The 274,461-nt window shown below is 28.9% G+C and overlaps 6 protein-coding genes and 4 long non-coding RNA genes across 20 annotated transcripts; 6 read left to right on the top strand and 4 right to left on the bottom strand.

Annotated features, from left to right (window-relative positions):
• The first annotated feature begins 10,136 nt into the window (after positions 1-10,136).
• Positions 10,137-44,734, top strand: LOC114125298 (serine/arginine repetitive matrix protein 1-like). Of its 5 annotated transcripts, XM_027988892.2 has the most exons (12): positions 10,137-10,271; positions 11,635-11,802; positions 16,905-17,086; positions 19,970-20,065; positions 20,134-20,304; positions 23,867-24,054; positions 37,918-37,992; positions 38,070-38,301; positions 38,366-38,781; positions 39,889-39,995; positions 40,054-40,270; positions 44,552-44,734. In XM_027988892.2, exons 3-12 carry the CDS (start codon positions 16,962-16,964, stop codon positions 44,578-44,580), a joined length of 1,656 nt encoding a protein of 551 aa, XP_027844693.1. In that variant the 5' UTR covers positions 10,137-10,271; positions 11,635-11,802; positions 16,905-16,961; the 3' UTR covers positions 44,581-44,734. The 5 variants fall into 5 exon arrangements, with proteins under 5 accessions (XP_027844693.1, XP_050060557.1, XP_027844694.1 ...); XM_027988893.2 differs by lacking the exons at positions 10,137-10,271; positions 11,635-11,802 and adding an exon at positions 16,289-16,464 and having other exon boundaries at positions 40,063-40,270; XM_027988891.2 differs by lacking the exons at positions 10,137-10,271; positions 11,635-11,802 and adding an exon at positions 16,289-16,464.
• On the bottom strand, positions 28,015-32,822 carry LOC126551414 (uncharacterized). The gene is made up of 3 exons (XR_007605315.1): positions 32,685-32,822; positions 32,030-32,273; positions 28,015-28,096 (listed from the first exon to the last, which is right to left on the bottom strand). It is a non-coding gene; the product is annotated as an uncharacterized LOC126551414 (long non-coding RNA).
• A 16,412-nt stretch (positions 44,735-61,146) lies between the features above and the next one.
• Positions 61,147-74,091, top strand: LOC114125302 (histone acetyltransferase KAT6A). 4 transcript variants are annotated; one of them, XM_027988900.2, is made up of 14 exons: positions 61,147-61,931; positions 64,356-65,058; positions 65,120-65,347; positions 65,410-65,600; positions 66,707-67,956; positions 68,574-68,674; positions 68,745-69,011; positions 69,078-69,209; positions 69,376-69,499; positions 69,564-69,731; positions 69,814-70,025; positions 70,089-70,510; positions 70,596-70,812; positions 70,903-74,091. In XM_027988900.2, the coding sequence occupies exons 2-14, from the start codon at positions 64,363-64,365 to the stop codon at positions 73,531-73,533; spliced, it is 6,639 nt and encodes a 2,212-aa protein (XP_027844701.2). In that variant the 5' UTR covers positions 61,147-61,931; positions 64,356-64,362; the 3' UTR covers positions 73,534-74,091. The 4 variants fall into 4 exon arrangements, with proteins under 4 accessions (XP_027844701.2, XP_050060214.1, XP_050060212.1 ...); XM_050204257.1 differs by having other exon boundaries at positions 61,151-61,931; positions 66,707-66,804; XM_050204255.1 differs by lacking the exon at positions 61,147-61,931 and adding an exon at positions 62,565-62,730.
• Positions 74,092-77,312: 3,221 nt separating this feature from the next.
• Positions 77,313-185,634, bottom strand: LOC114125303 (isatin hydrolase-like). 3 transcript variants are annotated; one of them, XM_050204259.1, is made up of 5 exons: positions 185,624-185,634; positions 81,717-81,833; positions 79,776-80,095; positions 78,653-78,842; positions 77,313-77,946 (listed from the first exon to the last, which is right to left on the bottom strand). In XM_050204259.1, the coding sequence occupies exons 3-5, from the start codon at positions 80,089-80,091 to the stop codon at positions 77,664-77,666; spliced, it is 789 nt and encodes a 262-aa protein (XP_050060216.1). In that variant the 5' UTR covers positions 80,092-80,095; positions 81,717-81,833; positions 185,624-185,634; the 3' UTR covers positions 77,313-77,663. The 3 variants fall into 3 exon arrangements, with proteins under 3 accessions (XP_050060216.1, XP_050060217.1, XP_027844702.1); XM_050204260.1 differs by lacking the exon at positions 185,624-185,634 and adding an exon at positions 81,020-81,190 and having other exon boundaries at positions 81,717-81,895; XM_027988901.2 differs by lacking the exon at positions 185,624-185,634 and having other exon boundaries at positions 81,717-81,893.
• LOC126551295 (uncharacterized) lies at positions 88,860-91,015 on the top strand. Its single transcript, XM_050204258.1, has 2 exons — positions 88,860-89,145; positions 90,200-91,015. The coding sequence occupies exons 1-2, from the start codon at positions 88,998-89,000 to the stop codon at positions 90,967-90,969; spliced, it is 918 nt and encodes a 305-aa protein (XP_050060215.1). The 5' UTR covers positions 88,860-88,997; the 3' UTR covers positions 90,970-91,015.
• Positions 91,716-95,352, top strand: LOC114125297 (fork head domain-containing protein FD4-like). Its single transcript, XM_027988890.2, has 2 exons — positions 91,716-92,875; positions 93,227-95,352. Exons 1-2 carry the CDS (start codon positions 92,523-92,525, stop codon positions 93,975-93,977), a joined length of 1,104 nt encoding a protein of 367 aa, XP_027844691.2. The 5' UTR covers positions 91,716-92,522; the 3' UTR covers positions 93,978-95,352.
• On the top strand, positions 95,773-98,914 carry LOC126551296 (uncharacterized). 2 transcript variants are annotated; one of them, XR_007605164.1, is made up of 4 exons: positions 95,773-96,733; positions 96,802-96,872; positions 97,926-98,057; positions 98,563-98,914. It is a non-coding gene; the product is annotated as an uncharacterized LOC126551296 (long non-coding RNA). The 2 variants fall into 2 exon arrangements; XR_007605165.1 differs by lacking the exons at positions 95,773-96,733; positions 96,802-96,872 and adding an exon at positions 97,514-97,854.
• LOC126551297 (uncharacterized) lies at positions 112,949-147,315 on the top strand. Its single transcript, XR_007605166.1, has 3 exons — positions 112,949-114,592; positions 146,203-146,332; positions 146,733-147,315. It is a non-coding gene; the product is annotated as an uncharacterized LOC126551297 (long non-coding RNA).
• A 31,013-nt stretch (positions 185,635-216,647) lies between the features above and the next one.
• On the bottom strand, positions 216,648-257,223 carry LOC114119041 (protein lin-31-like). Its single transcript, XM_050203392.1, has 3 exons — positions 256,263-257,223; positions 247,958-248,994; positions 216,648-217,149 (listed from the first exon to the last, which is right to left on the bottom strand). The coding sequence occupies exons 1-3, from the start codon at positions 256,427-256,429 to the stop codon at positions 217,091-217,093; spliced, it is 1,263 nt and encodes a 420-aa protein (XP_050059349.1). The 5' UTR covers positions 256,430-257,223; the 3' UTR covers positions 216,648-217,090.
• Positions 257,224-259,506: 2,283 nt separating this feature from the next.
• Positions 259,507-268,571, bottom strand: LOC114128834 (uncharacterized). Its single transcript, XR_007604995.1, has 10 exons — positions 267,785-268,571; positions 267,280-267,504; positions 267,097-267,195; positions 266,503-266,594; positions 265,179-265,279; positions 263,317-263,527; positions 262,977-263,216; positions 262,755-262,852; positions 261,875-261,962; positions 259,507-259,751 (listed from the first exon to the last, which is right to left on the bottom strand). It is a non-coding gene; the product is annotated as an uncharacterized LOC114128834 (long non-coding RNA).
• Positions 268,572-274,461: the final 5,890 nt, after the last annotated feature.

Raw genomic sequence — 274,461 nt, 5'->3', positions numbered from 1 at the left:
CATATTGATGAGTGAACGAGTGGTGACTAATAGACAAGGAAAAAAATAGAAAATCGTTCAACAATAATAATTATTGTATTTACTATTTATCATACATTAAAACAACCTATAGGTATATAATATAATATACTATATATTTATATAGGTACACTAGCTGTATGCCTGTATGTGTTGCGTAACTCATATTTTTTCTATAATTTTAAACGTTCCTGTTACTTTAGGTGTGTAAGTAAGTACCTATTTATCTACCAAGTACAACTGTATCGCGATACCCGGATGTGCTGTAATAAAGAAATAATATATTTGCAAGTTGTGATACTTATCTAATATAATAAAAGCTGATTCTGAGCCAAGCTAGCTTTGCTCTCATTTTAAATTCTGAGCAAAACGATGTATGCCTTAGTTTAACAAATTTACATGTATATAATGGGTTATTAAATTGTTTTCTGTTTTCTTGTATATATTTTAAAAAAGTTCTTAGATCAATAGGGTACGTATTTCGTTAACGGTGAGATAGGATTACTTTAAACAACCGAATTATACATATAGGTACCTATATCATTAACAAGGCCGTAACTGAAAAAAAATTTTGAAGGGAGAGGTATTCATTAATGATTGACGATAGTTGTGTATATTCGTGCACATTAATAATAATAATAATTACTATTTTTTAAATAATTGTTAAGGCTTCCACATCAATAACATTAATGGTCATTTGCCTACTTTTAGATTAATATATTAATATATAAGTTTGTTAACGAAACAAAAGGAAAAAGATTAACATAATTTACAATTATTTACAATTTTTTGCTTAAACTAATAATACTATTGAAAAATAAATAAATTGCTTGAAGTGTTTTCCATTCAGTGCATAAATAATATAACACTCGGTAGTTGCGTCAATATAAATATTTTGGGCACTTATCAGGTTTTCCTTGAACATGTAACATATTGGGGCTGGCTCTTTAATGGTAAGGAAGAAGTGGGGATTAGATGGGTGTGTCCTATTTTGGTTTGGGTGATAGTAACCTCGTCACTTCTTCTAAGGTTGAGGGGAGAAATAAGAGTTTCCATTTTTGTATGGAAGGTCTTATACCTATTCTTTAATTTATTTGAAAGAGGTAGTTTTGTCATGCTTCATTGATTTTGTGGTAGATAATGTTATGAGCTTCTGGGGTTGTGGTAAGGTTAATTTTCATGGATTGATCGGATGTGACGATGTGACAACTTCGTTCGCAATTAACTACACCGAATTCTCGTTTCCTGGTATTCCGATGTGTGAAAGGCCCATCATGAAAGCGATTTGCTTAATGGTAGTTGATAACAGTCCTTATTATAGATATTATTATAGATGTATAGTACAAGTTTGTTGAAAATTGGTTTATAATCGATTTCAAGGCGTTGGTTAGGCAGTCTCTTATGATAATGAAAATAATATTTGAATTTGAGAAAGAAGCTATTTTTAGAGACTCGTAGATGGCTTATGTTTCAATCATATAAATACTATAGTACTAGAATGAAGTGAATATTTATTGTTTTCCAGGCTTATGATTACAGCAAAACCTTTTCCATTTTAATTTTTAGACGCGTCAGTATAAATTTGTATCTTGTGTGCTATCAGCCATCAGGATACTGTTGGAACAATATTTCCGAAAAGTGATTTCGGATAACTCTGCTGTCGTCTGTCTGTGTTGTATTTACAGTAATTACCTAGTAATTTGTGTGTTAATGTTTGGAATCAGAGCCAAGGAGAATAAACTTATATTTTTCCAACATTTTTATACTATTATTATTATTCCATTTTCTGTATTAATATTTACGTCTTTAGTCTTACCAGGCTTCAAATTTTTTATGTCAGTTTTCATTTTTTCAATCAGTTTTCCTTGTGCAGTGTATTCTTAATTCTTATAAATGGTTTCTCCTCAACAGTTCTAACTACTAACTAATGAACCTATTTTCGCTGCCTATTACAAAAAATATTTTTAAAAAAACTCCTCTGTAATCTGCTGCAGTCTTTGAAAATATTTAAACGATTTTATGAGTCGTTAATTTTGTAAAAATTTACATGAATTTTTATATACTCGAAAATACGAAAAAAAAACAATATTTCTTTGTAAATACAATTTATAGTTTATAAATTTTTTACAAAAATCAACAACAAAAAAAGGTATGAATAAAAAAAATTACCTTAAGGGACATAAAAATTATATGCTTAGAAATGCAAGAATGTAAAATGAAGATGCTAAAAATGCTGATAAAAAAAGAAAAAACGTGCCAAAAAATAACACATAGTATAGTTGTAAACTTGGGAACCCGTAAGTGAAAAAAATGTAAACAATGAACATCGGAGAAAATTAAAAAACAATAAGAAAATAAAAAAAGTACATTGGCAGGACGATATTTATTAAGTCAGTTGTCAACATTAACGAAGCAAAAACCTACCTGATATTACTTAACATAATATTGAATCATGAATTATTAGTATGTACAGTGTACACGAACTACGAGTATAACGAAAACGCGTCACAAATCACAATACGCTCATACCTACTATATATTTAGCGGCAACTTATTTGATGTAAAAAATTAATAAATGTAGATTAAAAATTTATAAGAAATATTCATATTAGAACCTTCAAAATGTCACTTAAAATTATTTTGGATCTTCTTTGTGCTATTTTTACCCGAGTAGCATTTTCGATGTTCATCGATTTTTCACATAACTGTACATTTTAAAATAATCATAACTTATTTAAAAATAAAAGGTTACGTGAGATCTAGATAATAATCTCACCTTTAAATTTTATAATAGACCAATTTACTGTAATATCAAGATTAATTATAATAATTAAAACTGGTGAACAAAAATTTGGAATGTCGTGAGTGTGAAAGACCGCGACAACACAGTGGTTACGACGTCCTCCTAATAAATCAATCATACCTATATACTGTTTCTTTCTCCCTATCTTATAATAAAATTGTTACTATATACGTCATACGACCTACTATCTCTTAATAGATTATTATTTTTTGTTCTATCGTTATTGATGTTTTCCCTTTATATAATTACAAATATATTTTTAGTATGTTACGTACCTACCTTCATTATAGAGTTTAGTGTATAAGTGTTTTACTCAAGTATTCACGTTAATATCCATCCTAGACTTTGACTACCTTCTGTATTTTAGTTTAATATCTAATATTTTAAGCGATTCATACTCATACACGATAAACGGTTTATAATACGTGAAGTATGCGTCTGTGCCATAGAATAAGTAATATAGAGACAGTGTTCTCCATAGTTACTCTATTCTAAATAAGTTTATCGACTTTCACAAGCTGCCTCCCCTTCCAGCGACTTATTAAAGGGTTTTTTTCTATCAATGGTTTATATTAAAATATCAAACAATAATGTGAAGATTGGATATAAAGTAGTTGGATGATTCTGGAAGAGATGTTCATATTATACTTGAATATATATTTAAAGTTGTAAAAGAATTAGTAACTATATCTACTCTGCAGCAGTTACAAGTTGTTCGTGTGAGAGACATTTTTCTAAGTTGAGTTTTATTAAAACAAAACTTAGAAAAACTTAGAAGCTCAATTCTTCAAGATTGTTTGGAAGCATTGTTAGCTATAAGTATTGAACAGGAATCTGTCTACAAAATTAATAATGATGACGTAATTGGAACTTATTATAAAGTTTTAAAATATTAAAACCAATAGGTGTAGGTATATTGATAATTATAAAAAAAACTTTTTAATTTACTGTATTTTATTATTTGTTATTTTTACACTTATTCATTAATTATCCATTTGTAATAACATAAACATTTTTTCAAATTTAATAATTTTTTAATAATAATAATTTTATTGTATTTTTTTTTATACCTCTTTAATAAGATAAGTACCTACCTTATTTCAGTTTCAAATAGCATTGATGATTTGCTCTAATGCTCTGTGTAGTCCTTTAGCATTAATTTAACTTGACAGTTGACATACTTCATCATAAGTAACAGAGATTTTCTAAATTTTAGATGTTTACATATTTACATAACAAAAAGTTACAGGTGTTTATATTATAATACTATATATGACTGTATGTCTATATGAGAAAAGAGTCATAAATATTATAATTTGCCTCCCCAGCCATTGAGGTCTGGACACGCCTATGACCACTTTCGCGTATGCATACTAAACCGCCGTGGATACTAGGTTCGTTGTGATTGGTCACTGGTAGTCAAAAACTGGAGGGATGCCGACCTGTTTTCGTCAGTCGAGTGGGTCAACTTATTTTTTAAATCGTGTTTGGAATAGAGTATAATGAGTATATTAAAACTATATAAAGAATTGAAGCCAAATTCTCTATGGTCTATGCTAACAAATCATCAAGGTGCAACTTTCAAATTCAAATTATATATTATAATTCAATGTTCATGGTTTCAGACAATAATGGACTATATCTACTGAGTACTGAGAATGTTCAAAATTTGTGCATCAACGGTTTGTATTTTGTTAACACATTGGAGAGTGGAGACCGACCATTTTTATTTTGTTTTTGGTCTGAGATGAACCCAGTGTTTAACGTGGCTATTATTAAGTTATGCATTATAGATATGGTACGATTTTTGGTATATTATTACGTTGAGTACAAGCGTCATTTAGAATATATTTTTTTCCAGTTATTTTCGGGAAAAGTACTTGAAGATTACGAGCACCGCGTACTTAGAACGATTTAATTACAATTTAAATTATATTCAATACCAAAAATTGTTTCGATATTTTTATTATTTTATTTTTTAATTCTATAATAAACACCTACTTTGTTTTTATTATTTCCCCATTTACCACTGCTTATATTGACAATTAACAATATAATATCTGCACGTTAAATTGCTTAATGATTAAAAATTTAAAAATGCTTAATACAAATAATAATAATAATTAACTTAGACTAAACGACTCAAAACACTTTTCAGTTTTAATCCATTTATTATCAAGTTCAATTGTGTAGTAGGTATACTAGTATAAGATCGTCATTCGTCATACATACCTACATACTACATATTATATAGGTAATAAAATACAACAAGGCCAATTTGTTCCAAAAATAACTATTCATTCACATAATATTATACATATTATCATTATGTAATGATAATTTATTAATTATTACACAAAAACTTTTTAAAATAAATACTAATTCAAATAATAATAATACAAATAAACCACTTATTGCTAGGTACTTCAAATAAGGATATTGATTGTGGCAGAGGTATAAGTTCGTGTTTTATAATATGAAACATTAACATTATTGTTATATTCCATTTTTAAATTAACATTCTAGATATATTTTATGTGAAAGTATATAGGCTTAGGGCTCAGAAGTTGTAGGAGTAGCATATTTTTTTGTTTGCTCTCAATTTATAGCAGACCAAGCTAGAAATCCGTTCTATACATTGATGAGTTCAAATACAAAAATAAAAAATGCATTTTTTTGCATTTTTTTGCATATTATTTGTCAATTTTAGAAAAAAGGCATATTTCTCAATTTTCGTAAGATTTCTACAGGTACTTGTTTAATATTTTTTTAAAAAAATAGATGTTTTCTTCTAATAAAATTACTTGCGGCAAACACACTGTAGTCGGGAACTAGGGGAAGCGTGGGTCAAACGGGTTGACAATCAGTGCATTGCCGGAATACTCCGACTATTGCCTATTACCCCATAGATTATAAACAGTGCGACGTGCCGAGGTTCGATACAATGCCGGAATATTCCAACTATTGCATCACTCACTCGTTTGTTCTGTCACAGACTTGATCAAGTTGGTTAATTTCGTTTGCATATTTAACATTTTTTCATGCATATTTTACAATTTTTTTGTGCATATTTTGCTTTTTTTAGCTCCCACAACTTCCGAGCCCTATAATATAGCTATTAAAATTATCATGATTGATTTAAAGTTGAAAGTTGTTTTAAAAATGAAGTTTGAATAAAATAAAATAAATAAGTACTCTTGATATACTCTATTCCAAACAAGATTTAATAGATATATCTTTAATGGTGATTCCAAATAAATTGACCCGCTCGACTGACGAAAACTGATCGGCGACGCGCATCATCCATTCTAGCTGTTTCCGGCTATCGGCGACCAATCACTGCAAAGCATCTATAGCACCCAGCGGCTTAATATGCATGCACGAAGGTGGGTCAACTTATTTAGAATAGAGTACTTATGGAGAACACCGTATCTATATTATTTACTCTATAGCACAGACGCATATACTTCACGTATATTATACCGTTTATCGACTTATCGTGTAAGAACCGTTTAAAATAATATATAGATATTAAACTAAAATGTACAGAAAATGGTCTAGGATATTAACGAGACTACGAGAGTAATACGCTATAATTATACACTATTAGATTCCAATGAAGTTAGTCGTTAGGTACGCAATAGACTGAAAATATATTTATAATTTATATCAAGAGAAAACACCAATTCCGATAGCACAAAAAATAATATATATTATATTGTATTATATTTATCTATATTTAAGCAAACAATGTAACAATGTATAATATATTAGGTAAAAATATACTAATACAAAATAGTAAAAATATTTTGTACCTACAAAGATTTTGAAAATCCTACATCAGGACATTTTTTTATTATACGAATAAAAAAGCTATAATAAACGTTTTTAGATATATTTCTTAATTTTTCGAAAAAATATCGAGAACCGTTTCATGCCATTCATACTTTTGAAATATTATTTTCAACTTAAAATAATTTGATCGGAGATATTTTGGACTTGGAAAATAATATACTAGTGAAATCGTATATAATATTATAATAAGTGAAAATATTTAACCTTACACAATACAAGTACACACTTTACAGTTTACACACTGTTAACACAATTTGGCATTTGCAGTCATTGGTTATATTGTTAATTATTAATTAAAATAAACAAATTAATAAGTTATATTATATTTATAAGAAAATTTTAGAAAACGGGAAAAATTAAATTGTATGCATAAGTTCTATGTGAATAACCTATATGCTCACGATATGATTTTTATGCATTTTTTTTTCGAATATTTTCCATTTGGTGGGAATGAGAATAGGTCGTAAAATATTTATTTATAAATGGGTTGCTATTACTTTTTATTGATTTTAACAATAATAATAAAAGTCTGAAAAAAATAATTTATAAAAATATTATTTATTTGGTATCTATATTATTATAAAATTACTTGTATAATAACCATTTGTGCTGTATCGTATTATTGGTACTCGTTAGTTTTACACAGAATACTCCTTATATAAAGATATCATTAAGTAGAAAGCTGTTTCTAGTGAGTAAATTTAAGTATATAGAGCGATTAGAACGAATTTAAAAATATTATAATTTTTGTAAATAAATTTTTATCAACTAATTTTGGTTATTTTGGATTTTAAAAATATTTATTATTATTAGGTAGGTATGTTTTTTAATTACTTTTTTTTTGTCATCACATTTTGAAGCAGTAAGTCCTTCAATATTCAAATGAAGGGAAGCATTATTGTAGAAAATCGCATCTAGTTGGTACTTTTGTGGGTCAAAAGTAAATCCAAGTATTATACTCTCTGTCATCACGAAATCCACTTGACACCTACCATACAGCAGTTACCGGTTTAAAAAAAAAAAATCCTGGTTTATTTTTCCGTAGGGTTATTTATTAGGGGAAATCATTTTACATGGGTAATTAATAATTATATTAATATTTGTTCAAAAATTAATCATTACTACTATACTACTCAACAGTTCAATTCTCACGTTTTTGTCGGTATATCTGCAGTATTTACGTGTTACAATATTATTACAAGTATACGGTAGTAAAATTATTGTATAATATTAAAGATAAAAAACTAAGTCCCCACGCATGCGCTTTAATAATAAATGTTTGTGATAACGTCTTGAAAAATCTCACGGAATATAATAATATGAGACGGCTAATAACCGGCAAAACCTATTTGTAAATGGAAATCATAAACTAATAAATTGTCGAAGAGCCACTCGACAAACAATCACCCAACATAAAGCCACACAATAACGACAAAATAGGTACTATCACTTATCATAATTCGACAAGACGCCATTAGTTAAAAAAAAACATTGAACCACACTTACCAACCGTACTCTCGGTAATATGGTACACAGCTGATGTATCTTCCCCATCAAAAAAACCAGTCTACGGATTTTTCATCCCCAGCATTCTTAATTAATAATTAAACGTTTAGATGACAATACTACAAAATATACAAATACATAATCGATAATCATACATAATATATTAAGTCAACGCATGTCAACATAAAATGTAGTAAAAATGAATAAATTAAAATTTAATATTTTAAAAAATATATGACTATTTTCAAATTTGAGGCCATTTCTGCACTATATGCAGAAAATTAATCTTATTATTATGTTTTTTGTATTTAAATGGTTCCTATATAAGTGATAAGGTATCTACTATTCTACCTTAAAATTTTGAAAAATTTCGTCTATACTTTCACCTTTTTTGTGGATATTTATAGTTTATTTAGCTACTTTAGTAAAAGGCCGAGAAATATCTATGACTCTGAAAATTAAGAAAATGGAAATGAAAATTTTTTTTGAATGAACCAAACAAATTGGCTTAAAATATTTAATTGTAGAAGATTCGAAATGTAGGAAAAACTCATACCGTACAAAATATATGTTAAATATTTAAGAATATGTTTAAAATGGGAAAAATTAAAGGAATCACTCAGTCACTAAGATGTATATTTAATATCGAGAGTATCTACGTTTTATTTTTAAAATTTTTTCAAATAAGATTTCTGAATAAAAAACGATCGAAGAATCTTTTGTTAAATTTTCAAGGCAATTTTCATGTATGAACATTTTGTAATATATTTTTAACTACAAAATATTTACACATTTTTGTGATTTTTATGAATAAAAATAAATTCAAAAGCTCATAAAAAATAATATTTAAGTTACCTTGTTTTGAATCCCAATAATGATGACTTGTGAAAACCCTTGTATAAAGTTCAAGGTTTTAGACAGATCAAAAACATTTTTTGGCCAAAAAGCAATTGACTAAAAATGTCTAAATAACTCAAAGAGAATCAGTCAATATACCTACTCATATAGGTAGTTTGAAAATTATATCAAAGGTACATAAAAATTCGAATAAAAACATTGTGTAAAAATTTTAATGATAAACGATTAATTACAACAAAATAATAAGAAATAAATATTGTCAAATACTATGGTAAAATTATTTCCTTATTTTTTCAAAGTACTGAACATTTTTAATTTTGACTTCTCAAAGTACCAACTAGATTTAATTTTCTATCAGAAAAGATATAGAAGTTGAGAATCAAAACTAATAGTTATTTACTACATTTTATTATTATTGTAGGAAAATCTTTATTAAACGAAACTATGTAAGGAAATAGTGGGATATTATGTATTATAATACATGAGATCATAAATATTAATTTAAATACATTTCTATTAACGAATTGATTTTGTTTTATTTTTTCGTTAAATTTGAAAACTATTTTATTGTTTTATGTTACTCGTTGATAAAAATTATTAAAATTATTTAAAGAAGTTTGAATATTTTTAAATCAGAATGGTACGAACGTTGTACAATAAATATAAGGTTGGTAGTGTGGTATAGGCATAGAGTAATATAACACTGTGGGTATTGGGATTTTTTTCAGGTAACATTTTGTCGTTATTCTGTGACTTTATGTCGTTTGGTTATTTGTCGGATTGCTTTTTGAGATGTCACCATTTTTAATTAATAATAATTAATTGATAATAATAACAGATATAAACATATTTAAACAACTGTGATTCTTGAATTTCAGCTATATTTAAGATAGTTTCTGTAGACAATATAATAAACATTATGAACTAAACTAAACTTAACGTCTTATAAAATAAATGTGGTCGAAACCTCGAAGGATTTACCGGTTATCACAAAATATTATATACTGTTACAGCCTTATAAAATATTGTTTAAGTGTTAACCTGTATAATATCTTTAACTGTGGTTATAGTCATCATGTAAAGAGAATAAGGTGATAACACTGCTTGTCGAGGGGCAATATAAGCAAAAAATGGCATCCATTTCGGATTTTCGACACAGTTTCATGGTAATAAAATCCATCGGGACTCGGTAGCTCGACATGCTTCGAAAGCCAACTTTTATATTAATATCGTAAGTTCGTAATAAATAAATAAGAAATATTATATTTAAAATGGAAAATAACTATGCCTATGGATATTTAATATTTATTGGTTATTTTACTTTGTTATTCAAATTGGATCGTCAGATCTTTTTAATGGTCTATGAAATATATAATTTAATATATAATAAGTTGAAAGTTAAAAATTATAACAATATTAAAAAATAAAAATCGTTATTAAGGTAAAAATGTCTTATTATTGTCTGTGTATTGTATATAAAACTTAAAACTATATGTACTTGGATAGGTACTTTTTTAGGTATATTTGAAATTAACATCGACACCACTGATCGTATGTTATTTCTTAATGCTATGTTTCTGCACTTCGTTGCCTATCATTGGCGTAAACAGGAATTTTCATTGTAAGGAGATATAATAAACCCCAAAAAACTACCTAAATTTAGTAAAAAAAATTACCTATTTGATTTTTTTATATTATCATTGGTTTACCTAATGTATTAAGTATACGTAAAAAAAGTCATGGGGGGTCCATCCACCATATCCGCCTCCGTGTCTACGCCCATTTTGTCCATAATATAAAATGGATCCATATTAAATTTGGCTGGGTGACAAAGATTCCCATTTTCACATTTATTTATATAGATTTTAAGATAGATATTTAGGTAGTGCCACGGACTTATGTACAGAACTATAAACTATACTAAAGAAAAATAATGAAATAAATTTATTATTAATTAATATTATCATGTAAACGACATAAACAACTATTGTTAAATTAAAATTATATCCCAATCATTATTATAAGAACACGAAAATTAAGCAAAACATTAAAGGAATATTATAATAAATAAAAATTAGTTAGGTTACATAACATTTTACGTTTTTATAAAAATACAGAACTTGTTATTTTACTTGTGTAAATTGTAAATTATTTATAAATTATACGATTGAGTATTGTTTTCAATTATACCCTTAAATAAGTTAAGAATATAAAGTTATTACCTACATTATATTAATAAATAATAATATATACATATTTTTTACATAATTTACCTTAAAATGTTTTTTTTTATGTATACAATTAAACAAAGTTTTAAACGTACCTATAACCATTTTTCAATATGTATTTATTTTTAAATCATTTTAAACTACAAATATTATTTTATTTGTAGTATACTTGAATCTACTCTATAAGATATATTTTTCATAGGTATTAAATAAAATATGTACAAATTAAATGTTTAGGTACACTAAAATCAAATCATTCGTAATATAATGTATATTTTTTTTTTTTTTGGATGTGCACTCCATTAAAAACCCACGAGCCACTTGTAGATGGAACTTGTATTAATAATTTGAAAAACAAAATTATAGGCTTACAAATCATTAAATGTCATGAGAGGTGCGCGCGAGGCCCTTAAAATTGTGGAGCTTTGGGCAGTTGTCTCTTTCACCGTCGTTGAGCATATTGCATATTATGAATTATGAAATTTAAAGAAGTCACATTTGAAAAATTTAAAAGTGTAAGAGGACGCTACACCAGTAAGTATTGTCTATTCCGTCTATAACAAAATAAATGTAAAACATAGAAAAAACTATTTTGCGTGGGAAAACACTGAGAAGGCTACAGTTATAACTATAAGAAACGACATTTTCACTACATAAAAAAGAGAAACGTTGGCTAAGAAATATCATTTTTATTTTTTTGACATCTCATGTACCTACAAAAAAAGATCTTATTATTTGAAAATCACGTATTTTCAAACTTGAATAACTTTTTTTGTTGTTTCCTTTTTTTTATGTGGTGAAAATTTCATTCTTGGTTATTTTCTTTGACTGTAACCTAAGACGACGAAAAAAAAACATCAAAAAACCGACCACCAACTAGATTCAAATATTCAACAACTAGGGGCGACAAAAAAAAAAATAACCAGATTTAAGACTAACTTGGCAACACTGAGTATTGCCTTCTTGTTCTTTAACAGATTTGCTATGTTTTACATTTGTAAGACGAAGACAACACATGTGGTCCATGGGTTTTGAGTATTGTTAATTGTACCATTGTGGAATATAGGTAGTCTAATCTAATCGTACATCAACTACAGTAAGGGTTACGAAAACGTGCGGATGATCACCGTGCGCCCAGTGGCCTTTTCTCATTGGTGGCTCATTGGTGGTTGGTAAACTGTTTCGCGCCAAATGCACAATTTTATAATTGTACAGTGCCTGTCGTGTCTGCTCTGGGCGCGTCACCAGTGATAGATCAAATGTTGAAGCCCACTGGTTTTTAAAAAATCGACACACGGCGCGCTGCGGTTAGGTTACGTTTTCTTAACCCGTACTGTAAGCGGCGCTACCTGGCGGGACCCATGTGTTATCACAAGTGGATCCAAAGCAAAATTCATGAACCAATTAGATCGCTCATAAATCGAACATATTTTATCACATGCGCGCGGTTCCGATATTCTCTTAAATAAGTAGTTTGATTCTTTGGTACAATTTAATCAAAATAAATTGTGGCGCAATGATCAAAGCCTTAATTTTCGTAGGTATTCAATGGGTGTATGACGAAATAATTTTTATACTGGTGACTATAAGTTGTAAACACTAATTTTTTTTATTGCGGAAAAAGTATAAAGATACAATGTTTAACCATTTTTTTTAGTTTATCATTAATAAAATCAATACGGTAAATACAGTCATACAGATCCAAGAAGTGTTCACTCCCATCTCTACTCTAAAATATCGGCAAAGCACTAAAAAGCTAATAAGTAATAACAATCATATAATATGATATACGTAATACATGATTGTATATATATGCTATTAAAATTAATTAATTTAATAACTGTGATCAGGGGCGGACTCACGGGAAGGTCATGGGGTTTGACCCCCCCATTGACCATATTTTTTTAGATTCTGAACGAAGTGACTTGGAAATGGTTTCCGATGGCAAAGAGAATATCCTTGGTTCATTAAAGAGGTCAAAAGTAAACATTTTCCAAAAGTTTTCAAAAAAATCGAGAAAAACAAAAAAAAAGTGACGGGAAAACTGGAATTTTTACACAAAACTAGTTTTCAAAAAAATCGATTTTCATATGGTTGTAACCATAAGCGTGCGCAGGTCTTCTTGGCAGGGGAGGCAATACCTTAGCTAAGGAGGTCCAGATTCCAAACCCCCCCCCCGGTTTGTAGGTATAAATGTATAATATAAGATATCGGTGAAACGGAAAATCTCGCGGGGGAGGCAGCCGCCTCCACTGCTCCCCTGCCTCACCCGTGCGCACGCTTATGGTTGTAACTCAAAAACTTATCATAGTAAATACTTGAAATTTTCACCAAATCTTTATATTAGTGTCATCTAAATACAGTAAAATTTTCAAAATATTTTGAACTTTTTTGAACTATTTAAAAACAATTGAAATTTTCGATTTTTCTGAGACTTTTTTAAGTGTTGATAAAAAAATTTTGGGCGTTCAAAAAAACTTAAAAATTTAATACAAGGTTCCTTATGAGTTTTTCTTATTGTAGTTAAAAAAACAAATCAAAAATTGTTGGTCATAATTTTTTTTTTATAAGCGTTTATAGTTAAAAATTTTATGAAATATGTCAAATTCGCGAACATTTGCAAAATTAAAAACCGAGATGAGCCTTTTTCGAAATTTTTCTAAAAATAGGATGTTTATTTCATCACAATAGAAAACGTATATGGTCCCTTTTCACTCATAAAATATCGGTCTATACTCTATATGTGTAAATGAAAAAAATGCGGAAAAATTTATTTTGGTAAACATTCGAGATGGGCCTTTTTCGAAATTCCCGATTCAACTAATATTTAATTATACGCTAAGCATTAAGATTACGAGGGGGACAGAGCTCCCCACTTTAGTATTTTAGTAAATTTTAAAATCCCCCATTGAAAAGTCCTGACAACGCCACTGACTGCGATATACCTATTCGAAAAATTTTTTTTTCAATCTAAGTACCTAATACAGTATTACTTATATTAAAATAAATTACTATAACTGTAACATAAATATAGGCCTGACAAATCGTTAATGCGTATTTGGTGAGTGATGACCTACCAATGACGAGGTACATTTGACACCTATTATTATATATAGGTATATAGTAGAGCGAATTTCCCGATATTTTTTACTTTAAAACGAATTTATTAAAACTTTTTTTTTTTTGGAACTTTTAAATAAAGTCAAGGTCCATAGGTATTTGAAAATTTGGTTTTTTATAATATTTAAGGAATTGTGTCTTGTAATGATATCAAATTCTTTAAAGATTCTATCAGCGGAGCAATTTTACGATGTTTTTGTTAATTATTTTTATATCTTGAGGATGGTTCCTAATATTAAATTAACCTATTGCAACTTACTCAATTACTCAACCTCTTTTTTAAAATATTTTCAGTAGACTCTTAAGGTCTCTTATAAAACCCACTATTTACAAAAAGGTTACAATTTTGTTCCGTATTTTAGTGTAACAGTATAGTTCAATATTTACTTGAACCATTTATCACAGAATAGATTAAATTTAATCCATTCTGTGATTTTATTTTTTATATTATTGGTATAATGTATAATATATATAATATACATAAAAAAAGGTCATGGGGGGGATCAATCTTCTATATCCGCCCTCGAGTCTACGCCCATGTATTGTCCATATAAAATGAATCCGTATTGTATTAAATTTGGTAGCGTGACAAAAATTTCCATTTTCACATTTATGTACTTATAGAGTTTAAGATAGATATGTAGTGCCGTTGACTTATGTAGGTACAAAACTATAAACTATATGGTAAACAAAAATATTTTTGAATATTCTCTTATTGGAACATTATATTCACCTACAGTCAACACACGTGGCACGTCGATAAATTAACACATTAGCTAAGAATTTTCAAAATCGATTGAGTATATCCAGAGATTACTTATCCTATACAAACTCAAAAAAATTTTACTTCATTATAATAGGTATAAGTATAATTATTGCAGCTTGCAGGGATGAAATCGGTAATGGCGTTCTGTATATAGTTAAGGCGCGACTACGGGAAATATATACAGACTAATTTTCATATTAGTCATATTAGGTTTCATACTTTTATATTAGGTTTTCATAGCTCTTTTATATTATAAGTTATACCAATTACTATTTATAGGTAGTTGAACTAGTCAGTAGACAGGTACAGATGTAAGGGTTGCGGCAAATAAATCGATGTTGCTGTTACTTTATTGGACAGGGTGTTGGGAGTACTCGGGACCAACAGTATATTCACTATATACTATTTCGATCAATATAGCAAAATTTGAAGAAGAAAGACGACGACCCAAGTTAGCCGATCGTATGATTCCGAGGCTGTGGGTGGTGGGGTGAATGGGTGACTACCGAAAAAAGGGGGCGTTGTATTTCTACCAGATTAGAGCAAATGGATTATTATTATTATTTTTATTGCATTTTTAAGAATAAAATTGTAAAACAATGATTTCTTTTTATTGCCAAATAATGAATAGTATATGTAAGAACTTATTTACATATTATAGGTATATAGTATATACATATACTACAGATTAATTATTTTATCATAATTCATTCATTATTTTAAAGGCTATAGAATTTTTTTATTTCCTTTAAACAGTTAAATGGTTAAATGGTTTTATTCACAGTCGCAATAAAACCATATTTTGAAGTATTTTTTCAACTACTTATGGTAATATTATACTTAAGGTAAAATTTAATGGATTACATTAAATTGTAATTTATAATATCTAATTTGCTATGTTTGGTTATATTGGTCGTTGTCTACTTCGTTATTATATCGTTGATTAATGATTAATGTATTATAATCGAAATTTTGACAAAAGACAATATTATTCGCGTAATGTCGCGCGGGGAAAGTGTAGTTTCATACGACATATTATCCACTGTCTACCATTGCTTAAAGCAAGTAGGCAACATCAATAATGCGCACAGAATGACCCGGGTTGGTGGAACAGGGCACACACTGCGCAGCGTGTTCTTGGTCATACATACTTAAAATCCTATTTGTTCGATTTCCAAATGTATTTTGGTTAATCAACATGGCGTCCCTACTCATTTGTTGTCCGGTGCTCATGGCTGCAACAAGTCGTGTCCCGTTTTAACTTAATATAGATCGATGTTGTTCAGCGTTTTGTTTGAAAAAAAAAATACGTGAGTTCAGATTAATGTTACATTTTTATCGGTTTATTATTTCGTTGCTGTATTATTTGTACTCTTGTGATCTATTTGGGAGGGTAACCGATCAGTGTTTTTAAATAACTAATTCAAAAATGAATTTCTCACGCCGGCATAATTGGACTGCGATTTACATACCTACTTGGATTATTATTTATTATTACGTATTGTAATAGTTATTTTTAAATACAATGTTAAATAATTCTTCGTATTATTCAATAAATTATTTATATCCCAAAACGTGTTTTAAATTTTACGAATGCTTAATGGTAATGACTTGCCGCACAAACTAAATTATGTAATATTATGGTCGACAAATTTAATTAAGAAATCGTTTAGTTCTACAGCTACTTTGGATAACATTGACTTGATGGTCGCCATGTGTCTCATCACTCTCATCACGTTTTTTATTTTAGATTATTGTGTGCTAAATATACCGAATTTGATTTGTGAGTAATACAAAACATCGGAGAATGCCTAAACGAGGAAAAGAACCAAGACCATCTAGTCGTCATTCTAGTGGTCGTTTTTCACCATCATCACAACCACTACGGCAATCTAGAAATGATTATCAAATAGCAGGATCTTCACGTTCAACGTAAATATATTGAAAATACTCATACCTTTTTTATTTAAATTTTTATTATTTTTGCTTCAAGTATAGCTAATTTTACATATTTACTCCTCATATTTAATAACAATATTTCATTAAAATTATAGAATTTATTTTGTACTTATATTTGAATATAGTTATTAGCTTACATTTTTTATCTTCTATTAATTAATATTATAGAATTGATAAAATATTCTAGTTGGAAAATCTTTTGGTTTTAGAGAAAAAATTAATTACCCATAAGAAATATGCTATAACAAAGTTTGTGATTTATTTATTTATTATTTAAAACAAAATCATCAAGTCACACAAATGTTGGCATTATTTTTGCATTTAAAGTAAGAATTTCATTTGAAATTCATAATTGTTTAAGTGTTAACGTAATTAATCAAATATAGACTTGCAACATTGCGTGTTTATATACACAATGTAAATTAATTTAATACTAAACAAAAAAAAATAGTTTTTCATCTAAAAATTTTTTTATTAAAATATCAAAAACCACTTTTTGATTTATTTATAATATTGATATTTTTTTATACATGTGAGTTATTTCTGTATTTATAAATTTATTAATTTGTTTAAAGTTTAAAATAGTTAAAATCAATGGCTAACAATTATTAATATATGGTATGCAGTCATGTAAAGATTTTTTTAAATGTATTCAGAATATGTATTACCTATGTTTACTTAGTATTATTTGTGTTTGAAATATATATGGTCAATTTTATGATTTCAAGAGTATTTGAATATAAATACAAATACTTTTTAAAAGTATTCAATGTACTATAAGTACTTTTTTAATTCAATAATTTGAATACCTATTATAATAATTTTGATATTGAAATATTTGTATGTTGATCATAAAATTATAGATACCTACTTCTTAATAAATATTTAAATTAAATACTTACATAATTACATACATTCTAATACAAAAAATCAAGAATTTCAGATGTCATATGTAAATATGTTATATAGTTATTACTAAATCTGATCAAGTTAAACTTCTATTAGTTAAATTAAATTTTAACTATTTTACTATCTGATAATTTGATAAAATCTTATAAATTTTTAGTAGCAAAATGTATTATACTAAAATACAAAAATATTGGTCATTGTAATACAATAATAAAACAAAAAAATTATTAAATATTCTGGAATTAAATTATGAAGAAAAAGTATTTAAACACTTAAATATGACTGACAGCATGAAGTAGGTTGGGGGCTTAAATTACTTATTCATAATGCTAACATTACATTTTTTTATTTCTGTGATATTTTTGAGACCAAAATTACTTAAATTTTCTTGAGGTAACTGGGTATAAGTTTAGATTACCATCAATACTAACACTTAAACTATTGGACTTGAGGGGGGTGTAACAAGTTAGAAATGCAAACATCAGGAGTACACTACTACTACTACGTTGAAGACCAGAAGAATATTAAAATCTTTGTATGTATAACAATTGATTTATAACCAATGATTCACCCATGAGTACTCTACTTAACCCTGATTGCTTGCACAGCATACTGTTTTATACCTAATAAAATATATTTAAAAAATATGTAAACAATGTTATAATTTTTTATACGCTTTTAATGCTTCTGCTAGTAATGTATCCATCATATCCCGCTGGCAGTTAGGAACAGAGAAAATGGAAGTGCAGTATTACTAGTATACTTGAATATACATATAAAATAGGAAAAATTTCTTGAAGTTATTTTAGTTATTTGTTATATTCAAAAAATATTAATCATAATATAGGTTTGAAACATTTCAATGTAAGTTAAATTATCATTTACAATATTCATTAAAATTATAAAAATATATAGACTAATTTTAAGTTATTTAATACTATTCTCTGGTATGTTGGAATTCGTTCAAGTTATAAGTTAATAATAATTATGTTAATTATTACATAAATTAATTTTTTAGATTTTGAACGAAGTGATGAATGTATTTTTCTTTTGAAAATAAGTTTAACTTGCTACATTTGACATTTCTAATAGTAAATTAATTATAAAATATCCTTAGAAATGGAGGTTGCTTCACTATTGAGAATTATTTTTTATAAGCAATTACGAGTAATTCAATGATGTGATATGATTGAATGTCAAAACCTACTATTTAGCAAAATAACTCCCTGTTTTTTTTTAAAAATTATTGATGTTTAATTCTCAACTAAAAAATATGGTTATCAATTTATTATGAAAATATAACAAAATAATCTATACTTTTTTTAATGAAGAATTTTTCAAACATATTATAATACTTAAAAATATTACTTAATTCTTTATCATAAATGTATTAACATTGATTATTAGGAAATAATGTTATTTACTACTTAATAACCGAGTTAATAACTTAACCATTTACATACATATTATTTGTATCTACTAAATGAATTATGTATCAAAATAACCTAAGTCTGTTTTTGATTGTAAGAATTAAAACTAAAGATAAAATACTATTTCTAAATTAATGTATTTTTTTTTATTTAATACTCACATCCACTTTTTTAATGTTATAATTCTTTAAAATTATTTTCAAAAGTATTAGATTGCTTGAAATTAAAAATATTAATTTTTATAGTATGTATGCTTCAAAACAGAAATTTTATTTTTTATTTTGTATAATATTGTCAGTTTGATATTATCATTGTACTCTAGCACTAAATTATCAAAAGTGTACCGATTTATTGTATGATTATGTTTTTAAAATCTGAGTTGAGTTAAACTAGTTTTTTATTTTTTGAAATTTGTAATTATTATTCTGAAATTTATATTACCTATCATTAAAAAATTAAAATAAAAAAATATTTATTGATAAATATCATATTTTAAATATCTTTGATATAAATATAGGTGTGATTCTACTTCTGGAAGAAGATCACCTCATACCAAAGATAATATCAAAAAATCTAATGGAAACGTACATCCTGGAAATTCTTCTAACAGAATGTTAGTAAATTATTATAACATTAAGGGGTTTTTGTTTACACTAAATTTAATATTGTGTGTCACTTTAGGAGTATAGTGAATAGTCCAATCATATTAACTGATGACGATGATGATGATGACAATGTGTATAAGAATTTAGATACTAATGTGAATTTATTTCGAGAAAATGGAAATAAATTGAAACCTGACACAGGCGAAGGTGCAAGCCTTGTGAAACATTTCGTACCTTCTGCTGATAGGTATGGCTTATATATGATAATATTGTGTGTAAATGAGTGTGTAATATCTTAAATTGTATGTTAAAATCACAAATAAAATATTAGTAAAATAATATTTTATAAAAGCAATACAAATGAATCATGAAATAAGAACCTAAATATGATGTTTAAAAATTTAAATCAAGTATCTAAAAATTATGCAAGCATCATATTTAATATCACCATGGTAATTATTTTAAATTCTAAAAGAAGTGATGAATGTATTGATTTTACAATGATGTGTTTTTTTTTTGTGTCTGTGTACAGCATAACTTGTCAAAATAATGATTGAATTTAAGGAGTGATTTCCAATGGCAAAGGGAATATCCTTGGTGTGTTATAGAGGTCAAAAGTAAAAATTGTCTAGTAATATTCAAGAAAATCGGTTTATGTGCTTGTAATTCATATAAGAATCACTGTAAATAATTGAATTATTCACTAAATGTTTAATTACATTTACAGTTAATTTTTCAAAATATTTTTAGCTTTTTTTGAGACAATTGGAATTTTTGATTTTTCTAAGTATCTTTTTTTGAAGTGTCGATAATTAATTTTGGGCGCCAAAAAAAACTTGATAATTTAATACAAGGTATTTTATAAGTGGTTATATATTTTTGTAGTTAAAAAAATCAGAAATCGTGGGTCACAATTTTTTTTATAATCGTTTAAAGTTCAAATGTTTACGAAATACGTCAAAATTGCAAAAATTTACATGTAATTTTGTAGTTGAAAATTCATAAAAAAATTTTGTATTTATATCTAAGGTTAAAAAATTCAACATTAAGTTTTCCATAAGTTTTCTTTCAAATAGCTGTGGAGGGAACTCGAAGTGTCATAGAAAAATATGTTATGAGCGTTGGAATTTTTAAGTTTTACAAAATCACATAACGATTATGATTTATCCTCAAACAATATTCAATATTTGTTATTATTCAAAAAGTATTAGTTGTGGATACTTGAAAATTTTACTAGTTATTAAGATTAGTATTTTTTTTACATAATTTAATTTTCAAAATATTTCGCTTATTTTTATGGCTATTTATAGGCAATTGAAATATTCATTTTTGTTTGGTTTTTTTTTTTTTAAATATCGATAAAATTGTTTTGGCTAAAACAAATAATTCAAAATTTAATGCAAAGTTGCTCACAACTCACAAGTCATAATAAGTTATTCTTGTATATAGCGATTAAAAAATTGTAAGAATACTTCGGCACAATTTTTTTTATTAGCGTTTGAAGTTCAAATATTGACAAAAGTTCGTGAAAATCACAAATATTTACAAATTATGTTGTAGTTAAGATTTATAAAAATTTTTGTAGAAGTAGCTAAGACTTGAAAATTTAATACAAGATTTTCCATAAATTAAGATGAATAACTATAAAAGAATTTGAATGTTGGCCAATTAAAAAATTTTATCCTTAGTTTTTTAAATTTTATGAATTCCAAAATTCATTTGAAAAATAACAATTTATTATCAAATAATTTAGTAAAAAAATTACTAGTCATAGAAACTTAAAATATACACCAGTTGTTTAAATTGGCATTACCTGTATTTAAATTTAATTTTTGGGTAATTTGTTCTTAACATAAAGTACCTTTTTTTCCACTCACTGAAAAATAGTTCCTAGACTGCTAAATCATCTCCATTTAGAACCGTTTTTCGTATACAATGATACCTATCATTCAAGGCCGTATCTAGGGTGGAAGTATGAACCACATCCCTAAATTTTTTTGTGTAATATTATGTGGTTAAATATGCTATACTGAATTACCTACCTATACAATATTATAATAAAATTAGAATACTATTTTTTAAAACCCCTCCCAAAATTAATTTCCAGTTACAGCCTTGCTATCATTGGATTCAAATTTAATACATTCATTATAGTGACCTACAATTCAGCGAGTTTTACTCACTTGACCACTCTCCTTTTTTATAAATGATTGTTATTTATAAAGATATGTTTTACTTTAATATATTAATCCCATTATTTGAATTTTGAACCATTTTAACATTTAAGTTACTTAAAGGGTTACTGTTATAATCTAAATTTATTCAAATTTGAGTATGTTGATTATGTATATTAATATTTAATTTCCCAACTACCTAATTTTGGTAATTTACATATTGATATGTATTATAATTTATAATAAAATAAATTATAAATATATTAAAATTCGGAAATAATGGAAAATATTAATTCTGTTATATATAAGTATTCATAAGTTATTCAACATTTTGTATAATTCTATAAACAATTTGGAGATACTTACCAGTTACCTATGTAATATCTCAGTTTGTAATAAAAATTAGAGGTTGCATAATAGGGAATTTTTATGATGTCTATTTAATAAGCTTCTTGTTATAACTTCAGATAATTACTTTAGTAGATGCTAAATAATTTAGAACCTTTAACCCATTTATATGTTACTTGCACTTATTATTATTCTTGTGTATGTACTATATTTTAATATCAATATGTCATTAACAATTCTCTCTTAGGTTATCCTGTATTATATTCAAACTATTTTTCATGGATAAGTTTTCACTGGGCCTACTAACTTATAATATAAGCTTTTAATTCATTAACAATTTACCTATTAGTTATATTAATTTTTTTTTTATTATTGAGGATTTTATGAAGTTAAATACTAGTGTTAAAGTTAGTGAAGATGGAGTAGATTTGACGAAATTACATTTTATTTTTTGATAATATTATATTCGATAATTTTAACTTTTAATTTAGATATTAGAAGTATTCTATTACTCATTAAAATATGCAATAACTTTAAAAGTTATTAAAACTATAGAACTTGTGTTATTAAAATGTACCCCATTTGTATTACACATTTTCTAAATTCATTATTTGTAAAAATAATGAAAAAGAAATAATAAATTGTTTACCTATATGTAAGTAATTATAATGAGAACATGTGAAAATTAATATTTAGAATGCAAAACAATTATTTATATTTCATAATTATTGAAAATATTTGTATTACTGGTAGTTTTAGGATTTTATAATGTTAAAAATATCACTTAACTCTTTTTTAATAAAATTTATTTTAATAATTTATGAAAATAATCAATGTTGATTTATTTGTTTGTGTATTCTAATGCTTTTTTAAATCTATCTGTCATTGTATTACATTAAAGTTAGAAGAACAAAATATATTGTGGTGTCTATGATGTGTTAGCACATCATAACACTTAAAGCTCATCTGTTATTACTAACTTATATTAATGTAATTTTTACTAATTACTGCTGTCTTAATATAGGATGATAATTAATTTATTGAATCTTATTTTAATTGGGAATTTAAATTTCTATTAATTATTTTTAATTGTGTGATATTTACACATTCAATTTAAGCATAACCTAATTGATAGAGTTTGTCGTAATTGTTATAAACGGGGATGATGGTTTTTATTTCTTTTTAATTTTTGATAATTTATACTTTTGAAGTGAAAAATAATATTTTAGTGTATAATAATACATTTATATATTATTTATAAGTATCTGTTTGTATATTTATTAATAGGTACCATACGTCACAAAGTGTTGAAAAACCCACATTTAGAGGACCAGAAACTGATGTATTGCATGATCTTGGAAATGACAAATTAAAAACTATTCGAGTTCAAATGATACGAGCTGACATTCAGCAAAATGAATCTTTTCGCAAAACTTATCTAGTTGAAGATCCAATAGCTGGAAATAGATCAAAAGGTAGGTGATATTTATGATAAAAACAGGTATATTTAAATTCCGACAAGTTAATAAACAAATTTAATATCTTAAAGTTTGTACTCTCAAAAAATTACAATAAACCCTTCAAAATCCATCACGAATGAAAAAAATTGATTCTTTAAAAATAATGTTATTATTTTATAATTTAATATATACTACCAATAAAATAATAACTGTATACAGCAAAAAAGAAAAATTTATTTCATTTAAAAAAATTAATTTTCTTGTTTTTATATACAAATTGTATCGTATTGTTTATGCTAAAAATTTGTTTTATATTACTAAATGTTAACATTGATTTTCTTTTGTGATTTTCTTGTTTAAGTATTCTAAAAACAATTTATAATATATTGTAAAGATATATTATGATTAATCATGGCCCTTTAGCCAAATCTAGTTCACCATAATATTATAATAACTGTCCGGCAGAAGTACTTTATATACTATACTAACTATCCTTGTGCACTTCTTTACCCTTTAAAATTATGTCTCTTATGTAAATGAATCAAATTTTGTTCAATTCATTATTTAATATTTGTCATTCACAGATGACACAGTGTCCCTTTTATACTTTTATAGCTATCTCTATACACTTAGTTGTCCGTAACAAAACATTATACTTTGGCCAATGAGAGACCACTTCTGGGCGGTCGACCAAAAATCACCTGTTCTCGTGCATTCCCACCACCAAACTCACCAAAACACTGGCCGCCATCAACACGTGCTGCCGACACTGTTGCCGCTCTGCCTCTGCCCGCCTATTTGTATGCGTGAAGAAGTAATGCTCTCTCATAGGCCGGAGTGTACTTCTTAAATTATAGTTTTTAAAATTTGTTTCATTATTAATTGATATTGTGCACATTGATTAGCAATCACATTGCGTTGCTTGACCTTGCTATTACATTGATTTTGCTTAGCATTTTTTTTAACTTTTTATTTTTGCTATGCTCTCAAGGGTTGTAGTGTGATATTCAATAACTTAAACTCTTAAACTAGAATTTTGCTATCAAATGCAAAAATAATTTTTCAAATCCAACTAGTAGTTATAGAGATTAGCACATTCAAACAAACTTTCACTTGTATTATATAGGTAGCTAGTGACAGATTTTCAAAAATTTTCTGGGGGGGGTCCTGTGTTTATGTTTATATATTAGAGGTCAGACTCTGAGTATGCATTATTTTATATATATATATATAAATCAGTGTCTGGGGGGGGGGCAAGACCCCATGTCACCTCCCTAAATCCGCCACTATAGGTAGCTTAAAGGGCCGCCACATCAATATTTTTTTCTCTGTCTATCTCCCACATAATATAGGAACAAAGATATTTCCATGACAAGAGTTTACAACTTTGGTTCAGTTTAGGGCAAAGGCACTTATTATGTATTTTATAAAGAAGAATATTTCCTGTGCATTGTTTGGATAGATTTTTAATATATTTTACATTTTTTATAAATTTAAGCATGTTTCAATTTAAAATTATTCTGATGATTTTTAACTATTAATAACTTATTCAAAAATGTAAATGTTAAAAATCTATCAACTTAATTCATAGAAAATATTCTTCTTTATAAAATACATATTAAGTGCCTTTGTCCTACACTGAACCAGACTGTCGTAATCGTGGATGTACGGAAAAACTTAGTTCCTATATTATGTGGGAGATAGACAGAGAAAACAAATGTTAGTGTGGCTGCCCTTTAAGGAAACAAAAAAATTATTGTTAAATATATTGCGATACACTCCTTTATCTAAATTTCCTTTATCTAATATCCTACTAACTTTAAGAAATATATTTTTAATTCCTAGGCTCCAAAAATGTATTATTTGTTTTTATTTGTCTGTATTTTTTTTTAGCTATCATTATCATAAAAGATTGGTTAATTTGAAAATTTGATTAATTGTATTTATCAATTCATATAATTCATATAATTAATATTCTTTTTTCCTTTAAGAAAATACTTACTTATTTTAGGACCTAAATTTAATGTTTTTGGTAAGAAATTATATTTGCTTATTTTATAATTAACGAAATGAAAAGTGGATTATTCTTTTCGAAGACTGAAGTCACCCATAATATTTGATAATTTTATATGGTATCAGATATATTCTCTGCAAACAAAATTCTGTTTAAAACTTGGATTTTAATTCAAATGCTGAGCAATTTTTGCTTTTAATTAATAATAATAATAATAATATAATGATTTATTAGATGACATTAAGTTCTCTAGTAGGTACACGTCATGTTTAGAATATATTAATCTTTGTGTTTTTTAATTATGATTGTGTTTTGAAGTATGTTTTCTTTAGTTAAAAACAAGTTAAAAGTTACTATAAAGTACAGATCAAATTAATTTTTTTAATATCAGATTTATTTAAATACAAATAATTATCCTTTTAGTTGTTTATAATAAAAAATAATCTAAGATCTAAAAAGTTGTATGTTATATCAAAGTGCATCTATATCTAAAGAAGAAATGCAAAATTCCAGTGTATTGATCAAACAATTATTTTCATTTATTTTTATATTTTTTTGAATTTTATAAAGAAATAACATAATTTAAAATTAATTATTTGAAATAATTTTTATTAATATAATATAATTATAATTTATCATTTTATTTATTTACAATGTACTTTTAATTTTAAATTATTTTTTTATTAAGTAGTGTGAAATTACTTAAATTTGTACTATAAACAATTATTTAATTGAAATTTAAGAATTTAATAACTGTTTTTATAAATCAACTTGCCACTCATTAATCATTATATACTTACTATATTTTTTATTAAAACATTTTGTTTAAAATTTTAAAGTTATAAATTATTTTTATAAGTACATTAATTTTTACTACACATATTTATAATAATTATTTTAAATAACTATTACAATTTATTAAACCTAAATAGAAAATTATTAATTCTAAACAAACTTTTCAAGAAGACATTAACAACCTGTTTGTATCAACATACAGTTTTATTTGAATATAGGCCTTATTGAAATTTTACTCCACTGTAAGTAGATATGTATGGATGCATATAATTTTGTTTCCTTGAAAATCTTACTATCATTACTATTATTGAAATATTGACAATAAAATAGATATGACAAAAATATACAAATATACATAGTAAAGAATAATAATGTTTTCTAATGACACCTAAGTTTAATAATTACAATTCAATACTGCAAAATAAAATCCATCAGAATTATGATTATTTATGATCATACCTGTAAAAATGTGTTAGAAAAAGTTATAAGGTAACTTTATAAGTGCTTACTTAAAACTTTGCTAAACTATTTACTTATTTAGGCTAACTTAACTTTATAACATTTTAGTTATACTTTATTTGCTATGATCATAATTCATGAAAAATGTAATTTAAGAAATAAACTATTTGTATTTAGATAAAACAATAATAGTTGTTCATCTGATCAAGGTAATATAATAATAAATGTGTTTTAGAAATAATAATGTGTTAAATCATAGAATTATTACTGTAAATAATCCTTATTTTAAATTTATTTTAATTCTAGTATTTTTATTTTATACTATATACAGTAGCACCAATACTAGTTAAAAATTGTATTCCAAATAAAATCTGTCATTGCTTACATAGCACCACCCACCTAAATTAGATATTGTATCCGCAATACTTTTACATAGTGATCAGTACTACTGATTGTATAAAAATGTATTGAAATCTTAAAATTTTAATATAGAAGTAGAGCAATGAATTCTATAAATATGTTTTCTTCATAATGATTTAAAATCAGAATTCTCTCTATAATTATTAGTTAAAAAATAATAAGCCATTTAGTAAACATTTAGTAGTGCATATTGTGTTTTTTTTTATTAAATAATTGTTTTATAAACAATAGTTATATGGCTGCTCAGTGATTTAATGTCCATTTTGTATTCATTTCAAACTTCAACAACATGATATTTTGTATGAAGATGATAAAAGTAAAAGTGATGGAGATTATTTGAGAAAATATTTTCTGTTTTAGTGCCTTTTCCTGTATGAAAAAATATTAAATTGTATAATATGATATTGAGCATTGTTACAAATTGTTAATACTCAATAATAATAATAAGATTCAAATTAATTAATAATCATTTTTTTTTTACATTTGTGGTAGTTATTTTTGTAAGTTAATGTTTTTTAATAGTCCAATGGTTCTCTTAAAAGTTAACAAATGTACACATATCATAATTATTTATGTATATAATTTTAATCATAATATATTTGAAATTAGTCATATTAAATTGTATATTATTATGTATTAATAATTTATAATTAAGCTAATAAAAATAAAAGATTGTTTAAAAGATAAAAATAATTACAGTTGGATTGAAAAAAAGTTCCTAAAGAGAATTAAAAAACTACATAAAATATTTATCCATTAATTATAAAATAATTATTAGTGAACAAAATATTATATTTACCTTTTAAATTTCTAAAATGTAATATATTTTTAAAAACTATTAAGTAAAGTTGAAGTTGAGTGGAAACCAAGTGAACACATTATAAAATATGTTGAGTTGTATCAAAAGTAAATTTAAAAAATATATTAAAAAGTTTAATTTAATTATTCATTTTTATTTTATAATGTATACCATTTGTTAAGTTATGTTTTGACATGTATTATGTGAAACTATATTTAAATTAATATAATCGATGCTTATTTATAGTTATATATTTCAAAGGTTAATAACTAACTGTGTTTTAATAAAATTATAAATATAAACATTTTAAATAATAATTATTAAAAACCGTAGTTTACTTTTAATAATATATTTAAAAAAAATTTAAATTAAATAAGTATACTAAATTATATTATAATAATTAATAGTTATAAACTAGTGTCATTGGTCATACCTATTTTCTATCATATTAATTATCTTATAAAACAATTAATTTTATATCTATTTTTAAACCAATTAGAATAATTAAATAATTGTAGTCTATATCAATATTTCAACAGAATACACTATTAGTTATTAAATTAAATAAATAGATATTTTGTCAGTTTCTATCATATACAAATTTCTAAATGTTAATAATAATTATAAAAAAAACAACTTCTCAATACTTTAATGTCTTAGTTGAAAAAAATGTTATTATTAAAATAATATAATTATAAAACAAAACTAGTATTATAAATATTTTATTAGGTTTTATTTTAAAATCAAACGTACACTTTATATTAATACATTTTCATTTTATTAACTAAACAACACTTCTTAAAGTAATTGCCTCATAACAATAAACAAAATAACCGACTGTTACCAGTATTTGAATACAGGGGCAGTTCCAGACCATAATAATGGGGAGGTGGAGTGTTATAAAGGCACACATGATATAGAGAAAATTTAAAAAAAAGCGGGTTAGTGGGTACTGCTGTGCTGTACATTAGGTGCCGTGTGGATTACTAATATATATTATAGGAGTGTTAAATTTGAATCCAATGATAGGTCATTGTATACGAAAAACGATTCTGAACGAAGATGATTTGTTAGCCTAGGGTATAATTTCCAGGGTTTGTAAAAAAGGTGGTTTATGTTTTAATGGCTTGAATACACCAAAATTTAAGTTCTTTTATAATTATTGTGATCTAAATTTATGAAAAATTTCGTATTAAATTTACAACTCTTAACTTAGACAAAAAAATTTATGAATTATACTTATAAAATAATTTGCAAATATTCATGATTTTGACGAATTTTTGTCAATATTAATTGATCTACAAATGTTGATAAAAAGAAATTGTGACTATGTATTCATATAATTTTGTAATCACTATAAGATTAACTTATAAGGAACTTTGTATTAAATTTTCAAGTATTTTGATTGGGCTAAAAAAATTTTATCGACACTTCAAAAAAAAAATTTTCAGAAAAATTGAAAATTTCAGTCGTCTATAAATACCTCAAAAAAAGTCAAAATATTTTGAAAATTAAATCATGTAAAGAAAATGCTAATCTCAATAATTGGTAAAATTTTTAAATATCTACGACTTATACTTTTTGAATAATAATAAATATTTAAAATCGTTTGAGGGTAAATCATTATAGTTACGGTATTTCGTCAAAATTTAAAATTCAAACGCACTTCAAAATTTTCTTTTAATGATGCTTCGAGTTTTCTCTATAGCTACTTGATGGAAAACTTAGTGTTTTATTTTTAATCATTATTTATAAACACAAACAATTTTATGCAGAGGCGTGTCCAGCGGGTTTTAACCTTTAAGTATACCCAAAATATGCAGCATTTTAAAATTATATTTATATATTATAACAAGGCCTGTCCTAAATTTTGGTCCTAGACACGCCTCTGATTTTATGATTTTTCAACTTCAAAATTACTTGCGAATTTTCGCATTTTCGATCGATTTCGTAAAAAATTGAACCTTAAATGCTTATAAAAAAAAATTGAGACTAACGATTTTTAATTTTTTTTAGACTACAATAAGAATAACTCATAATGAACCTTGTATTAAATTTTTCCAAATTTTTTGGTCATCCAAAATTTTTTTATCGACACTTCAAAAAAAAATTCTCAAAAAATCGAAAATTTCAGTGGTCTATAAAATATTCAAAAAAAATTGAAAATTTAACTGTATATAGATAACACTAACATAAATATTTGGTGAAAATTTCAAGTATTTACAGTGATTAGTTTTTGAATTACAATCATATAAATAAATTGATTTTTTTGAAAACTGTTGGAAAATGTTTACTTTTGACCTCTATAATGCACCAGGGATATTCACTTAACCATCGGAAACGACCCCTAAAGTTTTAAATTGAAGCATTATTTCGACTAGCTATGCTATATACAGACAAGAAAAAAAAACATTTCATTATAAAATCAATACATTCATCACTTCGTTCAGAATCTAAAATAAATTTTGATATAGTCCTTTTTAAAGAATTTATTTAGGTACATTCATAATATTATGTTAGTATCCAGTCTCGTACATACCAAAAAAAAAAATAAAAAATATATTTTATATAGTAAAATAATAATAATAATTTTGTTTAGTTATACTAGTATGTGTTATAACAATTTAGTTTATAAATGAAATGTGATGATTTAATAATTTATAATATAAAATTTAGTCACTTCTACGATTTTGAAAATAGATACATTTATTATTTTATCAATAATTATTTCTATATCCTTATGTGCGTGAATAAGAGCCAGTTCACAACTAGAGTTCAAATTTTGAGGGTGCTATAATTATGAATCACTCAAATAACCATGGGGGAATCCTATATTACATATTATCAGTATATAAATTATGCCATTATTTGAAAAAAAAATTTAAAACATTTTATTTTATATTATATTACATTTTAATGTATCAAAAATAATTTTCTATTAATATTTGTAAAATTTTTGATGTTTCTTCAGGAACAATATCATTAGCTAGGTCTCTCAATATTTATGATTAGGGCTGAAATTTTTATGTCCTAAAAAATGCAAAAGTGACTTAAAAAACTCAAAATATGTGCTATAAAAATGCGTTTAAATGATATTTATTATTGCTTCAAAATTGAAAAAAAATGTATGTTATTTTTTATTTTTATATTGATGTTACTATAGTATTTGTTACTTGTTTAATTCTGGACGTACTAATTGATTACTAATTCAGTAATAATATACTTTTCAAGGCCTAGCTATGATAAAATTAACTTGTCATGCTATACAATTTATTATTCATACCATCGGCAGTTTGCTAAAAGTCTCTCATTAATCACAACTAATTTTATCAATTGTATGAACAAAATTGTGAAAAATGCTCTAAAAACTAAGAAAATGCACTGAAATCTTCAAAAATAGCCTTTACAATGCATTTAAACATTACAATTTTGTCAAAAAACACAAAAAAAAGATTACTTTAAAATAATCAGTATTATAAAAAAAACACACATTTTATACTTACAAAGCAATGTTTCAAAACACCAGAAAAAAAGATTCCTTTGCATCAAAATCCCAGCCCTATATTATGATACTTAAATTTGTGAAGCGCTGCTGTAACGCTGCTCTCGGTTCTCCAATCAATTTTTCAATCTCTTCATGGGAGAAAAACTTTGTTAAGTATTTTTTTTATGTCATCTGTACTGTTTTTAAACAGGTTTTTGCTACAACCATTTCTGCTTTTAAGCACTGTTTAAATTTATTATGTCCTGAAATCATAAAATATTATATATTTTTTTATAAATGTAATAATTTTATTACATTTGGTACTTAAAAACTGATTTTATATGCATATTATAATGATGAATAATGTGGTCTATTTTAGTAATTCATATTCATAAAATGATTAATGGCTTTAGCCCTCTGAAGACTTTCATTAGAAAACCTAAACTTTAAATTATTAATAGTTGGAAAAGAAATAGTACACCTCAAATTTGCTTCAACTGATTCTGATACTTCTTGTTCTTCATAATTAAGTTATGTAGTCATTTCTAAATGGAAATTTCTCAAATTATTCAATTTGAGTACATTTTTGTTTTGATATTAAAAAAAAGTTGAAATACTTTTTTAAATGATTTACTTAAAATGTTAAAATAATTATAACTAAGAATATAACTTACCGGAATGAAAGACTTTCAATGATATATTATTTATATCACACATTTTTATCAATTCCCATATTTTTAAATGATTCAATTGCACTATTTATAATGATTTATGCCTTCTCTAACATAAAGATTTTAGATTGTAGTGTTGTACTTGGTATGTTTATATCTCTTAAAACAATTATTAATGTTCTGAATTGGCATTATTACATAGTATATATATACAAAGTTGTTTGTTTATTGTGTATTACTCTGTAATAAGAGGTATGCCCTGTTTTTCCTTTTCATCAAGCATGTTTTGCGTTCAAATTTTCAAACGTCTAAGTACAATAAATTAAGTGATTGATTAATAACAAATTATATTATAAAATATAATTAATAAATTAATAATTAAATTATAAATTATAATCTGTCTGCAAGATAAGAAAAAAATTACTGATAATAAAATCTTAAAAAATGAAATTACATTGTTAAAAATATAGATAACTTGGGGATACTTAGACACTCCCTATCATCTCTGTAGTGGTATCACTGGTGAAAGCTAGTCCATTAAGTCTTGTTTTGGTTATTTTTGTTCATAGCTGAGTTTAAGACGACAAGGGAAAGAAAAATTACGTTTTGCAGACACAGTGCTTGTTGGTAAAGTAAATATTTTTAAAAATGTAATACATAGGTATAATATAGCTTCACAATATTTTAATGTTTCAACTGCTGTGTCCGTAAATTCACTGACTTCATTTCATCATTGTTTCTCCAAAACTAATACTAAAATTATTGCCATAATTCAATTTCTCCTTTTAATTTAGTTTCAATTACATTTTTAGAAATAATAAATCGTTAGACAGAATATTCCTGATTTTATTCATTACAATTTATATTTTATTGGCAAAAACACATTTAACCAAAAATGTTGGAATCTAGACATTTAGTAACAAATCTAAATTGAAAATTCTAATTATCTCATCTCTCAAACAATTAGTTAAATCACAATAAACAATCAGATCATTAATATTTGGATCAATTTGATATTTTAGTATATAGCCGAGGTAGATATAGAGAAATATATTTAACTTTTTAGAAATGTTTCTGTATTATATCAAAGAACAGATATTTAATATTACAATAGTGATTTATTGTTGCAATAATAAATAAAAGTGATAACACATTACTGGCTTATGTTTGGCAATTTAAACTTTGAGGACTTCTAATAGCTTTTTTTTAAAGTAAGAACAGAGGTGGGTGATCGCCTCAATCGCCTCTCTATCAGTCCCTGTTTGAACATACTATACAGTAGTTTTTTTTTTAACTAACACAAATTAGTTGCGTAATAATGAGGGGGATATGGGGAAGGAAAATTGACTTGATACTATAATTTTTGAAAAATATTTTTGTTTACTTTATTGTCTTTAAAAACCATTATTATACCACCTACCTCATTTAATTTATAATAATAAATTAATGTAATATTTTGATCTATAAGATTTAATGATCAAGTGTAGCCCCACTAGAACGATAATACAAACTGATATCCCAATCCTACCCCAGAATCAATTCCAAATTACGCCTCTGACACAAATCAAAATTAAACTATGTATTAGCTTATTAATTTTATATTGCTTTATTAAACTAGTTAACAATTATTGAGAATAAGTTGCAATTCTATGTTACCCACTTCAATTTTATTTTAGTTAGTTAATTTCTTACTTATACATTTTACCTAATTCATTGTAAAAAGTGATTTGACTGCAAATCTTCAAGTTAATCAAAGCTATATTTACTTCATTTATGTATTGTATATTATGTACAGATTATAAATTCTCTATGAACGCCAATAAAAGAAAAGAAATTTATTTTTTAAGGTTCCTTCTTCCTAGATTTAAAACTCATTTACATTTTTAAAGAATTTGTTATTTTCATAAAATCATATAATTAAGTTCCACAAAAAAATTCAAGATAACTTTAATTATTTTTTTAAATTAAACATATATGAATGAAAGAAGTAGTTTTTTGATTTTATTAAAAAAATATTAAAACCCACAATTATCCTACCAGAAATTAATATGGTGATTTTATTCTTTGACTATATAAATCGTAATTTTTCATTTAAATATCCAAGTGTGTATAAATCAGTAAAACTGATAAATATTTTATTTCTATTTTCAAATTTAATTAATTTATGAGTATTAATCTTTCAACATATTAATACTATAATCAGTTGTTGCTAACTTTTCATAACATAACTCATACATGAAATATTACCTATATAAGATAAAATCGTCAAGATAATATATCTAATATTTTATTATAATTGATAATATGTCTTACTCATAAACTAATTTATTTTCAAACTCCATTTACACAATATGGTGTATTCAAATTATATACTTGGGTACCTATTTTTAAATTTATACTATTCTTTATAAAATATTTGCTTAATTCAATGATTATTATATATATTTGTTTTATAATTATAATATAATACTATATTATATCAGTAGCCAGTAGGTATAATAATTTAGAAACATTTCTATTATTTGGCATTCACCAAAAAATTCTTCATGTGTTAACTGTTATAAATTAATTACTATTTAAATGAGATAATTATAGCCATGATTGATTGTTCTTACTTAATATATTTCTTAGATGGAATTTTAAAAATCAAGGTAAGACAATTTGCATCTTTGGTTTACTGAATATTATTGGGCTAATAAATGTTAATTAAATTAGTTGGATATTATGAAAATGTATGAAGGTTTAACCATATAACTATAATGTTACACATAAGTTTTATATCATATTTGTCATTATGATTTATGGGTTATGACTTAAAGAAAATTTATTTTGAGTTTATACTTTAGACAGGTCAAATTTAAAAATTCTCAGTATTTTTCAAACAAATAAGAAATTAACCATTTATAAGGCATAGAAACAAATTAAACAAACAAAAAAATAATAATAATAATATTTTGAACTGTGTAGTAAATAGCTAAATAGAGAAATAATAATAATAGATAATGAAAAATGCTATAGTTAGTTTTCAATATTCTGAATTGAGTGATTTCAAATTAAAAAATATTAAAAATACAATATAGTCATGATATTTTTTAAAAGCGTTTAAATTTAGAATTTATACAAAATGTATGACAATTTACGAACTACGAGTATTTTGTTGTAAACGATTTATAAAATCTTCAATTTTTATAGCGTGTATTTTGTAAACTTAATACAATGTTCCTTATTAACACTCATAGTTGATACTAGAATCAAAAAATCAAAAAATATATTATATTTATTAATACATTTACTTTTTATAGACATTTAGACATTTAAAGTTCAAATTTACAAAAATAACATATTTAAACAATAAGTAACGATGTTTATAATTTTTTATTATTTAAAAATATTAATTGTAAGAACTTAAAACTTCCATATAAAGCGTGTCCTTTGAAGAATTATCCATTGCGATATTTCCTGAAATAATGAAGATACCATAATTCTGTTTATTTTATAAGACTCACCGAGGCAAGGACTACAAGTATTTCATATTTTAATTTAATTTTAATGTTTTGATAAAAATGTTTAAAAATAATTTTTTATTTAATTATTTTCAAAGTATCGAAAATAGCTATTTTGTAGTTCATTTTTTCAACATTTTATTTTCATTAATTTCATGGTTTTCTATTTTCGAGTACAATTGTAAATTATATAATATCATAGTGTTAGTAAATAGTGATATCAAATATGTCGCCCGCGATTTTTAATGATATTGCTATTAGATGGTAATTAATAATTCTTCAAAATATTAAAAATTACAAATGTTAATGAAAATAAAATGTTGAAACTTCAAAATCTTCAAAAAATTAAACAACAAAATAATTGCTATCTCTATTTTAATTATTTGAAAATAATTAAATGAAATGTTACTTTTTTAACTTTTTTCCCGAAACATTAAATTAAATTAAAATATGAAATACTAGTAGTCCTTGTCTATGTGAGTCTAATGAAAAAAATAAAAGCAGAATTATGATATCTTCATCATTTCTAGAGATATCGTAATGGATAAATTTTCACGGGACACCCTGGATATGAATTTTGCTATGCACAATGACTTTTTCAAAATATGTAGGTAGCTTTTGTATGGTAAAGTGGTATTCACTCAAAAATTAATATCAATAAAATAATTTGATATAAATAAATATATTAGTGTAATAATTAGGGCTAGGATTTATATGCATTTGCATGTTTTTTTCCTTAAGTCCAAATTTAATGGTTGTCAGATTTGTCCACGATTTGGCTAATTATCGTTTAAATAGAACCAATTTATTTTTGCATATTTTTGCATATTTGAACACAATGCATATAATTGCATATTTATAGATTTTGGAATTTTGACTTTTTTTAACTTAAATTTTCAAATTTTATAATTTATTGTTAATTTTAAATGGTGTTTTTTTCATAAAATCGATAATTTTTGGTTTATCCGTCGAATTATTGTAAATATAAAGTATAAATTTATCTATCTAAGAAATCGATATTGATTAACTCCAGGATAAATCGCATTATTTAAAATATGCACCAATAACATCGTGTGATGTGGAAAGGAGTTTTAGTCAGTATAAATCTATTTTACGTTCAAATTGCTGGATGTTTGTATTTGAAAATTATTGAAACAACACATTATAGTAGCATGTACCTAATAATGATATAATATAAACTAATATTCAATATTTTAATGTAATAATAATACAATTTTGAATTATGATAAATAATAATACTCTAGAAATAATAAAAATTTGTTTTTGCATATTTTTGCATATTTTGGTAAATAAAATGCATATTTTACAACTTTTTATTGCATATAAATCCTAGCCCTAGTAATAATTAATTATTATTTATTGATATTTAATAATATAATAAATTTAATGTTTTCAACTGTCAAAATCGTTTTTTGTACATAACATTAAATTATATTATATATATATTATATCATTAAATTCAAATTTAACTCTCCCATAATAATAATAACCCATTCGATACCCACAGTATAATGGTACCCGCAAACCTACATTTTTATATAATATATTATAATCAATAAATTTTAGATTTGCTCTAATAGTTTTAATTAGCATCCGTGTTGCCACAAATGTTATAAACAATTTCTTTACAAAATTGAATGGCACAAATTTTTCACTATTACTTTTGTTATAAGTAAATAATTTATACATTTTTATTTTATTTGAAATCATAGATAAAAATCATCAAAATTTTGAAGAACGACAAGCTCATTTTAATCAAAATAATCAACAGATGCTTTATGATAACGGTATGTTCGTATAGTTTGGCATTACATGTATAGTTTATTTTAAACATAAATTTTTATGGTGAATATTTGTATTTTAGATAAAAATTATGGAATGACTCATCCTATGAGTCCAACCCGGTTAATGTCTCGTGATCAAAGTTTATCCCCACGTATAACTATGGCTCGTCCACCATCTCCTCCTTTACCTTATTCTCCCGAACGCGATCATTTCAATTCTGACAATAATATGTTACGTAGAGATAGATCAAAGCGCTCTCCAGAAAGAAATGCTCATGACCGTCCACCAAGGCCAGAACATTTTTTGGAACAGTAAATAATTGCACCTTGATTAATGTTGCACGGTAGTGGAATTTACTCTTATGGTATTTTTTAGAATGAAGATGGACAACTTTTCTTCTGGTCCTCCTCCAGAACCTAGATCACCAGAAATACAACGTTTTAGACCGGGTGATCACAATAGACATCGTTCGAAGGATGACCCGATTCATTATGAAGACCGTCCTAGACACAGTAGATCTCCTGTTTATTTTGAGAATCATTACCAGTACAACAGAAATATGTCTCCAAATAACCGGTCATTTTCTCCTAATCACGAACAATTACCAATTACTCCACCGTCATTACGTGAGCTTTCTTCACCTTTGAGAGATCGTCCACCACATCCTAATGACCGTCCTCGCAGAAGACGCACACCACCGCCTAGACGGGATCGTTCAAGAGAAAGACGACGTCGCCTTTCACCTAGAAGAAGAACACCACCACCAGTTCGTTCACCTATAAAGCGAAGAGGTTAGTATATCAGTGGCATGCGGTGATATTTTATATTGGGTATAAGCGCTAAAATAATATTTCAAGTTAAAACTTTAAAAAATGTATTTTGTTGATAAAATTCAATTAAAATTTGTAATTTAATAAAAGTGTATTGATAATGAAAATAATCCGATATTCGACGACAAAATATTGGAATTACGTTTTTAAAAAAATCTACAAGCGCTCGGCATACTGCTTTTAACCACCACATAAAAATACGGATAAACTCTTTTACCATAACCGGTCATTTCTTTAATAATATGAGTAATCTAAAGTACTAGGGCAGCTGTAAAGAAATTAACGATAGGAATAAAAATGTATTTAATTTCTTTTGAAGAAACTTAATAAATTGAATTTTCAAATAAGATTTAATAAACAGTTGTCATTTTAATATATAAGACGGATTGACATTTGTCATAATAGATGTTTAACTTTTTATTTTTTCCTTTTGACCGAATAGCTCCGCTTATCTTTATAGCTTGCCCTATAACCGCACGCCACTGTACCTATTACTCAGTAAAAATGATAATAATTCATTCAGTTTTTAATAATATAAACAATTTTTTTTTCATTGTTATTCTGTATTAACTATTTATAATATACATACTTCAGGTGAGGTTATCCTGGCATTAGTTATAAACATTGATGTAAGGTAAATGTAAATCCGTTTTAGTAATGTATAGCAGGTACGTATTCAGGGGGGGGTTCACCCCCCCCCCCCCCCCCCCCCAAAAAAAAAAAATTAATAGTTGTGTAGTTAATTTATATCATACTTCATCGATAAATATTGATTATAAATATAAATTTTTTATGAACCCCTCCCAAATATTTTTTTGTGTACGTGCCTGATGTATAGTAAAATTTACTAGTTAATTATAAATATCTTCATGAATTGGATAAAACTAAAATTATTTTATCTATTTAATCCTAATCTACAATTGTATAAGTGGTACCCACAATAAAACCGAAGCAATTTATCTTTTTATGAACTTAAATATATTATTTAAATCAATCATTTTATAAATAAGTTCAAATATTTATAATTTTACTAACCCTTTTATATTGTTTACTGTGTTGTGTTATTAGAGAATGGTAAAAAACGAGGACCTAATAAAAATCAGGAAGCACGAAAACGAGATGCCAAAGAAAGAAAAAGACGATCTCAATCCAAACCAAAATCTTCAACACAACAAGTAATTATTATACTTTAAAATTTTAAGTATCTAAAAGAATTTATACTATTTTTTTTAGGAACATCAGCAACAACAAAATTCATTCCAGCAACCTCAACCACAGCCCATGTATCCACCACCACCTCCACCTGGAGTTGTTCGAATGCCCCCGAGACCTTTCCCTCCAGGACCCATGATGATTCCATTGCGACCACCTCCATTCCCACCACCAATGGGAGCATGGAGACCACCACGTCCACCAATGCAAGCGCCTCCTTCTGGTTGGCCATATCCACGTAAGTTTCATATCCCAATAACTATTTATGTGTAAAAAACTCTTATATCACATATTGTGGATGGAGCCATAGCCTATCTCGCCAATGTAAACCATTTGGAGAACATATTATTAACGACGATTCCCTCGTTTAGATTTGTTATCTGTGCATGTGCAAGTACATTCATCACATATTTATTTTATAAATAATAACGTGGTAATATTCAAATGTACCGTATTATACAATGACCAATAATATAGTTATTTATTTTATTTACTTATTTGTAATTCAAACGGACGATGTCAAATTTTAAATATAGTTACATAAATATATAATTATAAACACAGTATACACGAATTACAACTCATTTTACTTAATAACACAGAAAAATGTTCTTAAAAGCAAAACTCAAATAGGTTTGTGTTAAATATGATACAAATTTGAATAAATGTTATAACTTAGGTCATGGATATATCATATCCGTACGTACAAAATCTAGATATTCAAATTAGTTGAGTATCAATTATTAGTTTGATTGTTATAAAACAAATTATATAGCTGTTGAAAGCTGACCGTTTTCAAGGGGTTGGTTATAGTCAATATTCTATAATTTAAAAATCAAAAATCGATTTTCTACAAACATAGGCAAGGAGACAACAATTTTAAATATTTTTTCAAAATTTAAATTGGAAAACTGGAAGTATATTTTTTACTTTCGCTTATTGGTCTAAATGCACACAAAAATGACCCGCTTTCAACAGCTTTCATACCACGTTTTTATTTATAAAATAAATATGCGATGAGTATGCACACTATATCACATGCTCAGTACCTAATGAATCTAAACAGAGATTCGTCGCTTGTATGTGCTTTAAATATCGGAACATTGTTCCATCAATTATACCTATATGATCTAAGAACATACCATATCCTTTTTTGTGTCTTCACAAAAGAATAGATCTAGGTTAAATTATATAATAAATGAGACTATCTAGTTGATATATATAAGCTAGATTGCAGACGCATTTATAGTAAACCTACAATTTTTGAATTATAATTTTTAAAATTTATTTTTATTAACCTAGCAATTCTATAACGTTAACTATAATAAACAATAGAGATTTATCCAATTTTTAATTATTATCACTAAATTTCTGAACAGTTAATGGTATTGTGTCAGCATTTTAAATGAATTGGTGTCTTATGTAATGTACTATTGTAGTTTGTTGATTTTAATTAAGTGAGACAAATTTTGGGTAAATAATTTATAAGATATATCATCTCACTTACATCACTAAAGTAGAAAAAATCTAGCGCTGTGCCTAGGAATTTCATTATCATCATCAAAATATAGCTGCACAACTCTTGAAAGTTTTGACTGCTAATTGCTATTTTCAAAGCCCTCTTTTAATCATAGTCCTGTATGCTTTCCACCTAATCAGTTACTTCCAATAGCTCCAGATTTCATTGTATTACAACCATCCATTATTTCTTTGGCCTACTTCTTGGTCTTCTTCTTGTTGGTCATCATTCAATTTATAATCTAACTTAATTGGTTTTTTCTCTTTTCATTTGGTTTTGGACTTATCCCAAACCATTGAATTCTCTCATTTTTCTCACTGCTTGATCAAAGTACTCGGTACTTAATTTCCCCTATTTCCACATTTTTTTTTCTATACCAGATATTTAGAATGTTCTCTTTTATCAATTCAGTGGTTCTAGTTTTTATACCATAAAATATGTTCAGTAATAATAGTCCTTTATAATTATTGCAGTTCATCTTGTCTATTTTCTATTATAAAGGAATTATTAATGATGTATTTCTTTATCTCCTAATTTTTTTTTTTGCCAATTCATAAACTGTTTTGTATATTTCAATTCTGTTTCATTATACTTTTTATGTTTAGCTGGTAGTCTACCTGATCCAAGACTCTAGTCCTAAAGCAGACTTATGTTTCTTGATTTGTCCTATGTTATAATATCATTTACTTCTTGTTTCACTTTTTATCCTTCCTAAACAGGTATCAGTGTCTGGTAAACCACAATTAAAAAACTATAGGGATTAAGTATTTAAATTAATAATCCATTTATTTTTTTAATAATTAATAATTTTTTGTAATTCTTTGGCTTATTAGTAAATTGAACATAACTTCAGTAACTATTTTGTTATTTATATTTAATATTACTTCTTTGTTATCGCTTTGCCACCAGCCCATATAAAATTTATCACCCTACCATCTGGTACCTAATTGTTTGTTATATTATGATATTTTTATAAAGCGTTGAAAAACATTCAAATAATGGTATATAATTATAATAATGAGTTATTTACAGTTGGTAATATCATAGTTAACAACTAATATTTTCTAGTAACATGTAATAAAATAAGACAGTTTGATTAAGATTCTTAAATATCACACATTTTATTCATTCCAAAAATAATTTTTGTTTTAAATATTGCGATAAATAACTCATTAAAATTCAAATTCATTTTTAACAATATTTTAAAATAAACTAATACTTTTTGGAAGATATGTGTGAACTTAAAATTACAATTATATACAATAATACAGTAACAACTGATAAGCTGAAAACATTCTTACACGATTAATATAACAAAATACAATTTTAAACATTATATGAAATATGATGTTTTGGACTTTAAATTCAAGATTGCTGACGTAAGATCATCTTGTTGTAAGGTGATCAATTTTATACAAATTGGTGGCAGAGCTATAACAAAAAAGTATCTATTTGACTAAATACTGACTACTGAGTGTAGTTAAGATGTACGGTTTTTAATCTGGTTAATTTTAAACATCAAATATAATTAATTATAATTACTTTAATTTGTTGAAGCGATGTTAATAAAACACCAAAACTAATATTAATGACAATTCACATTTTGTTATAAGTTATAGCACTTAATATTTGCATGTAAAATCTTAGGCTTTTTTTTATAGCATAATTAATTTGCAATTTTAATAGTTTTTTTTTTTTAATGCTTAAATTCCAGTAAAAATTTTATATTAATACCTAACTATTTATACTTGCATGTTAATTTTACCATCATTACTCTTCTAATTTATAAATATCTATTATTTAATTAATTTTACAATTTATCTATTATTTTGGTAGAGATAACCATAAAAATATATAAATATGTATACTAAATACTTATAATATAGTTAAATGAATAAAATGTGTATTAAGTATGCTAATAATATTTTTTTCTTCATACTTTTTTTAAAAGTAAATTAAAATTCACCATTTTGATTATTGTGTTTATAGTTGAAACTACATGTATAGTTTATTCAATAAATTTCAAAATATCCTAAATATTAGTACAGGAAATAAATAATTTCAACAGTTTTATTAACAATACTCTTCTTTAAATTTATTATTATCTATAATATAATTTTGAAAAAAAAATCTATCTGTAAATAAATAATGAAACCACTTTTTAAACTTTATAAAATGAATCAAAATAATTTATTATAGGACTTTTCCATATACTGTTACGTTTCTAAGTAAAAAAGTTATATTTTTAAATTCTGTTTATCAACAAAATATAACTATTCTGCACATAGATTTACTTTGTGGGACTTGGTAATGGTTGTGGTAGGTCAGACTAATCTTGATTTCTACAGACTTGTATTCTTTCTAAAATAGAGTTAATCATTATATGTTAAATTACGAAGTAAAGTAAAAAAACTTATTTAAAATTAATATTATTTGAAAATTATTTCTTAATTGTTGGGTTATTTTGATATTTTTTTCATTTTTATCTTAGTGTTTTCTTTTATTAAAGTTATGGATTATTTATTTTTTTAATTTATGTTTGGTCTATTTCTATTTTGTCAAATTAATAAAATTTAATTAATGCTAAACTTAAGATAAAAATTAATAGTTAATTAAATTAACTTAATATAACTAGTAACTCTTAGGCTAAAAATTGCATTGCCGTAATTGGCATAAATTTACAGGCTGTGTTTACAAACATATAGCTTTGATCAATACAAAAAATTAAATAAAAAAAATTTTAACTTACTAAATCAAATTACGCTTAAGTTATTAATTTCTACTTTGTATTTTTATTATGTTAAAAATAGTATTGTGAACGCAGTCTTACTTTTAGTTATCTATTATGTTTAAGTTAATAATATATCCAACAGCCAGCCAAGTTATTCACTAATGTAAAAATATGCTAGTGATAAAACAAAGTGTGTAAACATATTTTGGCTGTACATTTCATTTCTTTTAGTTTTAAATGTTATTTTAATATTTTGAATATTTTTACAGGCCCAAGGCCATTCTACTTCCCCTACTAAAAGGAGTGGCTACGAATATTTAGATTTTAATATTTTTTAAGTGTGTATTTCAAACAATTTTGAGTTCAATGATAAATACAATTCCCAGATAATTAATGTTTTATCAATACTTAAAATCATACTTCTATTGATATTAAATTATATATAATCATTATATCTATGTGTTTATCTTACTTACTCAATACTTTTTAAAAGTTTTATTATTATACTTATTATTGTGATCTTAAAAACAAAAAATAATAATCAAGTTAAATATTTCAGTTAAAAGAGCTGAAAATTAGATTTACAGTTATTTTTCAATTGTATTTCCATTGATATTACTTAATTTTAGCGTACATGTATGTGTTATTTAATAATTTCTCAAGAATAGTGTGATGTGATTAAATTATACGAATGTATAATTTAAGTATTCATCGCTAATTTTGTGATTAAAATTAAATTAACAGTATATGTGTTATATGTGTGTGACATTATTATATAGAACATTTAGAAAAAAAATTACCAAGTTTAGTTATTTTAAAATTTACAGAATCTAATATGTATAAATCTTTTTAATAATATATTTATTATGTTTTCAAAAATGTTAGCATGACATCCAATTATTATATTTGTAAGTTAGATAAATAAGTTGATAAACAATCTTAAACTATTATTTATACTTAATTCACACATGTAAATAAATTTCTTTTTCAATAGAATCATTACAAAAATGAAAACATTTCCCTAGAAATGAATTTCAATGATTTTAGTTCAAAGATACCTACCTAAATATTTTTAAATTTAATAAAAATTATTCAAAAAAATAAAATAATTTATTACATTAAATTTGAATATTGTCATACCTAACCATTAAATTTGTTTTTTAATACTTAATGTAGTATTACTTAGTTAATTAGTAAATATAATTGTTTTGTATTATTATAATAGTATATAAATAGGATTATTCAATTTAATGTTACAATAATTGGCATTATATTATATTATCATAGTAAATTAAGATTTTTTCCATGGAGTTTTCTTCATTTGTTTAGTATTTAATTTGAGTAATCCTATTTATATTAAAAAAAAAAAAAAAAAAAAAACTATACTATTTTAATTGTTAAAACAATTTATTCTGCACGACTTAAATTTATTTTACTTATAAGTAAAATAGATAATTTCATTATTAATAAATGTTAACTTGTGTGAAATTAGGTACCTTATTCTTATTTGATTTCTGCAGTATCTTAAATATTCACCAAAACGTCTTATAGATCTAAATACTAGCACAACAAATATGTTTCTATTCACGTGCTCAATAAAATTTCAAAATCACATCACCAGTCAAACTCAGAAGTTAAATATTCGTTATTATTGTAGATATAGATATATCACCTAATGCAATAATGTTGACATCGACACCGAGAAAAATTATTGTCATGACTTAGTCTCGGTGTCATGAGGCATTTATCGCCAAAAATGAATGCCAAAATGGCTTTTGAGCGATTATGAACATTGGTGTGATAGTTTGTAAACAGCATTAGATGTTTGTTGCACACAAATATAAATAAATAAACACACGTGACTCCGTTTTGCAGAATATCAATAATATATATTTATATATAATTATCAAAGTGAAAACCGCCACTGTTTATTAGTCGATCTGGAATATCGATTATTTTTTATCGCATAAAAAGGCGTTCGTTTCATATAAGGCGGCCAATAGCCGTAAATATACACGGTGTATGTATGTATGCGCCCAGGCTGCAGCAGTGCAGTATAAGAATATCAAGTATAATACGTACGAGTATGCACAGGTGTGCACCTGTAGAACGGTATATTCGTCCCGTTCGCGATTTTTGTAGGACAACACGTACTTAGTGTCAAATTCCTGATATAAATTAATACTTTTCTTTTTAAATCATCGTAAAGTCTTATAATTCATTGTATCATTTGTTAATCGTACTATGTCAAATTCAAAAATCATCGATAATATTATTAAGTGCATAGATTCTGAAACACCGAACATGTCGTGGATGAATTATTAGTGAGTGAACGACTTCTACAGTACTACAAGACTTAGATGCGACTATGACGAGGAACTTGAAGACGAAGATAAAGGAACGTGAGCGACAATATTTCTATTGTCGTGTAGTATATGTAATATGAATTCATGATCGGATTTAGGTGGAACTTTTTAATGAGCTATTCAATTTGATAATAAAAGTAATTGACCCTCTAAAACTTATAAATGAAAATATAAGTGTGTTCTCGTGCACATTATGTTAATTTATAAACAAGTATTAATATTAAACTAATTATTTTGCAGCTTTTTCCTCCCAATTAAGATTTATAAAAACTAGTAAATATAATATAAATGATGTTTAATTAAATTAATTTTCTACACAAATTGTTTTTTCTTTTTACTTTTTTGAAAGATACTCCTGAAGTGTGCTATTTAAATCCGACGATCTTAATGAATCTTAGAATATAATCATCATTCATGAACTTCTAAATTTTCTAGAGTTTCACCGATTTGAGTTTTATCGAATATTTTAATCAAAGTATAGTACAATAAGTAAAACACAAGCTTTTAAATTATAATACCCTCCTTCCATCATAAGCGCTTCCTGAATTCCACAGCTTTAAATAATACGATTATGATAAACCAGCATTCAGATATTTTGAAGGTTATACAGGTAGTAGTCGAAGTGATGACAATTATCACTATTACGCATACTAAATGTGTTTATATTTTAATTATATTTCACGTATAATTCGTGTGTATATTTTATATTTTATTATTATTATTTCTTTTTACTATAACAAATAACAATGCATTTAAAGAAAATAAAATAAAAATAAATACTGAGCAATATAACATACACACTATTGTTTTATTTTTATTTTTTATTTTTATTATTTGTTCATTAACTTTTATCTAAATGTATTTATATATCTAATAACAATGTTAAATACGTACATGTTACAAGTCATTATTTTTATTTATTTTTAACTCAAGTACTTGATATTAAATTCTCATAAAATATGTACAAACTACTACAATACAACTTCATCGTCATCCAATCGTTGCAGACATGCGTATAATATATTATGTCTCATTCATATAGTGTTATTGAACTTTTCATGAAATTGATATTGTTTCATGGACTTTAATGTTCGATCTGTGTAAAACGTTTTTTTGTGTAATTTTTTTTTACACTATTTGTAACTTTTCCTCCGTGAATAATTATTAGAAAATAACATTTTGTACTTTATTATTTAATTAAGTTAACAAAATATTTAATTCACTAATATTAAGGTGTAAATTGAGTGTTTTATTATTATTTTTTTTTGGACATCAATATGATCATAATAGAGTAGGTATACAATAGAAAAAATAGTATTACAAATAATAGATATACATTTAACAATACAATTATTAAAACGTGTATTTTATTAATAATGTTTAATTATCAATCAGCTTATAAATTTCAACATTTATGACATAATATTAACTATAATGTTTAATATTATTTTGTACATTTAATGTAAATCTTAATATTGGTATATTATTAAGTTATATACCTACTTATACAGTTTACCAATACAATACTATTTTCCTAGGATGACCGTAGAGGACGTGCCAAGGAGAGCCATAGCCCTCCATTGATTTTATAAATATGTCTGTATGTAATTTATAGGTACAATATCACGCTTATTACATACGCAAACCATTTGTGATTTGCTTACAATATAATTTATAAAATACTAGTTTTATTACCCGACTATGCTCGGGTAACAATTAAACTGTATTTCTATCGGTTTCCATGTTACTTAAATGTATAATACAAACACAATAATATTATAACAACGATTATTTTGTGATTTTCAACGAATGTTTAAAAACTAATATAAATCTTGTACTGTTATGATTGAAATTAGTCTTTATTATGTGTTTCTATTAAAAAATATATCCAGAATTTAAAAAAGTAGTAATTGTAATTTGTAATATTTTTGTAAAAATATGTAAATGACATATTTTTATTAATTATAATAGATAACTATAATCTGTGACCAATGATATCCATTTAATTAAACAACAAAACATTCGGTTTTTGTAAGTAATGAGTCATGACTAAATGTACCTATATAGAGACATAACTCCTTAGTAATTAATAGGAGATGAACAAATAAACTATTAACATCTCCGAATTTCGATTAATTGATTGATAAAACTTTATTGAAACTGTATTAAAAATTTTGAATATATTGTGGACGAATAATCAAAAAGTACTTATTAGATTATTGTACATAGATCGTTAAATTTCTAGAACAATATATTTTTATGACTTAAGATAAAAATAATTTTCGATGACTGTTTTACAAAACTTTTTCTAATAAATAATTTGAAATGTAATATAGTAGTTAAAATTTTCTGATAATATGGATAAAATAAGTTTCCCTTTCATGAACTTAAAAACCATTATCTCGTTATAATTAAAGATCATGAAATGGATAGGTATCTATTTTGTGAAAATTTTAATTACACTATATGGATGCGACATTATAAGTGCAATACTGGTAAGTACATATTACATTTATAATACATCGTTTTACAAACTTTTAAATACCTTGAAGAATTCAAAGTGCTTCAGTTGAAGTATTTGTGGTACTTATATCTACTATCTCTATCATTTATAAATTTATAAAACATTTTTAGTACGAAAACAGCTTTAATAAATGTTTGACTTATTTTTTTGAGCTATAAATATCCCTGATTAGTGGCTAGTCCTTTAGTTATAATCTATTTATTATAAATAAGTGTGAAATAAATATATAAATTTAGATAAATTGTCACCTGTAATCTGTATGTAAAAAAATTTAGACCATAACATATAAAAACATTAGCGAGCATATAATTTAGTAATAGTAAAATGTTTGCATATAAAAATCAAATAATTCAATTATTCAAACGAAAACAACTTTGAATCCTATTGGTTATCACTCGTTTTCTATGTTCTAAATGTTATTAATGCCACAAAATGCAGGTATATAGAGGAACTAATATGTATCGTCCGAGTTTTATTAATTTTATAATAAAAATTCGATTAGTGTAAAGTATCCAATTATATATCACACGAAAAACTATCCAGGTAAATAAGTTAATTAACTTATTACTTAACTGCGTTAAGTAAACCAAAAAGTCGGCACTCAATACTATAATTATTTATTTGGCAAGAGCATTTTTACAACGATGTATAATATTGTGAGTATAAACATCTTTATTGGCGGATATTGGGCGACTTAAGCTCCCCCCCCTAAAAATGTAATCCAGCCACACCAGACGGTTGAAGCGTCCAAAAATATGTGTTTACATGGATAAGAGTGATAAGACACATGTTAAGCCTCCCACGGATGTGACCAATTATCCGCTTATGAACATCTTACGACTTACAGTACCTATTAAGTAACTAATTTTCGGTTAATTTATTAATGAAAATGTGTAATACAGTAACAATATACCTACTTACGATCTATCTAACACAATTATATAGTACCGTGATTCTGGCCGAATAAAAATAATGTTTAGAAATCAGTTTCATTCACCAATAGATTACAACCCAAATGTCATTATATTGTAAGTCGTTAATGTAATAAATTGGTTATGTTGTTAAGAATCGAATTCATACAAAATTGCACCTCTGGGAAAAATATAGGCTAATTTAAAAAGGAGAGATCCAGCCTCGGAAGCGGTTCAGCGTAGTGGCGCCATTTAAATTTTATTTTAGGGGTGCCAAAATTTTAGCAGGCAATTTTTTTTTTATCAGGCCACTGCTTCAAAATAGTAAATACAAATATTATTTGTGTGTTTTTCTTATCTTTTATTATTTTTAATAAATATTTATTAGTAAGAACAGGAAATTGTATATGTCAACTATAATGATTTGAAAACAATACAATAATTATAATACCTAGTGAAAACTCCTAAAATAAATAGTTTTTTTTCTACAGCCAAATTTTTTAATTACCTATATTTTAAACTCATCATTAACCATCAAATATGCTCTACAAATGGTAAAATTGAAAAATGTGCTCTTAAAACTATAAATTATTAGTATTGGATTTATAAAATTATAGAGCAGCTCCACATTTTCTCCATTTTTAACCTTATCAACAATGACTAGAAAGGATAAGGATTTTGGATATTTCGTATTTTATAAACGTTTCCTTATATTAGGTAGGCAATGTTATTAATCCGTATCAACACTGATTTATCGGTGATCGATCTGATTATGAAAACTAGGTACTTATAGTACCTATATATGGTAATTGGTAAACCCGGTGAAATGTGAATGGTGCAGATAATAAATGTATCTACTATCGTTTTTATTGCTCATGAAGTTGTAACTTATAAATAAAATTGACAAATTAAAAATTATCTATCAACTATATCACTGTCATCGTTATAGACACACCTCGCAATAGTGACTGTACCACTATACAGTAGGTACCTACTGTTCGTTCACTGCAGAAATAGTGAATAACAGTGTAAAAATCGTGTTTAAAAATGGATTTAAATGAAATGCACATACAACGCAATATTGCTTTTAATTGAAAATAAATGAAACAATGATTTTTTACATTAAGATTATGATTTATCCTAAATAGATAATAAGTACCCATGGGCGCCCATAGCTAACATTTTAGGGGAGGGGGGTCAAAATAAAAAAATCCTTAAATGTAATGTAATAACTAATAAAGATATAATAATAATATTATGGTAATATTTATTGAACTACAAGTTATGAGTATTTTTTGTCCAGGGGGGGGGGCAAATGCCCTATCTTGCCTCCCAATAGGCGCTCATGTAAGTACCTATTGTAATATTAATATACCAATCGAATTTTTCATGTTATCCTCAATGAATAGTTATTGACGTTAATTCCTTAGTTCCTTACTAAAATCATCCATTATCGTTGTTGACTATTCACTGTTATCATAAACTGAATGTCATCTTTTCCAGTAATATATTGTATATTATACTTACAATAGGCAAATAATAATATCAGTATAATCTTCAGTAATACTTATACTGTCAATTATTGATATATACTTGTGTTCCAACTACACAAGGACATGGATAATTAACATTTAAATTTATCATTATCTTTTATTTAGGATTTTTTGCGATACCTACCTACCTTTTCTCAACTGGTATTCTATAGTCAAAGGTTTTTGTGAACAATTTAGAAAAAAAAATAAGTAAACATTTTCTATTTGAACGACGATTCGAACAATGGACGAGAGCTGGTCCTTTTTTCGCCTGAAAAGATGCCGTGACTAATCTATAGTTCTATGTCCCATGCAGTGACAAGTGGAATATAGGGAGATTCGGAATGGTCAGATACATATACATGGGCATTGCACCGTCAGGTGGGGCGTAGACCGTTTGGACGAATCAGATTATTTAATATCTACTCCTTAAATACAATTTTCAATATTTTGCTTCATAACCATCGTAGTTTTCAATATTAACAAAATGTTTACAAAAGTATACTATGTACAACATTTCTGATATTTTGATATATATATAAATAAATAAATTCAGTGATTTGTTAATGAATAGTGAACAATCAACAAAATACTAAATATTTTAAATGCGTAAACTCATGTAAGTGTATATATCTACTTCCAGGTTATATTGTCACAGTGTCGCTTTTTTTTTTACTAAAATCGATATAGCTATAGTCGAATTATATTAAACACGTGGTGAGAAAATTATTAATGTTCATAAATCATAAAATGGAAGTTACAAATTTAAAAATTCATATTTTTAATGTACCTATCTATTCATACCATGAAAACATAAAATAAATATGTGACTGAAAGGTTACATTTCTGAGACTACAATTTTACCATTTTCGCGAAGTAATTTCTTAGTAGCTTTGACTTAGGTAACTAAAGTTAATTTATCCTAGATGACGTTTGAATATTTATTATTTGTGAAGAGTGAACCAATAACAGTTCATTGAAGATGATTTTTAATCATAGTTAATGTCAACAATCAATAATTACTTTATCAAATTGATTAAACACTGATTGTATTTAATTCGACTATAAATATTTAACCAATGACCAACCTACATCTTAAGTTTTTAATTCAAAACCTTATTTGTATTTTATTAAATTGGATAGGTATATGTAAATCAATATTGAAATTTTAAATGACCGCCAATTTAAAAATTTCAAGAATTTAAAAAAATTAAAAATAATTTTCTTACTCTGTAATAATCATTATAATTGTATATAATTTTAAGACAGAGTTAATAGTTAATCTACCTATTGGCAATATTTAATTTGCCACGGAAACCCCGTGCGAGATCAGCTAATAGTATAGGTACCAGTGGCGCAACCAGGATTTAATCAAGGGGGGGGGGGCAGGAAAATTTTTTATTTATTATATATTGTTTTTCTGTTTTCTGGGTAACTATAAAAATAAATATTATGGCATTAGCCAAGGAGGGGTCCGGACCCAGGGTTCGCTACTGATAGGTACTATAAAATATTATAATGGTATAATATAAAAGTACTATGTAATTGACGAAACTTAATTCAACATTTATACATAAAATACATATAGAAAATTAAATTATAATATATAAATAGGTAGAGGTACCTACCATTGATTTTAAAATATACTTGTAAATATTTTAAAATCAATGTACCTATACTAACTATATATACTTACAAATCGAGGTGAAACTTATCATTAAAAATAATTTTTCATAGAGGTACAATAATAGACCATTGAAATATTGAATTGACTACTTCAATATTAAAGCCTACTTATTAACAAAGTACACTCGAAACCTGTTACATAAAGTAAAGCGACTTATCTTATTTTTTTTCATAATCATTTAATGTTTAATTAATTTTTTGTAAATCACCATTACCTTTGCTGCGCTGTGTCGTTCGTATAATAGCGTACAGCTTGGAAGGAGATTTTGATATTATATCAAATATATGATATTATTATCGTTATTTAATTCGTGCAAGTCATTCAGTAGAATTAAACTTCGGATTTTAAGGTGTTGTTGGTAGAGTTGGAGGGTATATTTTCAATTATAAATTTTAATGCATCTATACCTATTACTTATACGACTATATACGTCATGTAAAATATTAATAATTGTTGAATTTGGAAGTATATTACGATCAATCGTACTTATGTACCTATTATAACACAATTATTATTTTTATAGTTATATATATTATTATTTGACCAGAGCACAGCGAATTAAGGACAACGTATTTGAATTTGCCCTGCAGAGTGCAGACTCACGTGTTTTATACATTGTGCGTTTAAAACATAGACATTATAAGATCTATGATTTGGAAATAAAATATGTATCTATACGTCATTCTAGTAGCTCATTGTCCGAGGTAATGATCCAATAAATAGTTATTTCAGGTCTAAAAAGTGAATTTAAGTCCTAAAAGAATATAATAAAATAAATTTCCGTAAATATATGCTTTTCCGGTAGGTAATGCCCGTGACGTACAACTATATAATACATACTATAATAAAGTGCATTAGTAACATAGTAATGCTAGGTACAGCTCTAAACTGAAAATATTACGATTTATAAAAATGGAGCCGAACGGAACTCTTTTTTTTTATTATTCATATTCACTGCATATTGAATTTTTAAAATCGTTAATCGTTTCCGTCCTCAGCACCGATTAACAATTACTGTATAAAATATAGATTATATAGATTATATAATACATCTATACATCAATACGATAAGTATAATCATTAATTCATAATTGTAATAAAACTGGAAAACCGACTGTTGAAGATGGACACTGCACACATTAATTAATAGGTGCTTATATAATATAGCTTAATGATACTAGTAACCGGAGTAACTACCTCACATCCATACATCACTACCAGGGCTCGGATTTTATAGCTCTAAAAATTACTCAAATATGCGTTATTATATATTATGTCCTAAAAATACAATAAATAGGAAAAATGAAAATTTATTTTGTTCACAAATTAAACAACTTTTATACTTATATTATATTTATAAATTAATAAATTAAAATTTTTTGTTTTTAAATTGACTATGTTCAAAAAAAAAATGATACAACATTTATATTACAAACTTTTTTTTTTTAAATACTAGGTAATACTACTTGAATTTGTTGATTCATTAAACTATAAAATATAAACAATTTTTGAGTATGGTGACTATTCAAAATTGTCATTTTGTCGTGATTCATTGTTTCAAACCATATATGTAGTAGAAATTAGTTTTATAAAAATACGACATAAAAGTTATATTAATACAGCAAATTAACAGAAAATGACACCAAAACTTTAAAAAAATAGCACTATAAAAGCTAAAAATCCTTAAAATATGCAAAAAATAGCAAAATAAAATTTCATATTTGGAGTCTCTGGTACCCAAAACAAATTTATAGCTTACTCTGCTATTTTTATCTGTATCCAATAAAAATTAGCAAATGCTATAAAATCCTAGTCCTGATCACTATACCATACATGATACATCAATGTTTCTCAACCTGTGGTACGCGAAGAAAATCTCCCTTAACAAAAAAAATATGTTTCGTGTTTATGCATAAACGTATACATTATTAATAAGCAAAAAAATGGTCAGGTGGTACGTAAAAATGTTTAAACTGTGTAGGTGGTACGCGAATATAAAAAGGATGATAATCGCTGATCCACATCATTTTTACCTCACACACCTTTTGTTTGTGTATTATGTCCTATATTAACGAGGAAAATAATAAAAAGGTAATGTGGGCTACGCAAAAGTTAGTCTGTCGGGTTGGCTAAAGTTTTATAGGTACCATTATTTATATTAGTGTTTACTATCTATATACATCTATATCATTCTCCGACCTGGACGCGACAAAACAACAACGATCGACGATGTATTTCCGGACTTGCGTATTTTATGCATTATATACGATTAATACGCTTTGGAAAATAAAATACGCATCTCCGTCAACCGGCTGGGTAGAAAATTGTTCGTGGCAACAAAAAAGTTTTTATCTAAAAAGTAAGTTAAAGTCCCCCAGAAAATAGGAAAACAATATGAATCTTCCGGTGAAACCTAACTGCTCTATAGCTGTACCACACGGCACGTCGGCACACACATACAAATAAGCAAGTGCGCAGTTGCCGAAGGAACAGTTTTTATCATTCGTCTTCATCGCGCTTTGAACTGAAAATATTGAGATATTTAAATATTTTATAAAATAATTTAAACGTAACGTAACGAAATAAATATGTGAGCATCTCCTTGCGGAATCGCGCGTGTTGATTTTAATAGTCACTGATATGTATACACGACTCCGCAAATTCCATATATATACACGATTCAACATAATTTTAAATGCAACGTTGCCATTCCGAAAAAAAATATATATTATTGTAAGGGCCGAACCACGATGTACATATACTACATCTCTACATCGTGGGCTGAACCGCCGAACCTCAGTACCTCACTATAGAGTGATTTTGGCGCGCGATGATCATACAACGGTGGCACCCTGCAGTAACGTGCGTCAAAATCGCTCTATAGGTCATAATGTATAACGAAATAACGAATAAAACTGTTGTTATTATATTTTTATTTGTTTCATAATAACAAATGTTTTAAATTGTATATAATTAATAGCTGATCATTTTTTTGTAAATGTTGTAACTAATTATTACCTGCTTAATTACGAATTATACAATCAATATAAAACTAAGTAGGTAATTGAAATTAATTTTTAAACTTAAAACTCCCGAGTCTTTCACACTTATTTTAACTGTATGAATAAAAATTTCAAATATTGGATTATAGGAGACAAACTTCAAGTATTGTAAAATTAATTTGAATGATAGTATATAGTCCAGCAGTTATATATAAGTATACTAGGTAAATGGTAAATTGTAAATATTTAATAGGTACTTTAATTTTCAAATAATTTATACGTTAGTTTCAAAGTACCTATCTTCAATAACAAAATATCTACTTCACATTATATTATCATGTACAATATATTTATAATGAATATTTATATATATAAAAACAGCATAAGGTTTTACATTATGATAAAGTATAATTACTTAATGTTTCACGGAAACTATAAGTTATATTTGTTATTTTTAGGATTCATTTAAGTTTAATTTATAGTTTTAATTGAGTAACATAATATTTCCATTCTTGTAAGCAGTTTTAAAAATAAATAATAGGAAAGTTTTAACATGGGAGATTTAAATTTTCGGTTTTTAAAAGTTTTGTAAGAATATTATAACATTTTATGTTTTAAGATAAAGTTAACAAAGTTTACTACTATGAACTAGTAAATAAATTTTTTAAGGTTTTAGTAAATTGAATTGGTATAGCCGTTATTTTAATCAATAAAATACATACACAGTTTTTTTTTATAATATAATAAATTATTGTACAATTTATATTTTATATACCTAATTTGTTTTCTATTTTTATTTTGTAAACATTGTCTTTGTTTCTTTATATTACATTACAATATTCATAAATAATATACCTACCAACCAACCAATTACCAATTAACTTACCAATTTAAATGTTATTACTGTCACACAAACTCGGAAGTCTGAACTCTGGTTTTACATATTTAATCATGATGTTTAAATGAGTTTATCTTAATATACGCAGATCATACGTATGTGTATAATATTACTTTGTACTGCGAAATATTTATTTTAAAAATACCAAAAAAAAAAACACGAATTAAAATATACGGTAAAAGGTAGGTAATACGTATTATTGTAGATAAAATAGTTGTATTCAATGATAATTCTTGCTATTCCTACTGGCTACTTGTTATTTCCAAACCGTTACGAAAGTATAAAAAGTATTAATTATGATTCTGGTTATTGGTTGATAACTTTAATAGGTATAATATGATATGGTGCACTGTAATTGCGCATCCATCGTGGCCATTTTATAATTTATCACCTTAACTCCGCATATACGGTTTTTTTGTAACACTGTAACTCCGCACATGATTTTTAAATTTGTTATTGTTTAAATACAATACATTATAAATATAAATATATGAAATTACATTATATACTATTATTAATATACCTATGTATAAACGTTAGTGATACATCTATTAGATTATGCTATTTCAGGTATTACCTATCTACCTATAATATTATTTTTATTTAACTTTAATAATGTAATACATTGCATTTAAACAGTATAAAATTTAAAAATCACGTGCGGAGTTACAGTGCCGTAAAAACCTTATATGCGGAGTTAAGGTGCAGATACATTATAAAATGGCTACCCGAAGAATTACTGCAGTGCGTCGTATCATAATATTATACCTATTAAAGTTATCAACCAATAACCAGAATAATTGATACTTTCATACTTCCGGATCGGTTTAGAAGATTTAACAAGTAGCCCTTAAAGTATTTACTTATATTCGATGATGCAAACATTTTATATCTAAATATCTAACCTCCCACAATTTCAAATGTTCCATCTTATATCTGTTTATAAAATATACCTACTCATTATTTTTTACATTCCATTTTGAGAATTGAAAAATCATTTATCCAAGATGAAATCAAAAAGTTTTCTAACAAACACAAGATAGCGACTAGAAGTGGACCACTATTGCATCTACCCAACAACTTGATAACTTGCAATTATTGCAAGACATTGGGCGCCTCAAACGCTACACAATTGAGTCTAAGTGTCTTAGAGTTTAGATTTGAAAAAGGGCGTTCTTGTGTATGGTACATATTAGTTTGTATATAGTTAAACATAATTGTTATATCATTCTATTTATTATTTATTGACTATTATGTACACTAAAACTTTTTTTGGTTCCGATCTACTAAAAATATACTTCACCTTTGAGGATCTACTTCCAAAGAAAATTTTTTTTATTATTGATTACCTTATTATAACTATTAAGAAACATATATAGTGCGCGTGGCCCTAAAAATAAATTCTAACATGATCGATTTAGAAATTGTCTGCGATCGACTGTTTGGCCGCCGCCCCTGCTATAATGTATTAATTATTATGACTACTCAGGTACCTATTATGTGTGTATGTATCGTATTTACTATTTATAAAAACTTCTGCTTGTTTAAATAAAAATGCCTTAGGTGCTAGTGCTGTTTACATTTATAAAAAAATTGTTGAAACTTTTATATTTTATCGAGTTAAGAACGGATGATTTATGAATTTGTCGTTCCGATTTTGTTTCGACGTTAAAACCATACGACGTTTATATAACCACGGCAATATCGCCCATCGGCAACAAGTCAACAAGTGTCATTTATAGTATTTTTATTTATGGTTGTATACGATGTAAGGTGTACATGTGGCGTCACATGAAGAGAAAACTGCCGATTATTATTGGCGATAGCCGATAAGACATATAGACAAGTTCATCGTGATTTTATAGTAACATGTATTTATAATTTATATTTTGTACATATTACATACTAATATATAAATTATAGATTACAAACGAGGGCGCCCATATGGTAATATTTTTTGAAATCGGTAAATTGTGTTTTCAATAAAAGGTCACAGTCATATTATATAATACTCGTGTACCATGTAAATTTCGGCCAGCATACTGCTTATTTTTAAAGTATACGGCGTAAATTGCGTTCTGGGTATATTTGAAATGTACGTAAATATTACGACCTGAGATATTCCAATTTCCGGTCGGTTCTATACCTACAATTTAACACGTTCAATGCCGCGGCTTATTCGCCGTGCCGTTATCGCATCGCCCCAACGAATTTCCGCCAGATCGACTTTTGTAATATGACGTGTTATTTGTCATTTATTTCTGTTACACTCTGTATATCATTTTATTAGAACCTATATACACATATATTTTCTTATACTTTATGACTAATAATATTGTTTAATATATTATATAATTTTAATTAATACCTAGTTTAATTTTATATTGTCAATGAATTACTAGAATTGCATAGATACATGTATAATATCATTGTAGAAACTATAAATATATTCGCTTACAACTTATAAATAATATTTTAATTAAAATCTTCGAGATTTAATTAAATTCTATTTATTATAGACGATAATATCCCGTATATTATGTTAGTATTAAATTAATAATAATAAAATCATTTCAGTTCCTTCTTTACATTCCGGGAAAAATTGAAACACAGATGTATTTTTAGACCAAACACGAAACCAAATTTACCATTCAATTCGTAATGTACCTAATCATAAATAGGCAAAAGAAAAAATTAATACAATCATACAATCCTAGAAAAAGTTATGAGACATAAGTAAATAACTAATTTTTCGACGTGTTGAACGTTATGAGTACTTATCAGACTAACCAGCAACCAGTGAGCATTTGATCAAAGGTCTTACGCACGAGTTTTAACTTTGCTCTACAGTTTACTAGTATGTGTGTGTAATAGTTTATTACTAGTGTTATAAGTGTTATAAACAAGACTGACATAATATGGGTACAAAATTATATAAAAAAGATAATATTTGTAAAAAAAATTCGTACAAATATTCAAAAATCAATTATAAAAGATTTTATACATTTTTAGAAATAATAAAAAAAATTTATAATTTATTCAAATCGACACGGCTCTTATTATTCAATAAATTTTGAATTTAGAATCATAGTTGATTCATCAAAATTACTAAAAAAAATAGGTCTATCTAAATTTGGTGTTCAAAATAGGTGTTGCTATAAAAAAAAAAATTACTGCGCATATACTATATTATAATATATTAATATGTACTAAATCTAGTACCTATCTGTTACCAATGCAATAAATCGAAAATATATATAATTAGAATGTTTAAATGTGTAAATATCGAACTATTTCGTAGCCAAATAAATATTATTCATTTTCTCCTAAAGCCCAATACGAAAATAATCGTCTAAGGCAGGCGTTGAGCGGAAGTGAAATGTTGGGAATTTACCATGTATTTAGGGTTTATAGTATTTATTTATAGTATTCGCCGAATGTTGGTGGTCTTCTTACATAATATCGTTATTGTACAAACGGTTTACAATTTTAAATAGTAAAGCGAGTGGTGATAACGGACAATAAAATGATGATAGTCAATAACTGCTACGACTTAGTGGTCGATTGCACAAGAAAGTATTAAGTATTTTACGCGGGAACGGTCGCGTGCGACATTATCAACACGTTATATCACATAACTTGATAAAAATATATCGTCGTCGCGCGGCAAATGAATTGCGACAATACATTAAGACAAGTATTGTGTAGTAGACTATTATAGTGTTGTACGTTTGGATTGTTTGTACATGTACGGAAAAAATGCACGTAGCAACACTCAACCACGACCGTGTTGTGGTTACGTTGAACGTAAGTTGTGGACCGCGACGACGACGGGGACGGCTGGTCGCGATAACGTTGGTCAACCTGACGAGTAACCACTATTAACCATGTCCGGAATCGTCAACGACCACAACGGCCATCTTCGGCGAAACGCGACTGCGCGCCACTAGCGTCGTACACCACCAATACACTGTACTCGTACCCGCCACCGCTGGCGTACCGCGTACGATCGTACGAACTATCAAACCGAAACATTGAAAAACCCCGGACTGTGCGTACTCCGTCGAACCGCAGCTTCAGTAACAGCGAGCGAGCGTGCACGTGTCCTTTACCTATCCCATAAACGAGGAATACCGTCGAAAAACCCATCGGGTCTTGACGATCGAACAATTTTTATGATTATTTTTTTTTTCTCAAACTTCGAATTACAGTGAGTGCGGTGAACGCGGGAACGTCGCTTAAAATCGACCAGAGGATTTCGTTTTGATCACCGCCGTCACGTTCCGTGTCGAGCGCGCGAAAAATCGTCGGGGCTGCGTCGTGTAACGGTTTTCGGGCGCGCGCACAGCTAGAGCCGAAGTACACCTTTGGGTCAAGGTTTACGTCTTTTTTCGTCGGGCGATAGAGCGTCGGACGCCGCCGCCTTCGCCGTGTGTCCGCGGCGGATGTCGACGACGACGACGAAGGAGACCGCGACGACTGTGAACGGACCTTCCGGTTCGTCGCCACCGCCGAGCGTGTGCGTTTCGAACGACCAACGAGTGTGCCGGCGCCTCTTTTCGCGCGTGCGTGCGTGCAAGCGACAATAGTAATAATAGTAATAACATTTAATATTATGTGCAATAAAGCCGCTGCGACTTCAACTACGCGGACGGCCGGTGGTGTTGTTGCGGACCAGACCGATTATCGTTGTTATTGCGCAGTTGCGGTGCCCGTCGTCGAATACTAGGTGAGTGTTGTCGTTCGTACTCGGTATATTGTCAATCGTCGTTGGTGTTTTTTTCCACCGTACTCCGTTCCCCCGCGTAGACGTACGTTTTTTAGCTTGCTTCTGGACACCAATGACTGTAGGCCCTGTGTGCGTGCTTTGACGTTTTTAACTATTTAATAATAAATAACACTCGTCTACGGTGTGCATAATAATATGGGTCAAATATTTGGAGGGAGCGGTCCTCGTCTCTGTCGCTGGGCGGGGTGAAGGGGGTGTTTTGTTTTGTTCTCCCTCCCCGTCCCCACCACACCCTCATTCCTCGCCAAAATGGCCGCAATCGTATCTTCCGACTTGATAGACTGTCGTCCGTGTCACTGGCTTTTCATTGTTTTAGTTTTTCAATTCCGTTTCTATCCTGGTTTTTGATGGCTAGCAATTTAAATACTATCGTTATTTTGATTTTTAAATTGTTTTCGTATGATTGAAAAATATATACATAATCTCCCGCGTCGATATCCCCCGGTCACCCCTTCCTTTCCCCATAACAACCAATGCGATTATCACTTCGCGACCGTGATAGCAGCGGTACGATTATAATAATAATAATACGATTTCTTTGTGATACGCCGTCGTGGTGTCGGTCTCTCTCTTTTCGTCTATCTCATACATTGTACACACGACAATACGCGATATTATATAAAAATATACCTCAAATTCGGTCTTAATGCAACCAACTTTTCCGATTAATTTTAGATCATATTATTATCGATCAATTTCGCCATGGTCATTTGCCCGTCATCGTCGAAACGTTTTGCTTGTGAGTTGTGTTGTATTTTTATTTTCTATATTTATCTAGGTACTTTTTTTACGTAATCCTCGCACTAAAATCGTTACTGCTGTCTAAGCTAACTGATAAAGTAGGTATTATAGCTGGTAAGCCGTTTGGAAAATGATATTGTTTACATAGTTGTGCCTTTTAAATACCACATAGGTACATGTCCTTAAGTTATAACTTGACAATAAAGTTTCTTACCTACCATCGCACAGCATTAATATAACGATGAATGGTAGATAATATTATTACACTAAATTTTTGATGGTTATTAGTTTTTCTAACGTAATTTCATGTTTATTATTTTATTGGTAAGTTTACCAATCGTTCTGCTGTTGTTTTGAACCAGTACTTTTCAATCCTTTCCAGTGGCACTTATTTGTTTTGACACAATTTATTAAATTATTATATAAGGTCCTTATCACATCATTTTATTCTTCTATTATTTATTTTGGCTTGCCAATTTTATTAATCTAGTAGTTTATAAGTGCATGTCTATAATCAGACACGTATTTAGGAATTTTGTGCCCCAGGTTATCTGAGTGCCATTACTTTTTTTTATTACCCAAATGACCTAGGTATCGTATTATATCAAAATGCTCTGCAAAACTTACCATAAATATGTCACTGTCTATTATATTGGTTGACCATTTTTAATTGTAATTTGTACTTTCAATTTAATTCAAATAAAGCTTACGTTCTTACACTTATTAATCTTAAAGGTTATACCTATATATAACCTTAAAAGATTATAGACAAACATAATTTTTTTATTTATAATTTATAGAATTGTTCTTGCAAAAAATTAGATAAATAATCAGTTAAATCATAAATTGCACATTTATTTTTTATCATTTCATTTTTTTTTTATTTAGATACCTAAACTTCAAGTACCTAATTACTAAAATTATTAGATAATTATTTTAATTTTATTTTATTATTATATAAGAATTTTTCTAAATTCGTGAGGTACCTAAACTAAATAACATTGAATGTGAAATAGAATTGGATTCTAATAGGGTTTTATGTTAAAACTCTCTCTCTATGGTTTCAATCCGTAGATTGGTTTGCAGCCATCTTCCAGTCTTCTCTCCTGTCTGCCTTCCTTTTCATTTCCACATACGAGTTACATCCTTGGTCCTTTATTATCTGTTGAATGAATTCCAATCTTGGTCTACCCCTACGGTTATTTCCCTCTATTGTTCCTTCTATTATCGATTTCAACAATCCTTCGTGTCTTATGATATGGCCTATCCATTCATTTCGCCTTCTGACTATGTTATTCCATAGTGACTTTCCATCTGATAGTCTTTCCAGTACTTCTACATTGGTTACTCTATCCACCCAGCTTATCCTTAGCATCCTTCTATAGCACCACATTTCAAACGCCTCAAGTCTTCTTTTTTCCTCCGCTGTTATTGTCCAGGTTTCACACCCGTACAGGGCAATGCTCCATACATACGTCTTTAACATATTCTTCCTTATTTTCAGACTCATGTTAAAACATTGAACTATATTTTAAGTTCCTAATATATATTTAGTTACATAGCAATACAATGTTAATTATTGATTTGATTTTTAAACTTATAATGATTGTTTCCATTTTTTAGGATAAAAATGAAGGAAAAGGAGAATGCTAGTGTAAGTTTCTCCCAATGGCAGACATGGGTTTTGGATGCTGTAAATAAAATTCGTGGCCAAAAGCAACGACCATCCTTGGAACGTATTGTAAATGCAATACGTCAACATCACCGTTTTCCTGTAGGAGATATTGAAACACAAATAGAACGATGTGTGGAAAGTGGCGCAGTGTTAAAAGTTTTCAACAAAGGCCAAAATACTTACATGAACCCGGATGGCACTTCAAATCGTAAATTGATCATTAATGCAGATACTGATTTAACTAAAATTGTAGTGAAAGTAGTCAGCCAATTAGATGAAGAGGGTTCATCATATAAAAACATTGATCGTTACATACAGCATGCCTATTCTATAGAACTTAAAAATGAAGGATGTGACTTGACTTCATTACTCAAGTCAACATTAACCAAAGCAGTTGATAAGGGTTTATTGGTGTTGGATGGAAAATTGTATAGGTTACCTGTTAGTCCAGATTCCACAACATCATTGATTGGAACTCCTGTTTTAAAATATAGTTCTGGAAGAAAAGCACGATTACTTAAAGTAGATACAAATGAAATCGAAACAACTCCTCTTTCAGTTCGTAGAGCTGGGAGAAAAAGAAAAAAAGTATCTGTTTGTGATACTAGTTCACTTACAGATAATGAAGCCAGTGACAAAGAGTTTAATAAAGTATTAAAGGTCTAATATTATTTCTTTCAGTATTTTATTAAAATATTTTAATTTTTAATAGGCTTCCAAGAATATCTGTGCTGATTGTTTAGGTACATCAGCCAAAAACCATTGCGGTGAAGCAGAATCATTAAAACAATGCCGAGGTGGTTGTGGTGTTTCATTGCACCCTTCTTGCTTAGCTAATAAATGTAGTACCCCTTTGACTGCTTTGTTAGCTCGTCGTTCTCGATGGTTTTGTCCTGACTGTAGAACATGCTCAGCAATACCATCATGTACAACGAAAAATGTAAGTACAATTCAAATGAAAATAAAAATCATAGGCTAGTATTAACTTTGTTTTGCATATAGATGTTTTTATTAAATTGTAATACATGCGATCGAGGTTTTCATATGAAATGTCTACAACCTTCACCTGTGGATAAATCAAAATCGACATGGCAATGTACATTTTGCTTAGGTCCTCATGATACTACAGTTTATATGGTGGGAGAAATAAATGAAGAGCGCAGGGGTAGGAAAAAGTCTATCAAACATAAAAGGTATGTTAATAAATAAAATATTGATATTTATACTGTAGTTATTTCATATTTGATTGTTTTTAAAAAGAATAAGAGTTTAATTTTTGTGGTATGCTGTTTCTTAAAATTATTCTAAACTAACTATTCTTAATATTTAAATTATTTTCTATATTTACAATTAAAATAGTGTTATTTAATAAAAATATTGATTGAACCAATCATATTGGTTGACATTACCTTTAATTCAATGCATTCATTTAAAATAAATTAATACTAGGTTGTAGACAAAATATGGATGATCTGTATCTATAATATAAAAACATTGTTGTATATTATACTTCTATTATGAATCATTCTAGTTCAATCTAGTCATTTTATCGTTTATTTTAATTAAAAAATAATAATATATATATATATAAAGTTGCTCTGCTATAAAGTAGACATTGAGTGTACCTCAACATTGTGTGCAATGAAAAAAAAAAATTTGAAATTAAATGCTTGTATACAATTAAAATATGACTATTTTTGATGTTTTCTTATTGCTGTAAGAAATACTTGAGGAATCTTTCATAAAATCTACAATCAATTTTATACACAAACAATAATTGTATCATACATAAATCTAATGAAAACTTAAACATTTGATAATTTAAGATGTTTATGATTAACTAAAAAACCTACATTTTTTATTAATTGATTGTGTTAAGAAAATACTAATATTAATATTTGATGAAAATATGAAGTAACTACTGATATTCGTTTTAAATTACTTCAAAAACAGGTTCTGTTCTAAATATTTCCTTTTTTTAGATATCGAAAAATTTCCTTGTGTATAAAGTAGATAAAATATTAAATTCGTTCAAAGTTAAACATTGGATTTTATTGACTACAAAATTGTCTTTAGACACACAAAAGAAAAAAATCCATTTTTATAAATCAACCAATACATTTATTGTTTCATTCACTGCTCAGAATTTTAAATTGTTCAAAGATTTTATTATAATATAATAATAATGCATAATTTTTTAAATGTAAAAGCTTACAAATAATGAAATAAAATATTAAATAATCCTTTGAAAAATCTAATAGTTTTTGCTCTTTTTAAATGATTGATGTTTGACTTTTAGGCCCAGTCGTCGAAGTCAAAGTATAAAAGGACAAGATCTTAAACTCGGAACACCATCCACTTCCAGTTCAATGAATCAACGTGATGTCACGGAAGACGGTAATGTCTCCTCTCCTGACTCCTCGGCTCCCCCCTCTCCCGTTCCGATTAGTGGCAGTGTGCGGCGGGACACTGCTATCTCCAAAGAGAAAGCAAAATTCTTTAGGCAAAGTGCTGCGTTTAATGCGCGAGGTGTGAACGGGAGAGGATCTGGTGTGCCGAAAGTCAATACCCCCTTAAACAAGCGCCTTAGCTCTAGTAGCAGCGATAGCTCTAGCAGCTCGAGTTCAAGCTCGAGCAATCGCAGTCGCAGCAGCAGTTCAAGTAGCACGAGCAGTAGCTCTAGTGATAGTAGTAACAGCTCTAGCAGCAGTAGTAGCAGCAGTGCGCATGCTTGTTCTCTTTCTGTGCGTCCAAGTCGGCCCATATTTCCTCTCCCAAAATGTCTCGCCGCAAGGAATGCCGATTTTAACAAAAGTCCTTCAAATATGTCCTCTAAAAGTTGTAATTCAACATCTGAATCAGTTCAATCCTCTAAAAAAAATGATCGTTTAAAAAATAGTGATAAGCTAAATGATCCTAATGAAATAAAAAAAATAGATAAATTAAATGATCGATCTAAAGTAACCCCTCCTAAAGTATTACTAAGAGCACCAAAACTAATTGCTAAAGTTAATTGTTCACAGCCTAAAATTTTTCCACTTTCAAATTCTAAATCAGATAATTCAGATTCACCCATTTCTCTATTCAAACAACTATTGACAGATAATTCAGATAAACCATGGGGGTTCGCTGCTTTGGCTGCCAAAGCTTCTATTGTTGAACCTATAAAGCCTGAAGTCTGTAATAATAAAAAAGATAAACCTATTGCTGGGTTTATTCAATTGAAGGGTTTATTTGATGGGTTGAGTCATTTTTATTCAACACCATTACAATCTCGTACTCGACCTAGAAATGAAAAAGATATAAAATCATCTAGCAAGATTGATCCTAAAGTCAGCTGTGCTGATAAAAAGTTAAAAATACCAGACAAACAACAATCTCCTAGTTTTTTGGTTAAGTCAGCTGTATCTTCTAAACTTATGGAAACTAGAGAAGTAGGAGAAATTGGGGGTGATAAAATACAAAATAATGATAAATCCTTAGAAAATTCTCCTTCCGCCTTCCGTGACCATCTGTCCGTGCCGACGATACGTCCAGTCACGCGTTCCGGTAAGCAAGTTCCTTACAAAATCCTCTGCTAGTATTCGCCAGCTGCATAAAATACTACCATATTTCATAAGGGCTTAAATAAATTTTAATCCATTGCATGCTATAGGTTTTTATTTCTGTTCCTTTGAGTCATTCAAGTGAACATAGTATGTAGACGCCAAGTACTTTATTACACCACAATATTTGCATTATATTAAGAGCATATCAGACTGTTTTAAATATATTTACTATGAATTTATTAAATTTTAAATTTAATTTACATAATATTTAGTATAATGGTTAATGAATATAAAAAAATATTCTCAATTTTATATTTGAACAATTTGTGATAATTATTTAAATTAACTATTATAAAATAAGTTTCAGTGTTTTCATCTTATTTTTTTTTACACAATTAAGTAGAACCCATCTAAGACTTAGGACCAGTTGAATAACATATTTTTCTGAAAACTTTTAATTAAGACATTTGAAAATGAGCATATTAACATATACTATATTTTTAAACAGTTAATATGTTCTGCCATGCTCTTTAACAGTTTATATTAGTTTAATGCTGCACTTAACTTTTATTAGCTTACTAACCAGTCCTAATAATAAATATTATATACTATTTTCAGTCCTGGAAAATATGAGCCGTCTTGTTGCATCTGACTTACCATCTGGCGTTTTACATGAAGATGTCGAAATTTATAAGGAGACAAGGAAAAGGGCAATGAATGTGAGTTGAATGAAAGTTTTAGTAATTTTATTGTATGTTTTATATTTTTAATTGATAATTGGCCTTATAGAGTACAATACAAGCTCCAGAGTTCATTACATCTAATCATCCAGTAAGATGTCCTGCCGCAATTCAATTTGGTAAATATGAAGTAGAGACATGGTTTTCATCTCCTTTTCCTCAAGAATACGCTAGACTTCCAAAATTGTTTCTTTGTGAGTTTTGTTTGAAATATACTAAGAGCAAATCTGTCTTGGAAAGACATATGCATAACTGTAACTGGAGACATCCGCCAGCTACTGAAATCTATCGCCGTGGAAATCTGAGTGTTTTTGAAGTAAATTACTTGTATATAAAACAATTCATAAAATGTTAACTATAATCTTTTTTTATATATATACAGGTTGATGGAAATGCTAACAAAATTTATTGCCAAACATTATGTCTATTAGCTAAACTATTTTTGGATCATAAGACTCTATATTATGATGTTGAACCTTTTCTATTTTACGTTCTGACTAAAAATGATGGTTTTGTAAGTATATTTATTCAACTAAATTTTAATTTGTATTAATTTGTTAAAACCATGAAAAAATAAAAATTTGTTGAAACAAATAAAACTTAACAAATTAAAAAAAAAGTGATATATTTTTATAATTGTATACTATTTTAATGTATTAATCATGATTTTAATTTGTTAGGGTTGTCATTTAGTTGGTTACTTTTCAAAAGAAAAACATTGTCAACAAAAATATAATGTATCTTGTATTTTGACAATGCCCCAGTATCAAAGACAAGGGTTTGGACGATTTCTCATTGAATTCAGTAAATTAACTCCATGCATCTAGTTGTTTTAGCAAATATTAAGTCTTCATTTATCTTTTTTTAGGTTATCTCTTATCCAAAATTGAAGGGCAACCAGGAACTCCGGAAAAACCTCTCTCTGACTTAGGTCAAGTATCATATCATGCATATTGGAAAGCTGTTATACTGGAATATTTAGATAAACACAGAGACAGTGATTCTATCTGCATAAATGATATTAGCAGAAAAACTGGTAATTTACAAACATTTAGCTTGAATTTTTTCAATCTTCAATTTGAAAGATAATAATAATAATAATTATAACTTTAATTTAGGTTTAATGAGACATGATATTACATATACATTACAATCCCTCAACATGGTTGTAGAAGTTGGTGATAAACTGACAATTTGTATTGACTGGAACATTGTAGATGCTCATTTAAAGAGGAAAAATTTATCCAAGCAAATTCCTATTGAACCAGAATGTTTAAGATGGACTCCTCTAATGCCTGCATCGAATTTGTTAGTTTCGCCTGATGACAAGGTTAGTTTTTCTTGATAAAATAAAAAAAAATAAAAATATTGATAAAAAAATGTTTTTTTTTAGGATAACCAAGATCTCGAAGAACCTCCTCCAATTAAAATAGAAGTAATCAAAAGTCCAATTAAAAAGAAGCGTGTTGCAAGAAGAATGCCAATGATAAAGAGACGTAGGAAGATAGATAAGAAGAAACGTAGGTGTTTATATGGTATAGAGAAGAAACCCAATTCTATTCAACCTGTTGAAAACATAAGTCAAATAGAAGAAGAACCATCTTCGAAAAAAAATAAAAACGGGCGAATAGTTAATATAAAAATAGAAGAAAACACTTTGGAAGACCATTCAGCTGATGAAAATTTTGAGTCAAAATCGAAATCTTCTGAAAAATCTATTGAGGAAAAAAATATTGATACATTGAAGGAGGAGAGCATTAAAGATGTCAAAGTAGAAGTATCAAATCCTAAATCTCAAACAAAAACTAAACAAAGGTATGAAATATTCATATTATGTATATATATATGCTTTTTGATTTCTAATAATACATTTTAATAATTTATAATAAATTTGTTACAGCTTAATTTCAAATTTCCTTAAACGTGAAAATCCAGAAAAAAAAGTTACTGCTGTTCCTCAAAAGAAAAAAAGAAAATTGCCTCGAGGTAGATCACGTAAAAGACAAAGATCCAAAATCATAATTGACAAGACTGAACCTAAAGTCAAAAAGGCGCGAAAGAATGAATCAGAGTCTCTTGAAATTGAAACTATTGACGAAAATATAGAATTACAGCCAGTGAGTAGATATTATAGTGCAAGTTTTTTTTTCATGTACATGTTTTATAATTGCAAATCAAATTTAACTATTTATTTTTATTATTATCAGGTGAAAAACGAGAACGCTGATAAACTAGATGACGTCAATGGGTTAGACAGTAAAGATATAGAGAAAATTGAGGAAGAAAATGAAGTATCCAAAATATCTATCGATGAAGAAGAAAAAGAAATATCCAATACATCTGATAACGAAGGTGATAAAGAAATACCTCAAATGTCTGATGATGAAGGTGATAAAGAAATATCCAAAACATCTGATAATGAAAGTGATAAAGAAATATCCAAAATATCAGATGATACAGGCAAAAATGAAGACCTAAACAAAAATAACGATAGAAGTCCAGAAAACATAATTGAAGAAAAGGAGGAAAAAAATATAAATTTGGAAGAAGAAAAAGTGATAGAGGATAAGATGGTCCAATCTGATACTGGTACATTAAATAAAAATGCTATAGCTGAATGTTCAGAAAATAATATAGATTTCAAGGCTGACAAGATTTCTGTTGAAAATATAATTTGTTCTAGTACTAATAGTGACAATATTGTGAATTCCAAGGGTGGAGAATTTGAAGAAATTAAAAATCAATTAGATAGTAAAGTTGACGCTTTAGAAGTAATAACTAATGATGATGTCCTTAAACGTCCAAACGATAAAGAGTCTTATAATGTAGTTACTAATGTAGTTGATATGTGTAATGATGTTCCTAAAAGAAAATTATCAGAATCTGAAAAAGAATCTTCTAACAATTCTGTAGAATTCACATGCAACTTGGAGAAGTCTGAAAAATCTATTGTAGATGATGTAATTTTACATAAACCTAAAGTACAGCCTTGTAATAATATTGTACCTCTAGATACAAAGCAAAATGAAAATGTGCCAAATAATTATGACAAGACAAATCTTATCCAAACTGAAACAAAGCAATATAATGATCAAGTAGTTTTATCAAGTAAATTTAAAGGAGATACTGTTGAGACTGATGTACGAATATTTAATAATCCAGTATCATGCAATAATTTTTCCAAAACAGATGTTACTATACAGCCTTCAATATCTTCTGTCACTGATAAACAGTATAGTAATAATTGTACAATGGTTACAAATGATTATTGTAAACCATCGTCAGATACGTCACTGTTATCAAATGTCAAACAATATAGTGGTGAGTCATTGCCAAATGAATACAATAAAACAAGCACTGTAGTACTTCCAAACCCCAAACAATATGGTGAGACTTTAATGAATGAATATAGAAAATTGGACATGCTTCAGCCAGAAATGAACAAGCAAATGTACAATAAAGAAGATTCTGTTGAATTTATGAAAAATTCTCAAGTTCTCTCAGCACCTATCAATAGTTCACAAGAAGTATTCAAGGTTGTAGAGCAATCGAAATCTAAGGTTTCTGAAAAAAATTATTCTCATTCAATTGTGGCTGATCACTCGATAACTGTGCCTAAATATGACAATGTTAAACAAGAGAAACAGTCTAAAAGAACAACTCCTTCGCCAAAAACTGTGCCATATCGTTTGCCCGCTGAAGTGCCACAAGTTGATAAATCACGATTACACGATTACTTGCCTCCCATGGGGTTTCTCAACTATCAAAAGATAAATAATTCTATTGCTATGTCCCATCCAGACATCCCTAAAACAACAAAAGATATGTATGCAGACAAAAAAACTGATGCTGTCAATATAAATTTGCCAAAAGACAAAGAAGTAATGAACTTGCCCAAGACTATGGACAACAGTCTTTTGTATTCATCTGTTATGCAACAATCGCCATACACTGACCAGTCCATGATGCATTTATCGCTCCATCATCATTTGGCTCATTCATCCCAATATCATCACAGTCCACCTGTACCAGCTCAGGTACCACCTCCAGTTCATCAGACTAAATCACGTAGTAAAAAAAGCGAACAAAGAAGATTAGCTCAACAGAATCAAACACCTGTTGCACCATCTACTCAACAACCCACCCCACCACCAATACCTAGCCACACACAATCATATCACCATCACCATCAAACAGCTACATACATGATGCCACAACCAACGCCCTCTAGTCCCTATCATCATTCTGTGATACAACACCGAATGGGTCAACAAGGAGGTTCATGTTCGTCTGCTGACTTTTACTTGTCACATTCTAACCAACATGCAGCTGCTGCAGCTGCACAGATTGCATCATGCAACCTTTCCAAACTTCAACAAATGACAAATGGATTGGACCACCATCGGAGGCATATCTCTTCGCCTGCATCATCACCGGCCTCTTCTCCTGCCAACATGACTCCACCACCACCTGCTGCATCTGCAGCTGCTGCACACTTATTGCAACAGTCTGCTGTTGCCTATCATAAATTGTACCAACAAGCAGGTCAGACCAATCAGTCGAGGCAGTATAGCCATCAAACACGCGGTTCTCCGGCGTCACCTAACGTTGGTCTTATGACAATGCAGTATGGTGCGCCTCCGCCTCCTTTTAACGGTTACAGGGTAGCGTCGCAATCCACTCCTCCACCATCTGCTGCAAGTTATATGAACCAGACAACTGGACAACTACAGTACACGACGCACACACAAGATCCACACCATCAGAATAGTGTGTATCCAACTTCAGCATACAACGGCTCGTATTTACAACCTCTAAACGGGTCTATGCACCGATAATCTCTTGTTATTATTATTATTTATATTATTAATTTTTTTTTTATTTTAATTACTATGATTAAAAGTTTGTTATTTACCATCATAACATAATTAATATACTTTTTTATAAATATACGAAAAAGAAGAAAAAAAATGTTACCAGTTTGTTATATTAAGATGAAAACTTACAAAATCTATGAAAAATCCATTTTATACCAAAAGAAAAGTGCATTTGTAACAGTCCGATTCTTATATTTAAGTTATGTTAGTTCACAAGCAGTATTTTTTTTAGTTGTGTATTCTATGCATTATTTTTATTTTTTTATTTATCACGACAATTTGTATTTATATAATTATTATTTTTTTTTCTGTTGATTGTTGAGATCAATTTTTAATCGTTATCATTCAAAAAGTATGTTAATGGAACGGGTACGTCATGTTTTTATTGTACAAAGTTCAAAGAATTTCCTTAGTCTGTAAGTACATTTTAAAACACTTGAAAGTCTAGTTTCAGCTTGTTATTTATTTTTTTCTACTGTAATTGTATAAAAATATACATAACTAATTTATTAAAAATAATTTGTATTTGTTATTTTATATTGTTAATCTCAATCTGCTCAGTGCTCATCTGTTTTTTAATGTCTGGTCAATGATTTAAAACAACAACATAAGCATATGAACTTTTGAGAAATGCATCCATTAAGTGCTATATGGTGAAATGATATCTTTTTGTTAAATTTGTTTGCTATCAAAGTTAATATGTGTTTAGGAATTTAGGATCTCATGATTTGTGTGTTGCATCACTACAGAAATATCTTATTGATGGTGCCTAATACAATATGAATGAGTTATGCTCAGGTTGACACAGATGGAACCAGTTTTAGTTTATAATTTTTAAAAATATAATTAATAATTTCTTGTGAGATTAAAATAAAATATGTGATATTTATTTTAGTTGTTATACTGGTATTATTAATAAAATGGTTAACAACAGTGCTTCACTTAGAAAAATTCAGAGTTACCTATTCAAAATAATAGGTACATATCTATTTAATTATTTAGCAATTTTAATTTTTGGGACATTGTCCCATACGGCCATACATACACATACATTTGTAAATATTTGTTATAACATCAATTAATGAATTTTTAAAAATCAACAAATATGTCATAATTTATTATATTAAAAAACTTCAATCATAAGCGTGTAGGTCTTCAATGACTTGGGCAGTTAATTTAGATATATTTGTTTAAAGCATGAGCTAAGATTAATCTTAGTCCATGGCTTAAAGAATAGTTTTAAATATTTTAATAAAGCTATTTATAATTATAAATGTCATATGCCTATACCTAATAGATATACACGGCGTGTCGTGGAGATATGACAACTACTTTAAAATTACATTTGAACGTGTCAAATCATTAAGTATGCCATTGTGATACCCTCTTGTTTCTAAAACTTCTAAAATCAGTTAAACATTGTTATTTTATAAGTAAAAAGAATCATTGTAAAAGACTGAGTTGACACCACATTTAATGCTTCAATAGAATTAATAAAATTGACACTGTAAACAACAAACATCTTCGTCTGATAAACTATAAATAAATGAAAATATTTTTAATTTATAACATAGTGTCCACTGTCCTTGTCTTTTAGCTTTTAGGACAAATATTATTTTTAAGAACAAAATATTATAATAATTTTTATTGTACCTAGGTTTAACAAATAGAGGTTGTAGATGTATCTACAACCATGGTTACTTATTAGCTTATACCAATTATACCCAAATGTTAAACATGCAGCTGTACGTTAACTTCGACCTACTGCAGTTGTTATTGACGTTACTGTAGAGTGCTGTAGAGTGTTATAGGTACATTATTATTAACTATTAAGTATATAAATATGTTTCAGAGTATTATAATAATATTAATTATTATATTCATATAGTATTCAATAGATCATCATACATTAACATACACATTTTTTAATTTTACAAAAAAAAGATGACTTGTAAAAAAATTCTTATTAATATATCGTCCAAATTCGATAAAAGGTAAGGCTACACTTATGCTAAAATATCTGAATTACCATTATAGTGAAAAACAACCTCGACCTGTAACTTCGGGAGTGGGTTCTAAAAGAATATTGGATCTAAATGGTACATTTGGGAGGTCAAATACCTATATGTTTAATAATATATTTTATATTCTACCTGTAATTCCGCTGAAAAAATCCAAAAATAAAAGTTCAGTAAAAATTCAATATTTACTTATTAATTATCTACGTGGTATGCAGGTGTCAGGTACTATATTATTTTTAAATTAACACATGTACAGATATTAATATTTAATTTGTATTTTACTTTGTTTAAATAACTATGTAATTATGTAAATAAACATTAAACGATAAACAAATATATTATAATCATTAATCATATGAGAACAAAATCTAGAAAAATAATACAAATTTAAAAATACAAGCGTTGTACCTATACTTATTTATATGTATATGTTACTGGAAAAGATGGCATTTATATAGTCAATGTTGTCAATAACGATAACGCCTGATTTAATAAGAATTTAACGTCAATAACTTGTCACTGATGACAATTCCTAATAAAAGAAGGCATTGATAATAACATTAAAAATTAAGTTAAAAATCGAATAATTGGTATACCTATTATAATACTTATTATCTATTTAGGATTAATCATAACCTTAATCTAAAAAAAATCATCGTTTCGTTTATATTCAATTAATAATAAAATTGAATAATACAATTGTCAAATTTTATGCGCATTTCATTTAAATTCATTTTTTAAACAGATTATCAAACACAATTATTAATACATTTTGCTATGCATTATTTCAGTATTCAGTGTACAAACAGTACTGCGCAGTCACTTGCAGAATGTGCCTATAATGATATAAATTATATAGTACCTATGGTAATTTTTAACTTGTTAATTTTATTTTAAGTTATAACTATTGTAAGCAAAAAATGAATATAACCTAACCTAACCCAGCAACCCATATTTCATAATCAGATCGCGATCACCGATAAAGCGGTGTTGATGTTTGTTTAGATATGGATTTATAACATTGCCTAAATACTACTACGGAAGTGTTGTTAAAACTAAGAAGTATCCAAGATCCAACATTGGCTATAATTTTCAGTCATTGTCAAAAATGACTAGGATATCACGACAATTCTCGAATTATCATCTTTTCCGGTAGGTGGTAATATATTATATACCTACATATTATCAAAAAAATGTCTTTATATTTTCATAATAATAATATTATAGTACGTGAGTCATGGCATAATATTATAGTTATAATACAAAATAAATATAATTTTCTTGAGGGGGGGGATGTTAAAAATTAAAATATCATATATATCATATATAATTATACGAGGTTAATTGACTTGGTGACCAACTCGAATACACGATTTTCCGATCGATAAGTATCTATATTAATGTAGGTGTATAACATATTATATTTATAGGTAACATACATGAATATAATATGGTAAAATTCTCAATAGACCGATGACAGATTTGCGTACATGACAATTGACTATATTTAGGCGTACCTATAGGTAGGCTATACGTTATAAAATCGCAAATAGGTACTTGATATTTTTTCATAATATGCACATTAATTCGTGGACTTTTGTGCTTGCAGGGATTCTTAGAGGCGCGAATATCGATAAGTTGCGCATGTAGGTATTCCTATATATATACGATAATAACAAATGTAAAAACGTAACTAAAAGTAGACATGTCCACGACGTATAAAAACGCATAATCGTTTTATTTATAAAATTAATATTATTGTTTTTACAACATCTATTTGTTTTGCATATTACGCATACATACCGTGGTTATATAATATTATAACGTGGTATAACGGCAACTTATGTATAATAATATTATGTTTAGAGCGTAAATCTAAGCGGTATACTAACGCTAAAGAAAATTCGATAACAGTGTTGTTTTTTATTATTAATTATGACGCCCGTCGTCAGCCGGCGCTCCGAGCAGCGTGCAACACTGTTGTTGTCGTGTGTATAGCTGTCGCAGCGAGTGGAAAAAAGAAAAACGATTATTCGGCGGTGCCATTCGATTCGATGCCGTCCCGCGTCGTCATTCGAACGCGTTCCGCGTAAAGGCCAATATCCTGACCGGGCTGCCGGTGCCGCCGTCGATCTTGACCGGTTGGATGACCAGCTTGAACCCCCTGGCTGGCAGCGTCGTCCCGTTCAACGCTACGTTTTCCAGGTTGTACAGGTTGGCTTTGGACAGTACCCCGTGTACGCCGTACGTCGTCGACTGGCCCGGGTCCACGCTCGGACCGTCCACCCCGACGCCGTACACTTTTCCGGAATCGACGATCCACTGGGCCGCGTCCTCGGACAGTCCGGGAAACCTGAGCAGTCGGATTATAGGGCGTTACGATTTTTTGTTTTTTTCTTTTCGGTCTATCGAGGGTAGGAGGCTATAGGACATATTTTCACGGTGCAAAAGTGAACAACCCTGCAGTTTACTCCGCGGGTTTGTTTCGCATCCCGCAGGATTTAGGTAGTATATTTTTTTTCATATACCATAAACAATGCATTCTAATTTCCAAGTTTTATGGAACTCCGAATATATTGTCGCTGTACAAACAAAAGCAGCCGGAATGTTTCGAAACTTTATTCGTATACGATAAACTCGCTAACCGCAATTGTCGACGATGTCTCGGAAAAGTACCGATATCCCGCCGGCATAGTCTCGAGTCACTGTAGTTCAAATTCTTAAAATACGAGTATTATATTCGATTTTCGATACAATATACGAATCTAACGAAATAGCTTGCAGCTGGTTTCACCGCAACAAGTGTTAGGGAAAAAATAAAAACAGTAGCGATATAATATGTCTAACAAAATCGTGAGTATTTATATATTACAGGCGAACGTTCCAAAAAGAATAAAAGGTTAAATGTATTATTATTATATTGTCTAAATTTAAGTTGCATCAGACGCGCATCGGCATGGTTAAGTATAAATTTGTAGTATTATAATACTTTGAAAACGTGTTATTTCCTCGAAATCATTTATAAATGGGAAATGATAGATTCAAATAATACAATATACCTGTAAGGTTCATGTAATCCACTGTAGTATGACTGACGATCTCCAAATTTGTGAGCCCAGCCGAAGTTCACCAAAATCACTGATCGATTTGGCAGTGGACCGTTGGCTTGTTCCCACGCTTTCAAATGATCAGCGGTCAGTAAAAAGTCACTGTTTCCATTGACTTCACTACTTACGTTCACATGTACGCCTTTATATTATTATATATACGTATATATAATATAATGTTGTATAATATATTATGTAGATTGTAGTTTATGGTATAAAAATACATTACGAAATTCAAGGGCGTGCACTTGATTTTGTTTTGATGGTGGTTTTAATTTATTAACGTTATATTATAACATATTATAGTAGACAATTTACAATTAGATATTTTTTCATTCATTTTTGACTACAAGTCAAAAATCGATGAAAAAATTATATTTCACTGTGTAGACTGTATAGTATAGTATAATGTGTTTTTATTTTATAAAAAAATAAGAAAGTCAATTGGGGGTAGTTTGAACACCCAAAACCATCGCTGTAAGCATGCCTCTGACGATACTGTTATTATTAATTATTAATAAATAAATAAACACCACTAGTATTCATTTCGCTCACTAAGAATTTTCAAAAATGATTAAATTTTACGAAAAAAAAAACAGGAAAAAAGATTTTTGAGAGTATATATGAGAGTAAGAATCAATAATTAGTAATTACCGACATCTTGTCGGATGGATAATGTTAGAAAATTATAATACGTCTATGAAAGATTTGTATGTATCTAGTTAACCATGTATAAACCTATAAATTGTTGGAAATCACTGCCCTATCTTATATTATATTAGCAGTTGCCAAACTTTTTTTTTGCCGTACCCTTTTTGGATTAAATTCAGCTACGGTGCCCTGTCTGTGAAATGTGAATACCATAAAAGACAGAACAAAAAATAAATTCTATAAATTTTTGATTATTTGTTATGAGTCGTAGATCTCGGAGCCCTCGGAGATCTAGGTGCAGCACAGTTTGGAAACCACTGCCCTATACTGTAGGTATACGATTTAACCAAAAAGGTTACGACAATTTATCGTGGTGCTCATACATATTATTATATAAAAATACGATTTAACAGTGCAGTTATACCTTCAACCACCGTTCGGTGCAGCGGGATGTCTTGCAGCTTCCACCCGGCCGGGTTAAAGTGAAACGGGGCGTCCAGATGAGTGCCGCAGTGTTCAGGCGTCGAGAAGCTTTCCGTGATGTACAGTCCGTTCGGTCCAGGTCCCGTGTAGACGTCGTATATGTTGAATCGCTGTGTTGGGTCCCAGCAAGTTGTGGTCCCGAACCGGTAACTGTGACCAAGGTCTATCAAGGCGGCGGCGGTACCATCCGGGAGTAGTGCCGTCATCGCGATCATCACCATCGAGAACGACGGCAATTGTATTCGTGCGTATTCCATTTCACTGATCGGTAGACGGTATAGTTATAAAATATGTAAAATGCTCAGTATACCTATGGTAACTGGTAAGTTTCCATTACATACTAAGAACTACGCGCGGTTGTCGATTTTATTACGTTATATATTATTACGTTATACCTATATACTGCTTTTTATAAAATACGCGTTTACGAAAAAAGCTTATACCTACGTCACTATGTCAGTATATACTTCACGAAATATACTGTCTACTGCGGTGTTTTACAAACACTTTTAAAAAAGAAGTAATAATATAATATTATTAATCATTATAAGGTTATACGAAAAAATATTTAGTGAACTTAATAATTTTTGTTAATTACCATCAGCTGATGTTTATTAGTATTACAATATTTTGAATAATGATGAATACCGAGATTGATTATTACAAAATATTTGTATACTATTGAAAATATTAATCATTTTGCACTTTAAAACGATGCCATTATTTTGTTTTTAGGTATTGTAATAAATTTAATTAGTGGCTAAACTTGATAGGTGGTGTTAGGAAAATTATCTAATTCTCATAAAATATTTCTAAATACATCGGCTCTAAAGCATGTGTTTATTTTTTTAAATATGAGATAGAAATCTAATTCTTATATATCAATTTGTTTGACGTCATTCTGATTTCAGATTCCAAATAAACCAATTTATTTTTACTTTTTTTATAAAGGTATAAATGCTTTTATTGTTTTTTTTCTAGTTATTTCAGCTGTAGAATTTGTATATGTTTATTATGCTACTTTAGAAATAATATAAAAAATTGAATTAATAAGAAACGTAAAAACCCAGAATGCGGACTAAATTTTATATTGGATTATTATTGTTTTCGCTATCGGCTTTATTAAATGTACTAAACGTATAGATTTTCGATCTACATATAGTCTGCAGTACGTACCTGTCGTACCTATATGGTCAGTATGCCTATAACATTGATATCGACTATTTTAAAATTTAAAATTTAGTGTTGTATTTTGAAACCTCTTGTATATATTCACCGGTCACATCAGTGGATGTAAAGAGCTCGTTTTCTATGTTAAATGTTAAATATTCTGCTGGACAATATAGAGTCAGTTCTCTGTATAGGAAAATACATGGTAGTTAATTCTTTTTTTAATTTAAATTCTTTTTTCAAAATTTTTTATTAATTTTTATATAACTAGTTCATGTTAATTTTTTAATTTTTTTAGTTGTTTATTATGATTTAAAATCTGAGCCCTATACTCATAACTATGAATATATTTTAAACAGTTAAATAAATCTATCCATAAAATTTATGTTAAAATATTGAATAGACTATTTTACCTATATTTATTCGTTCCTCAGCTAGCTCTCAGTGTATTGCAGCAATATAGGTAAGGTAAGTGAGAAATTACTTATTTGAATTATTTGATTTTTGATATTGTTATTTACAGAATAAAAAGCCCAAAATAAGTCAGAGTAAGCGCTGGTCATTTTAAATATACCATAACAAAATTGCGAGTACTTAAAAATTTGTTCTTTGAGTAACTACTCAAAATTTTCAAAAATCGGAATTCAAATAGATAAATTATTATTATTTAAACATAAAACTCCGAACTATGATTCTTCGTTTGTGTACATACCTTTGCTATTATATTGATAAATTATGCGTTAACCACTCATTTGAAATCACCGACCATTGATTTATGCGCACTTATAGGTTTAGTAATGTAATTTATACTGAGTACCTATGTCCTATATAGTCGTTCTCGTAGGTAGTGTAGTTTTTTACTCCTAATCATAAGAGTATCATCTGCACACGAATGCAGACAGACTAATCGAATGCAGGAATCAAAGAAAAGGTTATCGCAATATAATTTAACATTTATGAGTATTTAACCACAAAGGTATTACCTTATAATGTTTAGTGTTATGTAACATAGCATGTTTTCAGCTTTACATAATAAACTAATATGTATAGTATTAAATATAGATATATTAATTATAATGTACATCTATACATCGATAATAATTCGTAACGTATATTATATATATATGTAATGTTATGTAAATATAACAGAGATATTTTTTTACTATAGTTTTACGTATTATAATTTATAAGATATATATAGTAGGTCTATATCAACTTTGAATTTATCAATAGTTTATGCACTTGATATTTGGTTTTTTGTATAATTATCAATTATTATCATTCATATAATATATCATTTCGGGTTAATCACCGAATTATGAGTAATATTTCAAGGCTAGCCAAGTATTATTTTGAACTCGTTAAGTTATTAAGTTAGTATAAAATAATGTAAGTTAATAGTTAAAAGTTAGGTTAGGGATCCGTTCTGCGCTGTATTGTAGAATGTAGATGTTGCTCAATCGTGTTGTATACCTATTGGGTTCCTATTGTTTAATGCTAAATCTGGTCGTGAAATAGGTTTAACTGTGCTCAATCGGGTTCCAGCCGAATGGGGCTGAATGAGGCTGAATGGATCACTGTATAAGGAATTATGTGTTAAATTTCAATGATGTATAATAATTGTGGATGAAAAATGATTTTGAACGAAGATATTCTGTTCTGATTAAGTATTGTGCAGTGCAGTGTTTATAAGTATAGTCGATAAAATGCTTTGATTTTAAATTTTGGGGGTGGTTTTGAATAGAAAATTGAATTTAGTATTTTGTTCTTTGGTTCATTTCCAAATTAAGAAATATAAAAAATAGTCATAATATTTTTTTATAAGAATTTAAATTTAGAATAACCGCCAAAATTTGGAAAATTACAAATTATTTTGTAGTTTATATAGAAAATTATAATAATTTTTCTGTTTTTACCTGAGAACTAAGAAGTAATTTTGGAATTTAATACAAGGTTCTTTATACATGATAAAAACCAATATTAAAAATAATTACTAAAGACAAATTAATTTTTTATTACCCTACCTACTAACATTTTTACAACAATGGAATTCATTCATTAATTGTTATTAAAACTATATAGGTATTATTCTTCTCCTTTTCTCATACGATTTTTTACTTTTTTTGTTATTCAAAAACAAAAACAAAAAAATTGAAAATCAGAAAATGTCATTAAATATTTATTTATGGGTCAAAATTCTTGAAAATTTAATATATATGATCTCACATAACAACTAAAATTATAAATTTTAAGTATAAATTTATAAAATTCTTAATTTTTATAGGTTAAGTTTGAACATGTAATATAATATTTCTTAGAAGTATTTCATATTGGAACTAAACAATTAAAAAGTATACAATTACTTTTCATTGACATTTGAAAAAGCTCAAATTTGAAAATATGTTGATTAATATAAAATATGTTAATTATTTCGTTATAAATTAAAATTATTATTGATGGATACTTTTTTTACGTACACCTATATATATTATATTTTTTTTGAATTTTACTATATAAATATAGGCAATTCATTTTTTAATTTATTTTAAGATTTTATCTGCTTATATACTATTATATATTATATAAACCTATATTCTTACTATTTCATGGTATTTAGATAACGTTGTTTTTAAATTTTTAGTTTGGTATAGAAGTTGATATAATAATTTAAAATATAAAATATAGTATGTAGTGTATACAATTATTTTTTTTCAGTATCAAATATTTACGAGGAGCGTTATTGTATTTAATTTTCAAGCTATAGCTATAAAAATTGCAAATTTTATAAATTTTTAATTGTTAAATAATTCACAAATATTCATGATTTCATTTGATTTCATCAAAATTTGATTTTCAAATGCTTATAAAACTAAATCGTGCCTATATGTATTTTAAATAGTTTTCATATCTATTTAAGAATTATACGTAAGAAGGTTTCGTTTAAAATTACAAACTTTTTGACCTACAAATGAAAGTTAGTTTTGTTTTTCAATATTTATAAAAATAAAATTAAAATAATTGAAAACGCTTGTAAGAAAGTTAAAATATTTTGAAATTTGTATCATGTATAGCAAATGATTATATTATACAAAAATTTGGTGAAAATTTTAAGTAGGTACCTATATCTATGATTCCTTTTTTTAATTATAATAAGATATCAAAAATAGTTTAAGAAGAAATATAATTATATTTTACGATTAAATATTATTTTGTAATGTCGTAAAAATTTTAAATTTATAAGGTCATAAAAAATTAATTTGACTATATGGTTGATTTTTTTATATAGATTTCAAAATGTATAAAGAATTTATTGTGTTAGATTTTAAAATCTTAGATATGAAAAAAAAAATTGTTGTCTTATTTGTAGCCATAAAACAATTTTAAAACTATTATCTATGATTTTAAATGGATAAAAAAGCGTGCTCGTAAATTTTGAAAATTAGTTTTCAATTCTCGTTAATCTCATCGGTATGTATTACAACATTTTTGAGCGACATGGTTGGGCTAATATCATGGGTAATTCATTTTTATTTTTTGTAAACTGTAACTCATAAATGGCTAACTTACAAATGTTCGCAATTAATTCACAACATATTATGGTGAAGATTTTAACTCAATGGTAGTCAGTTGTATGGGTATATAAATATGTTAAGGCAGTGGGTAGGCCAACTTTATGAAGTTGTGTATGTAGATTATATTTTTGACGAAAACATAAATTTATGCAAATTTTGCAATAGTTATATACAGTAGAAATCCTTCGACACTATAATTTAATATATAGGTCTTACGCATTGCAGGCGTACTTCAGTAGCGGGAGTGGTTATAGGGTTTAATACCCTATATACAACCCTTTACAGGATTATATTTTTATTGGATGATATCTATTACAGCTATCACCTTTATCTTATCAAAATTATTATTACATATACTTAGGTATACTTAATATACCTCGTCTTTCTGCATATAGTAATGTACTCTGTGGCACCATGCCCATGAAAATACAAGTTAAATTTTTAATAGATTGACAATCCTCGTAAAATAACTTACCGTGAAAAATCTATACGAAAACAGCCAGCAACAGATAGGTAGTTTTTCTAGCCAATTTAATCGATTTTTTAAATGCATTTTTTCGCAATTTTTTTTCCGGTTTTATAAAGTCATTCAAGTGAGCATGCAAGTCCAGTTTTTAAATTTGACTCTTGACCCTTCTTCCACCAAAAAATTTTAAGGTTGATATGTTTAGGAGGTGCCTTATAACGTTTTGACTTATATATCTATAACTAAATAAATGTGAAATGAAAATCTTTGTACAGGTTAAACTATTTTGGAACTACTTATCAGATTTTCTTGATTTTTGTTTAAACGAAAGAGTATATCATGGAGAAGATTCTTATCGCAAAAGCTACCTCCTACCTCCACCCCTGGTTGGTGCTATAACAGGGATTTTGTGATTTATGATGGAAATTTTTGTTTATAAATGCTTACTATTTATGTTTATAATGGTATTGCTAAAATTAATATATATTCTAACTTTTATTGGATAAATACAATGGCACATTTAGAGAGGGGGCAATGTAGGCAATCGCAAATTGATAAGGGCTTTAAATTTTTAATGCATGTTGTTATTAATAACAATGATATAAAGAATGATTGAGTTGGTGGTGATGGTGCGGACTGCGGAGGGAATAGTGAGTGTGCTGCGGGTTGTGAAACTGTTGGGCTACGCGTGGGTTTTGACTTTTGAACCTATATACATTTTCATGCTATATTCGTGTTCACGAAGTTAAACAAATGTTGAGTGTTAATAGTTTAAGTTATGTTTAATTTTGAACTGAAAGCAGAATAGTTAAAAAAAAAAACGTGCTCTACATTACGATCATCAAAATAAACGAGATGCAATAATATGTCATTTAAATTTAAAATATTAATAAATTCGCGTTAAATATCTGATAACTATAATATTATGCGTTCAAATATTATGTAAATCTTAAAAATGTTTATAAAATATAAAATTTTATGACACTTTCAGACATATTCCATGTGTTATACAAAAAAAATGCAAGTTATTCGCCTAATTTTTATTAAATTCAATAAAAAATAACATATAGGTACCTACGTAGATGAGTATGTTTGAAAAACAGCGTATGTTTTGGTGTTAATGTTTTGTCCATGTGAAAAGAAAATTTCAGATGCACCAACTATTATTATTTATACAAAATATACACAGAAAACTGGCGGACTTATCTCCTTAAACCCTCATTATATTAATTTAATAGAAAATTTATTGTAATGCACATTTGTATTATTAGGTATATGCTTCTATAAAAATAATAGGTACACAGTGGTTAGTGAATAGGTATTATTTATTATACATATTTTTTATTATCATAATAGTATAGCATTGTCCACAAATATTGTTGGGCTAGCATAAATGCGATTCCCGTGCGGAATTACTCTTCCATAACTGTCTTACTTGATTCTGTTGCATTCAAAACGTTTTCAAGTTATGGAACATTAGGACTGAGTCCAGTATGTCTTTAATTCTACGATTCATAACGTTAAGATATCTATTTTGTGGTGGCGTGGGTTTACCTTGGTTAGAAATTGCTAAATTTGATTTTGTTCTGTTCATAGGATTGTTAATTTTGTGCACATTAGGGATGAGTTCAGCTGAACTCTCCATCTCTCTCTTGATGTCTGTGATTGATAAGAAAAGATCTTTAATATCTGGTAGCGTGACTAAAGCAGTTCTCGACATGGACAATCCCACGCTACCAGAGATTAAAGATCTTTCATTATTAATTACAGACATTAAAGACAATTGTCCATGTCGAGAACTGCTTTAGTCGATCCTGGTTCTGTTTTGTCGTTCTGTCTATAATAACTTTTAATCAATATTAAAATTGAATTATTTTTAGATATCGTATATTTAGTAGTAGCGCGATCAGGTTTAATTTTTTTTTATGAGGACCGAGGGGGATCCCCTCTGTGGATTTATCTCATAATATTTGTTACATAAAGCGACAAATATCTAATATTATATTATTTTTACACAACTATAATATTATACTAAACAATGATAAATATATATTGTCTTTCTTTATAGTTTATATCTTATAAAGTTATATAAACGTTGAGTGTTTGTATCGTTAAAAATTGTCACCATAAATGTACTGATCAACTATAGACATACACTCGTACATTTTATGTACAAAAAACAAGTACTGAAGTACACACTGGACAATGGACAGACCAGATACTGCAGGGTATACAAATCTAATTTTTTATATGATTATTCTAATTGTAAATATTAATAAATTTAGTTATGCTTATAATTTATATATTTATAACTTATTATTTTTAGTATAATAGCATGGTATATATTCCTAATTATTTGGGTCTTAATAGTTAATTATATCTGTAATGGCTATAATATGTTAACCAAGCTGGTTTGTTGTTCGTCTCCTTTTTTGTGTGCTCTTTTACTTTTTTGGTCGATGATGTCATTTTTCTCGATTTCAATAATTGCTTTTCTTGAGTCTGATTTTTTGAATTTACTTATTCGTTTAGTTTGTAGAAACTTCTTATGGAATTTTTGGTAACAAGTTTTACTTTCCAACCTTTACACATTACACTTATAAACTGATCTAAAAAGATTTACTTTTTACTGTATGTGCATCTTTTACAACGATTAGGGAAAAAAATAGATTTAATGAAATTATGACTTAAATCCATTCTTTAGTTTCTTATGAGCACAAGTTATACGTCGATATAACACTTTATAATACAATATTGATTAATATAGATAAGACAAATAGTTTTATTACATAAATATTAAATATTAATTGAATTCTTGAATAACACGTGCGTTATTGCTAATATAGTTTCATTCACATAATGTAACTATAATATTTTTTATTTCAGCTTGATAATATTTTATTTATTTAAACATCCTTATATTTTATTATAAATAGGTAACAATATGTTGAACAATTTATTTTATTAATTGATTTAGTTATTTTCTAATATGTTAGGTTAGAATTTCCATTATAACTAATTGTGTGTATTTAGTTTTAATCTCCTACTCGTCTATATGGGACGCTTCTATACTTAATATTACATAATATTATAATTTAATACTAATTATATTATTATTTTGAAGACTTATTTTTGAAATATTTCAGCAGGTTTTTGCAATAGGTACTTACTGTAAGCGTCTGGCATGCCTATGATGATTAGTTATACCTACCTATTTACAAATTATAATATGTAGTCCTAACCTAGCCTGGATTTCAATGAAAAAAGCATTTTTTTTAAATAGATCTTATAGAATAAAGACAATGCTTTCCGTGTACATAATTCGTTTCATGTAAAGGTACGGTTTCCCTGCTGCGTCTAGACGCGGCGTCTAGCGTCACTACCGGTCTAGAGGTAGGTCGCGTCTAGACGCAGCGTCCGACGCGGTAGTGCTGTTCCACTGTTCCACGCGTCTGACGCTGCCAGGGAAACCGTACCTTAACGGGTGCTTCAACTTTTATTTTGTATTTTTTTTTAGCATTATCGAGTCATTTTGTTGATTTTAAATGTTCTAATGCATATTTGTTTAATATGCAATATAAATTTAGTCTATTGAAAATATTATGATGTTATAATTATCTAGATAAATCGTTTTCTTAGGCGGCTCTCACACCGGAGCAATAGGCAACAAGCAACTAGCAATCGTCGATAAGCAATAATATTGCTAATTGATTAATCTCGTAGAAAATAATGAATATTCTCACACCGAAGCAACACGATGTTTCCTGTTGCGAACTTGTAGCAACATGCGTTGCCAGTGATACGGCTGTCGTGTTGCCGGTCGATATTTATTGACAGTGTTGAGCAATACGAGCTTCGTATTCGTATGGTTTTTTTTTTATTATATTGTTATACATATGTAAATTTGTGTTACCTCATATTCAATTTTTCTTAAAATTAATTAATTAAATTAAAAATGTGTGATGAATCCGCGTTGAACATAAAATTTGTAGAATACGTCGAACAGTATCCATGTATTTATGATTTCACTCGGGATGATCACAGTAAAAGAAACGCGACTGAAAAGGCGTGGAATGCAATTGGAAAAGAATTTAAATTATCAGGTATACATATTTTATTTATTTTTATTTAAAGTTATAGTAGTATTATAATAGTAGTATTTAATAAATTTATAAAGTGTAATTTTCTTGCCAAGGCAATGCATTTTCTGGTTTCAAAAAATACTTTTTCAAATAATCTCTTAATTCATGGGCAGATTTATTACTACAATGGTTATTGGTTGATTGTGCCATTTCTCGATTTCTACATTGATTTTCCTGATTTTTACTGATTTGGGGAACTGAAAAATGACCCTCGACCATTTTAATAAAATTGTGTAGAACACATGCTGCTTTTATAACTTTTATTGCAGTATCTTCATGGCACATTATTGGTTTCTGAAATATTTCAAATTTTGACGCCAACATTCCAAAGGCGCATTCAACGCTTTTTCGTCCACGTGACATTCTATAGTTGAATATTCGTTTTTCATTATCGAGAACTCGCTTAGGATACGGCCGCATGAGATTTATTTTGAGAGGAAATGCTTCATCTCCTACCATATAGAAAGGAAAATCAAAAGCATCATTAGGCATTGGTGTTGGTTTTGGGATATGAAGTTTATCTGTATCTAATAGTTTCCCAAGATTAGAAGCTTTAAAAACGGCACTATCACTAAACCTGCCTGCTTCTCCTACATCAATGGTTGTAAAAATTCCATCGGCGTCCGCGCATGCCATGAGCACCACGGAAAAAAAACTTTTATAATTGTAATGAAGTGAACCGGTTTTGTCAAATTTTTTTATACGACAATGCTTGCCATCTACGGAACCAATACAATTGGGGAGGTCCCATAATTCGTAGTATCGTTTTGCTATCGATTTCCATGTTTCTTCATTTGGAACAGGCATATATAAAGGTTGAAGAATTCGCCAGATAGCTTCACTGCACTCTTTCACTATTATTCCTATCGTATTGTCCCCTCTCATGAATATATGTGACAAAGCAACAAAACTACATCCTGTAGCCAAATATCTGTAACAAATTTTCAGTATAAGATAATAATAATAATAATAAGATAATATTACAATTATAATATGTTATATTATATTTTAACAGAAGTACAATGCAAGGAGAAATGGAAAAATCTACGAACAGCTTTTGCACGAAGCATGAAAAAACCCCCGTCAGGAAGTGCTGCCAATAACAAAAGATCTAAAGACTATTATTTGAAAGATGTCATGCAGTTTATTCTTCCGTTCATGAAGGTTAAGTCTCAAAGTAGCAATTTAAAAGATACCGAAGATAAGGACGAGCAAAATAGTGACACTGATATTGTAGATACAGATATTAATCAAGACAATAGCGATGTATCTTTACACGATGAAACACAATCTACATCAAAAGAAAGTTATAAAAAAAGGAATCTAGATGTGTCACAAGATAAATTTAATGCTCCGAATACTATAAAAAAACGCGCATTACATAATATGAAAACATCGACGGATGAGGTTGATAAGTGCGTCATTGATTATATTACTTCAAAAAAAGATTCTCAGACAAACAAAAATAATAGCGATCTTGATTTTTTCAAAAGCTTATTACCTGATATATCTAAAATGACAGATTATCAAAAAAGACAGTTTAAGAGAAGAACACTTGATACTATAGATTCAATTTTGGACGATTCGCCAACACAGAACACTATTTCATATGTTCAACGACCTTTATCCAGCTATTCCGGAAGTTCATATTCAGCACTGAGTCCTGAGCCATCCGTGGGGACGGTCGGATTTCAACAGTTGGGAAATTTTCAGTCAGAAGACTACGAACGAATTAATAATAATCCGACAACAGTACAAAATTACCTCCATACATTTACTGAATAGTATGATATATTATTTAAATAAAAATAAATATTAAAATTTAACATTACCTGAGTGTTATTAATATTTTTTCTCCTGCACTTATAGCTTCTCTGAAATTGGTATCACGTTTTGTAATACTATGTTCAATTAAATTCAAAAGTTGTTTAAATGTATCTGGGCTCATTCTATAACAGCTTTTGAACTGCAGTGGATGAAGTTTAAGTTCATCTGCATAGACATTTGCACCATATTTTGCAAGCTGTTTAAACGCTGGGTTAATCCAATATTTACGTTTTTTATTTTTTATTTTTCTTCTTAAATTCCACCAGAATAATAAAATATCGTCTTCATCAGACGATGACATGGTTGCTACTGCGTTGCTTATATTTGAGAGCTAGGGGCAATACGTATTGTCTGTTGATTATTGTTAATTGCTAGTTGCTCGTTGCCTATTGCTCCGGTGTGAGAGCCGCCTTAAGATTTAAGTTGTTTTCATTTGATAGGTTTATTGGGTTTTTCCATACACATTGTCAATCATTCGATTCATTTCGAATTAATTTTTATCTTATCTTTATTATTGACCGTGGAACTTTTTTTTAAAATAAAATACCAATTATTCTTTATTTATAAATCACTAAATTGTATAATAAAAAAATCGTGTCATCGTGAGGCATTTTTTAGACTTTTTAGTGTTTGTTTGGTTTTAAGGACATTTTAATTCGGACACTATTTAATTTAAATAATAATAAAAAATATAATAGGTGTACATAACATTGATATCCTGATTATTTTGTACAGCGAAACGCGTTATTATTGTTTTTTTGTGAGATGCGCGCGAGCAGACTAGCATCCGACTAGCATCCGACGCGATAATCGTCCTATAAACATTTATTATCGCTTTACATTATTACATACATATATAGCGGTCATCGGAGAGTGCAGAAAAACGTATTCGGCGTTTCGACGTGGTGGTCGATAAAGAAAGGAGAAGACGATTTTGATGAGGTATGTATAATATGTTTTATTTCTGTCGGAGGAGGAAAAAAACCGTCCCCACCGTTCGGGTCATCACCTCTATCTCCGACCGATTATTCTCCGACGGGGGGGAAACGGGAGGCGGGGCTCGAGACGGCGGCCGCTCCCCCGAGCCATTGGGCCCGCGCCGACGTGCCATTGGGCGGACCACCTTATCTGACCGTGACGTCCGACGGGCCACGCCGCCGCCGCAACTGCACCGCAACCGTTCAGTCCGCACTCGAACGCCGTCGCAGTCGTTTACAGTAACGCCGCACGCGCGTCATTTATAATAATAATAATAATATCGTTCGTATGTGGTTTTCTGTATAATAAAATATAAATTATTATAATATTGTGTCCGATTTTGCGATTTCGTTTCCGGTGTGTAACAATATTGTTGCAGTTTTTTTTTTTTTTTAATTGTTCTGTGCAGCTCTTTCGTCGATAAACGTGCGCTTACACCTACATAGTTATAATATATTATATAGGAATAACCGATTCGTATATAATATATTCAATATTTTGCGGGAGTATTATATTATAAAAGTCTTGTAAAAATGCCGCGGCCTAGTCGCGACTCGTACGGCGACCAAAAGCCACCGTACAGTTATATATCGCTGACGGCCATGGCCATATGGAGTTCGCCGGAGAAAATGCTTCCACTGTCTGACATTTACAAGTTCATCAGCGACCAGTTCCCGTACTACAGGCGGAACACGCAACGCTGGCAGAACTCGCTCCGGCACAACCTGTCGTTCAACGACTGTTTCGTGAAAATCCCGCGGATGCCGGACAGACCGGGCAAAGGCGCGTACTGGGCTCTGCACCCGGCCGCCCTGGACATGTTCGAGAACGGTTCGCTGTTGCGGCGCCGCAAACGGTTCAAACTGGTCAAGTCCGACAAAGACAGGTGCGTCCTATCTCTAATTATTTACTCTAATTTAATGTTTATATCATTATAACAGTCCTATACTTTAATTAATATTCGTATTTTACAATTTTTCACATTTTCTCGCGATAAATTAAATTTAACAGTATAGCATTATATATTATATTAATACGCTACAGCCTAACCTAAAGCATACCCTTATGAGACGACGAGACGTATAATATATTAATACATTTCGAGAGTTTTTATACGTATTAACCACGGTTGAAATACATTTCAACCATGGTATTAACGGCAAATTCGATAGTAAAATATGCCCCTTGATTCGTTTTGATGACTGTGATTTTAATCATTTATATGGTTATTCTGCAGGTTGGACAACGAACTGATCGCTCTGGCTAACAATTTGGCACACATGCAGCGCAACCATCCGGCCATGTCAGCGGCTTCGTCGTTGTCGTTGGCCGGCGCTGCCTCGTCGTCGGGCGCCTCGTCCGCGTCGTCTTCGTCTCCGTGTTCGTCGTCGGCCGGCAGTCCGCCGCCGCCGCCACAGCAACTTCTTCAGCCACCGTCTTCTCAACTCGGCGCGTCGTCCGTCGGGCCCGCGCACGTGCACCGTCAGCTGCACTGTTACGACGACCATCACAGCATCAGTCGCCGACGCCGCCGCAGCCGCAGCCGTAACGCCGCGGACGCGGTCACCGCCTGCACAACCAAGCCGGCGGTCAAGAGACCGTTCGACATCGAGAGTCTGATCGGGCCCGATCCGTCGTCGGCCCGACAACAGCCGCAGCCGCTGACGGCCGCCGCCGATTACACGGACGAAGACGACGACGCCGCGGACGACAACGACAGCGGCGGCAGCGGCGGCGGCGGCGACGACGACATTCTGCGTCGATTCCCGTCCATCGTGCCGGCCGCGTACAGGGCGCCGTTGATGGTGCCGTACGAGTTCCATCACGCGGCCGCGGCCGCCGCGGCGATGGCGTTTCAAGACCAACACCAGCACCATCACGTCCTGCAGCACCACAGCCAGCTGCAACAGTTGCACCACCACCACCAACAACAGCAACAGCAATATTTACGGTACGCCGCGGCGTCTTATTTTCCGCTGCACAACTAACAACGCGTATTACGATGTTGTTGTAGAGGTATATGTTATAATATTATATTGTGTATACGTATAGTCACGTGTTCGGTAATAAGTCGCGTACGACGTCCGACCTCTGACCGACCGCACTTTGGATTCGTACCTATGTATAATATAATATATTATTATTATTATTATTATATGTCGGATAAGCGTGGCGTTATTTGCGCTCGGCGCGATGACGACGGCGATGATAATATAGGTAATATCTGATCTCGTGTAGCGTGCACACACTTTCGCGGCGACGATTTTTATTCCATAAAATAATATGACATAATATATATTATTATACGCGCGTATATAGGTACCTAATACGTATAGACTTTCCTATGTACAGGGCCGTATGTTTACACTTTTTGCGTCCTGGGTCGAAAATATTTGTTCGCCCCCTCCCAAAATGTTATTTATATACAATAATACACCCCGTGGCAATAATGTCCCCGTTGCGCCCCCCCCCTTTAAATAAGGCCCTGTCTTGCGTAATGCGTATATACCTACACGCGGCGTATAAATATATATATATATATAATATATATATTATATATATATATATATATTATTTTAACCGTTGTTCTTAAATCATATATATTTACATAATTTATTTGTTTGTTTGTTTTTTTTCCTATCTATAAGGTCTGTACAAATTAGCCATCATTATATTATTATCTATACATATATTATAGGTATAATATTATATATTTTAATCGAGTTAACTTAATATAATATGATGCCTACCATATAATATTGTAAAACAATAACGTACTGAACCTATATACATTATAGTATATAATATTATATAATTTATCGTGTAAGAAAATTAAATCGTAGTTTTTAGTATATATTTGTTATTCTGTGATGTAGTTTTTAATGTGCAGTAATAATTATCATAGGTACCTATATTTTCGACGAAAAATATTATTTCTTATAATATATATATATTATATCGATGCGATTTCGTTTGCTGCCCACGCTGTGGACCCTAACTTTATTCTGATACATATGTATATATATAAGTATACCTAGGTATAATTAACACACATACCTACTGCGAACACTCATTATTATTATTATTATATTATTATGATTTGTTTTTAGTTTTTATTTTATACATTATATTTTATATATTCATATAAATGACCTAGAAAGTTATATTTTATATGTTATAACTCTGTTACCCCAAAATTCCTCGTGTAAAAAAAAATTGAAGAAAAAGGTGAATAATTATTTATTTATTATTATTATTATTATTAGATATTATCATTTGAGATTGTAATAATCGTATTCGTAGAATTTGTATTATATATAACCTATATGTATAATATTCAAGTGCAGAGTAATGTTTGTCGAATAAATGTGCAATTTCGTAGAAAATGTTATATTACATTTATTTATTTTTCTTTCCAATATACCTTTCTGAAGATATTGTAAGTACGCTAATATATATTTATAATATATAGGTATTGTATGAAAATATTATAAACTATATGCGTGTGTACTGTGTATAGTTGTGTGCGTCATCGACAGCAGTCAACATTTTTGTTGCTCATTTATAAATAATGCAGTTGCAGAAGTTAAGTTAAAATTCAGAAATTCAACATTGTAAAAACATTGAGTAAGTATATCTTGACATAGTAAATTTCATAGCAAAAAATACAGAAATTCAATTGTTCAAAAAATTTTTATTGGCCATTTCCGACATAGGTATATTATAAAACAAGCAAATTTTGAAATGAAATTTATTAAAAATAACTTACCTCCGAATGTTCAATATTGAATTAATCGTATTTTACTGTCGTTTAATCCAACTATAATTTAGGTATATTCAATTATATTACTTATAATGTATAGATATTATGTATAATCAATATTAATCGTTATTGCGTTGGCGTCGTTTCATTTTTTCACAATTGTGCTGTATATATAATATTGTCTATATAAAATCATCACTGAATACTATTATTATCTGTGTAATATTTGTACCGCAGCCACTGCATGCTACATTATCTGTAATCGAATGGAAAAGGTCGTTGTTTACTATATACATAATCATATGTATAAAATGTCTATATCATAATTTTATATTTCAGGCATAATAATAATATGTACATATGCTTCTCGTCATCATCGATAATAGAAAAAAAACGTGTTTTTCTCAGTTTGCATAGACTACATGCTGAATAGTGAACACACACTGTGTGTGTGTGACGTGTGTATATGTTTTAATAACAAATAGCGAAAATCTTCTATAGTCATCGTCGTATTATATAAAACACAAAATAATATGTACTGTGTAGGTACTTCAAGATGTGAAAAATATATTTTCAAACAAATGCGTTATGGATGGTTAGTAGATATATATTTATATTTAGTGTTATATAGTTTTCATACCGTGAAGGTCAAAATGCAATTATTTGTTTTTACATTTTTTTCCGAATAGTAAAAAAAATTAAAGAAAAATCTCGTGTCACAGCTGTACAATACTTTATATTGGTTGGAAGTGCGTATCCATTATTTACACACCGAAACGACCTTACAAATATTTATTTTTTTATTTTATGTCGGATAGTTTAGCGAAACGTATACATTAATTTGAATAACCGTGCAGTAAAGAACAGGCGCGGTATAGACCATATTATAAAATAATTTTATTTATGTCTATAAAAGGATGAACGCGAATTGTCTTGTGAAAATAAATAGTGTCTCGCATACTAAAATATAGTCGTTGTGTTGTAAGTATGTAGTTACTAGGTACATACATTTGTGATAAATTATTTAATAGGTACCTATATTATCCTAGCTTATTCTTTGCATAATATGTGCGGCGTGAAGTTGGCTCCCGGAGTTCACCTCTACCATGGTTCTATGTTTGTAAGTGTAGTTGTAAGTTCTATTCTAAAATATGAGCGTTATCAATTTATAAGATATTGCTTACAAATTAGATTTAAAATTGTGGTAAATTACATGTATAATCACTGGTGATTTATATAATATAATTATTATTGTATAATGTTCTAGGTATACTCTTGTATTATTGTATATATTATACATTATATAATAATATCTATCTATATGGTAGGTATGTACTCGTATATAGCATATACCTAGACTTAAATGTACATAAAAATAAATTTTCGCATGTAAGTAAGATCGTCACTTGAATATGACTTTACCGATTTTGTAAATTTTTTTCTGTTATGTTCATAATTTTCAGGACAAAGTCTGTATATGAATGAAAATTTTTGGAAAATCTACCGGAAAATTTGGTAATTTGTTACAATTTTGTTCTGCCATATATGGCAGAAAACCTAGATAGAATTAAAGTTTTTCTCTTCAAATTGACATGCCTTATTATGTAATGCATATTATTTTCCTATAATATTATGTTTGTATTGTAACTATATTACCATATAATTACAGATATTGTATATTTCTAACAAATGTTAAAAAAAACACAGTTTTGTTACGTAAAATATAATTATTATTAATAACTATTTTATTTCATCCGCGTTACCAAGGTAACATACAAATAAAAAAAAAATTGAATAAGCTAAATTATTCGAGTATTTTGTGAAATCATACTTAGAGATCGCACTTGAACCGGTAGCTTGGTCATTAGTTTCCTATATTTGTGTGTGTTATTGGTCAGTTGGTGGTTTATTTCCTTGAAAAAAATGCTACCGGCGAGGCTTTGAAATTTCGGTCGGTGTACGCACAACGCACTCTAACTATACGTGATTATCGATTCGATGAGAATGACATGAAGAGCGTATTAATAGGGATTAGGATTTAGAAAAAAGGAGAATAAATAAATAAATAATAATAATAATAAATTTGTCAAGCGCGATCCAAAGTAATGCCAATAATGTATTATTAGACACATAAGCTAGCTATACTCAAATGATTGATTTTTTTCAATTTCAGATATTTTTCTTAAAGATCCGAAACAGGCAGATCGCTCATCTCGATCAAATAAGTTCACAAAGTGGTACATCTACGCTGACTTTTCCGTGAACGAAATATGCTAAGACAAGGATACACGAATATTATAATATGGTACTCTATTTTATATTTGTTACTTAGTTTTCGGTAGAAATCAGATTGTATACAGCTATACTGCAATAATAATAATAATAATAATAATAATTATAATAATAATTTGTATTATTTTATATTATATATATAAAATTTATATTATAAAACCTGCAGGATAAAAAATAATAATACAAAATTAATGTACATTATACCTAATGAGTACCTAAATGTTTTTAATATATATATCTATAATAATAATAGGTAATATATCGGTATTCCGAATACCTATAAAGGTAATGATTAATGCATTTTTACGTCATGTCATTATACGCATTTAATGCGAAGTGATGTTGTGTGTACTCATGTCCGCTGCAGAAACTTGTACATACACATGCATACTGCATAGTATATATTATTGTATACAATATACATGGTATATTATACATATAGGTATTTGGTATTTTGGTATAAATTATAAAAAATTATCTATAATAATTTACTAAACAATATATTATATATATTATAGGTATATCGTGCGTGTGCTTTGATACGATTACAGACCATTAACTTCGACTCCCGTTCCTTGGCCGCATTTGTTCGTAAGCGGATACAGACGCGTTTGTATAAAATAATATTAAAACAGTCTGTTTAGATTTGATTTTCTGATCATAGTTTTTTTTTTCAGCGTTTTTTCTTCTCACATCGTTGGTTATTTTATCAGTGATAGTTTGTATTTTTAATACTGTGATCTATGATACAGTCTTGCATTACATTATCTATATTGGCTGTATCGGAATTATAATAAATAAATAACATTATAATGCATTACTTGTACATCATAGGTTATAGGTACTTAATTTTCAGGGTTTTTTTTTTTTTTTTTTTTTGAAATACATCTTAATAATTTAATATTTAATATTATGCTATCTGCAATGATAACACATACCTGTAAGAATTTCTTCGATTAAAAATGTTATTTAATATGTACACAGAAATATTTATATATACCTACCAATGACGGTTCTAACAAACATTTTAACTTACCTTTTATTATATATTATATAATATTTAATGTATAGGTATATAGAGTTTTTAAAGCTACGCAATTTATCGATTTTCTTATTTATAAGCTATAATATGATAAAAAATGCTTTGAAGATATCATTATCTCTCGACTCTTTCCATAGTTGGGTTAGCCACAAGTACTGAAATAAATACAGTTATTAAGTATTATATAATTAAATAATCCAATCTAAAATAGTCAAATATAGACGTTTAATATTGCAGCTTAATAGATATTTATATAATAAACACTACTTCTATGATTATATACGAAAGAATCAATTAACTCGGCCCAGAAAATATACGTAGATACTTTTTATTTAATTATTATTTCTCTTCCTATCTACGAATAATTCACAAGATAATAATTTACTATGTACTGCTAATTATGTAGGTGCCTATAAGTAATTTTACAGACGACAATCCGTTTCGCATACCATGCCTACCTGTAATGTATCTGATATCACACTCAAAACAGTATTCAGCATTTATCTATAAAATGTAAGTTATACAATAACGTATGCGGCCTTTAGTCAAAATGTATGTGATTATAGAAATCGTAATTTTTTTTTTTGGATTTATGTTATTGTAATCTGTGATTGATTGCAGTATTATATTACAATAGCCCGCTGAAATTAATGTAATGTACCTATCTATAAAGTATATACACATTACACACAAATATAATATTAAAGTTGTTTCAATATTAAAGTTAATAATAAAAAAAAATAATAATAATAATCTATTCATTAATAATCCAATTAATTAAAGGTATCCAAAGGATCAGTGGCGTAACTTCAAAATTTGGGCCCGGGAGCGAAATTTTCAACAGCTCCTTCTCAGTCAGACATTATATAATGGGGTAAGAGAAAATCATGTACTAAAATTATTTTATAAATTTTTTAATTATATTATAGCATATTTTACTAATTCAAAATTTTTTAATAATTTTGAAATATTAAAAAAAAAAAAAAAAAAAAAAAAAAAAAAAATGGTTCTATAGTTTATTATAAATTAAAATGAAAAACAATGAATATTACTTCGGGCCACTTAAGAAAACTGGTCCGAGTACACCTGTACCCTCTAATACCTCGTAGTTATATATAGGTTAAAAGAATAGATATTTATCATGAGTGTAATGTAAAGTGTTAACATAATATAATGTTATTATAGTTATATTGTATTATTATAACTATTACACGGTCTTGAAGGTTAGTTTTTTACGTGTTAATATATCAGAAGTCTACAAATTTAGTACTAATTGCTGTAGGTTCATGTAACATGTATAATTGTGCTTATGTAAGTATAAGGATCAACATTTAAAATGAATTCAAGTCGGTTGACTTGAAAATGCATCGTGAAGTACTTATGATTATACAATTAAATTAAAATATTATTTTGTTGATAATAAATTATTCAAGTTTTAATACATTTAAAAAAGTTTTCCTTTATTTCTATTTGCGTAGTAAATTCGGAGATATTTGACCTAGGTACTATATACTATACGTATCTGTTGCTGATGTCATCGTACAACAATAGTTTCTTAATATTTTCGAAGGATCATTATTTTATCATTTTACACATTTTACCATAAACGCAAACAATGCTGACTATTTTAGTGGTCTGTACCCCTTCGATGTTGATCAGAAGTGATGACTTGCGGGGGCTACATCCACACATATTTATGAAAGTTAAATAAAAATTATTTTTATTTAGTAGGTAGTTGAAATTAATCATATTTTTATAAGGAAGTTGCAGGGAGCATGCTTTTTCTAATGAATATTCAACAGAAAATTATTGTCCTTGCTCAGTTGCGCGTGTGGTCGCATATTATTGTTTGGTAAGTATAATGTATATTATAGTTATAAACTTATAAATGACAATAGATGTATATGTCTACAGTAGGTACGGCACTCGCGTAGTGTGCATATATTTGTACAGTACATTCATGTTACTGAATTCAATATAACAAAATATTAATATTGTATTATTTACTACTACTATATTTAAGCTCATTGGCCTTTTTTCTAGGTTATTGTGCAAGTTATATAATTATATTTATCATATTATATAAGTTATATTTTTGAATAACTATTTCATTTTTTTATTTCTTTGTTTAATATACAATACAGGTTGATAATGGCACACGTCCAATGAAGTAGCTCATTGTGTCCTTAATGTAGATATACATTCTTAAGTTTAGTCGAATGGTTTCAGACGTTTAATACGTCTATTATGAGTTTCTAGTAATTGGACGGTCAATGAATTGACATGGTGGTTTATAGCTACGTCTCTTGTTTACAAGTAAAAATTCGGATTTCGTCTGCTATTGTATAGGCAACATCATAGCATGGAAATATTTTCTTAAAAAAAAAAATATCCAATATTGGATAAATCAAAAAATAAAATTTAAATATAATTTTAATTTGGTCAAAAATCAATTCCCACAAGACTTTAGAATAGGCTGGTTAACTTATATCATTTAACAGAATTGAAATCCGATTATTTTAGGTAGATAATATTTTGTCTGCAGGTTTTTAGGTCTAAATAGTCACGAATCAATGCTGCACAAGTCTATACGAAATACGAATATTATTTATAATGTATTAGATATTATCACAAATATTGTAGTCCGTGACTCATATAGTCAACATTATCGATGTATACCTATACTTACACTGCTCTGTGTTTATAATTTGACATCACTTAAAAAAAAATGTAAATTAGTTTAAACAATTTAAGATTTGATTTTTTTAGTACGTATTTTATTATAATATTACATTTTAATAATTATAGTTTGCTTTATTTTCTATATTTCAAACAAACACGTTAAATAAAGAACCTAGCTGGTAGCATGATGAGGACTTAACTACTTGAGAGACATTTTATATAGGGGGGGCGGGGTCCTTCTATTTGCGCCAATGGTTTTATTTTGTACGTCAATATGTACGTAATACAAGTTCACGCAGAACACTCCATTGCAAAACTAAGTTTCTTTTGAAACCTATATAGTCTGCAATCAGCTGCTCAACTGAATTATTATACAAATACATTATGTACCTATATAGGTACATCGTACATATGTGTGATAGGTAATTAGTAATTACTATTTATATATATATATATTATTATTATATAGGTATCTGCAACAGGTATATGCATGTATAACAATATACTCGGTCGGCACAATGCCGAGGTGTAATGACACGAGTTTCAAAATTCTGTTTTTTGACTTAATTATTAACAATATTAATAATATTAATAATAATAATCGTTTTGTGGTCTATTCCGTTAAAATTTATTTCATCATAACGTATTTACGGTGTATAATAATATAATGTACGCCTGAGGATCTCTTATAGTAAAGGTTTTACTTGCGCGCCGCTATACGTTGTAATTCCTTATTAGCTTATAGGTCCACGGGCGCAATAATATAATATGATACACCGGCCGCCCGCTTGCCCGATGGCCTAACAACTCCTATATATACGTTGTATACCTATGTCCTATATGTATACTATTTAAACCGTTCGGAGTTTAAACATTTTACGCAAGTGCCTACGCCAGTTTATATTATATACCCGTGGATAATCTATATATATACTATATGTATGTGTGTAGTATCAAGTACCGTTAATATACTTAATCGTTGCATATAGAAAATATTATTTAAACGGCTAATATATATGTACTACACGTAGTATTATTGGCAGACTTGAGTAGTTATATTACACTTAAATACATATGTGAACGAGCCAAAATTATCGCACAGGTTAAAGATGCGAGTTGTGGATAATATACACGTGTATACTTAAAAATTAACTGAATTACTGTGAAAAAAAATGTATGCAATTTATATTTTTACACCAATCCCAAATTATATGTTACATTTTAAGGTAATAGTCAATACATAGGGTGTGTCATAAAAAAAATTACCCACTTCCTGAATAATTCCAAAAAAAAAAAAGAAAAGAAAAGAAAAGAAGAAATATTATCGCATTTAACCTCTTCACTGTAGTGTGTAAGTATTACATACCTATGTATTATAATATGTGCACATGTCATATAATTTTTAACTGCATTTTTTTATGAATATGATCAATAATATTATATATTTTTAGACTTATTCTAAAAACACGATATTTCGTACAGTTTGTTGTAGGTACGCGTAGGCGTATTGCAGGTTCAACAGTTCAACACCGATGCCCCAGCTCTGGGGGTGATTTTGTATCTTCGCGGACAGAGGTCGGGGAATCCCATTCGAAATTTATTGTGATGACGACAGCCTGGGAAACGGTTCAAAAATATGTCGCATCGTCGGTTTATATCGTCTATATCTATCTATATATACCTATAGCAATATAATAATAATATTGTATTATTTAGACGAACGGTGGAATAATTGACGTGACGTGTTGATAATTCAATAAGTACAGGAAACGGATCATTTGAACGGCGGAAACGATGACGAGCTCACCAGGTCGGACGGCGTTTTATGTATAGTATGTTGTTTTATCTCACTCCCTCTAATACGCCGCAATGTATAATGCACAGCGGTCTCGGGTTTCGACTTGGTCGCGGGTCGTACATATAAGATATCGACAGCTGTCGTGGTGGGTCTCGTCAAAGCGAAATAGACCACGGGAGCATGGAGGCTAATTGGCGTGTTGAACGGTCTAATTTGCTCTTTCTCACTTAAGGTATATATACCATGCACTATAGCACCCGCACACCATTCATGTATATATATGTATGTACTATAATATTATCTATACTACCTATAAATATTATATACATTAAACGTATACATAACACCTTTATTATAGATATATTAATACTGCGTATAACCGCGACTTCCGCCTACCGATATATATATATATATTATATAATACGCATTATCGATGTTTACTGCAGTCGTCACCGACGTCTTCCCCGTTCACCTTATATATATTTTATTCTTATGAATCCAATGGCCCGGAAATCCTACGACGTACGTTGCTGTAGCTATCGCCAGCTCTCGGCTACTGCTGTACGTAAAATATATAGGTGCCTGCGCGTCATGGGAACCGGTCACATCCTCCACGGGGCACCACTACTACCCTCCACGGAATTATATATACCTATTTGATAAGATATGTATGCGTATTACTATAATATAATATATATTGAAACTATTATCGCATCGTGTCTAATTATATTATACATTTATATACTATTACACTGTACGCGTACAATGAACACGTGTAGTATATCATCAAAACTATAAATATTATAGAATTATACCATACGTTTTATGTATAGGTACATAGCTGGTATATACACGTACAGATGGAGACTATAAGTCGGCTTCGCGCCCGTCGTTGTCGTCGTTCACGCGGCTCAGTTCATTATTATAATATTATTGTATTACAATAATGCATAATTATACGCGCACCTACCGCCGACACGGTGACAAATCTATTACCTCCCGCTGACGTGCGCGGCCGGCCCGGGAGATCGTCATCACGCGCCCGTGATCCAGGGTACGTGCGATATGCCGCCCGTACATAATTTATTCGATCTGGTAAAATTTGGTGAATGAACGGATTTTTCCGTGAAAACGGATTTCTGTAATTTAAACGAATAATAATGAGACAAAAACAATTAAAACCATAACGACAATAGCCGCACCGCGGGCGTGCTCTTTTATTTTTTTTTTTTATAAATCGATCGCTGCACGTTTCATTACCGAGGTATATATACGACACGACGACGATTTTTTGCGATCGAATTAATCGATTTCTTTGAGCGAAATACTGTGAACAGCAAAGTGAACTGCACAACACTGCAGTACCTAAATGTCGGTAGTGTATTTTATTTCTTATAAAATAATATCAATAGGTACCTAATATCTATACCTACCGCTATGTATGTATTATATAAAAAGAATATGAATTATAACTTACTTAAATATTGTATATAAAATGAGAAAATATAATAACTGAATTGATAATTATATAGTATACGACACGTCGGCACATCATATCAAATTCGTTTGAGAAAGTTAGAACATTGTATTAACTGTTAAAAAATGTAATTGCAATTATAGTTAATGCATATTGCATATATATACATTATTAATGAAAACTCTAATATGTTATATAAGTTTACAGATATATCTCAATTTATAATCGTCAATAAGTATACCAGTCGATTTGATCGAATTGGAAAATTTTAAGATTATAAGGACTATATATAAATTAACTATGTTTGATTTAAGTTTCTGTAAATTTTGTTGGTTATTTGAGCTAGTATGTATAATAAATATTATAATACTTTAATAGCTTTATGATTTATTTGACACAAGTTTAATGATAAATTGAAAGTACCTATATAATTTATGAGATCTTGATATAGGGGGTTAATATATGGGGGGGGGGTTGGTGGAAAAGTCCCCCGGAGTTTCCTCCTTATTTTCATAATAAACGTATACTTACATAATAAAAGCTATAAATAAAAAACAAAAAGATTTTTATGTGTATAGATACTATACATAAAAAGCTTGAAAATACATAGATAATTAGTAATGATTATCTGCAAAGTACTGCAAGTATGCATATACATTGTATTATTCTAGATAAATTTGATTTTAAAACAATAGTACACATACACGATTATGTTAATATACGATTTATGTACCTATACTCGTTGTTAGAAACACGGAATAATTCAATATTCTTATATTTAATACACATTATTTTAATACACATCCGTTTCCGGACACGTTCAATCCCTTACGAATATCGTTCGAAATTATCCGGTCAATGCGGCGGCTATATTATAATAATATAGTTCTGCCGGTTGGGTACGCGCGCGCGCGTACCTACGTTTCAATCGAACACGCCGCGGCAGAGCACGCCCCGAGACCAAGCGCCGCCACCGCGGTTTACTGTATGTGGTTCTCGGAGTCGGTGGTATTTTTGTTCCATTTCACATCCTTTCCCTCTGTCTCTCGTTCTATGCATGTATATAATAATATAACATATTATAACGTATATACCATAGTTCTCGTGCACGACAATAGCGATTAACCGTTTAATTTCCAACAGTGATCGGTTTTTTTCCTTCTTCTTCTTCCTTACAATATATATATTACGCATTACCATTATGTTATTTCAACCCCGTCGGATCCGACCGCGGCAGCAGCAGCATCGTCGGCGCGGTGGAATGATGGGCCGCGCTTGAGCGCAACGGACCCAACAGTGAAATGGTGCATATCATTAGATCACGAGAACGAGCGGTGGCGGCAGTGGCGGTGAAGAAGAAAATGGGATGGAAAAAAAAGCAATAACAAATTTATCGACCGGCGTGCGACGAGATATAAAACAAGACGATGACGTGGGCACGTATACGTATATATATTATATAGGTACCTATGGTGGTTCCGACGTGACTGGGCATATATATAGGTACCTACGAATATGAAGAAAAAAAAACGGTCTGCGGTGGCACGTCCGACGATTTCGATTTGTTCCGAGCGCGTGCTACGCTACCGCCGCTATGGGCATATGCACACGGAAAAATGAGAAAAACAAAATGGCTGTCTCATTTGTGTGTAATGTGTGTGTGGACGACGATGAGGACGACTTCGACGACGAAATAACGCGTGATGTATAACAGACGGACAGACAGACAGACAGACATACAGACAGACATATATACCTACAACCTATAAAATCCTGTAGGTCATGGGAAACGAACGCACTGCAGATCGGACTCCTCATCGTCTTCTGTCTCCGGCTCCAAGCCGCCTTGAATGATGGTTTCCAAAATACCGAGTCCTACGGGTTCGTTGCACAACTACAATAATAATCAATGATACTTTTATATTTACCAAAAAAACCATTATATTATTATATACATAATCTAATTAATTCTAATATAATGTAAGGTATACGAGTGAATCAATAATAGGTATAATATATTTAACAGCCGTGCAGATTTTAATCCTGCGGGGCTGAAAATGATGTTGATAATTATTTTTTAAGATTTCAAATTTTCAATACTACTACTTAACCAGTGTTAAGTCGACGTAAAATTTGAGAGTATTTAAAAATAATCTTTGTGTATATTAACTGTTAACTAATGTTTATTATTGTTTTGATACCATTTAATCCTTAAAATTGGAAAGTATTATCCTTTATAAGTATCGTAATGACGTATAAGGTAGGTTAAATGTAAATAGAGTGATGACTGATGAGTTTTATACTAATAATTGAACTCAATAACTGATTTTAATTACTTTTAAAGTTTGAAACGTACTTGTATAATATATAATATACGCAACTGCGTTGTTTTACGTGGATATAAACAAAGCAATATAATATAAATTACTAACTTTCAATCTTTATTCTAACCTTGTCGGCGTTTTCTTTATACAACGCTATTTCTGTATGTACATGTTATACGTGCATTGAGATAAGTGAATTTTAACTAACGCTAGAAATGTACTTATAGTTTTACTTAACGATATTACGTAATGTAAGAAATATAATAATGGGTATTCGGTGTTTACTAGTATAAAATGTGACCCCTCAACCCTACACGTTCAATAAAACAGTGAATTGTGATCAACTGTAAATGTGTATCTAAAGTTTCAATTTTTGATTTAAAATTTTAGTTAATTACCTATGTCAAATTATATGTTACTATGTTAGTGTTAAAACTAAACTAGGTAAAAAAAAAAACAAAATTTAATACATATAAAATCTTATTAGAGTTTAATGCCACTATAATTATACTAATCGGGCTATAAATTAGTACAAATTATAAACTACTTTACTATCAAACTATAGAATAATATTCGAGGGTTGGAAATTATAGCGTGAAGTTCAATTGTCTTAAGAAACAATTGCGTTCGAACTTCGTATCTATACTCTCCATTACAGGCTACAGCTATTATATATTGACGTTTTTAAGTTGTCCAAGTTTTTTTACTTAATCGAGTGTTCGATTTATAAACTATATACCTAGTAAATGTATTAAACTATCAACGTGCAGCACAGTTCGAGCTTACGTACTTTTATTAAAATATTGTGTAATATAATATTATTACGTAGATATATATAGTGTATATTATTATCTATATTGTTGTGCAATTCTCGCGGCATATAAACTCATTATATGATAATGTCCACAGGTGTGTGTCCAATATAGGTAATGGTTGAAGGACGTATTCACGGAGTTCACTACCCCTATTCGTCATGTGAATACAGGTAATACATTTTATAATAATTATTAAACTACCAATAAATTAATAATTATAATAGATCGTAGTATCATTGAATCATGAAATATTCAAGACAGTCCGGGGTTTTTATAATTCCATGTTAACAGCGGGTTTTTTAAAAGAATCTGAGGTTACAATTAAATTTACTATGGAAAAATCTATCAGTTGAATAACGACTATATAGGTAGTTATATATTATATCCAGTTAATAATAGAAGCCTCATCACATTCAATTTTTTTTAATACGCCACTATAATACTGTATGTTTGTATATGTGTCTATTTGCAATAATAATATATTTCGCAAATGTAATTACTTACATTATTTATGCAATATTATGCATATAGATGTATTATAATATAGGTAGTTGCATATGACAAAATCGTTGTTCGTTTGATTTAGTGTTTTTATATAGAACTAGTAACTATATTGTTTAAATTATATAGGTATGTATAACTATACTGCCTAAACTTATACGTGTGTAATACTGAACCTAATTTAAATTATAATCTATGATAAAAAATACATTCAGAAATATCCGTTATAATAATGCGTTATTACATAATATTATAATATAACAAATATATCTATTTAATTTTGCACGTCCGACGTGTGCCTTAATTGACCTATGCTCTAGTGCTAAATTTAAGAACGAAACACATTACAGCTTCTTATCGTATGTTATAATCTCTGAAGCCCTTACAATAATCAACTCGAATCTCGTATAATATAAAAATATATATATGCGATGTACATTACGTAAAATAGTATGTAAAAACTAAAGACATTATACATGCATAATATTAAAGCTTCACTCTGGTTAAAAAGTGAAAAGTGTACGAATTAAATCAATAACTATATATACTTACCACGATCACTTACTGCGTCATCATTTTCTCAAGTATTTCAAAGGCTGCTACTACCAAGGGCACATTTGGAAAATTTGCGTCTTGGAGCAACTGATTTTTGCCACCCCAATCCTCTCAGGTTAGTTTCTGTTGGATATTTTTCGAATTTTCATCTTCAAACTTCGAGGTTTTTTTATATGTGATTTAAAGTGAACTCATTTTTATTGGAAAAAACTGTCTAAATCATTTGCATAATATATTTCTTGAAGATATTTTATCTGTTCTTGGATTTCCATGGTCTTCAAGTTTTCTAATTGAAAGAAAAACGAGTACTTCTCAAACGACTGATCATAGTCTATTATATGCTTTTTAGCAAGTTTTAAGTTTTTCTCAGATAAAAAATTATGTAGTTTTCTTGAAATTATTATAATAACGTTATTATTACTAATAAACAAATTGCATTCAAATAATTGATTTTTTAGTATCAATTTTTAGGATAAATTCGGCATATAATTAGGTAATAAAAAAGGATATGTACTACTGGAATACAAATAGGCTATACAACCTGTGTTTTTTTTTTTACTTCATTAAATAAAATCTGGAACGCGAGTAGTTTAAGTATGCACCGATTTTAAAAGTAGATAGATGTGTACATAAATATATAATACGTTATTGTAAATCATAGTATTAAATTTTTATGCTAAGTTAATTACTTATTCTGCACGTTATATTATACGATATATTGTTTTTATGCGTGTTTTTATATCTACATATAATATATATATATATAGAAATTTTATATTCATTCGCTTAAAATAATGATATTGTTTACGATAACGACAAATTGACTGTAATTAAAATACATGTTTTCTTTATATTCCACGCATAATATAATATAAAATTATTAATATTATATTAATAAATAGGTATTCAAATTTAAGTAAACTGTATGTAATTATTTTTTACACTTGTTCGCAACGTGTTGTGCATAAAGTATCATTTACTCCCGTGTATACCATGCAGTGTTTGCAGGTCGCTTAATAAATATATATGACTTAGGCGCCGTCGTGGGTTTTCTCACACTTGACACGCACAAGTAGTCCAATCCGTTTTGCATTGTCAACGGCCAACACACCGTGTCGGCTTCAGAATTCTTATATACTCTTATATATTATTATGTAGGAGAATAGATTGTTTCTTTATGTGCGTGTACGCGTAAGCGGCGTGCTCCTTTTATTTTCTTCCCTTTTCTCGCTGCATAAAACGTGTATATAGTGTTACTATCATTGTATGTACGTATCTCGTAGTACCTTTTAATCCCTAGCCCAAACGAAATGATCAAAATAACAATAATAAAAAATGATAAAAAAAATAACTCCCCCGATGAAATTACCCGAGCAATAGAAACGGAATAAGTACGACAGTGTCTGAGGACGATTAATAGTCCATTGGCGGCGTCAGCAGGTGTTAAGTGTACGGGGGCAGCGCATTACACGCATCCATGCACCCGCAGCCTCGCGCACTGCACCGCCTAATCGATCGTCTCTCACATCGATTACACCACCGCCGCCACCACTGCACACACTCGCCGGCGATCACAGCTCAATAATATTACATTGTTATAATCATTACATATATTACTATACGAATTATTCTAAACCGTCTATTCATGCAAAAAATGAGTCACATAACAGTTAGGCAAATAAATTCTCTGCAGAATCTCTATTTGCGTCAATATACATAGTATCACGTATCTATTATGTACACGTCATAGAGTAAATATGTGCTGTATAGTTCATTTTTCGAAACATTCAATATCTTTAAGTTTTCTGTATAGTCACCGAATCAACACTCCTAACATTCGGTATAAATATATACGAGTGGTGATTGATTGTAAAAAAAAAAAAAAAACAAAAACCATTGAAAGGTAGTTTCCCTCGAGGGTAGTAGCTAGGCGGATAATAATGCGTCGAAAGTTGTTCCATTTAAATCTATTAAATATAAAATTATTATTCTCCGTCTTATACAAAATACCGAAATTAAACCGTCGATATAAGAAGAGTTCTGACAATCCGGAGTGTTTTAATTCGTTAGTCCAATGTTAAACGTTGGTCAAAGGTTAAAATAAAGATAAAAAATATAATGTTGGGTTTAGAAATGAAAATAAAATGGTCACTATATATTTTATATTAACAACACGACTAAAGTTATGAAGACTAATTGGATATATCATGTTTAGAACGAACAGAAATATTAAAGACCATTATGAAGGCAAGTAATGATCAAAGTAAAGAATTTAGTTAGGGTTAACCAAAAAAGAACATGAGACTATATAAAGCGGATACAAATGGAACATTACGAAATTGATATTTTACACAGATATAGGTATGTATACTTAGTATTATAGATTTAATATTTACCTATATACTATGTATATATAAGGTGATGGGAGACAGACGAATTAGTATATGGTTGGGTTTGCAGCGTAATTAACGTTAAAATAATTGTTATTAAGGAGGTCTGTAAACGTACATCAGATCAAATACGGATAGGTAATGAGTTCTGTGAGTTCTTGGAAAATAACCGGCAGTCATAAAGGATTTTTTTATGCAAGACGACTTATGATTATAAATTATAGTTAATGTAAAGCATTTTAAAAATGAATCCGATTTATAAAATTATATTTTTAAACCCTATAGGTTTGAATGTGACTAGATTATTCATTTTTGTTTTTAGCGACATCACCAAAAATCGTCAGTACTCGATGGTTCCTGTATTTTTTTTGTTTTAACAATAAAACTCTTATTGAAATCAGACCAATTTTCAAGGCATGAGAGTTTTTCTTGCAGCGTGTTCCAAGTAAAAGGTCATAAGCGTTTTATTTTTCTGTTTGATGAAGCGCGTCGACATATATATATGTAGACTTTTAGCTTGTACGTAGCCACACTCACATTATCAATCATTTACGACTAACACAAAAGTTCCGGTGATGTTAACGTGATTATTGAACTTGCTGAATTTTGTTTAAATAGACATCATTAAAACATTAAATTATATTCATTAGTTTTGATTATTATTTGAAATAGGTCAGAACAATTATTATCATTCATCACAATAATTAATACCATTTAAAACAATGGTTTACGTACAACTATAGTATATAAGTAATAAAAGTGTAAACTAAATATTAACCTTTTAAACAATAATTATTTTAATTCTAATTTATGAACAATGTTTAACGATAAAGCCATAGAGGTAAAACAAATTGATTCGAATTAATGTCTTTGAATTTGACTCTAGTATATTTGCCTTTATAAAGCACATTAAAAATTAAAAAACACATTTATAAAAGTTCAATATGTTTTCTTAATACACTCTAGATTAGTTGAAATTTTAATAATATATAATTTTAGTAGCAAATTCGATATGTTTTTTTTCTCATCTTCAAAACTGTAATGCTTGAATATGAATTTTGAAATACAAATATAATATATTGTATATATTTTGCAGTTTTTAAAATCAAACTTGAATAAAACAAATGAGGATTTATTTAATTGGAATTTTTTTAAATGCCGATGTTTCATAGATTATATCTAAAAAAATAATCCATAAATCTAAATCAATAAATAAACATTTAAAAATATCTTGATCGTTAAATACATACTGTAGACGCATCATCTTAATATTTACTAATCAGTAAATCAGTTGCTTAATTATTTGAAGTAAACAAAATATTAACCTTTGAAATATGGTTATATTTTACATTTTAATTATTATTTACATAATATTTGTTTGAACAAATAAACGAATCATGACATTGATATCATCTGGTATCAAAGATCAAACCCATATACAAATACTACGTGCCATTTCTGAAGATTTTATGAACCTATAGGAAGAGATAACCTATAGGTGTAATTTCCGTTACTGAACAGGAAAACTATAGACTTGGGAACTTATTGTTTTAAAAAACATAAAAAAAATTAAAATATGTGCATGCAGGATGCAGATATTCACCAATAAATCATCTATCACAATAAATAAACAAAAGTATGTTTGACTGAATTATATTTTTATTGAATATCTCTATTTCTAATATTAATTTTTCTCTCATTACAATATACTGTTTCTATATTAAGGCCATCTTATTCTGAAAATAAAATCTCAAGTCAATATATATAGATTGTCATTAGCAATGGGCAGCACAAAACTTATCGAATATCGAGTACGAAAATATAAAAATGTATGTAATGTTGGTATAGTAAAAATATTTTCAACTTTTAGCTACATTTTTTTTTTTTTTTGCAGAATTATTAAAAAAATAAATAATACCCAAGTATGCTAATAAGAAAAAACCTTAAACTGTTCAAAATTCCTTACACGTTTTATGTAAGATTTATATTTAATTTATTTAATAGGTAAGTAAAAATAAAACAAAATGTATATTATAATAATATGCTAGAAGTCCCAAAGGCTACCCAGTAGTACCCACAATAATTAATATAATTAACCGAGAAAGTAAAAATGCAAAATATACGGGGCAGTATAAGCATTTAAGTTGAATGCGTTTCGGTTTGAAATTTCATAAACGTTGGGATATAAGGGCTAAACTGTACAAATACATAATAACTATGTACACGATGACACGTCTTATGTTATTATGTTAAGGTAATTGACATTTTTCCAAACATGATACAACATAGGTACTTATTATACGTAATATGTATACATAATTATTTACACTTCAATCTACTCTTTGCCGGTATGATATTATATGTATAAATGTATGTAAACATCACCGCAGTTTATATTATAATAATATTGCTTCATTTTATTTATTTATTTATTTTTTTGATACTCGTGTATGTGTAATCTGTTTACATCATGACGTACACATAGGTGCACCCATATGTGTCGGTATCGGCTTGTATTTCCGCGATCCACTCACGCTGTGCATAATCCCGTCGCCGCTGGTTTGGAAACAAAACGATTTTCAAAACACTCGGACCCGATCGTATGTCAGACAATAATATAACTTACCACCGTCGTAGTCGTAAGTTTATAATATAATACAACAATAATATTATGTATCTCCTGGTAGGCGATTTGTCGTCGATAAAGATACTAATAACAAATGCAATTACAATAGTAATAGGCACTATTAATACTATTATGATATACTTCTCTTTTCAGATATTATTCATATTACAATATGTCTATAGATTTACTATATAATACTATATATTATTATGTTTCAAATGGTTGTCGAAGATAATAATTAGGTATACACGAGAACCGTTCAAACAATGGTCGGAGAGCTGCCAGCTGATTATGTTTTTGCCGGTTACTAACCTTTGAAAATAACACAATCGCTTTACGTATGTATATATATAAAATATACACTATACTATCATATTATTAAATAATATAATATACGTTGCGTATGTATATATATATATAAAGTTATTGAACATAATAATCATAAACTAATGTCGAACGTGTCCATTCATCGTGGGTTTCATAACTCATTATTACTCTTATTGTAAATCAAACACACGCACGCGGCGGCCGTTCTGCAAAGAAACAATGAATATTTTGAATGTTTATACAATTTATTTATTATTTATTTTTTATATTATCTATACATACGCATATTACCTATAGGGTCCTTTTCCACAAGCGTTTTTAAAACGCGTGTGTAGCTAAAGCTCAAAACTCAAACGAAAAACGCGCGTAGAGGCAAGACCTCGCGTTCACGCGCGTAAGACGCGCGTTTAAAACTCACGCGCGTTGAAATGGGTACGCTTGTATTTATTCCAATGCATTTCAAAAACGCGCGTCCAAACTCACACGCGTTCGCGCGTTTTAAAAACGCTCGTGGAAAAGGACCCATATTGTATTTCCTTTTAGTAAACATACTTTCGATGATTTTAATGCTCGACCAAGTGAAGTTTGAAAATTTAATATAAGATCACACAATTATAGAGAACGTTAAAAAATACGTGAATTCATAGGTGAAATATTGTTAAAAATTCATAAAATATTCAATTTCGATATTTTATAAGTTATATTACTTAAAATTATGATTCAAGATTCTTTATAAGTTGTTTTTCTTGTCGTTTAAAACATAGAAAATATCAAAGTAGGTAGATTGCGTGTATATATTATAGGTACATAGTGTAATAGTATTTTTTATCCAAATACATGTGTTTGTGATTATACAAATAAATACTCATCTGTAAAAACATAATTTAAATTATTATTCACAATCAACCACGTATAGGATTATTATATTTATAAAGTTATCCAGAGTTATAAGATGCTTAAACAGTATAATTTACGAATTTGTTGTTTAATATAATGTTTTTTTACATTTTCATCACTGGTATTTCGATATAATTAATTGTATATATAAAGCCATAAAGGTATAATAATGTAGTAAATAGGTATGTATTAATGTAATGCATAGGTATATACTTGTACATATGTATATTAATTATGTATAATATAATGCATACATTTATGGATTTACGCACATAGTATATACTGATATTTAGCAGTGCATCCTCGGAGGTGTTTAATCTCCTCGAGACACTAACCGATTAGCCGCAGTTCATTTCAAGTTGGAATTGTGCCATGTTATTTTGAATAAATTAAATAGGTACCTAATACGATAAATAATAGTATTATTATTTTACCGTATTGTTATTATTCATATAGGTACAATGTTAGTTATAGCCTATAGGTCCTTATATGTAATATTAATCGTTAATAAATAACAATAAAATCATTCAATTCGGGACTGTGATTTATAAAAATATACTATATTGTATTAAATAGTTTAGTTACTACTTTTGTCGAAAAAAAATACGTCATAAATTAATAAATACAATATAGGTATATACTCTATGTAGTATGTTATACACATTATAATATGTAGAGTGCATAATATCAGAGATTGTTTTGGTATTTTTACAAGTATTCTAATCGGTTGTGGTGAAGGTTTTCCGACTGCTTTATAATATTATAATCCAATGAATTATTATTATGGTATACTCCTCGAGTTTGAAAGATTTCATGTACGGACGCACGTGCGGTCGGGGTCACAGAGAGACGCCATAAAGTCTAGCAAGTTATGATTTGGAGTGGGTGGTAAAATACCAATATCGGTTTAGATTAGGTTTTCATTTTATTTTTTTTTCTTACCTGCTCTGTTATCGAAAATCTATAAAACACGTTTGTACGTTATAATTACCCTTGTTATTTTTCTTTTTATCCACATTTTAACGCGACACGATCAAAGATGCGGCATCAACAAAAGGAAATACAATATAATATAAACCGCGTATACCGCGGCACGCCGTCGCGTGTTGATCTCTCGAGCTCTCACGAATAACACTCATCAGTGCGTTTTACTCCGATGTTTCGCAAACATTTATTTTTATACGATTTAGTGTTTTACCGTTATTTTTCGTGGCGAATGCGAATATAACAATAGCTGATTAATATTACCTATATTCGAACATGATCATCGATATTCATATATAGGTGTAATAACATATTATATACATATAGTATAATTTATTAACAACTTAAATTTATAAATTATAATAATGGGCATAGGTCGAAGGTACACCATTGCAATATGCCGAATATCTGTATTATATTAACGATTTTTGATTCTAGCCCTTGTCGTTGATACACTAATATAATAATAACTGTCGTATCTATAAATTTATGGAAGCTCAAATCGTATTATAGTTTAAACGGCATTATCGTTTCAAGCGTGAAGTCAAATCGTTATTATACATAAACTCGTCTGAAAACACGCCAAACGATAACCCCCAATACTATAGCTGTGATTTTTAATAATAAATAATTATATAATTCAATATTGTATACAGTGAATAGGGTTAAGTGATAAGAATAATCGCGTCTATTACTCTAGTTATTATCAGTGATTATTTAATATATCATTTTAATCCCTAAATTATAGTGTTTAATAACTATACAGTCACACTGACTATAAATAATACTATATGTGGATATACTGAATATTATTTTATTATACCGACGTTCTCACGAATTGAATTAGTACTGTTGAAGTACTATACTACTGCTACAGTCACTGCGTAGGTACTTATACTTATATAAACCTGTGCGTACCTAGATATTCACGTACCTTTATTTGAATTAATTATTTATTTTTGCATTTTTTAAAAGTGAATTTCAAATCGCCTCCTATAAAAACACCCAATAGTATAATATATACCGTTATATAGTACATGTATATTGTATACTTAGGTTTGTTTTTTTTTTTAAATTTATAATTTTTGATATAAATTCAAACGGGTGTACAACATAATTTATTATTACAATACCTATACGCATAGGCATTATACACGTATTTACAAACTTAATTGTAATTGACACGCAAATGTGTTGTACGCGTGTGTGTGGTATAATAATGATAAATCATTATCGTAAAAAGTGCAACGGCTCCAAAATGCATTCCATAGTATTCCGACTGTAGGTATATAAAATAACGCTCGTGCCCGTCGCCGGTGCTTATACATTAAAATAGTGTTTCGTTCCAACACGTTTTACGGTTCGTACATAATATACATTACGTTTATTATCAAAACGATTACACCGAAATTGAACGAAGTCGGTCTCGATTTCGTTTTAAAAAAGGGTAATAATGAGTAATGATAAACCATCTCTCGTGGAATATTAAGTAAAAAAAAAAAACAACAAAACAAAACAATCGTAGTAGGGTAATATTATGTAATATTATGAACTCTCGCATTGTTCTATGCGTATTATAATAAAATTGTATACTACAGCCGGCATGATATACTATGTAGGTATATTATATTTGAAAAAACCAATATTAAGTTTTACTCCAGAAAACTCATATAATTTTATTTCTATTACCATATAGCATCGATGTGGAAAAAGAAATCGACATCATCAAGAGAGGTATATATATCGTTATATAACATACACACGCGTCATAATGCTCGTATAATTAAATATTATGATTGATTAATTATATTATAGGTATTGAAGACGTGCAGTCTCGTGACGTCTACTACCGCTGTAGTCATCTGCTGTATGCATGGCCTTGCGACCAGTTATAATTGGCACTCGTACGTACACTATACGAGATATCAGTGTGCATAAAATTCGAAGCATTCGAAGTATTAAAAAATTGACCGGAAACGAAAATCGTTTGCAAGCACGTGGCTTTGGCACAAATTTCAAAAATACATACATGCACATTACGTGTATACATCGGGGCCCGTTGAATTTCGTGCACATACCTATCTGCGCACTGCACAGTATATAATATAATAATAATAGCCGCGTACCGACTCCGCCCACGAATTCGTGCACTGCGGTACTTGTATTTTTCTCACAGACCGCGGTTTTTACAAAGGTATGATAATACGTGTGTACATATACTGCAGCATTATATACAGGCATATATAGCATATGTGTATAGGGTATATAATATACGAACGCGTCGGCGTAAACGGCGGTATTCCCGCGGAGAGACGCTATGGCCATATATATAATATCACACGAGCACCCACATAATATAATACAGGTACGTAATATTATTATTGTTGTTGTTATTATATTATTATTATATAGGTGTACACGTTGGTATATACCGCAACCGCGTCAGCTGCGGCGGCGGCGGCGGCGGCCGTTCCCGAGAACCCGGGCACTAGACAGCGTGGCACCCTCCGCCCGACACGATTCTTCATCGTCCAGAATTGATTGTTTCATTACCCATCCCATCGCACGCACACACATAATATTATAACCTATCATCTTTTTACACACACACACACATACACACTCACTGCATATATACGGAATACACGTATACATATATCTATAACAACGTTCACTCGGTTTGGCACCTACACACATATTATTTTCTCTCTCTCTTCTTTTTTTTTTTTTTTTTTTTTTAATAGCACCTAACCGCTTTTTATGGCGGCACATCTCTGTGATCGTGTAAACGAACTCGCGCGCGCGTGTGTGCGTATCCCCCTGGATTGGTATTTTTCCCCGACCGGTCGGCGCAAACGGGCGGAATATAAAAAAGTGGAAAAAAAAATACGCCACGCGGCCGGACAAGCAGCTAACATCGCTGCAGGTGATGTCGGCGACGAGAAGAGGTATTGTACAGAATAGAGCCGCGGTGTGGTTTGACTAAATCGATTTTTCATTTCCCACTTCAAAGTCAAATTCTCAGAGTTCTCTCAATGGATGTTTTCCTTACGGATTTTTTTATATACTCGGAAAGAGTAAATAGACAGCGACAACTATTGCACGGCCTATTCGGCGGCTATTACGTAAACATACGTCTAAACAATTAATATAGGCACTAATAATTATATAACACGAAAACATATGTTAAGATAGATATTACATGTAATTTGGTTAAATTTATTTTATATATTTTAGGAACGCCAGTAAGTTTTCTGTGAACCAAACTCCATAATATCAAGTAACTTCAGAGAAAAGATGTTAATTGTGATTTATACACAATCCATAGTGGTACACTCCACAATATTCTATAGTGGAGGTGAAATTCACATCACGTGGCGTAAATCTGAACCACCTTTCCATCAGAAGTTCACGGACGTAGAGACATACGGCTGTTATAATCAATATATATATAATACTAGAATATTCTATGATTGAATAATTCTTCTATAGAGTTTCCTGTATTGACAAATCATATAACTTACTACTAATCACTTTATTTTGATAAAATGTAAACGAAATATTAGTTAAGATTGATATAATAACCTTTATTTCAATCTGCTAAAATTAATATATATATTATATATCATTATTATGATTTAGATAATATGAATAGAAAATGTAGGAAAATGTTTACCACTTTTCATTTAAAATTTTCAATAGGGGGTTTCACACGTAAAATACTATAATACTTTCACTTATTTTATTAAATTATATTACATTTAAAATTATATTCCTACATAGGGCCTGAGCAATTTTATGCCTATTATAAGTATTAATCGACAATATTAATTTATAGATAAACGTTACTTTAGTTAAATATTAGCGATTAAATGTGAAAGTGCCAATCAGTTTTCAACCAGAAATGTATTAATTATGCTTATCTTTTATCGCTGAATCTGTTTCTGTTGTAGTTTTTTTAGAGGTACTGAAATTAAACTGCGATTTATGATACTATAACGGTTAAAACGTTTTCTTTCCTAATAGGTATTATAGTTATTTAAGATTTCAAATACATGATATAATTGGTAAATTCTAAAATGTCTAAATAGGTATTATTATATTGATTATATAAATAGTTAATAGTACCTAGTATAGTAAATCCTCGGGTTGTCTAATACTTTCAATAGTTTGAAAAAAAAAATGATTAGAAAATTCTTTTAAAGATCTACTACAATTTTGAATTTCATTTAACTAATTAATATTTTTATAATAGGTATACGAATAAAATTTCTAAATGTTAAGTCTTGATTTTATACATAATGTATATTGTTGTAATAACCGCGACGTGGGAAACGAGAATAGTGAATACTTGTAATAGAATTGGATTTATAGCTTAACTATTAAATCTGTGTATCTAAAAAATTCAAAACATAGTCTTCATTAAACAAAGCTTTATTTAACATATTGCATTAACAATTTACAAATTGAAATACAATTATTTTTAATGGAATCTTTTATTATATGTTATTTTTAAAAGTCATCAAAAAATATTAAATGTCAATTTAAAAAATATATAAATATAATTTATCGCCGTACAAGATAAATACAATAATAAGGCAGTCGAGTAAAAAGTGTTTATAGAGATGCACGGATTTTGAACTTAGTGTATAATATTTAAATGACTATACTATGAATTTTACCATATGTCTATTTAAACCGCCTGCAGGGTTCAATCGGTTCGGCGACCACGTACTAATGGTTTGTTGTGGAACGTTATTGAAATTACACCGGTATTATAATAACAACTACAAATAATAATGACAATAATAATAATAATAATAATAATAATAATAATTCGAATCAAAAGAATAATATATCATCATCTTAACACGTGTGGTATTCTTATATTATTCCTATATAGTTAATTTGAATGTTGTCGGTTAAAAGTTCTCTAATGGACTAAACAATTATTTTATATGATATCTTGAAGAATAGCATAATAGTATACTAAATACAATCAAATATTAATACATTTTATCATCATACAAGCATACAACACGCATGTACATTGTAATTTATATCCCGATATTGGTACTGCAGCCCGAGACGAATCTAGAGCAATTATTTTTATTTAATTTTTTTTTTTTGGGGGGGGGGATATTAATTTGGATATATATCACACAAATATTTATATTGTAAGATGTACGCATTTTTAAAATTCATCACTTGTGTTTATTATTAAATTAAAATTTACGCAGGTGGCATTTTAAAATATATAATACATAGGTGTAAAAATATTAAATATTACAAACTACTTAATTTATTAAAAAAAAATCTAGGATCCAAGTAAAAATAGATTGGAACAAATTTTTTTTCCTATAATTTCTAACCAGATGTTGAATCTAAAATTCTAGATATTCTATGTACTTAAATGGATTTTTTCTTTGCGTCAACGTTATTAAATATAGATTTTATTATTTTTACTTAGATATAGGTACGACTTACGAGGTACCTTTATTTTGTAAATTTGTGTTATTTCTTGATAATTAAACCATTAGAACAAATATTTCTTTACAAAAAAAAAAATACGGAATTATATTGTGTATGTTCGTAGTGTAGTGAGCTTTGAGGACGAACGGTGGAGGCTTGGCTGCATTCAAATCCTTCTACTAGAACGGTACGATTGTACATATATTTTGCATTGTGAAGAAATGTAAAAACAATTACAAATTTGAATATGTCATATTTTGACGTGGGTAAAGTATGTATATTATATAGATTTTACGATGAATAGTGATTCTGCAAAATTGCTTTAAATTATTTTTTTTTACAACATATTAAATATTATAATCTAATTAATATTCTACTGTATTATGTATATAAATTTAATAAACGTATATCAAGATTCATTAATTGAAGATTTAAATAATGTGACCTATTATTGAGTTTATGTCTATAGCAAAACAAATCGTTATGATATTGTATTTTAGTTGAATATAAATGTTAATAAATGTTAATACAATTTATTACCAATCAAGGACATTCTTATAACTCGTTGTTACATTACTAAACTGATAACATAATAATATTAATGTATGTATATATTTTTATATAAATTTTAACATGTACAATTCTTTTCAAATTAATTTGACACATTCACTTATTATGTTTTTGAATAAAATTATGCAATACTATTTTATAAAGCTTTATAATTTTTGATTCTTATTAAATAATATTAATATTAACATTTTGTATTCTAGGTTTTGTTATGCCACGAGTTTATTACTTCACAGTTGAAATGCAATAAAAGATAAAATATAATGAAGTTTAATAGTCAGTATGTGGTGAGTAGGTACTTAAGTTAAAATATAATATGAAGATATAAATTGATATTATGACGTATATGTATAATGTTTATCATAGTGTTCATTTATGATAAGACATAGGAATATAACATTATAATAATATTATTTCTTTAATATATATTAATAATAATAATAATAATAATGATAATATAATTAAATATACTTTTACAGATAGTACCGATGACTTGATGACTATATTATTATGATTACTATTTACAAAACACATATTTTTAAATAGATTTAAAATTAGGCGATTAAAAACGCGGACGCGCACATTCGAATCGCCTAGTGTGTAACCAGCTTAAATTCTAATGTAATAGATACATTGTAAATAAATTATAAGCTAAATATTTTAAACATGCAGAGACCCGTCCTCGGAGATCTTAAAAAAGTTAACAGTGAACACTACAGGACATACTTACGTTACATCAACGTTTATTCATGCCGTGTAAGAAGATTTTTGCACGTCAGTTCCTACCCGTATTAATTTTAGAAAAATGGGGTAAAAACTAAAAACGAAGGAATTATCAGAACAATTCACCCAAACCGGAAACCTATCTCAATCGGTCTCAACCAGAAAGTCACAAGAATGTACACGACCTCGACATTTTATGTGTATAGCAGGGAGAGGTATTTTTGACACACGTGAACCTATTAAACTGCTCTACGATAAAAAAACGTCGCTCGTCCTTATTATTATGATTTACGAAAAGGAAATAAATTTTGTTCATATCGCGTAATTATTAACACTTAAAATATTAATGATAATCATAACTCATATAATATGTCGTGATTTGATTTTTTTGATTTTATTATCTAGATAATAACTATTATGGGATTATCTAATAATTATTTAATAATTTATTATTAGTGAGCAAAATATATAGTTTTTTTTATTTGGATTCATTATAAGATTAAAGTCTTCAAGTTTGATATTGATTATGGAAAACCTATATACGAATATATTATATTGCCTATATTATACTTTGTGATCTGTATTTATTACTTATTGAAAAGGAAAAAAAAATATGATATTATGTAAAATTAAAAATAATACACATATCTAATATTAGAATATTAATGGACATGACACGGTAGTAAGAAGAGTTTTTCAGTCAATAGGTATTATAATATATAATTAAGTTTAATATTTGTGTTAAAATGCTTTATTTGCGTAGACGTAATAAGTCATAAATATATTTGTTATAAAAAAATAAACGAGTATTATTGACTATTTGATTTCAGTTGGCTGCTGTCTGAATGCGACATATTAATATCGGGATTTTTTTTAAACGTATGAAAAATTTTCAAATTTTGTGAATAATAATAAATGATTAAAATACGGCAAATACAATATTATTATTATATGTAAAACCATAAAGTACATTGCAAATGTCTGAAATTGACATCTTACTCGTGATCGTGATTCGTCCAGCTGTATTGTCTCCAATAGGTATGCACATTGCACACACATATTATTATAAATTTAATATTAAATACTACAGGTAATAGGAATTACAATACACATAAATTGCTAGAAGTATTATACGCTCTGCAAGACGTATTTTCGACGTAATAATAATATAATAGCCTTGCAGACTGATTAAAACAAAATACAATAAACTATACGTAGGTATTATTGTTGTTGTATGTATAAGTGTTTGTTAAACGAATGTTATAATATTATTATTATGCAGCATCATGCAGTGCAGAAAAAATACAGTCTGGGCGATGCGATTATTGATACGTCTAAGGGCGTACGCGAGCCATGTCCGACTATATTTACACACATAGACGTACAGAGGTGTGTATATGTACATATTATATTTGATTTGCGTGTCGGATTTAATTCGTACTTATATTTGCATTTTAAATACGCACCAAAGCTACTTGCTTGTGTATATATAAATTTATACATAACACGAGATAGACGTATCATCGCGTGCACTAATATCGACCACATAATAATAATAATATATGTACTAATAAAATACGCAACCTTGCAGTAATAGTTTCTGTCTCTCTCTCTCTCACACACACACTATCTGTTACTCTTTCTTTCTTTTAAGGTAGAATCGCCCGTGCAGTTCAACAACACTCTTCTCGGATTTCATAGTATTATAATATGTTAACTGCATAGTGCATATCAACAGCAAAAAACAATAAACTGTAAGTAGGTACCTACACTATAAAAAAAATAAAAAAATTATTGCAATCGGATAAAATTATGTAGGTATTACTAAAAAGATATACTTGTGTAACAAACAATAAAATATTAGGAAAGTCAAGTTGGCCGGAAAAAGTAAACCGATACATATAATGTGGAAACGTTACTGCTGCTGCAGGTACCTATATACCTAACTATGTGAAAATTGTTTATCGATATCTGAAAAACTGTAATAGCCACGAGTGAGTAAATCTATACAAGAAAAGAGAAATGTTTCATTTAGTCTGGTCGGTTGGCTATAGAAATTGTCCATGATGCATCAGCCATTGCGTTAAAATAATACACCGAAACCTAATAAATAATACATTATTACACGAAAGTAAATATAATTGACCGACAAAATCTTTACTAAATTTGTACATTTCATGAATTATACATTTCCACGCGTTCTATTGTTGATTATATTGACGGTCAAGTGAAGAAAATGTGTATAATATACGATATTTTTCTTGTATAAACCTACTTATAATTATTTAAAATAGTAAAGTACGCTATAACTAACAATAATTAACGCTCAGTCCATAAAATAATGAGAATGGCGTTCTAAGTGGGTTGATAATTATCACAATTATTACACATTTTTCTGTGAGTTTTTTTTGATTAACTAATGCATACATCATACATTAAACTAAGTGTTTATTTTCAGTGACTCGGTTTGGCAGATCGAATAAATATTTCGCCATCGGATCAAAACATTAAATATTACTGCTCGTATCCATCAGGTACGTTAAAACTTGTCCTTAAAAATAATGAATATATATGCTCATTTATATATGTACTATATTATATATAGGACAAAATAAATAAGATAAAATGTCGCGGGATTAATGTAAAATATAAAATTGAGAAGTTTACGAATTTATAGTTTGCACATACCTATTGGATATATATACACTATAGAAACCAATGGGCTAACCGTCAGACAGCATATAATATTGTATATAGTAGGTATTATTGTAGTATCATGCGCGTGATCAACGAGTTAGGTTCGATCGTATAGGTAAGGGTACCATAATGTAAACGCTTATTTTAAAACCCGCCGGAGGAGATGCAGCGGCGGTACCATACATAAACTTATGGTATATAAGAGAAGCAGCAGCAGCAGCAGGACGACGACGATTTTGACCTTATGGCGCGCGCTACAAAAGGGGTGGAAACGCACATAACATACAATATTTTATACGCATATATATGTATATATATAATATATATATATAAGTATAATTATAATCAGCAGCCAATTTTCCCCGTTCCATTGACACCTATGTATTATAATAATATAATATAACGTGTTATATACCAACGCGTGTATTATACCTCTATATACGTATATATATAGCACTTGTGCATTATACTGCACATTATACGTGAAGGTATGCGCCGTTTTTGTAGAGAAATTAGGAGTGGAAAAAAAATGAAATAAATAAAAATCCCGACGAAACCCCCCGGGGTGCGCGGTAAACATCGACTGGTGAATATATGTCTACCACCACGCGCAATCGCCGACAAACACATACACACACACTGCACAAACACCTCACGCGCGCGGCATCCTTTGGGTTACACTCCGCACACGATTCGCACCGTATAATAACAAATAATACATTACATTATTATCATTATTATTATTATTGCGTGCCTTTATAGATGTGTGTACGATCGGCTTTTTGTCGGTGCGCCGCCGCTTTGGTGTTTGTTATAAATTTAATACAAAAAACACACACACACACACACACACACACCTACCGAGCCGACGACAATGATAGTGTTGATGATTTTTGAAGATGGGATTCTCTTTCACACTCTCCCACTCTCATTCTTCGCACGCACAATATATAATAATAATTCTCACTGATATACACCGCCGCTCCGTTCATATATAAGCTACACAAACACACGCACACACCTACGACGAATATTAATCGCGCACGGTATATATCCACCACCACGAGCACCTCTTCCACGCCCGCGATGCCGCGGATGCTGCACAATAGGGATCTGCGTGTGAATCGAAACGAAATATATGTATATACGCGAGCGGGGAAAAATTTTTCTCGGTTCATTTCACATACGACGCCGACGGGGCTGGCGCAAACCGAAGAATAATGGCAATTTGTTAACAACATTCCCGGGGATGACGTCCGAAAACCGTAAATTAGTGCTTTCGCGTGTGTGTATGTGACTGAATAGGGTGGTCCAACATTTTTTTCGTCGACCCACTGGGCACAGTCAATCGACTGATTTTTCGTCAATGTGTTATTATTTATTAATAAGCCGCGGCCACGCAGTATACATTCTATACAGTTGTACGCCGTATATCAATCTCACCACAGGACGAAAATTAAGGTGTTTATAATATAATTGTTTACTTGAAATTTAGCGTCTCCGAGCTAATTCAATTTTGTAGTTGAATATAGTTGATAACGATTAAACGTGATAAACACATATTTACTTAGATAACTGTGATTTACACAGTTAAAGCGTGAACAAATCTGTTTGATAGGCACACACTGCTGAGAAAACTTATACATATTTTTTGATTTTTCAATGGTTATATTTTCTCAAATACTAAAGCTGGTTGAAATTTAAAAAAAGAGATCGGTACTATGTATATAGTATATAAGTATATAACGGAAAAAATAATTAAAAATTCTGATGCAGTTTTTATATTTTATTTTGTATATTCTTATGTTCTTATAATGAATTTAAATATTTTTAAAGACTGATACTTTTTGAGATAATTATTGATTACTATTATAGAAATCACCCATGGTTATTGGATAATGACTGAATCATGATGAATATCGTGATAATTATGAACTACGGTGTACCTATATAATATTCTAGATATACATAAATATTTTTTTTTTCATATGGCACTTAAATATTAATACAACAGAACATAATAATAAATTATTTAAATTTGTTATATATACTGTTGAAGATTTAGTCTTTCAAAAATATAATCTAATAAATTATTCACTATACATACTATGTGGTATGAGTTGGTATAATAATTTGTTTACAATGATGTAAAAAGTGTTGCTCGTATCTTGTGGGGATAAATGTTATATATTATATAAGTACCACCTATATATTTATATATTATTATGTCTTTAATTTTATTGAATTATTTCGTAATTTAATAATTTAAATTGGATTAAACATAATTGTATGAAATGTTTTCAATGTAGTTGATCTTGAAATTACATATAGGTACTCAAGTACACAATAAATGTAATATGTATAACATAGAAATACAACAAGAACAAAGAGTTATGTGTGAAATTGATAATTATACTTGATTATATTATTATATAAACATTTTGTTTTAAAAACCATTTAAAAATAATTGTCCCCTGAAGATATGAAATTCGGGTAAACTCTAATATATGAGTAAATCGCGTTGATGCAAATGATTAATGAGAAATTGTATAACGTTTAGATCGAAATTATTACTGGCCATCAAGGTCAAAACTTATTATAATGTCAGTAATCAGTAAGGTTGGTATAGGTGGTGTGGTATGATATTAATTTTTAAAAACTTACGTATTATATAATCAATTATGTACTGCAATAAATGTACTTTTTAAATCAATTTGCAAGGGATATTTTAACAATGTGACCTTTTTTTTATTTTCATTTTATACCTATCTATACACTTTTCGGTGGTCTTTTCACGATGGCCAAATGTTTTGGGTTGATTTTTTTCGCACCCTATATATTATATGTGGTATTATATGGTATATACTCTATATTCGTTATATACAATATATAAACCAATGCGTGCAATTTGTCTGTCGCACACGACCCTAGAATAAATCACGCATCCACCCTATATATTGTAAGGTTTTTATACGTGCATTGAAACAAAAAAATAAAAAATAAAAAAAACCCAAAATGAAAAAAATACGTAATAATAAAAAGTATTTACCCCAGTCTTCGATCAGTCAATTCGCGTTAAAAAAAAAAAAAATAAAACAATCCTATACTATGGTTTTCAATTTGGCTAACCGAATCGACAATGGAATTTTATACAACACCCAATGGGGCTTTTCATTGTATAGGTTTTTTTTTTGGATTAAACCGCAGAGGGTAGCGATTTACGTGGTCAGAATGTTTAAAAAAAAATGTATATATAGGTACCTATAAATAATTATGTAAGTATCCAGTATCCCTATATTATATCCATTATATATTGATGACTTCAGTAACATCATCATTGGACACACCACTATATGTGTGTTAATGTATCGTTTTAAATTCATTATTCATTCGTACACAAGTTCATGCGCTATATTGTAGTAGATGTAGTATGCATATAGAAAATCTGTTATTATGCTCACTAGCATCATGTACATAAAAGAAAATCAAATAAAACGTGTTGTTCAGAGCAATGAATATATGAATATTTGGCATACATCAAAAGTAGTTGCGTTCAATTAGTTTTTCATATTTTGTAAAATTATTTTTATTTATTATTTTATCAAAACCATTCATAAAATGTTTGTAATATTCTAATATTATAATAAATTATTATATAATTCCATTAGTATTAAAAACAGTATCTCATAATTCGTAATGCGTATAAATGGTATATTTCAAATCGTGAATTTATTTGTTCTACTTAATGTTACAATGCATCCGAACCCTAATACTACATTATAGTTATGTATACCATAGAATGCTTTTACCTAATGATTTATATATAAATATTTTATAACTATAGCAAGTGATGTGTAATTAATATATTACTTTATTCAAACAAAATGTCGTTAACTTACAGCATCACTGGTCAAATCGCTCAATCAGGATTAAAGGATTCATCTCAGCCACCATACAAGCTGGTAATTTACTCGTTTATATTATATTTTCATACATATAATTTGTAGATCTCTTCCAATGGCGACCACTTTTACTGGGGGTGATGGCATTATGTTGATAATAATGAAAATAAAAAAATATGCCCTTATAATAGATTATAGGTTATATTTTTTTTGAATTTGAATTTATTATTATTATTTTTTTTTATTTTACACTGTGTAAATACACAGTATAAAATACTATCATGACTTTCATTATAATTTGATTACACCTTTATAAAAACTTAAATTAAAAAAAAAACTATTATTGTGTAACGATATGAACACAAGAAACGCTTATATATGCAGGAGAAAGATAAATCATTTAAATTGTATATATATTTTATATAATTATATGTAATATTATAATTTGTTCTAATGGTTTTCTGATTTAATCAATGTATACTTATATAGGTATAATAGGTATATATAATACGATTTAACTGAGAGATTTCACCAGGTTTAATATATGCATTATACTATATACCTATAAAATGTAGTGTATGTGATATACGTATATTCTGTTCTCGTTTGGGTTTTCTTCTCATGCTATACTTACTCGTTTTATAATCATCCATATTAAGTATTTAAAATGTATATATATGAAAAAAAATGTAGTATACCTACTGTAAACCACATAAACCAGCTATGTAGCTATGTAGTTATGTCATATTCAACGTCATGTTTAAAGTTTATTATTTGATATTTATGTGTGGGTCTGAGTGACGCGAACCATTAAAAACAAATATATATATATATATATATATATATATATATTACAATATAGATATAAATGGGTACTAGATACTATATACTAAACTACTGGTATCTATTTTATGTACATTTTGTTTCATTATATATACCATCTATTAAACTATTATAATATGTATACTATATGTGCGTATTTACAGCAGGTGTATAATGTGTTTAATTTAATAGTATCGTAAAAATGTTTTAACTATTAAAATATTTAAGTTAACAAAATATTTATTGACGCTAACCGTGGAACAATTCCATATGGTATACTTATATGACTTTATGATAATTTATATACTACAAGTACGTGTCATATCACAACAAACAAAACGGCATAATTATTAACAAGACGAAAGGTAAGAACGTGAAGCTATAAAACTCAATAAAATTATCTTATTGAAAAATTGTTATATATATATGTGTGTACTTGCGAGGCACTTTTTAGAAATTATTTTATTTCGATGGTGAAACATGCTACAGTTGTTATAAAACTTAAATGATAAAAAAAAACTTATAAATGATCTGCAAACAGCTTAAATTGTAAACTTGTTTATAGGTTTTAAAAAATTATTTAATGTCTTATTATTGTACTCTGTAGAAGTGAAGTAAAAATTATGGAATTCAACCACAATAATAATGGTATTTGGTAATATGTAATAATAATAAAATTACTCGTATCAAATCAAATATTATTATAGGTATATTTCTCATGTTTTTACCCATTTGTGATTTTGAACTAAAAATCAAATAAAAAACATAGGTATTATATTGTGAATGTGGAAATGTATCGAACAAATAATATATATTTGCAATGCTTATAGTTACATATAATATATATATATTTGAATTTTTCACGTGTGGAAAATCACAAAAACAAAAAAAAAACCTTTAAAATAAATACGGACAAGGGCCAAAGCAATTTAAAATGAATACTTTATGTCTTTAACCGACAGTAAAATAAATAATAACAGTGAAATTACAGCAGCGCCGCGTGTTATTATACTTATTAATATAATATAATAATGACAAAAGCGTATAATTTATTGCGTTGCGAGATTTCTTTTCAGAAAGCTGAGTGGCGAGGGTAGCGGTTATAATAATAATAAAAACCTTGTATCAGATCAAAATCTGGATTGTATGTGTGTAATGTATGTACGCATTCATGTCAACGGGCAATAAAAATCACACTCGGAAAATAACGCTATTTCACGAAATCTGTATATGTCATATACCTACGAAATGAAGGGGTACGGTTTTTGTGAATATGTGTAAATATTTGAAATATATATTCGAAATTTACCTCGGTGCCGTAAAAAAACGTACGTAATACGTGGTTTTATATTTTCATATATATTTTTATATCGACTACCGGATATAAAACTATCAATTACCCGACGAAATAATTATTTTCCGTGCTACAATTTGTAACGCATTTGAACATTAAAAGTACCAATATAGAAAATGGTGCAGCCGTGCAGGTAAAATGTACAATATATATTTTTAAATATTATGTTTTGTATCAATGTACGACTGTGTAAATGTTACAGAAATGCAAGTCATAGTATATAGTCATACTACTTCTATACGACAATGATTACACTTACAGTTTAATGAATAATCACAATACGTTTGTCCTCGCGGCTGTGGCTATAACAGATCGTCTCAATTTCAACTATTCATAGATTTTAAAATAGTTACACATACCTATTACAATCGAACACTAAATGGAAATTAGAGTAAGTAATTTAAATTCTCTAATATTTTCACGAAAACCATGAATTGGCTATCTCACATTTTTTTGGAATTCGAAATTAAAAAAAAGGATTTTTTTCTGTTTTGAGTTTCGTTTGACCAAATTATTACAAAGATTAACATTGCTGTTTTTGTGTGTATTTTGTTTAGTATATGTTACTAATATCTGTAAAATACATTTTGATAAAATGTTGATTAGAATTTAAATTTTAGTATCTTTATAGTTATCATAGATATTATAGTATTACATTTATTGCAAACGTGGTTAGATTTTCGTAAAATTCATCAGCTGTCGTACTTGGTTGTTTCATTCTAAGTAACAACTAACAATTGGTTTTTAGCAATAATCATATCTAATTAATAATGAATAATTATTCGTATTTGACTCGTGTAATGACCGTCATCTTATTTGCCATTCGTGTTTTTCTTTAAAATTTCTAAAAAATAAAAATAACATTAATTTGACAAATGGATACTAAGGTTTTTGGAATCCGTTACGCACTGAATACTGATGGTGTTTAGTGTGGTTAGTGATAGCCATCTCTTGACTGAAACGACCTGATATTGGCATATTTGCTCAACAGTTTTCTCGAAGGTGCTGTACAGACATACTGCAGTTTATAGTATTATTAATTATTAATTATTAAGATAATGTATTATTGAGTACACAAATTTGTGTTCTGATAAAACTCGTGGTAAAATAAAAATGTATTCCAAACCTATAATTTTTTTCCTCTCCTCCAACTATTGCAGCACTCCTGCAATAGTTATCATGCAAGATAATATGAAAACCGACAAACGCGATATTTTTCGAACCGATGTTGTAATATATACAAATAAATAATATAATATATAAATGAAAACTTATATTTTACTAGCGATTCATTATTCATTTCGACTAATTTATTTTTCATATACTCGTACACGCGGACATTTAGAAAGAGCCACTTGAAGTCGCCGCGTTCTGACGACCGAACATTATATTATAATATATACCTATACGTGTGTATACGTTATAAATAGGTGTACACATGACATGATTAAGTATATACTGCAGCAGCGGTGTCCGCCACTTTTTTTTTTTTTTTTATTAATATTTTTGTACTCACAATGCAGTACCAGTGTACACACGCCGTACTAAAATCGCTGTCGACTGTGCAGGTCGTATACATATAATATTATTATATCGCACCAACGGTAAAGGTGTCCGTATCCGTATAATATTTTTTTATTGTAATGTTCGTGTGTGCTTGTGTACACGTCGATTTCGAGCCGAAAGAAAAACGGAATCATGAGCAGTAATAATAATAATGATAATAATTATTACTACTAAAATATAATTTACGCCACGTTCAATAATTAGTTTTTCGTGAAAACAACCCATAGCGTATAGGCACAGGTACCTATAACCTGCAGTGCACGGTATACGCGTACGAGAGACGAGAATTCGTGCACCTCAAGCTCGCGCGTATAAATATATTATATGCCGTACATAATGGATACGTACGTGCAACTGTACTGTATAATATATAATACGTACATCGGGACTGAGGATGAGTATATTATATTATGGTTTTCGTGTGACTCGTGTGTACCTAGGTAGGTATATAATGCGAGGCTGCTGTAGAATCGCATTGCACATGATCCGCGGACGATGATTATAACAGTGCGCAATGCGCTCGTATATATATTATATTATACGCCAGTCGCGGCGAGTACTTATTAGTATTATTATATAGTGTGTTGACCATATATATATATATTTATGTGTGTGTGTAGGTAGGTAAGTATAATAGGTTTAAGCGCGTTTCTCGGAAAATTATTTCACGGTTTGCAATGAATTTTTAATTTTCACGATGCAACTATATACGATATTATACGTCCGCCCGTTTGTTTATAATGTGCCGGTCTTCCATACGTGCGCGTAAACTGCGTATCATTATCGTTATAATATTTTCGTTCGTTAAATTTATTCGTTCGTAATGATATGTATCTTTTGAACGCGTATATATAATATAATAATAATACACTATATATATATATATATACGTTATTGGTCCGGTTTATTATTATTATTTTTTTCATCTACTTATTACAACGTGTACCTATACATATATATATATTTATATAATATTCGTAAATCATAGAATATAAAATATATATATTTTCATAAAAGCGTTGAATGCTCCGTCTAAACGTCGTACACACTATAGGTTCACGTTCACGTTATTATTATTATTTTTTAATTCAATTTATACTAATCGTATTCATAACTGCTACTTATCATTTGACAGTAACGTTACGATTGGTTTTTTTTTTTATTTATATTATTATGCGTGTACCTATATGGTTTAATATAATATGTATATATTTTAAACTTGTGCAGGTATAATGTATACATATGTTGTAAATTTTAACTTTATTTTTCTCACCATTAAATTAATTTCACTGTATTGCGGTTGTAACTTGTAAGCATACCGGTTTTTATCACCAGTGTAAATAGTATTTGCCCTTTTAACTAAACCATTATTTATCAGTTATTATTTTAAAAATGACTTACTAAAAAAATCAAGTTTTAATGAGTACTATATCTACCTAATTACCTTGTCTATAACCACTAACCGTTTACAAATTTGTGCTATTTTTTAATTTACATTTTTAAAGACATGCTGATGATATACGGCTGATTTCTTTTTGGTTGGCAAAGTTTAAATTATTTTACGAGTTTGGTCATAGTTAGGTTAGTATACGATTGGTACTGATATATTGATAATAACATGTAATACATTTTAAAATAAATAGGAAAGAATACATCACTGAGTATAATATACAATATAGTATATTATATTATGAGATATATGACGTGTGTGATAAGTTCAAGTGAGTAACTATGTATTACATTATTTACATATTTTTTTCATGTATGTATTACCTATTTATTAACATTTTTATTAGTTGTGCAAAATGTGTAAATATTTAATTATTACAATGCGCACAAGTGTTAATAGTTATTGGTACAGGTTTGATTTGTTTCAGAACAGAATAAAATAAGTCACCCGGAAGTGATATAGTAAAAATAAAAATGTATTAAGAATTACAAGAGATTATTTTCACTTAATGTTAATTTATAAAAGGTGCCTGTATCATCAAAAAGCTATTAGTGATTGGACTAATTTGTGATTTTGTGAGTTGAATTTTGAAATTTGTAATCAAGAAAAGCAAAGGATTTCGTGTTTTTTGTAATAGTTTTTTTTAAGTCTAATATAGTATATAGAGAGAAAATGCCTTTACGAAAGGGAAAGTTGACATGTATTGAGAACTAAGTGTACCAAGAAGCGTTGTATTTAAATTTAAAATAACTAGATATTTTTTAACATAGCACATTAGCATGTAATTTTATAATAAGTCATAAATTCAAATTTAACCGTCACTTATTGCAAAATCTGTTAAGTAAGGCTATATTAAGCGAAAAACTATTTTTCAATCATTCATTATACATATTTTCATATCAGTCTACATTCTATATAATATGTATCTATTGTACTTATTATTTGTGTATAGACGTATAGTACATACATATGATATATCTACATATTTATATATTATAAATGCCTATGTGACAATATCTACAATTTAAATTGATCCGTGATATTATTATTACCTACGACTGGATATTATATATATAATACATTTTATATTAGTTTTGTTTTCTTAAGGGATATTATTGTTGGATAAATAAAAGTGGTGTTATATAGTTGAATAATATATATTACCTACCTATATATGATAAAATATACAATAGAATATTATATTAAAAAAAAAAAAAATCCATGTCGTGTTAGTTTTTTTACGGGAGATTATGCTTCAAATACTATAATTCAAATAAAACTATGACAATGGAAAAATCAATGTATATATTTATTGGTTCTAGAGTTAAGTATTATTGTTACTACATGCAAATAACTCAATTGTCAAATATTATATGTATACATTGTTACAATTCAATCGATTTTTGCATAAAAGATATGATATTATATTTGAATCGATGTAATTTTACTATCGCAACGAACTCAATCTAAGTTGATTGTAGTACTATGATGATATTGATATCATAAGCGTGAGAGCTGTGTTTCCATGTTACATCGTATATGTTGATCGATTCTTCCAATCTAATCCTCATCCGCTGTTTGAGATCTATATATCAACTCAATGAAGAAAATACAAACAGTATTATTATGTTTTGATAATAAAAATTAATTTTTCTTATTTCATTTTCTAGTCACTACGTAGTTATGTATTTAATATTGTACAGAATGCTTGATAGAAATCATAATCTTATTTTAATTTCACTCTTCATTTATGTACTATTATTGGACAATTAAATTTCATGTAGAATTTTCAATAAAAATATTTGCGGTTTAAGTGTTAACAAAAGAAATTTATTTTATCATTTTAGCATACTCGAGCAAATAAGTTTAAAATCAGTGCCTTTCGTGTAACAACTACCTATAATTTGTTTGAAGTTATGCAATTGCGTAATTTGGACTTATTCAATTTACTATGAACTTATTGATATAGTAATTAATGAAATAAACGATAATATTAACCTAATACTTTTGTAACTGTACAGCATATTTTGTTATATTTAAATAAAGTTTGCCGGCTGAGTAAACAAATTATAAGGACATCATTATAATAAAGAATTGCAGTATTACAAATAGTTATATATATTATTTATTATAATAATTATTTTCTATTACCTGCTTTTGTTATAACAGAACTATTTTCATTGGTTTATTAGTTTGTTTTTTGCGTTTTATGATTAAGTTTTTTATTTTTATTTTATTACTCAAATGCCTAATAATTTCCATATCTAATTTTTCCATATTTATACAAAGCATTCAATTGCGTAAAATTGAACTCGGACGAATACAATTACAAAACGCACGAGTGGTACATAATGACCGTTATGACGTTATGCAACTATAACGACTGCATTAAATAATGTCTGGACATTACATTATAGTGTACCGTAGTAACATAATTAACCGTTGCGACCGTATCGTTCTAACTCGTAGAATTAAGCTTAAAATTGAATAATATAAATGTAAACGCCAAATAAACATATTTTTTTATGAAAATACGTAGTATATTATGTATGTACATAAACATGGAAAATTAACGAATTGCATCTAACCTAAACTAAAATGCTGAAATTCAACTAGGTTTCAAAAAATATAATGTTTGAACTGTATTCGAGTAAAAAACAGATCATTTTTAACACTATCAAATCATTCCACACAGAACTTATGAATATTGATTTTAATTGACAACTGTTGAACTGCATATTACAACGACACTTAAAGTCCACGTAAGATGACTTCATATAACTTCGTAAGTACACAGATATATAATATATATTACTTACTTATACACTATCTAATCCTATACGGTGGCTTTACCCGTGAGTCGTGACAAATTAAATAATGTCAGAGGACCTCTGTCTTAATTTCGTTAAATACAAACTATATATTTTTAAGGCATTTATTTGGGTGGTTTTGATCAAACATTAAAAACACGTCTAAAATTAACTATCTGACAAAACCCCGATCCGATTGAACAATCTCTTTTTAAGACATATATATATAACAAAATTCCAATATTATTTTAGTAGTACACCGGGATGGCTTCAGCATTTCTAATTCGATTTGCATGCGGTTTTTTTTTGTATATAACATATAGATGTAATTTATTCAAAGAACGATATGGGCTATAAATACCCTACAGTATTGTGTCCGTAGAAATCTGAGCAATGAAATAGGTAAATCCCCGCGGTGATAAATGTTCTGTTTAATCGTTAATTTTTTTTTTTTAACAATTTTTCTTTTTTTTTAAAAAAAGAACCAATTTTCCTCAACTGAGTGAACTCGGTATTACAGTTATTTACTCGTGTGTATATTATACAGTAGTCACAGCAGTGGGTATCGCGGAGGAAGAATACAACTGTATAAGGAACGACGGTCATAGGAATATGACGAGCGGGAGGGTCGAGGCGTTGACGGCGGCGTAGTCGTGTCCGAGCGCCGGGGTATCCCAGAAATGTATGTATCCTGCTCAAACCGTGGTGTGCGGCATGGCGGATATCCGACGACGGCAGCGTGTCGACAAATATTTTACCAAGTCGGCCGGGGCAAAGACAAATACGTTACGTCTGTATATTTTTTTTGACGAGAAACAAAAAAAAAAAAATATATATATACATATATAATAATAATAATAATAATAATAATAAATATATATAAAACAACAACGCTTATAAAGACACCTGCGCAGAAGACTGTACACGGACAATGATAGCCCGCCGTGTTAGGACAGGTAATGAGGTGTGAGGTGTTACAGAATCACACAACAAAGAGTTATACAATAACAACAATAATAATAATAACAATAACGACTGACTATACAATATAATAATAATAATAATAATAATAACAATCGTAGTCGTCGTCGAATTCGTCGACTCCGCCGTATACTCGACTCCGTATAATGGCCGTTGCCGCCCGGTAATAACAATCGAAGATTATATTTTATTTTATTCTTTAATTTTTTTTTCTTCTTATCCATCTCTTTCTGTGTGTATATATATGTATGTATATATAATATAATATTTTGTTCCCGCGATGTGTGTTTCTCTCACAGTCTCTCTATGTACCTAGCCACGTAGGTATACATTTATATTATATACATATACAGACCGTTTGTACAAATGGTTTACTTATATATTATATACAGCGGTGGCATTGAAATCGTAGACGACACAATACATATATATTATATACGTACGACCGAAACAACAAACATTTCGTCTCTTCAAACGTAACGAAATCAAAGCAAACACAACAATGGAAAATTTCATTTGTAATCGGTTCCAGAACACCCCTCCGACCACAACCCCCGAACGCATATATACCTATAGATATTATTATAATATACCTCTCGACCGCGGAACTCTGTCGTCCAGAATCAACTCCGCCACAGCTTGCACGGTGCATCTATTGAAAAATAAAAAATAATAATCGTATTCACATATATATGTGTAGTACCTACGTGTAATATATGATTTTAAGTGCTCGGTCAGCTTCACGCTGGGTAAAACTAAACGTATAATAATAATAATATGTATAAGTACCTATATACGTATTATATAATATACACCCGCGAGTGTAAAACGGTTCCCTTTTGCTCGCCGCCGATGACGATGTGCCGCGCGCCCGGAGCGGACCGCGCACGTGTAACGGTGTTGCGCTTCCCGAATGACGTACAGCATCATCTGACCGCATCTCCGATAATCTATGATATTATAGTATATTGTATAGGTACGTGTGTTTTCCAATAAACAATATTTGTAATTTTAAACACATTAACGTTTAAGTACATTTTGTGATGACTAATTTTTTTAATAGACAAGACATAATTAATGTTTAATTCTACTTGCAGGTGGTCTTTAACCGGTATATATAGATATAATTTCACTATAAAATAAACGTTAACGCGGATTCGTCGGTAACGTGTGAACCTTACACGTTTCGCTACTATCTGTAGACGACTAACTGTTGTGAAGCTGTGAATGACGGATAAAAGTTATCATTACTCGTCGTAATCATATATTATAATATATAGAGATACCTATAATATTTTATCGGTTTTATAAGAATTTTTCAAGTTATTACCTTTGCAGAGGTTATAAAATTATGAATATTGAAATTGCACGATAGGAGTTAAGGAGGCGGTTGGTAAGAACGTAACTAATCGTACAATTATAAATACACTTGTTGTGCGATTGTGAAATTAAATGAAATATTACTAATTTGATTTCATTACTATACCCTATTGGTTATTCCTATTTTCTATATATAATATTTAGTTACACAATAATTAATTTTTGAATGTTTCTATTGTATAGGTATAATATTATACTGTACAGTATCTACGAACTATATACACAGTGTGCCTATATATTCGTTTCGGTATTGTTATAAGTATTGGCACGTGTGAAAAAAACGTGAAATGTACCTATATACCACACAGTGCAGCATTATACGGTATTAGTGGGATCGGCAGTTCTCTTGGTCACTTACTAATTTGGTGAGACGGTTTTTATGAGGTGACAAAAATATTGTATCTTTTTATGAATTAATTGTGCTGTTCAATGTTTGTTTATTTAGGAGCAATTTACTCCCGTTAGTGGGATACTAGAATTATAGCAACAGTATAAATCCGCGGTCTTGACCGTATAAGAAACGAATAAAAGGATGACAATTATGGAAACCCAATTTTAAAACGTTGTAGTTATCATATTATGTGGTAAGTGCTTACCGATAGATTGACCTGCAAAAGCTCTGGTGCACAACCTAAATTCTGCAGAGAGGCCCCAGTTAAAATGATTCAAATATCTATAACCAATGACGTGCTGTTGATGGGAAAAGCTCCATAGTTGAACCATTCCACTTGAATGTTGCCTGTAACCAAATCAGAAAATAGTTGTACGCCAGTTCTCATGACTTCACCAATACAACTAATACAAGTGATCTTATAAGAAGTGCAATACTCGAGTTCAATTGGTACAGGGAAGAAACTATTTTTTTTCCGGTGCGCTGATGGTCGAAAAAATGGTACCAGGGTCATGTTTGAATTTCTGTAGTCCTCAAGTATAGCGCTTGGTACTAAGAAGTAAGTCAAATAAGTAAAAGTTATAGATTAAACATAGATACCTACACATGATGTGTGTATCACGATATATTGTTTTATATATTATATTAGGTACAATGTGTATAATAGATAAAAAAAAATTACAGAAAAACAATTAAACAAAAACTTAATATTTTCGCAATAGAAGAATTAACTCTGGTTTAGACTATAAGAGTTTGTTTCAAACGTTTATGTATGTATATGTGTTATTTTTGTTGTGTGTAATAATTTATATGAGCAATGATTTATAATACATTATTATACGCCTCAATGCTGCAGGTTTGGACTGTTGGTGAGAAGCAAAAAAAAGGGAACGTCATAGTATTCAATCTTCGGACGTGAACACTCTTCTATGTATTATATATATATGTATATATAATAATATATACATTTATACAATAAATATTAATGTTATTATATTCAAAAAGTCACGTACAACCGATTGGACAAAAGAAAAAACCACGCGCGCAATCGCTAAAAAGTAATTTCCCTTTTAAATGCAATCGGAATAATATTTTTTGGATTTATTTTATATTTATGTATGTATATAATAATATAGTTCCCGCCTTTACGGCGGCGGCGGCGGTAGCGACGACGACGACTATACGACTTTGGTTGTTCATTTCCACGGAGCGGCGGTGTTCAACACGCCGTGAACATAAAGTGGCTTTTCATTATTATTACTGCAACGTTATTATATAATATATATATTTATATCTAAACACAGGATGATGAGGGTGTACGCGCTGCGCGTGCACGATGAAAAGGCTACGCGTACACGGCATGGCTTTTATTTTTAAATCGAGCTTGAAATATAATTTTACTTTTCACAGAGCGTGTACCCGATTTATTTTGCGAAAAAAAAAACGAACGCCACTACCGCCGAACGACAACCCCATCGGCCATCCATAACGTTCCTTAGAACTATATATATATGTATCTCGTGGTGGTTATAACATGGTATATGTAACACAGCTGTACGGAAGATGCGTATACATATATATACATATATATAGACCGCGGCAATAATAACGATAATAATGACCCCGATAAAGTACGACGAATCAAGTTCCGGTCGAAGGGCCCCCGATGCCGCCGTCGCGCGACAAACCGCCCTCGACAGATACAATAATATTCTAATTAAATAACAATTTTTATCGTTCACCCTATATGCGCGTGTATAACGCTTTAGCCACGGTTCCGTGATGGAAACGAACAATAATTACGACCTCCGCGCCTCTCTACTCGCTGCTGCATCAGACTATTACAATACCTACATAAAAACACAATAATATATTTGATGTATATACATATAAACTGTTATGCGACTACCCTTTTCGCCGGGTTCGTCGGGTTCGTCGGGTTTTCAGATCGTCCTGTTCCTGTGATAATGTTCCGGTTTGTATTATAATATATTGGATAATAATATGTTTTACAATAACAATAATGAGTGTAGGTGAATATTGTTCATATGAGTTGAAAATAATGCACATTTTATTCGTATACATAAGTATATTCCATAGAATGCATATTTCTTCTCCGATATGTGCTGCCATTAGTTGTAATAAAAAATCGATAAAATTATAAATATTATAGTCGCTCTATAATACAATATAATATAATAATATGTCAAATCCGGTTATAAACTCATTATTTTTGGTACAAACATTATAAACTGAAAAACGTGGATTACGGCTATATACTTAAAGCTGCTTTAAATTTTCGATTCCGGATGATAAAGTCATTATAACGCGGTTAATTACCTAATCCGGCGATTAACCTATATAACCTTTGACATACTTGTTTTTTCAAAGTCCGTTGTCATACCATGAGGTTTTAGACTAAAACGCTATAAAAAATGTTTACGTAACTATTTTATGGATAATCAAATATACGAGTCGTTACCACGTCACATTTACTACGTGTTCTATTTAACAAAGTTTCAGTATTACCTACTTGTTTAATACTTTAATTTGTACTGTGAATATAAACGGTTTATACTTAATCGAGTTTAATGAGATTAAACTATAATATGGTACAAAAATTAAAATTAAAAGATTTAATAGTTTGGGTTTTATCATTTTTGTTACGATTTCCATTTTCATTGTCGTATAACTTTTTAATATATTTTAGCCAAATTTATGATTGTTAAAATATACCGCGTATTATATTATATCTTACAAAAGTTATTATAATATTCCCGGCACGTTATTTTATTATAATAATAATACGCTGTATTGTATATTATATTTTTGTTATTTCGAATACATAAATTAAATCGGGTATATAATAATGTATATTGTATTTGATTTCGGTACACTTTTTTTTTTTTTTATATTATTATATTATTTGTACCTACGATGAGTTTCTACTCGTACAACAAATTATTTCGTTTGCAGGACACGGCGTTCTTATTGTTATCGATTTTGGACGATTTCAGTGAGCACGCTGCCATTGTACATAGGTACTATATACATATGGTTTATATACTTGAATACGCATTAATAATAATATATAGTATACCTGCAAATATGTTTCCAAAGAGCTATTATACATGGCTGTGTCCGACGTTTGACGTACGTATATATATATATTATACGTGATGCCTATATACATCATATCTACAGTGTATTATAATGTAAAGAAGAAAATACACTGCTTGTAAGTATATACACGACGAGACGTCCTCATAAAAATTTTAATCGCGGTCGAACGCCTTCGATATAAAATAACATATATATAATATATAATTTCTAAATACAAAGCTATATACAGGTATACACCGGTATAAATTACGCGCGTCGGTCTCCACACGGCGATTCGAATCCGTGTCATATGCATGTACACGTGTATAAAGGTGCGCAAGTCGCCGCGACCGCGAGGGGTCGAGATTACACCGACGGACGTCTGAAAAGAAAACACGTCTCGGATCACCTGGACACACGGTTGTCAATTATCTGTCAAACCATGTGTGAGATTAGGTTAACCCGTGCGTATAACGCCTGCATATCGTATACACGTGTATATAGGTATAGGTCCACGCAGCAGCCGTATAACGTATATTATTATGTATATATATAGGTATTGAGCCGGTATAATATGTGACGGAATCAAAATTTGCGCCCGACAAAACGGGCCGCGCGACCATCACACGCAGTCTGCGTCATTTTATCATTACTGCGCACCGGCTCTTTATTACGACGCATATGGTATAATACACGTATTATTGTTATAAACATAATGTATATTATAATATATTATCATGTACGACGTCAAACGTCGTTTTAAAGACTTTAAAAGGTGCATTCAGACGTCGTTATATTCGATTTTAGTACGTACACCTATACCATTATACTATATATTATTATTATGTAGGTACTGTATTATATTATAATATATGAAGTGAATTTGATTTAATCAACCCGTCGAGATTTTTATTGTATATAAATATGCTGTGTGCGCTGAAAAACGTCGTCGGTTTACAAAAAAGTTTTCGATTTATCTCGGCGGCGAAAGGGTTTTCGTTTCAAGTCGTCGCCGCCGCCGCGGTGTTGTCCGCTGCAACGCGTTGTTGTTATCGAATCGCGTCGAATGCGAATTTATTTCGGCATTATTATAATGTATTCTAATTGTTTACGGTGCATATAGTTATAAGACGTCATGTTATACGAATATAATGATATTTTTTAATTCTCAGAAAAAAAACGATCTCTCAGACATATTGTGTTCTATATATTATAATATGCAACTCTAAAGCATTTATGTTATTTTATTTTATGTCGTTTGCGGGTTTGTAATCGATGACAACGTGTCATTACACCTAGACGTCTCGCCATTACATATTTCTAATACACATAACACTTCTATTGGGATATTATATTATAATACGTAAGCATTAGAAATCGTTTTTCGTTTATGAAAAAAATGTCAATTGTATATATATTGTGTATAATATAATATACACAACCGACACAAATACTATGCTCAAAAAAAAAATAAATATAATTAAAAATATATACATATATATATATATATATATATTAATAATGTTTCAGGTAGGTACTAATATATTATAATACACACATTATAGTATACACACACACACACACACACATGATATACTGCAGTATATGTGAGTTATAAAATATATTCATATATATAATAATAATAATAATAATAATGTACCTATAGTAGGTGGCAAGTGGGGTCCTCCGCGTGCGTGTACACAATAATAATATATAATATTAATAATAAAAAAAAAAAAATACAAATGATACGATATTATTGTGTGCAGTGACGTATAATATAATCGCGGGTGCGAGTGTGTGCGTGTGTACGAACACGTTGGTAGTCAATCGAGTCGGTGTCGACCAAAGGGATTTTGTGTGTTTAGCTCAGCAGGGCGCGTTAAAGCGTCTCCCATGTATGCAGTCTCGCGGGTCCATTGTGTACGACGACGTCGGGCGGCTAATACTCGTCGGCCGCTGTGATAAAGGACACAAGTCACCGGGACTTTGATTCGCAAAGCCGCCGCCGACCGTCGGTGGTTTGTCGCGCCTTTTCTCTCTCACGCATTAATTATAATAATAATATTATAACTGCTGCAGTGCGCTTTTACAGATTTACAGGCTTCGAGCATCCGAACCGAATCGTTTCAATATAAAATGTTTAATTCCATCGTTCTGCGGAGTTACCGCGTTTGCGGTTTAGTCGTCCATATAATATAACCTTTATACCTACATATATACGTACAAATTATTATCGCCTGCGATACAATATATATACACGGATGTCGGTCGCAGTCGTGTTTATATTTTGCGTTTTATCCGCGTTTGTAGGTATATGACATGTATTAACAGCTATTCATTTCGATTTCGTACACTTACATTGTGTTACCTTTGCTGTATTATATGCGCTTGCTTTTGTGTAAATCGCAAATAAAAATTATTTAACCCATCACACCGCCGCGATACTCTTAAGCTATATCAAACACATGTAGAACTGCCGCATTATATTATACGAGTTTAGTAAACGATATTTTTTTGCAGGTGTAGGTACCAGACATTGTATGTATAAAAGGTAAACACATATTTGTCCCGAACGATTTCCTTTCTTCCTTACAACCGCCTGCAAGATGAAAAATATTGTGTGCATAATATCATAAAATATAGGTTTATTGTAAGTATACATTATATAAATTCATTCCACTCGCGTATATTATAAATATTTTAGCATTATCGGATTATAATGTGTAAAATATACATGTAAACCTATCATCAAGTTACAACCATTACGATGGTTCTCTACGAAAAGCATATAACACATATGTTTAAACTACGCATTCTTAATTCAAACTTCGTTAAAAACAATATTATTAATTAAAAATTAAAAATGTATTATATATTACTGCGTTATGATTCCACACATTCACTTATAATTTATTTCGAAAACAATGAGTTTAAATTTGTTTTGCGTATGTTGGGTACTAATTGGTAGAGTGTGATATTTTAGTATATTCTGTAATAAAAATTACTTTTTTTATAATCGATTGTTATTATAACGTAATTCTTTTTTTCAGCTGCCTTTTGCTTAATTTTACCGTAAACGAACATGACCGAGCTTGGAACGATTTATCATTAGACAATCTTCGAACGTCGGACTCAGCCTAAGTCGAATTAAAATAATGACTACGGAAATTACGAAAGGGGACGAAAAATTAATGTTATAAAAACTTAGACTCTTAGAAACATATTTTTTTATTACCTTCGTTCTCGACTTCCAAATGCGTGTAATCAATCACAATTTGATCAGCACACTTTACCTAATATTAGCCTTGACTTATGATGTAACGACTTCCGATAGTTTAAAAATCATTAATGACTCTATAAAGGGGTGAGCACATTGTTCTACAACCCATTGTAACATATTTGAGGTTCTCCGAGGATTCTTATTCACTGTTCTTTGCTTTTTTTTTTATTATTGTTGTTTTTGTTTTCCCAGGTTAATTAAAAAAAAAAAAAGTTTTACAATTAATATCTGTGATATAATTTTATTCATAAGAGTTGACAATTTTATAAAAATTGTATTATACAGTAACAGACAGCAGTATATTATACATTATAGTATGTATGTATAACATAGGACAAAATTGTTTATTATAAACCTACAACATTATAATTAATATATTATTTCCAATTAAAATATACTTTCTTTTGAAAATATTTATATAATATTGATCTTTTAAATATTTGGTTTAGTACAAGGATCTACTTACTAAGATTTTATAACAAATTATTCTATTACATTTTTTATTTCAAAATTCTTTTTCTTAAAAAAAATTAATTTAAACATATAATGTAAATTTGTGATTGTTATTTTTTTAATTTACTATACATTATATTTGAAATGTAAAATAGGTAATTATTAGCAACTGCATTAAGTTTCTAAATTAAAAGATTAGTATATAAATTATAAATTTATATAAGTTTTTCTATTAACCTATATTCTATGTCTTATCTTGTACAGTGCACATATAACTACATCAGTTATATACACATCTGGAATGAAAATCATAGGTGTGACCAGACAAATTGTAAGCATTTTATTATATTATTTTCACATTATACTAACAATGTATAATTACAATATTATTATAATATGTTTTTATTAATTTGCTGTAAGTAGTGTTAAATTATGTAATTTTTGTTGTATCACATTTATTTTAAGCGAATGGAAATTCTTCAATTTTACTCTATAATTATAAGGTTTATTGTTTCTAATAATTTGAATGATTTTACAATAAATGTTAATTGTTATTATAGTATAGTGTCATAAAATATTAAGTAAAATGTAAGAAATATTATCACAAAATAAAAATATAGTTAAGTTGTAAGTTTTAATCGTATACTTGGGTCATTAATATCATATATTATACTTTAAAAATTGTAGATTTTATGCAAAGTTTAATGTAAATGTATATTAATTATGTTATATACTTATGTATGATTAACTATGTAAAACAAATTTGTGCATGATATATATCAATATATTATAATATATAATATTATATCACCAATCTGTGCAATAAGTGACTGCAGCTTATGTTATGTATACTGATTACTGATTGTTTTATTTATGGGGTTTTGTCGATTCCGTCGCACCGAATTAATATCAATTCCGCCGGCTATCGATTCCGCCCGATATTTGTCTATATTATTAATTCCAACAGCTACCGACTCCGCTGAACTTTTTTCTGTATTGATTCCGCCAGCTATCGACTCCGCTGAACTTTTTTCTTTATCGATTCCGCCGGCTACCGATTCCCCTTAACTTTTTTATTTATTGATTCCGCCATTTATCAATTCCGCCAAATTATTTAATTTGATTCCGCCGGCTGCATTTTTTAAAATCAATTATGTATAGGTAAAAGGTACACCTAGTTTACCATAATTTTTTTTTTGTTTAATATAGATATTGTCATAAGTAAAATATATTAAAATAGTAAAATAATATATAATTCAAATAGGTATACCTAGTGATTGGTTTTTTTTACAAAATGCTGTACAATTTAATTATATAACGCCAAAAAGGCAAAAACAGTAGAGTAAAGATAATAAATAATAATTAAAATATTGTTATATTAATTGTAGTGTTACATTGATTTATTTTTCAGAGAAGTTGTTTGATACCAGTCAATATCATATTTCTATTCTCCGCTGCTTTCTTCCGCATTGTGCTCTAAATTTCGACACTCCCGCGTATGTCTTGATTGCCCTGCTCATTTCAATCTCCTGGCTGAAACTTTTCTTGTAATGTCTGGATATTGAAAAAGGTCTTGGAGTTGCCGATTTTCCTTCACTCTCCGGTTCGATCATTCTTGCATATATATATGATTATACAGTGGCGATTCGTTGAATGTCGTCGTAACAAAGTAAATTTCAATTTTTTGCCTTCTGAAATGCCTATATATTATAATTGTAATAATATTACTTACTCAATCGAAAACATTTTCTGTCGCATATCGCAATTCTATAATCAAACACACTTAAAGTGCAACGCCGCAGCCACAGCTATAATAGTATTCATCTCATCATCTCAATATTCGCATTCGGGTAAACGTCTGTCACTTGCCCCTTGTAAATGGTCGACGCGCTCAATTCCACTATACGACTCTATCATAGATCTCACTATATATACCGATCGTTACATTATGCGCATGTAATTATATAACATACGCGATTTATGTTATTTTATTTGTACGTGTATTGAACAAGAGTTTTTATGATTTACGAACACGCAATATAGGTACATTCAATTTGGTTGATTATTATTATTATTTTTTTTTTTTGAAACTATATAATGTCAAATTCGTGATCGTTTTAAATTAGTGTTCTTTTTTCGTCTAAATAGCGTCCCACAATGAAACATAATTTGACGCCATTCGATAGTCTACTTCTGTATTTGTGCTTAGCAAATTATCCCTACGTTGTATAATATTTTCGGTTAATTAGTTAATATTTGTTATCTTTTTTTGGCAATAATTATTATTTAGCTATTTTAAAACAAAAATTAAAAATGTTTGAGCTTATAGTAATTATATGGATACTATATTATAGAATTACACTAAAAAGTCAATAACGATGTATTTACTTATATTGTTTGATTATACATTAAATTATATTTATACAAAAACAAAATATATATTATATAGTATAAAACTAAATATATATATTATTATATAAACAAGGAATAATAAAAATAATTATTATTTTGTTTAATTATTAAACATTACCTGTTTATAGTGTATACGTTATAATATTATATACATTTATATAGATGCATAATATAAGAAATAATAATGTACTATAATTATAATTCAAATTATAAATGTATTTAAAAACTTTCTTAGCAGGAAAAACATACAAAATGTTATTTTATATGTCCAGATAATATCACATTCGTTTTTCATCTTGTATATTAAAATATGTGCTTATCAAAATATCATAATAGCAAAAAATCTCTAAAGATGAATATTATTATTAGATTCTTTGTATCTTACATGATATCTTTCACAAAACAATGAAAATATTCCGTAAATAAAATCTATGCTGTGAACATTTAAATTGTTTATTGAATTCGATTATAATCTAGATAATATTTATCGTGTATTATTATAATGTACATTTAATTATTTTTGAAATTATTTTTTTGAATGTTGTTATGACACGTTGTTATAACAGTACCTATCTATAAATGTTTATCTATTTGTTATTATTATTATTTTTTTTTTTTAATGTCATTGAATATTAATTATGCATACTTTCAATGACAAAACAGAAATTTTTAGCTATAATTGATGATGATTGGACTAAAAAATGACAAATGTTTTCAAATTCGTATTTTTTTGCTTAGCTTGAATGATTAAAATAATAAACTAAACTATTAAAAAAATGATATGTATATTATAACTATGAATCTGAAAAAAACATTTTTGGTTATCACAGCTGTGGAGCTTAGAAAAGTTAATTCTCGGTTTCTTTCGTTTATTTTATATAATCGCCTATATTTTACAATTTTACTTATGATTTTATCAAAAATTTGGTAATTTAGTATACACTGATAAGAAGAAATATAAATACATTAAATATATTTTTTTGTAAAAGGATATTTAAAAAAATGTTAAAATACCTGCTTGTATATTAACATGTAGGATAGTCTGAATATAGGTCTAATAATAAGGAGATAATGGGCAAATATCGGCCATTTTACAGATACATAATTAAATCAAAGTTTTTATTTTAACTCCTATTATTATTAAGTTACAATTTGAACAATTTTATAATATTATGGCAAAATATCTCAAAAGTTCTTATTATTTTAGTTGACTGGCAGTTTATCAATTAAATAATAGTTATCGATGTGGATCAAGGAAACTTATAAGAGTACACAAAAAATCGCGGAATACTTCATAATATTATACTAAATACAATGATGGTTGTTGTTTGAACTAAGGTAATGAATTATTGTAATACTTTATTCCAATATATAGCAGTATGGTAATATCATACCAAACGATGTTTATTATAAAATGAATACCTATATATTTAATGATTTATGAAACATATTACCTTTATTTTATACACATTTGTTGAATATGACTTGTATCATATATGTGATTTATAAAATTTAGTAAATTTATATGAACTAATAACAAATAAAACTATAAAACTATTCTTTTAACTCAATAAACATACTTATAATGTATATTGTGTACTACCTATGAAAGTACGTGATAATCACGGTCATTCCGATTTGATAACTATGTGTAATTTACTTCAGGGTTTCTAATTCAGTTTGATTTTTGATACGTTATAAATGAACAATACAAGTAGGTATACAATTGCATCAAAATATGTTTTTTAAACAAAATAAACACGTATAAAGTCATCGTAAATAATATATGTTCTTATATTGAGCTAATAGTATTACAGTTTTTTATTATGCAACATCTATAATTATTATAATAATAATTTTAGTATCACATTATTCTTGTATAGTAATAGTCTGATAAAATATCAATACTTATAATATACTAAATACAAATCAGATAAAAATTGTTTAACATTTTGTCACATGTAGTGTTTAGAAGAAACCACGGCGAAGAAATTTAACGCATCCACATTATAATAATATAATATAATTTTTTATGGTAGCACTCTAATTAAAACTAATATTTGTTACATATTAGAGAAGCATAATTTCACCATAATATATAAAATATAAATAAAATATCTATTACAATGTACGTATAGTAATTAGTAAGATAATATAAAACTGTAATCATAAACTCTTAAACATGAGAAGTATGATAACTTTTATTCCGAAGACATGTAAAAGTTTGCTCTGATAACTGTAGTGATAAGTGTTATGTTACGTTCATGTAACTGTAGTAGTTGTATCGAACAAAATCTCAGTATTTAAATTTATTTTATTTCTACAATACTCGCTGTATTAGAATGCTTATTATCAGGATTCGGATTCTAAAGCATTTGCCTTCTTTTTTATATATGAGATAGAAATTTAATTTTTTATATATAAATTCGTTTCACGGCATTCTGATTCCAAATAAACCAATTTATTTTTGCTTCTTTTCGGTTTTTTTTTTTATGTAAATGCTTTTTTTGTTGCTTTTTTAGTTATTTCACCTGTAGAATTTTTATATATTTATTATGCTACTATAGTATCTAATAATAAAAAATTGAATTTATAAGAAACGTAAAAACCCAGAATAGGTACGTTATAGGTATTGAATTATTATTGTTTTCGTTATCGGCTTTTTATTAAATGCATTAAGCGTACTTATATAATACGATATATTATCGATCTACATATAATAGCCCTCAGTATACGGTCAGTATGTCTATACAACATCGATATTGATCATTTCAAAATGTAAGTTTAGTGTTGTGATTTGAAACTTCTTGTATGAAGTATGTTTCACCGATCACTTCAGTGGATGTAGAGAATTCGCGCTTTCTATGTAAAAAAATATTCATCATTAGAGTCAGTTTCACCACTGCAAATCTAGAGAAATACATGGTAATTAATTCTTTTTTCAATTTAATTAATTTTTCAAATTTTTTTATTCATTTTATAAGTAGTTTGTGTTAATTTTTAGTCATGCTTTTTTTCACTTTTTTAAAAAATAAATATACTTCTTTTTTGCGTTTTTAAAACAATCATGTGGTTTTTTAGTTGCTTATTATGTTTTAAAATTCGAGACCTATACTTATTATTATCAATATTATCATAGTTAATAAGATGGTTTTTAGACATATGCTATTTTTATGCAATATAATGTATACCTATTACTATAATATAAAAAAAGGTTAAGATATTTACCTATATATTATAAAACATACGTGCATGATAATATATATACATATACTTAAATACATAATCGTATCTGCAGTTCTACATTTTCTGCGTCAAAAAAAAATAGCCGCGATAAATTGAATATTATTTTTTCGAACGACGGAAAATATTCGTATTACCGAAATTTATAACACAACATAATTACAATATATTATACTGCAGCATGGTATTTATATATATATATATTCTAATTTACAAGCGAGTAATTCGTCGAGAAATACGATTTTGATAGTCTCACCGTATTATATATAAGTAATACCTATACATATATAATTTATTCAGACACATTTGCATTCGAAAGGAAAACTCGTGTGTTGTTTACCACCGTTTCGTCGTCGTTGCCGTCTTCTTCTATATATCACCTCTATACCGTATTATAGGTGCTCGCTGTGCATAATATTATACACATACTCCGTCCACAGGCACACTGAAAACGGTCCTCGCCCCTCAGCATCTGCGGCTCTGTTATGCCGCACGTATGATGGTTTCTCTTTCCCAACCGATCGTCGTCGGCGATGTCCATACGAAATAATAAGTATTTTATAGGGCAACAACTGCATTGTAAATAACCGATTAATACAAAGCGAATACGTCTGGTAGCGGCAATAATAATTTTCGAAACGAGCATATTATAATATAATATATAATATATTAAATACGCGTTATACGGTACTATATATACACACACACACACACACACATACAATAATATTATATATGTGCGACTGTAATACACGGTCTGCAGTGAATTTAGAGTCGTTTATTTTTCTCGTTTTCTCTCCGATTCCTTTTCAATTATTACGGCGCCGGAGAATGGGTTTTATCACTTAAAAAAAACGAAAAAAAAATCGTTTTACCGTATTATGAAATAGTATTCCTATACGCTGCAGCTTCAGTCGGACGGCGCACAAAGAAAAATCGTCATAAATATGAAAAACACGGGAAAGGACGTGCATCGCGACCGGCTGCGACGGGGTACACACGGATAGTTTATCCGCGGGTTGTTTTATTAGTAACACTATTAACGTATATAATATAATAATAAGCGTGCGGCATGTGCCTATTGTATAATAACGCGTGAAGTACGGATCACGGTGAAGTACGACGACGTTAACTACGCGTATGGTCCTCCAAATGACAAAATATTATCTTAAGAATGTGTACCTATATACAGAAGAGCACGACAATTATATTATAATAATACGTATAATGGTAAAGCGAATATTACTCGAAAGCACATAATTCACAGCAGAGGTCGTCTGCACTATAGCGTAGGTAGGTACATATAGACAACGTAATATATAGGGTTGAATACATTATTGTACACTATATGTGTATTATTATGACTCTTACGATTTTTCGTAGAAAAACATCTCCGCAATAGGTGTGTAAGCACATTACGTCAGTTGAACGCACTCGTATCGTAGCGTTTATTATATACGTATCACATACGTACCTACTATTATATTATATGTGTTAAATCATTTGACTATTTTACCCCATCACGCACCTCACGCCAGCCATTAGATATTATAAACTCAGCTATTAATTTCAAAGCGGTAATCTATGCATATTCTCGTTAACGGTAATAAATATCGTACAGAATGTTTCTGAAAATTAATAAAATACCATACAGCGTACCTACATATTATTATTATTATACCTAACCTGTACGACATAATGTTTTTCTTTCCTCCCGAAAAATAATTTTATCACCGACAGCAGTCCTTGGCAGTCGTATACCTACTTGCAGCGTTAAATATACGTACCGCAGAAAATGTGAAACATTTAAAAAATGTGTTATTCGGGGTACGGGTATTATATTATATTATCAGAGCTGAGCACGTAAACAATGCATTACAAGTCTTAAGAAGAATTGCTGTTTAAAATTAAGTTTCTCGAATTTATTATTTTATTTCAAAATAGGTGTAAATATAATGGGTTCGTCTTTGATTGACATTTAATATGGTAATTATTCGTATTATACCATAACTTATATAAAAACAAAAAACTTTAACCACTATATCTACAAAATGAGTTTATAAATTGCAGTGTAAGTAAACTATATAATTGTTGTCAATATTCTTTATAGGGTTAGAAAAACGAATAATACAAAATATGCACAAAATATGTACAAATATATAATAAATAATAAAAAAGAAGGTAAGTAAAGGACGAAATGTGTTAAATTTGAATTCAATGATAAAATTTTGCATATGAAAAACGATTGTGGATGAAGAAATACATTTAATCTATATCATCCTATATTACTATTTAGCTTATTTCCCATACACATATTTAATATTTGTAAGTTCTGTGAAGGATTTCCTAGAAATAATCCATACATTCACTTCATTTTGAGCTTTCATAGGTATTTATATTTTTTCATGCAATTATTTTTACATTACTACAATATTTTGCAAAATCTTGCAAAATATTTGTTTCAAAATAATCGAGGAAATAAATTAAAGAAAAACAGGAATATTTACACAAAACTAGTTTTTGACAAAACATTTTAGATTTATAATTGTTGTAATTTAATGATGAATACCTAACTGTAGAAACTTGATATTTTCATCGTATATATAATATTAGCATTTAATACATATGAAATAATTATTAAAATATTTTTGTTTTTTTGCATTGTTTATAGGTTTTTTTAATTTTTCAAGTTTTTATGTTGTTTTTCGCTTTATGTAAAGTCGAGAATAATTTCAAAAAATGTCAAAACATCATAAAATGAATAAAAAATGGCAGCATAAACATTTGATCAAAAATGTTTAGTATACCTATCTATGGTCATTAATTTTTGAGTTACAAGACTTACAAGAAAATAAGAAAATCAATTTTGTTGGAAAGTGGTTTCAGGTAAAAATTCTATAATAATATGCATAGGTTGTATTCTACAGATCTTGTAATTCCGTTTTTTTTTTATTTGGTCGTTATGGTAACGATGATTGTATTATTCAAAGATTTCTAGTGGCAACCTATAGGTATACCTACATACTGCAATATGCGTTTAAGAAAAATGTCACAACCAGTATGGCAGTATTTTAACCCAAAAATAAATCTGTTAAAAAATAAAAAACATATCATTGTAAAATCAATACATTTATAGGTACATCAGTATCGAATTAATAAGATATATATTAAGAAGACGATATACATACATAATGTGTTGTCTCCGTGATTCTGTCTCTCGTAACATAGAAAATTAACGCTCAGCAGATCACGTTTAGCTCTGCAAGTTTAAAAATAGTGTGAATCAACTTATAATGAAACTTGATGGTAAGAACATTATGTGTGTTTCTATATTAGTTTTTTACAATTATAGTTCAATTTTTTAACAAGTTAAATGTGTATAATATAATGTAGCGTGAATTAAAAATAATGCTCGTATCTCACTTAAAAACTGAATAATCGTAAAACGTACGAACACAGATAATGTTATTCTTACCATCAAGTTTCATAATAGGTAGATTCTCTCTATTTTTGAAACTAAGCTAACGGAGCTAAACGTGATCTGCTGAGCGTAAATTTGCTATGTTACTCACTTGCAAGACGGTGACAACTCGTGTGGGTATGGCGTCCTCTTAACTATATTGTCTTAGTTAAATCTTTATTTAATTAGTTATCTGACGCGAGTGCAAATCAGGTCTCCACCAATTGCCTTTCGTGCAAAGGGGAAACGATGTTGATTCGTATGTATAATGTCACATATTAATATATTATCAACTCGTTTAGTATAATACGCCATAAACATTTAACGTGTATGAGATTATCACAAGTTTGCAAGTCTACACTTTTTGGGCTGCCACCTTCGCAAGGTGGTATAATATATTTACCGTTTCCGTTCCCAATATAGCAGATAGCTGTTATGATTTCTCCGACGCTCCATCACGTCAACTGTATTTTCGACCGTCTTATAGACGTATAACTCGCAATTTTCGCCGCCGCGGTAAGTACAAATATATAGGTACTTTTTTACAAATCGTATAATATCGTGTTTTTCGCACCGTTCGCGGGCACATACACTGCACAAACACTCGTGCGCGCGCGCGAGCTGCTCGCAGATACGCGGCACGCATAGAACAATAATAACAATAATCAATGGTAAACAAATTACAATTATTCATATACAATGAGATCAAACGAACGCGGACACCGACAGAGAGTTCCCGCGAGTGTATAATATTATATGCACACCCATATAATACATATAATATGCTTGTGTACATGCATGTAGGTAGGTATAACGTTATGTCTATCGGTCGGCGGTGAGACGGTGATTGGGTTTATATTATTGTTATTACTATTATATTTTGATTGTATAATGAACGAAAACAAATTATTGTTATTATTAATTTTATTTTTTCGATTACTATTATATTCGCCGAACCAACGCGTACACACGGTTTGTTCGTACAATATAATAACTGTGAGTTTGTACACAATAGCCGATTCGGATACGTAGGTTAACGCATAATATACGTACGTAGATATACATTATTATACATATTATTTATACAGTGTGCATTCGTGATGATGTGTATATGTACTGTGTACCTACCTATACATAAAGCTATATACATGTGTATAATTGTTTAAACTTATTACAGAAAAACACTACTCTATCGCATAATATACCTAAGATATAATAGAACGAGCGTATCACGTGCGAATCATACGGTGTACCTATATATACGAATATAATAATAACTGTGAAAATTTTGATTATTATTATACCTATGTAGAGTCGTCTCGGCGGCGTTTAATACACATCAATCGATCAATCGATATGAGCTCATTTGGCTCTCGGCGAACGCGCAAGCATATAAATATTTGAATTTGCGACAGTCATAATATTATTAGGTATGTTATTCGTTGTTAGTTATTACTTATTACTTATTACTTATTATATCGCTTATTATACACATTACAGATGACGTGCGAACATCTTCAGAATGTAATACACCTAAGACGTATGCGATTTGTGTTGGTATGTATTATCTATATGAATAGCTATTTATAACATTAATTTGAATAATAAAAAAAAAAATGGCAATTTATCATCATACATCAAGTGATAATATAATGATCTTATACTAAGAACGGTATAGAAATGACACTCGATATGCTGATCGACCAATTTTTCTTTATTCAGGTCTGAATTTTAAACCTCTGAAGAATATAAAATATAAAAACGAACCCAACCAGAGGTTAGGTTTTGTTTACCCGGAATCGTTTACTGGCCTAGATGTACAAAGCCACAATTGCCCAATTTGGTCAAACCACATAATTTTGTAGGTCTGATATTAACTATCGTGTTAAATTTGATTAATCTATTTATATTTTGAACTTATAAGATTGTGAAAATTATTTCTAGTTACCAATGGCATACATAAATGCAGTGGTTAAGGAGTTGTATCTGTATTTTAATGAAAATGTATTTCTGCAAAATGCACTTCCTCATTAGTATCAGAAGTAAGTAGGTACCTAATTTCGAGAAAATTATTATTATTATTATTATACGAATCACTAATATCGAAGTACCCGTGAAGAACAAAAAAATATATTTATTCATTATTGTACAACTTTCTAGTTTCTATCATCGATCTTGATGTTCACGCGATCAGATGATAAACATGTTTCTTTAAATTATAGTGATATTATCTCTCAATTGCACTTAGTATAATTTGAAATATTTGTTTAGAAACATCTATCTTGTTTCAAATTTTAAATAAATGAATGCATTATAGTTTTAAAATTAACCGGAAATTTAAATAAAATTATACCTATATTTTTTGTTTAATCATTTTATTATTTATTTTCAGTATCTATAGTATTTAATTTGAACAGCTATTATAAATAATATTATTATGTTTATAGTGAAATGTATAGTATTTATACATTTTATTATATTTTTCATGTCAACATTTTATTAATTTTGTTATTAATTTTTACACATTTCAAATTAAATTTAAAAGATTGTAATAATCGTTTATCCTATTCATTCAAGTACAAGAAAGTATGAGTATCCTATGTCTATTATTCATGAAATATAAACATACAAAAATTGAATTTTTCTCTTTAATACCTATGAGTACTTTTTCAGTAATTTTGAAATATTTGTATGAATTTACAATTGCATATAGCTCATTATAAAGGCACTGTTTATAATATTTTTCACTAAAGTTCCTTCAATAACATTCGTTGAGACATATATGAGATGACTAACAAACATGTATTAATAAAAGAAATTATATAGTACAAATAACTAAAAATTGATTATAAAGATAAATATAAAAGGATGTTGTTTTGTAACGGCTTAAAATTATGATACAAGAGAAATATTTACTAAAAAATTATTGTTTTTTGAAATTCTGAATGTATTATTTTAAACGGATCACCCCGAATATGAAAAACTTTTTTTATTGGAGATGAGAGATGAATAATAAAATAAGTATTTTAATGGTTATTAATTTATTATCTATAACTCATGATTTAAGCTTTATTTTATACTCAGCTACCCATAATAATGATCAATGACAAATATTCTAGCGTCACATTTTATTAACTCTGAACACTAGTTAACTACACGCATAATATGTTAGCTTTAGCAGATATCTATCTAAATCGTATATATCTATGCAAATACACACACCATATTCAATATAAAAATACCTGGTAGAGTAGCTGTGCATATAATTGAACATTGCCATAAGAAATACCGTAAGTAATAATTTTACGTATAAACGTAGGTACTCTTGTAATATTGGCGTCTATATAATCGTTTCATACTGTTTCTCAAACAAGAGGAGGGAAAAATCGTTTTTAAGGAGAAATACGCGTATTTTACCCACATCAACATTAATATATATATAATCTGTCGGCTCCTGCGGCGGTGGACTGGAAAAGAAAAAAAAAACAATTATTGCGTTTTTATTATTATTACCTAGCCTATTTGTACTTGTCATTGAGCACAAAAAAAACAATTATCGTCGCGGCGGCAATCCCTACGTCATATTATTATTATTATTATGTATAGGTACTGCACTGTTATTGTACCTACCTATGCGGTGTGGCGGCGGCGTTCAATGTTCGTCGTGATATTGTGTATAGGAACGCGCGCGCGCGCGCTAGCTCGCGTCCATTCTCAGTGTAATTACACGGGGTTGTCCGATTTATTATTACGTTCTGTTTTTATACTTACATACGTAATAATTGCATGTATATGTGTGTATGTGTGTGTGCGTGTGTGTGTATATTATATAGCCTGCAGTAGGCTAAGTCTGCGCACACTATACTCTCTGTATATAGTATAATATAATATAATATGATATACGCGCGCGCAACGACGACGGACGGGAGCACAGACCCATTAAGACCGAATGACAGACGGACGAGAGATATTACACACGCAGCGCATCATATACATATATATATTAATAATAATATACGAAAAAAAAGTATATTAAATGTACTCGTGTACAACTATAATTCATATTATGCTCGCTTAAACGGTTTGTGGCCTTATACGCGGCGGCGGCGTTGGTGGTAATTACGTTGTGATTTTTTACGACGCGAACGCAATGAGACAGATACATTAATATATATTATATGTATATACATATATATACAAAGCGCGAGCGTTTTTTAATACCGCCGCCGCCGCCATTTACACAAAGGTATTGTAATAACGCTTCCCCGAGGGCACGTGGGAGAGACATTCGTGCAATTGAAAAATAATATGATTTCACGGCACTGCTGCGGCGGCAGAGACGACGCGAATGTGTACCCCCATACAATAATGGTCGTGTTTTCCGCTCCTCCACATCGCCAACATATTATGTTATAGGTATAATATGAAAAAAAAATAATAACGTCAACTTGTAAAATGATTATTTTCATACACGACGTATATATAATATATATATATGTGAATTATATGTTTGTGTGTATGTAATAGGCATATATTATATTATAATACGAAATATCATAAATAACTTACACATAGGCGAGTTAGAAAATTATATTGAAACAAATGTTATAAGACTGCAGATAGAAGTAAAAAATAAAATTTTATGTGAATGAAAATTCAAACAACATATCGTATATTATTGTAAATGCGATTTTCTCTAAAATGGAAATTATCTAATCTCCGTTTTTCGTTTATAAATATTATAGGACGTTTGAATCACTTGCGTTTTCTATCATAGTATCGGCAATCTTGCGCCATAATAATAGAATGCTATATGATTCATATTATAATATTAATAGATTTAGAATAATATTTTAGTAATTTCTATTATACTATGTATGAATTGCAATTTTCAATAATAAACCAAGGAGAGAGGATAAAATCGAATGTATAATGAAATTGAATTAATTTTATAGCTAATACTTTTTCAGTTCGTTTATTTTTCCCTATGATTGTTTACAAATTATAAAAGTTTTTGAATTTTATAAGTTTAAAGAATAAATCGAGAAAGTAACATGAAAGTGCGTACAATACGATTTATATTTTATAAGCAAAGTCTATTGTTGTTTCAGCGTATTAATTTAATGATTAGTTTAGAAGAGTATAATAGAACGCAAAAATACTCTCCAAACGAACGGTTTTCAAGGAAGTTGTGCAGAGTGTTGTAAAACGGTTTCGTCTCTTTTATCGTGTCTGAAAGACAAGTAGTCAATTCCGGAAGTGTCCATCACTGATTAAAGTGCAGACCATCCAATGCAGTATCACCGGAAGCTCTATTAAATAATACATAGTATGGTTATGTATAGATGATAACCGTGATACTTAATATTAACATATGCGAACTCGTAAATTCTGCTCATCGTTAAAGGTAAGAGTAAAAAAATAACGCTTTGGAGATCGTGCCGTGAGAGAGTAAATAAAGAAAGATTATCAGTTTATTTTACATTATTATTTTTGTGATAAACCCATAGTGATTTTTCATAAATTAACGTCACTTACACATAATTTTAAGAATGGAACTGTTGTTCTAACATCTGGTTACCTAAATTCCAAGTTAATTAATTTAAATAGTATTTGTTTAATCACGTATTAGTTCGTTGATTTAAAAATTAAAAAATCATTAAATAAAAAAAATTTAATTAGTTTAAAAATAATTATTCATGAAATGTCGTTATTGGTTAGACTTAAACCTATGTTAATATATTTTTTATATAAACGATTTATTATATTAATTTAACTGTTCATACTTGACAATGATTACATGTTCGCACTTACTAAAATTTAGTATTTTTATTTTCAATGAGTCATTAAATTATTTTATTATTCTTAGTAAATAGAATATTATTTACTTAAGAAGTTTATCATAAACTGTTTATGTTATAATATGAAATTGGATTAATACCTTTAGGTATAGGATTGATACCTATACCTACTCATATGTATATTATATAAATATATATATATGTATCTAAATCGAAGTCACGATTATTGAGATTTTATATATTGATATATTTTTATCCTCACTCGTTACTCGCAAATACGAAGCTCATGCATAATACTTTATATTTTACGATATAGATTATTATATATTAAATGGTAAAATAAATTACTTGTCATTTATATTCCATTATTAATATAATGTATAATAACAAAACAGCATTACGCCATTACATTTTAACAATCCGGCGTTCTCACTAAGTTGCAATTTTCTGCTTGCAATATGCAATACAGGCTGTGGGTATAAGACTTATCGATTGCAGTCCACTACTGAATACGATTTTGTATGATCGAATGTAAGCTGTTCGTAGTGAACTGTATAAGTACCTACCTATAATAGTGTCTGTTCTGCCGACTACGCAATTTGCTGATAATCACTTAGTCGGACGACGTAGGTACGTCTTATATTTTATTATGCTAAACATATGTTTATGTATATATACCATTATACTATGTTCAGACGTGTCCGGGTTTTAGCATATACGACGCTTCATACCATATGCATAATATATTAAAAATGTTACCTGTTAAACCGCCTATAATTTGTGCCACAAGCGTGTGTAGACATTATCGGTAGGGTTGTAATAGACAATTTAAGACGTAGGCATTCGTGTTGATACTTATAAATTCTTTTCCAACAACTATTCGGGAGAGGCCGAGTGGCTATATCATATATTTTTATAACCGTCACTATTATTCTTATACCATCAAACGCATACATTATTGATGTTATATCAACAACATAAAATAATCACGCGTTCACTGCAATACGCACGGCTAACTATATAGCTCATAAACATCGATAAATAAAAAATCTTTAATATTATTTACAAATGTAAACGATTACGATTATTAATTTTAAATGATTATACTTATGACTTTATTAAAGTAGACAGTATAGTGTAATGGGTGTTGGAATCCATTACTATTAAACTATTATCATTTATATTTTAAACACGCGGGTATATCCTAAACATAAGATCCTAAATAAAAGCTCGATGAAAAATGAAAATGAAATGTAAGTTAGTGGTAAGTTAATGATTTTAAAATATACTTCATTGCAAACACACAAAGAAAAACCAAACAATGAATTTATATTTATTATTTTTGTAATAAATGTGCAATAGTAACAATGCTTATTATATTGCTTAATTGAATAGATCGAATGTATGAAAATCACAAATCATGTGCTTTAGTGCGAATCATTATTGGAAGACACGGAGATGAGTAAGTTTGTCTTTTATAATGTAATTATTTTTCTATTGGTATTAGATTTACGTTGACTAATAATAGGCAATAATAGTTTTATAACCATGTCTGCAAATTACCTAACTATTTGAGATTAGTTCATCTTTATTGTAGTAATGTAAATTTGATCACAGAATTTAACATAGATCAAATTACTTGAACAAAACTTTTTTATAATTTATAAAACGTAGCTATATGAGTACACTAAACCTATTTTTGTTAGGTACGTATATAATATCTATATATAATATACTATACTCAATGTGTTTTTACGACTTTGCTAAAATACAATGTTTGCATTATACCGGGTGGTCACGGGGTGTTGATTCCTTTCTCGAAAATCTACTAAAAGCGAAAATACTATACACTCATCGGCGTTGCAGAGGTACAGGCGAGGAGAGGCCATTAGTTCCACAAGCCCCTCTCTTGCGCTTACAACCATTATTATTAGTATATGGTCTGTTTTTTTCCTCTAGAAGTTTTACTTTTATTTGTTCCCACACAACAATTGTGCATCATATACATGTCATGCACACACGTACCATACAGTATAATAAATATATAAATATTATGTATGATAAATTGACAACATTTGTTGCATTTCAGAAATAATTGGACAGCATATAATTTTGCAATAGGCACAATATAGAGGGGAATAATAATATGGGTTAAAAATCTCACATTTCCCTTCCCTGATCGTATTGCATTATAATAATGTTTATTAACTACGTTAGATTATTATGTCTGTAAATGTATATGAAATTAAGGTATATATTGAACTTAGTTATTTTATACTAAATTTATTTTTGGTTAAACGCCAAAATAACTGAAAAATTGACGATTGTACAATTGTACATAGGTACTATGAAACTTTTTAAGCACTTATATTTATACTATTTGAAGAAGTAAATGACTGAAATTGTTCGTTTTAATAGATAGTTTTATTAAAATTTAAAATCGAAACACTCATAAAAATATATGGAGTTTTACAGTAATTTAAGCTATTTTTTTTTTTTATCAAATTTTAATATAATATTTTTAACTAAAATATAACCTAAACATTTTTGTGATTCGACAAATTTCATAAAAAGTTGAACTTCATTGCTTATAAAAATAATTGTAACTTTGTATTTTTGGTGATTTTTAATTTTTATATTGGACAATCACTCTTAACTAATAAATGTATCGTTCTGCTATCAGAATCTTATATTTTTGGAACATATTTTAAATTAAATACGTAATTAATCGACTTATTTTGATAGCAGGAACAAGTCTACCCACTCGCCATAATTATTTGTGGGTAATTTTCTTTGCAGTCTTATTTTAATTTGAGATTTTGATTTTAGCAATCTGTTTACTTTCTGTTAGATGTATGTACCTACGCAATATACATGAATATATGCATATTTTATATAATAAACTTGTACCATTTACGATTTAATGATCGGTTCATTATTATATTATTACATTATTATACAGTAGGTATATTATTTGACTAAATATTAATAATAAAATGGGCTACCATTAATAATTACTATAACGTAGAATAAGGTACCTAACCAGTTTCAATATGTGTTTTTAAAATTAATCGATCAAGAATAATCAAAATGTTGATCTCGTTTTCTATAAAATACATCAATTAGCGCGGTTTGTTCATATAATGTATTCATGTTTCTACGAATAGACGCAAATTCGAAAACTATGCATCAATGATTGATATTTATTATATTATTATACACAATATATTACATTAATATTGACCAGTTCTAAACATGGAATTATGGAAGTATAGTGTACTGGAGTTGCGATTGCTAAAAGGTAAACGAGGCGGTAACTCGTCAAATGAACACCACATTTAGTCATTTAGGGGCATGTAATGTAAAACACTTACGCAAGTGTCAAGTCTAACTATTTTGGTATAGCTATTTTGTATTTCATCTAGTGAACCGCACGATCCAACGATATTAGTTGAAAAACTGTATTTATGGAATACTATTTTATGATTTGAGGTATATTTCAGAAATCGGTTAAAAACTGGTTGATAATATATGAAAAAGCTACAGTATTTTTATAATGATTAATTTATTATAGGAAAACGGTAAAATTCGAAGAAAGACGTGACTGCAAGCTATAAGAAGATAAATTAGTTTGGAAATAGTTTAAAGATCATAAAAAGAAGTGTTTATAAATGGTTTATGGTTTATTATATTATTTTGTATATATTTGTAGAGAAAGTGTAAATCAATTAAATGACGAAAATAGCATTTTTTGTAGTACAATAGATACATTTGCTGACATACATAATTATACAGGTAGTAGACAACATTAAAGGATGCTATTTGAAATTATAGTAGGTATATAAATTATTTATTTTATTTATTATTATTTTTTCATGATGGTACAGAATCAAAAAGATTATGCAACATTGATGTATTTTGAGACGACAAGGGTTGTTGTAAAGTTATAATAGAATAGACTATCGATGTATGATAAATGGGTTTTAGTCTTTTAGACTTAAAAATTGGCCTGATTTGATAGCTTTTGTACATGATTTTTTTCTAGTTATATTTAGGCAGTATCTACTTATATTAGAATATTTTACTCTATAAAAAGAATCAAAATTACCTATTATGTTTATTTATGTTTAAGTATATTTAAGATAATGTTAATGATAATACGACATTCTAAAATGGATTTTTATATGTTACTATTAGACAATTATTTTTTTTTTTCAGGAAGATGTTGAGAATGTGCTGGTACAATGGAAATTATTATTGTTTGTCAACGATTGTAATGTATCTGTAAGTATAATAAAACATAGTAAACGTATAACGTCATATATAATATTTCATTTCATTTTATAATAATATAATAATATATAATATGATAGATTTAAATTGTTTTCAATTGTTTTGTGTATATTATTGTACTGCTGCTACAAATACGCAATTTTTATTTGTTAATTCGAACTTCAAACCTTCTTTATCTATATATTACGTCTACCACTGCGTGAGCGATAGTCACGGCGACATGGAAATCACTATGGTTATAGTATTAGGTATTCATACACAATGATAATATTTCCCATACGCGTCGAAACAGAAACTGAGCGATGTGACAATATAAAATGTTATTATTGGTTAGATATTATATATAACTATATAAGTACCTATACCTACATTATATAAATACAATGCATATGTACACAATATAATTGTGTTATATATTATGTTCAATACAAATATGGTGAATTAATGCGGTACAATATAATATATATTATATTATTATGTATTGCACATGCCAATTTATACATCGATAACACGCTGTATACGAGGCAATATAATATAATTGAAGTGATTGTCCGATACATTGTTATTTCCACATGAAAAACAAAAATTGCATAATATGTTCAAATTAATGAAGTTGATTTAAAAATTTCTATTTATTTTTTTTGTGGTTAGTATGCTTATAATAGTTGTCTATACATTACATAGTGTATTATGAGATATGATGAAATTCCTATAAAATTATATTTTAAACAGATCATAATATGCGATACCTAACTGAAGCTTGTACCATATATCTGTATCATAATATATACCAACCTGCAAATATATAAAATACAGTACTTTAATGGTCTTCGTGAGTATTGCAGGATATATTTTTATTATTCACCAATAATAATTGATATATAATTTGTATATACTTATATTATAAATTTAAATGATATATTATATAATTTATCATCTCATTAATTAATCGTATAATTGATGTATTAAATGCTGTCCATTAGTCGGAATAAATGTGAAACATATAGTTGCATTTCGTTGAACACCTACTATATAGGAATAAATGTTTTTCGATCTTGTTTTTCCAACATAATGAAAAATTTCACGGAATCGTTTATAATTTTTAATTTTATCAGATTTAATTTCAGATAGCAAGAGGTAAATTTGAGAAAATATAGTTTTAAACTTGTAAATAGTTGTTATATTTATAACAAACTTAAAGTTTATAGCGCATAATATTATACATAAGGTATACAGTATCCTGTCAAATGTTTGTATATTTACAAACACTATCAGTTGTATACACTCAGCTTAATTTTAAATGCACTGTAATTCTCGGAAATAATTGTTTTTTGGAATAGAAATACAAAATGTATATTATATTTATATAAATTTAAAAAAATCTATAAATAAGAACATTTTTCGAGATCATGACTGTTTTCTACTAAAATAATCGCCAAGCATACCTAAGTATATAACAAAAACTGCAGTAATGCTCGTGCGATTCGCACGGTGGTTACCCCCGATCCCCTCCGAATCACCGACTTATGTATAGGCGCGCGCGTGCGAGTGTTCGGATATTGTAATGGCAGTGTAATACAATATACATATACATAATACATAATAGTAAATTTTATTATTATATGGGTAGATGCGAATAATACAATGCGATTTCGCTATACACATAAATATATAATGTATATCTACAGCACTGTGCTGCTGCTGCTACAACAGAGGTATGACAAATCGCGACGATCGTGCAGGGGGAGGGGTCGGAGGTTTATTGTACCTGTCGCCGATCTCACACACACACACACACACATAGAGACCTTGGGACGGTTTCTTAACCGTCGATTTTAGACGCGCTGTGCAGCAAACACACACACACACATTAAAACTATTTATTATTTGGTATTATATATACCTATAGCACTGAAGATGACGAGGGCAGAGCAGTGCAGGACGCGTATACTCTCGTATAATAATAATAATAATAATAGGACGACAGACATTGTAAATATTGAACTATGTGTCGTGGCGAATCAGCCAATGACAACACACGCCCGGGTGCGGTTTTTGTCTCCTATAATACACACGATATTATATAGACGGATACGACCGCGACCGGGGTACATACCGCGCGCGTGACCAATTCGTTTATCTCCGGTCCCATCCCCGGTGCGAGCACACAAACACACGAACACGCAGGAACACGTCGCGACGAATGACAATGACTATCGCCGCCGCGAGCAATAAGTTCACCCGACACATATGTGTGACGGGGAAACGAATCGCATACACATATTATTATTATTACATATAATATATATAATACGACTTGTGTGTAGAGGAGGGTCGTATGTGTGTGTGTGTGTGACACCCATCTGGATAACGTCTTCTCTGCTCGCCGCCACAGCCCGTTCCGTATACATACATTACACATTATATCATATATACGTATATATGTATTGTAAACCTTTATATTTGTACGTGCGCGAGAGCAGGGCTACTGTGTATACCGAATCGTATTTATTATTATTTTTATTATTATTACTATTGTACGGGGCTTTGTTGTCTGTGTGTATTACAACTCTGATTACACGCGATCGAAACGCGTACATATTATTATACACACTGCACGAGTGAGAAATAAAAAAAAAAAATAAAATAAAAATAAAAAAAATCGCCGTGTGACTGCTGCGGTGCGGTGTGAGTTCTCTTCTGTGCTCTTTCCATTTCGATTTGTTTTGGTCCCCGGACGCGTTTTATTATTATTATTATTATCCAATACGTTTTTCGTTTCGGGAATGTTAGGGGACCGATTATGCACGGCTCCGGGTTCCATATAAATATAAACAATGAGAGAATTTAAACAAAAAAGCAATATAATATTATATATATTATATTTGTATCGTTTTCGTCCGATTGTACAATGAGAACATCATGTTCGCGGCGCACATCACACACACACACACACTGACACTGACATATATTATCATGCTTCGTGATACCAAAATGGTTAATATTAAAAAAAAAACTTTTCCATCAAGGGGGTGAATATAATACACATTTTTAAACGTATACAATAAGTATTGAACACGTCAATCTTTCTCCAAATGTTTTTTTTTTTTTTTTTTTAATGTATTTACACATAATACATAATAATATTACGTATAAAAACGTCGATATTTACAAATAGCATTTTTATTAATTCTGTAATAGATTACAATAATATTATTTTTTATGCTAATAACCTATCCTTATATATTTACTAATAGTATGTAATTTCTCATAGACATCTTTGTATACACATATTTAAATGTACTTGCAGGTACGATAAACTATTTATCAGAGGACAAATTAAATATTAGTATAATTATTAATTATTATACTATAATATTTAATAGAATTTTTTTTAATGTAATGTATAGGTACACGTTTTGCATAGATATATAAACGTGAAAATAATTCCCAATCACCTTGTGTCTTCAATATTGACGCTGCAGAGTCGGTTTTTTGTCTAAACGACATTGACTGTCAGACACAGGCAACTGCGTTGGATTGAATATTGAATGCTCGATTACTTCAAAATGAAAAAACAAATCAATATATTTCACGCACAAACAACAAGTAATTATTCAATTTAAAAATAATGACTGTTTTTGTACATTTATTACAACTAAAACCTTATACTGGTATAATGTTTTTAGTTTTAATTGTTATTTATGAATTAAAATTATTAAAATATATTTAAATTGATAATAATTAATAAATAATGAATGATATTATGTAATTATTAATTATTAATAACTAAAGTATATAATTACGAAAAACGTACCAAGTGTGACAATAAAATAACTAATAAATATTATCATTTTAAATAAAAATTAATTTTATTAAACATTCGCATTAATATCTATAATATATTAGCTTAAAAAACATATTGGTACTTGTTCATTAATAATAATGTGTTATAATAATATATATTAATATAATAATTCATTGTTCTAAATTCTTTCATCATTTTGCAATTAACAGATTTAATAAATCAAATAGAATAACATTATACACGATGACACCGATTACGATCTACACAACACCAAACAATGTAATAATACACGGTACATGATTTCGCGATTATCTTGCACAATGCACTCCGCTAAAAAAATAATAGTTCTCGGAAAAACTTAGTCATTTAATTTGTATTGTTTTTGATCCAGTGTACCTATTATAATATTTTTTTTATTTTTTCAAGCATTAATTGTTTAAATCTTATAAATGATTTCATTCTTATATTGTAGTTGATGAGTTCATCGTACTATATATTTACGACATTTGCAGCGAAGTTCGCATGATGTACATATTGTTAGAAGATAGAACAATAATTATGAATTTCATAAAACTAACTATTAGGGTAAAATTAAAAACGGTATTAATTTAAGAATAAAATCGTTCGTAACTATACTACTCAGGTACTTATTTCTTTATGCTGATAATAATTATAATTATTCAAAAAGTCGTATGTATTTTTAGAATAATATTTACATACACGCATATTATATACAGATACTTGAAGAGTTCTATATTATATATATGTACATCTAAATATCTTTGATTATATATTACAAGCACATATATTACATAACATAATATATATATATTATTCATTTCCAAGTCAACGTTTGATAATAATAATGTTATAAGTGTAAAGACGTATATTTTCGTAATACATGCGTTGATAACAATGTTATTGTTTGTAAGATACGTTTTTGACTCTGTCATCGTGTATACTATCTAATATTCTTAATGAAAAAGGTATATTAATATTATAATAATGTACTTGAGTAGAGTGGGACGTATAAAATTTACCTTTGGTATTTTTTCTAGTATTTGATCTAATAAGATAAGTTTTGGATAATATATAAATATATTTATATATATATATATATAATTATATGTACCTATATAGCGTATCATTTTTAATGTACAACAGGTATGCGTGTTGTTGTTCATCAATCCGCGGGACATTTGCTGCAGTGTCGAAAGAGATGTCTTAAAATAACACAATGATTTCAAAGATTATTTGAATATTATTTTAATGTATATATACGCGAGTTGTCCATGAAATCCATTAGCTCGAAACGTCTATAATCATGACGTCCTCTTTCTTCTCTCTCTACCCATATATAATACTGTAGGAATACACGACACCGTACATAATATACCTACTAAAAAATACACACATATATATATATATATATACGCACAAACACCATATTAAAAAGCCATAATATAATGTATTTTAAGTAAGTATATATGCATAACTTAAAATAACTATTTATTGTACACGGAAGGTTAGCCGTGTAGGCAGGTTACACGCATATAGCTATAGTATATAATAATATATGTTAAATTATATTTATACAACTAATGTTTGATACATCGATTAACAACGACGAGTCACGTCCATGGTGTGTATAATAGTATAATATAGGTACTCGGATAATATAATATTTGATACCTATATAGTATTATGCACATAGGTAATATAAACATAATGTGATGACCAATTTATAATATATGCAAAAAGCCTGTCAACCACATCAAAAAGCACTACGCTCACGATAGACGTACCTATAACAGCAGCTCGCACACACACGTGCGTATAGATATAATAATGTGTGTATAGAGGCACACGTCGTCCTACATAATATGCATACAAGTCGTTATTAAAATATTATTTCTAGACGTGTCTGACGTATTCTGTATTGAGATAACACGCTTAGGTAGATCAAACATCGATCGGGGAAGTCTCATATAGTCGATAACATCGTCTATACACATTATAATATAATATATCCATCTCCCGATGTGCTTATTATGGGTGTCTCTATGTATAATAATAATAATAATAATAATATGTTATTTAGGACTTGCGACGTGGTCGATCGACGTCTATCATATATATATAAATAACGCTCGTCGATTAACTCGATATAATATGTAATATTATGTATACAGACATTGTAAATATTAGAAAGCGAATTGTTTTTTTTTTTTTTTATGACAGTATAATAATAATAATCATGATTCATAAATAATAAATAAGAATATATTAATATATAATTGTCTATATAGTAATTGACGTGCCGTCAACTCTATCAACTGTGAATATTGCGGCTGATACGGTCCAGCAGTCTTGCAGGGTCATTGTGATTTATAATGCGTAATACGATTTGTATTTGTGTGTATAGAATTTAGAGTTATGACGAATTAGTGTATTTCTATTAAGCTAAGGAACTAATGTTTTTAATTTGAGAAAAGGTAAATAATATAAAAAATACGATTTAATTACAATTTTATAAACTTATTTTATGAATACCTACTTCAATTATTAAAATAAATTTTACAGTTTAACACATTCACGATAATATATTATATACTTTAGGATCTGAAATGAAATTGGCTCTGCATAGTTGGAGATTACAGTTGTACACCAAGGTTTTATACTTTAATAGATGTAACAAACAAGCCGTCCATCAATAATAGACATTACAATATCTTATACGAAGTGATAATAATTTTATGTTTATATTATTTTAAAATCTGGTTAAATGGGTATGTATAGATAGTTAATAATAATATTATTTACAATAATCATAAGTTGTCCGTGTTACCACGTAGGTTATTATATTATATAACTGGCTGCATAGTTTAAAATGTATACTTTAAATGACATATACGTAATGCGATATAAATGGATAAAAGTAATTTAATAATCAATGGTTTTTTTTAGTTATACTAAGGTAGCACAATCCAGAATCTCATTCGTAATATCAGCGGCGTATATTATATTGAATGTAAGGATAACAAGTGGATTCCTTTTTGGTAGTTGAGGAAATTGATTTTTAAAATTAGCATTAGTTATAAAATAAACATTTAAGAGACTAAAAAAAAAAATCAAGATTTTGATTAATAGGTGCCATGAAGGAGGAGAGTCCTTCATAATCAATAGTATTATTGTGCTAAGTATAATTTTAATCCTCCTTCTCTTGATTAAGTTTCACATATTACTCTACTGCGTGGTTTGATAATAAAGAAATTAATTTGGTTACATATTGAGTTTAAGTAGTTTAAGGTTAACATTTAATAGTAGGTACTTATATATATTTATAAATTATAATATTGGAATTGAACCTATGATTATAATTTTATAACCTAATATATATATCTTACTTTTTACCCTCCATATATTTCAACAACCTGATAAACATATAATATTTAATACGGCAATATTTTATAATTCGATATTATTTTTTTACAGATATTAAAATAATTCACAATATAAAGTTATACTTGTATATTATAGTCAACCACTTTAAGGCGCTATATTAAAATCAATTCTGTGAGGACAGATATATGTATCATAAAACGCGAATGAGTGAGTTTTGTTTTTGAACAATTATTATATTTTATTATATCATTTTGTTATTTCGTATCTATCCATACAACTATATTAATACTTATTAGTTATTATCATATAGGTATTTTTTATTAATAATATAGGTACTACTATATAATATAATACAAAGTGTAATGTTTAAAGGTAAATAGAAATAAATTTGTTGCATACACGAGTACTTATAACCGATAATATATAATATTATTTTATTGAAATAAAAATAACATAATATATGATATAATTACTCTAAAGTTTAAAAACTTGGTTTAGTAATTAAAAAATTAAAAAATATTTTAACATAAATATATATATTTATAATAATTATATAAAAGATATAATTAAACAGAAATTCGCCTATTTTTCATGAAAATGCATTAAGGCATTACGTATCCTTCGTGAAAGTCTATATACTATATTATAGTTGAAGTTTTTGTATGTTGGGTCTACCACCCACTACTGAGTTCCTTTCCACCATGTAATCGTTTGCTATTTAATAATATAAAAATTACAAACAAATGTATGGATAATAGTTTTTAATAAAATATAAAATAATAAGTTCTTGTAAAGATTTTGTTGTGAAGATTGTGAGAAGGGGGAATTAGGTACTAATATTTTACATCATTATTCTACAATGTAAAATTATCTCGATACATCATTAATAAATAATTTACATAAAAAATGTATATACGCGTATTTCCAATGCCCAAAAATATTATTTCCCCCCTTACTCTATTTCTAGAGTGAGCTTTTTCCTTTAACACCAACATTTTCAAAAAAACTATCCGCTAAATAATTCACAATAGAATATAGGGTTTAATATAAGGGTTTTCGTTTAAAAAAATAGAGATTTGTATCTCCAAAAGTCACCATTTGGTCTTTAAGTACCTATTACGAAAAATTTCAAGAATTAGAAAATGTGATGGTCTTTAATAATTATATATATATTATATATGTATAAAAATGTTTAAAAACTCTAATAATTAGCTTTTTTAAAATATAACTGTACATAGCTGGAGAAAAAAGTTGGGATGAGCGTGCTCGATGCAGATATAATATTATGGTGTTTGCGACGGCGGAAAAACGGACAAGAAAAAACGTTAAAATACTCTACCCGACGCGGACGGATCGCAATGCGTATCGTAATATGTGCACAACTCATACAGGTATCTATACATAACCATACTTATATACATATTATATTATTATTATATACTCGGGCAGCGTACTTTGCATTATTTACAGTCATGTCTCCGACTGTCGAGTAACAAGAATAAAGGGGCGTGACCCGGTCGTGTTGCGGCGGCGGCAGCTGGACCGAGAAAGAAGGATCGCGCAACACCCGTACACACAAAGCGTGCGTCCGTGTTTACGCGTGTACGTGTGCGCGTGTGTGCGTGTGTTTCTCGCGCGCGCGCGCGACCGAGTCCTTTTATTTTAGTGTCGGCTTTGACCGGCGGCCATTTTCCGATCTGATCAAATAATACACCGGCACATTAAACGAAACAAAAAACAAAAATAATAAAAAACGTAAATCTTGTATATATACCTACCTACGTATCGTAAGGTGGCGAGTGTGTGTGTGTATGATGGGCAATTACACATACACTCACACCACAAACACTGCAGCAGACACGAGAACCGGTAATGACGGATAAATATTTTGTAAACAGATAGAAATACGAAAAAAAAAAGCGCTTTCCCTCCCCTCTCTCGCGCCGCGCCACTTGATCCAACAGCCGGGGGCGCCGTTCGAAAAATCCAAACACCTTTCGGGTAGTAATTATATTGACACCCGGCTCGGAGCCGCGCAATTACCGCGGTACAGATTATATTGTATACCTAGGTTTATTACACACGTATAGGAGTGTTATATTATATGTATACATATAGGTAACGCATCATCCCCAGCTAGTGGCGGCGGATTACACACGTACGGTGCAGTCTATCGACGTGTACACATTTCGCCTCGCGCGTCCTGAAAGTACGCCGCTACCAAAATAATATATATATAGATAGTATCACATAATGTGCGGTTATATATACGTAATATCATATATTATATATACCAACACAGTATATTATGAGGGTATCGCAGTCCGCAATGGGTTTGCAGGCCAAAACGTACGTATATGATGTTTTCCTACACCCCGTAATCACGACCTTTATAGTGATTATCTCGTCGAGGGTGTGTGTTTTTGTGCACCCTTAAAACTCGAAAGTATACGCATTATGTACATAATATAATGCTCTACACACGTGAGAAGTTACCTCGGTATAGGTATACTCCGTCGTGTAAATCAAATATTTGTGCACAGGATTATATGGTGTACAATATTATTATACACACAGCCGGCTGTAGGTACCTATACACGCACATATAATAATATTATACATACATATTATATTGGTGTAGGAGGTAATAGGTATATTAAACCATACGTCGTCGTCGTCGTTATTATATACGTCTTATATATATATTATAATATATATGTATATGCGTTTATAAACATAAATATAATATGATAAATCCGCTCGTTGGGATTATCGTCTTTCGGGTAACGGTAATAATATTATTATTATTATTATTACTATCATACTCACGTTGCAGCGTAGTTATATATACATAATGTAGGTAAATGTATATATGGTTTGGGCACTTCTTACGCACACTATAATACCACCGCCGCAGCGGCGAAGACGACAATCGTCGTAGAAACTCATAAGTGACGTTTTTATCCGAATATTTATTTACTTCCCATTTATAAAGGCGTCTTTAACGAATAATAATTTCACTTTTGAATACAAATATATCACACGCGCATTATAACATTATATTATACCATCATATACGCTGCCAAGCGGTAGCTCTGCAGCGTATAATCTCCTCGCGTGTGTGTTTAATTTTCGACTCGCTCGCGTATTGTTGTGTATATAATGTATACATTATACAACAATAATAATAATAATATATAGCCTGTGTCAACGTGTCGGACACATACTCATTACGTGTAGGTACCTACACATATTTTTATTATAATATATATAAAAGACGTATAATATAATAATATAAGCTCCTAAAAAATTGTGTATTACATTATTCCGTTGCAGTACGCATATACCTGCCTACTGTTTGTACTCGTCCAGTAGATCCGCCGCCGTAATCGTTTTTACAATTAATATTTTTGAGGTGTTGAATACGCGTGTTTTTTCCTATATTACATGCGTTGCGCATAGGTACGAAAATAATAATTATGTACACTATACTACCGCAGTATTATAAATATGCATATTTTTTGGTTCATTTTCAACTCGGCTGCAGCGCGTACATATGGTAAGTTTGTACTTAGATTATAATAATATGTTTAATTAAACGTTGCAGTAGAGCGGCATGATAATAGTAATAAGTATAATAATAATTAATATTATGTGTGTGTAGCCATATATACACTTATACAGTTTATACAGTACAAGAGATTATCCCTCGGTTTACAAATATAATAATTAAATGTGTTTAGTTTAATATGTATATTATATACCGCGGTATATAATGTATGGTTACTGGTGGTTTTTCGTTTTAATAGGAATTTCAAACTGAACAGGACGGCGATTATAATATTATAATAATATTATATATACGCGCGATACACTTTTTAACCAGTCTTACCATCTGCCCATATTTGGCCTTTACATAAATAATGACTGGGTATACGAGTTAATATAATAGTATGTGTGATGTGTTTGCCATCAATATTCCGTAGCCGTCGTATACACGACAAATGTTGGCATTATTAATATCACTTTTTTTCAAACTTTTTTGGTTAAAATAAATTTTTAATAATACGTTTTGGAATCGACATTCGTTTATCCGTTTTATTGGTGTTATAATGGTGCATGCGACGATAAAATCTTTGTAGGTGTCTTCTAAAATTGTTAAATAATATACAGTTAAAATAAGCCGGAAGGTAACACTTAATAACGTTTTTATAGGGGAAAAATATAGTTTAAAGGAATTAATTTATATTTTGTCAAATTATGTGTAATTAATTATACATCCCTAAAGTCTTTATATCATTAAAATAATTTTAGTATATTTTATTATATTATCAACCATAACTCTACAGAAAAAACAGTGTATTCAAACGAGGAAAAAATAGTTTTGGTGTATATAATATATAGAAGTATATAAACTATGAAATATAACGGAAATGACCGTATGTATTCAATTGTCTATCATACCTATGTGGCTATGTCGGTCATAAATAAATCATTTTTCAATATTATGAATATGTAGTGAAATTAATTAAACACATCACATATATAGATGACAAGTTTCAAATCTCTGTGATTAATATTTCAAATTAAAACATAATAACAAAATATAATAGAGGGAAATTATATAACTATCTCGTTTAATTATGGATTATTTTGAATAATTTTGATTTTTGAACCTGTTTCCTTTCTCAGTGTCTAAATTAGCTATGTACCAAATTTCATTTAAATAATATTAGTGTAGATGATTAAGAACTTACAATTCTTTAGGCTTGCGTGTCAAATTGAACAATAATTTTAACTTTAAAATTAACATTTGTTCATATCTTTAAAATTATCATATAGTTATAAAAAATCATGTATTTATTGAAGATTGAAGCAAATTGTTTTGCTTCTACTTTTATAATGGCAGACGTCAAAAACTCGCAACATTGCAATACTGCATGTGTATTATGTAAAACCAGTAATGTGTACATAATAACTTCCCTTTTTGTTTATATAGAATTAAAATATATTTTCAGTATACTTAAATACTTAAATGTATTATATTGCTTTAGAATATGAATTTTGGTTATGTATAGTGTGTTAAAAGTGATTAACTCTTTTTAAACGCAAAAAAAAATTACATAATATTCTCTTATAATATTATAATTTATAATATATGTTTCTCTCGCCCCAGTCGTTTTTTCCGTAGATAAACATATTATTATCACATCTGGTCGGTACTGCACGTAGTATTACACTTATTTAATGTTTACGTAGTTTACACGTATGTTGTATACTTTTTCGTATTATAAAACGTATATAACTATTTATAGTATAATATTTATATATATATTATGTACTTATGTATTCATACGCCATATACCCATTTGTGTGTATATATGGCATTACGGGATAGTACATTATATATATAAATTCAGCGCGAACGACTCTACAAGTGAAGAATGTTTTAATGTGAAAGAATGGTTAGCAGCTCCAGATATTGAAACATAAAATGCTGTTTCGTTATACCAAGCGTGGAAATCGTTCGGATAAACGTGTGTCACGGCTCGTATATATGACAAAGCACGTGGATTAGTAAAAGGTTTATGGGTTAAACATAAAATGATTTAATCACCGACCTGAGCAGGTGCACGATCCAGAGATTAAATATTTAATAGAGGAATTTTGAAACTTTTACCACACTTGCGTTATTCTATATGTATACACACACACACACTTGTATATAATATATCATGTATGTATGTGTGTTAATATATACATAAACGTGGGTCATATTATATATGTGTATATATTTCGTTCTATTTTTTGTAATATTATTTGGAACATAAAAATGGAAAAGTTTAAATTTTATTACACGTTATTCATATTTTATTGAATCCAGTTTTATTATTTCGTTTGCCCATTGCATTGCATATAATACAAAAGAATAAGGTAGATACATCATTATATTATACCTATTCGTTTTGTATAATATTATGTGTTTTGGTGCAAGACCTGATTGCATCACTTTATTATTTTTTTTTTTTTTGATAGTGTAAACTTTAAGCAGTCAATTTTCAAATTACATTCATGTTTTGTTTAAAAAAACGTTTTTGCAACTTAAATCTTCTACGCATAAACTTCCGATGATAAAAAAAAATAATTTAAAAGCAAAAAAATCATATAAATAATTTATTATACATTATAATTACCAGTGGAAGCCAATTTGTAAAACAAAAATAAAAGCTTTAATAAGGTTGGGTTAAAAATTAAAACAATGATTTAATTAACGTGCAGATTCATATACATTATACACATTTCAACATTTAATTTACCTACACAGCTGTTTTCAAATTTAGTATGACCAAATGATGGTTAATTTGTTTTTTATAATATATAATATTATATATCCTATACATTACATATAAGCTACACTTAGCTTTAGCATATTATAATATCTTGGTTATTACTTATTAATATTCAATTAAAAAAACTGATTTTTAACTAAGTTAATTTGCTTTTTTTATACTTACAACTTGTAACTTTTATAACTTTAAAATTAACTTATAATTGTCTATATATATTAACTATTAACTTGGCTATAGCCTTTGAAATAACCATATGCATACTGTTTATGCGTAGTAGTTCATTATGTCACAAGATTTTATAATATATTTTTTATTATTTTTTTTTTTTATTTGCCATTTCAGCCGTTATTACAGCGAGAATCGTGAGCATCGTGCTGTGTATATATACTGCAGACTGCAGAGTACTGCAGATTACATACCATAGTATATATATTAGGTATGTAGTATTTTATTTGTGCGAGTTTTTATCCCTCTTTGTAACCCCCTCCCACTGTTGTCAAACTCATATCCTAGAGTTTCCAGACCTCCCTCCTAAAATCCCCCTTACTCCGGTCGGGGAATGAAAAAAAGGAGAAAAAAGTTGTCTCTGATTTATATTCGCACGGGTTAGTGCGCTCGAAAATAATCGTATAGCAAAAACACAAGTGTATATATATATTGTATTATATACTCGCAACGTGTATAATAATATTATATATTATTATTATTATTATAACGTATATGTATATATATTGTAGTGGCGTTAGTACTTTTATTTATTATTATTATTATACGCAAGTCGTTACTCGTTGCCGTCGCACACACATACACACACACATTTATAAGCATTACAATTATTATTATTATACGTCATAATATTATATATTATATATATATATTTATGTACAATACTATATAAAGACACGCGTATACACAACGCGAGTGTCGTATATATATTACGGTCGCTTGCGATTTATTTTACCGCAATCCGCTCTGCAGAGCAGATCGTCGGCGGGGCGGCGCTATAATATGATATGTACCACGGTAGCGGTAAAATATATTATATATTATAGCGGTCGCGGCGTCGGGGTCTGGCTCGTGTGAAAGGGTGCGTGAAATTACGTAATATCGTATCATACGTCGTATATATAATATATATATGTGTATATAATACGACTACCCGTCGGCCGAGGGATGCGGCGCGTTATTATTTACGACCGACTACCGCGTATACATACTATAACCGCCATATTATATGTATACGTGTGTATACTTATATATATGTATTATTATGTATTATATAGAAATTCGAAGCTTCCGTGTATATATATACGACTCGGCGCTACCGTAGTTAGATTTGTATATATGTATACGTAATATTATGTGCACCGGGAGGAGTTGTATTTTTTCCGGTCCGTCCTCCCCTATATTCAAAAACGGATTGGCGAATCGTCGACGATGCAAATATCCACCGACAAATTATCGTCCCTCGTCGTCTAGATACCTACCACAGATATGACGCTCGTATATAAATATAATAACATCACACGCTGCAGTCCTTTGAATTATATAGGTACGTTCCAACTTAATATTTTCAATATTTATTATATAATCATATGAAAAACTATTTGATATCGCATCACAATCATTTAAATTTATTGTAGGTACAGTGTGGAACTCCGATTATCCGGACTAATTAATGTCAAGGGTGGTCCGGATAAGTAAATATCCGGATGATTGACATATGACATATCAAAGGTTATATTATAGTTATATGAATATGTATTTATTGTTAATATGCGTGTAATGTAATTTAAAATTCGTAAACATAAACAAATTATTTTATTAAAATATTTGACTGAAACAAAATAAGCTTTAATTGTGATATGTGACATATTTTAAACTAAAAAAGCCGACTTTTTCAGTTTTCTGTTTTTTTCTCGTCCGGTTGATTGGCGTTCGGACAATCTGCAGCAGAGTTCTACTGTATATTATAATATTATATAGCTATAGAAGATAATTGGTATGTTTAAACGCGCTAATCTTAGAAAGAATTGATTTCAATATACTAATTATTTGTATCGATAGATACCTTATGGTGTTTCTGCATGAGAGTGTCTTATAAAACTGAATGTTTAAGCTATTATAGATCCCAATTAACAAAGATTGCGAAGTTAAGAGAAAATCCATTATTCTGAGGTAAATAATATAATTTAAACAAAATAAAAATGTGTGCCTACTCTTATAAATGTTTAAGTAAGGTGAGGATAAGAAATCTAATGATGCTGACAGTGTAAGTACCATAAATACATAGTATACCGTGGTATACCAAGTACCCATATATTATTAAACAAGAGTTTAACAAAATGAAAGAAAAAACGTAATTATGAAAAAAAGATTAATGGCAGTAAAAGGTAATTATTAATTAATATTTATTATTTATTGAAAGTTAACCATTGATCGAGTTAAAGGCTGATAGCGAACAGAATGTTTTGGAATCATATGTGAAAACAGTGAAGAATTATTTTAACACATTGATTACCAAATATATCTCAGAATACTATTACCTATAGGTTGTCGGGATTGAGTTTAACAAATATACATAGCTGATATAGCTTAATATAGTTTTATAGGTTTATAAGTTGTGTTTCCGATGAAATATTTTTTTCCGTTTTGAAGAAAAATGCAGTGTATAAAAACATTAATCTTAGAGGTATATATAATAGTGTTAAATTTAAATACCTAATAGATAAAAGTATATTATTCTAATATAAATACCTATGTAAATTAAAAATTAAAAATTGTATTGGTTTAATTAAACATAATATACGATAATATAATATGTCGTAGGTGTGAACCTAATATATTATCAACTATAATAATATGTATGTATTATGTATATATAATGCCCATTATGAGTATGATGTGTGTACTATAAATTTATAAAATATTATATGTATATAAGTAAAATTGTGCCTGTAAATGTGATCTTACATAGCACGCATAGTACTGCTATATACTACACAATATATTGTATATTATATACCTAACGGCAACACTTCCATCAAACGAACGGTTTGTATCAATGAATAAATTAAAATTCGATTAGATTCTTATTCACGGCGATGCAACGTTTATAATGCCGAAACTTTGTCGGTTATATATTATACCTATAGGTAGTCTTATCGCGCGGGGTAAACAATAATAATTATTGACAAATGACGGGTATTTATAAGATCGATTATTTACCGTGACAGCCGAGTGTTATAGAACATAATATTATAATAGACGAGTCACTATATAATATACGTACCTGCGTATAGTATAATACTGCATTAGAAAATGGGGATAGGCTCTGTCGGAAAACCAATCAGAATGGAAGTGCATACCTTATTCATATATAATATAATGATATAATGCTTTATATTATATTTTATGAATGAATAAACGCGATGCCGATCAGTTGTTTAGGCTTCGTATATTATATTTATTTAACAACATTTTTTATGCAACAATTTTCTCATTATTTTTTTCGTTTTACGATACACCATGTTGAAATACCGAATTTTGCTACAGTTTATGAAAACGGAATTTCTATATAGACATATTTTGTAAGTCTTCAAAATGTAAATTTATAAACTCATATATCAGGTAACCTAACCCACATTTTTGTACACGTCATATTATGTACCTATAATAATTAATAACTGTGTACCACAGTGTATAATATATACGTAGGTAATATAATAATATAATAACTTATTGAGATGTTAAAAAATAATTAATATTACAAGGTGACTTTTGCCAACTTGCGGCGAATATATTATGCGCTCACCGTTAATTATTATTATAATTTACTGTTCTGTTTTCAAGCGAAATTAACAACTTTCATTCTTAATAATATTATATACTAATAGGTGTATAATTAATAGTTTAATAGTTATAAAATATGAAACGATAATAATTAATATAATGATATCCGCACACAAGCAATTTCGGAAGTACCTATACTTACATATATTACATATTATATTGTATATTATGTTCGACATGATAATATTGTAGTGTTTGTACCTGCCTTTAGCTTTTTAACAATAATTCGCATTTAAACTGTAATCATTTTTACAATATTAAAGCTGTTAGTATAGTGTGTAACACAACTACACAATAATACAAACAAGATACATACCGTAATTAAATATTTTATGTTTGATTTAGGTTTGAAAGTAATTACGTCCTGCAGACAAGTCGGGAAAGCAATAGTAGCGCCATTCAGAATATTTTGTACCATTTTATAAATGACAGTTGAGACAGAAGGGCGTTGCCGAGTGACCTTTTATTAAATCAATTTAACTAATCAATTAGACGTGTTAAAATACTATATCTACTATATAGTATTATATTATATACTATTCTTTAAACCTCATGTACATATATATATATTATACACACTTGCATACGTAATACGTATCATGATTATTATGTATAGACAATTCTTCTCATAATATCCTTGTGGGTTTAATAATTACGATAGCAACAATGAAAAATAAATATTTAAATAAATATATAGGTATACTTGTAACAGTTTTAATACCTATACGTATATTATTATAGCAGTACCCATTATATAGATTGTGCGTGTTATTAAAAACCCGTCGACATCTATAATTTTTCAAGGGGATCTCATATTATAATATTATATAAGTTTTTTTTTGTGTATAACCCGTACTATTATTATTATCTTCAATTTTATTAACCAGTAATCCTTAACCCACAGATAAAGTACAAGACAATACACATAGAATTAATACTTAAAATAATCATTAGCGTACTATCGTATAGATTTAATTTTAAGAGGCTCCAGAAAACGTACCTACTTAAAAAAATCTGTTACAATAATATAATTATATATTCCTCTGTAGTCCTCTGTAGTCCTCTTTTATTTACCTACTTTATAAGTTGCTGCAATGTTCAATTTATGATACTTGGGTGGTTATAAAATAAATATATTATTTTCCATTGAGAAGTACTAAAAATATTGACAAAACATATAATATATAATTACACCAAAATAATAGTTAGAGATATTACAATAATGTTAACATTGACTAAGGTCAAATCTATAGATATTAAGATATATTTGAAAGATAAATTCATATGATATTGTATAATGTGACATATAGCCACATAGGTACATACCTATACTATTTGAATTTAAATACTATTATTATATGATTTTTTTATTTTTTGTCAGTAAAATAATAATACACTTTATATGTTCATTACATAACATTATTATTATTATAAACAAGCATGGATATCTGGAGGGGGCAATGCATATTCAAAGCAACAGAGTAAAATTGATTATTCTGAACGGAAAAATAGCTGCAGTGTTCTACGTTAGTTAGAGCAGAAACAACTAGCTGGTAGGTATGAAACTCGACGTCCACTTAACGTGTAGTTGCAGTAGATAAACAATATAATAAAGTAGGTGTACAATTTTTTAAATATTTTCAAAGCAAAATTGGTAATATAATATCTGATTTTTTATGTAAATAGTCATATTTTCTTTTTGTTCAATCCGTTTCTTAAATATTTCAATATTTATGTTATAATATATTCGTTAACACATAAGTCTATAGGGCATTGCTTTGAAACGACTTAAAAACGTTTATATATTATACTGCTATTACCTACTTATATTTTGATGACTCTAGTAAAATATTGAGTCGAATTTTGAACGAATAATACTGCTTCGCGAATATATTCGATATAATATAATGTAGTATAATATGTATATTAAATTCAACAGAAAACTTTCGACCCACGAGTTTCGGGGACGCAATTTTATAATGTATAATACGCTATGCGTTATACTTACCGACCTGTAAGAATAAACATAAACACTATCGTTTTTGGGATGCAAAGTACAAAGTACGCGGTGCACACGATACGCGTAAAGTACACATCACTGCAGTATAATATACTAACACTATTATTTTGCATATATATATAGGTATTTTATTATATTTTGTGCATATATTACGTCATAATAAGCCGATGCACACGATACATAATATTATACGATTTACCGGCGTAATACAGCACATATATGCACTATACGATATAGGTATGCACACTCGGGAGACTTGTGGTGGGGGGTCGTGGAGGGTGGGACTGTGGGAGAGATAAGTCGGTGTGTGTGTGTGCGTGCGTGCACATCGTCGTCATACTCAAACACACTCACGCGGGCGGCAAAACTCGTATAATTATTTACAGCTCGTCCGCGTCTAAATAACAGGCTACGGACGCCGACGCAGCTCTTTGTGGATAAATGCGATCGCCAAACACCGCCTCGGGCGTCCCGAAACGCGTTCCCCGCGCGAATGAGCTCGCGCGCGACCGCGTTATACCGCCGCCGCCGCAGCGACAGCTATCATCGAAACCGTTTTAGACGAGACTCGTCTCCGCCGTCGACGTCGGCATCGAAACACGATAATTACGTCCCGTACAATGGTATAATATAATATTATAACCTTTACCCGTATCGTAATAATAATATAATATTATTACGTGTACACACAGACGGATTTAAGAAATAATAACGTAAAACACACACTCTCACTGTATATATAGGTGTATGCTCGTGTATAATATAATACGATATGCTGTGCACAAGAGCGCAAACAGCACTGCGCTATAGTATATTAGTATTACAGTGAAACTTCTATTTAACGAAGTCACATTGGGAACAAGAAAAAAAAATAATTCGTATTATACCGAAGAATTCGTTAAATAGAATTAAACTCGTGATTATAACAATGAAGGTCATGGTTCTCAAAAATAATACGTTGAATAGAAAATTTCGTTAAATGCAAGTTTCACTGTAATATGCCCAAGTGTGTATCGTATAATAGGCATATAACGCGTTGGTACACGACAACTACTATAGATGAGCGCAAACGCTCAATAATCAATAGGTACATTATAATATCAGAATAGAATTATTCGGCTGAGTTGTATGCGCGTGTAATATGATGACTTCTGTGTACTAATATTATATTTTTAATACTCATTTATTATTATTTATAGGAATACTTACGAATTGTAGACACTATTATTTATAGTAATATTAGTCATAATTTTTGTTTAAGTCTCACTCATTACGGTTCAATTGGCCGAAAATCTTGTCTCATCCGATAGAACTATCAAGGTCTGGCGTTGATATTACGACTTACGGTGTTGGAGCCAGCGACTCGAAGAGATACCGCGATCGGTATCTGTGTAATAGCATAGAGATTGGGTATCTCTCATGGATAGGTATCACTCGGTTAAAGTGAGACTGATTAATAAAAATAATATTTCCACATCATCACTGAGCCAAACTAACGTTACTTTAGACCCATCGTATAGAAATTTTCCTTACCAATACGTGTAGGTAGTGCAGAAATTACAAAAAGTATAATAGTCAAGTTTAAAAGTAATTCATGAAATTGAATTGTAAATATGCCTACACGTGAAAAAACTTTAAAAAATATTTTTAAAATTAGAAAGTTGGAACCTTTAATATAACTTCCTCATAAGTTATATTGCTCTTATTTCTTACAGCAAATAAAAATACAAAAACAATAGTTGATAATATATATTATAGTCGCATACTTTTTTGTTATACCTAGTCATTTACCGTTTATCAATATGATATTTTGATTTTTGACAAAATAAATTATTTACACAAAATAACGATTCTCATAGGTGGTTCATTATCACTTCTTCTTTTCTTGTTAAGCCTGCATAATGGTAAGTGCATATGGATTGAGTCCATATTGCACACATAGTTTTTATTGCATTTCATTTAGTGTTTAATAATTTGATTTTTCGTATGTGCTGTGATGTATAGGTAATTTGTAAGACAAAAAAATGTTTTCTTCAAATTCATATTTGAGATGCTTCATGGTCGTTTTTTCATTACCAATTACACAGAAATAAAAAACAGATATGTTTAGCATACAAGTGATTATAAAATCTCTCGTGAAATCGAAACAAAGTTAACAATATAAATTATAAATGAAACGTACCTATATTAATAATAATTATCATGTCTAATGTGGAAATGCGGTTAATGCGTTTAATTGGCTTTAGCTTGAATCATATAGGTACATTATATTATTATAAACTGATTGCTGCTGACTCAGGTGCTCAAAATACTGAAATTCACCTTTTCAAATAATTAAAACTGGTAATTTCATACCGTACATTTTGGAGAAATATATGCATAATATAATTATTGTTAGTTGAGATAATTAATTATACCTACATCTATCTAGGTATACATATTATTGTATATCACGATAATCTATATACGTTCGCGTATATGTCCATCCGAGCGTTTAATTGAAATTTATTTTCAGCAAAGTATAACAATATAATATATATTGCGGCGAGATGGTCAATTCAATGGAAGCCCTTTATATATATAGCTAATATTATTATTATTAATACTATATATTATTAAATATAGCCGCAGACAACGTAAACGAAGTTTTAAATAGTAATTCCTATTATGTTTGATTTATTATTTCAGTCGGTATATATTATAATATATGCGTACACATTATGTTTAACTATTGCTCCCGAGTACCTAACTGATGTGCGTGAAAAACCGGTTAACTTCAAATGTATATCACATTATTGCTTATCATTTTTTTTTTTTTTTTTATACACATTAACTTTTTAATTAATTGCGAGCGTGATGATAACACTTAGGTAGATACGTATAAACGTACGGTTTAATGATTTAATGCGCATGCTTTGAGTAGATATTCATCTACATATAAATGACAATACATATAGGTAGGTACGTGCGAGAATTTCCTCTTCGAGACGACCATTTTCTCATTGATTATGCTTCGTTCTACACCTTTATCATAATATACTTTCGTTTAAAACCGCGAACATGATATTATTGCGCAGATTTATAAAATCGTCACCGCGATACAACGATAATAATAGTGATCATAATATTGTTAAGTCCGCAAGATTTATGTACACTAGCGGTTGATATATTGGTATATTTATATATAAAAAAAAAAGCGTTCGGATAATATAATGTGCATAATATAATATACGTATAAATATGCGAATATACACAGTCTGTACACAGACTACTATAATACGCCGACGTTACACGGGTTGCATTTATAATTATTAATATAATAATGCGTAAATGTGTATTATTGTGTGTATACCTATATGTATATGCGATGCTTTATATATTATAATACGTATTTATATTACGCGTCCGTTTAAGCACGAAAGACATATTATTATATACGTATATTATGTATGTATACGCGTGATAGGTATTTTATTAAATGCGCGTGAAAATAAAGATTATTTTTATTGGTTATTATACATCATATTATTATTATAAGAAGAAAGAGACGTATATTATAATAGAGCTGGACGGCTGTTGTGTTTTATGGGTGATAAACTAAAGAATGCGTGTACGCGCAAAAACGAGTCGAGGTCCGGCGCGAGATATATTATATATTATATTATTATTATACACACGCCATCGTCGGTAGCCGTACACGTAAGTACTAATATATATATATATATATGTATATGAATAGGTGTATGCGGTGTAGTATAATATAATATATTATGATATATATTTTGCGAACAAACTAAACTGCAATCTGCGGTGACCGCTGCAGTCGCTCGTTGTCTAGAAAACATTATATTTTTTTCTTTTTTTTTTCCAAACGGTCTATTATAATATAAAATACATACACCCATAAGCTAAGCTTCGTGTCGAATATAATATATAGTGTATATAGGCTGTATTGGGTACATTATATATCATATAATTTTAATGAATATTATAAAACATTAAATTAGACGTATAATAATGTATAAAGTCGTATATATGCTCGTATATAATATTACTAGTTAAAGTCGTATAAGTGAGTGTGTGTGTGTGTGTGTTGTTATTTATTACGTAGATTCCATATTCAATCAGGATTATTTTGATGTTAATCTTACGATCGACTGCGAAGTATTCAGTATAATAATATGCTACCTAGTTATTTTAATTATCCATATAAATGTCCTGCAACTGTGTATATTACCTATCACAATGTGAAGGTTTATCGTATACAATAAATATTAGGAATTGCACGACGATTAGGAATAATTATTATTATGTTATATGATTTATCCGATTCTTTGATTTTTTGTTTTTTGGTAAAACGCGTACTGGATAGTATTTTAAATCATTCTATTCAATAAATGTCACATTACACACATTTTTACATCGCGAATTTATAATAATAAATTAAATCAATATACCTAGGTATTCGATTTACACTAAATTTTTAATCAAGTAAGCTATTAAAGTAATACTCAAGTATAAAGTGCACCCCCTTGCACCCCCCTCGTGGCGCCCATGCTCAGTGTCATATTCTAAAGTTCTTAAAATTAAATTATTTGTAAAACATATCAAAATTGAAAATAATGAATACACTTTATATTATGTATTGTATTTGATTTTTATCCCTATAATATACTTACTCGTCTGAAGATACGACATAGATTGCGATTTCAACAAAAAATAATGTAGGCATTGACAAATTTCGTAATTTTTCAATTAAGCATTTGTCTACCATGTACAGGCAATTTAATTTATTCATTCAATGGTTGCAATAATGAAGATATCATATATATTCATTAAATTTAATTATTTTGATAGTAATTCAAATCGATCAATACAAATATTGGTTGATTATGTTATAAATGAAGTTTTTTGGTTAATCGTTATATTGTTTCAGAAAAGTCGTTATACGTCATTAAACATATCGATTTGTGGTTACGGGGGAGCACCATTATATTGTTATTTATTTCTAATCATTTGTACATATAGGTACTGCCCAAAACTATTTCAAGACTGTTTAAACGAAGGTGTCATTGACTCCTAAGAGAACGTAGGTAATATACTCTTTTATAATATAGGTACACGAATGCTCTTGTGCTACTCGGATTCGGGGTTAAATATTGTTAATCGATTGTAATTGATTCGATAATTGTTATTCGTCGTCTCGTCGATATCGAAAAATAAATAAATTACCGTCGGCAAATCTGGCCATCGGTTTTTATAATGTATATCACCTATAATATTATACATTGGTGTAGGATTCTACATAGCACTCGATAATAATATACGCGTAACATTATATCATATTTTTCGTTTCCATTACTATAAACAATATTATTAAATAGCGTCATAATAGACTTATTTTCTGAAGAAAATATTATATATATATATATACACAGGTACATTGAAATTACACCGTTGAAGTATTTCTTTTTACACCGTTGCCGACCAATTAAGTGCAACCGGTTTCGATCGATTTGAAAGGCAAACGCGTCCTGTAGGTATAGATAGTATTTTTCATTTCTTTCGGCACTCGTGTGGTCACGAAAACGGGCATTAATGTCTAATTAGGTGCGTATAATAATATTATATCGATACCGATCGGACGATACAGTGAGATTTTTAACTTATTCTTTGAAGACCACACCGACGGTTTTATTTTCAAATTCGTTCACACAATATAACTATATTATAATATACATACACGCGTACGCCTATAATATACGAATGTGTAATGTGTATGTTAGCCGTGTAACGATGTAATATTACGATAATAATTATGTTACGATCAATATTCGATAATATAATTTTCGCCGTTTATAATGCGTTTCATAAAACCCTATAAACAATTTAAGTAAACCAATATCGCGTATATTGGTTTGATGTTTTTGCGGTTTTTTTTATTTATTGAACCTACACCTGATCTAAATAATGTGTAGAAATAATATGTACTTATAATGTTTTACGCATATCCGCGCAATATATGTTTTAACCTACATAGATATTGAGGTATACGGCGTATTATAAAGCCTATATGTATCTACCTATAATTCAATATAAACATAGGTAACCGCAACCAATGTATCATCGTGCAAATTCTATTATAAATATTCTTATAGTGAATTCCGTCTTTTTAAGTGGATTATTTCATTATATTATATGGATAGGTACTGGTATATAAAAATATAATATATTTCAATTACTATTATACTTGAAATGTTAATAAAGGCGTGATTATAAAGAAGAAAGTTTTTATTACATAATCTTTATGATAAATTATTACTGTACACGTGTATGATTTTTTTAAATATCCTATTCTTGACTAGGGGAGCCGCTAAATAATATTATCCATCACCATGTAGTATGTAGTTATTGTGTATACCATTTTGTTTGCTACCGACATAGTTTAACGTTAATGCTATATATAATACATTGAATGATCATCAAGTCGTAACATAATATGCCCACCTTGATAATAGCATTCACATCATGTTAAATATACCTTAGTTATTTGTATTAATATTTATCGACAATTGATGTACCTATTTCAAATTTAATTTGAGTTTGTAGGTACATAATATATTATTCATGTATCTAAAACATACACTTAAAAGTAGATAATTTATTTCCTAAACACAAATAATAACTTAATGCTATTTATATCTCCCAAACTAATAGCATTACATCATGTAGATCATTTGCAATTTGCAATTACAACTATTTTTCAATAATTAATAATATAACATGAGTAGGTACACGAGCAGCACGTGCATGCGTGTACCTACCCATTATAATATATATTTTCTGATCCCCGAAGTATTCATATAATATTTCATATGATCTACGCACGTATATATATATATATATGTATGTATATATATATATGTAATAGTGTTCTTGCAGTGTATAAATGCATGTATAATAATAATATAGACGATTGGCAATCAGATTGCAAAATTTTCGAATTTTTCTAGGTCATCGAAACATCCATCACCCAATAATTACAAAGCAATAAAGTATGTAATTCAAAAATAATATTCCATCAACATAATTACACATGACGTAGGTATGTATATAGTTCTTCGAGTAGTTGTACGTATATATTATACAATTACATTATATAGGTATACCTATACAGTATACATAAAACACGAGTTTTGGTAGACTAAATACAACATGCTGGTATAATAAAAAAAAAAAATAAAAAGAAAGAAAAACACAATATAACATCCCTAGAGATAGTTCTAGTTTACGATTAAACCGGGGTAGTATATAGAAGGCTTTCAATTATGTAAACATTCATTTAACAGTGCCTTGCATAATACCCCCGAGACGTTTCATGCAACTTATTACTTTGAGATCTAATATTGACATGCCAATAAGTAACAAATAAAAAAGGGTAATCGCGTGTGTTAATAATATTCCGCGCCGTGTCTACGTAATAATGGATAATACGGATGACATCACGCATCCATCGTTATTATGATATTGTATTGTAGAGTAGGTATACCTAATAAAAGTCTAATATACTTAAAAATAAAATGCGTTTCGGTTCGTATAAACATAAATTACCTATATTATATTAGTATATTACGACTTAATTCTACACATAATATCATAAAATATTATACATAAGATATTGGGTAAGTTAAAACAAAAAAATTCGTACACAGTCGCGTAGTACCTAATAGCGAAATTATTATGCGTGTTCGAATTCAAAAACAATTATGCATAGATTTTCACCGTCTATAAATAACACTATTATATTCGACGCTATTGGATTTCAGATGTGTGGTATAAGCCATCAACGTTTACGGTTTACTTATAAATATATTATATGTACCTAATTAGTAAGTACTAGATAGTTTATTATTTATTACTAATAATTAATGTCGCAAACAAAGGGAAAGGGTGTTTCGGGTGTCTTAACATCACCTCTTGGGCTGTATTTATGAAAAACTTACATTTTTATACACTGTACTGTAGCGATAAACAAACTACTAACGGTCATCCACTTGAAAAATCCTATAGGATTTTACAACTATAGTTGTGTCACTGTAAATTACAAAATTGTGGTGATTTTGATGAATTTAGTCAAAATCTTGTACCTATGATATGTATCTTTAATATTTTTAAATACCTATAAAAATAACTTATAAGTTATCTTGAATTAAATTTTAAGGATTAAGGAGATTATATTATTTTCTATTTTCTATTATATTTTATGCGTGAATCTGATATCATCAAAATTTGAACTTCAAATATTCATAAAAAAATTAATCAACTAGTATCTCGTATTTAATTTTAAATCTTAAATATATAAAAAGAAAATGTTTATTAATTTCCCGCTATAAAAATGTTTGTGATTTGTTAAAAAATTTGGGTAATATTTTAACTTTAAACGCTTGTACAAAATATTGGGACTAATGGACTATATATTTTAATTTTTAATACGTATTTAAAAGTTAATAGTTATAATAAGTATATACCCGTGTAAAACATAACATTTTAAAAATTAGCAAATTAAAATATCGTAATCAATATAACGCACACAGATAATGTTTTAAGCTGTCTTGATGACTGATCATCGGTACTCAGTTCATTACAATCTTAACGCTCTAACTACAAAAAATTGGTTCTTCTGAACACACATTTTCTATATGTTGTGCGTACACATACGTAATAAAATATATTTAAGAACTTCAGAAGTACGATAAAAATAAAAATTAAAAATATGTGCTTTAAAATAAATCACCCTGTATATATAGTAATATTATTATGTGTTATAACTTATAATATACCGTGTACGTACACGGGCGGCGGTGGCTTGTATAGGAAGTCGGACAACACCTATCCCGCCAATAATTTACATAGCATTAATTTTAATGTAAACAACCGCGTCAGAAGTAATTATTAACAATAACGGTTTTTCGTGTCGAGAGCGACGGCAGTGGCGCCGATATGCATGCGAACGTGATTCGTGCGTTATGTTAATTTTCATTTTCCCGACACTACATTATAATATAATACATACCGTCCCCTACACACATATATATATATTATACCATGTACGTATATTCCTATATACTAAACTATTCCTGATTTTATATTAAAAGATACAAATATTAAAGATATTAATACATATTATATAAGTGTAGTATATTATAATATACGACGTCGTGGTTCCTTAAATTTATACATTAAGGATAAATATTGATATTTTAAAATGAAAAAATATGTTGATAGAATTTTATGCGAATTGTATGCCTATTTGTAAAATTAATTTTTCACTTTTTTTAATTGATTTTTATCAAATTTTAATACACATTTATTTATTATCCACATCCTTAATGAAATCAATACATTTTTCAGAACATTTTTGTTTTTTTGTAATTTGAGTACATAATGTATTAATGTACTCAGCCCATTAATAAGGCATTCTTACTTTTGAGCGTTTTGAAATCAAAACTTTTATTCGCACTTATCTTACGTCAAAAGTGTTGAAAGTTACTCAAGTCACCGAAGCTTGACTTTTTCTTAGACTTTAAAAGTATACCTATAACTAATATAAATATATACTATATACTATATTAACATACAAAATTACATTTAGATTTAAGGTACTGTACCTACCTTTCGGCGTAGAATACCTAGGAATTTTTCAAATAATTTGTATAACCCTTTACCAAATCTAACCTAACCACCGGACACCGTGATCCGACATAGAACATTTTCCAACCTAAAAAACACAACACGAGCCATACTGCAGTATAATAGGTAACTATTAATATACTATTAGATATAACATGCTGCTAAATAAAGTGTGCAATTTGCTTTCGTATAATGTATAATGTATACAACATGTCAAGTGTCGAGTGTTTTATAATAGAACATGCCGCCGACTGTACCTATATATACATAGTGTAATATAATATAATATATAAGTGTCCAAACTCTAAACTTTAAACACCGACACATTTGGCCCGCTATATATTATATTTAACGCCTTCGGTTGCACTCACACAAACACACCAACTGAGAGGGATACGAAAGGGGTTATAATATTTGCTTTTTACGAGACGGACAGTGGCGGAGTGTTGTGGAAGGGGGTGAAAGGTGGTAAGGCGGAATGATAGAGAGAACATGGCGTGTCGCGTGACTGCATTGTCGGTCCGTAAAGAAAATAATTGTTATACGTCTGTTTATAATAACAGCATTATATTTTTTGTATTTTAATTATTGTTGTTATTTTTCGTTTTAACGAAACAATCGATTGTTTTTTTCGCAAAGGAAACTAAAACAACTGCAGTTTTTATTGTTTTTGGGTTTTTTCACCAGTTAATTTTCCAGATTTATCGTACGTATAGGTACTGCAGCGTTAGTCATCACGCACGAACCCGTTCAGAATGATAAATCGTTGTCGATTAAAAAACTCAACAAATAACTGAAAATGTAGCTGTTTTCGACTAGTTGGCTTTTTATTTTTTTTTTTTTTTATCAACAATTGATTGCTTACGCCCAATTGTGTTTTAATTGAAAAAAAATTAAAAATCGTTTTGAGTATTATATTTAAAAGTAAGTACCTAACACGAAGTTTAATTAAAAAAAAAAAATACATGGAAGCACTAACTTAAATTACTCTGCTATTTTTCGGTTTTGTTTTTTCATTGAATAGGTACCTATGCTATTATATGGAGGTACTAAATTTAAATTTAAATTTAATAATAAATCATTAATGATATGCATTGGCATACAAAAAACAAAACAAAGCGAATCGGATGGTGTTTATAACATCTTGTACAGTTGTATTAACTTACAACTTGTACGCCAATACCGACATGGCGACATCACCTTGGAACAGTATGAATCACATCGTGATATAAATTATTGCTTGAACTAAATTGAAATATTTCATATATTTTTTATAAAAATCATTGTTTTCAGTATACGATGAAAATTTCTAAACATTTAGATTAATTTAAAGCTTATTATAGGCATTTGAAAATTTTAGTTTTAATTTTGTATACGCGTTAATAAAAATATTGATGCTCAGTCAAAAATCTAAACAATTTATAAAAATTAAAAAATTTTGTAAATAAATATTATGCATAATCTGTATAGATATAAATATTTAAACAATAATAATCTAATATGTATTTGAAGATCAAAACTAGATTAAATCGGATAATAAAACGAAAAATAATGATTTTAGTATTCAAAAGGTATATAGTTCTAGGATCTAGCATGTTTTATACTATCAGTGATCAAAATTATATTACATATTATACGATGTTTATAAATATGTTATTATTTTATATTATTTCATATTAAAATTGTATATATTAATTAACAGTTTTTTTTTTAAAACACATACGTCAAACATAATATAGAATAGTTATACTAATAATAAATAAACAGTTGTATCAATTAAGTAAATATACATGTACAAAGAAAACATTATTTATAATATCTTTAATTTATGAAAAATATGTTAATTAAGTTTTTTATGCATGTAATGTAACGCTCGCACGAACAGTTTTAATATTTAACGCAGTCAAACAGCTCCAAGTAAATATTAAATGTGCATAAATATATAGCTGTTTGTGTACAGAGTGATCCAATAAACATCTTCACTCCCTTTTTCTGCAACAATGTAGTTATTCAAAACTGATGTTTGAAACTTTTAAACATATCTACTTAAAAACCATATTTTTAAGTTCTTTACATTTTTATACTATTTAGGAAGATATTTCTTATCTATCGTGGAAAGTTTACCCTCAGTTTAAATTTAAATATAAATTATTTATGTAGTAGATAACTTTTCTAAACCTTTTGATTTATCAAAAAGTTATTTACCTATCTTCTACATAACAGTTTTAATTAATATTTCTGAGTCATTTAGTTTCGTGTAAAAGGATTAGTTTAATAATTTTAAAATATATAGTAGCTACTAGCTAGATATAATAATTTAAAAATTGTATTAATTAATATTTTTAATATTAATTTATCAACATTTATACATTTCTCAAAAAAGTCTAATTTATTATAATAAATTAACACTTGATCTCATATTATATTTTTTTATAATTTTTTAAAACCATTTTTAAAATTTTTATCTCTGGAATAATAACTGAAAACTAAAAAAAAAGGACCTCTCGTCTTAAAAACTAATGTTTGTATTGCTGTAGGATGCTTCTTAATAGTAGCAAAATTTTTCGATGGTTTTAAAATATGGTCTTTAAGTATATTTAAAAATTCCAAAAATCAGAATTTGAATAAGTTCATCATTAAAAAAAAAAAAGGTTATAATATGCTTGGTGAATTACCTTGTATAATATGTAATAAGCCAAACAATCTTATTCATCCGTATAAAATAATTTATCGTATCTACTATATTATAAGGTTAGGTTAAGTATAAGGTTGTATTATAAGGTCCTTCACTATACTGTTCTAAAATAAATAAATCAGATCGTGAATCGAATTCGAAAAAGTTTAGAAATCAAAAACATGATAGGAAAAAATTTGGTGAATTTATGTTACATTTAAAGTTTATTTTAATATATAAGTGATGACCAAAGCTTGAGCGATAATTAGATTTATTTCATACATTTTATAAATTATGGCTCAATATTATTCAAATTAATTTTGCAAAATTTTTTTAATCAAATTAAAATAAAATAATCTTCTATAATTTTGTAAGTAATATTTTTTTTTGTCTACAACACATTTGTGTTAGGTATTTTAAAAAAGTTTAATCTTTATGTTATTTTTCACCAACATTCGTAAACAGCAAAAATAATATTATGTTTACCACAGAAAATCAATAGTATAGGTACCTATAAGTATACTACTCACATTGATCTATAACTACTACAACAATACTCATAAAAAAAAATGTCATATTAATTATTTTTTTTAACTGTATTATACTATAGATGTATTAATGCAAGTTTACAATCTTAATTTATTTAATCAAAATGTATTTATACGTGAATCTTTTACAAATTTATCATTTATTTCACTATATTTTATAACTGTTAATACTCGGTTTAAGATTAGTTCGTAAATCAACGATTTTTCATCTTATTGAAACTAATGTCAATCACAGCTAACCAATGTACTCTTATTCCGAAATTTTAGTGTTTTAGAGTGTAAATGTTTTTAAACATGTATTATACATTATAAAGTGTCGTTTTCGAGGACAACAGCGATATCCGTGTACACTTTGGTTTTCTGACTCTATTGTCATAATTATTTCCGACAACTCTTTTTTTTTCTCCGTACTCGACGTGTTTTTGAATCTACGTCATTATAAGTGTAAATATAATAATATATACCTATATTGGTATAATATACGTCATAATGTGGCAGACTGTACGTACATATAAATATACAACACGCATACGAACACAGTGCGTATGAGTGCGTCATATATTCGTATTAACATTATAAACACACATCGAGGAGCGTTTTTCATCCCTTTTGCGCGAACTATATGTCTATATGCCATCAACGAGGGGGCGTCCGTCGTCCCCGAGGCTGTGCCCGAACACAATCGGTTTCATTAGTGGAAATTCGCCACGGTCGTATGAGTTTTTCCTACTCGCTACATATACCCTCTACCACCGCATATCCTCTCGATTTCTCATAGCACACACTATATATTTTGTATTATTTATACTGCTCGCGGTGCATATACGCACACATTATACACAACAATATTATTGTGCACACACGGCGTTATTGCCATTTAAGATTCGTTAAGTAAAAGCCCACACACGCACACACACATATATATATATAAATATATGTAATAGCACATAAATCCGCAATAATATTAGTATATATACAATTAGACTGTAGTCTTCGGTGGCAGAACACGCGTGCGCACACATATATATATATATGTATAGGGTAATGTCGGTGTATATAGCGGGTAACCGACAGACCGAGACTGGTCGCCGTCACAATGGACAACTATATAATATTATATTATTATACTGAACATATATATATGACGGTTTCTGCTCCCCTTGTCATCGACGTCGTATATACACATGAGCGTTTTCAATATTGTTGTTATATATAAATTTTTAAATATGTGTGTTTGTGTGTGTGTGTGTGCTTGCACGTACCTACGCATATGAGTGAGATTTGAGAGGGAGCAAGAAAGAAAAAATAAATCGGAAACATCGACGTCGTGTTTCCGGTTATCGTTTCCGCAAATTTGACGTACCACGCGGTGAAGCTGGAAATACGTGAGTCAGTATTTATATATTATATATATATGTATTGGGTTTTATGATATAGTATATAATACGACCGCTGCAACCCCGTCATCACTGAATCGATATTTGTATTTGTCGTTTGAACTATATATTGGTATTATACAATAAAATTATACAAACCCCTAGACGAGAATAGTTTTAATTTTGAAAATACGACCAAACTACATTATTTTTCTCTACAAATAATATGGATTTAATAGCGCTATTATACGATATGGTTCTAGTGGAGTAATTAAGACTTTATGTTGGAGAGGAATACAGATAAAAAAATTGTTTTCCCAACTCAAAAATATATACCACAAGTACAATAATATATACTTACACATGGAAATGATACATTATAGGTATATGCATTATTGTTTCTAGAAATAATGCAATATGTTACATGTTACACAGCGTAATTTCTATTTCTTAATAAACAACCTCTTTTTTATATGACTACCTACACTCTACATATATCACGTATACATAATTATTCATAATTCGTTTTATTAATAATTATGGTATTTTTCAAATATTTTTTTTTCAGTTTTGGTTAAAAATGTTTGGTTCATTAAAAAGTATTTTTGTAAATAAAAATAATTTATGTGCTCAAAATATTTTATAGTTAAATGTTAGGTATACGTGTATCATTAAAACTCGCATATAATTGTAAATCTAATCTCTTAATAAATTCGTATTGTACTAAAAATTATGTAATAATAAAGTGAACAAATGGGGCTGTATTAATCGTGTCCTATTTTAAAAATTAAAATCAATATATAATGATATTGCGTGTAATGTGTACCCTTTTAAGTATTAATTTTGTTGTTTTTAAAACTTTTCCGTTCAAACAAAATGCAATTTTTAAACTATTATTTTAAAGAAATGTAAATATCATAAAAATAGTATATTATGTACTTGGTTATTTAAATATTATGTTCTTTTTATCTGTATTAACGAATATTATATTTTGTATATATAAAAAAAAAAAATATACAAACGTAACAGTACATCGAGAAATGGTGAGGAAATAATATTTCTTACACGATATGATATGAACTATTTATTTTAAAATAATTATGAATCATTAGGATTAGGTTATTGCTAAATTGAACGAAATAATCTATATCACGATTTAAATTATGAATAACAAGACACGTGTTGGTAATTGAGTTCATATTATGTACGATGTATTAATGTAATAAGCGCATAAAAACATTATACACACACACACACATAGATATAATGTTTCTTCTATTCGCACGCAAATGTCAATTTATACAATATAAGTGTAATAATTTAAATATAAAACCTGCCACACCGAGTAGCAGTAATGTGTAATCTAGGTATACTAAGTAATTATAATTGCGAAAAATTTTTGACGAATTTTACGAAAGTTTATACCTACAAAACTTAACTTATAATAGATAAATTATAAAAGTGATCTATATTATATATATTATAGCTATATGACGTTCAAATAATGGATATTTTTTGGCATAACGAATCAGAAAGGTATGAAAGAGTAAGATTAAGGAAATAGCTATACTAATTATCTACCTACAAGAAACCTTAGATGTATCAATTAGTAATTACCTAATACTGACTAACAATTTAAAAAAAATAACTTAATTGTGAAGTTAGACCCATTAACTGCAGATCCCTAAGCTATATTTTTTTAAACAAAACGTTCTCTATACAGGCTGTATAGCTATGATCGACTGTAGAAAGAAACTCAATCACCTTAGCGAAATCTGGTATACACCAGAAGTTCAATTTAACTCGTTGATCGTTTATAAACGTATAATAATAACCTAAAAAAACAGTTCAACGACGACCACACGATGGACCTTCAATCAAGAAATTCGAACGACTTCGCATAACGTGAAAGTATTATTAAATATATTATTATGTATATGTGTGGGTACGCGAATACACTGCAGTGAATCGTCTTTCTGAGCTGTGGCAACAATCGAAATAATAAGAACGATCAAACAATGCGGCGCCCATATGTGTGACGAAAACAGAAACGATATTGAAGTATAATGACATTAGGTATAATATGTAAAAATTGTATAGATTTGCGAGAATAAAATAAAAAGTAAAAATACTTATAGGTACCTATGTTATAATATGAATATTTAGAAACTGTTTTCGTTATTGTCGACTATAATAATAATATGATGTATGACCACCGTCACGTCAACACAAAAATATACATACCAGCGCGTACACATTGCGTTCTGCGAATCGTGACAATCGATTGTGTTGATTGTGTTGATTCGAAGTTTACGGGTTTTTATGTAGAGTAGAATTCGTTATTAATCTTAAACGGTGGACGTTGAACGGCGATTGAGGTTAACCGGATGGGCCTAAACGTGTGACAAAAATCACTATATAATATTATGTACCTACACTGCAGCGGACACGTCGCGTAGTCTACCAATACACTCGATCGTCGAAGCAGGATTCTCGGCAATTGTTTCACGGCTGTTTTAACACGACTGTCCGGCGGCCGCAAAACCACATATTTTTCAATTATTTCGCTAACCTGCCGTCGGACGACTCATTCAATTATTTCAACTGAAACCCACGAAGGAATCACTTATACGCGCCATCATCACGCGATATCGAAATTATATATTATAATATTACGTCTGCGGTAGATACCGGATATATATATATATACACATAAATATACCGTCGTTAAATATACTCGTATAATATTGTAGGCATATCACAAACAGAAAATGGATCGAATCCACTCCTCAGAACGGTTGACAATTGTTATTATTTATTCAACACCGGAAACATTCACGCATCGATTAGTCAAGTTACACAATTAGGTATATAATACAAATCATATACATAATGATATAACAATACTTTATTATATTATAATTTGTGATTGTTTAATTTCGTGTTCAATAAGTTTTAAAAAACATGGAAAATATTTGAAATAATACGCTATTACCTACCTATATTATGTATTCAAGATTTTAAACATAATTATTTGTTTAGACAAATATACCTCTATTTAAAGTGTATCGAAAAGTTTCGAGTACAGTTAAAAACCTTGATGATGAATTCAGTGAGTATATAAGGGTTTATAATAATGATATACCTATTATATACATGTATTATATTCTCTACAACAACAAAAAATATATAAAAATAATAATTAGTGAGTGCCTACGCGTGCAATTCGAATACAGACAAATTGTAATTTATTCATACAAACAGATATCATTAGTCGCTTAATGGGTTGGTAACATGACTATGAGCAAATAATAATGATCATGTACTGTCTATACCAACAAGACTATAATTTTAACTTTGAAAAAAATTATATTGAAATAATGAAGTGCATAATGATTTTATTATTGAATTTATAATTACATACATAAATAATAAATAATAATTTATACGATTTTTAGGCGCAATAGATAATTCGTGAATAGACATTAAAAAATAATTTGGAAGAAATACAGGAATCTGCGTATAAAAAGTTTCCAAGCTCCTGCGCCAACAATAATTTATTTAAACTACTGGCAGAAGTTAAATCATTTGTAATGTAAGGTACCATTATAATACTATAGGTACTTCAAATATCTAAGCATATTAAAATGTGTATCGGGGACTATGAGAATTTAATTATGAATAATATTTAAACATTTGTATTTTATTAAACCTGTTAATATCTAATTATAAATAATATAATAGTATTTTTTGTAATTGACATTTTAAAACTATATATTATACTTCGTTGTATATGACTGTAGATATGCACGAGTAAATTATTATTATATACAGTGTGATCACGATTTAATTTAACTCGGAATACTTTAACACGATGCCTTATAGTATTGAAATTAATTTTTGAGGTACCTAGGATGAACTAAAATATGCGTATGTTGTTATGCAATGTAAATTTCCAAATTTTTATTACTTTCATCACGAATACGGAATACTCGAATAATATGTATTTTTCAAATATTAACACCTATATTACGTAGCACACGATTGAATTCTCTGAATTTTATGAAGCCTATTTGACTTAAAAACACTTGATCTTTGCGAACTGACTAAATGACAAGAATCATACAAATTAAAATAAAATAAAAAGATTTTATCAAAATGTTTAATTTACCCTTGACATTTGTTTTTTTGGTTTTTTAAGTTGGTAGGTAATCGTATTTTTGCTTATTACATTTTTTAAAGTTTTAATTTAAAATCTTACATTAAATTTTGTATTTAAGAGTGTTAAATGTCAAATCGATTAAAAAATAGGTGTGTATAACTACCTATAGTGTGTTAAAAATAGGAATTACCATTCAAAAAAGAAAAAATACAAGTAGTATTGCGCATGAGCAAAATGAAAGTGTTAACAATTTGTAAATTTTACAAAATATATTTCAGTATACGTATTAGATACCTAGTTACTATCAAAAATTAATTTCCATACATGTTCAAATTGACGAAATATTGATGAAAATGAAACCGTGATCGCACTCTATACACATTGTTAAGGATTCATTTCATTAACGACGATAAAAATGTTTTTTTTCTAAGTATAAGTTTTCTTTATTTAATACTCAAAATTTTGAATTGGATGTACCTATGACATTAATTTTGGGGATGCAGGTCAGTCGTTGAGCAATAGAATATTAAATGTTGACTGAGGATGCTGAGAGGTTCAGGAAACATATAATGACTTATCTGCAACTATCTATATAAGCTTTTAGAGCTATAACTATCCAATATCCAACCTAATACGTCGTATCACATTATATGTATAGGTATGAAAAGTGCAAATATAGATTACATAGTATAGGGAAATCAGGTAGATGTAGTTTTGTTAAACCGGAGATAAATAATTTAACCCGATTAAGTTGATCAATTTATGAGGGGCCATTAATAATTGTTAAGACTTTTTAATATTAAAAAAAATTAAACAAACTCAAAAATGTCTAGTACCTACCTATTAATGAATTAAAATTAATCTAAATATTTTGAAAACTGTATCGTGTATAGAAAAGGTTAACATAATTAATATTAGAAAGTATCATGTCTCTATAGTTAATATTTTTTGAACTACGAAAAATTATTTTTTACCATGATCTAATAAAAATGACTGTTATAGATACTAGAAAATATTCTTATAGACTATACTAGAAAGTTGAAAAGTTGAAAAAAGGCACGTGTAGAGGAGATGAATTCAAAACATAATTTATAGTTTTAGTATTACAAAATTATCAATTTTGTATACACACAATTATATATATATCATTATATGATATACATAATATAGCTTATATGAACAGGTAAAAACCACTCAGTGTACCGTGAGGTAGTACAGAAAAACATTTAAGTTAAATTTACAAAATTATTTCTATGCATAACTACCTATGGTATAATAAATAAAAACGTAAAACATATTTGCCTTTCATATTTACCTACAATTTCTAAGGAAAAATATATAACCAAAGTAAATTAAAAAATTTAACGCGCACGAGTATATCAACCAACAACAACTACAATAATGATAATATAATAACGGCAAACCTGTTTTAATGTGCGTAATTAATTCTCACACAAAATATAGGTATATAATATGGACAAGCGTCTTGTCAGCGCCTTCTCTAGTCGCGTCATTTGCGAACTCAACGTGTTGAAACGTTTCACGAGCTAATTGTTACACTAAGTCATTATCGCATTGCATTACAACTAAAGCGCGCAATTTGCATACATTAAATTTAGTTTAGAGTTGTTGTTCTTATTAGTCTCTTTCAAATAACACACTTTAATATTATAAACTTTTCATTTTTTTTTTCATTTTTTATGCGTTCTCTATTAATAATACATTATATATAAACGTTTGTTTAAAATGTAAGCCACTAATAATAACGTTCTCTTGATATTTGAATTTATATACACAATCTACAAATGATGTAATATTGCACAAGGTGTTGGGTTTAAGGGGTGATCATGATCATAACTGCAGTTTTATGTGAAACTCACCTTCGATAACATATTATTAATATTTTATATACTTCAAATAGACAAAATTTTCGCTAAGATTTATATTTGACATAATATATAGAAAAGTGTAAGAATATCATAATACCTTTACCTAATATAGTTCAATGTTTTCTACATAGCCTCGGAAAAATAATGAAAACCCTATTGTGAACTACGGATATGTTCAACAACAAGATTATATGCAAATTTTGGACACAAATATATATTTTGTTTAACACCTATTTTCATTCCTAGATTCACTGCTGATATTATATACATAATTTCACGGTGTCTTTAAATTCAGTGTGTACGTATAGTGGTGAGTATGTAATATAAGCTCTAGAATTCAAAGTTAAAACCTGGCCCTTTTATCTAAATTAACTGAGACACGATAATAACACTTAAAGGCCCCTTCAAAAATCCAACACCTGAAACCAATTTAACCTAAATAATTTTTTTTTACAAATGTTATATAATTCATTATTTAGCTTAATAGTATGGTAATAGACAATAGTAAGTTTTTTGAAAACAAATTATTTAAATTGTATAATATACTTCTATTCAAATTCAAACTTTAAAAGTCGCATATATTTTAAGTGCTGTTCTTACATTGTCCGGCTAAGTGTCGGTTAAGACTAACCGATAGAATTCTATCGGTTAACACACAAGAAATGCTGCTAGTTATAGCGTTGTCAGACACTAACTGGACATTATAAGTACGGCCCTAATAAAAGTTACAAGTTCTTTGGTTACAATGCAGCTCGTTCCTGCCAATGATGATATCTGATATACCGTAAAGGTGTATATAACCTAACCAGTATTGTATTACCTATATACATAAACGAGGCGAGGCATGTTTTTGATTGATCGTATAACATCGGTGACTTGCGTGTATTTCAATGTGTATTATATTATATATTGTGATCGACGAATGTGTAAGGCTAAATTTTTTTTCTTAAACTCGAAACGCATACATTGCGCGAGCGTTATAACACATAATAATATCGACTTTACACAATACGCGTTGTTGGCTTATTGTAAACATTATATTGTTACAATAATTGTACGTTATAATTTTATATTAGGTGTACACGACGCATTCAGGACTGGCCGTGACAACAATAATCGCATCACGCACACGGTTGACCGAATAAGGAGAATATTGTCGAGTAAAACACTTTGAGTGGAATGGAATCTAGTTATTACTCTCGCGCGCCGCCGCCGGACTCGCTATTATTTCGCAGCCCAAAAGCCGAATACAACATAATAATATAATATAATATTACGTACGTATATATAATTCACATATTGTACACCTATATATAGCCAGTATATTATACAATGTACACATACGATCGCGGTCCAGTGCGTTTATTATTATGATATGATAATATAAATTATTATATATTTTATTTGCCGATGCTGCAGACGTTGTTCGACGGCTGCAGATGTGCAGATGTCATCGAGTTGATCGTTTCTCTTTTACAATATAAGTACGTAGGTGTATCATATAATATGTGAATAGCTTGTGTGTTATTGTAATATGAACATGAGTCAATGCACGAATCAATTGTCCGTTATTAACAACCGCACAAAAATAATAAACCTTTGCGGTTTTATTGAAAATATGTATAATGTCAGTTTTTAATCCACTGCAGCAGTGTTATATAAAGGTACCAAACAGCCAAGCGCCCAAGCACTGTATTTTAGTGTTACTATAAACAGTTACTACCACGTATCCACCTACAATTGGTACTTGGTACTAACCTATTAAATATCAGTCATGATAATATAATATTGTCTTGTATAATAATTTTTAAGCGTTTTAAATTTATGTCGGCCAAAATAATATAATTTATTATATAATATTTAGGTACATACGGATCCATCATTGAATAATATATTTTAAATTATTAACTTTTTTAAAATTGTCTTTTTAAAATATAAGAGTTATACACGATTTTAATATTTAATATTTTCCTTATTTATTTTCATTTTTAGATTCTGAACGAAGTGATGAATGTATTGATTTTACAATGATGTGTGTGTTTTTTTTTAGATAATGACAAGTAAATATTTCAATGTTTGGCGTGAATTTGTTTTATTAGAATTGGGTTTAAACAAAACGATAGGTAAAAATCATTGATTATCATATTATAATAAATTATGTACATATAAATAATTAATAAACTATAAATTATCATAGGTGCTGTATTTTTGGAGATGTTTGCATTATTTCTTTAACCTTTAACATAATATATCTAATTAATGTTTAGATTTTAAAAAAAATATGTTTAGAATTAAATGCACGCTCTGTATTTTTATTTTAAGCCCAGCCTATTTACTTATATTTTTTAAATTTATTAAATATTTTTTATGAAAATATTTTTATAATACTGTATTTAATACCAACTATTATTGTATATATTAGTTTAAACAAATTTAATATTCTTCTAATAGGTTAGGTTACCTAACTAGGTTTAGTTAACGATCTTTATATTCATTATATTAAAATATTAAACGGGCAATAATTCTTAATTCAAGATTTTAATATTATGAATAAAACTAAAAACTGTATAATATACAGTGTATATTACAATATAATTTATATCCATCCTGCAAACATATATTATGTGTATTCTTTTCTAACGAGTTGTGTATTTGCATAAGATTAAATTTAAAATCGTTCATGCGATAGTTTAAAAAAAAATGTATTTCCATTACAAAACTATAAACATCTATTATCGTTGCTATTGACAACCACATAGTTTGAAATAAACATAAATGCTGTCGCGTGCCGGTACAAAAATATAACATTCCTAATTCAGCTTTCAATAGTGTAGCACTAGAGCATCAATTACAAAAATTACGTTTCATAATTCTTCTTGTTCGAAAACATTACGAATTTATAGTTTATAAATTGTGTAATATATTTACGAGTAAGTATATTACAATATTATGCAGAATAATATCATCGACGATAATCAAACCATGTCGGCATCAAGTTCTGCGGCAAAAGTTTCAGAAATTCGTGATTTATCGGGCTCGCCGACAAAACGTTTGTATTCGTCTGCTCCCGATATAATGATGGCAACAACATCTAACGACAATACAATCGCGGACCCGGAAAAAATAGAGATCCAGACGCCATCTGTGTTAAGTGATGGTCTGGAGATTTTCGAAGAAAACAACCCTGGGCTGATCAATTCACATGACGAAAAGAACCGTGGGGATTCAGCCGATCGTCCGTGGAGTTCGATGCCGAACTTATCTAATAATGACGTCGCGTCGAAGTTTGACGGTGAGAAAGAAATTGAGTGCATCGCCGCTCCGATGCAAGTTCCGTGCGATTCGTCGGCATGCTCTGCGACTGCAGAGCCGGCGGCAGCAGTCGAGATCGAAAAGCGATCTGTGTTAAGAAATCGGCAGATTTTTGATGAACAAAACCCCGGGCCAATCAATTACCATGACGGGAAGAGCCCTGGGGATTTGGCCGGTCGGCCGTGGCGTTCGATGCCAAACTTGTCGAATCGGTACGTAGTGATGAAGTCTGACGGTGAGAAAAAAATAGAATGCATCGCCACTCCAACGGAAGTTCCGTTTAATTCGTTGGCTTACACTGCAACTGCAGAATCGTCAGAAGTCGAGATCGAAACGCGATCTGTGTTAAGTAAACGGCAGATTTTTGATGAACAAAACCCCGGGCCGATCAATTACCATGACGGGAAGAACCCTGGAGATTTGACTGGTCGGCCATGGCGTTCAATGCCAAACTTGTCGAATTATAACGTAGCGATGAAATCAGACGATGTGCCAAAAATAGATGAGTGCATCGCCACTCCGACGCAAGTTCCGTGCGACTCGTCGGGGGTAGTGCCGGCTAAACGTCGGTCATTATGGAAACGGACGAAGAAATTCGTCCGTCGCATGTTTTGTTGCGGTTTGTAATACATGATCAGATTCTGTTTTTCAGAGATAATATTATACTATTATAGTAGTTTACAATTTTCGTGACTGCTTGTTAACATTTTCGGTATATGTTTAATTAATAATATAAGTGGGTACCTGATTTTTTTCTTTTTTCTAAATTTAATTCAATCGTGCAGTTGCAACGACATGTGCTTATTCTTAGACAGATACCGAAAATCGTATTTGTTTACATAAAATGTATATGTTTTTGTTATTTTTATTCAATAAATTGGTTTTTGTTTATGATGTATATTATTATATTTATTAATCAACGCCAACACGTAATAATCATAAATAGTCGTTTTTTCTAAATATTATGTTGTCATTTTTTTTTATCGGATTTCGTGATTATCAATTGATTGATGAATTAAAACAATATCTAAAACTAAATTTTGTATAATACTGTACCTATTGATTTAAAATTTAAATTTATATCTGTTTGCGGGTAAAAACTTGAAGGTTTTGTACTAAAATATCAATCCACCCCCTCCTTTTATAAAGTCATAATTTTTATTAATTTCAAAAAACAATAAACCTATAAAATTACTCGAATTACTTAATTAATTTTAAACGATAATATATATTTTAATCATAAAGTGGTATAATTTTTATACCCTTAGGATTTTAAAATTTGTAATTTTATTTTTATTTATACAATTTTTATGACTTGATGGATTAATACAATACATAATTATTTATTTATTTAATGTTATGTTGTCTTTTATTCAGAATTTAAAAAAAAAAATTGTTTCAATATTTCTGTAAATGTTGAATTAGGTTAATAAAATATAATAAAATTAGGTATAATAATATCTTCAATATTTTTAATAATATCAGTAGAAATATTTAAAAACTTCATTTTATTTTATTTTTTATCCACCAACTTATAATAGGTATAATTCATAAAAATGTTTGAATAAGTAGCTTAAGAGTTGAAAATTTAATACAAGATTTTTCATAAGTTTAGCTTACAATAATTATTATAACAGAACTTAAATTTTGGTGCATTCAGGCCATTAAAACATAAACCACCTTTTTCACCAACCACTGGAAATTATATCCTAGGCTGAAAAATCATCTACGTTCAGAATCGTTTTTCGTATACAATGATAATTATCATTGGATTCAAATTTAACACTCCTATAATAGTGATCCACACGGCACCTAATGTACAGCAGAGCGGTACCCACTTACCCGCTTTTTCTGCTTGAAAATTAGATGTAATATTTATTTATATAGACAAATATAAGTTCCTACATGGTGAAAAATTGATATATTATGTAAGTACCTAAATTAATCGTTTATCTGATATTATCATCCATGTTATATAACACATTTCATATAATTCAATAATAATTGTAAAAAATAAAAATACATAATATAATAAATAATACCATATTATATAATACTATAATAAACAATAATATATTATATAATAAATAAATAAACAGGGCTGGCCACGGAAATAAATCTAAAAATAGACAGGTTTTTCTCAATGCTTAATCGGCGTAGGGAAAACTTAGATAAGCTCATTCGATTTGTCAGATAATGCCGTATGCCGTTTAGTTGTCATCGGGGCGCAGTGGAGTACTGTTCTCCACTTCTCCGGGTGTTTGCATACGACGCATTTTTGAAAAACAATGAATCGACAGTGAAGCCCAATGAAGTCAGTTAAGGTGCAAAGAGCTTTCAGATTTCACATCAACGTTGGACGTCGATGTGATGCTTCCAATCGGAAAAAAATTATAAGGTTAGTCAATAGTTTTTAAACAACTAGGATAGTTAATGAATTTATCGTGTGGATTTGTATGCATTTTCATATTTATTTTGGTTGGTCGTATGATATGCGAAGTGAGCACATTTGTTTCACGATATTTAAATTCTTAAGTTCATATTTTTGCATTTTTCGACGATTTTTCGGAACAGTAATGCAGTTTGGTGCTCTCTTGCCAAATAGATTTTTTTTTATCGAAACTTATGTACCTAACTCGATGAATTAATATGAACGATAGTGCAATCAAAATTTTTCGTTCAGACTAGTTTCGAAAATATAGCATTTGAAAGTTAGCAATTTTGCGTTTTCACTCATAGCTACCTAATATACGCTATAATTTACCACGCTTTTCATAATTTTTATTTCTTTTTTGAGTAATGATTTTTTTTGTTTTGTCTATTTAAAACGATGGTGCAATTAGAATTTATCAAAAGTAATTAAGAATAAAAAATCGTTAATCTTTATGTGGGACAGTAATTTTTTACGTGAAAATTATAATTATTAAGCAGTGTTGCCCGCGTTGCGTATAGTCGTTGTCACTCGCTCGCTGCGATGTGCTCGGACAAAAATAAAATAAAAATATCTCCCAACTTGTTGTGTAAAACCTTGGGTAGGCCTCGGAATTAAAAAAAAATGCAAAAATTATAAAAACCGTTCAACTTCTGTTGGCTATACATTTAGGGTGTCTGGTAAAGTAGAAATATACTTTAATAATAGGACTTCGTTTTTTTTTTTTTTTTTTTTTTTTTTTTTAATTTTGTAAAGCAATTTTGAAAAACTTACCAATTTATTTATGCTACTAAATCATTGTATCAAACACTACTTTATGGTGAAATGATGCTTAATCTACAGCAGTATGTTAAAATAACATATTATGTTATACTTATATTAAGTATATTATAGGTAGTGCTAAACTTTAGGTCCTCCACGAGATATTATTAAGCAGTATATGTTGGGCATTTTATATATTCATTTTTGTTTAAGTCAAAATACTTGAAAATTTAATACAAAGTTCCTTATAATTTATTCTTATAGTGATTCAAAAATTATAAGAATGATTTAAACTATAAATGCTTATAAAAAGAAATGTGACAAACGATTTTTGATTTTTTTTTTTTTTTTGGCATAACTGCTCTCAAACGATTTTTTGAAATTTTTTTTCAAAATGTAAATTAAATTCATGCTAAATTTGATGGTACTTTTAAAATATATCGCTCAACTTACCTTGGAAGTAATGATCAAAAAGCCTCAACGCGTATTTATTATTATTTTTTTTTTTTTTGATAACGAACCTACCTATATAGCAGGGGTGGTCAAACCACGTCTCGCGAGCCGCATGCGACTCACCACATAGACTTTTGCGGCTCGCATCTTATCTCCTTTTTACCAAAAACATTTTAGATTCTGAATCTAGTTGGTACTTTGGGGGGTTAAAAGTTAAAAATTTTCAATATTTTTGAAATGAATCGAGAAAAACCCCCAAAAAATGAAGGAAAAACCAGTTTACATCAAAATCGAATTTTTTATTTTGCTATAACTCAAAAACTAATCGATGTAAATACTTGAAATTTTCACCAAATGTTTATATTAGCGCTTTCCGTACACAGTTAAATTTTCAAAGAATTTTGAGTTTTTTTTGAACTATTTATAGACAATTGAAATTTTCAATTTTTCCAAGTATTTTTTTTTTAAATAACGATAAAATTTTTTTGGCTGACCAGAAAATCTTGAAAATTTAATACAAGGTTTCTTATAAGTTGTTCTTAAAGTGATAAAAAAAATCCGAAATCGTTAGTCACAATTTTTTTTTATAAGTTCTTAAAGTTCGAATTTATACGAAATATGTCAAAATTGCGATAATTTGCAAGTAATTTTGTGATTGGAAAATCGTAAAATTTTTTTCTTTTATAACTAAGTTTTGAAAATTTGATATAAGGTTCTCCATAAGTTTTTCTTCAAATATCTGTAAAAAAAACTCTACCGGATTCAGACAAAAAAATTTTATGAGTGTTTGAAATTTAAATTTTTACAAAACCGCATTAAATAACGATTTATTCCCAAACAATTTTAAATATTTGTTATTATTCAAAAAGTATAAGTCGTAGATACTTGAAAATTTTACCAGTTATTTAGATTGGCATTTTCTTTACATGATTTAATTTTCAAAATATTTTGAGTTTTTTTGAGCTATTTATAGACAACTGAAATTTTCAATTTTTCTGAAAAATTTTTTTTGAAGTGTCGATTAAAATTTTTTTGGCCCTATCAAAATACTTGAAAATTTTATACAAAGTTCCTCATATGTTATTCTTATAGTGATTAAAAAATTATAAGAATTCATAGGCACAATTTTTTTTTATTAGCATTTGAAGTTCAAATTTTGACAAAAACTCGTCAAAATTATGAATATTTGCAAATTATTTTGTAGGTACCTACCTATAATTTATAAAAATGTTTGTATAGGTAGCTAAGAGTTGAAGAAATTTTAATACAAGATTTTTCATAAGTTTAGTTTACAATAATTATAAAAGAACTTAAATTTTGATGTATTCAGGCCATTAAAACACCTTTTTTACCAACCACTGGAAATTATATCCTAGGCTGACAAATCATCTTCGTTCAGAATCGTTTTTCGTATACGATGATACCTATCATTGCATTCAAATGTAACTTACCCTAGTCCGAGGTCAACCCCACCCCCTAATGTACAGCAGAACGGTACCCACTTGCCCACTTTTTTTTATATGAATTTATGTACTATATATATGACCTTTTTTTTTTTTTTACATCTTGACTCTTCCATATTAATTAATACATTTGGTGGTTCGCGAGTCTCTTCTCGCTGGCCACATCCGCTATAATATATAGTATATACACATAGTTATGTGAAAATATGTCGTACACGACTAGGTTGGTTTTATTCAAAAGCATTTAGTTTAATTTGGTGGGTTATTCCTAATATATGTATTTGCATACATGATTATTTCTTTTTTTCCCTGAATATTACATAATATAAAAATCGTTTGTATTTCGTTTATGGCTGTTGTAACAGAGTAGACGATGTTTGTACAATCATCGTTGTTTTTTAAAATATCTTTGGGTTCAATTCATATTTTATACTATTAGATTATGATGGTATTATTATGAGAGTTATAGGTATATTACCTCTACTAGTATTATTATTTTCATTTAGCGGTCTAGTCGTTTTCGACACCGTGGGCGCAGTGGACCAAACCGACGTTGCGGTCGTAGCTGCGAATCTATTCCTCTTCACGAACCGACGGTTCGATTCCGCGAATCGTGCCACATTGAAATTTCACGGGATTCCTCATCGCGGATGACCCGACAAAGCTTATGTGCGTACACCGGCACTTGGTCATTATTATTATTTTGCTCGTTTGCGGTATATTATACAGCACGTCTTCGTGTCGGTCGATACGCGTATTTTTGAGTGGATTAATGTATGGAGGTCGTTATATTGGCCATATATACTAATACACAAAATTGTTTAAATTACGTTTATTCCGCGTGCTGCCAGTTGACCCGTGATAATAATTACATGTTTTTGTGGTCCACACTCGATGGGCAAAATATATTATACGGAGAGAAAAAAAATGCGAATAAAAATATTTTTGTGTAGGCAATGAGAAATATAGATATAGTGAGTGAGAGAGAGAAGGAGTGTATAGAGTATGAGGAGCGAGCAACTTCAAATTGATCGCGAAAAGAAATATTATGAAAAATGAGATTATTTTCCCCCCTTTTAATTGCCAAGTAAAACCGAACATCATTGTAACTCGTCGTGTTTAGGTATGGTATTGTGTGCTCGTACGAAACGCTCCGCGGCGTAGTTATTGGGTCGTTGGAATCGCGCGGTGGCGTTTATTAAAGTGTTTATTATTTTTACTTCGGTTGTATTTAACGTTGTACGCGTACTTATAATTTCATATGCGTATATTATAATATTACGTTCGAGTCCGTACGCATTATTTATTATATTCGCGTGAAAGCAGCGAACGAAATTAAAAAGAAGTTTTGCCGTTATATATAGGCACCAGCTATTATAAATATATTAGGCGGAGTACCTCTATAATATTATGTAATATATTTTTTTTTTTTTTTTAACAATAATATGTTTTCAACGAATTAACCGTGGCCGCACGATTTCTCACCCTTCTCAACAGCGCAAGCGATTCCGATACTCTGTTATTAATCCAACACCGTGTATTATTATTTTTATAAAAGTCTCAAGTTGAAACAATTATTAATTTTCTTCGTGGGGTTATAATAATTCACGTTAATGCATTACATTTTACGGCCGACAAATCAATTTTAGGTATAAACGTAATGATGTTTGAAAACCACGAAATTATACTTACAAAATCCATATAGGTACAATAATGTATACCTACTGTACACGTATTATAGAACTCTTCAACTGTTGTAGTTATAGGTATTTGCTTAAAAATAATAGTACACTTTTCGTATATTTTTGTATTTTATTTTATTTATATAATAGAAGCAAAAATATTATGTGTTATTATTATTATTATATTTGAATATCTCTTAAATAGTTTTTTTTTAAACATAATAACAACTGACAGGGCTATCTACATCATCATCAAAACGCGCTACTGACAACATTAATTTATAAAACACAATAATATAATTTACAGACATACAGTAAATAGGTAGACACTAGACACTATATATAATATACATATAGTTATACATAAAAATGTTTTATTAAAGCTATGACATTGTTATTGTTTTCTATATAAACACAGATTATAATAAAAGGTGTTCGTCTAAAATTTGCCTTATACAATATAATATTACATATTCGTTTTAATATTCAAACGCTATAATAAAATTACAACAGTACGTATATATGTACATAATATAATATACCATTTAAAAGTCTATACGAAACGGTTTGACATCGAGAAAAATAAGTTTCATGCTTCGTCTCGTCTCCTCTTCGCAAAGTTCAGTGGTCCAACCATTGTTTCCAAACCTGAAATTTAAAAAAAAAATCAATCAATAAGTTTCCTATTATAGATTAGTCTGCGTTTAAAATAAATAAATTGATCAAGGGACATTATTTTATATTATCTTCCTTTAAACGGATCATCCCAGAGGTATTGGGGTTATTATTGAAAAATCAATCTCTGTTTAATTGTCAATAATTATTATTGTTTTAAGACCAAACCAAATTATAAATTAAAGATTTCTAAAATAATAATGAAAATAAGCAGCTTTTTATGTGCCTATCTATATTTTTTAATAACACTGTGTAATTATTATAGGTATTATTATTTTAAAAATACAGTATAATGAAGACTATATTATCAATTAAATATTGTATAATATAAGTTTAACAAAGCGTTAATTATATTATATTATTTATTACAATGTACAATATTATTTTTAATTAAATTATTAAAATCATTTTCATGATTTTAAATATACCTATATCAATTAATAATGATGCAAAACAAGGTTAATATTTAATATGATAAAACAATCATAAATTGTAATTGAATTACTTATAATACTGAAATTTGTGCATTGGTTTTAAAATTTGATAATACTTTTATTTTTCTTTCGATGTATTGTAATATTATTTATAAATACGAATGAGTTAATTAATTTACGTATTACACAATTTCCGGGTATTGGTTTTTAGAGAAAAACAAATTATGTTTTCTATTGCCGTTTATCGATACCCTCTCTCAACACCGTGTAGGTAATATGATGTTTTAAATTATAGAATGCTTTTCTATAACGATATATTTTATTGTTAATAAAATGTTATAACATATTCATTAGGAATAAAATAAGGAGCTACCACGAAACGATTTTTTTTATAAATTTGGTTTTTATACACACTAACATGATGATGATAATATAATATAATAGGACGGTGTACGTATATATAATATAATATACCTGGTATATATAAAATGCATAGGAATTTCAACTTTATTATACACAAGAAAGCGGATAACAACGTTCAAAAAATAAAAAATAAATAAATACTTATAGAAAAACCGAATCGACGGGTGAAAAAAAAAAATAATAATACCTAATAATAATAAACGTTGCTGTAAACTAATAATAAGCCGTTTTATATGGCGATTAGCGTGTGTGTATAGAGGTCAGAAGATGTGTCTCGTACACGAATGCACGTCGACTAATATAATATATAATACCACGTATAATATTGACGCGTATAACTAATATTTAGATTATAGTTTTTTTTCTCTATTATTTTTTATACCCTTGAAACACCGCTCGACGTAGGTACACACAATATATACAGCTTATATAGATCCACCGGCACGGTAGGTACGCGGCGAGGTCACCCATACGGATAACCGGATTGTGTTAATATCCGAAAATATTAATTTATCACTGAGTCCATACAGGAGTCAATTAAGCAATCCCAGATTGCAGTATTAACGCCATTAACCTCGGATATGAAATCGATTTTACACAATATTTTTTTCCGATCCGAACTAAATTTTTTCTGTGAATATGATAAAAATATTATACAGGCGACGCACGCATTCTAACATAACATAATATAGGTACGTATTATACAGTTGAAGCGCTCAATAAAATATGCCTATAATAATATGAACTTTTAATAACTATTGTTAATATGAAGTTTAAGTTTGATATTATAATATTTAATACACGCATATGGAATATGAATAGAATAATGTGATTTTATTATGTACAACGTATAGATATATTATTTGTATGTAGGTACCTAAATTTCTAAAAATGTATACTAAACTTGTTTCAATTGAATATTATGTCGACGATAACACTAATGTAATTAGATTTCGGTTTCTTTTTTTTTAGGTTATTTAGCACCGAATATTAAAGCATGCGTATTTTCTCAGAATATTAAAAATAGCGAATGAAAAAATGGTTGTTGTAAGTACAGTTTTGAATTTTTATCTAACCAAGATTTTTTTTTGATTTTTTAGAAATGTTTTTAGTTAATAATTGTCTAAAGTAGATTTAAATTGCATTATTAGAGTAAAATATTTTTCGCGTTAAAGGTTTGCTCCGTGAGTTTCAATCATTATAGCGTTTCTCAAATGGATCGATTCAAGTTGGCACTTTAAATGGTAATTTATCGATTTTTCAATATTTTTTTTAGTTATTATATATACATAATCTTATAGTTTTTCCTGAATAGAAGTCACACGAATACGAAATAATCGTTACACTTTAAAAGTTAGATAAACATATAATAATATATTATATAGGTAGGACTTTTTTTTTAAAAAAAAAAAACGAAATATTCTAAAGCCCTCCCCCCTAAAAAAGTCAATTTATAAAGCATAATAAAACTTGATAATTCACGAATTCTCGCGGTGTCGTCGTAGACGAACACAATAATATTGTGGTGTTCGTTTAGGTACGTCGCGAGTCGGTCGTTCGGCACTACCTTATATACATATATATGTCTATATACACACATCACGAAGTATACGATCTAAAGCAATAACAATATACCTACGTTATACATATTATTATTATTATTATTATTATTATATGAGTATGTATAAAATATATAACTATAACACGTCTTGTGTCGTCGCGGTAATGGCCAAACGTTTATATATATATAAGTACAACACACACACATACACACGTGGTGGTCGTAATTTACTTTGGGCGTACAACAATAATAATATTCCATCGGGTTATTTATTTATTATTATTATTATTTCACCGCGTTCTCTGAGGACGCGACGTGTGTGCATTGCCCTCGCACGCACACGCAGACGCGTATAGGTACCTATAAATATAGTAACATTATATATATTATATATGGGACGTACATATACATATATACGCAACACAGTGCCCCGAACAGAGCAGACAGCTTGACGCTACGGCATTCCATTTAATGGTACAATAATATATAGACACACATACTCGTCTCGTAGGCATATTACATACGTATAACGTTATATTTTATATGGGTACAGGACTATAGCAGCGCGTTATACATATTATATGGCTCTCGTGTGATGCCCGTAAGTCGGTCTGCGTGTAACAACGACTTCGCGCCGAAAACTGCATAATAATATATATGTACCTGCTCGTCCGCAAGCGTAAATCTTCAAATACGGTGTAGTGAGCACATCTGATGCATACTATTTAGGTATACACGAATAATTGATATAAAACAAAATGACTAACAATTAGAAAACAAACACGATTTCATAACCGCGCAGCGTGTATACGGTATAATCGCAACACTCGTCATATTTTTTATTTTCTTAGCTCTGACCATTCGGACGTCTCGGGTATGATGTTATATTTTCAAACGTAATCGTAGCTCGGTGTTATATACCTACACACAGCAATACACGAATATTTTTGGTATTATAAACCTTTACGCGGATACAATATCCTCTGTTCTGTAATATAATACTATTATATATTTAACGTACCGGTATTCATCACGATTTTATGATAAATACCATAAAATCGGATGACTCGTAGCAAAGGAAATCCAAGAAAGTATTACACAAGTTTTTTAAGTACCTACCTATAATGTACGTTTAAATGAGGTACCTATCTCCTTTAAAACGACGTACCTATAAATAATATACTATCTGAATCGTGACATACATAATTAAAAAAGAATGATGATACATAATTCTACATTCATAACAAAAACACTTTGTCCCTGTATTATCGAATACCACATATTTATACAGATAAATACTCCCAAAAATCAACTGTCTGTAGTTCATATTATAATAAAAAAAATTCGAGAAAAATATTACGTGTCCAGTTATACACTTCTTAGTGGATAAACTTTATAATATTATGCTCATTGAACCCAAATAGCTTATAATTTACTCGAGAACATCATTGTACATGCCACGTCATCACGTGTTAATGTAGAACACTGATAGCGACAATCACAACGAAAGTTTCGTATAATTTACAATATTATAAAAATATGTACTACCTATATAATAAAATGTATTGGTAATTTAAACATGAGTATTTTAATTCGTTGTATCAACATAATATTATTTTCTACCTATATAATATTATGTAAGTATATTTTATGCTTAAAGTGTATACACCCATAAAAAGAAATAACTATATTCGCATTAATCGTCGTCTTGATAAAATAATATTAAATATTTATATAAATAAATCATAAAAACAAAACGTTAACGACTTAATTGCGTGTTAAAAATTAATTTTCATTGGTTAATCCGTTGCAGGATATTTAAATATTCCAGGGACCCTCCACGTGGCGCGATGGTCTATATTATTGTAATTACGGTATATTCGTATGTAGGTAGGTGCCCATTGTGTAATAATAAATAAACTAAATAATAAACAAATTACACGTCTTAGAAAAAACATATCACACATAGCATTATTACATGTAAATACCTACCAATATAGAATCATAATTATACTATGCGTATTACTTGTAGTAATTAATAACGTAAATATTCGATTATAGGTAAATATTTTTTCCACAATATATTTTAATAACATCCGTTCGGGGTACCTGTTTAGGACATTATTCATTAGTGAGATTCGTACCATTATAATTATCGTGTGTAATAATAATTATTAGTAATTACAGTATTTATTTTATTGATCGTTAATGGTTCGAAATGTCAGCAATGGAAGTTTAAGCTTAATGATAACTTTAATAAAATGATTTATGGGTACGCTAATGAGGTAGCTGTTATTCTATATAATGTTATACCTAACCTTCTTTCGATGCATTATATATTGTACCTATATTGAGATTATAATATAGGTATACTGTACACCTATGTAATCAACCGAAGGGAAGTCGATAGTTTCAGAACATATAGTTTTAATGTAATAACTCGTTATTTTTAATAGGAAGATAAGTGAATACTAAATAAATAAGAAAATAGTTCCAATTTTTTATTTTATTGACTTTACATACTTTAATTTAGAATAATATTTTTGTAACAAGAAAATATCGAAATACCTATGTGTGATGGTTATTTTAATTTAATAAAGTCGTTTTCACACAAGTGTGTAGTTTTAAGTATATTATATAGGTACGGTTTATAGGATTAAAAAAAAATATTTTTTACTATACCTACAGGTAAATGCGACACATTTAAATGTTAATTTCATAACACATGTAGGTACGTTGAATAAATATTTAATATTAATTTCGTATATATATACATACGCTATAGGTACAGTAATAGAAACATTTTTTGAAAATTTGCCAAAAGTAAAAACATCTATTTTTTTGATATTTTTTCGTAATAATTTACAGAATTGTACATTAATTGCTTTTTTTAAACATTGTACATATAGGTATTATGTAGATAGATATTGGCCGTATTATATATATATATAACTATTTATTTAATTAAATTCAAGGCGTATTTCATAGTTACTTTTAATATATTAATATGTAATATGAATTATTGATTATTGAAATGTAACTACCACATACGCATAGACATAAAATACAAGTATACAAATTTAATTTTATTGTTTTTATATTATAATAATTTTGAGTAGGTATAAAATAATGTAATAACAACTAATAAGTATAGTGTGATCAAAAATTCAGAACGAAATAATAGTTGATATTATAAGTAAAAAACGCAAATACATCGTATATGTTAATTTTATTCATAATTTTTAAAAATAAATTTTTATTTTATTACCTGATGTTAAGTAAATATAACATGGTAGCAATATAAAATGTGCTTGGCAAATGGCAAGTAACACAATATAATACATATTATACATGAATAACTAATTTATAAATTTATAATAATTATTACATACATGATTATCGTTAAACACATTTATACTGTATAACTAATAAAATGAGCGTCGATGTATACATTTGCATATGCAGAATATCAACGTCAATTAAATTTTTCAGAAAAAACATAAATACAGTAATACGATTATTAAAAACCATAAGTGTAGGTAGGTCCACTTGAAAAAAACTCAAACTACAAAGGTGCAATTTAAATAATATTATAATACACAAACATAATTGCCATGTTATCATTGTAACGATCGATTTATGACAATTTTTTAAATTTTTTTTTATCAGAAACTCATTTTACGAATTGAATATTTAATTTTACAATCATTTTATTACAGATTTGTGCATTATATCTTTCAAAGACGTTGTTTATGCGCGACTACTTATTTTTGTAATTGTATAGTATATTATACATTATACAAATAAAATTTAAATAAGTGAGTTAATTATTGGTTACCACTTGCAACTAATAGGTAATATTCAAATTTCAATAAAATATATTTTTTACAGTGTAGTTCGTATAATTAAGCACAGTGTATAATATATAACTATAATTACTTATTAATAAGATATAGGTACTGCAATAATACATCTTATGAGAAATACAACTATATAATATATTATAAAATATATGATTTACTGTTAAAGTGTTGAACATTTAAATATAAAATAACATAATTTGCATCCCTGTACTACTACAGGTTTTAACTTTAATAAGAAAAATTGTATATTGAACATATAACTATTTATAGGCGCACACTCTTGAAATTTGTGAATAAAAGTGAACTGACTGCAATTATGCATACCTAAATGCATAATGAAAATAATAGAACAAATACCAGCTGAATTTTTTGAAGAGAAAGGTATCTATATTCTTATTTTATAAACTTATCTAGATAATAATTGTTAAAATTTACGTGTCGATTGTTCTAAAAAAACATTGATTTTTAGTTTTATTTTCGATAATTGATACATTTGCTCATTACATTCAACATTATTATTATATTTAACCATCTTACAAAATATCTATTCAATGAAAACATCACATGATTAAGAACATACAAATATAATAATATTGTGTATAGTAGGTACCTATTAGTATATAGCTGATGGCGTCTGTATGCAGTTATATTATAATATAGATCATTTGCATTGCACACTTGCACCTATACAATCCTAATTCAAGTATACACACATATATTATGTGTATATTATTATTTATTATATTAAATATTATAGGTAGGCGCATTTGTCTGCTTAGAATTATAATTTGTTTCATAGAAGCTGCCAAGCTGGTCGTCGAATAAATAAAACTATATAATATAAGCTATAATAGTTTCATTAGTTTCATATTATATTAGAACTAAACGATTCTCGACCCTCGTGGCTACAGTGGCCCTTGAGGGCCACCAACAAATGTGTTGAAGCGTTCGGTCGCCTTTGAAAATCGTATCACTGACATGTATTTATATATGTATTAACCAATTTTTAATCAATACGTTTTAAAATAATATATTAATGCGATTTGATTTATTTTCAAGTTGTGGGGAATTAAGAAAATTTATTATCATTACATAATAGGTCCAATGTACATGGATAACAAGATAAAATACTCTCAAATATTTAAAAGACAATATTTATTATGTATGCTTTTATAAAAACCAGTACCTAAGATTTTTTGTCTACCTATTATTGTAATGTATAAACGGTCCCATAGGCGTTCGCACTACGGATACATTCAACAGAAGGTTGCTGCTACAAAATCTTTTCGAGTCGTTAGATTGGTCTGTGGGCCATGGTAGTATACAATTATAGTCACTTAATCACAATCTGCAGTGGCAGGCTGGCTGAACTAATTTATTATTTAATAGAAGTAGATAAATAAATGAACCTGAACCAATTTTTCCATTAAATAATTGATACTTTAAACAATTGTACCTAGTTTTCAACAAATAGGTATGTAGATGCCTTGTAAAAATTATGAACTTTCAAATTCTGTACAATGCATCTGCAATTAAAGTCGTGTACGTATATAGTCCTAGTCCATCTTCATGTAGCGATTCCATTGGAAAAAAGGTTTTTGAAATATGTTGGGAATAATATTTTCAAAACCACTTTAAATTTAAAAAATAAATGTATTAAAGTAAAATTGTATTGAATTTTTTTCGAAATATCTCTGTAGGTTAAATGATGTAAAAAACGAGTGATGAACAAGTCAAGCAGAGTCGAAAACAATTAATTCCAGTAAATCGGTAAAAATAGAGCGTTAAAAAATAGTATATAGTATATTTATATCTAATACTAAACTAAATATTTTTGTTTTTTTTTTTAACTTTTTCAGGTAGGCTTTAGGTAGATATTAAACCAAAATGAACAGAAAAACGATAGGTATAATTTTTAATGTTTAAATACGTCAACTTTAATTCTAAGAGTAATACATAAAAAAAGATAATTTTTTTTTAAATTAATTTATCTACAATTTTGTCACTTTATTAGTTTATGTACAGTTTCAGTGTATTATTTAGGGTATATTTGGAAGTTATTTAGATTTAGACAGGTATATACGTATTATTTAAATGGAAATTGTATTGTTAAATTTTCATATTAAAGATGCACGATAATATTATATTCCAATGTAATTACATTGCAGCACTACATCGTTCCACTGTTTATATCTAATCACTTTATAATAATAATATAATATTACCTATGTACAATAGACCGTTTATCAAAACCAATTTCGAATAATCGTATATCAGAAGTTATAAACCCTTGGGTTTTTTTGATCCTCCCACTTATTATTATTCAGAATTCAGATCACGTCTAAGGCTGTTTTATGTCCATTGTCCACACATAATGTTTTTCTACCGAGGAAATATATTATTATTTATTATATAACGTTTTTTGTAACGGACTAAAATGATGCGTATTTAATATGCGTTTTATTACTTATTAGTTATTACTTATTACATTATTTAATACAATATTAATTTTATAATCCACTATGGTGAAAATCAATAATTTATTAAACGTTTAATAAAGCTTGCTATAGCTTGCCAGTAATAATGGCATATTATTTATAATAACTTGTTGATTTTTATGACATATGACTAGATGACTAGATGGCTATATGACTCTACCAATTCATCACAACTCACGTTTATAGTATAAGTGCACAATAATGCGTCTATGTAAGTATATTATGTAAACATTATGTAGGTATACAAAGCAGTTGAATAAGTATAGCAAGACACACAATGTACACAAGAACATTAATCAAATACTTAACTATGTTTTATTTAGGTACCGAACGCGGTGCGCCTTCAACACAATTAGGTACGTTGTTGACTAATCTGGACAACAAACGTGGTGCCAAATAGAGTAGGTACCTACCTACATCATGTATACGAAGCCCGTCATTGTGCCGTTGTCTGTTTGTTTAAATAATTCTATTTTAAACGGTCCGTCGATTACTCATCAACGAACACGTATTACACGCAAGATGTACAACAGAACAATATATTATATATTTCATATTATAATATCATCACAAGACGTACAGGTGAGTACAAACGTTTATATATGGAATACTATACAGTAAAATAAGTCATTCAAATCATTGCACTTTGTATGCGTTTACGTCAATACGGCGTAACCATGTTATAATCAATTTTAATTCGACAGTGAGCACATCGCATAATAAGTTCTCTCAATTATTCATGAAATAGATATGTATATATCACTGCAACATTGTGAAACTTTATTCGATCTGAACACTGTTGTGTATAAAGGTTAATTGTCCATCATTATTACATGTTTCAAAAAATTAACTATATTAGGTATAGAGCTGAATATATTTATCATAATGCGGTATTTTTAATAAATCAAACTATATGTTTTGGTATATATATGTTATATTTATGTAGGTATTATAGTGAATTTTAATATTATATTATTGTGACTATATTTACATATATATACCTACGTTTTTGAATCTGACGAAACGAAAAACAATAAACGTTCTAACAGCATTATGATTTTACAGCTATAATATGCTTGTAAATAGTAATTTATATATGTGTATAGTAGGATTGTGTGTAATGAGTTTATACCGATACAGCTTAAATTATAGGAATATATATTATTAAGTACCTATGGGCTATGATAATACGGTTTTTAATCAAACAGATTTAATAATATTTACGAGACCATAAAATTACACACGTAAAAACAACAATAATTACCTACAAAACATAAAATACAATTAGGTTAACAGCCGCCGTCTGAAGCGTGATTACAACGTCTCATCTCGCCCGGTCTCCGTTTCCCATCCATTACCGCCTCCCTCTGCAGTACCACTTTGGGCTCGAGTTTGAACCGAATATTTCGAAACGTACCGCGTGGAAAAGATTACCGAGCGGGATGCGTGTACTCTATATAAATGCGTGAAATTTAATTAAAATTATACAGCGAAGTTATTCATAAATAACATATTTTATTGTGCAGACTCCGGAGAAATTTGTGTGCGCAGTATAAAACATTGTATGGGTACGCGCTAAAAGTTCCACCGCGGTGGTTACCATCACATATTATACCGATATACCTCGAGACAGCGCAGACATCGTCGTAATCATCATTATCATGGCGACTTTACGTTGTGTACGTTTATTTTATATGCACTGCAACTATGCATCACACGCATTTAGGCGACGTTAATAAGTGCACTGCAGTGCACGTTATTATATAGGTACCTACACGTATTATACACATCGGTTGCCGTCGCTCGAATATAATATCACATTAATTTTTCTTCGTCTCTCGTAAACACTAACATAATATAACGACAATCACGACATCGCGTTTTTGTACTCGCAGCAGTAATGTCATGACTTACAACTCGTACATATACCAGTCGAGTCTCGATAACTCGAAATTCGAGGGAGCTGAAAATTAATTCGACTCGTGAATTTTTCGAGTTACAAATCGAGTTATGGAGACTCGACTGTACATTACACTTACGTTCTCGATTGTGTGCGCGAACAGCGCGCGTTTTGTCTTGTAATGTATATTTTTTTCTTTTTCGTTGCGCGTCGACGAACCGCATTAGCGTTCGACAAACACACAAGCGGTAGACCGAACAATATACACACGCGCGCGGCTATACTTACACGTGTAGTATACACATTCGTATATATAAATAAGATCATGTGCAGCGGATTGTGCGCGAGAGGCCGCTCTGCAAGTCCGATACTTTGTGTGTATAACATATTATATATAGGTTTACCTGAGCGTAGTTACACGATTTTACGAGTGTTGCGGCTCGGGCCAGAGCTGATAGTCGTCGTAGTCGTATTATCCTCCGTATATATACTTACCTACCTACCTACCGACCGACCGACCGTCTACCTACCTATATATAATATATCATACGTGTAACGCGTACGCATTATAATATACGAGCGGGTACGCGGGTCCAGGTGTGGGGCAATTAGCCGGTGCCCAGTAATTAGGGTGCGCGAGCCGACGCGGCGGACGTGATGCGAGTCCGTGTACCCCCCCGCCCAGCATTCCACCGACCGATGCGATGTAATATGTACGTACGCGAGGCGATGGAACTGACGGGTTTTTTCTTCGGCTCCCCCGCCCCCGCATCGCCATGGCCGTCGCCGACGAGTCTCGACTCGCGGTGCGTCGACTCGTCGTCATAAATACACATATCATGTAAGTGTATAATATTGTGTAGGATAACGCGTATGTAATTCGACAATAACAATCGGTATAACCAGGTGTTTACACACACACACACACACACACACACACTGCCCATATAGGTCCGGTAGCGCATTTACACGTACACAATGCACCGCTATACGTGTTACAACGTAATACTGCTGCACTTCTGCATCACCCCAACGAAATAAAATAAAATATTGTTCAGGTACGCCGCCTGTTGCAGCGTATTATAAAATGGCGAAAACGATGGCGGCTGCAGTATCCTATTTCAACACGATTTTGTGAAGTACCTGCCTGCTCATACTTTTCTGCCCGAATATACATGGCAAGTAATACCAAAAAAAAAAATATATAAAATCATTGATGGCTAAATAGAATAATTATCGTTTTTTTTTTCAGACGTAAAAAACTATAACCTCTGGCGAAGGTAAATACTGCAGTTTTAAAATGTATTCTCTAAAAGAAAAAGTTGGCATTCTTCAACGAAATGGTTATTAAATTCAAAGTTCAAACATATAATATCGTTTACATACACAAAGTAAAACTATTTAATTTCTTCTTTCGTTCAATTAAAAATGTAAAATTGTTAAGTGTTGTAAAATTGAGTTTTTAATATGTTGTTCTAGAGTGGTCTTGACAGCTTGGCTAAAATATGACGCCGTTCATCATTTTGGGCTTATAAATAATTAGCTCCAAGTGAATTACCCATCTACCTATCTATATGAGACGAACTGGACAAAAAGAATACTGCAGATTTACTAATTCAGGTACACAATTTTTATCCATTAATTAACATTTTTATTTGTGTTTTTAATGATTGAAGTACATGATGAAAAATCGACCTCACCATGACAAAATCATTTAACCATAATTGATTATATTATATAATTAAATCAGGATGTATATAATGTATATTATGTCGCCTTGGGTTAGTATATAATATAATACAAACGCTAGTCATTGCTATAATTCAGCCGTATTTACACGAGTACTTGAAGTACTTTTTTACAAACGAGTGGTGTGTACACAAATACTTAATAGTTTTTCTTGTAATTATTGGGACACGCTGTGTCGAAAGGTTCGCGGTGTAAGGGCTTTTCTGACGTTCCGTTTATAGGTATAATAATATTATAATATACCGCGATAAGTGACCGTGTTGCTGTGACCGCATTACAATATAAAGTATTATTAGGTATATATACCTACATATATCCGTAACATCGGCACCGGGACGTGCGCGCAAACCCCGTCGGCGCAGCGGAGTAACTATATATTTTTTTAAATTACTGTTGTTTGGTTTTCTTTTTACGTCGAGCCGCCGCGTTGATTATAACTTGTTTATATAGAAAGAAACGGACGACGTGAAAAAAAAAAAATAACAAAATTAAAAAATAAATAAATATAGTAAAAAACCGGGCGTTCTTGCATTTTAATCGCCTACACGTTTACGTGCGCGTACGGCTGTAAAATAATAAATAAATAAAAATAATAATAATGATGATGATAATAATAATAAAATCTATGTATATGCCCCGAGGCGTCATTAACTTGTCCCGCAACGCGAGTAACTCGGGACTAAAATATGAACCTACACGTATATAATATAGTCTACCGCGCCGCGGCAGCAGCAGCAGTATAACATTCGACCATCTCACCAGCTATTACAATAAACACACACGTATTATATTATAACAACAATATGGACGTTTAACCCGTTCAATATTTGTACGATCGTATTTTTTATTTCATATATTAATGTCGATAGTTTTTTTTTCTGTAACGATTATTTAGCTTTAGTCTGCAGTAAATCGAACAAGTTTTGCCGAGGACTTTCGACGTTCAATTCGACGCGCGAAACACAATCAATCGACTATAATTATATCACACGTAAGTAAGAGTAATAGGACAGCATCGTTATACGGTCCAACGTAATCGAGAGTAGGTATATTATACACCCTGTTGACTGCAGACACACATACTCACGCCTAGGCAGTATAGGCAAACAATCTACGTTTTCGTATAAGTCAATAGGTAATGATTAATACTGTCATAGGTATACATAATGTACGAGCCGATCGATTTGACGTGACGCACTAATCATAATAACAGTCAAATCGGCGTCTAAATCGAAGCCTCCCCCTCTCCTCATCACCGTATTTATTCAACGTGTTCCTAATTATTATACGACTTATTAAAACAATATAACGTTGCGGAACACGACGACGGATATACTTATATATACAGGTATAAAATTGTGAACATAATAATATTATACACTGTTGTTGGTTTAGTGATTAAATGTTTTTAAACAATACGCAATAATAATACGTACGTAGGTACCTTATACGCATTTTTCAGGTCGTAAACACTCGAATTACACGCAAAAATCACAACGTTTAAATAATAAATTAACCTAGAGTATACGTAGGTATATATACGTGTTTATATGGCATAAAAATTAATGTTCCTCAAAGAACAAAAGATTGTATATAAATAAGTGAGAAAAATATACTATAAACAGATAGATAGGTAGATAAAATACGAGTTGGTCAGCGATTAAAATATATATATTATAATGTAAGCACTACGTATTATATCTATGCGACGTAATTGGGCGGTTATTGACTGCCATACTTTGTACTTTGAATATTTATATGTATCCTAAAACGAAGTAAGTAACCCAAATTTATTTCATTGCCAAAAACATATTTCCTCGTCTTCAATTCGTGTAAGTACTATATTAAATACATAATATTTAGTTTTTTTTTTTTTTTTTTTTGGTACATAACATTATAACGTTGAACATTTTGTGTTGCCAGGTTGTTCTTGGTAAGTACGCAAATCAACGGCACCCTGTAGTGTTTATGAGGTTCATTATGTAATCAATGCGGCCAAACACGACCTGCAGTCCCTCCGATCGCTATATTATTATACATAATAAACATCACATTATTTAGTATGTATACATGAAAAAACTCGATTGTATAATATATTACGTTTCTGTTCACGGCGACCACCCAAAATATTCATATCATCACCCTCATCGCGAAGACCCTCCTCACAACGGCGACCACATATCATATAAATGACATAATCATTATTACAATATAAATAATATTAAAGCGGTATTGTACAATATTAACGTATACGTTGGGTAATTTTTTATACTATACTTGGCACAAAAGAATAATATATATTAGGTATATAGTGTTATATTTCAAAAACAAAATATGTCGTTTAATATTTATTATTAATGACTATTTTATAATATACATTATACATACCTACTCGTAGCATTATTAATTGTATTAATTTTTACCCTATTATATAGGTATAATGGCTAATATTATATTATATAATTACTAACATTTATAATAGAATAAAAATTGTTCCATTTTTTTTTGTTTTTATTTTTTATATAGGTAGTCAAAAAAAATATTCATCAAGTATAATGTAGGTATATTGTATATTATCATTATTATTATTGTTGGTATATTATAATAATTATATGTATGTATATTTAATAGATAGATATTTACATACATCTAGCAAAGACTATAACAGCACTTAAAGTGTTGTATAATATACGTTTTATACTTTATATACTATTTAATAGTAACAAAAACAGTCGATATATCTACATTTGGTTTTGTAATTTTAAATATTATTTCATTCTGTTAAGTATAGGTATCGATGAAATATTTTTAAAATCCAAACCGATTCCGTTCCAAAATAATATTATAATACTATGCGTGTTTTCATAGGTGACATATTCATCGTTCCAGACTTGCAAAATCCAACAGAACACAAACATGTGCCAACTGCATAGCCATCGGACCAATATCAAGTAAGTTTTATCGTTATAAGTACGCGCCGCGTTTACCCAGTATATTATATTATAGTGAACTGCAGCAGACTGTGCTGAACACATGATAAATTTCAAATACTAATATAATATGTTATATCGAACGAAAAATGATGGGAAAGCGTCGACCCCGCGTAGAAAACCGCAAAACAAATATTACGTTAACTGCAGACGTTAATATATTATAATATACGATTATCATATTATTATTATTATTATCGTAAACCGTGTACAGTCGCATTATTATTAAAACACAACACCGCTCGGACCTCTCGAACGCTATATCGAGAAAGTCGTAAATTTCGTCGGTCTTAGATGGGCATATTATATTGTACACTTATATAGGTGCACCGCAATATATATAATATGTATGTATAACACTTATATCGAGGCCGTTACCATTATTATTATTACACATTATAATAATAATAATATATATATACACAAGCAGCGTACACACGGCGCGCGGACACCCTGGACACGCACACACGTCGCGACTGATATTTATTTTACTAGTTTTTTTTTTTTTTATCCCCTTTCTCGCTCATCACATCTCGGCTATACAGGTATTAGGTACACGACGCATAATAATAATAAAAAATCTATACGTATTTATACGTAATATTTTGGATACCGCGTTTCACACTGACCACCGCCGCCGCCGCCGCGGTATCGCGTTAATAACCATTAAAATGTTAATAACAATCGTAACAGTAATAATATAAAGGCGACGTCGGGTCTCCCTTTATCCTGCGATATTACATATATTTGAGCTCGTGTGTGTGTGTGGGAATACGGTAGGTAGGTGTTGCGCCTGTGGCCCACGACCGGTTTCGAGCTGTACACACATACGCACATTGACGTTTAGTTATATGTATAAATAATAATAATAATAATATATAATATAAATCAACCGGTTCTGTACGGGACCTATCCGCGAGCGCGTTTTGTTTGTGTGCCCGGCAAATTTGGTGTGAAGCAAAGGACGCCGCCTTGCCGCCGTTCGAATATAATATGTACACACGTATTATAGGTACCTATATATATATAATGTGGAACAGACTCGGTATTAAAAAATATATATATATTATATATGTATACGTTCTATGGTAATAATTTACGAGGAGAACGAAAAAAAAAAATAATAATAATAAAGAATCACCGATTTTCCCTTTAATCTATTTCGGACTTGCGAGATAGGTATACACATACGCGAGCGTCTTAAAGACGTCCAACGTCGTCGTCGTCGTCGTCATTTTATAATATTATTATTATATACTGTTTCTGCGCCGAGGCCCCGCGCGTACAAATCACGCGCGTATGTGTATAATATAATACAACAAAATTAAAATAACGACTATAAATCTGTACGATTAAGCGAATCGATATTTTCGAAATTTATGACATTGGGTTTTTTTTTCACGTGGAAACTGCTGTTTTATGTTTTATTTATTATTATTTTACGTGTTTACATACGCATTTATTTTTTACAGTTCTCGCGACTATCTATTAAAACGATCTGTCTGATACGGACAATAATAATTACGAATTACGATTACGAAAAATGATATATACGCGAGAACAAAAAATATGTGCACGGCTGTAGCGTAGTAGGCCGGTCGTATATAGGTAAACCTATATTATAGGTATATAGGTACACTCGTTGCAGATGTTGTTATGTAGTTATGTGTAATTATACGTATTAAATGTATCGATTAAACAAACCGTCACTGTTTTAGCGAACGCGTTCGCCCGTTAAAGAATTATATTATAATGGCGCGTTAATATAATGCGTTTGTGATATCTACCGAAATCAAACAATTATTGAATAATGAACGATAAGATTGCATCTACTAACTGCCACGTACGCAATTATTTCGGGACGACCCTTAACGGGTTAAAACGAATACGAGAAACGCATATAATACCTAACCTATATACTTACAACTATTATAACTATTTCAATATGACTGCAGCGCGTCAAAGTGCATCGTCATCACAATAATACCGCCGTGGCATATACATTTATATTATGCAAAAGTTAAACGACAGCCGTTTCGCGAAATGTATAAATGATTAACGTTCAATAGGGTGAAATATATATTTGCGGGGTTGACGTTGAATATTGCGATTTCGTGTTGCAATAACTGCGTCATAATACTATCATAATATATCGTAGGTAATCGATCGACGCGCATCATCTATTATATACTCGCACAAACTGTACTCGTATATTAAACGTTATAAATGATCGCATAATATACCAATACATATCATATATTATATATGTAATAGGTATTGTGTTTAAAATTTAAATACGCCTAATACGTGCGCCTATACGTGTATAGTACAGCATATTATTATATATTTTAATTCAAAATTTACTGTGTAAAATACCGACGCGCGCAACTGTATATAATATGATCGAGATTGCTCCGTGGTCGTGCGCTGCAGGATATGCTTGCATATATATCGGGTACAATATAATATTCACATTTCTGTGATGCACAATACGATGTCTCGTGTGTGTTGTGTTTGTAGTTTCGTCGAAATTATAATACACACATAGCGCGCGTACAGTATGTGTTTATAATAGGTACCTACTTATACGAGTATATGACGTATTATAATATTGTATATATTTGCGGCCCCCGCAAGCTGCCGAGGGGAGGGCGTAGGACGACGACGATTCCGTTTTGTCCGTGCGGCGGTGTATATCATCGCTTTGGTGGTGCAGCGCGCGTGTGTGTAAAACATCAAACAATATATAATATTATATACGTAAAAAAAGCTTACGGGTGTATTGGAATATTATATTATTATATTATATCGTACCTATTTATACTACGGTCGTCGTGTCTGTGGAATGTCCAAGCTGTTTGTGTATACGCGTGTGCGTGTGTTAGTGTTTGTTCATTTGCGTGTATATATAAAGTCAGTATATCTATATGTATACCTAACATATATATATAATATAATATTATGTGTGTGTGTGTGTGTACGATGGAAGGCTCGCGGGAGTGTTTGGCCACGCCCACGCAACGTGCGCTCCGAGAGCCGACAAAAGAGAAAACACTGACGGCTTCGAGTGTCGTCCGTAATTATAGGGTTGCTCGGGTATACCGCGGCGGCGGCGGCGGCGGTACATGCGGACACGTATTATACATATATATATATTATATATATATAATAAGAATAAAATAATAATATAGGTACGTATAATACGCGTAGGTATATAAAATATAATATACACGTTGTCCTCCTAGTGGTTCCCATAGTTGTGCAGATAAACATCGTCGTCACCGCCACTGCCGCCGCCACTCGATATTATACGTACCCACTACAAACTGTATTATAACTACCCGTGTGTTATGATTTTATTGGTGGATATTTTTTTCGCGTCTCAAAACCCTAAAACTGCACGCGACTATCGTCGTCTCGTTCCGTCGTTTCCACGCCTTAATCCGTCTAATATGTCACATCAGACGTGATGATATTATATAATATTTAAACTCGCGTGATGATGGACGTGATGAAGTGCAATGATGACGAGAGCTAATACCTGTAATCAATAATTTTACCGTTTCGCTGTTAATATTTTATATAATGTGTACAGTAAAACCCGTTTAAGACGATCTTCGAGGGACCTGCGGTCGAAAAAACCGAATAAACGAGTTAAGTCGTCAAGTGGTATTATGTGCGGGAAATTTTTCTCCGAGGGACTTATCATTGCGGCAAACGAGCATTGACGATCATTTTCTTGAATACAAAAGGTAAATTTGATGTAAAATAAATTTAGCAATTTTTTTTTAAAATTTTATCAACAAGCAATATTACCTACAACACGAAGAGAAAAAATAAAGAAAAATATACAAATTTTTACAGCAATTAAAAAAAAAAAATGGATCAATAATAGCAGGTTGTTTTGTCTCGTTTAAAGTGGTAAACTTCGTAGTAAAGCAAGTGCAGGAATACATTAGAAAACCATGGTTAGTAAAATGTGACGTAAGTTCAAATATTATATTATGTACATCGTGGGATCAGTCATTGTCCTACGATCTTATTATGTTTTTCTTTATAATATTTCTTATCAGTGTCCTGTATGTATATCCGTCGTTTTTATTTATTCGCAACTAAATTGCAAATTTAATGTAAATTATATTGAAAAATCCACGACCTACCTATAGATATCTAGAATGTAATGTACAAACAAAAAATATATTATTTACAATATTGTTGTACAATTTATACGTTGTTTGTGCGTGACTATATCTAATTTTTCTATAAATAAAATATTAAATAATATGAAAATAATATTAGCATTACAGATATACGTAACAAGGTATGTAGGTACAGTATGATTTCCAGATTTTTTTTTTTCCGTTCAAGAAGATCAGCTATTTTTTCAGCCATTTGTGCTATTAGAATAATATACGCGCACGAGACTATAATATTGAAGTTATCGTACCCAATATGAAAAGCGTACTATACCATAAATTCGTCTGCGTTTTTACGCCAAAGTTACCGGAGCATGACAATTTTTTTTCATTACTTTACAATATTATACGCTTGGCGTGAAAACAAATAACAACGTGCCTACATGCTATACATTCTCGTTATATACCTATATGTATGTATAATACACTTAGTACTTACGATGATAATACATCACACGTGTTATTGGTGATTATCTTATAATATTTTGATAATATCTTTTTAGATATCTCATATCATAATAATAAGATTATTTCATATTGTTAGTGGATTTAGAGAGAAACTCTTCATTTTTCACAACGATAATTTGTGTACACATATATTATATTATGCTTCCGATATTATAGTTGATTTAACATAGCTATATTAGTTCTATTTTAATCCGAATATTTTAAATTAAACGATTTGGACATTATCACTAAAAAGCGTTTTAAGACAATAATTGGATATTGCGTCACTGATACATGTGTTATATTATGTATAATGTATGTAGAGTAGTTTTTAGACAGACGAACGTAGGACATGTGGGGAATTTCAAAATGTCTACCTATAGATATACTATTTTCCGAAGGAAAACACACGCAACTTATGTTTATTAATCATTATGCATAAAAGGTAAATAAAATATATACATAGATTAATGTTCATCGCTCATAGCTTATCTACAACTGATGCGATTTCAAGAAAATTAGAAGCAAATAAAGTGAGATTTTATATGTACAACATATTATTATAATAATGCAGCTTCTGCAAAAGTCAACTATACTTATCCTTGACTGTTGTAAGAAATGACTAATTATTACGGTATATTAAAAATTACAGAACTAGATTCTGCAATCAATCACTGATTTGGACACAATATTTATCGGTAGTCTGTACAATACTATAAATTATAGAAGAATGAATATAAGGTATTGGCAGCAACATTATATTAGCCAATCATTATAGCGATTACAACACAAATAAAACCCATGTTTGTTATTGGCAATATAGGTAGGTACTGTAAAATTAATCGATTATTACTTATTATTTATTAGCAATGTTATATAGGTATAGAAATTATTTTCAGACTGGAAAAAATTAAGACATCCGGATACAGTATATTATACGAAATGTCCTCTGATAATCGGTGCATTAGGTATGGTCGTTATTTACATACATTGTTTTTTCAACCCATAAATTGCTAATTTATGACCACAATTTATTCTCCAATATAATCGATTGCTCACCTTTTTTTATAATTCTCTAAAAGCTTTGACTCTCGGATCATTTTTAATTTATCCTGAATCACTTCCCTCTCATTATGATTTATGAGATTATGTTTTAGTAAATCTTTAGATCATTATCAATAAGCTACTGCTATACTTTGTTCAATACGCGTGTAAATATATCAATAATTGTGATCGTCATAAAACCATAATAATATTATTATATTACCTAAACGTAACGCTTATATACTCGCGGTGTACCTAATGTTGGGAATTCAAATTTCTGCTATTGACGATATCGCTACACGTTTGCTTCGTTCGCTACCGTTCGTGTGACGGGGAGGGGGACCCGATCGGATCTATAAAACATATAACGTTATACATCATGTATATCTATTATAGGTAAACGTAATAATATTGTATATATATTTACGTATAATATATAGGTATGATTTCGAACTGTTCGTGTACGAGCTGGTCGTCTCACCACCGCGAGTTTGACGGACGGCGTGTGAAAAAAACAACATAAAAGGAAGTATATAATATTATATATTACCTGTATATATAGAAGAGATAAAACTACGTTATTATTAGCGAGCGGTGTGCTAGCTCGCGCGTCTGCTGCATGTATGCCCAACATATAGGTACCCGGTATGATATTCCCGTCGAGGGGGCACAGAAGTGTTTTGCGGTCGGATGGCGAACAACCCGACACAAGTATATTACACGACGTGTATAACAAATATATAAATGTTATACCTAACTCTATATGTGTCCTCTATACACGTATATTATAATATGAGCGTATAATATTATTACTCTGTGTGGTAGTATGTACAACAGTATATACTATATATGGTACATAATATAATATGTGTGTGTGTGTAGGGCGGGTAATTGGAATTTAAAAAGATAAACGCGAGCGGTTTGTGTGTGTGTGTACCGACCTGGTCGGTACAATAGCATATTATGTTTAAGACACACATCGGCAGCGGTCAGGTCGTATAATTTTCGTCTGCGCTCAGCCACTCGGGCCCAGGTGTCGGGTGAACGTATTTGCGGTTATAAGAATAAAAGGTTTCTTCTTCTTCTTATTATTTTTCCTATACACACGAGTTGTTATTATTGTATTTATGTGCATGTGTGACGTGTGTGCGTGTGTGTGTGGATGATAGGTGTAGAGCTGTTGCACAAATATACGGGACCGCAAAATATATAAACTTACTTTTCAGTCTTGTTTATTTTTTATGGCCCCGGAGTGCAGACCTTCAAGAGGCGGCAAAGTTAATGAGTACGACGGATTTATTATTATTATTATTATTGTTGTTATTTACTACGCCGGCAAAATGCGAAAAACTACGATTTTATTTTGCTTTTCGTAGAGTTTGCTTTTAAGTTTAAGTATATAAGAAAAAATATTTTATGATATTTATGTCTATACATATAATAACTAATAGGCGTTTGGAAAATAATACTGGTATACCTCTACTTGAAATACGCGGTATATAATATAATAGTATAACACGACTGTGTAAATCAGCCAGGTTGTGACTTATACTTAAACCACCTTAGCTTCAACCACTATATAGCATACCACGTAAATTACATAGTTAAGGTTTTAATAATATGTCTGTATAAACTTATAAGTGAAAAACGATTGAATACATTTCTATTTTATTGATTCCAAATTCGCAATTGTAGCAATTGGCGTATATGGGCAATAATCCACGATCGTATACATTATTAATTGAGGTTAAGCCATTCGTCAATATTAGAAATAGGAAAACAATTGATTTGTTATATTATAACAATTAACATTAATTATTATAAATAATGATATTTATAATCAATGATAATGTTAACAATTTGTGAAATTCTGTAGATTCGACTGCACGCATTGCACAAAAACTATATGAAAAATTTGATCGTTTAAATATTTTGTCTTATAGGAATAATAATATATAGAAACAATTAATCCTAAAATCGTAAGTCATAACCATAAGTATTAATTTTTGTATGTTTATAATATTATCTAGAGATCAAAATTATATGTGTATTACTAAATGAATGAATCCATTATTCAAATTGAAATATTGCATTTAAAAAAAGTAATACCTTTTTAATGAACACAATAAGCTTTCAGATCATGGAAAATTTATTTACTCGTCCATACACTAAGTAGCGAAATAAAATCGTAAATATAAAAAAATCTATGTGCTGTCACACATACGAATAATATTATAGGAAATAATATATATTATATATATTATTTAATATAGTAAATAATTTAATTCAAATATAAATTGTATAATATATAGTATATACTAATATTGCGTAATTAAAAACCATATTGATATAATATGCACAGTGCTTATTGTGTTCTATATGATCTATTCCTACGTTGTTATAAATTATTATTATAATAAACGAAAGGCATGAAATATAATATTGATAATAACCTTCAAAATAATTAATTTCCTTCGTTAACTTTTCCAAATTAAAGATATTTCATAATTATTTTGATATGATTATTTTAATAGTTACATTATTGATACCACGGTTTTATATTAACTAACTAAAAAAAGTTTACTTGATTATTTTCCATCGAAATAGATCTTCTTATACATTATTTTATTTTATGATTTATTTTAATCGTGTTAACGATTTCTTCACCTATTTAAATTTCTATTTAATTTTATATAAATTATTAAATTATCAGTGATGTTTTTTTTTAGAAATTAAACATGTTAAAATATTATTTGTAGGTATTCAAAATAATATTACCAAGTAATGTTATCAATAATTTACTCAAAACTTCTTGCGTATTTTGTTCCAAATGACATTAAACCTTTAAACTTTCCAATTATTATAATATTATTTATTAAACTTGGTTCTAGTTTGAAAAACGATAATTTTCGATAATAATGTAACGAGTATTGACCTAAGTCAATAAAACTACGCGAAGGTATATCCATCAAACGCTTATCATATATTATTTAATTTTAATGACATACGGAAACTCACGTATACCTATATTTATGCCTTTATCAGTTGTAGATAATATTAATCACATAAATGAAATAAAGGTACCTCAATAATCTAATGGTTAACTTTGTTCACTATATTATTATGAAGTGTAAATACAATATTATGTAGGTTAGGTTAATAATAATTTAAATTAATAACCATATTATTTTTAATTGGCAAATCAATTTTTTTTCTTCCTAAAACTTAGTAACTTGTTTTGCTCTGATGGATTAGTGTATTACGGCCAGATTATATACAGTGTAATTTATAAAGACAAGACATTTAAATATTTAATTAATTGCATCTATCAAATTAGAAAAAAAAATCTTAACCAAGCAAAACAATTAAGTCAATATTCTTCATAGTATTATATTTTTATTATATATTCAATATTCATATTAAATTTAGTTTTTATATAATTAATGGGATGACTACCACTTTTGGACACCAAAACACTTTTTTATGACAATCAAGCCATAAAATGTTTTTTTTTTTGGATTAATATTTTAAGTACCTACAAAAAGTTCAAAGTTGGATATTGATTGTTAAGTGGTTTTGTAAAATTAATATATTTTGTATTATGATAAAATTTATAATTTCGATACAGTTACCGCTATACTTGATCTATAACATATAAAATACGTTGAACCATCCACCCTCCCTTTCTAAAAATGTAATAAATTAATTACCAATAATTGTCTGTATTAAATATCAATATAATTACTTAATACATGTTTTATTACACTTGTAAGTTGTAATAAAAGTAGTAAAAAATTTTTTATTCTTTTAATAATTTATTTTTACCTACGTATTTAGCAATATGTAAGTTCGTTTATATATAAGCATAGAGTATATCTAAGTAAAAATTAATAATAATTATTTAATTTTCATTAGATATTACTTATACAAATTAGAATAGTTTAAGTATAGGTAGGTACTCCTACTATACATAGGACTTAGCTTACTCTGTATATGGTTAAAACTTATTTTTTTAATTGGTCCATTATTAGAACGTGGAGTGCCTAACTCTACACATAATAAAACTAGATAAAATATGTTTCTAGGAAATAAAATGTTGAAACTAAAATGTATTGTATATTATTAAAACAAAATAAAAACCTGTACCTAATTGGGTTTTATTTCCGTAATAAAGAAAATATTATTTTTATTACTATTATTGTCAAAGCTAGTTTCAACATAATATACCTTAATGTATAAAATATAATATATAATATATTATCGAGTATTATTTTTGTTAAAAAATACTTTTCTCAGTTCATAAATTTAAATTTGAATAGTTTTTTTTTTTTATTATATTTTAATCCCCATAATTAGTTGACAGTTGCGAATACCAATAATATTAAGTTATATAATAAGATTAAGTTTCTTAACAAAGTGAACGTTATTTATAATTTATTTTTCATTCAGTAGATACCTATATCTATATTACAAATGTTTAAATGAAATAAACCAATTCTATAGGTGACAAAAAAAAAAAAAAAAAATCATAGTTTTTGTTGACAATCTGTGTTTTCCATACTGATTCCACTACAATATGAACAATACAAACACAACCTTGAATGTGTGTACTTTTTGTTGTGCCTTCCACGTACACCAATGGTAAAACTAATATCAATTATATTATTGTATTTTATTATATTATATATGTGTGCAGTATAAAAAGGTATTATGTAATATAGGTACGTAAGTAATAATAACAAAAAAAGTGTAAACCCAAAAGATGATTATCAATTAATTACACGTTTACTTCAGCACTAAGATTTTATACTTGCCGTTACCCCCTCCGGAAGCCAGTTGTACGTATATAGGTATGGGTACTGTAGTATACGGAAGAAAATCAACACCGGGCTCCAGGTGCGTATAATAAGTATTTTGGGTTTATATGTATCTAAATAATATGTATTATAATAATATAATATGATAGTAGTGTGTAGTCGTTCGCGCGTAATGCGTCCGACACCTTTATTATTAAATAAAACATCTGCTTTTTTTTACACCACAAAACTGACGTTAGATCTGATGATCTTAATCTCGTAAGAACTTATAAGTGGATATGTGCCTATAAACATCATTTTTCACCTTTAGAGTATCGTTATAATATATTATATTATTATTGATTCCAACCCCTTTTACGCCGAGATAACAATGTGTGCGTTTAGCGGATTAATAATAATCGGTAATATTTTAAATAAAAATATAAAACAATAAAATAAAAGTATAAAATTAGCGATAACCGGTCATTCACTCACACGTAACTACACCTATATTATATATTTTGTGCACTGTATAAATTAATTACGTTTTTACTTATTAAATATCAAAGAACATTAAGAAATATAAAACACTGGAATCGATTTTAAAACCAAAAGTTTTAAACGCGCGATGTTAGTGTAAAAAATGCCATATGTCATTTACATAAACACACACACACACACATGTTGTATCGTCAATTTACTTTAAACTAAATAGTTTGAATATACCTACTAATATTACTAATATTATTTCTCAAAGTATAAAATAATAATTGCAGTTTACATTCTAAAAGTAAAATTACCCTTTCTATATTTGTTTTAAAAAGTTTTATACAGATACATACCTAATATGTATGCGTATATAATATATAAACTCACGTATATTTATACATATATATTGTGGAAATTAATTAAATCACAGCAAGATATAAATCCTTCATTTGACCTTCAAATAATTACTATTCACAAATTCACTAAATCGTTTTCTGTATCATATTTTATATATATAGACATATAGTATAATATTCAACACGAGCGAAGTATAATAATATATACATAGGTATACAAGTCGGTATATTGTCTTAACTGTGTGTTTTAAAAAACGACCTATCGTGTGCAAACGTAAACAGGCAATTAATCTTCTTATTGATTTTTTTACATTATCCATGAGCAGGTTTATAACTTATATGTATATAACTCTCGTACGCGTACGCGCGCGTGTTTGTGTGTACCTATATAGTCGCATTATGCGAAAAAAGCTAACGCAACATGAAAGTCCCACACGTCGCATGCATCAATATCAAACAGTTGTTATTATGGATTTGATAAATTATTATTTTGTTTCTTGTCATTGCTAACTACCTACCTACCTATATAATAATGATATTACCTATATGTATGTATTACACACCACACTCATAAATGATATTTGTTTAATTCCAACATGAAAATAAAACTATATAGCGAGCAAATATTGGTATAAACAGTATAATATGGTAGCAGAAGACAAAAACCCGTAGACAATTATACCTACACAATACAGCACTACTATTAACTACAAAATATACCTAATTTAATATGTATTATAATAGTATATGCGCTCGAGTAGTAATTGGTCTGATGCGGAAAATCACTCGACCAGTACCTGATGATAATTAAAATAATAATAATACGATGGTTGCCAAATCATATGCAATTAAATTATCAGTATTATATTATAGATATAGGTTTGAATTTAATTCAAACGAAATAGTGTTTTATGTAATAATCGATTTAATATTTAACGTGAAATTTAAGAATATTAGAATAATAAACTTTTTTTTTTTTGGCACACTTTCTGTGTATATGAAATAATTATCTTTCTTAATTAAATTCTATTTAGTGTACCTACTATTTAATAAATAATATAAAACTTAAAAAAAATCATACATAATATGAATTTAATGTTATGTACTTTTTAACATATATGATTTAACATCTCGCACGAACTAATAATATATAATAAGTACGTATGTAATATGTATATTTAGTAGTACTTATAGAGTATAATAGATTATATAAAAAAAACGTGATCCGAATTGTTTTATCAAGTTTATAGTCACGCAATTCACGGAGGATTTTTTTGTATACGCGAGTATAATATCTATATACATATTTTACACCCTCTCAGGCACTCTAGTTGCTTGTCGTTTTTTTTTTTATTACATCAAATCACTCATACTAGCTCTAAGAACGCCCTCGAAAATAAGTTTGGAAGTACGCGCAGCAATGCCCTTCGAGAAGTCACTTATTATTTTTATACCGAGCCGCGTACCCTCATCGCTGCTGTCCCCAGTGGCGAAATTATAGTAAGCTATAAACCACCTTTGCGTGGAACGTGAATTTTAAGTCGATATTATTGAACACGAACAGTAAGTTCCCACTATATACATACAGGTATACAAATATCATCGAGGGACGAGTTGAAATAGAATTACTTTTATTACCACTTTTGAACCGAGTCGGCGAAAATGAAATAATACAATATTGAAATTATTATTATTAATTTGATGGGTAAAAATTTTGTAAAAAATATTTATTTTAGATTTTGACCTTTGGGTATTACACTCATTCTGTATGACCACACAATAACAATTATTCTGTGATAAACGTATAATGTGAACTTTAAACATTTACAAATTACGAATTAACCTATAATTTCGTCACGTTTATTTAATATAAGTTGTATACTCACATCTAAAAGTTACACAAACGACAGCTGATATTCAAGTTTGTATAAGGGCAGGTTATTTTAAACAATAATACTTCTATAGCAGAGAACGAACTTTTACATCTATTAAATGTACCTATATAGTATATATATATACCATACATCGGATTCTAAATTTATAACATCTACAGGATTACAACAATACACGACTGGATATCCAGGTGCATGTATAATATTATATCATTGATTAAATAATAGGTTCTATTATTATAATATATATAGTATTATACTATTACTTATTTGATCAATGATTATATGGACCCCATGTGAGTTTGTACTTCTCAGTGCTTGTCGGCTCGGTGGTAAAATATTATTACTTGTTATTGTTGGGTCATGTGTGCGTGCATATCCATTTAAGTAGATTCTAATGTAATATACAAGTGCATAATGATAATATAATATTATGAAGTAGGTATTAAATTAAACGTAAACAAGGCGTCCAAAGAACGAGATATCGTTTGTGTGCGACACCTACTAACTATGTATAATATCAAAACGAAATTTATACGATTACGTGTGTTTTTTTTTATGTTTTTTCGTGTACAGCAGTTACGACGGTCGTGTTTTGTAAAAATATAATATAATTTGACGGAATAGAAAACAAAACACCATAAAGTATATTTGTATCGTAGTAATATACACAATACACACATATCATTACCTACATCATATTATATTCATACGCACACAATATGTAATGATAATTTAAGCACATCGTATTAATATTAGTTTTCCAAACAATGCATAATATTTTATGAAGCATTACACGACGTGTACAACACATGCAACAATAACTATAACACGAAATTTTGTGTAAGCGAGTATATGCGTGTACGTTTGTGTACACTATAATGCCTATATTACATAATAGTGGGCTCGTTACACGTTTATAACGTGGACAATGGGTTCAACGGTTATGAATCATTTAGAAGAAGTATAAAGGAAAGAAAAAAAAGAGTATAATAATAATAATAAAAAATCGTCGGCCGAAAACGCTTAAACACGTTTAAATTAATTATATACACATAATATAACATAACCAAACTGCATCAAAGCTATTACCTATGGGTGTAAAAGTGAAAAAATATGCAGTGTTATTATACAATATCGTCGAGTATTTCATTTAAAAATATGAAATAAATAATAATACGAGTTTATATATATCTATTAATCGAAATTTTGAGTATAATTTTTTTCGTTTTTCGTATAGACGTTTTTAAGTGTATAGCGTTAAAATTCCGTCCACGAACCTAGCGATATACGTACAACCAACCGTTTTCACGTATAAGTTCCGGGTTTAATAGCTACGAATATAAAATGGTACCTATGCAACGGGTTGTTCCAATAGCGAAACTATAGTCACTTCCGAATCGACGGACCACCTGTTACTCGAGAATATCGCGCCTTAGTATGGGCCGTCAAGGTAAGACGCATAAATATTATAATCACCTACTCATAAAAATTATTCAAAAGTCATTCCTTGTTAAAATAGACTGACTGCTGCAGTTTCATACTTTTATAAAGTTCATAAGTCTCTGTATGTTATGTATTAATCGATATTGTTTATAAAAATTGGAAATACCTAAAATTTACATAGCTATAGATTATGTCAATTTGTTTGGTCATAAAACTTTCGGTGAAATATAATCGTTTTAAACATTGTTTTAGTGCGACATACGTACATTTCAAGTATAGTGTACTATATTGTCAATAAGCAACAAACTTGAGCATACGTATGGCGAGCATTTGGAGTAAAGTAAGAATAAAACGCGTATTATCCGTAAGTCCTTATTATCCTATCGTCGTCGGTATTCCGACATGCTACTGAGTTTTAGACGAGATTGTCGAGCAAGCGTGTTGATCGCGCATAAAACCATATATAACGAGACGGGCACCCATACGTAAAATTTCAGGGGGGGAGGTCAAAATGAAAAATTCTTAAATAAAAGATTGTAAGTTATTTTCACATATAAACGTGTCATATTTATGAAACCGCATATTCGAGTTGATAATTTTTTTTGCCCAGGAGCGGGCAAGTGCCCCATCTCGCCCCTCCCCCTAAAGGGCGCCCGTGTTTAACTATATATTATATTATAAATTACACTTGCCGTACCACAGTCGTGTAGGTTTGAGAAGTTGGCCAGCTGCGGGAACGGCGGCAAGACTGTGGCCGCGGCAGCGGCGGCGGCGGCGTTGGTCACGTGATGGTGGGGCATGTAGTGGAACGGCGGCAGGGGCGCCGACGGTCCCGGGAATATGCTGGAAGCGGCCGCGGCGGCGGCCACGGCGAACGACTGTTGTTGGATCAAATACGCGTACAGTTCCGCGTATCCGTTTCCGGCGGCGGCGCCGTTGTGGTGATGGTGGGCCGCACCGTGGAGGAACTGCTGCGACGGGTGATGGTCGGCTAGGTGATGCGGCTGCGACGGTAGCAGACTCACCGGCGGCGGATATCGGCGATGAGGACGTTCGGTCCGCGACGGCGGCGGCGGCGTAGGGGTCGACGGCGGAGGCGTAGGAGACGACGACGATGGCTGCGGTGGCGGCGGCGGAGGGACATCGGCCGTCGGTGGCGCCGCCGCATCGTCGTCGGACGAGTGACGTCTGCAGTCGCCTCCCGGGGCGATGATGCTCTCGATGGTGAACGGTTTGGGCTTGTGCTGCCGGTGCAGTAGGTGATGGTTGCCCATCGGAGTGGCCGTCGCGAAGGCCGCGCCGCCGGTGCCGCCGATGGCAGTGTGGTGCATCATCGACGGCGGCGACAGCGACTGTTCGGTGCCGATCGGCGACGTCGCCCCGTCCGACGACGACATGACGACGACATTGTTGTTGTTCCGGTACGGCGGAAGTGCCGGCGGCCGCTGGAAACCGATCGGCAACGGCCGCAGCGGCGGCGAATCGGTGTCAAAGTCACCGGCGCCGGCGGTGGACGACGACGACGGCCGGCCGAACGTAGCCTCCAACAGCGCCCGGTCGGCGGCCGGAAGTTTGAACCGCTTGCGGCGCCGCAGGAACGATCCGTTCTCGAACATGTCCAGGGCGTCGGGGTGCAGGGTCCAGTACGCGCCCTTGCCCGGCTGGTTAGGTCGCCGGGGAATCTTCATGAAACAGTCGTTGAACGACAGGTTGTGTCGCAGCGAGTTTTGCCACCTGAAACAATAAGTGGCGTTTTAGTATATTTTATTGTGTGTGCGTAGCTTATGTATATTCCTTAAATATAATCTCGTCATTTCAAACACTCGCAGACACGAGGACTACGAGAGTATTTCATATTTTAGTTTGATTTAATGTTTTGGTAAACATTTACTTTTTTAGTTTTGAGTATACACAATGTAGCGCGAGTCGTACTGAAAGCGTTCGCCGACCTCGTGAGCCCCGCGGCCCAGATTTTTGATATCACTACATTATGGTATTAAATAAAACAAAATATTTTTCGAAGTATCTTAAATTTTTTGAAAACAGTATTAAATAAAAAATTATTTTTTTAAACTTATTTACCAAAACATCAAATTAAATTAAAAAGTGAATTACTTGTAGCTATGTCCCTGCGAGACTAAAATAAAAAAAAGAATTATGATTCTTCATCGGCGAGACAACCTATACATATTGTGTAATTGTGTGAAGTAGGGTCAGATGGTTAAAAATTATAAGATTACTATGTATTGTCACATATAATAGTATTATTTTTTTGTGTGGTGTGAATTTTAGTGATCTAATAACTAGTCGTTTGGAAAAAATAGGCGATTTGGGTATACTGTACCTACAGCAGTTATATGGTCATCGATCGTTCATGGTAATGGACAATCACGCGTGTATTTTAAATATGATATTAATAATTTATCGTTGAAAATTCTTATACATTTGTCGGTTATGTCTATTTTTATAAAATTTAACAAAGTATGCAAAAATTTACAATCCAACTTTATATTAATTAATTCCGCCATTTCATGTAATAATTTTAATATCAAAGTTGTTATTGAAACATAAAACTATGTACATATAATAATACATGAGCAAATATTGATTGTATTATAAAACAAAACTGGCCAATAAGCAATTTATTATTTCTATTATATCCCATAGGTACGAGATATATTTGAAGGGCAAATTGATTTTTTTCATTATAATCGTATTATGTACCTATATCACGTGAAATACCAACAATAAAAATGCATAAAACTTATTAGTTATTATACATACCTATTGCAAATAAAAGATCAGGGGAAATATTGATATAATATTTATTCTTAACCTTTATACTATGTAGTGTTTTTGATAACAAATAGAAAATGTATTTAAGTCTAATAATATATCTTATATCTATATTAGAACACAGAGATTTTTTTATGATAATCATCATTTTTTAACTAACTTGATTACGATTGGACGTAATCGATAAATAACGTGAAAATAATTTGACCTAAAATAATTTGCAACAATAAGTTCAATGTATATGTTTTTTTTATCAGAAATGCAGTGCATGCGTGTACTAATTGTATATTAAATTTAATCGAGATTAAATGCAATTTCAACAATATACAAGTACTAAGTATTATTATGCATGTCATTGAATTCAAATTCAACAAACCTATAATGTACAGCGAAGAGGCACTCACTTACCCATATTTTTATTATATTTTGATCTTGACAAAAATATAATTGCAAGAACTTTTTTAACTTAATTATAATGTTATAGTAATGAGTAATTAATAATGATTAATGGCTAATTATACGAATATTTCTGTAAAAATCTAATCCTAGAAAGCGGATATAGAGACCGTTTTAAACAAAGTTTCTACAGCGATTTCCTAACGGAGCGCCTCACTTACTGTGCGTGAACAGTCCAAAAAACAAAAAAGGCTAGTTATTATGTATAACGAGTATGAAGTGGATCCATGCTTGTCTTTTGGATAGGAAATTGATCTAAATGTATTGTGTGTTACCATTTCTGAAGACCTTCTGAAGATGACCGGGTATAGGGTTAGAAATTTTATTTCATAATTTTTTATAAAATAATTAGTTTTGGTAGTTCTTAATAATTAATACATATATATATTTAACACGAGTCTAGGTTTTAGAATTTATCTATTTTGTTATTTTGTTCGCATAATAGTTTCTATGTAAATTACCTATTTTTTCATTTTTTGTAAATGTTATCAATTTATATATAGTTAAATTATAGGTACTCATAAGAAACTACTGCAAATTCTACGTGTTACTAAGTCACAGCAGATTATGATTATAATTTTTTTTATGACGAAACGATTCTTACTTTTCGAATATGCCACGTATGGTGTTTTTCGAGTAGATAAGACTATACATATTATAAGTTCGAAGAATGAAAATATAACTAATAAATATAATATATATTATATGTACCTATACCTATATACAGTATACACAGTACACACTATATACATCTGAATATTTGCATTGATAAAACCTGGCAGAACTGTAGGTTAAAGTCAGGTTAAAATATAATTGAAATTGACGGATTTCATACCTACATTAAAACACTAATTATAGTATATTACAATATAATCTATACCAAAGTAAAATTTTTGTAATAAAACCATTTTACAGCGTATATAAAATAGATTATTCAAACAAACCAATGTCTGCTACTTGTAATTCTTATGTAATATAAATTATAATCAATAAAAATTATTGTATAATATAATTTAATTAAGATTTTAAAAAAACAACTTCTATCAATTATATAGTGGGTATATTTAATGTTATAATATTTTATAATTATGTAAAAACTTGTTTTTCAAATAGGTAATATCTTACCTACCTAGCTACCTCATTTCATATGTTTCCTAGAGGATAGTGAATGCACATTGCACATTACATATTTATATTATAAAGACATATAGGTAGTAGGTACCTACGTCATGCCCATATGTGATGTGTATGTATTTAAGATTATTTAGATTATTATCAAAAAAATATTAGATATGTCATTTGTGATCAAATAAACTTTCTTTTATTAAATTTTTCATATAGAGTGCAGACTGCAGGTACATAAAAATACATAGACCCAATCATCAAAATGTTTATACACACACATAGAAAAAATTTTTTTATTAAATTATATTATTACACGGCATGTAACAATTACCTAAATTTTATATGTTCTAAATAATCTTATTAGTTATTATATAACATAAAGTATATGTATAACTAACATATCTTATATATAGTAGGTACATATATATATAATATATTTTAGATTATAAACATATTATAGTGAATTTATCTAATTGTATAGAATCATCTTAATTTTAAGTGTATAATCAAACCACTATCCTGATTTAATATATAATATTATACACACATTTTTATTTATAGTTTTTAAAATGTATGTAGGTGGCTTACAAAATATAGGACCTATATAATCATGAATATCTACTATACATAATATGTAATGTTCTACATATTTAATAAATGAGATAGACAATAAATTTAAAAATTCCTTATTATTTAGCATTGAAGTACCTACCTATTAAATTAAAATATGTTGTTTGTATACCAATATCTAAACTGGAGACTGGAGCATATAATACCTACCTACGACAGTAGGTATATTAATATTTAATAATAATTGACATTTATAGCTATACAAATATGATGTGATTTGTATATTAAATAAGTCACTTGCATTCTGACGTATAATGTATTCCAATTTCTATGCATATTTAAAGTTATAATTATATACGATAAATATTGATTTTAAATATCTGCAATTTATTATCATTATAGTATAATATTTATGAACATTAAACTATTAAGTATAGATTGTATAATGTTAAGACTAAAGACAATGTTTTATAATGTCAATAAATTTATATTATATACATTTTTATGAAGAATTTACTAAGTTCCTTCTCATATAGACAAATGAAGGACATCTTTACCCACTCACTGCAATAGAGAAACACTATTATAATTAAATATAATATAGTACCTCTATTTAATAGACGAAATTATGCATAAGTATAAATAGTTACGTTTACGTTGTCATAACATGCGGTAATGCTACATATACAGGGCCTGTGATTCTCACTCCCCCATGGTAGTTGATTTCTGAATTAGGTATATACATTAAAATTTAAAATTTCGAGCGAAAATTCTTAAATACCTAAACAATATTGTAGATACATAATTATATAAACATATATAATATATATATATTATATATATAAATATTATAATGTGTACCCATTATTATTTGTTAATTTTAAATTAATTAAAAATAACTTAAAAGGAAGCTTGTATTACGTTTTCCGCTCGCGAACTTTAAGACATTGATAAAAAAATGAAGATCCCTATAATATACCGCCTATTCAAAATCCATACTGATTTATACTTTCATGTAGTCAAAAAAAGATTTATGGAACTTGTTTATAAAATATAGAAATACTTAAACTTATATATATATATTATATACCTATATAATATGTATAACATAATAACGCTTACATATCTGCATATATACATAGATTTAGACACGATTTATTTTGAAAATTATATAATTTCTACTAAATTCGTGTAAACATATTATATATATATCTATTGTGATGCAGTGTACCTAACCTAACCCATTATGTATCTTTATATAATGTATATATATATTATAGGATGAAATTTACGTAAGTATTATAATACACAATAAGCAGATACACATATTATATTTTTCTGTTGTCACGCGGCGATCAATTCGTTCCACACGAATAGGTGCGCTCGCCGTCAACTTGGATGGGTGACCGCACCAACGTCGAACGAACCTACCGTGCTCAAATTGCACGTGTTTATGCCTATATATTACCTATACCTATAAACACTATTCAGTATAATATACATATATATGCTAACTGCTAAGTACCAATAAACAGAAAAATAATTATATATATATAATCATATTTATCAACTTTCAACACATAGAAGTACATTATAATAATGTAACCATATAACTTTAAAGTATTAATAGTAATGTCAATACTATTTTTTGTATAAAATCTAGTATTCACCATTCGCAAAAAAAAAAATAACAGCAGTTCACTGTCACGTTATTATAGAACTATAGTTAGTGTTAGCTTTTATTATAATGGCCAATAGGTAGGTATATATAAATATATATATACCTATGCATCGTATAATGGTGCGATATGAAACATTTTTTTAAGTGACTATGAGAAAAACCACAGGTCCTAAAATAATGTATTCTTATGAGTTTGATGTTATATGATGTTTAACGAGTGCAGTGTGAAATTTAAAGAACTATATGCCTATATATTTGTGCCATTCGAATTTTTGCAGTGTTGTAAAAAAAAAAACGACATTGCAATGTTAAATAAAATTCCGAATTTCATGAAATTACAAATGATAATAGCTTATTGAATATTGGTAAAGATTGAGAAAAAAATGATAATTACCTATTTAGTATTATAAAGTATAATATACTATATATATAGTATATATACCGACAGCGTGTTTATTTAACTATAGTGGCCAATGGGTAACGAGAGCTTCAGAATTGAGTTGAAAATCGCAAGTAATCCATCATTTTAATAATTAAGAATAAATAATAGATATTATAGGAAAAATGTGTTTTATTCAACCTTATAAGTTACAAAGCAAATAAAACGAACATATCCATAATAATAATAATAATTAATTAATTAAAATTATAGTTTAGTTTCACAAAAACATAATATATAAAATAGTATTTACCTATTAATCAGATTTTTTTTAAACATATATAGGCACATAGGCGCATAAAAATAAATAATTATTAAAATGGGTCATAAGTCCAATAATAATAGGTTAAAGACCATTGCAATGTACTCTGCTCTGTATAGTGTACATAGCTGTGTAATGTTAGCTATACGGTATAGGTAAGATAGATACATTTCATGTTTTTTCCAATCTACCTCATCTGGTAAACAATTATGTCCACTAAATGAATAATGACTTAGCACAATTGTTATTTGTTTTAAGTTTTATACATACTAATTTTTCAACTTGTGTGTGTTAAATTAAGGCAAAACATGATAATACGAGTAACTAATCAACTATAAAAATATAGTTTAGTGTTTTTTCCGAAAAATTGAAATTATGAATATTAAATACCCCCTAATCATGCATTATAGAGTTATTATAAATACCTATACCAATATAATGTATACTTATATTGTATACCTTATGTGTATATAGAATAATATAGATACAATTGTTTTATAATATATTAAATACTATGATATAATTTCAATTCACTATCTCTAATTCTATTAGTATTTATATAAAAATTTTGATATTGAATAAAGTTTAAATAAACGTTTCCTTCTTAAATATTCGAAAATCTACCTCAAAACAAAAATATATTATAAAGGATATCCATTTAACATATTATTACCATATACGCGCTACAAAATCAAATGATGAATGTCTATATAATATACTTATACAAATACTATTGCAATTGTATACATAGTATGATTAAAATTGAAAATAATATTAAACTAATCATGTAGTTACACTAAGCATATTTTGGGTGCCCCTTGCGGATCTGTGCGCTCCAAGTAATAATTAATTGTGAAGTTTTATTTATATTTCAGATAATATGGTATACGCTAATGAAAGGATTATTTGTAGATATAGGACTTGTAGGTATATGTATATAAGTATATAATTATTTTTAAATAAATTGAAACAGTGACCAGATGGTGTACATATAATGATAGGGCTACATTTTTTTTAGGGGTGGTTAAATACAGAAATTAGGTGACCCAATAAAATAAATTGATTTCAGATTGGACATACATATATTATTCTTGTGATACCTATATACAACACGCGCACGTGTATGACTTTGGGGTTTATAATGTATATATAGGTACATATATTATTACGACCGAATACAAACGCATAATCACTATTAAAGTCGTAGGTACACCGTGTATAAATCATCATGACTTAAAAGTGTAGAAATATATAATATACATATTATTATATCATAATAATGCCTATTTATATGTTTAATATAATACGCGGGCACCTATACTTGATTTATCGTGTCAAAAAGTCTACATGACGGATGCCTATATTATACATATATACCTACTATATATGTAGGTGGTAGGTATAGGTACTATACCTATATCTTAGCTATACAACAGAGCCTTAGGGTGGAACGAGGCCTGGGGCAAATTTTTTAGACGAGGCCTATAGTAAAGACCGTTTTTTGTAAGTCTAAAGCCCAAAAGTCATACAAAAGCGCGAGGCCCGCGGGGACCCCTGCCTAAGACCGGCTCACGCTTAGCTATACTGCAAATGCATCGGTGCAATAGGTATAGATAATAGGTAAATATATACGCGTCATAGGTATAGGACTAATAATATATAAAACTACTGACCTTTGAGTGTTTTTCCGGTAGTACGGGAACCGGTCGCTGATGAACTTGTAGATGTCGGACAGCGGTAGCTTCTTCTCGGGAGCGCTCCATATGGCCATGGCCGTCAGCGATATGTAACTGTACGGCGGCTTTTGGTCGCCGTATGTCTCTCTGCACGGCCGCGGCATCCTGATCACGTGACCATCGTCGTCGCGGTCGCCGTGTTCAAATGATGCTGCTGCGGTTTGCGATCGTCGCCGGTGCAGTCCGGATGAGTCGCAGTCACTGCAGTCGGAATCGCCGCCGATGACGCTGGCGGCGGCCGCATTATAATATTCACTGATACAATAATTATATCAATAAACGCGGTGCACGTGTACAGGTAAAGGATTTTTGTATAAAAAAACTAGGTATGTAATAGTATACTGCAGATGCAGTTTCGATTCGGTTCGGTCGCGCGCACTCGTCGCGTCGATATATGTATTATAATTTCGTATATTATCTATATAATAATATTCTACCTATATATACATGTATTATGTACACTGGTACTATATACTTGCTATACATGTACCTATATATTGGTATCATTGTAAATCACCGCTGCAGTTGCATATAAACGTAAAATCATGATATACAATGTGATGAGTGCAATCATATACAATTACATTGTCAACACATAATTTATTTCCGCTATATATATATGTATGGTTTAATATATGAATATTATATATAGTTACAACGGAATCGTACGTATAGATCCGATGTGTACCTATACATAGATGAATTAATATCGTATAAAGGATGGGCCTTTAAACAAATACAATCGAACGAATACCGCGAGAAGTGACGCTTTTCGCACAGCGCATAAACGAGAAAAAAAACAGCGGTACGGAACGTCGCGGCGAAATTCGTGAAAAGTCACGCGGTGGCGGCGGCTAGGACGGCGTGCGATCGACACTGACCGGTTTATGCCGGTGCTGGGCTTGCAGCCGTCGTCGCCGCCGCCGCCGTCATCGTCATCGTCGCAGTCCAAAACGACGCCCCCCCTTCGTGGGCGGTCCCACGTTCGACTTCCCGTTGGCCGTCCGTACGCCATTTTGTAATACGACGTGCACGCCCACATTTGGCAAGCTGAGCGAAAACACGCCGCCGCCGTGCCGCCCGGATTTGTATATGCGGTTTCGTAAAAAACGAATATTTGTACTGCAACTATATACATATATCATATATGTATAACGATGGTTCTAGGTATAATATAATATTATATATATAATATAGGTTACCTGGTATTAGGTATAATGTGCGCGTAGCTATGTATGAGTACAATATGGTTACTTGCGTAATATACCTATATGAATCCTGTACTTGTATAGGTAAATAAAGAGTATTACTCACGCGTAGCGTTGACGAACTTCATATGTAATACGGTCGCAGCCCATTTTGCAGCTCCCGTTTTACAAAAAAGTCAATTTTCAAAAGTTCTCCGTGGTTTTTTACAACACAAATTCATTTCCATTTCATACAGACACCGTCTCAAAAAACATAAAAGGTGATGTGGTTGAAAATGTGCAGTTGGTGTAAACTAAGTAAATTATAAAAATTTTATAAAAAAACGTGTATTGTTGCGAATTAAATTGTATTAAAATAATGCTAAATTTTAGAGTTAAAAAAATTTAAAAAAATGTATTTATTAGTAGAAATATAAAAAAAAAATCATATATTTGAGTAATTTTTTTTTATATAATCTACCTACGTACCTACCTACGTGTTATTCCACTGGTTGAAAATTTGTCAATGATGTTCCTGTAATAAAGCTCCTGTTTTTTTTTTAAATAAATTAGATGTATGGATATGACTGAGTTTTGATTTCATTTTTAATTTTTTTCTACGTTAGCCGTATGAGAATTTACCTACTTGTTATTTATTTTTTGACCAGAGTCCCGTCTGGAAATAATAAGCAAACAATGGACCGGATAGCACCCGCTGTTTATAATCCATAGATACAGCCCCTCTCAGACAGGAAATTTATTTTTATTTATTTGTTTTTATTAGTGAATTCGATGAGATTTAATTTTTAAATTTTTAAATTTTCACTTAACTTTATCTTTACAACACGTATAGGTACATTACAGTTATTTATATAGATCCCGAAAACTTCCTATATAAATTCCTATAAAAGTATAAAGTTGAGCCCTACAAAAATATTTATTGATGACTCCTAGTTGCAGATGTATTATAGTTTATTATCATATTTAATATTTGTATGTACTGTTCATAACAAATATATTATATATATATATATATGTAGGTAGATATATTTTAATCAATTAAATACCCATGGATGCACTGATCTGGAAAATCTATATATATAATATAAATTATTGCTCTACAGGTGGTAATCATACCGCAGATACCTATAGTATAAAAAAGAATATAAATTGAATTAGGTACTTAAATTACTATCCGCACAGTCATCGTCATGACAGTATATAGACTATTAAAAGTTGTTTCACCATGATTATAAATAATGCACTTTTTTAAGATATTTTAACTGTATATAGTTAGTTTTTAAATTCTGACTGTTTCAAAGATGAAATACCTATATATTAGTATATTATAACCTCGTTGTTTTAACACAGTGATACCAAAATATCACATTACAGTTCACTGCCAAGTTTACACCAATCTATTTTTACTTTTACAAATTTGATTTACACGATGAAGGTAAAACTCGGTTGACCATTTTCAACTATGATAAACTTAGTAATTTATGCTGTATTATAAGAATAATAAATAAACTTAAATATGTATATATTATATACATATTATATAAATTACACTTAGTAATTAGGTACTATTATTTTGTATTTGAATATTTTTAACTATTATGGTATAATTATAGCTTATAAATAAGAAAATCGATAAATTGCGTAGCTTTAAAAACTCTATATACCTATACATTAAATATTATATAATATATATAATAAAAGGTAAGTTAAAATGTTTATTAGAACCGTCATTGGTAGGTATATATAAATATTTCTGTGTACATATTAAATAACATTTTTAATCGAAGAAATTGCTGCAGGTATGTGTTATCATTGCAGATAGCATAATATTTAATATTAAATTATTAAGATGTATTTCAAGAAAAAATAAAAAAAAAACCATGAAAATTAAGTACCTATAACCTATGATGTACAAGTAATGCATTATAATGCTATTTATTTATTATAATTCCGATACAGCCAATATAGATAATGTAATGCAAGACTGTATCATAGATCACAGTATTAAAAATACAAACTATCACTGATAAAATAACCAACGATGTGAGAAGAAAAAACGCTGACAAAAAAAACTATGATCAGAAAATCAAATCTAAACAAACTGTTTTAATATTATTTTATACAAACGCGTCTGTATCCGCTTACGAATAAATGCGGCCAAGGAACGGGAGTCGAAGTTAATGGTCTGCAATCGTATCGAAGCACACGCACGATATACCTATAATATATATAATATATTGTTTAGTAAATTATTATAGATAATTTTTTATAATATTTACCAAAATACCAAGTACCTATATGTATAATATACCATATGTATATTGTATACAATAATATACTATATGCAGTATATGCATGTGTATGTACAAATTTCAGCGGACATGAGTACACACAACATCACTTCGCATTATATATGCGTATAATGACATGACGTAAAAATGCATTAATCATTACCTTTATAGGTATTCGGAATACCGATATGGCGATATATTACCTATTATTATTATATAATATATAAATATAAAATATATATATATATTAAAAACATTTAGGTACTCATTAGGTATAATGTACATTAATTTGGTATTATTATTTTTATCCTGCAGGTTTTATAATATAAATGTTATACATATAATATATACTATAGCAGTATAGCTGTATACAATCTGATTTCTATTAATCTTATTAATAAGCCAATAAATCCCACAAATATATAGGTATATAATATATAATGTTATATAATATAATGTACCTGTATATTATTTTATATTATTAAGGTTCAGATTTGAAGATAACAGCCTTTTTTTTTAAAAAAAAAAAATAATTGCTATATAGAAAAATAATTTTTTTTATAAAAATGTGTTTCATTTAATACCTAAAATTATGGATGTTTTTTTTTGTCTTTTATGTGTTTAATTGCGTGTTATTTCCGAAAAGTGCAGGTATTGCGAATAATATAAAGATTAAACTTAAAAAATGTATTATGGAAAAGTGGTTAAATTAATTTTGAATAAATTCAACTAAGTATATCATATCAAAAAAACAAATGATTTCTAAACATCAAAATACCTACTAAAAGTAATATACATAATATTAAAAAGTAGGTAATAATAGTTTATTTATATACAGGCATATAATCAATATAGGTGTACCTATATTATATATAATGTCATAAATGTAATATTTTTGAATTTATTTGGGTACCTATACTTTTTATAACTTTTTTATACCTATACCTATAGTTATTTTAGGTTTTAGTGTAGTACCTACTGTATGTGTTATATAGTGTGTATAAACTATAAATAATATTATATTTAAATATATAATTTGTTATTAGTGGACGCGTATAGGTATATAACTTTCTTATATTTATGCCTAGGCGACGGGCGTATCGAATTTGTAACAACGAGTAATGAACCGATGATACCCATGCATATTACCTTATATTATACAATATATATAATATAATTTAATATATATACTCGAATACATCTATATATTTATTACATATACTGTTTAAATAATATCTAAATATACCTAATATGGCTATAATATATTGTATAGGTACCTATATGGCTACACGCTGTTGTCGATTTCTGCAGCAAAGGTTTAAAATGTGTCAAATTATAACAACTATTTTATTTTTTGTAGCCAATAATACCTTACAAAGTATTATCCAATAATAAACCAATATTTTTAGTATAAGCGTGTGCCTACCTTTGAGGCTTTGAATAAACAATACTCTACGATTTAGTAAATTTACACAGTAGCTGTATAAAATTATAATTTTACTTATTAATATAGATTATAGGTATGATAGAACTATAGGTATAATATTATTATTAATCTAGGTATAATATGAACTGCAATCATTTTTAAAATGATCGGAATAAAGTTTAAGTAAAGCAAAATTAATTATTTATTTTTTATGCACTTGACACTAGTACTTATATTATGCATCATTTTAAGTACCTATAAATAAAAAAAATTAAATAGATATTAATAGTAGGTAAAATAAATTTATCGCACCGAACTATAAGTTATAGTATAAAATGTATATAATTATTAAATCAGATTATATTTCTATAATACTTTGAATAATAATAATATAATAATAATAATAATAATATTATAAGAAAACACGCATAATACGCTTGTATAACTATATATACCTAGGTATGGTGACCACTAATAAAAAAGTTAATATCGCCGTTTAGGCGCATTCGTCGTTGCGTTTGATTATTCTGAACCATTAGAGAAAATATATATCATGTAATATTATTATTTTTCACTCACGTATACGAGCATATATATATATTGTTATACGTATTGTTTTATTACCATCACGACATGTCCCGTGCAGTATTGGCCGCTCACTTCGAGACGTCGGCGGTGGTCACTTGTGCAGATGGCAAATTGCCGACGGTACCTGTTTAAAAAATATCTAAGTGATTAATATATAATAATATATAAACACTGCACCGTAAAAACCGTGTGACCATATAGCTAGCTGATACAAGTAGGTCTGTACAACGCAGCAGCTACGCTGATGTGACCACATCCGGTATATTTAGGTTGTATATTATATATGAAGTGACAAAACGGTAGGTGAAGGCGCATAGGTATATGTAATAGTGTTATGGTAGTGCAGTGTACCTATTTACCTATGTCATATTTAAGGCGGTGTACTTACGAATGTGTGTGGCTACCCGTAGAGTACTTACATAATTACGGAATTTTAAAACACTATATGTATACAAACTCAGCAGCTATAGTGCGTATATACCTTTTCGAATGGAAAGCGTGGACGATGATGATTATAATGTAATATACGAATGTGCAGGCTTAATGTGCGCGTGGGGAAAGAGAGACAGAGATAAATCTTAAAAAAAAAAAAAAACCAAACACTAATAGCGCGCAATAACAATAACAATATATAGTAGTACTAATAATAATAATAATGACATTTTTGAGAAACGGCCTCTGCCACCGCCGTCGCAGCCGCACTACCGTACAAGAAGCCGAAAGCTATATAATAATAATAACGAGCAAAGACAATAACGTCCGCGCGTATACGGCGGCGGTGGTCTGACCGTTTTATACGATGTATATAATATATAAATATATATATACAACGTAAAGGTGTTAACAATATAACAATAATAATAATAATAATATAAAGCGCGTATACGGCGTGCGGGTTGTAGTCTTGTACTCATACCTGCTATTCGGATTGATGAGACAGGCCTCCCAAGACGCGCTTGAGCAGACGAATTGTCAATAATCATTCATTCACGACGTAGTCGTTGTCGTCGTCAACTGAAATCCAAAATCTCAATAGGCATAAAGATATATACGATATAGGTACAGCTTATACTGCAGCTATATTATATCCTATATATAGGAGACACAATGTTTGAGAAATAATTGGTTTCGTAATTACGTTTTGTGGTTCCTCTTCGGCCGTCGCCGTCCGATCTTAAATCTCAATACGAGACCGGACCGCTGATGAGGTGCTCACGTACTCGTATATAGTTGCTTTTATACATCTGGTACTCGCGTATTATAATAATATGATTCTGGATGTTATTATTAATTACCATCATCGTATTTATACCGACAGGGTTTATACCACACGCGTCGGACGGTAGTCAAAACCGAGATCGTCGGTTTGTCACTGTACCTATACACACGTCATATATAATAAACATTATTATAAATCATAATACAATACAGGTATATGTATGTATAATACATAGTATATGCCTAACAGCTATACGTACATGAATACACTATGTGTCTATGTCTGAATAATTATCCACACTGGAGTCCGAATTAGTATAGTCTATACATATATAGGTACCTATAGATGTCCAGAGGCAGATAATTGGCTGTGGGTCCTTATTTTTGTTTTTGTGGCTTCTGGGACTACGGTAGCTCAGACGACTGCAGTTTTCTATTTTTTTTTCTGCCAAATCCACTAATGCACTCTACCTATAACAAAACAATATAATCGCCAAAATTCGCAAATAGATATGATTCATAAAATTACAACAATCCAACTATCTCTGTCTGTCACGATTATTATTATACTATAAATAATAATATCACCGCAATTCAATTGTATATGCGACCATAAAAGTCACATAGGTACATTTTAATATTATATTGCCATACAGATTTATGACTAATCCTTTGTGATTATACGACCCGAGATCGATATGAACTTTATGACCGTCAAAATAATTGTTATTACCTATATAGTATATTTTTAATGTGCACTTTTGACGAACAAATTGCTATTTAAATAAATACCTACATAGTTTGATGATCAAAAGCACGCACAGCGTTACTATTTAATATCGTTGTATAGATAGAATTATAGAACATTATTGAAACAATTTTTATACTTTCTACACGTTTTTATTATATAATCGTAACTATTATTTACTTTTTCGATTTTCATTCATCATCCGAACACATACCATAACATGTAGATACGTACAAAATGCACCTACAATACAAAACTTATTTAACATTACAAATTTAACTTGAAGATTTCTTAATTTTGGAATATTTATTTTAAGTATTATTGGTGCTATCATATTGTATAGATATATTATCTTATCAAAATGTATTTATTAACTCTATTTTTTGTATAATATCAATATTAAAAAAAAATATAAAACAGAAATTTATTTTTATTTTATTTTTTATTATACGATTCTATTAAACCATACATCCATTTTTATACTGATGTTATTCTTAAATTCATTTCAATATTTTTCCTTGTGATTTCCTAGGTGCCTAGGAGTAGGTATTATTTTTACTAATCCTTCCTAAAATAAAACTCTGAATTCGCTTTTGCATGTACGAGTAGTATGTACCTATATACAGTATACTATTTATTATGTATGTATTATGATGTATTTATGTTTCAATACATTATGCATATAGCATATGTACACTCTATATATACTTAATTTACTGTGTTTACACTATTTGACTATAATAGTAAATTAATATCAAATATGTAAAATACAAATATGAATTTTTCGTTATTATATTATATCTTTTTTATAACCATTTTAGTTTTTTATACACCGTATAAAAATATTTATACTTTATAATAAATAACATTTGTTTATCTAAAGTAATAGCAATTAAATTACTTGTACCTACACCCAACCTATACAACCTATATGTATTTATAAGTAGTATTAAAAACGTGTTAAATTTTTTTTTTTTTTAATGTTAAACGAAATTTGATAAAAGCTTTTTTCTTTTGATTATAGTTTTATCAAATAAATTTATATTACACAAAAAGTTATTAAAATATCTATTAAATTTATATTTACCTAATTTTAAAACTATTTATGGTCACATAGGTATACCTAAAATAATATTTATATTTAATTATAAATAAAGTTGAATTGATTTTTTAAAATATCTAGGTATACTTAGTATAAATGTGTTATATTATAATAATAAATGCGAGCATACCTATATTTTGGAGTCAGCATTCACTACTAGTTATTATAGTACCTATATTGGGCTAACAATGAAAAATATATTTTTAAAGGATATTCGAAGATTGGGCCAAAAATGTACAATTAATATATAATATTATTTATTAAGTACTTACAGAATAAAATTGTATATATTTTTATTGGAAATATTTTCTCAGCACATCGCCAACAAATTTTGTTATATTATTGACTCGTATTGAATTGGTTCAGTTATTTCCTGGAACATTGGATTTATTATATTATTAATATTTAATTAGGTATTATAATATTGCTATATATTTATATCATACAACATATTATTCTTATTTCTTATTAACTTTTAAGTCAATGTCTCTTAAGAATATAATTTTATAAAATATGATTTTAATAATATAATTTATTAGCTTAAAATTATTAAACATGTTTTAAAAATACAATCCAAAAAGTGCCATCGCCTCCGCCATATGTATGAGAACATTGTGAACTACTAATAAGCCGTGACTAGCTCTCCTCCTGCAAGTACCAGGCAGAATGCGACAACACCTAAAACATATTATTGGATTCCAATATTATAACTAAGCTTCTTAAGTCGGTGGTGCTGATTGCTGAAACCATTCGTTGAAAGAATGGTTGAGAAAATTTTTTGACAGAATAATATCGAATGGCGTTATAATAATAATATATATATATATAGGCTCTCGACGCTTACGTCTGAAGTTAGAACTGCAAAAAGGACCAAATGATGAGTGTGGAAAACAAAGTTTAAAATATTATAATAAATACATTATTCTCAAATCAAAAGAAAATAAAAGTAAAAATACATATGATAATTAATAAGTTATAATATTGGTACAAACCAATATACTAAATCATAATGTTCATTATTAAAAAAAAATATATATATATTATGTATCTTACTGAATTATTGTTATTCATCGCATATAAAATAGCACTATAATAAAATTATTATCTTATATCATTTAATGCATTGGAATTATATCTCAATAAACTTTTACACACGTATTAGATATAGTTGGTACATATTCGATACAATGGGTGGTTGGTCTTGGTATATAATTCCACGTTTTATCTATCTGTTTTAAATAAATATATTTGTTTATATTTAATTGCCCAGGTCCAGGTGTATAGACACAAATAGGTATATAAAAATATTGAAATATGTAGGTATACTTATTATATATACCTATATTTTTATAAATTTATAACATTTATTAATTACAGAATATAAAACTGTTCATATTATTTCTGAACATGTTTTCTTGGCATATCGCTAATGAATCTTGTCATATTTATTCTCTTGAGCAAAGTAATATTTATAAGTATCAAATCAAAAATTTTGATTAGCTCTTTCGTACATTATATACTTTTATTGCAATTATTAAAAATAATTATTTTATTCAAAATTTAATGTTAGGTAGGTACCTACCGCATTACACATACCTATTTACGCGGCGATGCTTCATAATCTTTGAAAATGATTACGTTTTTGGTTATTTTTTATCAAAATTTCATTTTGTCTCAATTGCCAATATCTGAAAGGCCGTTTATTAAGTTTAGAATCAATTTTTTCAAAATAAAATATCATTAAACTTTATTTTAAAAATTACAAAATAAACAAATAGTTGTTAGTATAGTTTAACTAACTACTAGTTGGTCTGCCTCACATAGGTTAGGTATGTACTATAAAATTATATACACACATTTCATTGTACCTACAGATAATAAAAGTATACTTCACATCAATAACTTAAAATTTACATCTACGCTAATACGCGTTTACTTAGTTAATATTTCAGTAAAGTGTGCCAGTGATAACGAATTGTTGATCTCATCTATATGAAAATCGATAATAGTCAATATTCGTGTATATATAATATACATACCTATATATATTATAAAAGTAACACTATTCCCACCCATATAGTGTGGTCACAATGTTACATAATAATTTATTTTTACTTAGCGCTCACAACAACCTATATGCACTGGATATGTTATTATTTATCATTACTGCTTATAGTATTAGGTACTTACTAAATATGTGATTCAGATTTACGGCTGTCATTTTGTATTAATTGCATGATAACACTTTTGTTTTTCACCCGATTACCTCTAATGGCTCAAGTTCTGCACCTGGGACGGAATATAAATATAAATATATATACAGTACCTATAAGGTTAATGGATTATGGGCACAATTAATCAAACATATTATACCTAACATCTCAGCTAAGTAGACGGATCAATCATCGCTTGCTCAACTGCAGTGAGATGGACCATTGCAGCTAGGGTGGTCCACAAAATATATTATAACAAATTATTACTAATGTCTTCCGTTGAGTTGAATATTGTTAGGACGAATATGACGTATATACTCGTATGAGATAAAAATGTAAAATAAATAGCGTTACATTTGTGTAACTGCACTTACAGTGCACCGGTCTATAAAATAATAATATTTGGTAATATTATAACAGGTATACCAGCTAATATATTTAGTTTACAACATTTAAATTCATGTATCAGACACCATCACAGTCCCTGCTGCAACAGGAATTGTATAATATTCAATAAAAATAATTAATAAGTTATAATTCCTATACATCATACTCGTATACAAAATCTTTAAAATTTAACATATCATCTTGTGGTATAATGACTATAGTATTGTACATATTACTCGTACATTATATTAAATAAATTTAAATTATGATGGACCTACCAGTTATAGGTACACGAAGTTTGTGAAGTCGTTTTTCAACCACATAACTGAACGTAAAGCGTCAATATATACATTTACTATACAGCGACATTGCGTGTAAAATCAAAGAACAAATGTACTGTTCAAATTCAGCTCGAATTGTTTTTTTCATTTTTATCACGGATATCACGTTCAAAAAAAAAAAAAAAAAACAATAATAATAATAATATTATAATATTTAAAACGGACATTTTTGCACGTACCTCTTTGATATATTCTACATAATACAGGTACAGTTTATAATGTATTTATATACAATGAGCGTTGTTTGCCGTTACAACAGTATATACAATATATTATAATAAATAATATGTATATAGGTACCTATATCATGATTACAGGGAGACGTATAGATTTCTCCGCTCGAGCCTCTGTCATAGATTATACGACTATTATTGTAGCTATACCAATCGCTATCGCTGTTGCTGCTGCAGAGTGCCAGAGTGTATGTATTATGTTGTCCAATAGGAAAAAATTTCAAAAAAAAAAATCAAAATATCAATACACGAGTATGATCATATATTCATATATAATATAATAATAGGCCGCAAATATCTAAAACGATTATGTTACCGCGCTGACACGAGCTAATATACAATACTTACCGCGATGTTTCGAATAATAACAACATATGCAACATATGTATATAATGGCTGAAAGTATAGGTACATTACACACACATAAACATACCTATATTACAATATATTATGATATAACGGGCTGCAGCAGTAATGTAAGTATATATAATCTATACGCACACCGAATAGATATTATTATTATAATACATATATTATATCTTGGGCATGCACGATTCGACAAATCACGAACGTTTATACGATTCTTCCAGATTCCCAATCAGTAATAATAATATTATAATATTTAAAACGGACATTTTTGCACGTACCTCTTTGATATATTCTACATAATACAGGTACAGTTTATAATGTATTTATATACAATGAGCGTTGTTTGCCGTTACAACAGTATATACAATATATTATAATAAATAATATGTATATAGGTACCTATATCATGATTACAGGGAGACGTATAGATTTCTCCGCTCGAGCCTCTGTCATAGATTATACGACTATTATTGTAGCTATACCAATCGCTATCGCTGTTGCTGCTGCAGAGTGCCAGAGTGTATGTATTATGTTGTCCAATAGGAAAAAATTTCAAAAAAAAAAAATCAAAATATCAATACACGAGTATGATCATATATTCATATATAATATAATAATAGGCCGCAAATATCTAAAACGATTATGTTACCGCGCTGACACGAGCTAATATACAATACTTACCGCGATGTTTCGAATAATAACAACATATGCAACATATGTATATAATGGCTGAAAGTACAGGTATATTACACACACATAAACATACCTATATTACAATATATTATGATATAACGGGCTGCAGCAGTAATGTAAGTATATATAATCTATACGCACACCGAATAGATATTATTATTATAATACATATATTATATCTTGGGCATGCACGATTCGACAAATCACGAACGTTTATACGATTCTTCCAGATTCCCAATCAGTAATAATATATATATATATATACAGTAATAAAAATAATGGGTGAGTGAATAATAATAGTAGATATACATTCATATAGGTATATATATATGTGTATAAATAGATATACTATTACTACGACGGTGTACCTATACCTATATTATTGATAATAATTGTTGCCGGTCGTGTAAAATGCCCAGTCAGCACGAGCCAATTATGATCGGATCTAAAGCGCGGGTCGTGCGTCAAAACTCAAAAAAAAAAAACCGTGCGAAGAACGCGCGCATACTGTTAGATCAACGAGATGAAAAAAATAAAATAAAAACACAATACTATATAATATATATTATTATAATAGATAGGTATTTATATTATTGTATTTTTTTTTCGCGCTCGCGTTGATTCGTCACGGTGTTTATGGGCACAACTGCCGCCGCGGATCTATGTAAAAAGCATAATGATATTATTTATAATAATAATAAAAAAATACTTATTTTTTTACACAGTTGATTTGTGTTCTGCGCTTTCAGATATAATGGAAATTTTTCCGTTCTATGGGTCAAAGAACACAAACGACACCAATTTCGCAGTGGTCCGCCGCGGTAGAGAAAACCGTTTTTTCCACTCCTTTATACTTTTTTATAATGCACGTCGTGGTATTATATTCAATTGACAAAACGTCGATAATTTACGTGGTGTATATATTACTAAGAAAATAACGTTTTAGTCGTTTTACCACTATTTGGACGCTTTAATTCGAGTAAAAAAGAAAACCATTGAATTTTATTCATCGCAAGCAGTGTTTCTAGAATGCTGAAGAATTGTGTACCAATCTCTATGTACCTGTGTATTTAGTAAACGCCCATCACAAATGATATTTTTCTATCTTTGTTGGAAAACCTAAAACATATAACATAAAAATATATTTGGCGTAGAAATATCAAATTTTCTCATCTTAATATAACATCATTGAGGTTTATCGATTTGATTTTGTTGAACGAATTAATTTTTCAATTTATTGGTAATTATCCGGGAAAGATAAATGGTCATTATCTGTATTTACCGGTCCCGTTTTTCTAATAATAATAATATATCAATCAAATATATAAATCATAGCTTGTTCGCGGCTATTAAGTCGGTTATTTCAAGTATATACCAATTACCAACCGTTATTGGTAAATTAACTCGCTGTAAGCGAATTAATATACCAATAATTAGATAGTATATAGGTATAATATTTAGGTAATTATGTATAAATATTAAATAGAGTGTCTCTAGAAAGTTTTTGAGCGTATTCCTTACAGAAGGTATATAGAACAATTTTAAACTTTCTAAATATTTTGTGTAATAAGTTTCAACCACGACGCTCTGATAATATACGGTAAATTCCTACTAATATGTATCTCATCCCTAGAAACTCACAATCAAGTATATCTGATATACCTATTATATGTGTAGGTGTATAATATGTATGTACCTATGTTCTTATATAACATAAGAATTTTTGAACAGCCAATGGTAAAATAATATTTGATACATGTACTTAAATGATTTTTCTTTTCAATATGCGTAATTATAGGTACGTTTGAAAAATCCAAATTTAACTTAGAGATGTTGTATTATATGCATAAGTAACGGCTATGGAGATATTGTAATATTACACGATTATCAAACTATATAATATTATTAGGTATATATAACAGAGGTGGCCAACATGAATATAATACATGTTCGTGAGCCACATGGCTAAATACAATAATAACAATAAAAGCCAAAATGTTTATGAATGAATTTTATATCATTTGATACATTTTTATACAAATGCATACCAAAATAATTTAAATCCTTAACAATAAAAAAAAATTGATTTTATAAATAAGACGCGATAGTCGCACATCTGACTATGACGACAGCCGAAAGTTGGCCACCCCTGAGGCCTTGTGGCCCCGTAACATAACACGTACCTAGTGACATGTGTGCCTGTAAAACTAAAACTATTAACGTATTTATGCTTCAACTCTAACTATTGGCAAGTAGATAATAAAAATTTTAAAAAAGAATTGCATTAAGTGACTACGATAAAACAGTAGCTTTTTAAGCATAACATATAACCTAACCTTACTTATTATATTATGGATTTACGTAAACCGGGATAAAGTGTCTATAATATGGCTATTATACATAGGTACCTACGTCTTACCTATAATATTCTACGGTAGTTTGAAACACCTATATTGCTTTCCATAACTATATAGGAACTGCCGATCTGCAGGTGTCTATACATTTAGGCGTATAGTGTATACTGAATTACTGACGATAAACGGATATATACATAATTAAAATAATTAAGAGAAACTTAATTGCGGTAATAAAATAACAAATTAGCGATATTACTGTTATACTATATATATGTGTATTAATGTGTACGTTAAACGTTGATTTTCATTTAAAGACTACAAAATTTACCTACCTACATAACATTGATGAACAACTCGCTTATACAATACAGCAGCTATAGTCAAATGCCCTTTGGTGCCGAGTAAAAATTCTGCTTTTCTTTCAATATCTACAAAACAATAATAATATTATATGTTTTAATATATTATTTGTATTTTAATAACAGCGCAGTTATGAATCATATTATACTTATTGGATAATATAAATTAATAGCATAATATTATATATATATTATAATATAACAAGTATATTGAGTGAAATAGCCAGAGGGGCCGTGCCCACTATCGGTCGTACTTATTTTTATTGATTTTAAAACAGTACGTCCATAAAAAAATGCATATATGATTACGTCAGCACCAGGCACTGAGTACCTATGATAATGCGAATATATGATATTAGGTACACTAAGGTTACATAACGTAAACTACCGTTCGCATGCCGAAACCTACAGTGCAAATTTTTCGAGTCGGACGTATTATAATAATTTATATCACCGTTTTATTATGTTCACTGTTGAAAAATGTATTTAAGAACTACAATGAATGAAGAACAGTTGTATTGTTTTGCGCTTTAGTTTCTATAAATAAAAACGAATTCGAATATGACAATGTAGAAAAAATATTGACATATAAGTTAAAAAAAATAAATCGTTTGCAATAAATTATTATAAATACCTACAAAGTTGTTGAAAAATATTATTTTCATTTGAGTAGGACGTACCTATTTAATAATACACCCGGTCGTATAATAAGTATACAAATTATCTCTGTAGTGAAGACAATACAAATTTAATTTGTATATAAGGTTGGTGGTTTAATAATCTTGGTTACGGCACTTTGTACACTGTAGGTACGCTGAATTGTTTAAAAATACTGTGGTTAAAGTATGTACGTTGAATGTAGTTTATACGAATTGTATAAACTTACCTGTGTATAAGTTTTTAAAAAGTATTATATAATATAATCTGTAACATATTATACGAGTTAAAAATTAAAATAAAACGACGTACAACAGACGTGCTATAAAAAATTAAGTATATAAATACAATTTTTTTTATGGACAAATATTGGATATAGGCAAAAATAATATGTATAATATAAATAATAAAATTAAATATCGAATGTATTATAAAATTATACGCATAATCACAAAAAATAACACTATACTGCTGCAAAATGTACGAAGATGTGTATATTATAATAATTGTACGACATAGCGCATATAAGGTGATGGATACAACGACCGAGCGTCTTGTATTATAGGTATTTATATATATTTAGATATACCTATATAATATTACATAGGAAGATACTATATACTATGTAATTATTATTATAATAGAGCCTTTAAATGAAGATTAATTATTATCGTGCGGCACAATATAGCTTATAGCTTCCTTTCGTTAGGTTCCCGAGAAGGAAATTTTTAATTGGAATATAATACAGCCACGACCGCACACAAATAGAAAATATTTATTTAATTATAGGTAGGTGCTTATAATGTAATACGTGTTTCTAAACACTACAAACAATAATAATAATAATAATAATTGTTCCTACAGTTTATCATGAATGTATAATTGATTATAATCGATTCGGCAGCGTGTTTAATGTATATGTGCCCATACATAATATGACGAATAATATGATATTATGGGTCGTCGACCAGGGCAAGTCGACAGTGGTGGTGATAATTTTAGCCTACATTTTTCGTATATATACTTAAGTATTATAATATTATAGTTATCGTAAATATCCATCAGCAGTTGCCATCACTATTATTGCCAGTTGTTCGTAGAGATGGTAATCGCCGAGCGGAAATGATAGAGTGGAAGGATACAATCCGTCGTCGGAATAGCAACGAAGTTTAGCAATGAATACTACATTGTACAGAGTGTTTCAAAAATCTTCATCCGATTACGAACTGAGATAGTTCGACAACGGTTTATCGCGGGTTGATGGCCAATGTGTTAATGGAAAGGTTAGATAATCAAGTTTATTTTAAGTTATCTAATTGATAAATTGAGCGGGTCCATTTTCTTCCAAAAACAGTTTCTCGATTTTTTATTCTCGTTTATCTCGAGGAAAATGGCTAAAATGGATAAATTTGGCACCGTATAATGGCGGTGGATTGGGCGTAAAGGAAACGACGATTTGGCGATTCATCCCTGACCACCACATTCCATGGACCTCGCAGCGTGTGATTTTGTTTAGGGGTTACGTAAAAGAAAAAGTGTATGTACCACAATTTCCTAAAAACTCGGAAGTGCTTAAAATCAGAATCAAAAATGCTGTTAATGCCGTGACACCAGATGTAGCATACATTTATGCCCAATCCACAGCCATTACGATGCCAAATTTATTAACTAGATAACTTAAAATAAACTTGGTTATCTAATCTTTCCATTAACACATTGGTCATTAACCTGCTATAATATAAACCGTTTCCGAACTATATTAGTTCGTAATCCGATGAATACTTTTAAAACACCCTGTATATATTATAGTGTTATAAAGAGAAAAAAGTTAACATAACGTCAAATATTGAGTTTTAAAAAATATATATTTATAATTCTATTAATTCTTCAGAAAATCGCTCAAAACCGCGATTTGCTTTTTACCTACACTAAAAATGTATAGTTAT

The sequence above is a fragment of the Aphis gossypii genome, chromosome 3 (genome assembly GCF_020184175.1).
Source record: "Aphis gossypii isolate Hap1 chromosome 3, ASM2018417v2, whole genome shotgun sequence".
Lineage (NCBI taxonomy): Eukaryota > Metazoa > Arthropoda > Insecta > Hemiptera > Aphididae > Aphis > Aphis gossypii.
The sequence above is the reverse complement of the archived record's forward strand: the minus strand, read 5'-3'. Positions and strand labels throughout refer to the sequence as shown.

Bases quoted from the DNA above. Each gene is read 5' to 3' on its own strand.
- LOC114125297 (XM_027988890.2), top strand. From the start codon at position 92,523: ATGCCGCGGCCTAGTCGCGACTCGTACGGCGACCAAAAGCCACCGTAC. The intron at 92,876-93,226 runs GTGCGTCCTATC...GTTATTCTGCAG, and splicing joins GTCAAGTCCGACAAAGACAG to GTTGGACAACGAACTGATCG.
- LOC114119041 (XM_050203392.1), bottom strand. From the start codon at position 256,429: ATGCCGCGGCCGTGCAGAGAGACATACGGCGACCAAAAGCCGCCGTAC. The intron at 248,995-256,262 runs GTCAGTAGTTTT...TTATTGTTTCAG, and splicing joins TACCGGAAAAACACTCAAAG to GTGGCAAAACTCGCTGCGAC. The intron at 217,150-247,957 runs GTACGGCAAGTG...TTTAAATTTCAG, and splicing joins CTCAAACCTACACGACTGTG to GTTTGGAAACAATGGTTGGA.
- LOC114125298 (XM_027988892.2), top strand. From the start codon at position 16,962: ATGCCTAAACGAGGAAAAGAACCAAGACCATCTAGTCGTCATTCTAGT. The intron at 24,055-37,917 runs GTAGGTGATATT...TTGAAATCATAG, and splicing joins AGCTGGAAATAGATCAAAAG to ATAAAAATCATCAAAATTTT. The intron at 38,302-38,365 runs GTAAATAATTGC...GGTATTTTTTAG, and splicing joins CCAGAACATTTTTTGGAACA to AATGAAGATGGACAACTTTT.
- LOC114125303 (XM_050204259.1), bottom strand. From the start codon at position 80,091: ATGGAATACGCACGAATACAATTGCCGTCGTTCTCGATGGTGATGATC. The intron at 78,843-79,775 runs GTATAACTGCAC...AATAATATAAAG, and splicing joins GCACCGAACGGTGGTTGAAG to GCGTACATGTGAACGTAAGT. The intron at 77,947-78,652 runs GTATATTGTATT...CCGACTGCTCAG, and splicing joins GGATTACATGAACCTTACAG to GTTTCCCGGACTGTCCGAGG.
- LOC126551295 (XM_050204258.1), top strand. From the start codon at position 88,998: ATGTGTGATGAATCCGCGTTGAACATAAAATTTGTAGAATACGTCGAA. The intron at 89,146-90,199 runs GTATACATATTT...ATATTTTAACAG, and splicing joins AAAAGAATTTAAATTATCAG to AAGTACAATGCAAGGAGAAA.
- LOC114125302 (XM_027988900.2), top strand. From the start codon at position 64,363: ATGAAGGAAAAGGAGAATGCTAGTGTAAGTTTCTCCCAATGGCAGACA. The intron at 70,026-70,088 runs GTTAGTTTTTCT...GTTTTTTTTTAG, and splicing joins TAGTTTCGCCTGATGACAAG to GATAACCAAGATCTCGAAGA. The intron at 70,511-70,595 runs GTATGAAATATT...AATTTGTTACAG, and splicing joins CAAACAAAAACTAAACAAAG to CTTAATTTCAAATTTCCTTA.